General features: G+C 44.5%; 4 protein-coding genes across 8 annotated transcripts in view; all 4 read left to right on the plus strand.

Moving 5' to 3' along the window:
- Positions 1 to 1,839: 1,839 nt before the first annotated feature.
- On the plus strand, positions 1,840 to 127,620 carry LOC121271278 (hemicentin-2-like). The gene is made up of 11 exons (XM_041177126.1): positions 1,840 to 2,194; positions 18,336 to 18,587; positions 20,318 to 20,632; positions 22,355 to 22,633; positions 34,328 to 34,579; positions 105,036 to 105,350; positions 108,663 to 108,956; positions 110,413 to 110,700; positions 121,908 to 122,153; positions 122,504 to 122,785; positions 126,710 to 127,620. Exons 1-11 carry the CDS (start codon positions 2,128 to 2,130, stop codon positions 126,871 to 126,873), a joined length of 2,754 nt encoding a protein of 917 aa, XP_041033060.1. The 5' UTR covers positions 1,840 to 2,127; the 3' UTR covers positions 126,874 to 127,620.
- A 12,396-nt stretch (positions 127,621 to 140,016) lies between these two features.
- LOC121271372 (intercellular adhesion molecule 1-like) lies at positions 140,017 to 174,333 on the plus strand. 3 transcript variants are annotated; one of them, XM_041177342.1, is made up of 8 exons: positions 140,017 to 140,036; positions 151,181 to 151,450; positions 152,406 to 152,720; positions 154,459 to 154,752; positions 156,450 to 156,737; positions 169,484 to 169,729; positions 170,087 to 170,368; positions 173,699 to 174,333. In XM_041177342.1, exons 2-8 carry the CDS (start codon positions 151,294 to 151,296, stop codon positions 173,932 to 173,934), a joined length of 1,818 nt encoding a protein of 605 aa, XP_041033276.1. In that variant the 5' UTR covers positions 140,017 to 140,036; positions 151,181 to 151,293; the 3' UTR covers positions 173,935 to 174,333. The 3 variants fall into 3 exon arrangements, with proteins under 3 accessions (XP_041033276.1, XP_041033275.1, XP_041033274.1); XM_041177340.1 differs by lacking the exon at positions 140,017 to 140,036 and adding an exon at positions 140,289 to 140,722; XM_041177341.1 differs by lacking the exons at positions 140,017 to 140,036; positions 152,406 to 152,720 and adding an exon at positions 140,194 to 140,722.
- A 23,086-nt stretch (positions 174,334 to 197,419) lies between these two features.
- LOC121271151 (vascular cell adhesion protein 1-like) lies at positions 197,420 to 248,558 on the plus strand. 2 transcript variants are annotated; one of them, XM_041176911.1, is made up of 6 exons: positions 197,420 to 197,565; positions 200,692 to 200,961; positions 209,943 to 210,257; positions 228,780 to 229,061; positions 230,092 to 230,373; positions 248,181 to 248,558. In XM_041176911.1, the coding sequence occupies exons 1-6, from the start codon at positions 197,499 to 197,501 to the stop codon at positions 248,369 to 248,371; spliced, it is 1,407 nt and encodes a 468-aa protein (XP_041032845.1). In that variant the 5' UTR covers positions 197,420 to 197,498; the 3' UTR covers positions 248,372 to 248,558. The 2 variants fall into 2 exon arrangements, with proteins under 2 accessions (XP_041032845.1, XP_041032846.1); XM_041176912.1 differs by lacking the exon at positions 200,692 to 200,961 and having other exon boundaries at positions 197,441 to 197,565.
- A 14,045-nt stretch (positions 248,559 to 262,603) lies between these two features.
- Positions 262,604 to 288,358, plus strand: part of LOC121271406 (hemicentin-2-like) — a 27,161-nt gene continuing 1,406 nt past the window's right edge. Inside the window, exons 1-4 of one of the 2 annotated variants that reach the window (XM_041177395.1) lie at positions 262,604 to 262,756; positions 275,863 to 276,138; positions 276,789 to 277,103; positions 282,215 to 282,496. In XM_041177395.1, the coding sequence (XP_041033329.1) occupies positions 262,690 to 262,756; positions 275,863 to 276,138; positions 276,789 to 277,103; positions 282,215 to 282,496 (940 nt within the window). In that variant the 5' untranslated portion in view covers positions 262,604 to 262,689. The remainder of the gene's footprint in view (positions 262,757 to 275,862; positions 276,139 to 276,788; positions 277,104 to 282,214; positions 282,497 to 288,358) is intronic. The other variant, XM_041177396.1, reaches the window with a different exon arrangement.

Here is a 288,358-nt window from a genome sequence, read left to right on the forward strand (position 1 = left end):
GGCATACCTAAAAATGAGGTTTCAAATTGGTGAAGTGACAACACAGGAATAGTTACATGGAAAACAGCATAAGCAGAAAATGAAAGACAGAGCTAAGCAATTCCACAACCAATGGATCAGATCTAAGCTCTGCAGTCCTGCCACATCCAGTCATGAATGGTGATGGACAATTAAACAATTAACTGGAGGAGGAAGCTCCACAAATATCCCCATCCTCAATGATAGAAGGGCCTAACACATCAGTGTAAAAGATAAGGCTGAAGCATTCACAACAATCTTCAGCCAGAAGTGCCATGTGGATGATCCATCTTGGCCTCCTCCAGAGGTCCCCAGCATCACAGATGCCAGTCTTCAGCAATTCAATTCACTTCACATGATATCAAGAAACAGCTGAAGGCACTGGATATTGCAAAGGCTATGAACCCTGACAATATCCCAGCAATAGTACTGGAGACTTGTGCTCCAGAACTTGCCACATCCCTAGCCAAGCTGTTACTGTACAGCTACAAACCTGGTATCTACTCGGCTATGTGGAAAATTGCCCAAATATATTCTATACACAAAAAGCAGGACAAATCCAACCCGGGCAATTACTGCCCCATCAGTCCACTCTTGGTCATCAGCAAAGTCATTGACAAGGCTATCAAGTGACATTCACTCAGAAATAACCTGCCTACTGACAATTTGGGTTCTGCCAAGGCTACTCAGCTCCTGACCTCATTATAGCTTTGGTCCAAACATGGACAAAAGAGCTGAACTCAAGAGGTGAAGTGAGAATGACTGCCCTTGACATCAAAGCAGACCTCAGTTCCTGGACAGCATTGCAGGAGGTCCTCAGGGTAGTGTCCTCGGCCCAACCATCTTCAGCTGCTTCATCAATGACCTTTCTTCCATTATAAGGTCAGAGTGGGGATGTTCGCTGATGATTTCACAATGTTCAGCACCATTCACAACTATTCAGATACTGAAGCAGTCCGTGTCCAAATGCAGCTAAACCTGGACAATATCCAGGCTTGGGCTGACAAGTGGCAAGTAACATTCATGTCACACAAGTGTCAGGCAATGACCATCTCCAACAAGAGAGAATCTAACCATCTCCCCTTGATATTCAATGTCATTACCATTGCTAAATCCCCCACTATCAACATCCTGGGGGTTACCATTAACCAGAAACTGAACTGGACTAGCCATATAAATTCTGTGGCTACATAAGGTCAGTGGCTAGGAATTGTACAACGAGTAACTCTCCTCCTGACTCCCCAGAGCCTGTCCACCATCTACAAGGCACAAGTCAGGAGTGTGATGGAATACTCCCCACTTGCCTAGTTAGTGCAGCTCCCACAACACTGAAGAAGTTTGACACCAATCAGGACAAAGCAACCCACTTGATTGGCACCACATCCACAAACATTCACTCCCTCCACCACTGACACACAGTAGCAGCAGTGTGTGTACATCTACAAGATGCACTACAGCAACTAACCAAGGCTCCTTCGACAGCACCTTCCAAACCCATGACCTCAACAACCTAGAAGGACAAGGGTAGCAGACACATGGGAACACCATCACCTGGAAGTTCCCCTCCAAGCCACACACCATCCTGACTTGGAAATATATCGCCGTTCCCTCACTGTCAATGGGCCAAAATCCTGGAACTCCCTCCCTAACAGCACTGTGGGTGTACCTACACCACATGGACCGCAGCGGTTCAAGAAAACAGCTCACCACCACCTTCTCAAGGGCAGTGAGGGATGGGCAATAAATGTTGGCCCAGCCAGCGAAGCCCACATCCCATGAACGAATACAAAATAGTTGGAAATATTTTTAAACGGACCTGCTGCAAAAGAAACGGAATTTGTAAATGTTTCATTCAGGCATATTTAGTTTGTTAATTTTTGATAGAAACCGGAAGCAATAATTATTACTGGCAGAGAGTATGTCATCGCCAGATATGACAATCCGGCTTTTCCAGGATACGGCGAGTCGCACATTTCCTTCAAGCCGAGTTAAATACCTTGTGGTGCCATAAGTCTCGCCACTTACCGGTCACCGTCCCTGAGAACCCTTTCGGATTAGTTTGCTGGACAGAAATTTCTCTCAAGATTTTGCGCTTGTAACGACTTGATCATGGATTTCAGGCTCACTTCGCGGTTTGGATATATGTGTCTTTTTAGCTTGTTTCTAACTGTAACAGGTAATTGCATGTTTATTCAGTGTCCAGTCTGTCGGGTCTGTACGGGGTGTGTCTGCGCCTATACAATTTATCTAAGAGTTGAGCAGTTCCAGCGCTCATTTGACAGAGATAACCAGGCGGTCCTCACAGTGTCCGAGCGTCACTTTAAATGCAGCTGCTTCTGCTGAAGCTCGCTTGCATTTGGGAGGAAAAAAAAAGTTTTCTGAAACTTTGATTGCGCCTCACACCCGCCACTCCCCACCACTGAAGAGTTCTCCTCTTAACCATTAAATACAGATCAGCCTAAAACTTCCCCAGGCTAATTCCAAAACTTCAACCCCCGCGCGGCTCTGGACTTTGGGTCCATTGTTGGTGAACAGGGGTGTTGTTGAAGTTGTGGAGACCGATGGCGCTGTGTACCGGCTCCGGGAGTCTATCCCGCCCGGGTTAGCACAGCCGGTTTTAGCTGGGTCAGGCCAGGAAAGCTGGTCCCTTAACTGCTTACCTGAGCACATTTCCAGAATCAAGTAGATTACCTTAATTTTCAAATGTAACCAATTTTAAATGAACCATTGAATAAACCAAACCGCCGAAAGATGGGGAGAAACTTTGTTCTCACATGGGGAGTTGGGATCTGATTGGCACGGCCTGAAAGAGTGAGGGGAAGACTTTCCAAAGGAGCTTACACAGGGAATATGTAAATACTTGAAGAGGAAGAAGTTGAAACGGGGAAAGAGCTGGAATTAAATGGATCTTCCAGAGAGCTAGCACAGACATGATTAGGTGGAATGGCCTCCTTACCGTGCTGTAAGATTGTGATCTTTTACATATGGGAATAATAAATAAGCGCAGCATGTTTTGACAGTGTTCATCTCTTGAGACCATTAAACACAATGGTTTGCCTTCCTGCTCTGTTCTTTGAACTGGGTTAATCCCCTGGTTTAATGGCATCGTTCACTTGTTGAACTCTGTTAGAAAAAGATCAGAATTTGGATTGATGGGAACCGCCAATTCTTCACAAAGGCTGAGAGAAAAGTTTGTTAGAAACAAAATACTGCAGATGCTGGAGACCTGAAGCAAAGACAAGAAAATGCTGGGAAAAAAAAACTCAGCGGTTCCGGCAGCCTCTGTGCGAGAGAGAAACTGAGTTAATGTTTCAAGTCGGTGTGACCCTTCTTCAGAGATGGAGAGAAGTGGAAATGTGATGGAATTTATATTGTTAGTGGGGGTGGGGGATCAGGTGAAGCTGGATAGAAGGCCAGTGATAGGTGGGGACAAAGGAGAAATTGACAAAGATGTCATGTACTGAAGGACAAAAGGGGAGTGTTGATGGTCATAGTTAGTGCTAAAAAAGTTGCTAATGGTGGCATAAAGGTAAGAAAGCAGAATGTGATTATAGCAGAACAAGGGTAGCATTGTGTGAAAGAACAACATGGAATAAGTGATAGATGGCCCTGTGGGGGGTGGGGTGGGAGGAGGGGGCAGTGGTGGGGAAAAAAGGGTAGAAAATGGGATAAAAGAAGGGATAAAACCACGGATAAATGAATTAAAATAAAATAAGTGGATAAAAAAATGAATATAGAAAAACAATGATTAAAAAAGGGGTGAAGATGGAGGAGAAATTTCATGGTTTGAAATTGTTGAATTCAATGTTAAGTCCGGAAGGCTGTAAAGTGCCTAATCGGAAGATGAGGTGCTGTTCCTCCAGTTTGCGTTGGGCTTCACTGGAACAATGCAGCAGGCCAAGGAGAGCAGGGTGCTGTATTGAAATGGCAAGTGACAGGGAGGTCTGGGTAATGCCTGCGGACAGACCGAAGGTGTTCCGCAAAGCGGTCACCCAGTCTGTATTTGGTCTCTCCAATGTAGAGGAGATCACATTAGGAGCAGCGAATGCAGTAGAACAAATTGAAGGAGTCGCAAGTGAAATGCTGCTTCACCTGAAAGGAGTGTTTGGGCCCTTGGACGGTGAGATGAGGGGAAGTAAAGGGGCAGGTGTTGCACCTTCTCCAATTGCATGGGAAGGTGCCGTGGTACCCGGAAAAGGTGCTGGGGGTGATGGAGGAGTGGACCAGTGTGTTGGAGGGAATGGCCCCTGCGGAATGCCGCCAGGGCGGGTGTGGGGAAGATGTGTTTGGTGGTGACATCATGGTGGAGTTGGCGGAAATGACGGATGATGATCCTCTGAATGTGGAGGTGGTGGGGTGAAAAGTGAGGGCAAGGGGGACCCTATCATGTTTCTGGGAGGGAGGGGAAGGTGTGAGGGTGGATGCGTGGGAGATGGGTCGGACATGGTTGAGGGCCCTGTCAACCACAGTTGGGGGGAAACCTCAGTTAAGGAAGAAGGAGGACATGTCAGAGGAACTGTTTTGAAAAGTGGCGTCATCAGAACAGATGCGACGGAGGTGAAGGAACTGAGAGAATGGGTTGGAGTCCTTACAGGAAGCGGGGTGTGAGGAGCTGTAGTTGAGGTAGCTGTGGGAGTCGGTAGGCTTGTAATGGATATTGGTGGACAGTCTATCACCAGGAAAGGAGACAGAGAAATCAAGGAAAGGAAGGGAAGTGTCGGAGATGGACCATGTGGAGGTGATAGACGGGTGGAAATTGGAAGCAAAATTGATATATTTTTCCAATTCCAGACGAGAGCATGAAGCAGCACTGAAACAGTCATCGATGTATCAGAGAAAGAGTTGTGGGAGGAGGCCTGATTAGGACTGGAACAAGGAATGTTCCACATACCTCATAGAGAGACAGGCGTAACTGGGACCTATGTGGGTAACCACAGCCACACCTTTTATTTGGAGGAAGTGAGGCAAGTTTATGGAGAAATTGTTCAGTGTGAGAACAAATTCAGTCAGACGGAGGAGAGTAGTGGTGGATGGGGATTGTTCGGGCCTTTGTTCAAGGAAGAAGCGGAGAGACATCAGACCATCCCAGTGGGGGATGGAGGTGTAGAGGGATTGGCTGTCCATGGTGAAGAGGAGGTGGTTGGGGCCAGGGAACTGGAAATTGTTGATATGATGTAAGGCATCAGAGGAATCGTGGATGTAGGTGGGAAGAGACTGGTCAAGGGGAGAGACAATGGAGTCAAGATAGGAAGAAATGAGTTCCGTGGGGCAGGAACAGGCTGACACAATCGGTCTACTGGGAGAGTCCTGTTTGTGGATTTTGGGTAGCAGGTAAAAGCGGGCCGTCCGAGGTTGGGAGACTATCAGGTTGGAAGCTGTGGAGGGAAGATCTCCAGAGGAGATGAGGTCAGTGACAGTTCTGGAAACAATGGCTTGATGTTCGCTGGTGGGGTCATGGTCCAGGGGGAGGTAGGAGGAAGTGTCTGCGAGTTGACGCTCAGCCTCTGTGAGGTAGAGGTCAGTGCGCCAGACAACAACAGCACCGCCTTTGTCAGTGGGTTTGATAACAAAGTCAGGGTTGGACCTGAGAGAACGGGAGTGTGGCAAGCTCAGAGAGAGACAGGTTAGAGTTGGTGAGAGGGGAAGAGAAATTCAGATGGCCGATGTCACGTCGACAGTTCTCAATGAAAAGATTGCAAGCAGGTAAGAGGCCAGAAGGAGGGGTCCAGGTAGAGGGACAATGCTGGAGGTGGGTGAAAGGATCCATGGAACAGGGTGAGGACGCCTGCCCAAAGAAGTGAACATGGAGACGAAGGTGGCAGAAGAGTTCAGCATCACACTGAGCCCGAAATTCATTGAGATAAGTGCATAAGGATATGAAACTCAGTCCTTTGCTGAGTGTAGAACATTCAGCATCAGAAAGGGGAAGGTCAGAGGGTATGATGAATACATGGCAAGGGCTAGGATTAGGAGATGGGATGGGGTCAGAAGGACAGGAAAGGGTGGAGGGTTCTGGATGGGCATTGGTACCAATGAGTTGTTGGAGCTGGCGTTCCTTCGCATCTGAAAAGAAGAGATGAAGTTTCTTGTTAAAGCATCAGATGAGAATAAAATGAAATTGGGGACAAGGACAGCTTTGAGATATTTGGTGCTGCTGTAGGGAGAAGTCAAGTTTGTTAATATGGTGGTGCATGGCACTCCGTGTGGATCTCAGGATGCGGTGAGAACAGCAGGCTGAGGAACATTGTATGTCCCAGAGATACTGTAATCCTGGGTGGATTTGAAACATGAGGGATGGAACTTCAGTTGGAATCCATGTGGGGTAAATCAGAGATGGAGACAGTCACTGAGGAAGGAGATATGGCTGTGAAAGCGGGTTTTTGTAAACACCTTGTCAAACACCAGGGGGGAAATGGAAAGCAATGAAGGTGAATGGGGCAAAAGAGACAAATGGCCCCTGTTCAGGCCTCCAAATAAAAGGTGTGGCTATGGGTATTTGCATGGGTCCTGGTTATGCCTGTCTCTTTATGGGCTATAAGGAACATTCCTTGTTCCAGTCCTACACAGGCCCCCTCCCACAACTCTGTTTCGGTGCTGCTTCATCTCTCCGCTGGACCTGGAAAAATTTATTAATTTTGCTTCCAATTTCCACCCCTCCATCATTTTCACATGGTCCATCCCCAACACTTCCCTTCCCTTCCTTGACCTCTCTTTCTTCTTTTCTGGTGATAGATTGTCTGCCAATATTCATTACAAGCCTACCGACTACCACAGCTACCTCAACTACAGCTCCTCACACCCCGCTTCCTGTAAGGACTCCATCCCATTCTCTCAGTTCCTTCACCTCCGTCGCATCTGTTCTGATGATGCCACTTTCCAAAACAGTTCCTCTGACATGTCTTCCTTCTTCCTTAACCGAGGTATCCCCCCCCCCACCCACCCACTGTGGTTAACAGGGCCTTCAGCCAACCCAACTCCCTTACCTCCACCCCCACATTTTCCCCTCCCTCTCAGAACCATAATAGGGTCCCCCTTGTCCTCACTTTTCACCACACTAGCTTCTGCATTCAAAGGATCATCCTCTGCCATTTCTGCCAACTCCAGCATGATGCCACCACCAGACCACATCTTCCCCTTACCCCCCTTCCCCCCGTCAGCATTCCATAGGGACCATTCCCTCCAGGACACCCTGGTCTAGTCCTCCATAACCCCCAACACCTCATCCCTTTCCCACGGCAGCTTCCCATGCAATTGCAGAGGGTGTAACACCTGCCCCTTTACCTCCTCCCTCCTCATTGTCCAAAGGCCCAAACACTCTTTTCTGATGAAGCAGCGGCTTCACTTGTATCTCCTTCAATTTGGTCTACTGCATTCGCTGCTCCCAATGTGATCTCCTCTACAGCGGGGAGACTAAACGCAGACTGGGTGACCGCTTTGCGGAACATCTTGGGTCTGTCTGCAAGCATGACCCAGACCTCCCTGTAGCTTGCCATTTTAACACTCCACCCTGCTCTCATGACCACATGTCCGTCCTTGGCCTGCTGCATTGTTCCAGTGAAGCTCAACGCAAACCGGAGGAACAGCACCTCATCTTCCAACTAGGCACTTTACCGCCTTCCGGACTTAACATTGAGTTCAACAACTTCAGACCATGAACTCTCTCTTCCATCTCTACCCGTTTTTTTAATCATCTTTTTCTACACTCATTTTTATTTTTTATCCACACATTTTTATTTTTATTCATTTATGTGTGGTTTTATCCCCTCGAACCCATTTTCTACCCTTTTGATCCCCATCCCACCCCCCACAGGGCCATCTGTTACTTGTTCCATGTTGTTCTTTCACACAATGCTACCCTTGTTCTGCTACAATCACATTCTGCTTTCTTACCTTTATGCCGCTATTAGCACCTTTTTTAGCACTAACCACAACATCAACACTCCCTTTGTCCTTCAGTACATGACATCTTTGTCAATTTCTCCTTTGTCCCCACCTATCACTGGCCTTCTATCCAGCTTCACCTGATCCACCCCCTTTAAACAATGTAAACTTCATAATATCTCCACTCCTGTTTAGCTCTGAAGAAGGGTCATGCAGACTCGAAACGATAACTCTGTTTCTCTCTCCACAGATGCTGTTAGACCTGCTGAGTTTTTTCAGCATTTTCAGTTTTAGTATCAATTTGTTGTTGTAGTTTTAAGTATCTCAACAATATTCAGTGCCATATTGAAGCGGGGCTGCCTTATCCGGGCGGTTGATGTTAAACTGAGACCCTGTCTGTGAGCTCAGGGAAGCATGACCAAGAAACTAGTTTTAGTAGTCGGGAATTCGGGAGGATGCGATCAAATGAGACATGTACAGGACCAGATCACAAACCTTTCCTGCAGATTGTTTAGAGTTAATCTGTAAAAATGAGTCCAAGTGTCAGACTGAAATGTGAGGTAAGAGTTAAGAAATTTGATCTTTTCATCCTTGAAAGGCAGTGACTTTATCCACAAAGCAGGTCTCGAGCACTCCCATTAAGCTGATGGTAAGAGACAGTCGAAGGTAAATTTAGGACAGGTGTTAGAAAGTTCCTCACACCAAAAGTGATCAACTCATAAACTGAATTTCAGGATAGGGCCAGTGAGGCAAAATCCCTCGAATGATTTCAGAAATTGTTGGCAGAAATTGATGGGATGGAAGGGGCAGCAGGAGTTTTCTAGATGAATGTGTTAAGATGGGCAGAATGGCCTCCCTCAATCCCATCTATATTGCAACTGCTCAGTACTCAGACTGTGTTCAGATATCCTTGTGTCAGTCCTTCCTGTTCTTTCTGTGTATCCAGCAACTCTTGCATTGTTTAGACTTATTAGACAGTCCTGATATTTATATGACAATATAAATTCCATAACGAGGTGTTGTTTCCTGTAATCGTTTTATTAGACAATTTCAAATCATAGGAAATAATAAACAAGGTTCTTGTTTCTTGTAAAGGAATGGAAAGAAAACAAGGAATTAATTCAATTCCAAGGCAATGAGAACAGCTCCATAACTCTTTCATCGTTGCAGTGTGAAGCTGGTCTAAAGAAGCTGTCTTGACTCTTGCCTGAAGCCAACATTGTTGACAAAGTAGAAACTGAATAAATGAAGACCAGTTATTCTGGGTTTAGCTGCTACCATACTGACGGTCTCCAATTTCTGCTTTTGCATCATCATTAACCAACACACCTTCCTTCACTACAGTTTCACTTGAGCCACTAGCTGTGTCCTTGCTGATGTGGGTGAGGTGCCTAATAAAGAGTGACTAACTCATTGATAAAATAGGACTGGATAGAAACTAGATTGGCGTTTACAGGGATTCCATCCCACTTAGTGCAGGGTTGATGCCTTTCTGACTGAATTGTGGGTCTATTGTGGGACTAGCGAATAGCAGGCTGATACTGAAACAGTGCCGCTGGCTGACAGATGAAAGAAGTCGAGCAGATTGCACTGGGTGGACCATGGAAAGGACCAAAGTAATTGTGAGAACAGGAGAGAAATGTTGTAAAGGCAGACTAGAATGCAAATTGCTCATTTCTCAGTTGCTTGCTAAAATTCATTTCTACACCACTCCAATACTATAAACATGGTGAGAGTGGTGAGGAAATTCATTACCTAGCTGGATGAGATAGTAATGATGATGCTGTTCATATTAAGTATTGTATTTAAGTGGTTTCAATGCTGATTAGTTTGAAAAAATCAACCTGAAAGAGTGCTCCAAGATGGAAGAAAAGGTGATCACTAAAGGCACTCAGTCTAGAGATTGGGTAAATTCCATCACGGTGAGAGAGAAGCCAAATGGTTGGCTAAGGATTTGTCTGTATCTCAAAGATGTTAATCAAGCAATAAAGAGGAATCACTATCCCCATTCCAACACTGGAAGAGATCAGACTAACACTGGCTGGGCCAAAACTTGATGCCAGAAATTGCTTTTGGAACATGAAGCTTTACAATGAACCTGCGCTGTTGACAACATAGAGCACACCCAATGGCCGATACAAATTTCTGCATCTATCTTTTTCGTGGCCTGAAAATGAGCCAAGATATGTTCCGACAGAAGTAGCTGAGATTTGCAGGGGATATAAAGGAGCAGCCAGCATTGCTGATGATATTCAAACCCAAGGTGTCGATGAAAACAATCATGTCCACAATCTACATGAAGCCACAGAGAGAACCAGGAAAGCTGTGTTCAAGCTAAATTCACCCAAATGCATTGTGAAAGTGACAGAGTGGCTGTTCTTCAGAATGGTGCACACAGCTGATGGTGTCATGCTGAGTCCTGAAAAAGTCACAACCAACTCTGAGATGGAAGCTACAAGACACAAGAAGAGTGGGGAAGTTTCCTTGGCTTGATCCAGTATATGATTCCTCTCATACCTCTAGTGTCAGAACACACAGCACCCTACGAGAGCTGATGAAGATGTTGAGGACCCAGTGGTGAGTGTCACATGAGTGAAGTTTCAACAAACTCACAGAAGTACAGTCAAGGAGACAAGTTTGCCCTACTGCAACAAGAAACCTATCACTCTGCAAGTAAATGTTTCTACAAGGGGACTGGGAACAAGCCTGGAACAAAAGGGAAAAGCCAATAGTATTCACGTCCAAAGCTTTAAAATCACCTGAGACCAGATTTGCCAACATAGGGAGAGAGCTTTTGGCACTTGTGTGTAGATGTGAGAAATTCCATACACGTCTCTATGGGAGAAAGCGCATAGTGGAACAGGTCTACAAGGAATATCTGTGTAGATCACCAGCAAGACTGCAGAGGTTACACTTGATGCTGCAGAGTCACAATTTCACTCTGAAACACAAGCCAGGAAGAGAAATTATGCTGGCAGATGCCCTATCTCTGTTATCGCCACAGGAGACAACATCAACAGCATCACCAACAAGTTGGCAAAATCAAGCATGACTCCAGCACCAGGAACAACATACACAACATCAGCTCTGCAGCATACCAACTGGTCACAGAACAATGAATCCATCTTGTAGAGTTGACAGGCAAATTTTCTTTTATTCTTTCACAGGATGTGCCAGCACTTGTTGCCCATCCCTAATTTCCCTTGAGAAGGTGGTGGTGACCTGCCTTCTTGAACTGCTGCAGTCCATGTGTTGTAGGAGGACCCAGAGTGCTGTTAGGGAGGCAGTTCCAGGATTTTGACCCAGCGACAATGAAGGAATGAAATATTTCCAAGTCAGGATGGTGAGTGGCTTGGAGGGGAACTTCCAGGTGGTGGTGTTCCCATGTATCTGCTGCCCTTGTCCTTCTAGATGGTAGTGGTCGTGGGTTTAGAAGGTGCTGTCTAAGGAGCCTTGGTGAGTTTCTGCAGTGCATCTTGTAGATGGTACACACACTGCTGCTACTGTGCGTCGGTGGTGGAGGGATTGAATGTTTAAGGTGGTGGAGGGAGTGAATGTTTAAGGTGGTGGAGGGAGTGAATGTTTAAGGTGGTGGAGGGAGTGAATGTTTAAGGTGGCAGAGGGAGTGAACGTTTAAGGTGGTGGAGGGAGTGAATGTTTAAGGTGTTGGAGGGAGTGAATGTTTAAGGTGATGAATAGGATGCCAGTCAAGCAGCTGCTTTGTCCTGGATGATATCCTGATATATATTAATGACCAACACTGTGATGTTCATGGCATGATTTCAAAATTTGCAGACATTACAACTGTGAATAGGATAGTCTTGAACTACAAAAGGACATAGACATATGTTGGTGGACAGGTCAGACAGGTGGCAGATGAAGTTCAATGCAGAGAACTGTGAAGTGATTCATTTTGGCAGGAAGAATATGGTGAGACAGTATAAAATAAAGGGATAGCCTCTAAAGGAGGTACAGGATCTCTTTGTATATGTACATAGGTCATTGAAAATGGCAGGGTATATTGAGAGAGCAGTTAATAAAGCATATAGTATCTTAGGCTTTATTAATAGGGGCATTGAGTACAAGAATAAGGAAGCCATTTTGAAATTTTATAAGACACTAGTTAGGCTTCATCTGAAGTACTACGTCCAGTTCTGGGTGCCATACTTGAGGAAGAATATGAAGGCATTGGAGAGAATATGGAGGAAATTCGCAATAATGATTCCAGGGATAAAGAACTGTAGCTATGAGGGTAGATTGGAGAGATTGGGACTGATTTCCTTGGAGAAAAGAAGGCTGAGCAGAGACCTGATAAGGGTATTTAAGATCTTAAGGGGTATTGACAGGGTAAATAGCAAGAAACTGTTCCCTCTCAAAAGAGAATAAAGAATTAGAGGGCACAGGTTCAAAGTAATTAGCGAAAGGAGTAAATCTGATGTGAGGAAAAATTTTTTAACCAAGGGCTTGTAGGAACGAACTTCCTGAGAGGGTGGTGGAGGCAGGTTTGATCAAAAGGAAATTGGATTGCGATCTGAAAAGAGAGAATGTGCACGGTTATAGGGATAAGGCAGCAGAGTGGGACAAGGTGGAATGCTCTTTCAGAGAGCCAGTGCAGACTCGATGGGGTGAGTGGCCTCCTTCTACACTGTATGGTTTCTGTGATTCTGTGTCAAGCTTCTTTGTGGTGTTGGAGCCACATTCATCCAGGCAAGTAGAGAGTATTCCACTATACTATTGACCTGTGCCTTGTAGATGGTGGACAGGAGTGGGGAGTCAGGAGGTGAGTTACTCACTGCAGAATTTCCAGCCTCTGACCTCCTTGTAGCCACAGTATTTATATGGATGGTCAGTTCAGTTTCTGGTCAATGGTAACCCCCAGGATGTTGATAGTGGAGGATTCAGCGATGGTAATGCCATTGAATGTAAAGGGGAGATGTTTAGATTCTCTCTTGTTGGAAATGTTCATTGCCTGGCAGTTGTGTGGCACGAATATTACTTGCCACTTATCAGCCCAAGCCTGCATATTATCTAGACCTTGCTGCGTTTGGACATGGACTGCTTCAGTATCTGAGGAGTCACAAATGGTGCTGAACATTGTGCAATCATCAGTGAACATCCCCACATCTGACCTTATGATGGAAGGAAGGTCATTGATGAAGCAGCTGAAGATGGTTGGGCTGAGGACACTACCCTGAGGACAAAGAACAATGAAAAGTACAGCACAGGAACAGGCCCTTCGGCCCTCCAAGCCTGCGCCAATCAAACTGCCCGTCAACTAAAACATTTTGCACTTCCGGGGTCTGTATCCCTCTATTCCCATCCTATTCATGTATTTGTCAAGCTGCCTCTTAAACACCACTATCATACCTGCTTCCACCACCTCCTCTGGCAGTGAATTCCAGACACTCACTACCCTCTGTGTAAAAAACTTGCCCCACACATCTCCTCTATAGTTTTCTCCTCTCACCTTCAATCTATGTCCCCTAGTAATTGATTCTTCCACCCTGGGAAAAAGCTTCTGACTATCCACTCTGTCCATGCCACTCATAATTTTGTAAACTTCTATCAAGTCGCCCCTCAATCTCTGTCGCTCTAGTGAGAACAATCCAAGTTTCTCCAACCTCTCCTCATAGATAATAACCTCCAGACCAGGCAGCATCCTGGTAAACCTCCTCTGCACCCTCTCCAACGCCTCCATATCCTTCTGGTAATGTGGTGACCAGAATTGCACGCAATATTCCAAGTGTGGTCTAACCAAGGTTCTATACAGCTGCAGCATGACTTCCCAGCTTTTATACTCAATACCCCTGCCGATGAAGGCAAGCATGCCATATACCTTCCTGACTACCTTATCCACCTGCGTTGCCACTTTCAGTGACCTGTGGACCTGTACACCCAGATCCCTCTGCCCCTCGATGCACTTAAGGATTCTGCCATTTACTGTATAATTCCTGCCTGTATTAGACCTTCCAAAATGCATTACCTCGCATTTGTCCGGATTAAACTCCATCTGCCATTTCTCTGCCCAAGTCTCCAACCGATCTATATCCCGTTGTATCCTTTGACAATCCTCTTCACTATCTGCAACTCCTCCAACCTTAGTGTCGTCTGCAAACTTACTAATTAGCCCAGTTACATTTTCCTCCAAATCATTTACGTATACTACAAACAGCAAAGGTCCCAGCACTGATCCCTGCGGAACACCACTAGTCACAGCTCTCCATTCAGAAAAGCACCCTTCCACTGCTACCTTCTGTCTTCTTTGACCAAGCCAATTCTGTCTCCATCTTGCCAGCTCACCTCCGATCCCGTGCGACTTTACCTTCTGTACCAGTCTGCCATGAGGGATCTTGTCAAAGGCCTTACTGAAATCCATGTAGATAACATCCACTGCCCTTCCATCGTCGATCCTCTTTGTCACTGCCTCAAAAAACTCGTTCAAGTTAGTGAGACATGACCTCCCTTTCACAAAACCATGCTACCTCTCACTAATACACCTAATTGCTTCCAAATGGTAGTAAATCCTGCAGCGATGTCCTGGAGCTGAGATGACTGACCTCCAACAACCACAACCATCTTCCTTTGTGCTAGGTATGACTCCACCAGCGGAGAGTTTTCCCCCTGATTCCCATTGACTCCAGTTTTGCTAGGGCTCCTTGATGCCACACTCGGTCAAATGCTGCCTTGATGTCAAAGGCAGTCACTCTCATGTCACGAGTTTAGCTCTTTTGTCCATGTTTGAACTAAGGCTGTAATGAGGTCAGGAGCTGAGTGGCCCTGGCGGAACCCAAACTGGACATCAGTTTTTTTGCGTGATTTCATGTCTGATGAGGTCAGCATGCGCGCCCACATGCCAACCTAAAAATTCTGCCCCATGTGTGCCAAGCTCCATCCAACAAATAAACTCACCAAGTGTGCTGCTTAAACTGACCAATCCAAAGGTTGTGGACAGCCTAAATCTGATTATTATTATGCATTGTGTGTATTTGTGAAGGGCATGAACAGAAGATGACTTGTAGATTCTCAGTAAATCAAAAACAAACATTTGCCAAGGTCAAATTAATGGAACATAAAAGCACAGGATTATGGATATGTCAGTAGTTCACTAAACTTGGGAGACAGGAAATCTACGGTGAAAACATAGGACAATCCACTCACTAAGAATTGAATGTGCAGGGTGCAGTAACAGCTCAATTAATGAGTTTTATTAATAACATACTTTATTAATAATCCAGAATCTGATTAAGCCAAACAATACAGGTCCCTTTGTACCTTATCTCTTATGTGTTTAACACCAATAGTAAGCTATGGAAACCCTGCAGCATCTGGCATCTCAGGTAATTATTCCAGAATTACAATGAGGAAACTCATAACCAAGGTCTTTCAGAATTCATGGTATTAGTCTGATTATTTGTGATTTTGACAATCTTGAAAATAGAGGCAGATAAACAGTCTAAAAGGTGTTCTGGAGGTGTTCTACTTATGGCAAACAAGTCTTCCGTACTATTGCTGGAATATTGTCAGGGCCCGTGGACCTTGCACTATCCAGTGCCTCCAGCCGTTTCTTGATATCACGTGGAGTGAATCGAATTGGCTGCAGACTGGCATCTGTGATGCTGGGGACCTCCAGAGGATGCTGAGATGGATCATCCACTCGGCACTTCTGGCTGTGGATGGTTGGAAAGTCTTCTTCAGCCTTATCTTTTGCACTGATGTGCTGGGCTTCCCCATCATTGAGGATGGGGATATTTGTGGAGCATCATTCTCTGGCTGGTTGTTTAATTGTCCACCACCATTCACGGCTGGATTTGGCAGGACTGCAGAGCTCAGGCCTGATGCATTGGTTGTGGGATTGCTTAGCTCTGCATTTCGCAGGTTGATTCCTTTTTATGACACACAAATAGTCCTGCGTCATAGCTTCGCCAGGCTGACACCTCATTTTTAGATATGCCTGGTGCTGCTTCCGGCCCACTCTTCTGCACTCACCATTGAACCTGCCATCTAAGCGATACCCTGAATAATGATTTCAAAAAAAGAAAACAAGGTGCTGAATCTTTTGGCTGACATGTGGGTGGCAGAGCCCACATACCAGTGCTTAAACTGTTGCGTGCTGATGTCATGCGAGTGTCCTGTCGTCAGCACATGGCATCGCAATGTTTCGGTCAGCGGGTGCACTAGGCAGCACAACGCGCGTCCGCCATTACTTAAAGGCCTTATTAAGTCCATTAAGTCACCAATGGACCAGGATTTTGAGGGGCCCGTGTGAACTCTGGCTCGCCGCTCGGGCCCAATGGGCAGGCGGGTAGGTGATTTTTTTACAAACCTCATCCAGTGGCGGGATGGGCTTTGTTTATCGGACTTTGATATCGGAGCAGCACTTTGCCTCAGGGAGGTGTGCCCGCTTTCATGCGCATGCACCAAAGAGCGAACTCTCGCAGTTGGGGAATCACCCCTCCCCCCCGCCCGCACAGGGAGCGCATAGCGCTTCCAATCAGGCGGCATGCTGGGCAGGCCTTAATTGGCCCACCCACCTAAAATGGCGGTGGGGCCCGTTTCAGCAGCAGCCATCAGCAGCTCACCCGCCGCTGAGTCTGTCAGGCCCACCCAAGGTGTTTAGTTTAATTATGAAAGTAGATTGTAAACATCTTTAGTTTAGGTTGAAAAAGGTTAATGATTTGAACAGTTATATTGATATAGAGGTATTATTTTAATGAAAGATGTTACATTTTTAAATTATTTGTATCAAAGAATTAGGAACAAATTGTTATGTGAAGGTATATCCAGGGTGCCACAATCATTGTCACATTGCAATTATGTGTGTGTGTGGAGGAACAACGTTATCAGGCCAGCAGCCACTTGGAGAGCTGTAAGAAAAACATTCGATGAAACTTGACCATTTTGAGTCTAAACGTGTGATTATTTCGAGTGTTTGAGAACCAGAAAACATAACAACGCGATATAAATGCAAGTCATTCTGTTTGTGAATAAAAGCTTGTCAGTGCATAAAGACTAGACTCCAATTCTATTTTTCACTAATGTCACGCAGCAGCTTCCTCTGTAATTTGATCTAAGCAGGAGTCAGCAATTTGGGAGATTTGAAGAATCTGAAAACTTTGCTTATTGATTTCCCTAATTTAGAAGGATTTCTCAAGCTCTTTTTTCCCCTCTGGTTTCCATCTGTGACCTGCTCTAAATTTCACTGCCTCCTCCTTGCTCAGACCACCTGAATATTTACAAACCATGACCCCCTCCCCGCCCACATCTCCACAGGTCAAGGCTGGTCTTTTCCAACATTCCACTCTATGTCATTACCATGGAGGAGGAGGTTACAGGAGTGGAGAATCAGGTGTCACGACAGCAGATAGAGCCCACCAGATATTAACCCCACCAGGGAATTTATCGGCAGCACCAAGTCCTGTGAGGTAGCCACTGAGGGGCTCTGTGTCATAAGAGTTTACTTTTCAAAAAGCTACAATTGGCCATCTCTGTGAGCCTTTACATGGAGGTCTCAAGATGCTTCCATTTGTCAGCATGATGGTCACTGTGGCAAAGAAATCCACCTCAATCCTCAAATTAATTCCTTAGGCTCTTTTCAGGCAGCTACAGGGGAATCTCTATTCCAGGCCAGTGAGCAATATGAGTATGTATTTACCAGGTCACTGCCCGGTATAGAAAAGCACACTTCTTTAGCTTTGGTACATTATCATACCACAGAGAGAAAGGGCCTAATGGTTCTTTGGGGATCCTGGCTTCCTCAAGGTAAAGCAATGGCACCCACACTGCATTGAAGGTGTTTATAGAACATCCTCTCATCCACAAGAACAAATACAATTGTTCAGCTAGTGTGTGATGCCTCTCAGATGATGACCTGACTTTGACTATCCCCAAACATAAACCGAAGAGTGATACCTTGAGGCCCATGCAGGGACCAGGCTGAAAGGATCCCTGAGGTGCTGAAGGCCTGCTTTTGATGCTTGGGTAACTTCATGCTGCCCACTCCCAGGAGTCTGCTCATTCTGTCTTCAATGCCCTGAGCAAGGCTAGAGGTTTCAACAAATGATGTTGAGCATTCTTTCCCATTGTGCCATGCCATCCTGCACTCTGGGGACAGATGACACTTGATTATTCATAAATCTGTCCAAATGTAATAAAGATCTTGGTCAGAAATGCATTGAAGTAATGTGAGGCTGAAATGAAAGAGCCAAGTAATAAACTCATCCAATTCTGATGAAAGGTCATTGGCCAGAAATGTTAACACTGTTTCTCTCCACAGATGCTACCAGACCTGCTGAATTTGTTTTTTAGTATTTTCTGTTATAGGTTTTCCAGCATCTGCAGTATTTTTCCCTTATAAAAAGCTTGGGGATTTGTTCACAAATATTCATGTTCTCAAAGATTTCCCAATCCTTATAATTTCTGTTCTTTTTTCTCGGCAGACATCAGGGCTGGAAATGAGATGAGGATCAATGCAAACCCCCCTGCTGTGGCATTTGGAGACTCTTTGCTGGTGAACTGCAGTACAACATGTGCAACAGATAACATAATAATCGAAGGAATAAAAGATCAAAATCATGGCGCTCAATGGCGCACTGCTTATTCCTCAAGTATCCAACAATGGTCTCTCAAAGTGACATGTTTCACAAAATGCTCAGAGAGTCTGTTGCAGATGAAAATTATCACTGTATACAGTGAGTAAAACATCTTGTGTTAACCTGCAAAAGAAAATAGTGGTGTTTGATTTATGTTTATTCATGTTGCTGTGTTGATAATTGGCAATATAGTACAAAATTAGATTACACAAAGTGAGGCACTAATCTCAATTGGGATTATGAAGCATTTTCAAATAAAGGAGAGTGGGGAAAACAGAAGATAGGTGAACCATTAATTCATAATGGGATTACTCACCTCATTCATGGTATACTGCAGAAACTGGTATGGAGGTGCACATTGTCACCTTAAAATTCTTCAAATTAACAAAGGATCCCTGTCCCAGTCCATTTCAACAATTTGGCTTTCTATTTGTATATCTCAAGGTAAGACACTTAAAAAGTTGCAAAAAATCACTCTTTAATGTTGCATTATAGCACCTTTAGGGCAAACGTACATCGACCGCAGGATGTAACAAGGAATTCCTCTTGAATATCTCACAGAATTAGGCTCTCAGAAGCATGAGAAAATGATAGGGGGCAGGGGAGAGATTAACCATCAATCTCCTAGCATCCATTTTAAACCTTTGCAAGATCCAAGAAAAGATCAGATAACTATGTACCTATCACAACGTGGCATATGGTTCACAGTGAGACCGATACTAATGAGGGAAGAAAATATTTAGAATTGGTTTAATATTACAAGGTATCAAGTTGCTGAGAAAGGTTATAGAAATCAGAGGGATGAAGCAATGGAGGAGTAATTTTCAAACAAAGTTTTCCCTCCATTTCACACTCTGCTTTACAATAACTTTTTGGGATAGTGATAATGGAATTTTGAAATGTTTGAACCATATTCTTCAAAATCGAGGTTCAATGTGAAGCTGGGACCAATCCAGGTCAAATTAAAACAAATCCACTATGGGTTGGCTGAAGTTGACTCAACACAGAACAGCAACTATTTAGGAACCAGATTCTCTGTAAAATGAAGATGTGTATTGTACGCAGCTTCAGTGATGTTCAGGTGGGAAGTATCTTACCTTGAGATATACTTTCATTAATGTTATTGATGACAGTAGTGATTTCAGTTTCACAATCGGGGGGCCAGGTTTTAGGACCGCACTGACTGAAAAACTCCCAAATTGATCATGGATGTGGATGTGCCCATCCCTATTTGCCCTTGAGAACGTGGCAGTGAGCTGCCTTTTTGAACCGCTGCAGTCCATGCGGTGTAGATACACCCACAGTGCTGTCCGGTGCCTAGGTCAATGTCGGGCAGTCCGTCCAATTTCATTCCTCTTAGGCTTTTTAGCAGTTTGATACAATGGAGTGGCTTTCTAGGCTATTTCAGAGGGCAGTTAAGATTCAACCACATTGCTGTGGATCTGAAGTCACATGTAGGCCAGGCCAGTAATGACAGCAGATTTCCTTCTCTCAAGGACATTAGTGAAGCAGATGGGGTTTTATGACAGTTGACAATGACTTCAAGGTCATCATTAGACTTTTAATTGCAGATTTTTCATGGAACTCAAATTCCACCATCTGGCATGATGGAATTCCAACCCAGGTCCCCAAAGCATTACCCTGGGTCTCTGGATTACTAGTCCAGTGACAACACCACTATGGCACCGTCTCTCCCAAGGGGTAATGAGGGATAATGAATCACAAGCTATAAATATGGTTGGAACAAACTTTGTGTGACAGTGGATATTCCATAGTGCTCAGGTACTTGATTTCAGTGATTTCTACTCATTGTGATTCTCATTTAACAGATCGAGAGATAAGCATTACTCCACTTCCTGAAGTGCTGGAAGTTAACAGAACATATAGTCTGGAGTGCACTGGTCCGAGGGTCTATCCAAACAATAAACTCATACTCACATGGCTGAGAGGGGGAGAGATTGTTCAGAGTAATTCCACAGGAGAAGAAGGTTCACCAGATGAAGATAAAAGATTGAGGAATGTCTTCAGTTTCACTGCAAGTATGTCAGATGATGGACAGGAGTACACCTGCTTGGCAGAAGTGGACTTGGGCTCCAACAGCACAGAACCAATCGCAAACTCCTCTGTGACTCTGCAAATTCACTGTAAGTTCCAACTGAGTAATTTTTGTTGACTCGTATTCCACATTATGCTTGGAGTGATGAGGCTTTTATTAATATATTTTGGATTACATTTTAATATTGTGTTCCTAAAGAAAGAAGAATATAAAACTGAAAATGTTGGAAATACTCAGTTCATCAGAACAGTCACAGACTTGAAACATTAATTCTGTTTTTCCCTCTGCAGGTGCTACCTTAGCTGCTGAGTACTTCCAGCATTTTCAGTTTTTGTTTCAGATTTCCAGCATCCACAGTGTTTGTTTTTGTATTAAGCTAAGAATTAACCCCTTAGGATTTGGCAGGAAGAGAATCTTCACAAGTATGCCCTGGAAACAGTGTTGGTATTGGTTAATTTTGAACTTGACGTCTCACACAGCAAGAGCAGTGTCTGTAACTCTGCCTCCTTGCACAGTGTGATGTGTTTCAGACAGGCAATGCTCTGCGATGGCTGGGCTTTTTTCGAGAAGCAAGAGTAAATTATGAGTAAATTAGGTGAAGGTTAGCTGTTAAGGGCATGGACGAGCTGAGGAAAAAGATGTGGTGGCATCACTCTGTTAAAGCGGTGGAAGGGATCATGCATCTAAATAATTGTTCTTGGTTGAGCTGTGCAGCCATAGTGTAAGGAAGAAGTAGGGAACTTGCAATTGTATATTACCTTTCACATCCAAAACACATCTCAAAACTCTTCAAAAGTTATTAAACAGCTGTTAAGTATGGTCAATGTATAACGTAGCGAAATGTGGCAGCATCTAATTTATACACAGCAAGTTTTCACAAACAGAAATGAGATGAAAGAATGTTCTGAACATAACAATGAGTACGTGGAAAGCACCAACAAAGGTTGTTAATTACAATGCTCAAAATATAACAGTTAAACACAGGAAAAAACTACAAACAGTCAGCAGCAGAAACACAGCAAATAAAATCCATCTAAATACTTTTTGAAAAAACGTTTTTTGCCACCATCATCTTTTCTCACTAAGTTGAACATTGGGGACAAAAAAATCATAAAAACTTTCAAGATGTTTGGCTGCAGTCATTGTGCATCTCCTGTGAAAATTCCCTCATGGAAGATTACAAAAGGCAACCTTACCGGTAAGATAGTAAAATTCGCAATATACACCTGCCTTTTGGGTGTTTGAAATATCATCTCCAACAAAGTTCCTAATTACATCCTTTATACACTGTTCAAATCTTTCACCACACCCACACCCCCCATTCCAGCAGACCCTGTTGCAACAGTGTCACCTCAATCTTACCATAGATATCTAATTACACCACAGTCAGTGTATTTCAAAGTAATTCGTTACATCTAAGAGCATTGAGATATTTATTAAAGATATTCTGTGTGATATAAATTCAAGGCTTTTTGGGGGGAATATATAGATATAGAAGTAGAATAAGAAGCTGTTGGTATTTTGCATAGTGGAGTCCTGCAGTTTGGCAGGATGCCCCAATATAATCCCTAATTCCAGGTGGAATTATGCTGCAGCAATTTCTCTTTAGAAAGAAGCAAGATTTGATGGGGAATCTGCCCTGTCTGTTTTTATACAATGGCAAAGGTCTGGGCACAAAATCAATTCTGTGAAGCTTTACACATTGCACAAAGCATTTTAGTTAAAAGGAGATATTGCTCTTTAACAAGATCAAATGGAAGTCAGCCTTCGTTAAATTTTAAATAATTTTAAAACTTTTTTTCTTTTACAGATGAACCTATTGGAACATTTGTAACAGCAAACAATAAAACTATCTCAGAGTCCCCAGTAAATTTCAGTTATGGTGACAATATTATATTAATCTGTGGTTCTCAAGGAAATCCACGGCCAACACTGAAATGGGAATATCCCAAACAAAGCAATATTGTGATTAATCCTTCAGGAAGCCTCCATATTTCTGATGCCACAACAAAAAATAATGGAATATATAAATGTACAGCCACTAATAAACTTGGAGCTGATGAGAAGACCGTGGACATCAGAGTTGAAGGTCAGTCGGAAATCGCAATGATATATGCTGAAAACATTTAACTTTAGTGTAAACCTGTAGTGTAAATCACTACTTCAAAGAAAAGACTTCAGCACTAGTTTTTATTCTGCTTATTTCTTGTTTCTGCTTTAAAGGATTCTACTTGAGAGATCAGAAATAAACCTGCTCCCATGTATTTAATTCTGACCACCAACACAATCCAAAGTGGTTCATCGCCTTCCCTCTCATGCAAGGGAGCATTTTGCCTCCACTCTACATGTTCACCTGGATGACCATGCCAAGATTGTAGTCTTTCAGTTCCAAAGAAGACCCATTTGACTCAAAACATTAACTTTGTTTCTATCTCCACAGATGCTGCCAGATCTGCTTAAGTTTTTCCAGCACTTTCTGTTTTTATTCAAGGTTGTAGTGCTCTATGTTAGCAGCCAAGATATTGCCGGAACTCACTTTGCTATCCTAAGTCTCCTGAAGTTGAAAGAATATTCCATTTAATTTAATTTCACATTTTCTTGTCAGCTAATTGCAAATGTTAGTTACTGATTAAACTAATCAAAGCATTTTAGGACCCAGGTTATCTCTACAATTAGCATAATCTTAAAGACCAGCTCAATAGGTGAAAGGACATTGGATAGAGAATGAGTCTGCACCAATATTATTTGCATCCTAGTAGCTGTATTAAGAATGGCATTGGTGCAGCAACACAAGGGTTTTGAATTTTGGAACACTGATGGAGAAAGAGGATGAAGGATCCATCCTCCCAAAATGACTTCATTTATACACTGGTTACAAAACAAAACTTAAGTATTTAGAGGAAGAAACGAACAGATGGAAGCATTAGTGGAAAAGTTAGATCAAGTGACCACAGTCTTGATCAAAGAGATGGATTTATAGTCAGACCAATAGGGATTTTGCATAGAAACATAGAAACTAGGAGCAGGAGGAGGCCATTCGGCCCTTCGAGCCTGCTCCACCATTCATTATGATCATGGCTGATCATCCAACTCAATAACCTGCTCCCGCTTTCTCCCCATATCCTTTCATCCCTTTCACCCCAAGAGCTATATCTAACTCATTCTTGAAAACGTACCATGGTTTGGCCTCAACCACTTTCTGTGGTAGCGAATTCCACAGGCTCACCACTCTCTGGGTGAAGAAATTTCTCCTCATCTCCGTCCTAAATGGTCTACCCATATCCTCAGACTGTGACCCCTGGTTCTGGACTCCCCCACCATCGGGAACATCCTTCCTGCATCTACCTTGTCCAGTCCTATTAGAATTTTATAGGTTTCTATGAGATCCCCCCTCATTCTTCCGAACTCCAGCGAATATAATCCTAACCGACTGAATCTCTCTTCATATATCAGTCCCGCCATCCCAGGAATCAGTCTGGTAAACCTTTGCTGCACTCCCTCTATAGCAAGAACATCCTTCCACAGGTAAGGAGACCAAACCTGCACACAATATTCCAGGTGTGGTCTCACCAATCCCGGTATAATTGCAGCAAGACACCCCTGCTCCTGTACTCGAATCCTCTCCCTATGAAGGCCAACATACCATTTGCCTTCTTTACCACCTGCTGCATCTGCATGCTTACCTTCAGCGACTGGTGTACGAGGACACCCAGGTCTCGTTGCACATTCCCCTCTCTAATTTATAGCCATTCAGATAATAATCTGCCTTCCTGTTTTTGCTACCAAAATGGATAACTTCAAATTTATCCACATTATACTGCATCTGCCATGCATTTGCCCATTCACTCAGCTTTTCCAAATCACACTGAAGCAGCTCTGCATTCTCCTCACAGCTCACCCTCCCACCCAGCTTTGTGTCACCTGCAAATTTGGAGATATTACACTCAGTTCCCTCATCTAAATCATTAATTCATATTGTGACCAGCTGGGGTCCCAGCACCGATCCCTGCGGTACCCCACTAGTCACTGCCTGCCATTCAGAAAAAGACCTGTTTATTCCAACTCTTTGTTTCCTGTCTGCCAACCAGTTTTCTATCCATCTCAATATACTACCCCCAATCCCATGCGCTTTAATTTTATACGCTAATCTCTTATGTGGGACTTTGTCCAAAGCCTTCTGAAAGTCCAAATAAACCACATCCACTGGCTCCCCTTCATCAACTCTACTAGCTATATCCTCGAAAAATTCCAATAGATTTGTCAAGCATGATTTCCCTTTCATAAATCCATGCTGACTCTGTCCCATTCTGCCACTGTTTTCCAAGTGCTCAGCTATTAAATCTTTTATAATGGACTCTAGAATTTTCCCCACTCCTGACATCAGGCTGACTGCTCTATAATTCCCTGTTTTCTCTCTACCTCCCTTTTTAAATAGTGGGGTTACATTAGCTACCCTCCAATCTGTAGGAACTGTTCCAGACTCTATAGAATCTCGGAAGATGACCACCAATGCATCCACCATTTCTAGGGCCACTTCCTTAAGTATTCTGGGATGTAGAATAACAGGCCCTGGGGATTTATTGGCCTTCAATCCCATCTATTTCCCCAACAATATTTCCCTATTAATACTGATTTCTTTCAGTTCCTCCATCTCACTAAACCCTGTGTTCCCCAACATTTCGGGTATGTTATGTGTGTCCTCCTTTGTGAAGACAGAACCAAAGTATATATTTAGTTGGTCAGCCATTTCTTTGTTCCCCATCATAAATTCCTCTGTTTCTGACTGTAAGGGACCTACATTTGTCTTCACCAATCTTTTTCTCTTCATACCTATAGAAACTTTTAGTCAGTTTTTGTGTTCCCCACAAGCTTACTCTCGTACTCTATTTTCCTCTTCTTAATGAATCCGTTGGTCCTCCTTTGCTGAATTTTAAACTGCTCCCATTCCTTAGGTCTGTTGTTTTTTCTGGCCAATTTGTATGTCGCTTCCTTGGATATAATACTATTTCTAATTTCCCTTGTAAGCCATGGTTTGGCCACCTTTCCTGTTTTACTTTTGCGCCAAACAGGAATAAACAATTGTTGCTCTTGTTTCTATTTCTGTTAGTTTTAAAATTAAACACCCATTTAGTTGCAGAATGTTGGACTACTGATCTGTTTTGTGTGTGATGTGGAGCGCAGTGGAGTTGCACACAGTTGTTAATGGTAATGTCATGAGCAGAGACACCAACATCCAGCCCTTGACTGTTCCATTCTGTGCTAGAGGTTTCAGTGGCCGTTATTAAACATCAGTTGCTTTGGTTATGAGAATACTGTCTGCTAAATGACCATACAATTGCCAGTGACTCTAAAATGTATAGTTCTCCTTGGATACAAATGGAACAAAAGGTCATTAGGAGATTAAAAATGAGGATCAAATAATGTTATTTTTAGAATAAATATATAAATACAGTTTTACAAGTCATTTCTTCAACTTTCATTTCTCCCCACAGATAGAACAGCTATCATAGCTGCAGCAAGTGTAGCAGTGGTGTCCATACTTGCCCTTGCAACAGGAGCCATCATTTATTACTTGAAACGGAGGGTCTAGAAAACAGGAAAATACAAAGTACAAAATGCAAAGCCCAACAACAATCCACAAGTCTCCAATGGAAATCCATATCAGGAATTGAAACTATAACCTGTGAAAGACATGTATATGGAGCAAGATTCATCAATTTAAAAACTGTATTTCCAACTACTCTGGAAAAAATAATGGGGTGGAGTTTGTGTGCTGGTTCTCCTGCCCATATCCTCCGGGGAAAAATCCCCCCCCCTTTGGGAAAGAAGTGCAGGAGCAGGCGGGCACGCCTCCAATCGGCACCCCCGATTGGGGGCATGCCGCCATTTTATGTGGGCAGGCCAATTAAGGCCCGCCCAGCGTGACGTCCACACAGAAGTGCCATGCACTCCCTGTAAGGCGGGATTCCCTCAGCCAGGAGTGTGCTCTTTCTTGCATGCGTACAAAAGAGCGCACTGATCACCCTGAGGCTAAGTGCTGCCTCAGGAAGATCAGCTCGAAATTAAAATTTATAATACAAATGGTAAAAAAATTTCCCAGACATGTCCCCTCATGTGACACTGTCACATGAGTTGGGACATGCCCATAACTTTTAATGAAACCACTAATAAAAATTTAAACACTCCCATGAATCCTCATCCCACCCACGGATCAGGTTTCATGCTTTTTCCGAAGCTCGCCAGAGCTCCCAGCCTGCCTGTTAACCTTAAGGTTGGACGGGCAGGTCCATTAATGACTTTAATTAGCTTTTCAATGGCCTCAATAGGCTGTTGACAGGTCGGCAGGCACACAGCTAACTCGACTGTGCCCCCGCCAACCTGAAAATGGAAATGACTTGGTGTGTTGTTGGGAGATCCTGCCCTTGGAGTTTCAGCAAACAGGAGAATTATGCATAAATTCACCCCCAAATCCCTCTGAATGGCTTCTCCCCTCTCTATATCTTTAACTTCCACCGGCTATAACTCTCTGAGATCTTTACATTTGTCTAAGTCTGGCTTCTTGCACACCCCCAGTTTTAATGCATTAGGGTTTATTCCTTCAATCCAAGCCCCTAATGAATAGAGGAACAGGAGTAGACCATTTAGCCCCTTGGGCCTGTTGCACTATTCACTAGTTGTGATACCTGCTCGGAAAGGTTCTATACCTGGGTAGCAGGTTGATATTCAGTACCAGACTGAAAGAGGGCTAAATTTCAGGATAGGGCCAGTGAGGCAAAACCCCTCAAATGATTTCAGAAATTGTTGGCTGCTGTGATGGGATGGAAGGGACTGCAGGAGCTTTCTATATGAATGTGTTAAGATGGGCAGAATGGCCTCCCTCAACTCCATCTATATTGCAACTGCTCAGTACTCAGGGTGTGTGTTTAGTTATCCTTGAGTTAGCCCTTCCTTCTCTTTTTATGGTGATTAAAGCTCCAGTATCCAGGACTCTCTGCGTTGTTTAGCCTTATTAGACTGTCCTGACAGCTAAAATTTAATTCTGTGACATTCCAAAAGCACAAATGTGGTGAAAATAGGATTGAATTCCACTACCTCGATGTATAAGATGTTAAAGATAATGGTGTTTATATTTAGTATTTTGGAAGAAAATTGGTACGGTTTATATTTGGTCTACCTCTCTTTCATGTGAAATCGCATGCATATAATGAATATCATTAAATTCCATCTTGTCACATGATGTAAATCCAGGCAACACATCATACTTTGGGTCAATTAGATCCAGAGGTACAGTATATCAATTGTGTGTTTAATTGTGTTCACATGATGGACATTAACAGGGGATTAGAATGTGATCTTAAACATAGGATCAGACTGAATCTGTGGTGGTGGGTTTGAAATCTATGATGCATGATGTCTTTGTACATTCCCACATTACAACAGTGACTACAATTTTAAAAAGTTATTTCATTGGCTATGAAGTGCTTTGGGAAATAATCAGTGGTGCTTAATGCAAGTCTTTCTTTATTGTGAATAAAAGCTTGTCGGTTTATAAAGACTAGACTCTGGTTCTATCCTTCACTACCTGGCTATCTGAGTTGTTACACACAGCAGCTCCATCTATCACCTGATCAAAGCAGGACTGAGGAATTTGTGAGCTTTGAAGAGTGCAAACTTTGCTTATTGATTTCTGTAATTTGGAAACATTTTTTCAAGCCTTTCTATGCTTGGTTTCCCACTGAGACCTGACCCAAATTTTTAACTCTCTCCTCCTTGGTCAAATCCACTCCCCCCACCCCCACCCCCCCAAACATCCCCACAAAACAAATAACGTTTCTCTCCTCAGCACTCCACTCTATGCCATTCCTATGGAGATGGAGCAGACTTGTAGGTGGCCGATAATGTGTGCAAGACAGCTGTGATTGACATGGAACTTGATAGGCTGAACATTGACATACCTTCCCTACAAGAGACAAGATCCGCTGAGAGTGGATCACTGAAAGAAAAACATTTCTTGTTCATCTGGCAGGGGAAGAGTTTGGAGGAAACACGTGAGGAGGGTGTAGGCTTGCGGCTCCAGATGATAGAACCCTCCACAAATCATTCAGACTGTGTTTACTCTACCTGCCTCTCAACTCTGAAAGTGCCAGTTAACCTCATGAGTGAAAACGGTGCAACACTGTTCTCCACTACAGAGAGGCAAAAGACCAGTTCTATGAAGAACCTGACTCACTATCAGTAGAATCCTTAAGTCAGAACACCTTTACCTACTGGGGAATTTCAATGCAAATGTGGGCACCGACCATGAGACATGGCCCTCCTGCCTTGGACATCATAGCCTGGGAAATATAAATGAGAACAAACAGAGACTGCTTGAGCTTTGCTGCTACCATGAGCTTGTGCGGCCAACACTTCCATTCAGAACAAACCATGTCACTAGGTATCCTGGAGACATCCAAGATCAGAGCATTGGCACCAGCTGGATCTGATCATCATTAGACGCGACTCTTTGAACTGCATTCTCAACACATGAAGCTTCATGACACTGACTGTGATATAGATCACTCACTGGTGTCCACTAGGGTGAGAATGCAACACTTGAAGCTTTTACATTCAAAGCAGAAATGCCATCCTTGTATCAATGTCGGCCATGCTACCTATCCAGATAAAAACCAACAGTTCCACAACTCGATTGAACAGACTCTCACCAGCATTCCCACACAGAGTGCAGAAGTGAAATGGATCATACTTTGAAACATCATTTACAATACCGCACTCTCAACATGTGGGAAGCAAGAACAGAAAAACATTGATTCAAGGCTGACATCACTCTGATAGAATCTGCCATTGAAGCCAAGTGATCCTCTCTCATTAATTGCAAGAGAGCTCCCAGTGAGAAGATTCTGAATGCAATAAGAGTCGCTCAAAGTAAAGTCCAACAGGCTGCTAGGCGGTGTGTCACTGACCACTGGTTACTACTCTGCTAGAATATCCAAATGGCTTCGTCAAGGAATTCTAGGGGCATGTATGATTGGGTGCAAAGGTTAACAAGACCATCAACAAAGCAAATGGCTCCATTGAAAATAAAGGTATGGGGGGGGGGGTGTCATCACAGCTGCAATAAACAGTTGGGGAGATGGGTGGAACACTACCTTCCAGGGAGAACACTGTCACTGAGGAAGCTTAGACACCATAGAAAGTCTGCCTATCATGGAAGAGTCAGATATCAAACCCACACTGGAGGAGCTTAGCAAAGCTATTGACTCACTTACCATGGGCAAAGCTCCAGGTGCTGATGCTATACCAACTCAAGCTTGGGAAACCAGAATTCTTTCAGGATCTTGACCAACTTCTGTCTCTGTTGGAGGGAGGAGGCAGTGCCCCAGACATGTGTGATGCAAAGATTGTGACTCAGTCCAAGAACAATAGTAACCTCAGCAATTGAAACAACTATCAAGGCAACTCCCTGCTGAGAATCATGGGAAAGGTATTTGTTTATGTTGCCCTTGTCAGACTGCAGATCCTAGCTGTATGCATCTACCCCGAAGCCCAGTGTGGTTTCAGATCTGGATGATCTATAATTGATGTGATCTTCTCAGTCTGGCAGCTGCAAGAGAAATGCTGTGAACAAAGGAGACCGCTACATGTTGCCTTCATCAATCTCACCAAAGCATCTGACTATGTGAGCAGAGGAGGTCTATTTAAGCTGTTGGAGAAAATTGGCTACCCGCCAAAGCTGCTCAATGTGATCTCCTTCTTCCATGACAACATGATGGGTAAGGTCAGCTATGAAAGGGCATCATCAGAATCCCTTACGATCTGCAATGGGGTCAAACAATGTTGCTTTCTGGACTGACACTCTTTGGCATCTTCTCTTTATTGCTGTCATATGTCTTCAGTTCATCTACTGAGGGTGTCTACTTACATACCAGAAGTGATGGAAAGTTGTTCAGCCTTGCCTCCCTGAGACCCAAGACAAAGGTGCATCAAGTCCTCATCAGAGAGTTGCTCTAGCATTCCAAACTGAGGGACACATTCAGCAGCAAATGGACACACTCATCCCAATAAAGAATTGTTTGACCATCAGCATCAGGGAGACAAAATGTCATTTAAAAAAAAATTCATTCAGTGGATGTGGGCATTGCGGCGAGACTAGCATTTATTGCCCATTCCTAATTGCCCTTGAGAGTGGTGGTGAGCTGCCTTCACAAACCGCAGCAGCCCATGTGTTGCAGAAACACCCACAGTGCTGTTAGGGAGGGAGTTCCAGGATTTTGACCCAGCGACAGTGAAGGAATGGCGATATAGTTCAAAGTCAGGATGGTGTGTGACTGGGAGAGAACTTGCAGGTGGTAGTGTTTCCATGCACCTGCTGCCTTTGTCTTTCCAGGTGGTGGAGGTCACGGATTTGGAAGGAGCCTTGGTGAGTTCCTGCAGTGTATCTTGTAGATGGTACACACTGCTGCTACTGTGTGTCGGTGGTGGAGGGAGTGAATGTTTGTGGATGGGGTGCCGATCAAGTCGTTGCTTTGTCCTGGATGGTGTTGAGCTTCTTGAGGGTTGTTGGAGCTGCACTCATCCAGGCAAGTGGCGAGTATTCCATTATACTATTGACTTGTACCTTGGAGATGGTGTACAGGTTTAGGGAGTCAGGAGATGAGTTACTCACTGCAGGATTCCCAGCTTCTGACCAGCTCTTGTAGTCACAGTATTTATATGGATGGTCCAGTTCAATTTCTGGTCAATGGTAACCACCAGGGTGTGGATAGTGAAGGATTCAGTGGTGGTAATGCCATTGAATGTCAAGGGAATTCTCTTGCTGCAGATGGTCATTGCCTGGCACTTGTGTGGCATGAATGTTACTTACCACTTGTCAGCCGAAGCTCGAACTTTGTCCAGGTCTTGCTACATATTGGCATGGACTGCTTCAGTGTCTGAGGAGTTGCATGTGCTACTGACCATTGTGCAATCATCAGCGAACATTCCCACTCATGGCCTTATGATGGAAGGAAGGTCATTGAAGAAACAGCTGAAGATGGTCGGGGCTGAGGACACTATCCTGAGGAACTCCTGCAGTGATGTCCTGGAGCTGAGATGACTGACCTCCAACAACCACAACCATCTTCCTTTGTGCTAGGTACAACTCCAACTGGTGGAGAGTTTCGCCTTGATTCCCATGGACTCCAGTTTTGCTAGGGCTCCTTGATGCTGCACTTGGTCAAATGCTGCCTTGATGTCAAAGGCAGTCACTCTCACCTCACCTCGGGAATTCAGCTCTTTTGTCCATGTTTGGACCAAGACTGTAATGAGGTCAGGAGCTGAGTGGCCCTGGTGGAACCCAAACTGAGTGTCAGTGAGTAGGTTATTGCTTAGTAAATGCTGCTTGATAGCACTGCTGAAGATGTCTTCCATCACTTTGCTGATGATCAAGAGTAAGCTGATGGAGCAGTAATTAGCCAGGTTGGATTTGTCCTGCTTTTTGTGTCCAGGACATACCTGGGCAATTTCCACACAGCCGGGTAGATGCCAGTGTTGTAGCCGTATTGGAACAGCTTGGCTAGGGGCACAGCAAGTTCTGGAGCACAGTACTATTACTGGAATATTGTCAGGGCCCATAGCCTTTGCAGTATCCAGTGCCTTCAACTGTTTCTTGATATCACATGGAGTGAATCAAATTGGCTAAAGACTGGAGACCAGAAGGAGAACAAGATGGATTATCCACCTGGCACATCTGGCAGAAGATGGTTGCAAATGCTTCAGCTTTGCCCTTTGCACTGATGTGCTCAGCTCCCCCATCATTGAGGATGGGGATATTTGTGGAGCCTCCTCCTCCAATTAGTTGCTTAATTGTCCACCACCATTCACAACAGGATGTGGCAGGACTGCAGAGCTCAGGTCTGATGCATTGATTGTGGGATCGCTTAGCTCTGCATTTCGCAGGTTGATTCCTTTTTATGACACACAAATAGTCCTGCGTTGTAGCTTCACCAGACTGACACCTCATTTTTAGGTATGCCTGGTGCTGCTTCCGGCCCACTCTTCTGCACTCATCATTGAACTTGCCATCTAAGCGATACCCTGAATAATGATTTCAAAAAAAGAAAACAAGGTGTTTAGTTTAATTATGAAAGTAGATTGTAAACATCTTTAGTTTAGGTTGAAAAAGGTTAATGATTTGAACAGTTATATTGATATAGAGGTATTATTTTAATGAAAGATGTTACATTTTTAAATTATTTGTATCAAAGAATTAGGAACAAATTGTTATGTGAAGGTATATCCAGGGTGCCACAATCATTGTCACGTTGCAATTATGTGTGTATGTGGAGGAACAACGTTATCAGGCCAGCAGCCACTTGGAGAGCTGTAAGAAAAACATTCGATGAAACTTGAGCATTTTGACTCTAAACGTGTGATTATTTCGAGTGTTTGAGAACCAGAAAACATAACAACGCGATATAAATGCAAGTCATTCTGTTTGTGAATAAAAGCTTGTCAGTGCATAAAGACTAGACTCCAATTCTATTTTTCACTAATGTCACGCAGCAGCTTCCTCTGTAATTTGATCTAAGCAGGAGTCAGCAATTTGGGAGATTTGAAGAATCTGAAAACTTTGCTTATTGATTTCCCTAATTTAGAAAGATTTCTCAAGCACTTTTTTCCCCTCTGGTTTCCATCTGTGACCTGCTCTAAATTTCACTGCCTCCTCCTTGCTCAGACCACCTGAATATTTACAAACCATGACCCCCTCCCCGCCCACATCTCCACAGGTCAAGGCTGGTCTTTTCCAACATTCCACTCTATGTCATTACCATGGAGGAGGAGGTTACAGGAGTGGAGAATCAGGTGTCATGACAGCAGATAGAGCCCACCAGACATTAACCCCACCAGGGAATTTATCGGCAGCACCAAGTCCTGTGAGGTAGCCACTGAGGGGCTCTGTGTCATAAGAGTTCATTTTTCAAAAAGCTACAATTGGCCATCTCTGTGAGCCTTTACATGGAGGTCTCAAGATGCTTCCATTTGTCAGCATGATGGTCACTGTGGCAAAGAAATCCACCTCAATCCTCAAATTAATTCCTTAGGCTCTTTTCAGGCAGCTACAGGGGAATCTCAATGCCCTTAGCAAGGCTAGAGGTTTCAACAAATGATGTTGAGCATTCTTTCCCATTGTGCCATGCCATCCTGCACTCTGGGCACAGATGACACTTGATTATTCATAAATCTGTCCAAATGTAATAAAGATCTTGGTCAGAAATGCACTGAAGTAATTTGAGGCTGAAGTGAAAGAGCCAAGTAATAAACTCATCCAATTCTGACAAAAGGTCATTGGCCAGAAATGTTAACACTGTTTCTCTCCACAGATGCTGCCAGACCTGCTGAAATTGTTAAAAGCAAAAAACTGCGGATGCTGGAAATCCAAAACAAAAACAGAAACAGAAATACCTGGAAAAACTCAGCAGGTCTGGCAGCATCGGCGGAGAAGAGCACAGTTGACGTTTCGAGTCCTCATGACCCTTCAACAGAACTGAAAGAATTGTTCTGTTGAAGTGTCATGAGGACTTGAAACGTCAGCTCTTTTCTTCTTCGCCGATGCTGCCAGACCTGAGGAGTTTTTCCAGGTATTTCTGTTTCTGCTGAGATTGTTTTTTTAGTATTTTCTGTTTTAAGCTTTCCAGCATCTGCAGTATTTTTCCCTTATAAAAAGCTTGGGGATTTGTTCACAAATATTCATGTTCTCAAAGAATTCCCAATCCTTATAATTTCTGTTCTTTTTTCTCGGCAGACATCAGGGCTGGAAATGAGATGAGGATCAATGCAAACCCCCCTGCTGTGGCATTTGGAGACTCTTTGCTGGTGAACTGCAGTACAACATGTGCAACAGATAACATAATAATCGAAGGAATAAAAGATCAAAATCATAGTGCTCAATGGCGCACTGCTTATTCCTCAAGTATCCAACAATGGTCTCTCAAAGTGACATGTTTGGCAAAATGCCCAGAGAGTCTGTTGCAGATGAAAATTATCACTGTATACAGTGAGTAAAACATCTTGTGTTAACCTGCAAAAGAAAATAGTGGTGTTTGATTTATGTTTATTCATGTTGCTGTGTTGATAATTGGCAATATAGCACAAAATTAGATTACACAAAGTGAGGCACTAATCTCAATTGGGATTATGAAGCATTATCAAATAAAGGAGAGTGGGGAAAACAGAAGGTTACTCACCTCCTTCATGGTATAGAGCAGAAACTGGTATGGAGGTGCACATTGTCATCTTAAAATCCTTCAGGTTAACAAAGGATCCCTGTCTCAGTCCATTTCAACAATTTGGCTTTCTATTTATGAACATTAAAAAGTTGCAAAAAATCTTTAATGTTGCATTATAGCACCTTTAGGGCAAACATACATCGACCGCAGGATGTAACAAAGGATTCCTCCTGAATATCTCACAGAATTAGGCTCTCAGAAAATGATAGGGGGCAGGGGAGAGATTAACCATCAGTCTCCTAGCATCCATTTTAAACCTTTGCAAGATCCAAGAAAAGATCAGATAACTATGTACCTATCACATCTTCACACTGAGACCGATACTAATGAGGGAAGAAAATATTTAGAATTGGTTTAATATTACAAGGTATCAAGTTGCTGAGAAAGGTTATAGAAATCAGAGGGATGAAGCAATGGAGGAGTAATTTTCAAACAAAGTTTTCCCTCCATTTCACATTCTGCTTTACAATGGATTTTTGGGATAGTGATAATGGAATTTTGAAATGTTTGAACCACATTCTTCAAAATCAATTTAAAGTTAGAACAAATCCACTATGGGTTGGCTGAAGGTGACTCAACACAGAGCAGGGGCTATTTAGGAACCAGATTCTCTGTAAAATGAAGATGTGTATTGTACGCAGCTTCAGTGATGTTCAGGTGGGAAGTATCTTACCTTGAGATATACTTTCATTAATGTTATTGATGACAGTAGTGATTTCAGTTTCACAATCGGGGTGCCAGGTTTTAGGACCGCACTGACTGAAAAACTCCCAAATTGATCATGGATGTGGATGTGCCCATCCCTATTTGCCCTTGAGAACGTGGCAGTGAGCTGCCTTTTTGAACCGCTGCAGTCCATGCGGTGTAAATACACCCACAGTGCTGTCCGGTGCCTAGGTAAATGTCGGGCAGTCCGTCCAATTTCATTCCTCTTAGGCTTTTTAGCAGTTTGATACAATGGAGTGGCTTTCTAGGCTATTTCAGAGGGCAGTTAAGATTCAACCACATTGCTGTGGATCTGAAGTCACATGTAGGCCAGGCCAGTAATGACAGCAGATTTCCTTCTCTCAAGGACATTAGTGAAGCAGATGGGGTTTTCTGACAGTTGACAATGACTTCAAGGTCATCATTAGACTTTTAATTGCAGATTTTTCATGGAATTCAAATTCCACCATCTGGCATGATGGAATTCCAACCCAGGTCCCCAAAGCATTACCCTGGGTCTCTGGATTACTAGTCCAGTGACAACACCACTATGGCACCGTCTCTCCCAAGGGGTAATGAGGGATAATGAATCACAAGCTATAAATACGGTTGGAACAAACTTCGTGTGACAGTGGATATTCCATAGTGCTCAGGTACTTGATTTCAGTGATTTCTACTATTGTGATTCTCATTTAACAGATCGAGAGATAAGCATTACTCCACTTCCTGAAGTGCTGGAAGTTAACAGAACATATAGCCTGGAGTGCACTGGTCCGAGGGTCTATCCAAACAATAAACTCATACTCACATGGCTGAGAGGGGGAGAGATTGTTCAGAGTAATTCCACAGGAGAAGAAGGTTCACCAGATGAAGATAAAAGATTGAGGAATGTCTTCAGTTTCACTGCAAGTATGTCAGATGATGGACAGGAGTACACCTGCTTGGCAGAAGTGGACTTGGGCTCCAACAGCACAGAACCAATCGCAAACTCCTCTGTGACTCTGCAAACTCACTGTAAGTTCCAACTGAGTAATTTTTGTTGACTCGTATTCCACATTATGCTTGGAGTGATGAGGCTTTTATTAATATATTTTGGATTACATTTTAATATTGTGTTCCTAAAGAAAGAAGAATATAAAACTGAAAATGTTGGAAATACTCAGTTCATCAGAACAGTCACAGACTTGAAACATTAATTCTGTTTTTCCCTCTGCAGGTGCTACCTTAGCTGCTGAGTACTTCCAGCATTTTCAGTTTTTGTTTCAGATTTCCAGCATCCACAGTGTTTGTTTTTGTATTAAGCTAAGAATTAACCCCTTAGGATTTGGCAGGAAGAGAATCTTCACAAGTATGCCCTGGAAACAGTGTTGGTATTGGTTAATTTTGAACTTGACGTCTCACACAGCAAGAGCAGTGTCTGTAACTCTGCCTCCTTGCACAGTGTGATGTGTTTCAGACAGGCAATGCTCTGCGATGGCTGGGCTTTTTTCGAGAAGCAAGAGTAAATTATGAGTAAATTAGGTGAAGCTTAGCTGTTAAGGGCATGGACGAGCTGAGGAAAAAGATGTGGTGGCATCACTCTGTTAAAGTGGTGGAAGGGATCATGCATCTAAATAATTGTTCTTGGTTGAGCTGTGCAGCCATAGTGTAAGGAAGAAGTAGGGAACTTGCAATTGTATATTACCTTTCACATCCAAAACACATCTCAAAACTCTTCAAAAGTTAGTAAACAGCTGTTAAGTATGGTCAATGTATAACGTAGCGAAATGTGGCAGCATCTAATTTATACACAGCAAGTTTTCACAAACAGAAATGAGATGAAAGAATGTTCTGAACATAACAATGAGTACGTGGAAAGCACCAACAAAGGTTGTTAGTTACAGCTAAACACAGGAAAAAAGTACAAACAGTCAGCAGCCGTGTGTGCAGGGGCTGCCCCTGACTGGAGCAGCTCGAGCTCGGGGTTTGGGAGCTTGAGCGGCTGCTGGGGGAACCGCGGGGCGTTCACGAGGCGGAGAGGCTCGCCCCGCACTTTAAGGAATGTGCAAGTAGGGAGGGAATGGGTGACCGCCAGACAGAGCAAGGGAACTAAGCAGGTAGTGAGGGAATTCCCTGAGTGCATCTTTCTCACAAACCATCTATCGGCCTTGGAAAATGACGAGAGCGAAGGTTCCTCTGGGGAGGCCAAGCAGAGCCAAGGCCATGGCATTGTGGGTGGTCCAGCTGCTCGGAGAGGGTGGGAAGAAGTGTGAAAGGACAATAGTGGTAGGGGATTCATTAGTGAGGGGAGTAGACAGGCGCTTCTGCGGCCATAGACGTGACTCCAGGATGGTATGTTGCCTCCCGGGTGCCAGGGTCAAGGATATCATGGAATGGCTGCGGGACATTCTGAAGGGGGAAAGGTGAACAGCCAGAGGTCATGGTCCATGTTGGGGCCAATGACATAGGAAGAAAGAGAAATGAGGTTCATTAGCAGACTTTAGGGAGTTAGGTAGGAAATTGAAAAGCAGGACTTCAAAGTTAGTGATCTCTCAACTACTCCTGGTGCCACGCAGTAGTTAGTATAGGAACAGAAGGATAGAGCAGACGAATGTGTGGCTGGAGAGATGTTGCAGGAGGGAGGGCTTTAGATTCTTGAGGCATTGGGACTGTTTCTGGGGGAACTGGGACCTGTACTAGTTGGACAGGTTACATCTGAATAGCAGTGGGACCAACATCCTCGCGGGGAGGTTTGCTAATGCTGTTGGGGCGGATTTAAACTAAATTGGCAGTGGGGGCGGGATCCTGAAAAGTAGTTCAGAGGGGAGAGAAGCTGAGATGGAATTAGAAGTTAAAACGTGAATTAAGTGAGTCTGGAAGGCAGAGGAAACATAGGTTGGATAAGAAAGAAGTGAGTTTAGCAAGGCTAAATGGAATATATTTTAATGCAAGGAGCCTGAGGAATAAGACAGATGAGCTGAGGGCACAGATAGGCACGTGGGGGTGTGATATCACAGCTATGACCGAGACTTGGCTAAAAGAAGGGCAGGATTGGCAGCTCAACATTCCTGGTTATAGGGTATTCAGACAAGATAGATGGTGGGATATAAGAGGAGGGGGGGTCACAATATTGATCAAGGAATCAATTATCCTTGAGGAGGGATGATATCTTAGAAGGCTCATCAAATGAGGCCATATGGGTAGAAGTAAAAAAAGGGGCAAACACGCTGCTGGGTGTGTACTATAGGCCCCCCAAATAGTCAGGGAGAGATAGAGGGTCAAATATGTAATCAAATTTCAGAAAGGGTAAGAATAATAAGGTAGTTCTAGTTAACTATCCAAATATTAACTGGGATAGTTTTAGTGCGCAAGGTAGGGAGGGAGGAAAATTCTTAAATTGCATCCAGGAGAACTTTTATAGCCAGTACGTCAAAATCCAACAAGGGAGGGGAAGTTCTAGACCTAATATTCGGAAATGAGCCTGGCAGGTGGAAGATGGTATCAGTAGGGGAGCATTTTGGAGATAGCGACCATAACTCAGTTAGATTTAGGATAGTTATGAAAAAGTATAAAGTTGGGCCAGGAATAAAATTTCTAAACTGGGGAAAGGATAATTTTACTAAGATGAGATATGATTTGGCCCAAGTGGACTGGGAGCAGCTACTTGCAGATAAAACTGTGTCAGAGCAGTAGGGGACATTCAAGGGGAAAATAGGGAGTGTACAGGGCAAATATGTTCCCATAAAGACAAAGCAGGGGACCAAGTCGAGAGAACCCTGGATGCCAAAAGACATAAAGATTATGATTAAGAAAAAAAGAGAAGCTTATCGCAGACACCAAGGGCTCAATACGGCTCAATACTCCCTACTAGAGGAGTATAAGAAGTGCAGGGGGGAACTTAAAAGGAAATTAGGAAAGCTAAGACAGTGCATGAGAAAGCATTAGTGGTTAGAATAAAGGAAAACCCAAAGAGGCTTTTTAAATGTATAAAGAGCAAGAGAATAACGAGGGAAAGAGTAGGGCCAATTAGGGACCATAGAACTAATCCATGTGTGGGCCCAGAAGACGTGGGTACAGCCCTCAATGAATATTTTGCTTCGATCTTCACAATGGAAAAGGACAACGCAGGTATAGACATCAGGGTGGTGGACTGTGAAATATTAGAGGAAATTAACGGAGAGAGAGAGGAGGTACAAGAAGGTTTAGCGAATTTAAAAGTGGATAAATCTGCAGGCCTGGATGAGATGTATCCCAGGCTGCTGAGGGAGGCAATGGAAGAGATATCAGAGGCTCTGGCAGTAATTTTCAAATCCTTTCTGGCCACAGGTGAGGTGCCAGAGGACTGCTAACGTTGCCCTATTATTTAAGAAAGGGAGGAAGGGATAGACCAGGAAATTACAGGCCAATCAATCTAACCTTGGTGGTGGGGAAGATACTGGAAGGAATTCTGAGGGACAGAATATACCTGCACTTGGAGAGACACGGATTAATCAGGGATAGTCAGCAGGGGCTTGTTAAGGGAAGGTGGTGTTTGACAAATTTGATGGAATTTTTTGAGGGGGTAACCAGGAGTGTTGATGAGGGTAATGCATTTGATGTGGTCTACATGGATTTTAGCAAGGTTTTTACTGAAGTCCCTCATGGCAGATTGGTCAAGAAATTAAGAGCCCATGGGGTCCAAGGCAAAGTGTCACGTTGGATCCAAAATTGGCTGAGAGGCAGGAAGCAGAGGGTGATGCTAGAGGGATGTTTCTATGACTGCAAGAGTGTTTCCAGTGGGGTTCCACAGGGCTCGGTCCTGGGGCCCTTGCTGTTTATGGTGTACATAAATGATTTGGGCTTAAATGTGGGGGGTATGATCAAGAAGTTGATCATACGATGACACGAAAATTGGTAGGGTTGTAAATAGTGAGGAGAATAGCCGTAAACTGCAGGAGGATATCAATGGACTGGTCAGGTGGGCAGAGCAGTGACAAATGGAATTCAACCTGGAATAATGTGAGGTAATGCACTTGGGGAGGGCTAACAAGGCAAGGGATTACACTATGAATGGTAGGACCCTGGAAAGTACTGAAGATCAGAGGGACATTGGTGTGCATATCCACAGACCCCTGAAGGTAGCAGGGCAAATAGATAAGATAGATAAAAAGGCATATGGGATACTTGCCTTTATTGGCTGAGGCATAGAATACAAGAGCAGCAAGATTATGCTGGAACTGTATAAAATGCTGGTTAGGCCACAACTGGAGTACTGCATGCAGTCCTGGTCACCATATTATAGGAAGCACTGGAGAGGGTGCAGAGCAGATTTACCAGCATGCTGCCTGGGCTGGAGGGTCTGAGCTATGAGGAAAGATTAGATAGGCTGGGGTTGTTTTCCTTGGAGCAGCGAAGGTTGAGAGGGGACCTGATAGATGTGTAAAAGATTATGAGGGGCATAGATAGGGTGGATAGGAAGGCACTTTTTTCCATTAGTAGAGGGGTCAATAACTAGAGGGCATAGACTAAGGGAAGAGCTAGAAGACTAAGAGGGGAGGCGAGGAGAATATTTTTCACCCAGAGGGTGGTGGGAATCTGGAACTCACTGCCTGAAAGGGTGGTTGAGTCAGAAACTCTCGTAACATTTAAGAAGTATTTAGATATTCACTTGTGTTGTCATAGCCTTCAGGGATATGGGCCAAGTGCTGGAAAATGGGATTAGTGTAGTCAGATTTTTGTCAACTGATGTAGACACGATGGGCCGAATGGCCTCCTTCTGTGCTGTAAACGTCTATGATCTTGAGTCTATATGATGAAAACATTTAACTTCAGTGTAAACCTATAGCATAAATCACTACTTCAAAGAAAAGTCTTCAGCACTAGTTTTTATTCTGCTTATTTCTTGTTTCTACTTTAAAGGATTCTGCTTGAGAGATCAGAAATAAACCTGCTCCCATGTATCTTTCTATTTAATTCTGACCACCAACACAATCCAAAGTGGTTCATCGCCTTCCCTTTCATGTAAGGGAGCATTTTGCCTCCACTCTACATGTTCACCTGGATGACCATGCCAAGATTGTAGTCTTTCAGTTCCAAAGAAGTTCCATATGACTCAAAACATTAACTCTGGGTGGAATTTTCTGAGCCCGCTGGTAACAGGTGTGATAGTGTGGAAAATATGGTGGCACCCACTTCACGACGGCGTGAAGTCAGTTTGCGATCTTCTACTCAGCCCACCAACGGCAGGCTGCCTTTCTGGCCATCAGTTGGCGAGAAGCTAATTGTAATACAACTGCATATAACTGAAAGGCCATCCTGCCAGGCTCTTGGAACCCCGCTGTATAGTCCGTCCACGTCGGCGGGAAAGCACGCCGACATGTTTCGATGTGCACTGGGCGGTCTTCACTTTCGGGGGACTGAGGTGAGTGAGCAGCAGCGTTCACCACAGCTCGCCCTTTGTTTACAGGGGCACCAGGGGGTTGGGAGAAGCTGATGCTTGGCCCCGCAGGTGACTGCTGAGGAGTGGGGGTGTCTGGAGGCAAGTGCTGGCCAGCCTCAGAGGGGTTAAATGCTGCCCTGGCATTGCATCCTGTGCACAGGCATTCGAGGTGGGAGGCAGGGTAAGCGAGGGAAATGGCTACGCATTAGCGACACCTGTATAAACTGAGCGAGCCTCTGCAACAAAGACAGATCAGGCGCAGCCACAGTGATATGATTGGGGTCAGGCTCCTAGGCTGGCCGCCCATGCAAGCTTCATGGATGCACCGAAGGGCCACCAAATGTTCTATACCCCCCTGCACCCACCCTTCTGGCCGCAGATATCGAGTCTGCCACCACTTTATTGGACCGCGGAGCAGTTGGACTGCACACTTTGTGCAATCCCCTCATCAATGCTGGTCATGTAGCAGTCACTGCTGGAGGTGCTCACAGCCCCTTTGCAATCCCAGCATCCTGGTTTGGGCCAGGGTCCCCCATGTCGCAGGTTGACAGGGCAGCCATGCAGCACACTCATCACCGGCCATCCAAGGGGTGACCAGCTCTCTCCGGGAAGCAACAAGGGGTGGTCACACAGGGCCAGGAGAGGTGCTAAGTACAGCCACGATAACCACGTCTCTCTCTCTTTCGTGCTGCAGGAGGACCACATCAGGATCATGGATCCTGGTGATCTAGTTGTATGCCTGTTGGCCCACAGAGACTGTAGCAGGCAGACGAGAGAGTGACTGAGGCACCTGGCCACACAAAGGCAGGAGCAGCAACCTCATGAAGAAGAGGCAGTAGGGCTCCCACACACTGTCCAGGACCAACAGTGAGCCAGTGCTGGTCAGCAACTAGCAACACCCAGGGTCTATAGATGCCACCTGCCATTCCTGCAGATGACTGAGAACCAGAGTCGCCAATGACTGCGTATGTCTAGGGATCTGGTGGTTCACATCTGCCATTTACTGCAGGACTTGGTGCCAAGGGGACATGGAAGGCATCACAGAGGCTGCAGGGTTGGTTCCTCGGGGACAAGGGCTACCTGCAGAAGCTGTGGCTGATGACACCCGTGTGGCAGCCTCAGACTGTAGCAGAGTTACATATAAGAGGCTCATGCAGCAGCTCGCACCTTGGTGGAGCAAACCATCGGGATGCTGAAGATGCGGTTCTGGTGCCCGGACCGGTCTGGTGGAGCCCTGCAACAGAGTCCGCAGAGGGTGTCATGCATCATCGTCGTCTGCTGCGCCTTTTACAACCTGGCGCTGCAACGGGGTGAGAGCTGACTGAGGAGGAGATGGAGGGGCTGCATGTCTCCTCCGATGAGGAGGACGCTGACGGGGATGAGGGTGAGGGGGTCCTCAGTGGTGATGACGATGGGGATGAGGCTCTCGCACCGGCTGGAGGAGGCAGGCGCACTCGGGAGGCCCTCATAGCTGCCAGATTTGTGGAGGATGATGACGACATGCAGTGAGGTGTCCCTGTAGATCCTCAAATCGCAGTTGTGAACGTTTGACTCTAGTCTGGCTTATCTCAGCATCAACACTCTCTTGAGAGAATGCTCCTGTCACGGAGATGCAGTGGAAGCCCTAATAGTCACTCGATCACAGGAGGATGATGACTTGGATCTTCACGTAGCCTCCGAGAATGTCTGACTCCTATGTGGCCAAGGGCAGCTCGCTTGCACTCCATGATCAGGGCCATTTCAGAGATACAGCTATGAAACTTTAGATGCATCTGTTGCTGTGTCCACCTTCAGCACCTCAGCCCTTCAGGAGCTGGAGCACAGCGTCACTGGTCACAGATGCTGGTGTGATGGGGGCCAGCCCCACCTTAAAGGTGCTGAGAGCACACAGAGAGAATGAGATAACTCTGTGGTACCTGCCCACTACATTCTGGCAGCAATGACCAGCACCACCAAGGTTCAGGCATCAGTAATGTGTTCAGTGAGTGTGAGGCTGGACCATCACTGTGGTCTGAAGGCTGCACAAAGCACAGGGAAGTGGCCCTGGACTGAGATACCTGCCTTTATCTTGTGCAGAAAGGTTTCACATCTGAGTGACAAGAACACTGCTCATCAGAACAAGAAGCCATAGACAGGGAGACATTCTTAGGAGTTTATTGACAATAGTGAACATCATGTACAAGTGATTAACACCCGTGCCCAGGCTGTGCAACTAATTCTCCTTAACTGTCCTAACCCTGACGTTATGTCTTGGTGCTCCCTGGACATCCACAGCAGAGGTGGAGGCAGCCTGCCGACTGTGATGCTCTGTCTGTGAAGACTTTGGCGGGCGTCCTCTGGAGGGCTGAGACTTGGAGGACCCCTGCCTGCTTTTGGGGTCCTGCTGTGTGGCTGTGGCACCCTCCTTGGCCTGTGAAGCTGGATCCACAGAGGTCACAGGAAGAGGGGAGTCAGATGGGCCGGTCACTCCCAGAGTCACCTGGGTGGATGCCCCGGAGTGTGCACCTGCTGATCCTCCTCCCTATGGGTGCCCAAGGGCCCAGGCTGACTCCATGAGCAGAAGGGGTAGCTGGAGTGAGCTGCCCAGCATCCCTCTCGTGTACACGCTGTTGGAGGCCAACTATGGCATCAGTGTTGGAGTTAAACCTGTGCAGCAGTGCAGGAGTGATGTCCTGGACCAAGGTCTCCATGACAGCCAGTGTTGACCTTGGCGTGTTGCAATACCGGCGCTATCACCTCAGCCTGAAGACAGACGGACTCCTCCATCGTGCCTTGCAATCTGAGGAGTGCAGCAGACACCCCTTCCTGATGTTCCCAAGCTCGCCTTTGCAGCTCCAGCAACTGTGACATGACTGAGTCCTGAAGCTCGTCATCTGACTCGGACTCAGCAACCTTCTGGCCTCCAGCAGTCCTCTGAGTGCCAGGGACCTGGGAAGACCCTGCCTCCGCCTGCTGTGGATCAGGGAGTGTGATGTGCTCACCAGATTGAGGTCCCAAGGCTACTCTAAAGCTAGGTCCTACCGAGGTGCGTGTCTCTACGCTAGTGGAGGGTGTGGGTAAGCGCTGTGACAGGACTTCAGGGAGGGTGCCTGCAGATTCCTCTTCAGAGGTTTCTTCAGAGCTTGCTTGGAGGCTCTAGGTCATGGACTCAGTCTGTTGCTTCCCAAATGTGCCTGTGAAAGCAAAGAGAGATAATTAGTGCATGGCAGTGGCCTGTGAAAGAGGACACATCACTCATGGCACGGTTATCTGATGGTTGTTGCACTGCTGGATCCTCATTTGGTAGAGCAGCACTGACCTCACTGTCAGTACAGGACCGGTCCCAGTCATCACCAGACAGCTGGATGGCTCTGTTTTCAAATTCTGTCAGAACTTTGAATTCCGGCATCCCTCCACCTGTCTGCGACCTTTCCCTCCTGTTGTGAGCCTGTTTGTCCTGCGTGGAAAGAGATGGGGAGAATGTATCAGGATGTCTGCCGGGCCAGATGGTAAGTATACCTGACCTGTGTGGTGGGTGAGTGGTCCCATGGACAGGATGGTGTGTGTGAGAGAGTGAAAGGTGATGTTCCTTGCACTGACAGTGAGTGAAGGTCCAGTGGATGTGTGATGGGTTTGTGAGTGTGAGTGTGAGTTCGGAGTGATGAGAAGAGTGACTTACCCTGGTGGAATGGAGGAGATCATTCACCTTTTTGCAGCACTGGGTGGCTGTCCTCTTCTGAAAGGCGTTGGCACTGACCACCGCTGCCACTGCCTCCCAAGCCGGGCTGGTGACTTTGCTACCCATCCTGCAGCCAGAGCAGGGGTACGGCACATCGATGCGGGCCTCCACAACATCCAGAAGTAGCTCAAGGGACCCGTCATTGAAATGGGGGAGGGGGAAGGGGCTGCAGTCTTTTTGCCTTTGCTGGCCATGTCTCCCAGGCAGCGGTAATGAGCTGGAGGCGATGAGCACTTTGTTGGCGGCTGCCTTTTAAAGATGGCGGCTGACGTGATGCAACAGCGGGGTGATGACAAGCCGGCGAATGATAGCCCACCCACCATGGAAATGGGGTGAATATATAATGAGGTGGGCTTGGGAAAATATGGTGTGAAAACCCATCATTTTCATCGGTGGGTAGGACTCTATTTTACCCGCCCGCTACTGCACTTAGTGCAATTCTGGGAAAATTCAGCCCTCTGTTTCTCTCTCCACAGATGCTGCCAGATCTGCTTAAGTTTTTCCAGCACTTTCTGTTTTTATTCAAGGTTGTAGTGCTCTATGTTAGAAGCCAGACATTGCCGGAACTCACTTTGCTATCCTAAGTCTCCTGAAGTTGAAGGAATATTCCATTTAATTTCACATTTTCACGTCAGCTAATTGTAAATGTTGGTTACTGATGAAGTTAATCAAAGCATTTTAGGACCCAGGTTATCTCTACAATTAGCATAATCTTAAAGACCAGCTCAATAGGTGAAAGAAACATGGAAATGTAGAAACTAGAAGCAGGAGTAGGCCATTCGGCCCTTTGAGCCTGCTCCGCCATTCATTATGATCATGGCTGATCATCCAACTCAACAGCCTGCTCCCGCTTTCTCCCCATATCCTTTCATCCCTTTCGCCCCAAGAGCTATATCTAACTCCTTCTTGAAAACATACAATGTTTTGGCCTCAACTACTTTCTATGGTAGCGAATTCCACAGGCTCACCACTCTCTGGGTGAAGAAATTTCTCCTCATCTCCGTCCTAAATGGTCTACCCCGTATCCTCAGACTGTGACCCCTAGTTCTGGACTCCCCCACCATCGGGAACATCCTTCCTGTATCTACCCTGTCTAGTCCTGTTAGAATTTTATAGGTTTCTATGAGTTCCCCCCTCATGTCTGAGCTCTCAGCAAAGCCTCCTAATGTGGCATGAATGGGACATGGAAGTGTGTGGGGATGAGGGGGTGTGAGGGGTGAGGGCTGGAGGACCTTTGTGTTTTTATCTTAATTGTGACAAATTCCCACATCACCAAGGACATTGGATAGAGAATGAGTCTGCACCAATATTATTTGCATCCTGGTAGCTGTATGAAGAATGGCATTGGTGCAGCAACACAATAGTTTTGAACCTTGGAACACTGATGGAGAAAGTGGATGAAGGATGAGGATGATGGGCTCCGCAGGTGACATGCGTGAGATCTCACACTCGGCTTCACACTCACTGGGCACATTGGTGATGCCTGCACCTTGATGGTGCGTGTCATTGCTGCCAGAATGCCATGGGCAGACATCACTGAGCTCTGACATTATCTCTGTGTGCTCTCAGTACCTTTGCCCGCCCCCATCCCCCCTCTTCAGCATCTGTGAACGATGCTGCTATTCTCCTGAAGGTCTCAGGTGCTGAAGGCGGATAAAGGATCAGATGCGTTTAAAGTTTCATGGCTGCGTCTCCATGATATGACCCTAATCACAGAGCGCAAGCGAGCTGCCCTCAGACAAACAGGAGTCAGACATTTATAGAGGCTATGTGAAGATCTATGGAACGTCCTTACTGCATGTTGTCATCATCCTCCTGGAATCTAGCGACTATTAGGGCCTCCGCTGTGTATCCATGACATAGGCCTGAGCACTGAGGGTATGTGCTCTGCCCTCAGCCACACAGGAGTCAAACATTCACAGATTCAAGGTGAGGATGTCAGGACTGTCTGTATTCACTGCATCTTGTCATCATCCTCCATGAATCTTGCAGCAATGAGGGCCTCCAGAACACGCCTGCCTCATCTGGTCAATGTGACGGCCTCATTGCCTGTATCCTTGCCTTCTCATTACCATCATCCCTTTCAACATCCTCCTCATCAGAGGAGACATGCAGCTCCTCCACCTCCTCCTCAGCCAGGTCCTCTCCCCGTTGCAGCGCCAGGCTGTAAAGGGTGTAGCAAGCCACGATGATGCGCGACACCCTATGGGGACTGTATTGCAATGCTTCACCGGACCTGTCAAGGCACCGGTACCTCATCTTCAAGATGCCTATGGTTTGCTCCACCAAAGTCCGGGTTGTGGCATGAGCCTCGTTGTACCATCACTCTGCTGCAGTCTGAGGCTGCCACATGGGTGTCATCAATCCCGTTGTCTATGGTCAGGCCTTGTCCCCAAGAAGCCAACCCTGCAGCCTCTCTGAATCCTGGAAGATGTCAAGGATCTGAGACCTGTTATGGATGTAGGAGTCATGGATGATCCCTGGGAATCGTGCACAGACCTGTAGGTTGTGCCTGTGGTGGTCACACATTCAACTAGTGGAAGCTCTTGGGGTTGACTTGGTTGACTGCTTGTTGCCATGGAGATCTAAGCACCACATGAATGCAGTCGATGGCACCCTGCACCTGTGGAAATCCTGCAGCAGGTGGCATATGTGACTGACCTGTTCCCTGGACATGAGCAGTCTTTGGTCACATTGGTTCTCGGTCATCTGTAGGAATGACAGGCATCATCTATAGGTCCTGGGTCTAGCGAGGTGAGTATGAGCGATGTCTCTCTGTGGATCTTCAGTAGTGCGCAGCAAGTAGTACAATCCCCTTGGGAAAGGTGTACTCCCACCCCTTCATCTTGAGGGAGGTGCTCCTCCCTTTGCTGAGCCAGTCGTCTCCGCTGCTCTCTGCTTCTTCTTCTTCTCTGCTCCCTATAAGCCGTGAGGCAGATCGCTAAATCACCACGTTCTCCTCCCACAGGATCCAAGAGAGAGACATGTGGGCTGCCATGTGTGTCGTAAGAACCTCTCTTGGTCAAGTCTGAGGATCCCTTCACGCACACCAGAGAGTGCGGACCACTACTTGGATGGCCAGTGTGCAGTGCGCTTCATGACTATCAAAACCCCACTCATTTCCACCCCACTCCACTTGACCAATTGGCAACAGCTTCGGCCACTGGACTGCAGGCTGTGCTCTCAACTCAGGCACAGACATTCTCCTAACCCACACTGCAAGGCTGCACTGTTAGCTTGAACCACAAGGGATACTGGTCCAAACCTGAGTAAAGACATTGCAAGGAGCTGTGAGCACCTCCATCATTGACTGCGCCATGTACACCTTTCCCAAGGGGATTGTACTACTTGCCCAGTTGGCCAATTGTTCAGCTGCCCCCTAAAACACACATTCATCCGCAGTTGGCGCCAAAGGGGTGAAAAGTTCTGGAGCATTTCTTAGCACTTTCACACTTTTCCTTTGCTTGGGTGAACAGAAAAGCTTCAGAGACTCGACGCCAAGCATGTCAACAGAGCTGCTGCTGAACAGTGTCAGCTGTGGAAGAATGCTCAGGTTTGATAAGCTTGTCCAAGTGAGTGGCCGCTTCCCTCACCCTCCACTAACCCCTCCACATCCAGCCCTGGCCTCACCTGCACTGGAGCCTGGTCCCGACACTGCACTGAAAGCCAGCCAGGAAAAAAAATGACATGCCTGTGCCTCCACTGAATGCACGGCACCATTTCCTTGATGTGCTATGGACAATGCTCGTGGACGCTGCACAAGGTTGTGTGCACTCACCTCCAAGTTTCCCTCGAAGTTCAGCTCACCAGCTGCACGACTTTTAAAGGCAGCCATGAAGTACGCTGCTCTGAAGTGGGGTGTGTGATTCCGATGTGAGGGCATAATAAGATATAAATACACTAAAATTAAGTTCCCAACATTGGACGGTGGGAAATGCAGCCCACCATGGATGGGCAGAGTGTGCGATCGCAAACTGGGGCAAGGTTTTCCCCTCGTCAGGGGCAAAGTTGAAGTGTGGGCGCACGGAGGCATGTTCCAATCGGCGCCCCCGATCGGAGGCACGGCGCCATTTTACCTGGGTGGGCCAATTAAGGCCCACCCAGCATGACGTCCGCACTGAAGCACTCCCTGTGCAGGTGGGGGAATCCCTAAACCCAAGAGTGCGCTCTTTCACACACGTGCACATCAGAGCACCCTCATCTTCCTGAGGCTAAGTGCAGCCTCAAGGAGATTGGCTCAACTGTAAAAAATATTAAAAATAGAGAAAAAAAAATCTCTGACATGTCCCCTCATGTGACACTGTCACATGTGTTGGGACATGTCCATAATTTTTTTAAAAAGCTTTCATTAAATTTTTTAAAACCTACACGAAACCTCATCCCGCCGGTGGATGAGGTTTCGTGCTTTTTCTAATTCCCGCTGGGGCTCCTGGCCTTAAGGTTGGACGGGCAGGTCCATTAATTAGTTTAATGACTCTGTCAATGGCCTCAATTGGCCATTGACAGGTTGGCGGGCACACAGCTGATGTTGCTGCGCCCCCGCCTACCTGAAAATGTAAATGGGGAGCGGTGACATTGGGAGTTCCGCCTGATGTCATCATATGTCATTTTACACGTCAGCGAGCGGGGGCTGGGGGGGTGCAGGGCCTGCTCACCAACGGGAAAATCCTGCCCCTGGTTTCACAACCGATTTTTGGCTTTCTGGCCATATTGTCCGCTCACGCCCACCATGAACAGGATCGGATGGTTCCTCCAAAAGTTCTGCTTGGAAACACATAAACAAAATGGGCATTAGGAGATTAAAAATGCAGGTCAAATTATGTTATTTTTAGAATAAATATATAAATACAGTTTTACAAGTCATTTTCTTCAACTTTCATTTCTTCCCACAGATAGAACAACTATCTTAGCTGCAGCAAGTGTAACAGTGGTGTCCACACTTGCCCTTGCAACAGGAGCCATCATTTATTACCTGAGCAAGAATGCTAAGAAAACAGGAAGATACAAAGTACAAAATGCAAAGCCCTACAACAATCCACAAGTCTCCAATGAAAATCCATATCAGGAATTAAAACCATAATCTGCAAAGGACACGAATATGAAACAATATTCATCAGTTTAGAAACTGTATTTCCAACTACTCTGGAAATCGTAATGGGGTTGAGTTTGTGTGCTGGTTCTCCTGCCCATACCCTCTGGGGTTTCAGCAAACAGGAGAATTATGCACAAATTCACCCCCAAATCCCTCTGAATAGCTTCTCCCCTCTCTATATCTTTAACTTCCACCGGCTATGACTCTCTGAGATCTTTACATTTGTCTAAGTCTGGCTTCTTGCACAAACCCAGTTTTAATCCATTATGGTTCATTCTTTCAATCCAAGCCCCTAATGAATAGAGGAACAGGAGTAGACCATTTAGCCCCTTGAGCCTGTTGCACTATTCACTAGTTGTGATACCTGCTCGGAAAGGTTCTATACCCGGGTAGCAGGTTGATATTCAGTACCAGACTGAAAGAGGGCTGCATCATCCAGGAAGTTGTCATTAGGATAAGAGGTTAAACTGAGACCCTGTCTGTGAGCTCAGGGAAGCATGACCAAGAAAATAGTTTTAGTAGTCGGGAATTCGGGAGGATGCGATCAAATGAGACATGTACAGGACCAGATCACAAACCTTTCCTGCAGATAGTTTAGAGTTAATCTGTAAAAATGAGCCCAAGTGTCAGACTGAAATGTGAGGTAAGAGTTAAGAAATTTGATCTTTTCATCCTTGAAAGGCAGTGACTTTATCCACAAAGCAGGTCTCGAGCGCTCCCATTAAGCTGATGGTAAGAGACAATCAAAGGTAAATTTAGGACAGGTGTTAGAAAGTTCCTCATACCAAAATTGATCAACTCAAACTGAATTTCAGGATAGGGCCAGTGAGGCAAAACCCCTCGAATGATTTCAGAAATTGTTGGCTGCTGCGATGGGATGGAAGGGGCAGCAGGAGCTTTCAATATGAATGTGTTAAGATGGGCAGAATGGCCTCCCTCAATTCCATCTATATTGCAACTGCTCAGTACTCAGACAGTGTTCAGATATCCTTGTGTCAGCCCTTCCTGTTCTTTCTGTGTATCCGGCAATTCTTGCATTGTTTAGATTTATTAGACAGTCCTGACATTTATATGACAATATAAATTCCATAACGAGGTGTTGTTTCCTGTAATCATTTTATTAGACAATTTCAAATCATAGGAAATAATAAACAAGGTTCTTGTTTCTTGTAAAGGAATGGAAAGAAAACAAGGAATTAATTCAATTCCAAGGCAATGAGAACAGCTCCATAACTCTTTCATCGTTGCAGTGTGAAGCTGGTCTAAAGAAGCTGTCTTGACCCTTGCCTGAAGCCAACATTGTTGACAAAGTAGAAACTGAATAAATGAAGACCAGTTATTCTGGGTTTAGCTGCTACCATACTGACGGTCTCCAATTTCTGCTTTTGCATCATCATTAACCAACACACCTTCCTTCACTACAGTTTCACTTGAGCCCTACCAGTGTCCTTGCTGATGTGGGTGAGGTGCCTAATAAAGAGTGACTAACTCTTTCATAAAATAGGACTGGATAGAAACTGGATTGGCGTTTACAGGGATTCCATCCCACTTAGCGCAGGGTTGATGCCTTTCTGACTGAATTGTGGGTCTATTGTATGACTAGCGAATAGCAGGCTGATACTGAAACAGTGCCGCTGGCTGACAGATGAAAGAAGTCGAGCGGATTGCACAGGGTGGACCATGAAAAGGACCAAAGTAATTGTGAGAACAGGAGAGAAATGTTGTAAAGGCAGACTAGAATGCAAATTGCTCATTTCTCAGTTGCTTGCTAAAATTCATTTCTACACCACTCCAATACTATAAACATGGTGAAAGTGGTGAGGAAATTCATTACCTAGCTGGATGAGATAGTAATGATGATGCTGTTCATATTAAGTGTTTTGGGAGAAACTGCTGTGGTTTATATCTGTCTCACACCTGAAACCACATGCATATAATTGATATCATGAAGTTAAGGTCCATGTAGTCATGAGATTTCTGGATTTACACCAGCTGTTTGGGTCACTTAGATGCAGCTTCATGAGGTGCAATATTAATTGTGTGTGGAGTTGTATTCACATGTTGGGCATTAACTGGGATGTGATCCAAATGTGATCATAAACATAGGATCAGTCTGAATCTGTGCTGGTTGGTTTGGGGGTCCATGATGTGTAATAACATTTTAACAGTGACTATGGTGGGACCGGAATTTCCCGCTGAAAGTCAACAGATGTTTTGCTGGGTTGCCGGATTTTCCACCATGCAATGGGTCCCGCCAAATCCCAGCCTACATTTAAAAAAAATACTTCATTGGCTGTAAAGTTCTTTGAAATAATCAGCTATGTTAATACAAATTTTTCTTTATTTTTGAATAAAATTTTGTCAGTGTATAAAGACTAGACTCCAGTTCTATCCTTCACAACATGGCTACCTGCAGCTGCTTCTGTCACCCAATCAATGCAAGAGTGTGGAATTTGTCAGCTTTCAGGAGTCTGTAAACTTTGCTTATTGATCTCTGTAATTTGGAAATATTTTTCAAGCCTTTTTTTTTTGCTTTGCTCCCTACTGAGGCCTGCACTAATTTTATTCACTGCCTCCTCCTTGTTCAGTCTACCTGATGATTTACAACCCCCCCTTCCCACCCACATTTTTCAACATTCCACTCTATGTCATTACCATGCAGGAGGAGGTTGCAGGGGTGGAGAAGCAGGTGTCACGACAGCAGATAGAGCCCACCAGATATTAACCCCACCAGGGAATTTATCGGCAGCACCAAGTCCTGTGAGGTAGCCACTGAGGGGCTCTGTATCATAAGAGTTTACTTTTCAAAAATCTACAATTGGCCATCTCTGTGAGCCACTACATGGAGGTCTCAAGATGCTTCCATTTGTCAGCATGATGGTCACTGTGGCAAAGAAATCCACCTCAATCCTCAAATTAATTCCTTAGGCTCTTTTCAGGCAGCTACAGGGGAATCTCTATTCCAGGCCAGTGAGCAATACGAGTATGTATTTACCAGGTCACTGCCCGGTATAGAAAAGCACACTTCTTTAGCTTTGGTACATTATCATACCGCAGAGAGAAAGGGCCTAATGGTTCTTTGGGGATCCTGGCTTCCTCAAGGTAAATCAATGGCACCCACACTGCATTGAAGGTGTTTATAGAACATCCTCTCATCCACAAGAGCAATAAGGAATTCCAGTATAAAAATATTCAGGTAGTGTTTGGTGCCTCTCAATCATTGACTACCCCAAACATAAGCAGAAGAGCAGCACAATGAGGCCTATGCAGGTACCAGACTGCTGACTAAAAGGATCACTGAGGTGCTGAAGACCTACTTTTGATGCTTGGATCATGCCACTCACTCCCAGGAGTCTGCTCATTCTGTCTTCAATGCCCTCAACAAGACTTAGAGTTGAAGTGGGAGTCAGAGTGACTGGCCTTTACATCAAGGCTGCTTTTGACTGAGTGTGGCATCAAGGTGCCCTTGCAAAACTGGAGTCAATGCGAATCAGGGGGAAAACTATACTGATTGGAGTCATACCTAGCAAAAAGGAAGATGTTTGTGGTCGTTGGAGGTCAATCATCTTAGTTCCTGGGCATCTCTATAGGAGTTCCTCAGGTTAGTGTCCTAGGCCCAACCTTCAGCTGCTTCATCACTGACCAGAAGTGGGGATGTTCGCTGATGATTGCACAATGTTCAGCACAATTCGTGACTTCTCAGACACTGAAGCAGTCCATGTCCAAATGCAGCAAGACCTGGTCAATATTCAGGCTTGGGCTGACAAGTAGCAAGTGACAAGCCACACATGTGCCAGACAATGACCATCTCCAACAAGAGGTAATCTAACCATCGCCCCTTGACATTCAGTGGCATTACCATAACTGCATTCCCCCACTATAAACATCCTGGGGATTATCATTGACCAGAAACTGAGCTGGACTAGCCATATAAATACTGTGGCTACAAGAGCAGGTCCGATGCTTGGAATCCTATGGCAAGCGACTCACCTCCTGGCTCCCCAAAGCCTGACCACAAGGTGCAGGTCAGGAATGTGATGGAATACTCCCCACTTGCCTGGATGAGTACAGCTCCAACAACACTCAAGAAGCTTGACACCATCCAAGACAAAGCAGCCCATCCACAAATATTCACTCCCTCCACCACCGACGCACAGTGGCAACAGTGTGTACCATCTACTAGGAACTCGCCAAGGCTCCTTAAGCAGCACCTTTCAAACACACAACTGCTACCATCTAGAAGGACAAGGGCATCAGACACATGGGAACATCACCACCTACAAGTTCCCCTGTAAGACACTCACCATCCTGACTTGAAAATATACCGCTGTTACGTCACTGTCACTGGGTCAAATTCCTGGAACTCCCTAACAGCACTGTGGGTGTACCTACACCACAGGGACAGCAGCAATTGAAGAAGGCAGCTTACCACCACCTTCTCAAGGGCAATTAGGGATGGGCAATAAATGCTGGCCCAGCCAGCGAAGCCCACATCCCATGAATGAATAAAACAAAGCTCTGAATGAATGATGTTGTACATTCTTCCCCATGGTGTCATGTTCACATTTGATTATTCATAAATCTGTCCAAATGTAATAACGATCTTGGTCAGAAATGCATTGAAGTAATTTGAGGCAGAAATGAAAGAGCCAAGCAATAAATTTGTCCAACTCTAATGAAAGGTCACTGGCTTGAAAAGTTAACTCTGATCCTCTCCACCGAAGCTGCCTGAACTGATGAATTTTTCCAGCATTTACTGTTTTTATTTCAATTTTCCAACCTCCACAGTATTTCCCCATTTAAAAGGCTTTGGGATTTCGTTCAGAACTAATCATGTTCTCAATGAATTCCAAATCTCTATAATTAACGTGTTTTGTTTTCTCATGGTTAGATTTGAGATACGGATCAATGCAAACCTCCCTGCTGCAGTAATTGCAGACTATCTGGTGGTGGACTGCAGTACACCATGTGCAGCAGATAACATATTAATTGAAAGAATAAACATCAAACACATGGTGCTCTATGGCACACAATTTCTTTCTCAAGTATCCAATCATGGTCTTTCCCAATGACATGATACATAAAATGCCCATCAGAGAGTGGGTTTCAGAGCAAATGTATCACTGCATAAGGTAAGTACCTTGTAGATGGTGGACAGGCTTTGGTGAGTCAGGAGGTGAGTTACTCGCCACAGGATTCCTAGCCACCGACCTGCTTTTGTCGCCACAGTATTTATATGGCCAGTCCAGTTCAGTTTCTGGTCGATGGTAACCCCCAGGATGTTGATAGTGGGGAATTCAGCGATAGTAATGCCATTGAATGTCATGGGGAGATGGTTAAATTCTCTCTTGTGAGACATGGTCATTTTCTGGTACTTGTGTGGCATGAATGTTATTTGCCACTTATCAGCCCAAGCCTGAATGTTGTCCAATTCTTGCTGCATTTGGACACGGACTGCTTCAGTATCTGAGGAGTTATGAATGGTGCTGAACATTGTGCAATCATCAGTGAACAATGTTATGATCTTGGCAGGGACCAGTAACTTTTTTTAAAAAAGAATTCTAAAATCCAAGTCATTGCCAAAAAGAATGAAGCCTCAAGATTCCACGGTTTAAAACAGCAGATTTTTATTTAACAAGAATCAAACAAAGCAAACACTAAACACTACCTTAGATAACCTCCTATACTCTACACCCAGAATCAAGAAAAGTTAAACAGGAGTTAACAGGCAAATTGTGTTCAATTATAAACCATAAATTACACATTAAGTGGCGGATACAACTAAAACAGACCTTATGAATTGGCTTGGCAGTCCACACAAGATGTAATCCAAGTGGATGATTCACCTCAGCCTCCTCCGGAGGTCCCCAGCATCACAGATGCCAGTCTTTAGCCAATTCAATCCACTCCACATGATATCAAGAAACGGCTGAAGGCACTGGATACTGCAAAGGCTATGGCCCTGACAATAGTCCAGTAATAGTACAGAAGATTTGTGCTCCAAAACTTGCTGCGCCCCTAGCCAAGCTATTCCAATACAGCTACAACATTAGCATCTACCTGGCAATGTGGAAAATTGCCCAAGTATGTCCAGTACACAAAAAGCAGGACAAATCCCACCTGGTCAATTACCGCCCCATCAGTCTACTCTCGATCATCAGTAAAATGATGGAAGGGGTCATTGACAGTGCTATCAAGTGGTACTTGCTTAGCAATAACCTGCTGACTGAGGCCCAGTTTAGGTTCTGCCAGGATCACTCAGCTCCTAGCCTCATTACAGCCTTGGTTCAAACATGGACAAAAGGGCTGAACTCAAGAGGTGAGGTGAAAGTGACTGCCCTTAACATCAAGGCCGTATTTGACAGAGTGTGGTGTCAAGGAGGCCGAGTAAAAACTGGAGTCAATGGGAATCGGGGGAAAACTCTCCATTGGTTGGAGTCATACCTAGCACAAAGGGAAATGGCTGTGGTTGTTGGAGGTCAGTCATCTCAGCCCCAGGATATTACCGCAGAGTTCCTCAGGGCAGTGTCCTCGGCCCAACCATTGTCAGCTGCTTCCTTCAATCATAAGGTCAGAAATGGGAATGTTCGCTGATGTTTGCACAATGTTCAGCACCATTTGTGCCTCCTCAAACACTGAAGCAGTCCGTGTCCAAAATGCAGGAAGACCTGGATAATATCCAGGCTTGGACTGACAAGTGGTAAGTGACATTTGAGCCACACAAGCGTCAAGCAATGACCATCTCCAACAAGAGAGAATCTAACCATCGGCCCTTGACATTCAATGACATTACCATCACTGAATCCCCCACTATCAACATCCTGGGGGATACTAGTGAACAGAAACTGAACTGGACTAGCCATATAAATACTGTAACTACAAGAGCAGGTCAGAGGCTAGGAATCCTACGGCAAATAATTCACCTCCTGACTCCCCAAAACTTGACCACCATATACAAGGCACAAGTGAGGAATGTGATGGAATACTCCCCACTTGCTTGGATGAGTGCAGCTCCCACAACACTCAAGAAGCTTGACACTATCCAGGACAAAGCAGCCCATCCACAAATATTCACTCCCTCCACCACCGACACACTGTGGCAACAGTGTGTACCATCTACTAGGAACTCACTAAGGCTCCTTAAGTAGCACCTTCCAAACACACAATTGCTACCATCTAGAAGGACAAGGGAACATCACCACCTACAAGTTCTCCTCTAAGACACTCACCATCCTGACTTGGAAATATATCGCTGTTCCTTCACTGCCACTGGGTCAAAATCCTGGAACTCCCTAACAGCACTGTGGGTGTACCTATACCGTAGCGACAGCAGCGATTGAAGAAGGCAGCTTACCACCAGCTTCTCAAGGGCATTTAGGGATGGGCAATAAATGCTGGCCCAGCCAGCGAAGCCCACATCCCATGAAGGAATTTTAAAAAGTAGGTAATCAAACTCAGTTACACAGTCCTTTAGAACTCTTTCCCACAAAGAATTTCAGCTCTTCTCCTTCTAGGAGTTAGTCTGATCCCCAGCCGTGGGCAGTGCTAAACTATCCTGAGTTTCATGAGCATGATCTTCACCAAAAACGGCACACATCTGCAGACCATCCTCAACTCTGTCTGGATAGCGTAGACCCACCAATGCTATCTTCAAGTAACCGAGACAGCTACAGCTACTTATTCTCAGCTTCTGGACCTTGCCTCTGTCTTCTACAGCTTGTCTGCACTGCCTCATTGGGCTCATTAACTACAATGAGCTTGGATGGCTCTGTCCTTTTATATAGTTTCAGCCGGTTCCCATCTGCCCAGCAGTTCTGGTTTCCTGAGAACTAGAAGGGTCAGTTTCCTTTCTTGTTTTTCATTTTCATTAAGGAGTTGTCTGAAAAACCACAAGCTTTGAAACCACAGATTCCATCACAACATCTCCATTTCTGACTATATGATGGAGGGAAGGTCATTGATGAAGCAGCTGATCCTTTTAATCATTCATGGGATGGGGGCTTCACTGGCAAGACCAGCATTTGTTACCCATCCCTAATTGCCCTTGAACTGAGTAGTTTGAAAGGCCATTTCAGAGTGCAGTTAAGAGTCAACAACATTACTGAGAGTCTGGAAATATATGTAGGCCAGACTGGGTAAGGCAGATTTCCATATATAAAGATCATTCATGAACCAGATGGGTTTTTCCAAAAATCAGTGATAGTTTCATGGTCACCTTTACTGAGACTAACTTTATATTCCAGATTTATTTATTGAAATTAAATTCCACCAGCTGCTATAGTGGGATTTGAACCCATGTCCCAAGAGTATTAGCCTAGGCATCTGGATTACTAATCAGAGACATTACCACTACACCACCCTCCCCCCAATAAAGAATTGTGCTTCACCCCATCAAGGAAATGAACCCTGGTCTCCCACGTGACAGGCTGAGATACCAACCACAATACTAAGGCAGACTGAGCACAAATGATGTTTGGGCCTATCTGAGGAAATCCTGCAGTGATGCCCTGGGGCTGAGATGATTAACCTCCAACAACCACGACCATCTTCCTTTTGCTAGGTATGACTCCAACCAGTGGAGAGTTTTCCACCTGATTCCCATTGACTCCAGTTTTGCTAGGGGTCCTTGATGCAACACTTGGTCAAATTCTGCCACTCTCACCTCACCTCGGGAATTCAGCTCTTTTGTCCATGTTTGGACCAAGGTTGTAATGAGGTCAGGAGCTGAGTGGCCCTGGCGGAACCCAAACTGGGTGTCAGTGAGCAGGTCATTGCTGTGTAAAAGTGCCTCTTAATAGCAATGTCAATGATACCTTCCATCACTTTACTGATGATTGGAGGAGGTTGCTTGGGCAGTAATTGACCGATATAAAAGCAAAATACTGCGGATGCTGGAAATCTGAAACAAAAACAAAAATACCTGGAAAAACTCAGCAGGTCTGGCAGCATCTGCAGAGAGGAATACAGTTAACGTTTCAAGTCTGTATGACTCTTCATCAGAACTAAGGAAATAGAGAAATGAGGTGAAATATAAGCTGGTAGAGGTGGGTGGAACAGGTAGAGCTTGATAGGGGGCCAGTGATAGGTGGAGGCCAAGAAGAGATTGCCAAAGATGTCATAGACAAAAGGACAAAGGGGTGTTGATGGTGGTGGTATTATCTAAGGAATGTGCTAATGGGGACATTAAGGGTAGCAAGCAGGACAAGCTAGTGGCAGATGGCCCTTATGGGGGTGGGGTGGAGGGAAGGGATCACCTTTGGTCTGTCTGCAAGCATGACTCTGGCCTCCCTGTCGCTTGCCATTTCAACAAACCATCCTACTCTCATGCCCATATGTCCGTCCTTGGCCTGCTGCATTGTTCCAGTGAAGCTCAACACCATCTGGAGGAACAGCACGTCATCTTCCAACTAGGCACTTTACAGCCTTCCGGAATGAATATTGAGTTCAACAATTTCAGATCATGAGCTCTCTCCTCCATCCCCACCCCCTTTCTGATCCCCTTTTTTCCAATAATTTATAATTTTTAACCAAATATAATTTTCTTTTCCCACCTATTTTTAAATTTATTTTTATCTATTGTTTTATCTCCACCTTTTACCCCATCTTGATCCCTTCCCCCCACCCCACCCCTACTAGGGCCATCTGTCACTAGCTTGTCCTGCTTGCTACATTTAATGTCCCCATTGGGTCTGTTCTGCCTGTGGACAGGCCATGCCCAGGGATGGTGATGGTAGTGTCTGGGACATTGTAAGTCATAATTCTATGAGTATGACTATGTCTGGCTGTTGCTTACCAGCTCCCCAATTTTGGCACCAGCTCTCAGATATTAGTAAGGAGAACTGTGCAGGGTTGACAGGGCTGGATCTGCCATTGTCATTTTTGTTGCCTAAGTCGATGACAGGTGGTCCATTCAAAATACATTTTCAACTTTTCTGTAGCGACTTATTACAACTGAGTGTCTTGCTAGGCCATTTCAGAGGACAGTTAAGTGTCACCAACATTCCTGTGGGTCTCGAGGCTAAGAACAGCAGATTCCTGCCCTAAAAGACATTAGTGAATAAGATGGGCTTTTAATTACAATTGATGATTGTTTCATGGCACCATGGCTAGCTTTCAATTCAAGATTTATTAATCAATTCAGTTAAATTCACCAGTTGCTATGGTTGTGTTTGAACCCATGTCCCTTGGGTTTCTGAATTATAAGTACAGTGAAATCACCACCCCATGCCACCATTTCTCATGCTGTGTTAATAATCTACTACAATGTAGTGGGAAATTGGATTACACAAAGTGAAGAGCTAATTTCAGTTGGGATTATGGAGCACTATCAAATAAAGGAGAATGGGGTAAATTTAGAATCACAAATCTATATTAATTCATAAAGGAGTCACTTGTCTCCTTCACAGAGAAGTAGTTATACTGTACAACTTGTATCTAGGCTGGCCTTAAAATACTATAAGTTAACAAATGTTCCCTATCTCAGTCCATTTGTAATGAAGCTATGAATGTATATAATATTTTGGAAAACATTTTTCTTTTAAAACAGAGGTTTAGTCTGCTGGTATGTCTTAATTGGATTAAAGCCAGCTAGTCTGGGTGCTTTGATATGTACTGGTTTTGATATGTAAGAGAGATATTGTGCATTTGCATTTTTTGAATACAGCATTCAAGAAGTGGGGTGTATTATGAAAGGGATTTCGTTGTTGAAAGGTGAAGTTCAAGGAGGTTGTTGGTACAATGAGAATTAACATTCAATGGGGCTGGTAGGTATAACTTCAGTAGTTTTCGGTTGTGCAGAGCAGGGGCAATGTAAGAGCAAAAGGCAGCTGCAAGCCTCCAACTGGCTCAACAGTGAAAAGAACCTTATTTTGAATTCGTAAGGTGAATATGCTGTGCCTGGTGTTTGGTTAAATCTATGGGTTGCTGTTGCCTTAATGGAGATTTGTTTGGGAATTTGTTAAAAGTTATTATAGTAGTATTTTGTAGCCATGTGTATATATGTTTTAACCTGTGTAAATTAATAAAATGTTTAATTTAGTTTAATGTAAAACCTCAATAACTGGTGGTCTGATTCCTGAGTTTAGAGTTGCATCTCAAACATAACACTTAAAATTATTGGCTATGACAGTTGTTTAAAGTTTCCCTCTGGGGTTTTTAAAAATAACTCTTTACCAACTGCATCGGTCACAACAATTGGGGGCTGTGCCAGGATAAATTATATTTCTAAGCCTTAATTGGTTAGGAATTGGTGAATCTTAAGCTTATGAGTACAAGAGGCTCTTAGAATTCAGGAGTTGGTGAGGTATTTTTGAAGTGATGAGACTGCAAGATGGCTTTGGCAATTGCTAAGACTTGTCTGGGTGTAGAAGAGATAACTCTGAGAGGGTTGGAGAAAATAAACAAAAGTAAGTTAACGGAGTTGGCAGATAAATTAAAATTGGGGTCACCTGTGAGGGCTAGGAAATCAGATATAGTTAAAAGTATAGCATCTACAGTTGGAAGTGAAACCTGACACTAGTGAGTCACAGTGGAGGTAGTGAGACTTCAGTTGCAAATGAAAAAGCTTGAATTAGAAGCAAAGGACAGAGAAATGGCTTTTAAAAGGGAATTAGAAATTGTGAACATGGAGAAGGAGGAAAGAAAAAGAGAGAGAGAAAGAGAATTCCAACTGAAAATGTCGGCAGTTAGAAAAGAGACATCAGTAGGTGAGGAAGGATTTATCTCCAGTGTAGAACCCAGTGGGATGTTTAAATTTGTACAAGCTCTTCCAAAGTTTGAGGAAACAGATATTGAAGCATTCTTTATTTCATTTGAGAAGCTAGCTAAACAGATGAAATGGCCACAGGAAAACTGGACATTATTATTATAATCTAAGTTATTAGGTAGGAGCTTGAGGTATATGCTTCGATCTCAGAAGAAATGTCGGTAATTATGATGTGGTGAAAAAAGCTATTTTGAGTGCATATGAGTTGGTTCCTGAAGCATACAGGCAGATATTTAGGAATGTGAGAAAACAGCCTGGGCAAACTTATATTGAGTTTGAAGGAGTAAAACAAAGTAATTTTGACCAGTGGATATGGGCGTTAAGAAGAGAGACAATCTATGCAGCTCTTAGGGAAGTCATTCTTTTGGAAGAATTTAAAGATTCAATCCCTTTGGTCATGAAAACTCATGTGGAGGAACAGAGGGTTGATTCTTTAAGACAAGCAGCAGAGATAGCTGATGATTATGAGTTAGTTCATAGAGCTAAACCTTTTTTCCCTCACCCTTTCAAATTGGAAAAGAATAAAAAGGGGAAGGTGAAAGGAAGGCAGGTAGTCAGGGAAGAGGAGTAGCTGGAAGTTCCCAGGAAGATTTTTCTCAGAACAAAAAGGAAGGTATTGAAGGTAGAAGTGACATTCGAAATTTGAGGTGTTTTCATTGTAATAAAGTGAGGCACACTGAGTCAGTGTGTTGGAGGTTGCAGGAAAAATCTGTAGGAATTATTGGAGTACAGAAAAGCCCTGGAAGTAAAAGTACTGTGGGTTCTGAGTTTCAGGCACAGAAGAAACCAATGGTTTGTGTACAGGTGAAACAGAGAGAATCAGTGAAAGGTAAAGAAGAGGGAATGTATTCATAGTTTACTCAAGAGAATTCTGAAGAGCAGGTCGCAGAAATGTTTAAAGACTTTGAATGTGAAGGTGGAGTAGGTAAAGGTGTTAAAATTTTAAGAGGCACAGATGCTAGTCAATCCTTAATGTTGTGGATAGTGGTATTTGTTGTTCAGAGGGAGTGCTGCAGGAGAAGGTAATAATAAGTGGGGTTCATGGAGATGCTAAATCTATTCCGCCGTGGAAGGTAAATTTAAAGAGCAGATGGAAGACAGGTGAGGTTATAGTTGGAGTAGTAGAAAAATTGCCCTTTGCAGGGGTTCAATTTATTCTGGGTAATGATATAACTGGATCGCAAATGTGGGTGATGCCTATGGTAGTTGAGCAGCCTGCAGTCATGTTTTCCACAGAAGTGCTACAGAAAGAACATCCTGGATTGTTCGTAGGGAAGAACAAAATAAACAAGATAAGCAGGCAGTTCAGAGGCAAGAAGAAGGTGTCAAAATCCAATTAACTGGCACTGTATTTGATAACATTGTTCAGGGGGAAAGAATGCAGGACAGTTCAGTTGAAGTATTTAACTCAAAGAGGTTAGTGGAGTTACAGAAAAATGATTTGCAATTAAAACAGTTATATCAGAAAGCTAATTCAGAAACCGAAGCAAAATGTATTCCAGGACGTTACTATCTTTGAGGGAATATATTTATGAGAAAATGGGGGGTGGATCATGTCTCAGCAAATGAAAGCTGGAGGGAGGTAGATCAGATAGTTATCCCATTAGGGTATAGAAATGAGATTCTGAGCATTGCTCATGAAATTCCAATGGGGGGACATTTAGGAATTAGAAAAATACAGGAAGAGATAAAGGGTTCCTTTGGCCAGGATTGCATAGGGATATAGTCAAATTCTGTAGAACCTGTCAAATATGTCAAGTAACAGGAAAATCACAAACAGTGATTAAGCCGGCGCCTTTAATCCCAATACCAGCATCTGAAGAACCTTTTACCAAGGTCATGGTTGATTGTGTAGGACCCCTCCCTAAGACTAAAAGTGGACATCTGTATTTATTAACAATAATGGATGTATCTACTAGGTTTCCTGAAGTGATACATTTTAAGAAATATTACAGCTAAGAAGATTGTGGAGGAGTTAATTAGACTTTTTTTTTACAAGATATGGTTTATCTAAAGAAATACGAATCAGATCATGGATCAAATTTCATATCACAGCAAGTGAAAGCAGATAAGAAGGCTAAAATTCACAGTTTTGTTTCTGGAGAGAAAGTATTAGTTTTATTACCAGTACTAGGGGATTCATTAAATGCAAGATTTAGTGGACCTTACAGGATTGAAAGGAAATTGAGTGAAGTAAATTATTTAATAAATACTCCAGAAGCAGAAGATGTATCATGTAAATATGCTTAAAAAGTACTTTGACAGGGAAGAGGGACAAAAAGAGATATTAGTGATGGTAGATGATGAGAAAGAGGTAGAAGTGTAGGACTCTGAAATTGATTTTCCTCCAATCAAATTGCATAATGAGGGGGCGCTTGAAAATTTAAATGAAATATTAAGTTACCTTCCAAGAAAGCGTCAAAGTGATTTGGGAAAAGCTATTGCAGTCACACAAACCTATTTGTGGAAATAAGTTGGGGAAGACACATTTAGCTTTACATGATGTATGTATAGAAATATCATCTTCAGTGAGGCAACAATCTTATAGATTAAATCTGGCAAAGTTATCACAAGCACAAAAAGAAATTGATTTTTTGCTTCAAAATGATATCATTGAGTCTAGTTCCAGTAACTGGACTTCGCCTGTTATACTGGTGCCAAAATTGGATGGAACACAAAGACTGCGTGTGGACTATCAAAAGGTGAATGCGGTGACAAAAGTGGATTCATATGCCACACCACGGTTGGAGGGTTGCATTGAGGAAGTGGGGCAATCGAAATTTATCACAAGGATTGACTTGGTAAAAGGATATTGGCAGGTACCATTGTCGGAGAGAGCAAAGGAGATATCAGCTTTTGTAATGCTAAGTGGATTATCAGTTTAAAGTCATGCCATTTGGTATGAGGAATGCACCTGCGACATTTCAAAGACTGACAAAGTAATTGTGGGTCTAAGCAATTGTGTGGTTTATATTGATGATCTAATTGTTTTCAGTCAGATGTGGGAGGAGCATTTACAGCATCTGGAAGAATTATTTACTCAACTACAAGAAACAAAAGGTGTGTAAGAAAGGCAAGGTTACAGTGATCATGGGGGATTTCAATATGCAGGGAGACTGGGAAAATCAGGTTGGTAGTGGATCCCAAGAAAAGGAATTTGTGGAATGTCTACGAGATGGCTTTTTGGAGTAGCTTGTGGTGGAGCCCACTAGGGAACAGGCAATTCTAGATTTAGTGATGTGTAATGAGGCAGATTTGATAAGGGAGCTTAAGGTGAAGGAACCCTTAGGAGGAAGTGACCATAATATGATAGAATTTACCCTGCAATTTGAGAGGAAAAAGCTGGAATCAGATGTAACGGTATTACAGTTGAATAAAGGCAACTACAGAGGCATGAGGGAGGAGCTGGCCAGAATTGACTGGGAGACGAGCCTAGCAGGAAAGACAGTGGAACAGCAATGGCAGGAGTTTCTGGGAGTAATTTGGGAGACACAGCAAAAATTCATCCCTAGGAAGAAGCATACTAAAGGGAGGACAGGGCAACCATGGCTGACAAGGAAAGTCAGGGACAGCAGGAAAGCTAAAGAGAAAGCATACAATGCGGCGAAGAGCAGTGGGAAACCAGGGGATTGGGAAGCCAACAAAGACCAACAGAGGACAACTAAAAAAGAAATAAGGAGGGAGAAGATTAAATATGAGGGTAAACTAGCCAGTAATATAAAAGAAGATTGCAAGATTTTTTTTAGATATATAAAGGGTGAGAGAGAGGAAAAAGTGGACATTGGGCCGCTGGAAAATGACGCTGGAGAAGTAGTAGTGGGGAACAAAGAAATGGCGGAGGAACTGAATAGGTACTTTGCGTCAGTCTTCATGGTGGAAGACACGAGTGACATCCCCAAAGTTCAAGAGAGTCGGGGGGCAGAGGTGAGTATGGTGGCCATTACCAAGGAGAAGGTGCTAGGAAAACTGAAAGGTCTGAAGGTGGATAAATCACCTGGACAATTCAACAGAAACAATCGTTTATATAGACCATAGTCCTTTGAAGATTTTGGACAAATTTCGAGACAAATGTGCAAGGCTTTTCAGATGGAGTCTATTGTTACAACCATTTAATATATGTATTATACATTGCTGGAAGAGAAAATCTGTTCGCAGATGCATTATCAAGAGTTTGAAGCTTAAAGGAAAATGGGATATTTAAAGAAAACCTGGACACTGAACTGGAGTGATTTCTGTTGGTTCATTTTCTGATAAGGATGGGGAAGTCATGAAGCTATGAATGTATATAATATTTTGGAAAATATTTTTCTTTTAAAACAGAGGTTTAGTCTGCGGGTGTGTCTTAATTGGGTTAAAGCCAGCTAGTCTGGGTGCTTTGATATGTACTAGTTTTGATATGTAAGAAAGTTAGTGCGCATTTGCAATTTTTGAATAGAGCATTCAAGAAGTGGGGTGAAAATTGACACCTTTCTAGCAGATATCAAGCAATATATTTATATTACTAATAAAATTGGTACAATGAATGGGGTTTCATTGTTAAAAGGTGGAGTTCAAGGAGGTTGTTGGTACAATGAGAATTTGAATTCAATCGGTGGTGGTAGGTATAACTTCAGTAGTTTCCGGGTGTGCAGAGCAGGGGCAATATAAGATCAAAAGGCAGCTGTAAGCCTCCAACTGGCTCCACAGCAAAAAGAACCTCATTTTGAATTTGTAAGGTGAAAATGCTTTGCCTGGTGTTTGGTTAAATCTATGGGTTGCTGCTGCCTTAATGGAGATTAGTTTGGGAATTTGTTAAAAGTTATTATAGTAGTAATTTGCAGCCATGTGTATATATATTTTAACCTGTGTAAATTAATAAAATGTTTAATTTAGTTTAATGTAAAACCTCAATAACTAGTGGTCTGATTCCTGAGTTTAGAGTTGCATCTCAAACATAACACTTAAAATTACTGGCTATGACAGTTGTTTAAAGTTTCCATCTGGGGTTTTTACAAATAACTCCGCTTTACCAACTGCATCAGTCATAACACCATTTCAATGATTTTGGACAGAATTTTCCAACCCTGTTGCCGTCAGGTGTCAGGACAGGCAGTGGGGTGGGGGAGGGTGGAGGGGGTGGTTGGGATACTATGGGGAAAAGGCCAAAAGTCGGTTTCACGCCATCGTGAAAGCAATTTGCAATCATCTGCTTCACCCATCAATGGTGGGCTCCATTTCATACTGCTGCATGTCGGGAACCTAATTTCAATACTTTAGCATCTCAACGTAAGTTCGCCGGCATCATCTCCACACACTGGATCATCTGGGCACGTGCATGCTGACGTATTTCACAACTGAACCTAAGAGACATTCACCTGGCGAGCTGCACTTCCCTCGGGACCTCGAGGTTTGTTTGCCTACCAGGCTTCGGACAGCACTCGCAGTCATCAGCGCCAGGCTTCACAGACAGCACCACATCACTTTTAAGGAGGCTCATGGGCAGGTCTCCACCTACCACACCAACCATAAGGCTTTTCAATGGCTGCAGGGCTAGGGCTTGCTTCGGGAAGGGGGAGAAGTCGCCTCAGGCAAAAGAGGAAACTGCAGGGTGAGGGCTGTATTGGGGAAAGGGGGTATCTCAGGGTGTGTGTGTGGGGGGGCACATGTTGATCTGTGCAAGTGACCTCAAGATGGTGAGGGCTGAGGAGGCAGTCTCCAGAGGAGGTGAGGCCGGATGGAGATGCGAGGGTGTGTGTGAGAGAATGGGTGGTGATGTCCCTTGAGCTGGCAGTGAGTGAGATGCCTGTGAATGTGTGATGGGCTTGTGAGTGTGTGAGTTTAGAGTGATAAAATGGATCCTTACCCAGTACTGGATGGCTGACCTCTTGTGTGCAGGATTGCTCCCATCTCCCAAGTCGAAATGGTGAGACTGATGAGACTTCTGCGGCCAGAGCAGGAGTAGAGGACATTCTGACAGGCCTCCACAGCATCCAGGAGGCATTCCAGGGATGTATCACTGAATCGGCGGGGGGGGGGGCGGGGGCTGCACTCTTCTTGGCTTTTGGGGCCATGTCTTCACTGGAGCAGTCCTGGGCTGTAAGCATTGAGAAATTGTGAGCACGGCTGCAGTTTAAGTATGGCGCCCCGAGTGAGAAAGCGGTGAGGTAATGGCATGGCGGGCAAATCGGAGTGAGTCAGCATGTTTCCTGTGGTTGCATAATAAAAGGGACTATGAACCCTGCCATTGTGACCGCCCAATACCACACTTTGCGCAAATCTGGGATGATTCTGCCTTTGGTTTCTATTTATGTACAGTAAAAGGTTGCAAGGAATCATTTTTTCAAAAGTTGCATTACCACACATACAGGGCAAATACACATCGACCACAGAAATTCTTCCTGAGGCTCCCACATACTTAGTTTCTCTGGAAAATGAGAAAATTGATGGGGTGGTGCAAGAGTAAACTTCATAAATCTCCTAGCAACTATCGTATGCTTTTTCAAGGTCCAAGAATAGATCAGATAACCTACATACCTATCACAATTGGCATATAGTTCAGAGTGAGAGAGATACTCAAGAGTGAAGAAAATATTAAAAAGGATTTAATATTATGAGGTGTCAAGTTGCTTAAAGAGGCTACAGAGATTGGAGGAATAAAACAGTGAGGGATTTGAAAACAAGTTGAGACATTGTTGGACCAGGAACAAAATAGAGAGCGCGGGAGTAATTGTCAAACAAAGTTTCATCACCAGCTCTGCTGTACTATAGCTTCCTGGGAGTTTACTGCATTCTTCCAATGGTAATAGAGTTTTAAAATGAGTAAACAATTTTCTTCAAAATCAAGTTTCAATGTGAAGCTGGGACTAATCCAGGTCAAATTAAAATGAATCCACTATGGGTTGGCTGAAATTGACTCAACACAGAACAGCGACTATTTAGGAACCAGATTCTCTGTAAAATGAAGATGTGTATTGTACGTGGCTTCAGTGGTCTTCAGGTGGGAAGTGTCTTACCTTGAGATATACTTTCATTAATGTTATTGATGACAGTGGTGATTTCAGGGGTGGTGTCAGGTTTTAGGACTGTGCTGACTGAAAAGTCCCCAAATTAAATCGGTGTGCTGATGCATAATGTGGGATAATAAACCACAAGGTATAAATGTGGTTGGAACAAACTTCATGTGACAGTGGATAATCCATAGCGCTCGGGTACTTTATTATAGTGATTTCTGTTCACTGTGATTCTCATTTAACAGATCGAGAGATAAACATTACTCCACTTCCTGAAGTGCTGGAAGTTAACAGAACATATAGTCTGGAGTGCACTGGTCCGAGGGTCTATCCAAACAATAAACTCTTACTCACATGGCTGAGAGGGAGAGAAATAATTCAGAGTAATTCCACAGGAGAAGAAGGTTCCCCAGATGAAGATAAAAGATTGAGGAATGTCTTCAATTTCACTGCAAGTATGTCAGACGATGGACAGGAGTACACCTGCTTGGCAGAAGTGGACTTGGGCTCCAACACCACAAAACCAATCGCAAACTCCTCTGTGACTCTGCATATTTAGTGTAAGTTGCGCTTGGACAGCTGGGGGATAAGGGGCTACTTTCATTGATGCATTGAATTGCACTGTAATGTTCTGTTCCAAAAGGAACAAGCTAGGAATGAACCCTTTGGGAATTAGGGGACAGGGATGGAAAAGTGTTGGTGTTCGGTAACTTTGAACTGCACATATCACACAGCAAGAGCACAGTGCTTATATCTCCATTTTCTTGTATAGTGTAATGTGTTTCAGATCAATAATACTCTCTGCGATAGCTTGTCAATTTTTCTAGCCAAAAAACTGAGTATCTTAGGAGAAGGTTAGCAGTTAAGGAATGATATAGATGAGCTGAGGAAAAAGGTGTGGTGGCATCACTCTGTTAGAGTGGTGGAAGGGGTTCTGCATGTAAATAATTGTTTTTGGTTGAGCTGTGCAGCCATAGTGCAAGAAAGAAATACAGAACTTGCGTTTGTATAGCACCTTTCATATCCCCAGAACAGGGGATATGGGTGTAATGTTTGCAATTCTCCAGTCATCTGGCATTACCCTGAGTCTGGGAAGACTGAAAGATTATGGCCAGTGCCCTGCAAGTTCTACTCGCACTTCCTTCAATATCCTTGGATGCATCTCGTCCGGTCCCAGTACCTTGTCAACTTTAAGTACGGTCTATTCAACACTTCCTCCTTATCAATTTTGAACCCTTCTAATGACAAGAGTTTCCTTGTCTGTCGCCATGGCCTGGGTATCATCTAGCTCCTTTCAAAAGTGGATGCAAGGTATTCATTTAATATCTCAGCCATGGCCCCTTCGTCCATGTGTAAATTCCCTTTTAGGTCCCTAATCAGCCCTACTCCTTTTACTACCCTTTTACTATTTATATGCCTATAGAAAACTTTGGGATTCCTCCTTATGTTGGCTGTCAGTCTTTTCTCATAATCTCTCTTCATTTCTCTAACATGCTTTTTCATCTCCCCTCTGAACCTTCTGTATTCCTCTTGGTTTTCAATTGTATTTTCTACCTGACACCTGTCATAAGTGCAATTTTTCTTCTTTATCTTAAATTTCTATCTCCTTTTTCTTCTAGGGAGCTCTGGATTTGTTTGCCCTACCTTTTCCTCTAGGTGGAATATACCTTGACTGTGGCCAAACCAATGCCCCTTAGTGTTTCTCAGCTCTACTCATACAGATTCCACATCATCAGAGCTAATATCTTTCCTCACTATTGCGTTAATTTCCTCTTTAACCAGCAATGCAACTCTACCGCTTTTTCCTTTTTGTCTGTCCTTCCTAATTACTGAATACCCCTAAATGTTCAGTTCCCATCCCTGGTCACCCTGCAGCCATGTCTCTGTAATCCCGACTATATCATACCTGTTTACATCTATTTGCGTGGTTAATTCATCCACTTTGTTGCAACTGCTCCTCGCATTGAGGCACAGATCCTTAAGGCTTTTCTTTTTAACATTACTTGTCCCATTCCCACTATTTTTCACTGAGGCCCTGATTGTTTCTTGCCCTTGATTTCTCTGCCTATCACTTTTCTTATTCCCCTTTCTGTCTTTTGTTCTTGTCCTTGATTCCCCCTCCTCTGACTCCTTGCATAGGTTCCCATCCCCCTGCCATTTTAGTTTAAACCTTCCCCAACCACTCTAGCAAATGCTCCCCCCAGGACATCAGTCCCGGTCCTGCCCAGGTATAACCTGTCCAGTTAGTACTGGTCCCACCTCCCCCAGAACCAGTCCCAATGTCCCAGGAATCTGAAACCCTCCCCCTCACGCCATCTCTTCAGCCACATATTCAGATATAGATCACTACCTTTGAGGTCCTACTTTTCAACTTACTTCCTAACTCCCTATACTCTGCTTTTAGGGCCTCATCCCTTTTTTTACCTATGTCGTTTGTACCAATGTGTACCACGACCACTGGCTGTTCACCCTCCCCCTTCAGAATTTCCTATAGCTACTTTAAGACATCCTTGACCCTAGCACTAGGGAGGCAACATACCATCCTGGAGTCTCGTTTGCGGCCACAGAAACACCTATCTATTCTCCTTACAATTGAATCCCCTATAACTATTGCATTCCCACACTTTTTGCACCTCCCCTGTGCAACAGAGCCAACCGTGGTGCAACAAATTTGGCTGTTGCTGCTTTCCCCTGAGAGGCCATTCCCCTCAGCAGTATCCAAAGCGGTATATCTGTTTTGCAGGGGAATAGCCAGAGGAGATTCCTGCACTGCCTGCCTAGTCCTCTTGCTCTGCCTGGTGGTCACCCATTCCCTTCCTGCCTGTGGACTCTTAGCCTGTGGTGTGACCACCTCTCCAGGCTATCCACGATACTCTTTGCCTCGAGGATATTCCACCATGTCCCCAGTTGCTGCTCCAGCTCCCAAACCTGGGCTTCCAGGAGCTGCAGCTGGAAACACTTCCCGTACACATGCTGGCCCCAGGCACTGGAAATGTTCCTGGCTTCCCACATGGAGCAGGAGGAACACAACACGGCTTTGAGCTCTCCTGCCATGACTTATCCCTTTAAATTAAATTAAACCTTTTGGAAGATACTTAATATCAAATAATATCAATTGCTCTAGGGCCCTCCTTCCCTTCTCCTTGTTGTTACAGAATTTAGCCCTTACAAATGATGAACCACAAAATAAGACCTTAAAAACAATAAGCGATAAAAGTAGTAAATACTTACCTGGTTGTACTCACAGTACTCAAAGGATCACCTTGTTCCCTCCTTACCAAACTCCCTCAATCACCAACTTCAACTTAAGCAGTCTATTGCAGCCCAAAGCAGCACTCCAGTGCAGAAAAAGTCAGCACTGTAAGATGGTCTGTTTTTATATTCTCTGTATCTAGCTTCTGAAAACCTGTTTAAGCCAGTTATCTCATTAACTAGTTGTAGCTGCAAGCAGAGCCTGTATAAACCCTGTTTTAAAGCTGGCCTAAAACTCACCTTCTTCCACCCCAAACAGCAACTTTTAGTTAATTACTCAATTAAAGAAAGACTAGACTTTAGATAGAAATTAACCCTTATATTCCCTCAGTCACCAAACTGCAACTTAAACATTCTACTGCAGCCCAAAGCAGCACTCCAAAAGTTTACTGAATTCAAATTCCACCATTTGCCTTGGTGGGATTTGAACCCAGGTCCTTTTAACATTACCCTGTGTCTCTAGATTTCTAGTTCAATGACAATACCACTAAATCATCACCTCCTATCTTTTCTGAACACCTTGTATCCAGGAATATTTACATCCAGTTCTGTCCTTCCTTGAGCCAGGTCTCTGTTATCGCCACAACATCATATTTCCACATGGCAATCTGCACCTGGAACTGCCCAATTTTATTTACTATACTCTGTGCATTCACATACATGCATTGTACCCTTGATTTAGATTTTGTTACATTCTCCCTTACTCCAATTTTACCTATTAACTTACTATTTGCTATACTAGTGCTATCTGTCCCTCTCAGTATTTTGTGCATCCTGATATTCCTCTCTAATATTTATTCTTGGTTCTCACACCCCTGCTGAGTTAGTTTAAATCCCTCCCAACAGCACTAGCAAAATGCTCCACAAGGAACTCAGTCCCAGCTCTGTTCAAGTGCAATCCGTCCTGTTGTACAGGTGCCATCTCCCCCAGAGCCAGTCCCAGTGTCCCAGGAATCTAAAGCCCTCCCTCCTGCACCATCTTTCCAGCCACACATTCATCTGCCTTATCCCACTATTTCTGTACTCACTGGCACGTGGCACTGGGAGCAATCCACAGATTATTACATTTGAGGTCCTGCTTGCTAACTTTCTACCTAGCTCCCTAAATTCTGATTGCAAGACCACATCCCCCTTCCTACCTAAATCATTGGTACCAATGTGGACCATGACCTCTGGCTGTTCACCCCCGCCCCTCCAGGAGATTGTCCTGCAGCCGCTCTGTGACCTCCTTGAGCCTGGCACCAGGGAAGCAACATATCATCTTGGAGTCATGTCTACAGACACAGAAATGCCTGTCTGCTCCCCTACCCAATGAGTCCCCTATCTTGTTTTCTCTTTCTTTCTTCTTCCTCCCCTCCTGTACAGCCGTTCGTGGTGCCACAAACTTGGCTCTGACTGCACTCCTCTGAGGAACCCGTGTCCTCACCAGCTTCCAATACAGAAAACCAATTTATAAGCGGGACCCCAGGGGACTCCTGCACTACCTACTAATTCTCTTGGACTGCCTGGTGGTCACCCATTCCCTCTCTGTCTCCAGGCCCTTAAGCTGCAGTGTGACCACCTCTCTGAACGTGCTATCCACATGGCTCTCAGCCTCACGGATGCGCCATAGTGACTCCAGACGTCGTTCCAGCTCTGAAACCCGGAGCTCAAGTTTCTGCAGGTGACAGCACTTCCTGCACATGTGGTTGTCTAGGACCCCGGTGGCGTCCATGACTTTGCACACATTCCACTTGACTGAGCTACCCGGCCATGCCTTAACTCTACTTCCCTTACTTAACTTAATTCTACTTTGGATTATTTATATTACTTTATTATATTGGCCATAAATTTCCCTTAATCCTGGTGCTTTTCAGTTAAATCCAAGTCGTAGTAATTATGGTTTTATTCAGTGTGTTATGTACCTTTAAGAATAATACTTGTTAAGAAAGAGCAAGTGATCTGTGGTAACCAATAGGATGGTAGTGTGAGCTCCCTCAGTAAACAGTGTAGAGATGGAGTTGAAAGCACACGCTGCTGAGTATATTGTAAATAAACTTAATACTTCCATTTAACAAGTGTCTGCAGTTCAACTCTTTTACTATTAGTACAGCCCAGCCACCCTACAACACAAGTATAGCTACTTGTTTAAGAATATTACACTTTTCTAATTTGCTCACCAGGTCCTACTTACCAAATCGGTCACTCTTCTTTCTGAAGAAAGATAGAAAAGGTAAGGAGCACCTCCTCACCGAACTCCCTCAGTCACCTCTGCTCTCCCAGCTCCTTTTCAACTCCCGGCTCCTCTCGCGGTCCTTATGTTGATGTTGAACAAGGCACTGGAAGAACTCCCCTTCTCTACTTTGAATAACAATTATCGTATAGTATCTCTTCTTTCAACCTCAGAGGGAAAATGAGGTCTTATTTTAAAGTTTAATCCAAACTTTAAACAGCACCTCCAACAGAGCAGCAGTGTCATTTCATGAGGAAGTTTCCCCCTGAGCCAGAGTGCATGGTGAATTGGATCTTGTACTGGAAGTTGTTACTTTTAAAGGATGAAAAGTATGCTAGTGCCCATGGAAGAAAAGGAGAGTGACCTGTGCATTCCCTGGCATGCCCTGCTGAGGTAATTGAATTTCTTGTACTAGTGGTTCACAGTCCTCCGATTGAGGGAGTTGGCATTCAGTGCTAGTGTCTACTCATGGCATGATGGGTTACTTGGGTAAAAGCTTCCTACCATGGACACCACCAATCTGTCTGTCCTATGTTCTATTTCACTGAGGAATTCCCAGAAGGAAAAAAACAGTTTGGACCAGTACTCTTATTTCCCAAGTTTTACTGGTGTTCCATTTTAAGGTATACAAGACAAGTTCAGACCAGCATTCTTATTTCCCAGTTTTTACAGTTTTTTCATTCTGGGTTTGCATGTTGTGAAATTGGGTCATCTTTTCTAACTGTGTTATGTCCTTGTCCATTCTTTCACTGTCTATTCTAGATTGTCCTCTGCTACAATCCTTGTATAGTGGCACGAAATCATTCATAGTCAAGCTAGTTGATGTAGTATAAGGGTCCTGTATATATAAGGTTAATGTGAGACCAGCACAGTACCACCCACACAATGATGTAAGAAGGCACATGACCCAGACCTGGGGTCTGTGGTTTTGAACAGAGACCTGTGGAGATAGAGATAGTTCCATGCCGCTATTCTTCACTGTATATATGTAAAAAGATACAAGTAATTAATGAAGACTTGCTGTTAACATACAGAAGACTACGAAGACTTCCTTAATAGACACGTTCTGTAACCAACACCGTTACAACAGTTAATTATCAACTCTGCTCCCCCGTACTACGGTAGCAAACTTAGCCAGCCTGGATTTGTAAAGACTGTACTCTAAATGTACACTAGATTTGTCCCGTTTTACATCAATTTTATACTAATTCTTACATCAGTGGATGTACAAATAATCTGTCCTTGGAAATTTGGATTTAAATATCTCTCCACACCATCGGAAGGCACATCTCATTAAAATTTGTACAACTCACTGGGCAGAATTTTTCACTGAGCAGGTGGGTGTGCGCCTGGCCCACTCGAACATAAAATACCATGTGATGACATCGGCTGAGTGTCCCGAAGTTGTCACACACTTGTGCGATAGTTTGGTCAGTGGGCGCAAGCATGAGTCGGAGCTGCTCCCACCATCAATTACAAGGCCAGTTAAGGCCATTAAAAAGGCAGTTAAGCTGGATTTTATGTTGTGCGTGCGACGCCGCACAGGCAAAATGGGCAAGGCAGGCAGCCGGCAATTTGCTAAACCTCACCCAAAGGCAGGATAAGAAGGGTCAGCAGCATTGCCAGTAGTGGGGAGTTTTGGAAATAGTTTGCTGCTGGTTGCTTATTGGTACTTGGCAGCTTCATCTCTGGTCGGGGCTTCATTGTTAGCATTTTCATGCTTCATTTCAGGGCATATTGTGTCTCCAAGGCCCCCGGAGGTTTCGGACTATGTGGATCCTTCTGGGAATCAGACAGCCTTCTGTTACCCTGGTAATGGGGATTGTGGTCTCCGCTGGTGGCACCTCCTCTGAGGAGGAAGAGAGGGGCAGAAGGTGTCCCAATGCAGCCTCCAGGGGAGAGACCAGTGGGAGGAGAGGCACAGGCATGAGGGGTTTAGGACCATCAGAAGTCCCAAGATGATGCAGAATAGTGGCAGAAGACATCACTATCCTGCTGCCAGGGTTTACAGGCAGCGATGCAGCTACCTCAATATGTCTGAGGTGCAATGCAGAAGGAGGCTGCACATCTCAAGGGAGACCTTGACCTCCATTTGTCAGATGATCGGTCCTGAGGTCAGCTCTGACTGTTTGGGTGGACACCCCATGCCAGTGGCTTGAAGGTCACAGTGGCCCTCAACTTCTAGTTCTCCGGCTCTTTGCAGGGCTCATTGGGGTATCTGTGTGGAGTCTCCCAATCAGCTGTCCACAGTTGTGTCAAGCTGGTGACAGAAGCTCTGTTCAGGCGGGAACTGACCTTGATCCTTTACCGTAAGAATGGAACCAGCCAGGCTGAGCAAGCCAGAGGCTTTGCAGCAATTGTTGGGCTCCAGGGTGCCATCGACTGCACACATGTGGCCATCAAGGCACCAGCGGGTCAGCCGGATGCCTTTGTCAACAGGAAGGGATTCCACTCCATGAATGTGCAAATAGTGTGTGACCACAGGATGCAGATTCTGCAAGTCTATGTGAGTTACCCTGGCAGCGCCCATGATGCTTACATCTTGAGACACTCCCAGGTGCTGAGGCTTTTTAGTGCTCCAGCCCAACTGGATGGATGGCTGCTGGGTGACAAGGGCTATCCATTGAAGAGGTGGCTCATGATGCCTCTCCACCACCCAGGAACAGAGGCAGAGCAGTGTTAGAACAGGAGTCATGCCTCCACAAGAGCAGTGGACGAAAGGACCATAGGTCATCTCAAGATGTGTTTCTGATGCCTGGACTATTCAGGGGGTGCACTACAATGCCCCCCAGGGTGGGTGTCACTGATAGTGGTTGCATGCTGCGCTCTCCACAATCTGGTGCTGGCAAGTGGGACCCACTGGAGGAAGAGGATCTTGATGCAGCTGCACAGGCCACAGAGGGTGAATCCAGTAATGAGTCAGAAGAGGAACATGATGAGGAAAATGTTGAGGGCATGGAGGCAGAACTCTGTATCCTCCAGGGAGGCAGGGGCACTAGCCTCACCTTGATCCCATGCTCCTTCAACTAGGCTACCAAAGATTTGCTTCCACCTCATCCCGGATGTCTGAAATGACCCTTTCATTTGCACCCAGAGTCCACTCAGTTCCTGTGCAATAAAGTATCCAGCCACCCACGTCCCTGCACCAGAAAGAAAAATGGTGAAGCATACTCAGGCCGTCAGAACCAAAGCAAATTTAATGTTTTTGTCACAGTGAAAACATAATGACATGACCATTACTGGTGTTGATGTCCACATCAGCAGACATATAAACCAAACATAAATAAACAGAAAAATCACCAGTGAACTGTCCCTCATGTACTCATGGTGCCTTTAACTTACATTCTTGAGTGCTACGTCTTGGTGCAACCACCTCGCGGGCACCAGTGCTGGAGACAGCCGGCTGACTCTGCTGCCTTGTTGGGATTGATGATCTTGGCAGCCGTCCTCTGGCCAGTGAAGCCTCTGCTGGCCCTGCCTGGGAGGAGTAGCCAGTGCCCCAGTCACCACAACCTCATCAGATGCCACGGTCTCTGGCAGAGGGGTGGAGGAGCTGCTGCCATCATCCAGAGTGCTCGGAGCCCACAGAGACAACAAGCAGCTCGTGCGCCAACGTGAGGTCGCACTGGACCTCCCTGCTCACCATTGATGGAGGGGCACCTAGCTGGGATACTGGGTGCCTCATCCATCTCCCACACTGGCACTGACTATCTGTGGTCGTTGCCAGTGGGAGGGCTTGCAGCCTCAAGTGCAACCTCAGAAACCCCTCATTCTGTCCCTGGAGCTGCCTCTCCATGAGACTCCTCATTCTCTCAATGGAGGAGGCAGTGCACTCGGCCATGAGGGTCAATGCAGTGCTCATGCTCCGCGTGGACTCCTCCATCATGGAGGCCATGGCACGCAGATCCTCATGGATCTCTGCCAGATCATCCCTCCCTCACATCTCGCTGGACATCCAGCATCTGCCACCTAATGGACAACGCCAGAGGCTCATCATCTGCCTTTGACTGACCATCGTCCCAGTCCACAGCAGTCCTTCGACTGCCGGCGCCCTGGGCACTCTCTGTCTCCACCTGCACCTCAAACAAGTGTGAGGTGCCCTCACCAATGTGCACCGAGTTAGTAGCTGCCAATCTAATGCCCACCGAGGTGCTGGTATCTGCGCTGGTGCCTGCTTCAGAGAGCGGATGCAACGTGGGTACAAATGAAGCCCAGTGGTCCTCCAGTGTCAGGGGTGGTCCTTCAGGGTCCAGAGAGCAAGCACGTGCTGGCGAATCTAAAAGGGAAAACAAGGACATGTCATTAGTTAAAGTCATCACGCTGTCACTGTGCATGCCAGGCACCCTGGTGAGACAATGGAGATCTGCATCATGGTGCCATCGTCTTTCAATGGTCAATGGGGACTCCAGGTTTGAGGCTCCCATCAATGAAGAGACTGCACTAGAATGGTCACACAATCCGAAACTCTCACCTCAGTGCACCGCACTCTTATTTTCGTCTGGCACCCCCAACTCTCCATGCCCGGTTGCATGTGGAGCCTGCCGACCCTCCAGCTCAAGGGCATCCTGCTTGTACCTGGTGAGCAGTGGCAGGTTGGGGGGGCCTCCGCCTGTACGTGACCTCTCTGCCTGGTTATGGCTCATCTTCTTCTGAAAAGACAGAGGAGCATTGATCAGTCCACTCTCTACCTGCAGCACCATTGTAGCCTGGCCAACCCCAGCTGAGGAACACCTCGCTGGGTACATCCGAGTCGTGGCCCTCGAGCCACAAGGCACTCATTTTAAGCAGCCAGGGCACACCCCCTTGGCCAGCTCCAGCATCACTGACAGTTGGCACTCAGACTCTAACACCGCTGAGGTCCACTGGGGGATGGCCAGACCTTAACACTTCACCACACCGATCCATTCCAACACGGTACTCACCCTTCCTGAGCACAGCAGGTCATTGAACCTCTTACGGCACTGCACCCATGTGCGCCGCACCACTTCATGGCTGCTAATCAGTGCTGCCACCTCCTCCCATGCTGTTTGTGAGATATGGTGGCCTCCTCCTTCCATCCCTGGGGACAAGGGTGTCCCTCCTGGCAACCACCTCCTCCAGGAGGATCGCAAGGCACTCATCCAAAAAGCAGGGGGCGGGGGGCGGGGGGGGGGGTGCTGAATGCCCACCCGACCTGCCCTCCCGCCTGCTGTCTCCAGCCATACTCGACTCCATCACTTTGCTAACGCAGGGCAGACGTTCTTCCATGGCAGCCTTAGCCTTCCAGAGGCTGCCTGGGCCATTTTTAAACCAGCCACCGGGTCGTTATTGGCCTGCTTGGCCTTTCACCCCGGTCAGGCCTTAATTGGCCCACCAACAGGAAATCGCGATCGAGGGCTGATACGGGCGGTGACCTGTTTCCCGGCCACTCCTGGGCCCATCGACCTTGCCCACCCGCCAAACTCAAAATTCTGCCCACTGTGTGGCCATTGTTGAATCTGCATTTTATCATCACACTTGTATCCATGTTAACTGCCACTTGGTTGTCTTAAATCTCTGGTTTATAAAACAGCAAATGACAACTAAGAATGTTCTGAACCTGACAATGAGTATATGGCAAGCAGCAACAAGGATTACTAATTATAACGCTCAAAATCTAACAATTAAACACAGGAACCAACTACAAACAGTCAGCAGCAGAAACACAACCAATCAAATCACTCCAAATATTTACTGAGAAACCTTTTTTGCCACCGTCATCTTTGCTCACTAAATTGAATTCTAGGAAAGCAACATAACAAAAACATTCAAAATAGTAAAATTCACAATATACAACTGCCTTTTGTGTGTTTGAAATATCTCTAACCAAGTTCCTAAATACATCCTTTGTACACTGTTCCAATCTTTCACCACATCCCCTATCCCACAGACCCTCTTATAACAATGTCACCTCAATCTCACCATAAATAATCCCAAGGCAGCCATATCTACTTACATCATAGTCGGTGTATTTCAGAATAATTTGTTACATGTAAAAGCATTGAGATATTTATTTAAGATATTCTGTGTAATATAATTTCAAGACTTTTTTGGGTGGATTATATATCGAAGCAGAATAAGAATCTGTTGGTGTTTTGCATTGGTTATATCATAGTGGAGTCCTGCAGTTTGGCAGGATGTCCTGAAACAATCCCTAATTCCAGGTGACCCATTACGCTGCAGCAATTTCTCATTGGAAAGAAGCAAGACTTGATGGGGAGTCTGCTCTGCCTGTGAGATCCTGGAAAATGTGGGCCTTTTTCATTATTGATTCTTTCATGGGATCTGGGTATCACTGACAGCACATTTTGCCAATTTCTAATTACCCCTTGAACTGAACAGCTTGCCGGGCCATTTCAGAGTAAGCCACCTTGCAGTGGGTTTGGAGTCAGATGTAGGCCAGACCAGGTAAGGACAGCAGATTTTCTTTCCTAAAGGGCATTAGTGAACCACATGGGCTGTTACAACAATCAATGGTATGGTCATGGTCACCATTACTGACATTAGCTTTATATTTCAGATTAATTAATTGAATTTAAATTCCATCAGTTAGCCATGGTGGGATCTGAACCTGTGCAGTGACATTATCACGAAGCCACCGCCTCATCTCAAGTCATCACTTGACAAAAACAGACATAGATGACAAAATTCATCATCGCCTTCAATATGCCAGATCAGCCTTGGGCCACCTAAGGGAAAGGGTACCAGGATCTTAAACTCGAGACTATGATCGTGGTTTACCAACCAGCAATGATCCCCCTGCTTCTAAATGATTCAGAGACTTGGTAAACCTACAGCAGGCGCTTCAAAGGACTGAGAAGAACCATCAGTGCTGCTTTCATAAGGTCCTCCAAATATGGTGGCAAAAAAGGTGATCAGAGAAAGCGCTCAAATGTCCAAACGTCTCATCGATCCAAACCTTCAAGTACCACATGCCCTGCATGTAGCAGAGTCTGCAGATCACGCATTGGACTTATCAGCCATCTCAGAACACATTGAACTGGGCTGGAAGCAAGTCAGCCTCAATTCCAATGGGCTGCCTAAGAGGAATAGAGAATCCCAACTTTAATAATTGTTCAGCATTATGTTAGTACAAACCGTAGAGTAAAGGTTTAACATCAAAAGCACCTGATGTTGATGTAACTATGATGTAAAACACACGACTAAGTAACAGAGATCTGGAGGGAGGTAGAGTTCCAACCAATTGTAGAGTTCCTACGATGTACATAGAGCTGTAAATAAATAATAATGGTTTTAACAAACTACAGTCTTGAGTAGCTCACTTGGGAAAATAGACAAACCCTGAAGAACAACATCTTGACCCTGAACACACGATGAAACAAGCTGGCAGCAGGCAGCAAGTAAAAGGCCCAGAAAACCTTCAAGAAACAGTGACAGGCCTGATAATCTAACAGATCCTTGAAAGAAGGACTAAAGGAATGGTAGAAGACTCACAAAGTCAGCGCATTGCGACTGCAACAGGTGCAAGCTGAGACACAGCCCCAGAGTCCAGAGAGCAGTGAGTACAAACCATAATCAACAAGCAACACATGTGAAGCAGCAACAAGTCCAAGGCTTTGTACAAGCATGGTATCTACATTGCCAATCCCAACACTATTCCGAAGCACTGAAGACTCACGATAAGCTCAGCACTGGACCAACTGAAGAAAGAAGATTTCCAGATATAGAACTGCTTCTGGTTTGCACAAAAAGGATCAAAAGAATCAGGTTAGTACTTTACTCTATGCAGATGGAGCTATTGCCAATGATGTAATAGCAGGACAGAGACTCAATGAGACTTCACATTCTTACAATGACGTCCTTCAGGTATTTGATTCGTATTTCACAAAAATTTAATTTATAGTATGAACAAAATTAACTTAAGAAGTGAAAACAGAAACCAGGTAAAAGCATGGATTTGTTCATCGATGATCTATACAGGTTGGCAGAAAATTGCGATTAAAGAATACTGGAAGATGAACTGACTTGTTATTGCTCAGTAGTTGGAGTCCTGAATGAAGCTCTGTCAGATCTCTTACAAACGAAAGAAGATCTAACTCCAATTAAGACAGTACAAGTTGTGAAGCAACTTGCCAAACTTGCTAAAAGTATCCTTTTCAGCATATGCAAACAGTAGATTTTAGCAATTGCCGTTGGACAAAGAATCCAGAGTGCTTACCATTTTTATAACACCATTCAGCCATTATGGCTTTAATAGATTACCATTTGGAATTGTGTCTGCTCCAGAAATATTCCAGAGATCAATACTTCAGACCCTAGAAGGAATAGAAGGAGTAATATGCCATGTGAATGACATTCTCTTACAAGACTCCATGAGGAAAGAGCATGATCATAGAGTAAGAGCAGTTCTGAAAGTTCTACAGGATGCAGGTTTGAAATTTAATGAGAAATGTGATTTTGCAAAGCCAATGATTAAATTTCTAGGGCACATTGTGTAAGCCTCAGGGATAACCCCATCCTCAAATGAAGATTTCCACAACCTACGAAATTTACAGAGCCACAAAGATTCCTTGGGATAGTTAACCAAGTAGGCAAGTTCCTACCAAATTTGGCAGAAACCAATGAGCTGTCGAGAGAGCTGTTGAGACAAGGTCAACAGTGGTGCTGGAATATAGACCAGCAAAATGCTTTTGACAAGATCAAGAATCTTCTAATTTCCCCTTAAATTTTAGCGCAATACGATCCGAACTACTGACTATAGTAGCAGCAGGTACATTGTCTAAAGATCTGGGCACATTTTATTCCAAGTACAAAGAGATGGTAAATGTAGACCTCAAAATCACTCACATACACAGAAAAAAGCTATGCCACAATTTAGAAAGAAGCACTGGCTGCAATGTTGGTGTGCAAAAAGTTCTCAGACCTTGTGAGGGGATTGCAATTTAAAATAGAAACACACCATAAGTCATTAGTTACTCTCCTGAATATGAAAGAGATTGCAAAGGTGTCACCTAGAATTCAATGCTTCAGACTGAAATGAATGAGGCATGATTCAGTGACTGAGTATGTTCAAGGGAAGTACCAGAGGACGGTGGGTGCACTACCAAGAATACCAGTTGAAGAAACAAAAATAGAAGATTTGAACTTAATTGAGGAGGTAGAAACGTATACATCATTCATTACCAAACACCTACCTGCTACCGCAAAGAAGATGCAGGAGATAAAATAAGCACAATGGCAAAATGATGAATGTGCCCAGAGAAAGGAATTCTGTCTGGCAAGAATGGCCAGACTATACTCCTAACAACCCAGTACTACAGCAGTACTTCAGAGAATGAACCTCACAATCATTGTGTGATCTCCTAGTTTTTAAGGACAAATAGTCATTCCGAGACTACTTTGAGTTGATACTCTCCAAAAAATTAATCAAGGTCATTTAGGGATAGCAAAATGTCAAGCAAGAGCTCAGCAATATCAGTCTCGTGGCCAGGCATTTTTCATTCTGTTGAGAAATTAATTTTGAATTGCCTTACATGGGCAGTGAAAAGCCAAGAGCAAATAGAATCACTGCCTTCCTCTATTTTTCCATCAAGGCCGTGGGAGTGCCTGGAAATGGATTTAATTTCTTATTGTCATTGATTACTGCTCAAGGTGGACTGAAGTGAACAGATTGCACAGCATCACAGCAGAAGGAGTCATCTGGAGAGGATTTATGCAACACATGGCATTCTGGACATTATGGTGTCAATGGGCTGCAATTTGCTAATGATTTATTCCACAATATTGCAAAAGACTGTCATTTCATTCACATAACCTGCTCACCTCAGTAACCTCAAGCAAATGGAGAAGCTGAAAGAGCTGTTCGAGTCATCAAAAACTTAATGAAGAATGAAGATTTCAACTTAGCCCTTTTTAGTTATCAAACCTCACTGCTACAAAACTAGTTTTCACCATCATTATTAATGGGAAGACGACTGAGAACACAATTTCCAGCTCTGCAACAGAAACTAGAACCAAATGTCACCTTGAATGACCATGTGACAATTAAAAAGCGTGAGGAGGAACAGAGGCAAAAGCAAGCTCACAACTTCCACTTCAGGCACAGAGCATGAGACTTATTGGTGCTGCAGCCTGGGAAGAGAGTATGGATACGAGGCCAACAAAAAGAAAACATAATAATAGAAATAGCTCCACAACCGAGATCATACAGGATTGAGATGGAGCAGGGAACTATAAGGAGAAACAGCAGTGCCTGAAGTCCCAAAATTTAGTCTGTAAAGGCTGTGGTCAGGCCATTTCTCTCTTTAGGAAGAAGTACATATGTAAGGAGTGCAAGAAGAATTTCTGTTCATTTTTGGAAAGAAAACCAAACTTGAGCTTCCTAATCAGATCCTGAAGGAGTTAAAGAATGAGAAACAAGGTAGCCCTTCAGCCACCCATCGAACAGAGAGTTCTGAACGTCCTCAACCTCAGAAAGAACAGAACAAGATTTGGGAGACTGTTCAAGGTGCCTCAAAGACTAACCCTGTGAAGTCTGAGATTTTGAGGAGCGATGTAAGGGAATGTACATAATTGGGATAAAGACTTTGAGGTGGAGATGTACAGTAAAGGGTTAACATCAGAAGCATCTGATGCTGATGTAACTATGATGTAATAACACATGACTAAGTAACAGCAACCTGGAGTGAGGAGGAGTTCCAACCTCGTGTAGAGTGCCTAATGTAATGGATTAATGAATGATGTAGATCATGATGTAACAGTGACATCAGCAGTCATGTGCTAGATATTCTCTTCAGCAGATTGAAGAGTCTCAACTCAAGAGAGATGTGCCTATCTTGTAGCTAATTGTGTATATAGTGCACGTGGTGTAAACAAACCAGTTTGAAGTAACTGCTTGAGTCAGACTACAGTCTCTCTGAATAAGACAGGCCATGCAACAAGCACACTAAACACATAGGGTGAAATTCTCCCAGAACATCTCTGGACTAGCACGGTGTGCCAAAGTCAGGGCCTACCTTAAGGGCCTTGGTCAGCTTGTGGACATCCACTGAGAAGAAAATGGAGGGCTCCAGCTACTACACCCTGGCGCAGCACATGCAGCACAGGGTGTGTGGAACCTCATCAACATGGATTCCCCATGAAGCAACTTTCAGAAAGTGGGAGTTCTCCATGCAGCCGCTTCGACTTTGGGCTTCAAGGGACTTTGCATGGGGTCAGACCTCTCCCAGGGACTTTGTTAAGGTTTTGGGCCATCTTCCAGGGACTTTACCATGGGGTCAGATCCTCAAACTGCAGGATGAATGGCAATAGGAGGTAATGAAGGGTAGTGAAGGAAGGGTTGGGGGTGGTGTGGGGGGGTGGGGGTGTTAGGGAATATCCAGGTCTGAAGTGGGTATAGGTGAAGGTATAGGTGAAAGTGCTCACTGGGAGGGGTCGGTGGAGTCAATACTCAACTCCTGGGGAGCGCACTCAGGGTGGGAGTGATGTGAGGGTATCGTCAAGGTTACAGCGGGCAGAGGGAGCCGGTAGGGGGGGAGAGTGAGGATTCAAAGGTGTCAGATGAAGGGGCGGTGAAGGTTGTTAGAGGAGATGTGGAGATAGACATGGGCACGGAGTGGGGGAGGGGTGGGCTGGAGGAGGTCGGAAGGTCAATGTGAATAGGGGTGGGAAGCTCAGGAAGGAAGGGAACATGCACATACATCTGGTCATTCTCAAGAGCAAAGAGTTTGGGCTGGAAGGTGACAGTGGGGAGGTTGAAGGTGATGCCAGGAGAATCAATAGTGATGGGGGAAAGAACATGGGTGTCTGGGGGAGGGGAAATGGTGGGGGAGCTCATGAAAAACATTACTATCATCATGATGGTCAAATCGAAAGTAAACAGAGCCTCATCTTGGAAGGGCACAGATGCTACATGGGAGTTGGGTAAGTGGGTGGGTGGAGATGCAGGTCAGCTCAGATGGACAACTGAAAGAGAACCCCAGTAGGCAGCATTGACAATTCCAAGGACCAGTGAGGTGAATGTGATGAATGAAAGCTCCACATGCAGGGGAGAGTGCTTGCACTAGGCTCCGAAAGGCCCTCCCACAGACCCTTGTCCCTACAGGTTCACTCAGGGGGCATTGGCTGTGTGTAGGAGAACTGCTTGGTGGGGGGTGGTGGGGCCACTTGCAAAGCCTTTAGAAGGACACTGAAAGAAAATAGTAGACATACTACAGTGAAGTGAATATATTTACAGACGTTTGAATTATGACAATTATGTTTCACCCATTCAACCACTTGTGATCAAAACTTCTTGATTTCTCTTGGCCTGCCACTTCTACGTGCTACCCTGACATCTACAGCAGGGGTGGAGATGGCTTGCTGACTCATTTGCCATGTTGACTCTGATGACTTCACCAGCCATTCTCTGGAGAGCCCTGTATTCTTTTGGCTGTCCTCCTGTGGGCCAGCTGATCGCTCTGTGGTGACAGAGGATGAGGTTGAAGGAGTCACAGGGAAAGTGGGTTTGGAGGGTGTGGACAGCCTCTGGGGGTCCTGAGTGGATGACCCAGGGGTGTCCAGCTGCTGCACCTCCTCCCTTTGGGTGCGCAAGGACCGCAGCGCAACTCCTTGAGGGGAAGGGGGGCCTGAAGGGAGGTTGAGGTGTCCCATCACCCTCTCACCCTGCCACTGCAGGAACTCATCCATGGCGGCCAGGATGGAGTGCAGGTCTGCGTGCATCTCCATCAGAAACCGGGCGTTCTGCTGCACAAGGTTCTCCATGGCTTCCTTCATACTCCTCATGGTGACCTCAGTGCACGCATATTTGGGCAGCACTTCATCAGAGAGCAGCCGAACAGTCTTGTCCAACTCACGTGCCACTCTGTTGAGGATTTCCAACACCTGTGCCTGATATTGCTAAGGCTCTTGCTGACTCTCCACCATGAGTTCGAAGGCCGATTCCAGAGGCTCATCATCTGACTTGGATCCCACAAAAGCCTCTTCCCCAGCTGTCCTCCGAGTGCCGGGGAGCTTGGCTGGCGGCCAGATTGTGAGACCTGGTGGAAGGCGCAGGTGTCTGCTGTGACGCCTCTACAGGTGTGTAGCTCTCATCTTCTCTTCTGGCTCCTCTCTGGGTTTGGGGTGGTCCTGAGGCTTGACAGGGAGTCCTCCCGGTCAGTGCTTGGCCTCATCCTGGTGGCACATGTAAGTGAGAGTGGAGAGTGCAAGTGACAGCATCAGCTGCCTCCAACATGGAGGCATATTTGACCCTCAGGTTTCTATGCATTGGGTGGATCCTTTCTGGATTATTGCCAGCTTCCTCCAGAGGGCTGAGCACATCCACATGCAAAGAGAAGGCTTAGACATCTGATATGCGGGGGTTGCTGGTTCCCTCTGTGCCTAAGCCATTTCCCCTTTTCCTCCCCCATTCCATGCAGTGTTCCATGTCTGTTGAAGGGCAAGATGGGCACAGTGGTCACTCCATCGCAGAGTGGGTGCACTGCAGTGAAGCTGTGAGGCACGATGCCATTGCCACTGAGGCCCATGTGCCCTGACATATTAGTCTCTTTGCGGTTTATGCGACCATCTGATGAGACTTATCCTGGCGGAGTGAATGAGTTCGTTCATACTCTTCTGTCACTTATGGCATTGATCACCTGTGCCCATCAGGGCTGATCTCCCTGCTTGGCGTTCTCCTCCTCCTCCCATCAGTCAGAAAAAGTATATTCCTCCAGAACGCCACATGATACAGGAGGGCGCTTAGGGAGGTGTCACTAAACTTAGGCGCTGGCCCTTCAGCTCCCCTTCCAGACATCATAGTGTTAGTATTGAGTAGATGTCCAGGTGACTTTTAAATATGGTACCCGATTATGATGGTGGGGCGAATGACATCCAGCCTGCCCCATCATGGAATATGTCATGAAAGCCCCAGCTGCATAATTAATGAGGCCGGGGACGGAAGATGCCATTGGATAACCCGTTGGTCTCTGCAGCAGGAAACACTCCCTGTCCCTGTCCCCGCCACAGGCCTTAGGCCTGGATGGGAGAACTCTGCCCATATAGCTGTAGGTAAATAGCAATGTTTGTAACAAACTACAGTCTTCAGTAGCTTACTTAGGGAAAATAAGCATACCGCTTAACACACAGCAAAACAGAAACTGAAGCTGTATAGATTTTTGAAAGACGGAAAGAGCAGGCAATGTGTGGAAATCCCCTACAAGGCGGTTAGAGATGATCAATAGATGCTGGTCTACCTAGCAACACCCACTTCCTGTGTAAAAAGAAACTGTCAGTTGGCTGTTAGCTACTGGAAGGGTTGGTAGATCCCGCATAAAGTAACACGATTCAAATCAAGCTCGCAGTTACTCCATAAATAAAGCGATGTAGCGCCGTTATTTAGTTAAAGATTTATGTAGATTTAGTTAAAGACTGTAAAGGCTCTGAAGCTTTTAGGATTGTTGTGATTCCAGGGCACATTTTGCTTTGAACTTCAATCATTATGGATTTTCGACAAATTTCACCGGTTGAATGTATTTGGCTTTTCACGTTACTTTCCTTTGGAACAGGTAGGTAAAGAGCTATTAATTATAAGTAAATTTGAATTATTTTCATAGACTCAAATAATATTAAATGGCATTCACAGCGTTGCAGTTCCAATCATACCTGATAGTTTTATTCTGCAATCAATCATTACTGGTTTCCCATCATACTGGATGGTTTCAGTTTCTCAGTAGGAAATAGAAATTTGGCTATTTACAGCTTGATCTCATGCCCACATTTGTCCCTGGCCTGCTGTAATGTTCCAACACAAACTGGAGGAACAGCACCTCATCTTCCGATTACGCACTTTACAGCCTTCTGACTTAACACTGAGTTCAACAACTTCTGACCGTGAACTCTCTCCTCTATCTTCACCCTATTTTTAATCCTTTTTTAAAATTTTTTTTGTCATAGAGTCATAGAGGTCTACAGCACAGAAAAAGGCCCTTCAGCCCATTGAGTCTGCACCGGTCAAACAAGTATCTAACTATTCTAATCCCATTTTCCAGCACTAGGCCCATAGCCTTGTATGCCATGGCATCGCAAGTGCACATCCAAATACTTCTTAAATGTTATGAGGGCTTCTGCCTCTACCACCCTTTCAGGCAGTGACTTCCAGATTCCCACCACCCTCTGGGTGAAAAAATTCTTCCTCACATCCCCTCTAACCCTCCCTTACTTTAAATCTATGCCCCCTAGTTGTTGATCCCTCCACCAAGAGGAAAAGTTTCTTCTTGTCTACCCTATCTATGCCCTTCATAATTTTATACACCTCAATCATGGCCCCCCTCAATCTCCTCTGCTCCATGGAAAATAACCCCAGTGTATCCAATCTCTCCTCATAACTAAAACTCTCCAGCTCAGGCAACATCCTGGTAAATCTCCTCTGCACTCTCTCTAGTGCAATCACATCCTTCCTATAATGCAGATTCCAGAACTGCACTCAATACTGTGGTTGTGGCCTAACTAGTGTTTTATACAGTTCCAGCATAACCTCTCTGCTCTTATATTCTATGCCTCGGCTAATAAAGGCAAGTATCCCATATGCCTTCTTAACCACCTTATCTACCTGTTCTGCTACCTTAAGAGACCTTTGGACATGCACACCAAGGTCCCTCTGATCCTTAGTATTTTCTAGGGTCCTACCATTTATCGTGAATTCCTGTGCCTTGTTTGTCCTGCCCAAGTGCATCACCTCACACTTATCTGGATTAAATTCCATTTGCCACTGATCAGCTCATTTGACCAGCCCATCTATATCCTCCTGTAATCTAAGGCTATCCTCCTCACTATTTACCACCCCGCCAATTTTCGTGTCATCTGTGAACTTACTGAACAACCCTCCTACATTCAAGTCTAAATCGTTTATATATGTAACAAACAGCAAGGGACCCAACACCAATCCTTGTGGAACCCCACTGGACATAGGCATCCAGTCACAAAAACACTCCTCGACCATCACCCTCTTCCTGCCATTCAGCCAATTCTGGATCCAATTTGCCAAATTCTGTTGGATCCCATGTGCTCTTACCTTCATTATCAGTCTCCCACGTGGGACCTTATCAAAAGCCTTGCTGAAGTCCAAGTAGACTACGTCAAATGCATTGCCCTCATCTACACACCTGGTCACCTCTTCGAAAAATTCAGCCAAATTGGTCAGACATGACCTCCCCTTAACAAAACCATGCTGACTGTCCTTGATTAATCCCTGCCTCTCCAAGTGTAGATTAATTCTGTCCCTCAGAATTGCTTCCAATAGTTTCCCCACCACTGAGGTTAGACTGACTGGCCTGTAGTTCCCTGGTTTATCCCTTCCTCCCTTCTTGAATAACGGTACCAAATTGGCTGTCCTCCAGTCCTCTGGCACCTCTCCTGTGGCCAGAGAGGTATTGAAAATTATTGCAGCGCCCCTGCTATCTCCTCCCTTGCCTCACTCAACAGCCTGGGACACATTTCATTTTACTTTTAAGCCTGCCAGACCACTTAGAACCTCCTCCCTTTCTATGCAAATTTCTTTAATTATATCACAGTCCTTCTGCCTGATCTCCATACCCATGTCGTCCCTCTCATTTGTGAACACTGACACAAAGTGTTCATTTAGAACCCTACCTATGTCTTCTGGCTCCACACACAAATTATCATTATGGTCCTTAATGGGCCCTACTCTTTCCCTAGTTAACCTCTTACTCTTAATGTACTTGTAAAATAACTTTGGATTTTTCTTTATTTTACCTGCCAATGGTTTTTCATGCCACCTTTTTGCTCTCCTAATTTCCTTTTTAAGTTCCCCCCTACACATTCTATACTCCTCTAGGGCCTCCGCTGTTTTGAGCCCTCAGTATCTGTCATAAGCCTCCCTTTTTCTCTTTACCCAATCCTGTATATCCCTCAACATCCAGGGTTTCCCTGGATTTGTTGGTTCCACCCTTTGTCTTTACTGGGATATGTTGGCCCTGTACTCTCCCTATTTCCTTCTTGAATGAGTCCTGCTGCTCTGACACAGATTTACCTAAAAGTAGCTGCTCCCAGTCTACTCTGGCCAAATCATATCTGATCATATTAAAATCGGCCTTCCCCCAATTTAGAACTCTGATTTCTGGCCCATCCTTGTCCTTTTCCATAACATCTTTGAATCTAACGGAGTTATGATCATTACCTGAAAAATGCTCCCTCACTGATACCTTTACCACTTGCCCGGCTTCATTCCCTAAATTTAAGTCCAGAACCTCCCCCTCTCTTGTAAGACCTTCTATGTACTGGCTTTAAAAGCTCCCCTGGATGCATTTTAAGAATTCCGCTCCCTCTAAAACTATCACACTATGAAAACAAAGTTAATGTTGGGGAAGTTGAAATTCCCCCACTATTACTAACCTATTATTTTTACATTTCTCTGAAATTTGCCTACATATCTGCTCTTCTATTTCTTTGACTGTTTGGGGGCCTATAGTACACTCCCAGCAAAGTGACTGCTCCTTTTTTGTTTTTCAGTTCTACTCATATGGCTTCATTTGAGGAGCCTTCTAAGATGTCATCCTTCCTTACTGCTGTAATTGATTCCTTGATCAATATTGTGATACCCCCACCTCCTTTCCTCTCTCACCTGAAGACCCTATATCCTGGAATATTGAGCTGCCAATCCAGCCCCTCTCTCAACCATGTCTCTATGAGACCAATGACATCATACTTCTTTGTGTTAATTTGTGCCCTCAACTCACCTGCCTTATTCATCAGACTCCTTGTATTAAAATAAATACCATCCAACTTTGCCAAACTCCCTTGTGTCTTAACTGGCCTATAATTTCTCTGCCTTCCAGACTCACTTGCTCTCTCTTCTAATTTTGGCTGTGCATCTCCCCCTGCTGAACCTCCTCTCAGGATACCATCCCCCTGCCAAATTAGTTTAAACCCTCCTCGACAGCAGTAGCAAGCCTCCCCACATGGATGTTGGTCCCATTGTGAGATTTTATTTTATTTTTATTTACTTATTTTTTAGTTTTACTCATTTTTTTAATCACCTTTTTTATCCTTTTTCTCCAACCATTGCCCCTCCCCCCTCAGGATAATCTGTCACTTGTTCTATGTTGTTCTTTCACAGAGTGCTGACCCTTGTTCTGCTATTAACATCTTTTGCTTTCTCAACTTTATGCCACTATCAGCACCTTCTTTTGTTTTCACCACCACTATTAACACTCCCTTTGTCTTGCGTCCATGACATCTTTGTCAATCTCTCCTTAGCCCCCACATATTGCTGACCTTCTATCCTTCTTTACCTGCTCCACCCCCCACCTTAACCAGTATAAATTCTATCACATTTCTACTTCTCTTTAGCTCCGAAGAAGAGTCATACAGACTTGAAACGTCAACTCAGTTTCTCTCTCTACAGATACCATCAGACCTGCAATTTCTGTTTTTGTTATTGAAATTTGGCTGTTTTATATTTATATCTAACTAATGGTGTGGAAGGTAGAAAAGAGAAAAAAGGCAGGTAGTCGAAATTTGTGCATTCATGAATGTACTTGAAACCAATCCTACGTTAGTTGGTGAATATCTAACATTAATTTGCCTTCTGACCCTTGTACTTCAGTCTGTATCGCTATCATCTTCTACCATGTTCATTGTTTTATGTACTAGGGAAACGAAAGGAAGTTGTACACTGTATCCTACATTAGGGTATGTTTTTAACTTGCTGCCTGGATGTAAAACAGTTATCTGTAGATAGGCCATCATTTATAAAGAAGAACACCCTTTTTCCATTTCACAATCGTCAACTTTCCTGTGACATTAATAGACATTAACCTCTATAAAGAAGAAACTACAACATAAGCACACATTCTGTTCTGCTGCAATAAAATATCAAAGGCACACAAGACACCCTACTTTTTCCTATGACTATGTTTCCTAGGTGGCTATACCTGCATTTTTTTTCACGTGTTCTAGTGGTTCTAAGGTACAAACTCCTAAAGTCCAGAGAGGTGGGGGGGCTGCTTATATGCCGTAGATTGCACCTTATTTCAAGTCCAGGTACACTGAGGTGGGAGTGGGGGTTGGTTTGCTCTTCCCTACATCTGGGAGGCTCACATTCTCCAGACCAACGAATGTGGAAAAGGTGCAGATTTTTTTCCCCATCAAGTCTGCTCCCATTGTACTGAGATTTCCTGAGTTTCTTCACTGGGCTCAACTGGGCCTATGGCTATAGCAAGGCTTGGATCCCAGTCTTCCTCTTTCAATAATGCAAAAGAAAATATGCCCAGCCTCTAGATTCTTTCTCTTATTTCTACATGTGTTGAGTTCCCCAGTTTTGGGGTGTTTGATCAAAGTTGGCGTAATGGCCATGGACAGGATGAACTGGATGGACAGGAGTTCTGCAGGGGTCTCAAGGACGGGTGAAAGTTAATCCAAGCAGCTTTGTATTTCAATTTTTCCACCACAGGATATAGAAACATAGAAAATAGGAGCTGAGTAGGTCATTCGGTCCTTCAAGCCTGCTCCACCATTCAATATGATCATGGCAGATCCCCCATCTCAAGGCCATGCTCCCGCGCTCTCCTCATACCCCTTGATGCCTTTAAAGTCCAGAAATCTATTTTCTTCTTAAATATATTCAGTGACTTGCCTCCACAGCCTTCTGTGGTAGAGAATTCCACAGGTTCACCACCCTCTGAGTGAAGAGGTTTCTCCTCATCTCAATCCTGAATGATCTATCCCATATCCTGAGACTGTAGCCCCTTGTTCTAGACCCCCCCCCCCCAGCCAAAGGAAATATCATCCCTGCATCCTGACTGAATTTTATATATTTCAATGAGATCTCCTTTCATTCTTCTAAACTCCAGTGAATACAGGCCTAGTCGGCCCAATCTCCTCATACAACAATCCTGCCAACCCAGGAATCAGTCTGATGAACCTTTGCTGCACTCCCTCTATGGCCAGTATATCCCTTCTTAGGTAAGAGGGCCAAAACTGCACTCAATACTCCAGGTGTGGTCTCATCAAGGCCCTGCACAGCTGCAGTTGGACAATTGAAAGGACCCAAAGCTTTCTGGCTGCAGCTTTCCAAGGCTGAGGCCTACAGATGCTTTGGGATTTCCTGCCCAATACTGAATTAGAGGGCAGTTCTCGGCCTGAAATTACTATGAGTTATTTCAAATGGTTAAAGACGAAATAAAAGCAACATCCCTTCCTACATGCAGCACATCTAAGGTGCAGTGTTTTTATTGGATAGTGGGTGCCCATTGAGAAAATTTCCCCTATTCTATGTCAATGGTTTCTTTCATTACTTCTGGCTGTTATCTCCTCCAAAAAATAATCAGCACATATGGTCAAGTAAGACCCACCCCTTTGAGAGCATTATTGTCATTATTAAGCTGATTTTGATTGAAAATAATTGATGTGTGAACAAGTGAGGCCAATAATTGTGGTGAGAAATGTTTACATCTTAATGGGTGCTGTATGGAAATGCTGATATATCTCATTGCTGAAGTAATAGCAAAAGATGGGGTTAGGGCAACCAAATGGCCAGTTAACCTAATCTCAATTACGAAGGCAAAATCTTGCAGATGCTGGAAATCTGAAATAAAAACAGAAAATGCTGGAAAAACTCAGCAGGTCTGGCAGCATCTGTGGAGAGAGAAACAGGGTTAACGTTTCAAGTCTGTATGACTCTTCTTAGCCCTGAAGAAGTCAGGGCTGCTGAGTTTTTCCAGCATTTTCTGTTTTTATTTCAGATTTCCAGCATCTGCAGGATTTTACACTTATTATATAGAAGAACAGAGAGACCTTGGCATGCATGTCCATGGGGCCTTGAAGGTAGCAGTACAAGTAGATAAGGTGATTAAGAAGACATAAAGAATACTTTCCTTTATTAGCCAAAGCATTAAGAGCAGGGAGATTGTGCTACAACTGTATAAAACGCTGTCTAGGATACAGCTAGAATACTGCTTACAGTTCTGACCACTACATTTCAAAATGCATGTGATCACTCTAGAGAGGATATGAGAAGATTTACAAGGAAGTTGTCAGGATGGGAGAATTTTAACTTTATTTTAATTTTACGAGGAAAGGTTGGGTAGGCTGGGATTGTTTTCTTTGGAGCCGAAGATTTAAGATATTTAATTGATTAAGAGATTTAATTGAGGTGTATAAAATTATGAGGGGCCTGGATAGAGTGTTTAGGAAGGAGCTACTTCTCGTAGCAGAGAGGTCAATAACCAGCGGCATAGATTTAAAGTGATGTGTAGAAGGATTAAAGGAGTGTTATGGAGGAGTTTTTTCACCTGGTGGGGATCTGGAACTCATCGCCTGAAAGGGTGGTAGAGGCAGAAACCCTCATCACATTTCAAAACTACTTGGATATGCATTTGAATTGATAATGCCGACAGGTCTACCCAGCAAGAGCTGGAAAGTGGGATTAAGCTGGATAGCTCTTTTTTTAACCAGCACAGGCATGATGAGCTGAATGGCCTCCTGTGCTGTAAATTTCTATGGTTCTATAAATCCTGCAGAAATTTTGTTTTCAAAAGTGGCCTGCTTATTGGTGTTGTTAGAAAATGTGCTATTACCTCAGAGAGTTACCCTCAATAAGTGCTACTTCGAATAGATTCAATATTCCTGGATTTACTGTGATTTGTTTCCTTGGCAGCAGTTGTAACTGGATTTGAGGTTTCGATCAACATAAACCCCCCAGCTGTTGAATTTGGAGGCTCTTTACAGGTGAACTGCAGTACGACATGTACAAAACCAGTGCTCAGTGTGGAATATAAACCAGGGGTAAATCCTAACAGAACAAAAAGCAGAAATTGGTCCACAGACTATTTTCCGAGTGTCCAGGAATGGGATTTTGCAGCACCATGCACTGTGATCTGTACATCAGAGAGTAATCAGCTGAAGGAGGAGAAAAAAGTGGTCACGGTATACAGTAAGTGAAAGCTCCTCTTCTGTTTGCGAATGGAAAATATGAAGTAGGGTGAAAGGAAGTGTGAAACATTTTAGACTGTGGAAAGTATCTCTGACTAACAATAAAACTCTCCCCAGCCCATAACTGTTGATGTGCCCATGCCCTCCTGAGACTGACCCCTTCTGTTCTTGAGGCCAGCTGGGAGAGCAGGAATGTCCACATAGCAAGCAATAGGGTCCAGGGTAACAGGAGGGAGGTTGTAAGATTACAGGAGAAGAGAAATGATAAGTGTTAATTGTGTAGGATGATGGGGACACTTGGTGAGTAACAAAGGGAGGATAGAAGGTGCTTGATGCAATGGCAAATCTCAGATGCATCAAGCTGAAGCTGTCAAGACTGTTGCACAGTTCATTAAACCTCACCAGCATTCAATATGGGGGAGGCCTCTTTTCGGATGGGAGGAGTTAATGCTTGATTTTCTTGGGCCAAGTAAAGGGGCACCCTATTCATTATTAGTTCACTCCTTGGAGAACCAGGCTCAGCTGAGTTCTCCTCTTGAGGATCCAACGCCCAATAAACGAGCATTGCTCTGTGATTATTGGATTGCATTCCAATGGGAACCCATCAAGTTTTGAAGCTGCTGTATTGCCGTTTGCCGATTGGTACCTGCTGCTGTCAGAGGCAGGGATGAAGAGAGGAAGGGAGGGAGCGAGGGGGGTGGATGGTAGCAAAGTCCCAAATCTAAACCACCATTCTCCCAGTTAACTGGTCACGCATGACAAGGATGCGTGAGGTAAGTCTTTCTATGATGCCTAGGCAATGGTCTTTCTACAGAATCTCGAGGCTAATGGAGGCAAGTGGAATAGTGTTTGAGAGAGGATTCTCACACATGGCTGACATTACCCCAGCCAATTTTCATGCACATTGAGGCATGAACGGGAGGAAAACTCATCTGTAGTCCTCAGGATGACCCTCACCATGATGGGGTTGGGTGGGGAGCCCATGTCTAGAAGGATGTCAGACACAGAGCTTAGCATTGGCTTAAAGGCTCAGAGATGAAGCCAATCCACAAAGAATATGCTGACAAGGTGGATCACTGCAATTTGTTCACAGATCCGCTCAGGCATAGATGATGCAGGCTCCAGGCAATCCTGTCTTTCTGCTGGCTCTGGTCCAGATGAAGGGGAACATACGAGAATACGAATTAGGAGCAGGAGTAGGCCACTCAGCCCCTCGAGCCTGCTCCGCCATTAAATAAGACCATGGCTGATCTGATTGTAACCTCAACCCCACATTCCTGCCTACCCCCGATAACCTTTCACCCCATTGTTAATCAAGAATCTATCTAGCTCTACCTTAAAAATACTCAAAGACCCTGTTTCCACTGCCTTTTGAGGAAGAGCGTTCCAAAGACTCACAACCCTCTCAGAGACAATATTTCTCCTCATCTCTGTTTCAAATGAGCAACTGTTATCTTTAAACAGCGATCCCTAGTTCTAGATTCTCCCACAAGAGGAAACATCCTCTCCACATCCACCCTGTCAAGACCCTCAGGATCTTACATGTTTCAATCAAGTTGCCTCAACTCTTCTAAACTCCGGCGCAGGTTAACTCAGGGCCAGGAGCAGCAACCACCATAGCAGCAAGTTGTGGCGGAGCCACAAGCAGGTCAGAATGATGGTGACCAGGGGCCAGAGCGACGGTAAGCATTGGCCCGAATATGGTATATCGCAGGCAGTGCAACTGCCTGTGGATGAGTGAAAGACAATGCCGGATGTGCCTTAAGATGTCTGGAGTGTGGCTGTTCACATATCCCAGCTACCCCATGAAGATCTGTGCCTGCAAAGACTTGGAGGCAATCCCATGCCAGTGGCATTAATGGTCACTGAAGTTCTTTGCCAGTGACTCCTTCCAAGGATCCACTGGGGACTATGCAGCATGTCCCAGACAGTGACACACAAGTGTATCTGGGAGGTGACAAATGCTCTCTTCAGAAGAGTGTACCAATTTGTCAAATTTTGCTTGAATCCCAAGATCCAGACAGCCAGAGCATTGGGTTTGCAGTAATTGAGGATTCCTGCAAGTGCCAGGGGCTATTGACTGCACACGTGTGCACACTGGCATCAGCCAGTCACATTCCTCAACAGGAAAGTTTTCCATTCTTTGAATGTGAAGCTGACATGTGATCACAGAAAACAAATCCTGTGTATTTGTGCTCAATTCCCAGGGAGCTCTCATCATGCCTACATTCTGAACCACTCCCAGGTACCTCAAGTTTTTGAAGGACCTCAGCAATTGCAGGGCTGGCTCCTTGGGAACAAGGGATACCCCCCAGCAGACCTGGCTGATGACACCAGTTTGTGGTCCACATGCCTTCACAAGGGCCACCATTGAGCAGATGATAGGCCTAAAGCTGAAGTTCAGATGTTTGGACCGCTCAGGCGGAACTCCCCAATACTAGCCACAGAGATCATCGTTGTCTGCTGCACCCTGCATAACCTCGCACTACACAGAGGCAATGTCTTTGCAGGGGAGAAATGGAGGACCAAGATGCCTCCTCTGACAATGAGGACAGGGAAGACACGGTGATGATGAGAGCCAGGATGTCACAGTGGCACATGCAGTGGCCACTGCAAGGGCATGACATGGCAGACAGGCCTGTGACAATCTAATAGCTAACAGATTCCAGGCAGAGTAAGCTGCATATACTTAATCTTTACTATTTTGTTTTCTATCCTCTCTGGCTGGCAGACCGCAGCTCCTTATTTGTAACATACATTATAGTTTCCTCTCATGTACCTTGATTTATGAAAATGGAATTAAATTGCACTACTTAACATCAGCCCTGCTAGTGGTTTGATCCTTTGCATGTGAGAAACGATGGTGATATATAGAGCCCTTGCGCCAAATGCATGCATCAGACCCTGCACAGCACTCCGTTCCCCCGTGACCTCGTGCATTCCCTGACAATGTCTGTATGCATGGCACACTGAGAGCAACATGATTTCTTGTCTCTGCAGCAATGCACCCCTGTCACCCTCATACCTGCTGCCAACAGGGAGTAGACCTTGCAAAGAACTCTTTGGGGCAGAACCAGAAACAGGGAAAAACAACGAGTGGACCATTTGCCCCTTGAAATTGTTCCTCCATGCACCTTGACCAGGGGAGTTCTTGTAACTGGTCCCCATTAAGCAAATGGTCTCAGTAACCCCATATCCCTTGACATCTTTATCATCCCAAAAAGTATCGATCCACTCAAAGACAGTGCCTCCACTGCACCATGGAGTGTTGAGGTCCAACCACTCACCACCCTCCAGTTGCAGAATCTGACAGATTTCAGTCCTGGATGGCCTTAGTGTTACTGCAAGACTGTGTTCTGTCATTCAAGACATCCCAGCCAAGTTAAAATCTTTTCTGCATGGACCCTAAAGAGGCCTATAAGAACTCTTGATGCTTACATACATAGCCTCTCAGTCTTCCACATGGTCCAGCATACAGCCCCATTCTACTCACTCTCATCTCATCTTCCTCCAGCTACCATGCCCTAAAAGGGTGTTGGTGACCACAGACATCCATTGGATTGGTTCATGATTATGCTTGGCAAAGTACTGCTGCAGTTTGCTGTTGCCTTCTGCAGTGTGGCTGACCGGGAAGCTCTCCCACTCTCACCACCTGCCATCAGGCTTATTAGAAGGATTTACAGGCTGATAATCAACCTGTTTGGCCCCCTTATGAACACAGCTTCTGTAGCCATCATGTCACCTATAGCACATTCCTTAGATAATATCACCACCTTCAACATCTCTTTGTCCATGACATCTTTTGGCTATCTCCACCTATCACTGACCCTCTATCCAGCTCTACTTGTCCCACCCCGCTTGAGCCAGCTTATGTTTCATCTCTCTTCTATTTTTCCTTAATTTTGTTGAAGAGTCATACGGACTTGAAACATTAACTGTGTTCCTCTCTGCAGATGCTGTCAGACCTGCTGAGGTTTTACCAGGTATTTTTATTTAAGTCCTGAAGCAGTACTTGAACCCAAAGCTTCTGGCCCAGAGATAGGGACACTATTACTGTGCCGTAAGACATGCTCTCATCTCATGGGGAAATAATACCCCAGTCCCTTAATGGTGTCTGGTGCCCTTTGGTTACAATCTCTTTATTCGAGGTTTATTCCTACCCTTGATAAGGAAACAAGCAGGCCAAACAATTCTCCATGTGAAATCCCACAAGGGCTACAGTCAACTGCACACACATTTCTTTATCCTACACTCAATTCCTCTTGCAGTCAAGACCAACTTGCTCGTTGCCTCCTTACTTGCAGCCTTCACCTGTCTGTTAGCTCAATATTACATTTGAACAAGAACAGCCAGGAATGATTGAATGTGCACACCCCATCATTCTCCTAACATCAGCTTTCTGTTCTTCAGACCACAGTTGTGAGTTTCCCTCTTACAGCCCTCACCCTGCACCTACAGTATTCCTTGCTACTCACATAGTTTAGCTTCCCTTGAGGACTCTTTACATCCGCCCACTACTCACATCAGGGCAACAGCAGCAGGAGATGCAATGATTTTGCTGCATACTCTGCACAGACATTTTCAGAGCTCAGAATCTTGTAAGCTGGAAGTAATGGATTGCATGATTCGTGTCCAGACTGCACACTCATAAATGATGGCCAGTGTTTGAGCATTCTCACGTTGGAATATTCAGTGATCAAATGCTGATAATGTGAGAGAAGTGACTCTATAGGTGGACATTATCAGACTCTGATAAGCGATTAAGTTCCACATCCTTAAAAGCTCATGACCATTTAAGCAACTAGTAGGAAGATGGGAATCCAGGAAACTTACAAACAGTGCAGCGAACAGATATTTACAAGAACCAAAAGTTTGGTCAATGGGTGGACACCCTTGCAATCTATGTGCCTTCAAAATATCTTATTTTGTCTCATTGCAGCCCCGACAACCACACTGAGGTGGAGGCAGCCAGCTGACTACTATGCCCTGTTGACTGTAATGATTTTCGCAGGTGAATGTCCACTGGTGGCCTGCTAACCACCTTTGGAGTGACCTGAGATGAAGCCCCCCCCAGGGTGCCTTGCTGGCCCTCTGCCACCATGTCAGTGCATGATGACTGCTCCCTGACTCCTTGAGGATATGGAGCACCTGGGGAAAGATCAAAATGCCTTGTCCTCTCTCTCACCTAGTCACTACTGCACTGCACCCATGGCTAGAGTGACAGAGTCCAGGACTGAGTGCATTTCCTGCAGCCACTGTGTGTTCTGACAGCTCTTTCCAGGGAGGCAGCCAAGCACTCGCATGCCAGAGCCAGTACAGCAGACAGAATGTGGACGGGCACCTCCAGCCTTGGTCCAGTCTGCACAAAGCTTCTGGCATCTCTGCCTGATATTCCCCTGCATGTCTCTGCAACTCCAATCTGTCCCTTATGGCCGAGTCCACAGGCTTATCATTGCATGGAGCTCAACAGGGGCCTGTGAAAGTCCTGTGAGTGACAGAGACCTTGGCTGTCACTTACTCCATCAGTTATGGAACCGTGTCTGTGATGTTCTTACCAGATTGTAACCACACACTTACTCTAGGAAGTGCATTGCCGAGGTGAATGTCTTTGTGCTGGTGGAGAGTGTAGGTGAACGCCATGATGGTGGATCCTCTGATGACTCTGAGTCATCATCCTCAGAGGTGGGGTTGGAGATGGAGTTGAGGGTGGGCTGCCTTCTTTTGCTCCCCTTTCTTTTCTTCCTGGCAGCTGGAATGGAGAAGAAAAAGATTTAGTGGATACAGGGGTGGATTTACAATGAAACACCTTTGCCGTGGCAAATGACAGGGGGCCCCAGAATGCTGAGTGACTGCTGAGCTGTTGGAAGTGCCATCTTTCATCTGAAACGTTAAGCTGTCGGCTCAGTTATTTAGAAAAAAATCTCCTGGCACTGTTTGCAGGAAGAGCAGGGGATTTTCCCTTCAGTCCAGCGATCCATCTACCAGTGTTCAAAAGCTTGTTATCTGCTAAAGGTCATGTGTTGCTTGTGGGAACTTCCTGTGTGCAACAGTGACTAACTCAACAGTACTTTATTGGCTGTTTTGTCATTGTCCCACAACCACCGGATGTCTCAAAGCATTATTACTTTTCACTCTTTCTTTTAAAAACTCCAGCGGAAAGATAGGGAGAGAGATTGAAGAGATTTGCAGGTTAAATTAACCTGGAGACCGCTAGTCAGGAAACAACATGATGACACCACCTTCTGCTCACACCACCTAATGTCCTTTGAGAAATTTTTTGCCCACTTCATGGGCAGAATTTTGCCCTTGATGGGCGGGCGGGCCCCACTGGCTCGGCGGTGGGCGGGGAGCCGATCGCCGCCGCTGAAATGGGCCACGCTGCCATTTTAAGTGGGCGGGTCAATTAAGGCCCCCCCAGCGGGCCGGCCAATGGGAAGCGTATGCGCTCCATGTGCGGGATGGGGGGGGGGGGGGAGGGATTCCCCATCTGTCAGAGTGCGTTCTCTCACACATGCGCGCAAAAGAGCGCACACCTCCCTGAGGCAAAGTGCTGTCTCAGGGAGATCGCTGGAAGGCTGGCAAATATAAAAAAATAGAACAATAAAAAATTCATTATCATGTTCCCCTCATGTGAAAGTGTCACACGGGATGAGGTTTGTAAAAAAAATCACCTACCCGCCTGCCCGTCGGGCCCGAGCGACGAGCCAGAGTTCACACGGGCCCCTCAAAATCGGCGACGATTGGCAAGTTAAGGCCCTTAACAAGGCCTACAATTAACAGTGGGCGCGCGTCCCACTGCTTAGCGTGCCCGCTGAGCACAGGACCCCAGAAACTGTAAATCTGTCACTGAACGGACGCTCCTTTATTAAAATAATGTCTCACTCTGTCAGCACGACTGCAGACTCGAGGCATTCCCATTGGCTTGCTGGAGGACTCCTGTTTTGTCGTTGGTGCAGGACCGGCCCTGTCCTCCCCGGCTAGTTTGGTGGCCTCCTCTTCAAAGGTGCTGAGCACTCTGATGTCCGGAATGCCATCGCTGGCCTCAGTCCGCTCCCTCTTATTGTGGGGGTTTTTGGCCTGCAGACAAACGGAAGAATTGAGTGTCATCCCAATGGGTGCATGAGCAGGTTAGGAGCACCTGAGCCCTTCCTAGTAAGTGATTATCAAGCATGATGTCCTGCAACTGAGAGAACATTGAGAGAATGAAGTGGCTGGCACATATTCCGTGCACATGCCCCATCTTCTGCTGAGTCCTGCAACCCCAACTCCTGTCTGACATCTCTGTGCACTCACACTTACACTGCCTGATGCCCTTCTGAGTGTCACTTTGCAGAGAGTAGACGGTTCCACTTACCCTGGCGGAGCAGCGTATACCATTCACCCTTTGCCTGCACTGCTGCGCCGGTTCTTTTGGGGCCCACAGGGGCACTAACATTCTCTACGACTTCCAGCCAAGCCACCACATGAATGGGAGAGCTCCAAGTGCCTTCTCCTGGAGACAGGACCTCCCGCCTTATCTGGAAGGAGATCCCACAGGGAGGCATCGCTAAACGGTGGGGCCACACATTGTCTGGTCTGCGACATTCTATATTCTGCAGTAGGTCTCTGCCTCTGGAACAACAGCCAGACTGATGCTCCTGGCCTGCAGTGAGCAAATGGCTGTCCGAGTGCCCTTTCAATATGCCACCAGTACCTTCAACCCCATGAGGCAAGAGCAGGGACTACGACTTTCTGCCCACACAGCCCAAGATTCACTGAGCTTCTCGTGCCTCTTGAGGTGACCAGCGCAGGGATCTCTAAGGACCTGCTGTCCCACCCCCGAATGGAAATCATTCTAATTTCCACTCCCACCCCCCAACTTATACTCCAGAATGGGAAATTCCATCCTATGATTCTATTCTGTGATAGTTTCATTTTTTGTCAAATATGCTAATTTTAGTGCTTTTTAAAATCAAGGCCCAGGTCATTGCTCATGGCTTAGTGCAAACTGAAGAGAATTACTGAAGCAAAACTTTAATAGGGCTTGTTGGAACACAAGCACATTTTTGATTGTGATAACCTTTATTGTACGCATAGGCTATTTACAACTCTTTATGAAAAATACATGTGTTGAGGGAAAAGAGGAGTGGAACAAGAGGTTTCCAATGTATATTGTTTTGATGATTCCTGTTAATGTCTTTTAACAGATCGAGAGATAAACATTACTCCACCTCCTGAAGTGCTGGAAGTTAACAGAACATATAGTCTGGAGTGCACTGGTCCGAGGGTCTATCCAAACAATAAACTCATACTCACATGGCTGAGAGGGGGAGAGATTGTTCAGAGTAATTTCACAGGAGAAACAGGTTTCCCAGATGAAGATAAAAGATTGAGGAACGTCTTCAGTTTCACTGCAAGTATCTCAGATGATGGACAGGAGTACACCTGCTTGGCAGAAGTGGACTTGGGCTCCAACAGCACAGAACCAATCGCAAACTCCTCTGTGACTCTGCATATTTACTGTAAGTTCCAACTGAGCAGGAAACACTACTCTTTTTAAAAATGGGTTAAATAACTATAATTTGTAGAGAATAAATAGGAAGCAGTATAGTAATAAACTTCTCATTAGCTCCTGTTTTGTACAGAGCACAAAAATTTATTGGATAAAAATTTCTCACCTTGGATTCACCAGCAAATTGCAGTTTTCTTATTGTCCAATGTGTAACTGTCAATTATCTATACATCTTTTAGTCAGCCAAGGAGTTTGCAAAATTAGTTTGAAAGTGTCAATAAAGAGTTTGCAAAACATAAGAACACAAAGAATGGGAGCAGGAGTAAGCCAAACAACCCTCGAGCCTGTTTTTAAAAATTTATTCTTGCATGGGGTGTGGGTGTTGCTGGCAAGGCCAGCATTTGTTGCCCATCCCTAATTGCCCTTGAACTGAGTGACTTGCTCAGCCATTTCAGAGGGAAGTTAAGAGTCAACCACATTGCTGTAGGTCTGGCATCACATTTAGGCCAGATCAGGTAAGGACAACAGATTTCCTTCCCTAGAGGACACTAGCGGACCAGGTGGGTTTTTATAACATTCATGGGCACCATTACTGAGACTAGCTTTTAATTACATATGTTATTAATTGAATTTAAATTCCACCAGCTGCTGTGGTAGGGTTTGAACTCATGTCACCAGGAAGACCATTCAACAAGATCATGTCTGATCTTTGACCTTAACTCCACCTTCCTGCCCAACCCCCATATCCCTTGATTTTCCTAGAGTCCAAAAGCCAGATTTTTATATTGAGGTGGCTAGCTCGAGACTGGAAATTTCCCGACTTACTGGACCCACCTCTGTTTAAAGTGGCCCAATGAGTGCAGTCAGAGGTGGGATAGATTCAGGGCCGCCAACCACAGAAGCAAAGCGAGGCGGCCAAGGGGTGGGTAAGTGCTGAGGCAGGCTGAGTTCTCTGGGACTTTGTCTAGGACTATTGTTTTAGAAGATCTACCCCTCACACCTCATGCCCATCACCCCCCACCCACCCTGCCATGTCACCTCCATGCCAACCTATGCCCCACCCAATGCATGGCCCCTCATACCCTTCAGGCCACCTCAATGCCAGCTCATGACAACCTCATCCACCCTCCCATTGCCTCTCATACCCTCCATAGCCACTCATGCTCCCAACAAACCCCCTATGCAACCCCCATACCCTCTATGTTACCTCCATAGCCACTCAATTTGTATCCACGATGGGCAAACCTCTAGAACCAATGTGGAGATGGATAAATTGAGCTTCTAACTATTACAGCTTTCGCTTATATGCACTTGATAATGAAAAGAACCCCCATTGATGAAATCCATTCAAAGCTTTAATATTTCCTCAAGTGTAAATCTCCTATAAAAACAAACAAGCTTCTATTCAGACCCCATTTCAAACACAGCCAATTCTTTACTAGCCCTTTTAAAGTGTCAATCAAACTGCAAACTCAGAAGCCTTGCTGAGACAATTGTAGAATTTGAAATTCAGCCAAGCATTTATAATACAAACATATGAATATACAAATTAGGAGCAGTAGGCTATTCAACCCCTCAAGCCTGGTCCACCATTCAATAAAATCAAGGCTGATCTGATTGTGGCCTCAATGCCAATTTCCTGCCTATCCCCTATACCCTACCCTTTAATAGCCCCTTTGGTAATGTCAAACAAATATGAAACTGCGTAACCAAATGCTAATTTTTTTAACGTAAATCAGATGGCCTGTTAATCAAAGCAATCCAGCAAAGGCTTTTTTTACCTCTCTGTGACAACTTCAGCCTGTGCATTTTTTATGTTTAAAGGGTGGGGCATTTAAAAAACTTTTGACCTTGACACTTAAACAGACGTTATCCAACATTCAATAGTCGTTACTTCTACTCCATCAATTCATGACTCCCACAGTTGGGTTAAGTTATTTGCAACAGCCAAAATGGGGTCTGTTTGAATTCTGTGCTCAGTTCAAATGGCCCTGCTGAGTTTGCATTTCCCTCCTGATTGAATCACGCCCCATCCCCCTTTGCTTGCCAGAAAAAGTTAGATCTGTCAGAAATAGTGGTGGGATTTCCACATCCAGGTCCCGCCTGCCATTTTCAAAGATCTGCATAGCCCTCCCAACTCTGCGAAAATCCAGCCTCAAAAGTCTCTATCGTAGCATTGAATATACTCAAAGTCTGAGCACCCACAGCCATCTGGGATGGGAAATTCCAAAGATTTACAACCCTCTAACTGAAGAAATTCCTTCTTATATCAGTCTTAAATGATTGACCCCTTAACCTAAGCCTATAGCCACTAGTTGCAGACTCCCTAGCCAGCAGAAAAAAGCTCCCAGCATCTACCATGTCAAACCTTCTCAGAATCTTATGCTTCAAATGCGATCACCTTTCATTCTTCTAAACATCAGTAACTACAGGTCAAACGTGAGATCTTATTAACTTGACTCCAAATTGTCATCTTTCTGGTGTCAAGAGACAAGCTCTTCAGTGTAGACAGAGAGAGGAAGGTTAAAAGCCAGCCTTGTGAGGGTATATAAATTATTAACTGGTATATACAAGCTAAACACAGAAAATTATTTTAGAGTAAGAATATTACTAAATACTGCATCTTTATTCAGAACAATCTTTCAGGCAATGCAAAGATACTAGACACTGAGAGATAAGCCATGAGTGGAATGAGCTTTAGATTCAAAAGACTTTTCCCTCTGTTTGATTGTAACAAAAAAATTGGTGCAAAGTATGTTTATCTCCAGAATAATCCACTTGCTGATATTATTATCACTCTCCTGTTTTTCTCAGAAGGCAGCCACAGGTTTCCTAATAATGACAGGGATTTCTAAAGGAAATTAACCTGGCTGCCTTGCACATCCTTGTGGCCAGTAGAGGTGATAGTCATGGAACAGGTGAGCCCATCTCGTGACGCAGGGAGTGCAAAACAAGCTTGAAAGATTCATATCCAGAATCACGCACACTGAAGTCCAAGTCTCAACTGGGATAGTGTAGACAGATGCAATTAAAGAGCACAGTGAAGCCAAATCAGAGAGTATATCAGCCTGTACCACTCATAGTAACTGGTGCAAAAGTAGCAAGTTAGATACTTGGGCTGCCTGAAGAGTAGCAAGGGTTAATTTCAAAAATAAAGCATGTGACCTCCTGATGATGGCTCTAGTTTTCTCACAGTGAGCAAGTGTGATAGATTCCTGGGATGTGTATATTGGGATGTACTGGTCAGTTTTCCACTCGGTTCATTAGGAACTAAAACAACACAGCAAATCGAAATGAAGTGAATTTCTTGTCTGTATTGCAGCTTTTATGGATCCGCCTAGAATCCTTGACAAAAATCCCTTAGAAGTGAAGCAAGAAGTCACGTTAACGTGTGAGGTTACAAATGTCTATCCCGCTGAGAAGATGAGAGTAAGATGGTCTCAGGATGGTGAAGAATTGAATTCAGTTCCAACAAGGCCAAATTCCAATACTATCCGGGTAACAACAGCATGGACACCACAGGTGTCTGGTCTGATGGAAGTCACCTGTACAGCGGATTTTGAGGAGTATCCATCTATTCCACCAAAGAATGATAGCATTTTCATTGAGGTGTATGGTAAGGATTCTGGTTATTGGAGGCATTACAATCAGATAGCATCCTGATAGTTTGTTATAGTCAAAACCGCAGCTTATCAGATTTACATCCCTTCAAGCAATAAAATTCCTCCCATTGGGTGACAAATTAGGAAGTTTATTGACATGTTTACATATTCAGATACTTAGCTTGAGTGGATTGTAGAAAATGGCTAGTTGGGTGGAATGTTGCTGTGCCAATGTAATCCTATGTAATCAAAGAGAGGTAGCGTTATAAAGTATTAGTGACACTCGTATTGCCTGATTATAAGGGAATGTCGGTGACACTCGGTATTCCAGAATCATTAGAGAATATTGGAACAACTGACAGTGTAGTTTGGATTGTAAACACAATGATCTGTTTCATCTTAACAAAAATATAATCATGTAACAAGAGAAAAGAGTTGTGTTCAGAGATGAGGAGTGTCTATTTGGTAAGGATAGAATAATATCTCAGCTATTTTAGTATATTCCAGTAACAAATCACCTATCAGATAGTCATTGAATGAAAGTGATTAAAGTTCCCTATCGACAAATGTTCTCCCTAAGCTGCGCAGGTGCAATGATACGCAGCACTCAGGTGTGTATTAGATAGGAAGAACAGGCCTCCACAAGCAACATTCCCTTTAAGATGTGAGGTTTTGCAACAATTTGAAAGGTACTGGCCAGTGAAAGCAGAAGGTTGCGGAGAGCAAACAGACATTGCAGGAACCATTGCTACCTACCCTCAGACAGTGAGTAGCTGAATGCATTTGTATGGCATAGGCATGTAACGTCAATCAAAGATGAAACAACTAATGACACAACAGATCATGTGTCCAGAATGACTTTTTCAGAGCACTAACCAATAAATAAATTAGTCAGGACATGTTCTGCAATAATAAACAAATGCAATATCAAAATTTGAAAACACAAAATATCAGCAGACATAATGAAAGGAGGAATTTGCATTTATGCAATACGTTTCACACTATGAGGAGATGCCAAACTACTTCACAGTCAAATAATTATTTCTGCCATCCAGTTAACCATTAATAAACATTTAATAGGCAAATGTCCTCTGAAGTGAACCACTGTTGTAAAACCAACCTGGCCAATTAGAATTAGGGCATTAAATGTGGCTCTGCCAGTGTTGCCTAAATACTGAGAAAATTTTAAATAAATGCAGATTGAAAAGTTCCCCAACAGAAATGAACTGAACAAACATTTCAATTGTTTTGGCATGTTTGTGGTCAGGGCTGACTAGGATATCAGGAATACTGAGGAAACTTGGAAAGATGCTATGGGGCTTTGTACATCCACTTCATAATCATTGAGGTGGATGGTGAGCAATAAGCATTCGGCGTACCTGCTTTTGCCTCATTTTTGTAGTCGCACTGAGGGGCTGCAAGACAAGCTTTGGGAATGTTTCTAATAATATCTTTCTGATATTTTTACAGCTTTCTCTGCCCCTGAAATCCAAATACCAAACAGCCCTGAAGGAAACCCAGTTAACATTACCTGCAGGGTGTTTAATGTCTCGGGCAAACTTCAACTCAGACTGAAGAACAGAAATGACACTTTAGTGAATGGATCAGGCAGTAGTGGCCTCACTATCTATCATACTGTAGATGCACAAGCACAGCTGGATGGACAGCAGTACGTCTGCGAGGCTGAAATGAAACTTCAATTACAGCCAATGACAAGTCCCATTGTTAAAAAACGGGTTGAGACTCTCCATGTCCTGTGTAAGTAGCACCATTTTGATCATAAAAGGTTTGTGAGGTTTTTTCCTAAATGAAGATCAATAAAAGACTCATAACAACCACGCCCTTAGTCCTAAACAAACTGAATTGGTCTCGTGGAAGCTGTTCAGAGAAGGATTACCAGACTAATGCCTGGAGTGGGTGGATTGTCTTATGAGAAAAGATTGGATAGGCTAGGCATGTATCCACTAGACTTTAGGAGAGTAAGAGGGGACTTGGTTGAAACATATAAGATCCTGAGGTGTCTTGACAGGTTCGATGTGGTGAGGATGTTTCTTCATTTGGGAGAATCTAGAACTGGGGTCACTGTTTAAAAATAAGGTGTCACCTATTGAGGACAGAGATAAGGAGAATTTTTTTTTCTCTCAGAGGCTAGTGAGTCTTTGGAACTCTCTTCCACAAAAGGCAGAGGAAGCAGAGTCTTTGAATATTTTTAATGCAGAGGTGGAAAGATTCTTGATAAACAAGGAGGTGAAACGTGGAAATGTGGAATTGAGGTTACAATCAGATCAGCCGTGATCTTACTGAATGGTGGAGCAGGCTCGACAGGATGAGTGGCCTATTCCAGCTCCTTGTTCATATGTTCGTATGATCTTCACACATAGTCTGCCTTCCAATGGCTCTTTTTGGTTGAAGAGAACAAGCTACAGGACGGGCTGTGTGGAGACACTGTCCATTACAACTGCAGTGCATTGAGCCACAGAGTGCGATTGTCTGAGTGTGTGTCCTCAGTCCCCCACGGAGCAAGGTGCGCATCCTGACCAGACCAGTGAGAAAGATATTAAGTGAAGACCAGGCACTTCCACATGGAAAGTTGAGGAGGAAGTGGAAGCTGGGCCACAATGGGCTGCTGTAAAGTGAGGGATAACGATAGGACCTATTTAATGAGAGACGGAGAATGCTAGAATAGCATTTTCAATGGAGGTGATGGTACACGGCTGTGAAGAATGAAGGCTCACATCCAGCACATGAGTGCTGCAGTCAGATTGGTGTAATTGTCCAAAACTTGTGGAGAAGCACTCTGGGAAGCCATGATTCTATTTTGTCTGAAATGATATTGTGATGGCAAAATAGATAAAACATAGAAGCAAAGAAACCAGGAAAACAACATACACCTAGCCCCTCTCCAGTAACTGATGATGCTCTTCCCTTTATGATGCTTAGAATGATACAGTATAGAAAGAGGCTATTCGGCCCATCCTGTTGTGCCAAAGGTTATGGGCTAGGTGGAATGTGGAGCTAAGACCGCAAACAGATCAGGAATGATGTTATTGAATGGTAGAGTGGGCTCGAGGGGCCGAATGGACTATTCCTGCTCCTAATTTATATGTTCATATGTGGCTCTTTGGTAGAGCTGTCCAACTGGTCCCATACCCCTGCTCCTTACCAGTGGCCCTGTCATGTTTTCCCCATCAAGTACTTATCTAACTCCCTTTTGAAAGTCACGACTGAATCTGCTTCCACTGCCGTTACAGACAGTGCATTCCAGATCACAGCTAATTGCTTTGTTTACAAAGAAAGGTTCCACATCTCACCTCTGCTTCTTTTTCTCATCACTTTAAATCTGTGACCTCTGGTTATCAACCCTTAGACCACTGAAAACTGCTTCTCCTTATTTCTCTATCAGATCTCCTCTTGACTTTCACAATCCCAGCTTCTCCAGTCTCTCCACATAACTGAAGCCCCTCATCCCTTGTACCATTCTATTAACCCTCTTCTGCATCCTCTCCTTGGCCTTTATATGATTAGCACATCTTCCCTTCTTTTGTACCCTATTCCTCTATTGATAAAGTTGAGGATTCTACATCCTCTTCTAAGAGCCTTCAGAACTTATTCAACTACCTTCAAAGATTTATGTACCTATACTCACAGGTCACTCCGTTCCTGCATCTCCTTTTTATTTGCACCATTTAATTCATATTACGTTTTGCTTGGAAGAATGTGGAAAGGTGTCACTTTACACTTCTCAGCATTAACTTTTATCTGCCATGGATCTGCCCATTTCACTCATCTATGTCCTGCAAAGGTCTGTTAATGTCCTTCTCATTAGTTACTACATTTCCAAGTTTTATGTCATCTGCAAAAATTGTGCCCAGGTTCAGGTTATTAATATACAGTATATAGAAAAAAAAGCAGTGGTCCTAATACTGAGCCCTGGCAAACACCACTGTTCACCATTATTCTCTGCTTTCTATCCTGACGACTTGATTATTCCAACACACTCCTGGCTGGTCTCCAACATACTACCCTCTGTAAACTTTAGGTCATCCACAATTCTACTGTCTGTGTCTTAACATGCAGCAACTCCTGTTCGTCTAGCACCTTTACGCTCGCTGACCTACAATAGCTCCAAGTGAACAAAGTCTTAATTTTAAAATTCTCAGCCTTGTTTGTAAATACCCACTGTCAAGATAACGTATTATGATCACTGTTCCCTATATGCTCCCCTAGTAAAACATTTGCCACTTACCCCTGTTCCTCAGAACGAGATCCAGTACTGTTTCCTTCCTTGTTAGCCTAGAGAAGCACTTATCAAAAAACTTCTCTTGTATACGTTTCAGGATTTCCTTCATCTTTGCACTGTTTACTCTGCTACAATCACAGTCCACATTAGGATGATTGAAGTCCCCCATTATCACCACTCTGCAGTTCTTGTAAGGGTAATGTGGGTTGAGGGTTTTATCGATGGGAGTGCAGCACAGAAGTGGAGAATCACTGGCAGTTTGAGCTCATGCTGCAATGTGGAATTCACAGTCAGGAGGCACAGAGTGGTGAGGTGTTTGTGCCAATGGGTATCCCTGAGTTCATAGCGGAGTATAGTGTGTTGTTTGGGGGAATATGCAATGTATGGAATCTTTGCCTTGTGAACTCTCGGTACCCATTTTCATTGAGCGGATATTACGGATATGAAGTCTGATGCAATGCCTGAGGGGTTCCACCATTTTGTTCAGGTGGGATCCGGAGGCAACTTTGGGGGAATGGCCACAGTGGATGGAGGGTTAAAAAGGCTGCTTTCTGAATGGAGTGAGAGGCTGTCAGATATTTACTAACACTGCCACCCAGTGGATCTGTAATGGAGCTGCATGCTGACAAGGCTGCCTTCAAAGTCTGAGGGCTGAATAATAATAGTCACGCACCGATGGTGGGTTCAGCGGTATTCCAACTTCTGGGCCCACCGTCAGTGCACACCCAATAATACAATGATTACTGTGAATTCACGGCAATGGCGGTTTATAGACTGTCATCCTGCCAAGTGAGTGCTGGAGGGTGGGGTGTCTGGTCTCTGAGGCTGCTGGCTGTGACTTGGAACAAGGTCATGACCAGCACGTTAAAGGGCTCCTGGCACAGGGCAGTGTCAGCTGACCCAGCAGATGATCAGTTGAGTGCATCTACTATACAGAGTAAAGATTTGTACATTTTCCAGTCTGGCCAGGCGCGTCAATTTCAATTTTGGTTAATCTCTGCCAACCATGTCAATCTTAACAGGTGGCAGCAGTTTTTCAAAATCAGCAGGACTCCCACCTTTTGGATTGAGGGCTTGTACAGTAATTCCATATTCCCATGGAGAGACGCCCGCGCCACCAGAGCGAGGGGGAGAAGCGTTCTTGCAGGGGTGAAACTGCCCCTGATTTAGTCAGGCCGCCCTTGTACCCATCTTTGTGCAGCATATGTTCAACATGACCAGTTCATTCAGAGCGCTGGGAAAAGGAGGGCCAAGAGTTCACCAAACCCCTCTGCAATAGTGGCAAGACGTATTATAGGAAACTTTGCCATATTGGGGCATCCCTGGTGACATGGCCATCCACTTGATCACAGTCAGGGCCATCAGCAGGAGCAACACTGTGGCCACTCAACTCAGCATCGTCCATGTCCTCAGAGGATTAGCTGCCATCTGGCATGTCATCATTCTCCAGGGCATCTCCCTTTGAAATGGTGATGTTATGGAGTGCCCAGCAAATCATGACCATCAGCCACACACCTGAGGGGGAGCACTGCAATGCACTTCCAGATCAGTACAGGCATCGGAATCGCATCTTTAGGAGACCGATGGTCTGTTCCGCTATGGCCCTGGTGCTGGTGTGGCTCTCATTGTACCTTCCCTCTGGGTCAGGTCTGGGCACCTTCACAGGCATCATTAGCCATCTTTTCAGTGGATAACCCTTATCCCCTCGTATCCACAACTCCAAGGAATGTGGGCCAGCGAAAAGGTTTGTAGTCTGCCACACAAATGGCAGGTATGAACCATCTCCAACAAGATAGAATCCAACCATCTCCCCATGACATTCAATGGCATTACCATCACTGAATCACCCACCATCAACATTCTGGAGTTTACCATTGATCAGAAACTGAGCTGGACTAGCCATTTAAATACTGAGGCTACAGGAGTAGATCAAAGGCTAGTAACTCACATCCTGACTCCACAAAGACTGTTCACCAACTACAAGGCACAAGTCAGGAGTGTGATGGAATACTCTCCAATGAATGAGTGCAGATCCAACCACACTCAAGAAGCTTGACACAGCTCAGGACAAAGCAGCCCGCTTGCTTGGCACCCCATCCATAAACATTCACTCCCTGCACCACCAACGTACAGAGGCAGCAGTGTGTACCAGCTACAAGATGCACTACAGAAACTCACCAGGCCTCCTTAGAAACCCTTCCAAGCCCACGACCATTGCCATCTAGAAGGCCAAGGGCAGCAGACAGATACTAACACCACCACCTAGAAGTTTCCCTCCAAGCCACTCACCATCCTGATTTGGAAATATATCACCATTCCTTCACTGTCGCTGGAAACCCTGGAACTCCCTTCCTAACAGCACTGTGGGTTTACCTACACCACAGGGACTGCAGCGGTTCAAGAAGGCAGCTCACCAACACCATCTCAAAGGCAATTAGGGATGGGCAATAAATGCTGGCCTAGCCAGTGACGCCCACATCCCATGAATGAATAAAAAGGAAGTCGCTATTGGAAGTCTTTGAGTCTTCTTCTGCACCACCGAGTCTCACTCAGTTGCTGGTGGCTGAATCACTGCCTGTATCCCCTTGGGGTGGTAGGTTCAGCTGCACCTCAGATGAGGGTTTCTGGGCTCCTTCTGACCTTTGGGGTTTGGCACTGCTCTGTCCCCTTCCTGAGGAACAACAGCATCATGAGTCTTCTAGTGTTCCCTTCTTCCTCTCACCCTTCTCCTCCTCCTTATCCTTCTCTCCTCCTCATTGCAGGTTGTGTCTCCAGCTGAGACAATGATCCCCATTTGTCTCACATACTTTTCACCCCTCATTAATGCACCGAAAAATAATCCATCAAAAGAGCCCTCTGAATCAGAGGAGAGTTCTCCTCATGAAAAATATCCAACAGGTTCCTCTGCCCACTCAAATGAGCAGTTCCCACAGTCAATAGAGTTTGAACTGCAAAGCTCAGACTCTGGTCTCAGCTGCAGTTTTAAAACCACCTAAAGATGGTTGCCCTTAAAAAACAGATTCCCCACCTGTCGTAAATCTTGCCCTGAGGGTGTATTATTGCCTTTTGACTATTATTGCACTGAGATGGGTAGCTAATTAGCTGAATTATCTTTTAAATTGAAATTTAAATAACACAGGCGGGTTCCCAACTTTTTGACCCTCCCACCTGCCATATTATCGAAAACCAACATGATGATGTCATAAACAACACCCGACATCAACACATCCCATAATACACTCTGCAAAGTGGGAAACACTCCAGATCTTGCAGCATAAAATTCAGCCCAGAAATAAAGTTCAACAGTGTAGTAATTATGGTTTTATTTAGTGTGCAACGTACCTTTAAGAATAATACTTGTTAGGCACGATCACATGATCTGTAGTAACCATAGGAGAGTAGCATGGGCTGCTTCAGCAGTCAGTGTAAAGATGGAGTTGGAGTTGAAAGCACACTTGAAGTTGCGGCTAAATATATTGTAAATTAACTTAAAGTTTGCGCCCAAGAAGTGTCTGCTGATCAACTCAATCATTAATAGTACAACTCGGCCACCCTACAACAAACTGGCGATGAAGATAAAACAGGATTGAACCGAAGAAGTCAAGTTGGAAAGAAATCGGCACTGTACCTTGCCCAGCAATTGTAAGTCACAAGCTCTGTTAGACTTGAAGAAGTTATCCTCTCTCAAAATGCCACAATTTGGGAGAATTAATACTTTTGAACCAGCCAAAGACGATTGGTTTCATAGACATAGAATGCCTCATGTTCTTTTTTTCAAGTGAACAAGATTACGGGGGAAAAGACAAGGTGAGTGATCCTCTTGAATACTTGTGGGAGCAATATCTACAGCTTGATTCAAAGTTTGATGGCACCCAGTGCCCCAGATTTGAAGAATTTCGATGAATTGGTAGACCTTGTGAAGGGTCATGTTCAACCAAAACCCTCAGTCACAATGCAGAGGTTCAGGTTTAATTCATGAAATACAGCCCCGGGTTAGACAATTGCATGCTACATGGCAAATTTGAAGCAGCTAACGGAACATTGTGAGTTCATTACGACTCTGAACAACATGCTCAGAGATTGTTTAGTGTGTGGTGTGGAAGAGGACACTATTCAGAAAATATTATTGACCAAGGTCAATCTGGATTTCAAGAAGTTGCTAGAGATAGAGATGGCCATGGGGGATCTCTCAGCCAAAAGAGGCGCGAAAAAGCGAGACTCTGCTGAGAAGCAGGAAACAGCCCCCGCTAGATGAAGAATAAAGAAAAATAACTTAGCAGTGAAATCGAAGAATGACTTTGATAGAGGTGGAGACAATCAGTCTTTTAATGATTGGCAGTTTAAAAAAATCGAATGCTACTATTGTCATAGAAATGGGTATATGATGATGCAGTGTAAGGAAAGATCCAAGCAGGCTTGTGAACAAAAGAAGAAGCCCAATGAAATCCAAGATGTAGAAGAGCCTGAAACAACAAATTCAGACATTTACTCGCTGTTTTATATGAAAGTTGGAAAGACAGAGCCAATATTTGTCACAGTGAAAGTAAATGGCAAACCTGTTAGAATGGAAGTGGACGCGGGAGCTTCCGCTACAGTAATTGGGGAACATACCTTCGGATATTTGAATAATGGCGAACATTAATTAAGTTTAGAAGAAACAGACACCAAGCTATAAATATATACGGGTGAAGACATTCAAATAAAAGGCATAAGCAGAGTAACTGTCCATTATGGAAGCCAATTGGCAAAGCTACCCTTGATGGTGGTAGCAGGTGAAGGGCCAAGTCTCCTGGGGCGAAATTGGTTAATGGAAATTCAGTTAGAATGGGCTGAAATTTTCCAGTCGAGAGCAAGTGGGCTACCAGAGCGATTTAGAAAGTACGCCACCATCTTTAAGGGTGAACTGGGGAAAATCCAGGGCCTGCAGAGCAGCAACCCCTCGCTTCATGAAGGCAAGCCCAATGCCATATGCTCTGGGAGAAAAAGTTGACATTGAACTGAACAGACTAGAGAAACTGGGCGTTATACAACCTATTCAGTTCTCAGAATGGGCATCTCAGAATGGTCAGCACCCATAGTCCCCCTCCTTGAACCTAACCAAAGTGTCCAAATTTGTGGAGAATACAAACTGACGGTTAATAATGTAGCTCAGCTAAACAGGCACCCCATTCCAAAAATCAAAGACCTGTATGCCAAGCTGGCAGGAGGGACAGCGTACACTAAGCTTGACATGAGTCATGTTATCAACAATTAGAGTTGGATAATGCCTCCCAGGAATTTGTCATAATTAATACCCACAAAGAGTTGCATAAATACACAGGAATGCCTTTCCGCTTGTGCCGTCTTTCAGAGAACAGTGGAAAGCTTACTGCAGGGACTGCCCCAGGTTGTAGTCTATTTAGGGACAGGGCTACTTTAGTGACAGGATTCACTGACAAAGAGCATCTGGCAAACTTAGAAGAAGCCTTAAAATATTTCTTGCAAGCTGGAAAACATTTAAAAAAAGAACAGTGCACATTCCAAGGGAGGGAAGTAATCTATTTGGGTCACTGGTAGATTCACAGGGCCTCCACCCAGTTGAGGAGAAAGTGAGAGCCATAAGAGAGGCACCTGCGCCAAAAACCGCCTCAGAATTCAAATCATTTCTAGGAATGATCACCTATTATGGGCTACTCTTACCCAGTTTGTGTACAGTGCTGGTCCCCGTGCATTCTCCACTCCAAAAGAACCAACGTTGGACTTGGGAGGCGCCCCAGAAAGAAGCTTTCATAAAGGGTGAAACAATTGTTGCGCTCTTCCAATCTATCAGTGCATTATGACCAGACAAAAGAATTGGTGCTGACAGGTGATGCATGTCCCAACGGAATGGGAGCTGTGCTCTCCCATTGGATGGACAACGGCACAGAACAGCCTCTAGGTTACATATCAATAACGCTCACCACAGCGGAAAAGAGATACTCACGATAGAAAAAGGCCAGTCCATCATCTTTGGTGTCAAGAAATTTCACTAGTGCGTATATGGCTGTCATTTTACAATTGTTTCAGACCACAAACCATTGCTAGGATTATTTAGTGAGGACAAGCCTATAGCACCCATCGCCTCAGCAAGGATACAACAATGGGCTTTAATTCTGGCAGCATACGAATGCACTTTCGTACATAGGACTGGTAATCAAATCGCAAACAATGATGACCTTAGTTGTTTGCCTTCACAAGAAAATGAAGAGCATGTCCCTGTTACTCAGGAACTTGTTTTACTGTTAAATTTCTTAGATTCCTCACCGGTACGTACTTGACAGATCAGAGACTGGGCAAGTCGGGACGCAGTCCTATCTCAATTACAAGAACAAGTGCTACGTTGTTGGTCACAGGAGCCCATAACTGACAAAATGAAACCATAATTCAACAGAAGACATGAAATAACCATCCAGGATGGCATCTTATTGTGAGGAGCACGAGTGATAGTTCCTCCAAAGGGAAGGGAACCACTTTTAATTGAACTGTACAGTGCCCATCCAGGGATTTCCCAAATGAAGACCATAGCATGCAGCTATCTATGGTGCCCTGGGATGGATGGTAAAATGGAGAGTTTAGTAAAGCACTGTGTGTAGTGTCAACAACTGCAAAAATTGCCAACGATAGCTCCATTACATCCACGGATACGGCCAGGTAGACCCTGGGTGTGGTTACACATTGACTACATTGGACCTTTCCTGGGAACAATGTTCCTGGTCATTGTTGATGCCCTTTAAAAATGATTGGATGTATATGAGATGAAGTCACCAACGTCGGCCATTACAATTGAGAAACTACGTCAGAGTTTTGCCATTCACGGCCTACCAGAAGTAGTCATTTTAGATAACAGCACAGCATTTATGAATCAGAAACAGAAATACCTGGAAAAACTCAGCAGGTCTGGCAGCATCGATGGAGAAGAAAAGTGTTGACGTTTCGAGTCCTCATGACCCTTCAGCAGAAATTAAGTTCTGTTGTAGGGTCTTGAGGACTCGAAACGTCAACTCTTTTCTTCTCCGCCAATGCTGCCAGACCTGCTGAGTTTTTCCAGGTATTCCTGTTTTTGTTTTGGATTTCCAGCATTCTCAGTTTTTTGTTTTTATCTCAGCATTTATGAGTGCTGAGTTTCAACGGTTTATCAGCCTCACTCATGTGAAAACTGCACCGTACCACCCTTCCTCAAATAGACTGGCCAAAAGGGTGGTTCAAACATCCAAAGCAGGGATGAAAAAGCTAACTGGTGATTCCTTGGCAACCAAGCTAGGATGCTTTCTTTCTCATCACAGGACTACCCCTCACACAACAGATGTCACACCTGTGGAGTTACTGTTGAAACACTGTCTCAGGGCGAGATTGAGCTTAATAATGCCGAATTTAGAGGGGAAGGTAAGCCAGGGAAGCCAGAAAACTAGACACGCGGCTGGCACAGTCGTGAGAGGAAATTTACTGTGGGAGAGCCATGGGGTATAGGTGAAGAACTTCAGGGAAGGACCAAAATGGTTATCAGGTAAAATAAGCACAGTGACTGGACCTCTATTTTACCACATGTAGGTGGAAGGCCGGATCATTTGTAAACATGTGAACCATTTAAGGAAGAGAGGGATAAATCTCCAAGATTTGGTTCCACAAGTGATCATGACCAGGCCTGTGTTTCCTCTTGAGGATACTCAGCCGAGGACTGGGATGTCTGATGTTCCTGTAAGAGTTGAGGATACGGAACTGCAGGTTCCCACTGAAGCTCCTGATATTCAGGCAACTCCGGAAAAGGAGGTTCCTGACAAAGAATCGGAAGTTCTGGAGCTGCGACGTTCCAGGAAACCACCTGAAAGACTGAAATTGTAAATTCCTTACCCAGTGTAAATATTATGTTATCTTGAAAAATATGTACTTGTAAATATATGTATAACCCAGTTAAAGGGAGAGGAATGTAGTAACAATGGTTTTGTTTAGTGTGCAATGCATTTTTTAGAATAATACTTGTTAGGCAAGATCACATGATCTGTAGTAACAAATAGCAAAGTAGCACAGGCTACATCAGCAGTCAGTGTAGAGATAGAGTTGGAGTTGAAAGCACACGTGTAGTTGCTGCTGAGTATATTGTAAATAAATTTAAAGTTTCCACCCTAGAAGTGTCTGCAGATCAACTCTATCATTAATAGTACAACTCAGCCACCCTGCAACAAACTGCTTAGCTGGCACCAACATTGCATGACAGATCTTTCACTCACTCACTCACTTTCCAAAACTGCTTCATCCAATTCAGGTTCACAGGGAGTTGGAACCTATCCTGACAGGCAATGGATGCTAGGCGGTGTACACCCAGGGTGGGATGCAGTCCATCACAGGGCACACTCGCGTGCACACTACTTCAACTGTTATATCTAACTAGCGAGCTAGAAACCTCCTCTTAGAGGATTAGAAATGAAACCTGTCACCAGTTTTCTTCATTCTCAGAGTGTCGCTGAATCAATTATTCAGAACTTTGCTGTTTTCTGCAAAGTACAGGGAAACTTACTCTGCCTTTACCCTGTGTTTTACTTGACCTGGGGCTTTTTGATGCTGACGCTGGGTTTTAAAATAGAAGCCAGTTTTATTCTGAGCACTGACATCCAGAGAGCACCAAACAAATAACCAGAAAGATCTGAAGGACACTTGAACTTTCTGTTGTTTAATTTCATGATTTAATTTTTTGTTGTAATGAATTTTACAGATGCTCCATTAGAAGCACAGATCTTTAAAGGTCAAGAAGATTGGATTAAAGGGAAATCGCAGAATTTAACATGTCAAGGTGAAGGGAACCCAACTCCCCAGGTGTCCTGGACCAAAGATGAAAAGATATTCAGCGGAGAGATAGTCCACATCCCATCAGTCCAAATGCAGCATGGTGGTCTGTACATATGCACAGTCACCAATGAATATGGATCCAAACGCTCATATGTAAATGCAGTCATTTTGTGTGAGTAACAGATTACAGGAAATTTAATGTTTGAACCGTCCTTTATTCTGGGTGCAGTGAACACTCTGTGATATCGTTGAGCAATCAAATACAGTGGCTGTTATGTTGACCTTATATTTACACAATGGCACTGCATTTCACTGTACAAAATAACAGGTGCCTGGGAGTAAAGTCCAGGCAGTGGCAGTACTGAAAGGATTCAGCTGCTCTGAAATGGCTCTTGGAAGATGGAAGAGAGCACAATATGTGGCTAAGTTTGGGCATCCAGCTAATCCAAGCATTGATGTGGTGCTGTGTAGTGATTCTGTGGGTGTAACTGGTTATTTTCATCTTTATTTTCTCTTTTCCAGATAAACCAGGAGGCATAACTATATCAGTAAATAACAAAACAGTTTCAGAGTTTCCCGTATATGTCAGTAAAGGGGATGAGGTTACAATAACCTGCAATTCCAATGGAAAACCCACACCTACAATAAAGTGGGAAGACCCCAGTAATGGCAGCAACATTGAGATTGATCCTCCTGGAGTTCTCCGTATTTCCCAAGCAACATCAGAACATCAAGGAATTTATAAATGTCGAGCTACCAATCAACATGGAATTGAGGAGAAGGAAGTGGACATCAGGGTCAAAGGTCAGTTTGTAACATTGGTGCAAGGTGTTGGCAGCTCAGTGAGCTGCTGTAGCACTTGGCTGGGCTTCAATTCTAATAGTGAGGAGGGGGAGGCAGGGGCAATCACAGTGAAAAATAAAACCCGGAATTACTGCAAACCCAGCAGGTCAATCAGAATCTGTGGAGAAAATGTTGCTGAAAGTTATTTTATATTCATTCATAGGATGTGGGTGTCAGTGACTAGCTCAGCATTTATTGCCCATCCCTAGTTGTCCTTGAGAAGGTGGTGGTGAGTTCCCTTCTTGAACGGCTGCTGTCCATGTGGTGTAGTCCATGTGGTGTAGGCCAACCTTTGGCCTTTCCATGCCCAATGACCCAATATATTCTAATTCTTTTAGAATTAGATGGTGCTGTCAGCCAAGCAGGCTTAATGAGGCCATCTACTTAAAGAGTTCTTAAACCTGCCCTCATTAGGCCTGCTGGGTGAGATCCCAGTCTCATAAAAGGATTTTCTCAGCAGGCTTCTGTTTGGATGGGTGAAGAGAACTGTTGAATTTACTTGATTGACATCTTTAAGTGATTATAATAAATTGTTCTTTCTGTGGTCCTTTTGTGTCAATGCCTCAATATTTATTTGCATGAGATTAAGAAGACTCTGTTATTTATACTTTAATTGTTATTTTGATTGACACTTTTATAGGTTTGTAGGAACAGCAGTTTTTCCTAAAGAAGTTTTGTGAATGGATGTTTCCGTTCTGAGCCGTTCCATATATGCCAACTAAAGAGTCCTTTAACCCATTTTACACTGGTTCTGTGCAGTGTAAAATGGGTTAATGGGTATGGAAGGGCCATAGGTTGGCATGATGTGTATGAGGAGCCATTGGAGTGAGTGACAGGCATGAATTGGCATTGAGTTAGGCTGGGAGCTTTAAGGGGCCTCGAGGGTGGGTGAAGGGCAAGAATCGGCATGGGGGCTATAAGGGGGCATGAGGTGGATAGGTGTCATGGGTTGGCATGAGTTGACATGGAGGGTATATGGGTCCATGGGGAGTGATGGGGCGGGTGAGGGTGGGTGGTAAGGAGTCAGGGTGCTAGAGGACCTAATAACCTTTAACACAAAAAGTTCCAGAGAATCGATGTAGGCCTTTTAACCAGCCAGCCTCAGCACTCAGCCACCCCTGTGGCCACTTCTGATTTGCTTCCAGGGGCAGCGGCCCAACTCTATCCCATACCCACTCCCTGGAACAAATATTGCACCATCTGGGGGCCTTTCTACTGAAGCCGATCCAGCAGGTTGGGATACTTCTGGACTCAAGCTACCCACCTCAGCAGCAAGAATCAGGCCCTGGTGTCATAGCTGATGTGATTTCAACCACATATCCACGTCATCACTAAGATCAATAATTTCATCTTTGTGAAGTTTCTTGGCTCCGCACCTGCCTCGGCTCATCTGCTGCTGAAAGCCCCATCTTCAGCTCTAGATTTTAGTATTCCAATGCACTTATGGCTGGTCTACCATCTACTCCCCTACATAAATCTGATGTCATCTAAAACCGTGCTGCCATGTTCTTACACACACCGAGTCCTGTACACACATCATCCCCATGTCTGCTGACCTACATTGCCTCCTGGTTAAGCAATGCCTTGATCTTAAAATTATCATTCTTGTTTTCAAATCCTTCCATGGCCTCACCCATCCCTATCTCTGTAATCTCCTCCAGTCCCACAACCCTCTGAGATATTTGCACTCCTCTAATTCTGGCCTTTTGAGCATCTCCAATTTTAATGCTCTGCCATTTGTGACCATGCTTTCAACTACCTAGGCCCTAAGTTCTGGAGTTCCCTCCTTAAACCTCTCCACTTCTCATTCCTACTTTAAGACGCTTCCTTAAACCTACCTCTTTGACCATGCTTTTAACCATAGCATCACCTTATGTGGTTGTGTTAGATTTTGCTTTATGTTCCCGCTAAGTACCTTGCAATGTTTTATCATGTCAAAGGTGTCAGAAGCAGGGCTTTTAAGACTGAATTTTTCTCTTATGAAACGAAAGAATATGACCTGAGCTGGACAGGTGGACACTGGCCTGGGATTTGTTTCACTTTTGAAATGGAGACAGCAAGTCTAAGGCTCTATTGTATACCTGGGTTTTTCTAAGGAGTTTTATGGCTAGAAGAGTTGTTTGTGTTAATTAATGGAAAGCTTTTACAACCAGGCAGTCACATGGGGAGAGGGGAAAAAACCTGGACTGTTGCCTGTTTACCAGAGGACACCAGGAGAGAACAGCAGTTTGTTTGGAAGCAGCAGAGATAGTGGATCAACCTAAATCTGAAGGCTCCCTCTCTCTCCTCCTTCGCCTAAAGTGTGCGTAGCTATCAACTGTAGCCAGAACTCTCATGAGTGCCACTAGTCTGCAATTGGACACAGCTGAGCCAAGCTGGTAAGAACTCCTAGGCACCTACCAGGACCAGCAGCCCATCATCACATGAGAGAACTCCAAGTCGACAGTGTCGAGCACCTATGTACTTTATCCTTTATTTTTATAACCTTCTTTCAAACCAACTCTGCAGAGAGACATTATCTGTTTGCCTTTGTTTGTCTGTATATGTGCCTGTGTGCGTGTTTGGGGGAAATCTTTAGGGAAGATCAATAGCTATACTTCCTGTTTGCAATTGTTTGTTAACTAGAACTTGCAACTTGTTAAAAGAAGTTTTGTTTTAAGAATAAATTAATCATTCTGCATTTTTGAAAGAAGTCTGGACATATTCTTTAGTAATAGATTACCAATTGGTCACTTTGGGATAAAATTGAAAGTACAGCCTGCAGATTCATTCACTCCTCCCATTCCGGTCATAACAGAAGTGCTGTATAAATACAAATTGTTTTTACTGTTTTTAAGAGAGGTAGACCTAAGCAGCTGAAGACATGGCTGCCAATGGTGCAATGATTAAAATAGGGGAAGTGCAAGGGACGGAATTGGAGTACACACATCTCACAGGTTGTAGGGCTGGAGGTGGTTACAAAAATAGGAAGGATCAAGGCCATTAAGAGAATTGAAAACACAACTGGGAATTTTAAAATCGAGGTGTTGCCAAATTGGAAGCGAAGTAGGTCAGTGAGTATAGGAATGATGGGTGAATGGGAATTGCTGCCAGTTAGGATACGGACAGCAGAGTTTGGATGAACTAATGTTTACAGAGGGTGCAATTTGGGAAGTCGGCAAGGGCAGCATTAGAATAGTTGAGTTTAGAGGTAACAAAGGCATACATGTGGGTTGTAGAAACAGATAAATTGAGGCAGGAGACAGAGTCAGGTGATGCTATGGTAGTGGAAGTAGGTGGGAGTCAGAAACTCAACCCAGGGTCACACAGGATGCCAAGGGTGACAATACTTTTGTTCAACAGTGGACTGCAGAGTCAGTGGCTAGTAAGTGAGGTTTGTTGTGGGGACTGAAGACAATGGCTTTGTGTTTCTATGAAAACCAAACTGTAGGGAATTTCTTCTTATCCGATATTAAATATCAGACAATTAGTGTGACAAATCAGAGGTACTGGAGGAGAATGGAAAAAATGAATAAATGAATTAAAGGAGTACATGAGTAGGTAATCAGAAATGGTCCATGATGTGGGGAGAATAAAGGAAGGTAAAGAATACAACTTGAAATAAAGCCAATGGTTGAGAATAGTGGACTAAAGATTCCATGAAATTTATTTATTTATTCTTTCATGGGACGTGAGCGTCTCTGACTAGGCCAGCATTTGTTGCCCATCCCTTGAGAATTACCTTTGAGAAAGTGATGGTGAGCTGCCTTCCTGAACCACTGCAGTCTATCTGGTAAATATGGTAATACTGCAAATAAGCTATGGATTTTGGAAATTATCAGGTGTTTTGTAATATATTGCTTTGAATTAAATCAATGATTTGTATTTTTATTAATGTTTTCACAGATGAAACACAGAAGGGATTGGCATTGTATGTAATAATCATAATCGTTGTAATCATCTCAGGCATCATAGCAATCATATTGAGAACATACTGTCAATATGCCCAAAGGAAAGGAAGCTATGATGTCTGTCCAATTGAACTCAACAACAGGAAACCATCTCCTTGAATAACATCGGTGAATAATCCCATGGGATAACAACAAATACCAACAAACTTAGCCAAAAAGAGATTTGGTGATTGTTCAAGAAGAAATCACTGAACTAAAACAGTATTGTCCTTATTGAGGGTACTAACAGTTTATGGTGTAGAGTGCTACTTGCAGCACTCGTTATTCCAACTGTAAGATCTTCACATTTATTTTGAAAAATGCTCTGTATTTTTGATAGCATTTGATGAATTATTTGTTTTTAAAAGCTAACTTATTTTCACATGCTGGAAAATCACCTGAACTCTAACATCTTAGGATCACTAATAGCAACAGAGTTACAGTGACACAGTAGGCCATTCAACCTCTTGCACCTGTTCTGCGTTCATTTAGATTATGATCTCCACCCTAACTCCACTTACCTGACGTTACTCCATATCAGTGACCTATTTCTGTCTTGAATTTTTTTAACTGAGCCCCAGCATCCTCAGCTTTCCGCGGCAGAGTGTTCCAGATTTCCACTGCCCTTTCTGTGAAAAAGTTACAGGGATTTTCTTTCCAACTCACTGAAGCAAAAATGAGAGGATTAATTCTGAGGTGTCAGCAGGGAGCCAATCACATCGTGAGCACAAATCAGTAACAAAGCTATAGTACTGTAGCCCAGATCTTTGACCACATGTTTCCTATGAGCAGTTTCCGCACTGGTATCGCAGAATTATCCGTTAGGAGTGAAATTCTAAAATAAATTGGTTTTTTGTGACTGATGAATAAGATAACTTAATGGTACACCTACTGTTTTATAATGCATTAGTTGATCTCTTATGGTGTTCAGGAGATGTGGGGTTATACAGCATTGGATACTTGGACCAGGGTGCACAGATGTAATTCACACCCTATTTTTTTTTATTCATTCATTCACGGGATTTGGTCTTCGCTGCCTAGGCCAGCATTTATTGACCAACCCTAGTTGCTCTTGAGAAGGTGGTGGTGAGTTGCCTTCCGGAACTGCTGAAGTCCATGTGGTATAAATACATCCACAGAACTGTAAGGAAGGGAGTTCCAGGATTTTGACCCAGTGACAGTGAAGGAACAGTGATATATTTCCAACTCAGGATGGTGAGTGACTTGAAGGGGAACTTGCAGGTGGTGGTGGTGTTCCTGTCTGTCTGCTGCCCTTACCCTTCTAGATGGTAGTAGTCGTAGGTTTGGAAGGTGCTGCCTAAAGGGCCTTGGTGATGGTACACACTGCTGCTACTGTGTGTTGGTGTTGGAGGGAGTGAATATTTGTGGATGTGGTACCAATCAAGCGAGCTGCTGTGTCCTGGACAATATCAAGCTTCTTGATTGCTGTGGGAGCTGCACTCATCCAGGCAAGTGAGGAGTATTCCATCGCACTCTTGACTTGTGCCTTGTAGATGGTGGACAGGCTTTGGGGAGTCAGGAGGTGAGTTACTCGTCGGACGATTCCTAGCCACTGACCTGTCCTTGTAGCCACAGTATTTATATGGCAAGTCCAGTTCAGTTTCTGGTCAATGGTAACCCCCAGGCTGTTGATAGTGGGGGATTTAGTGATGGTAATGCCATTGAACATCAAGGGGCAATGGTTGAATTCTCTCTTCTTGGTGATGGGCATTGCCTGACACTTGTGGGACACAAATGTTACTTGCCACTTATCAGCCCAAGCATGAATATTGTCCAGGTCTTGCTGCATTTGGACATGGACTGCTTCAGTATCTGAGGAGTCACCTACAATGCTGAACGTTGTGCATTCATCAGCGAACTCCCCCACTTTTGACCTTATAATGGTAGGAAGTCATTGATGAAGCAGCTGAAGATGGTTGGGTCGAGGACACTGCCCTGAGGAACTCCTACAGTAATGTCCTGGAGCTGAGATGACTGACCTCCAACAACCACAACCATCTTCCCTTGTGCTAGGTATGACTCCAACCAGTGGAGAGCTTTCCCCCTGATTCCCATTGACTCCAATTTTGCTAGGGCTCCTTGATGCCACACTCGATCAAATGCGGCCTTGATGTCAAGGGCAGTCACTCTCACTTCACCTCGGGTGTTCAGCTCTTTTGTACATGTTTGAACCAAGGCTGTAATGAGATCAGGAGCTGAGTGGCCCTGGCGGAACCCAAACTGGGCATCAGTGAGCAGGTTATTGCTAAGCAAGTGCCGTTTGATAGCATTGTTGATGACCACTTCCATTACTGTACTGATGATCGAGAGTAGACTGATGGGGCGGTAATTGGCCGGGTCGGATTTGTCCTGCTTTTTGTGTACAGGATATAGCTGGTGTCATGAAGCTATTAATGTATATAATATTATTGGAAAATATTTTTCCTTTAAATAGAGGTTTAGTCTGTGGGTGTGTCTTAATTGGGTTAAAGCCAGATAGTCTGGGTGCTTTGATGTGTACCAGTTTTGATATGTAAGAGAGATAGCGTGTATTTTTTGAATAGAGCATTCAAGAAGTGGAGTGAAAACTACCACCTAGCTATCAGAGACCAAGCAATATGTTTATATTACTAATAAAATTGGTACCATGAAAGCGGTTTTATTGTTAATAGGTGGAGTTCAAAAAGGCTGGTGATACAATGAGAATTTACATTCAATGAGCAGTACTAGGTATAACTTCAGCAGTTTTGTGTACACATGGGAGAGGCAATGTAACATCAAAGCAGCTGTGAGCCTACCACTGTCTGTACAGGAACTAAAGCAAAAATAACCTCATTTTGAATTCATAAGGTGAAAATGCTTCGCCTGGTGTTTGGTTAAGTTTATAGATTGCTGTTGCCTTAATGAAGATTAGTTTGGGAATTTGTTAAAGGCTATGAAAGTAGTAGTTTGTAGCCATGTAGATGTGTTTAATGTGTTGTAACTTAATAAAATGTTTCATTTAGTTTCAATCAAAACCTCTCGAGAACTGGTGGTCTGATTCCTGAATTTAGAGTCGCATCTCAAACACAACACTTAAAATTATAGGTTATGACAGTTGTTTAAAGTTTCCCTCTGTAATTTTTAAATAACTAAGCTTTACCAACGGTTCGGTCATAACACCTGAGCAATTTTCCACATACAGCCAGTGCTGTAGCCAGTGTTGTAGCTGTACTGGAACAGCTTGGAACTGGAGGACTTTGCAGGGTCACCAGGGCTGAGTTTGCCTTGTCATTCCTGGTGCCTAGGTCGATGCTAGGTGGTCCTTATGAGCTTGTTGCTGCATTTCTATTGCAAAAATAGAAATATTGTAAATTCCTGGAGTAAATATTGGTATGTGTGCATCCAATTATAGTATACTAATTTAGTGAGTACGCAAGTGCCACTTAATGTGACAAAATTGTTCTAGGTTTGTATAGATAAAACAGCACTGTAAATAGTGACAAAAAGCGTTGTTATAATCCCTTGGGTTTTTATTTAAACGGTTGTGCTAAAATTCTGTATTTTAATAATAAAGAAACATCAGTTGGAAATATTAGATGAAGTAGCTTTTCAAAATTTTACTTTCAAAAGTAAGGTTAATATTACTTCAGATACAAATGTAAATTTTTATGACTGTGTGGGAAAAGTGAGTTCCGGTTCCTGGGACATTGGCACCAGTATTGGGATAAAGTGGGATTTGTACCGTTTGGACAGTCTACACCTGAACCATGCTGGGGCTGGTGTCCTCGTGTAGTTACAATTAGGAGGCCTGTACACCACTCCCACAAGTGACTTCTTGCCTTTATCATTTCTCATCTTAACTCAAAGCACTTCTACATCCTGGTTTCTTGAGCTTAGGTCATCCCTCTCTAATGTGCTGATACCATCATTAATTAACAGTGCCAGTCCTCCAACTTTTCCTAACTTCCTGTCCTTTCTAAATGTCATGTACCCTTCAATATTCTGGTCTCAATGTATGTCATCCTGAAAAAAATAAGATGGGCAAAAGTAGCATAGATGAGGAGTTCATAGAATGTTTTCAGAATTGTTTCTTAAAACACCATGTTCTGGAACCAGCCAGACAGCAGGCTATACCAGACCTGGTATTGAGCAACAAGACAGGACTAATTGATAACATCATAGTGAAGGCACCCCTAGGTAGCAGCAATCATAATATGATTGAATTTTACATTCATTTTGAGGGAGAAACGAGTGTGACCAAGACTAGTATTTTAAACTAAATAAGGGCAATTATGAGGGCATGAAAGCAGAGCTAGCTAAAGTGAACTGGCAAATGAAGTTAAGGGATAGATCAATAGAGGTTCAGTGGCAGTCATTTAAAAGGTTATTTCAGAATACACAAAGTAAATACATTCCAATGAGAAAGAAAAATTCCAAGGGGAGGGCCCACCATCCATGGTTACCTAAAAAAAGTTAAAAACAGTATCAAACTTAAAGAGAAAGCATATCATTATGGAAAGGTGGGTGGCAGGTCAGAAGATTGGAGAAAATATAAAGAACAGCTAAGAATGACAAAAAGATTAATAAGGAGGGAAAAATTAGAGTATGAGAGAAAGCTAGTAATACAAAGGTGAACAGTAAGGGTTTCTATAGGTATTTAAATAAGAAAAGAATTAACAAAGTGAGTGTCGATCCTACAGAAAGTGCATCTGGGGAACTGATAATTGAAAGCAAGGATGTGGTGGATGAATTATTTTGCTCCAGTCTTCACTATAGCTCAGCATTCATGCCCTCATAATTGCCCTTATTTAAGTTTAGTGCATGAATCACAAAAGGTTAGTATGCAGGTACAGCAGGTAGTTAGGAAAGCTAATAGAATGTTATCATTTATTGTGAGGGGAATTGAATACAAAAGTAGGAAGTTATGCTTCAGTTATACAGGGCACTAGTGAGACCACATCTGGAGTCTTGTGTGCAGTACTGGTTTCCTTATTTAAGGAAAGATGTAAATAAATTGGAAGCAGTTCAAAGAAGGTTTGCTAGACTAATGGGTGAATTGTTTTATGAGGAAAGGTTGGACATGTTAGGCTTGTATACGCTGGAATTTAGAAGAGTAAGAAGTGACTTGATTGAAAACTTTAAGATCCTGAGGGGTCCTGATAGGATGGATGTGGAGGGAATTTTTCCTTTTGTGGTAGAGTCTAGAACTAGGGATTACTGTTTAAAAATAAGGGGTCACCCATTTAAGACAGAGATGAGCAGAAATTTTTCTTTCAGAGGGTCGTGAGTCTTTGGAACTCTCTTCCTCAAGAGGTGGTGGAAGCAGTCTGAATATTTTTAAGGCAGGGCTAGATAGATTCTTGATTAACAAGGGGGTGAAATGTTATCGGGGTAGGCGGGAATGTGAAGTTGAAGTTACAATCAGGACAGCCATGATCTTATCGAATGGCAGAGCAGGCTATTCCTTCAGTTATGCAGGGCACTAGTGAGACCACATCTGGAGTATTGCGTACAGTATTGGTCATCTTATTTAAGGAAAGATGTAAATGAATTGGAAGCAGTTCAGAGAAGGTTTACTAGGCTAATATGTGGGTGGCCGACTCCTGCTCCTAGTTTGTATGTTCGTATGTAAACTAATTATTCTGTTTTTCACTGGAAACCACTATTCACTGATAGTCATATGATTAGCTTAGGGGCAGCCAACCTGAAAATGAATTTTCACTTAAAAAGTGAGAATTGTGCTTTACTTGGTTTCAATGTATGGAGAACAGTAAAAAAAAGTTGTTCCCTCAGTGTAAAATTTAAATTCTCTGCGTTTCCCTGTACCATAAATCAGTTTGTTTTACATTTCTACCTTGACCCACTGACATGTTTTTCATCCCGTCTTCCGTAAAGACAGATTAGTTGATAATGTGATATTACAGAAGCTGGTATATGCAATAAGGGTTCTATTTTCACCCCAACTTATGTGATTTCTTAGCTAGATAATGAGCAGTTACGACGATCATAGCCCAGTGCTGTCATGCTGCAGTAAGGTGTGAACAAAGAGTATCATGCTGCACAATCTTTCTTTTCTACTAATAACATATTTGACACTGTCAAGAAGATATTATCATTTTTTAAAATTCATTCACGGGACGTGGCTGTCGCTGGCTAGGCCAGCATTTATTGCCCATCCCTAATTGCCCTTGTTTAGAGAGCATTTAAGAGTCAACCACATTGCTGTGAGTCTGGGGTCACATACAGGCCAGGGTTCTCACAATGTTATTGGAATTTATTGTAAAATAGACTAATAGTGGGATGTATCTACGGGCAGGATTTTACCGTCAGCGAGCAGGGCTGGGGCCCGCTTGCCGAAGGGTAAAATGATGCTCAGCGATGTCAGGCAAAATTCCCGATGTCACCGTGCCCCATTTAAACTTTCAGTAAGGCGGGGACGCAGCCAAATCAGCTGCGGCCCCGCCGACCTGTCAATGACCAATTGAGGTCATTGACAGATCAACTAAAGTAATTAGTGGACCTGCTCGTCCAACCTTAAGGTTGGCAGGCAGATCAGGAGCCTTGGCGGGAAGTAGAAAAAACATGACACCTCACCCACAGGCGGGATGAGGTTTCATGTAGGCTTTAAAAATGTTTAATAAAGATTGTGTAAAAATTATGGACACATCCCAACTCGTGCGACATTGGGAAATTTTTATTTTTCTACTTTTATCTTTTTTACATATACAGTCAATCTTCCTGAGGCTGCCCTTAGCCTCAGGGAGATGAGTGCGCTCTTTCTTGCGCATGCGTGAAACAGCGTACTCTCGATTTTAGGCATTCCCCCCGCCCACACAGGGAGTGCATAGCATATCACTGCAGACATCATGTACCCGCCTATCAGCTTCCCCCCAGACAGGGGGAAAATTCCACCCATAGAGACACATAGGGCAGAATTTTCTCCCCGTCTGGGGTGAAGTCGATTGGCGGGCGCACTTCCGATCGGCACCCCTGATCGGAGGCACGGTGACATTTTATGTGGTGGGCCAACTAAAGCCCGCCCAGCATGACGTCTGCAGGGAAGCGCTATGCCTAAAATCGAGAGTGCGCTCTTTCACCCATACGCACAAAACAGCACATTCATCTCCCTGAGGCTGAGTGCAGCCTCAATGAGATCGGCCCTATGTGTAAAAAAGATAAAAGGAGGAAAATAAAATTTCCCTTACATGTTCCCTCATGTGACAATGTCACATGAGTTGGGATGTGTCCATAATTTTTACACAATCTCTGTTAAACATTTTTAAAGCCTACATGAAACCTCATCCCGCCTGTGGGTGAGGTGTCATGTTTTTTCTAGTTGCCCCCGGGGCTCCTGGTCTGCCTGCCAACCTTAAGGTTGGACGGGCAGGTCCACTAATTATTTTAATTGATCTGTCAATGGCCTCAAACAGGTCGGCGGGCGCGCAGCTGATTTTGCTGCAGCCCGGCCTTCCAGAAAATTTAAATGGGGCCCGGTGACATCGGGAATTCTGCCCGACATTACACGTGTCATTTTACACATCTGTCCCCACTCGCTGACGGTAAAATCGTGCCCTATGTGTCTGTGTGTGTGTGTGTGTGTGTGTGAGAGTTAATTGAATTAGAGGCAGCTAGTTTGGGTGCTTTGATGTAAGAAGAGAAGTTAGGTTTGAAATGTTAATTAGGTAAACATGGGAAAATTTAGAAACATAGGGCAGAATTTTGCCCTCATCAGGTGGGTGTGGTGGGTGGGCCCAAGAGTGGCCACAAAAGTGACTGCCATCTGTGATTGGGACCCGACCACAATATGCCTGTGGGGGCGGGGAGGTGGGTGAGTGCAGAGGTTCACGCATGGGCACAGGCCGCAAAGGAAAAGCTCCCTGAGGCACAGAGCTGCCTTAGGGAGATGAAGATTTTTGAAAGTAAAAAAGAAAGATTTAAAAAATTTTTTAAAACATGTCACGTGTGACTCTGTCACATGAGCAATGACACGTTATGAGTAAAATTTAAACATTTTTATTTAATTTTTATTTGCTTTTGGAAACGTCATCCCGCCGTAAGGTGGGATGGGCAGTGAAAAATTGAACTTAATTATTACTTTAATGGCCTTAATAGGCCTGTTAATTATCAGTGGCATGCTGCAAACTCCCGTGTGTGCCCGCCAACTGAAATATCGTGCAAGTGTGCAATGATGTTGGGATGCTCACCCAACATCAACGCGTGTCATTTTACGTTTGTTCAAGTTGGGTGCATGCCCGCCCGACGAGCACAATATTCTGCCCACAGGTGTCAATGAAACATTTGCACTTTGAAATAAACCCGTCTAGATTGTTTTTAAGAGGGGAAATGAAATGTGTCACCTAGTCAGGTGAAGGTTAGAAACACTGTTTATTTGTCCCAAAGATTACTGGTAAAACTTAGCGCTATGAGAGGTTTTTATTAGGAAGATAAAGTCCAAAGACATTGTGAAATAATGGGAATTTGCATTCATGGCACGTATCTTGAAATTTATACAAATTGCAAAACAAGTTGTGGCAGTTGTTTCAAGTTTCCCTTTGGGATTTGAACATCTCAGTATTTACCATCGCAATAGGCACCAGTGATTTCTAATCACCCTGCAGCATCATTAGCAAGAATGTTGTGATACAACTGTTTTATCACAAGAGCACAAAAAATAGGAGCAGGAGTAGACCACATGGCCCATCGAGCCTGCTCTGCCATTCAATTCGATCATGGCTGATCAAGGGCTTCAACTCCATTTTCCTGTACACTCCCCATAACCCTTAATTTCAGGTGCATAAAAGACGCATTTTAAATAAATTTATGTAAAAGCAAATTTTAAAAATATGTAAAATGTAATGGAGATGTAATATAAAGGTTTAATGTTCCAGGCATACTGGATCTCCGATTATTAAATTGCATTATATTTGTGCACTTCTTTCAACAAATCTTAGTTAAAGTCCAAATACTTTCTTATTCCCATTGGTGTCTTTTTTATGGAGCGTCCTGATAATAGTCTCCTTGGCAATAAACCACAGAGTCAGTTTTTGTTGGATCAGAGAAGCTTAAGGATCATTTGATAGAGGTTAAGAAGCGATGGGACTGCATAGATAGAAACAGCCTTTTCCCACTGCTTTTAACCAAGAACCAAGAGACATGTATATAAGATTCAATGTAAGAGATTTAGGACATAGATCAGGAAAACATTATTACACGGGGGGCCCTGAGGTTGTGGAACGCAGTAACAGAGTTAGTGATTGAAGCAAGAAAGTGAAGTGTGTTAAAGTGTCAGGGGAACAGGGTGGGCACAGGTTATCAGAATTGCTGCTCATGGGGAGGATAAATGCCAACACAAACTGAATGGGCCAAACAACTTTCTTCTGTTATGATTTGTGTGTAATTTTCTTTTTTGTCAGCACACGGATAGAAAATACAATAAGGCTGTAGTTCAGTTTACAAAACCAAACAGTAAACATGGATAAAGAAAACTGGCACATTTCAATCCTTCTTTCTGGGTAAAAATGAAGTACCCTTTTCCATCACTACAACTTGCGTGTATTTTGTCCCTACTATCTTTACCATTGCTGAATCTCCTACCATCATCATCATCATCATCATCCTAGGAGTTACCATTGACCAGAAACTGAACTGGACCAACCACACAAATGCTGTGGCTCCAAGAGAAGGTCAGAGGCTGGGTATTCTGTGACAAGTAACCCATCTTCTGAATCCCCAAAACCTGTCCACCATCTACAAGGCACAAGCCAGGCGTGTGATGGAATACTTACCTGGATGAATGCAGCTCCAACAACACTCAAGAAACTGAACACCATCCAAAACAAAGCTGTCTGATTGATCAGCATCCCATCCACCAACATAAACATTCACTTCCCCCAGCATTAGCACACAATGGCTGCAGTGTGTACCATTTACAAAATCACTGCTGCAGCTTGCCAAGGTTCCTCTGAGAGCACCTTCCAACCCACCTCTACCACCTAGAAAAAACAAGGGCAGCAGATACTTGGGAATACCACCACCTGCAAGTTTCCCTCCAAGTCATACACCATATGAACTTGGAAATATATCACCATTCCTTCATCATTGTAGGTCAGAACCATGGGTTCTTAGCTACTTAACAGCACTTTGGGTGTAACTACACCAGATGGACTATAGCGGTTCAAGAAAACAGTCTTCATCATCTTCTCAAGGGAAGTTAGGGATGGGCAATAAATGCTGGTCTTGCCATGACACCCATAGCCCAAAATCAAATGAGAAAAATCCTGTCTGCACGACTAATCCAATATTTGATCATACCAGATATCTATCCTATTTACCTTTGTTCTATTGTTTTGACGCATGTTGAAATGGTGCTTTGTGATTATCTTGATAAGATAGAGAAGTCCATTTCTTCAGTAATTCCTTATGACTTTCAGCTTTGCTTTCATTTCAGAGTTAGAGGCCAGAATTTTCCCGTCAGCGATTTGGGGGTGGGGCCCACTCGCCAACAGGAGAATGACGCGGGATGACATCGGGAGGAACCCCAACATCATCCCGGTCCCTTTAAATTTTCAGGAAGGCGGGCGGACAGCAAAATCAGCTGTCCACCCGCTGACCTGTCAATGGCCAATTGAGACTATTGACAGGGTACTTAAAGTAATTAAAGGACCTGCCCTTCCAAGCTTAAGGCTGGTGGGCAGGCCAGGAGCCCCAGCGGGCTCCAGATTATTCATGAAACTTCATACTGGCGGGATGAGGTTTTATGTTGCTTTTTAAAAACTTTAATAAATGTAATGTTATATTTATTAACATGTCCCATCTCGTGTGACATTGTCACATGAGACATGCTAATGATATTTTTATTTTTCTATTTTTTAAGTTTTTTAGACTGTCACTAATCTCCCTGAGACACCACTTTGTCTCAGGGAGCAGTGCGCTCTTTCACACGCACTTTGACAGCTGGGGATTCCCCCCACACACAGGAAGCACATAGCACTTCCTGTCGGGCAGGCTGCTGGTCGGGCCTTAATTGGCCCACCCACTCAAAATGGCGGCGGGCCCTGTTTTGGCAGCGGGGGTCAGCTGTCCGCCACCGCTGAACCAGTGGGGCCCACCCGCCCACCAAGGGCAAAATTCTGCCCAGAAGGTTTTGGGCTCAAGTGTCAATCCAGAATTTGAGCATATAATCCAGGACACTCCAATGTAGGATTAAAGAAATGGTGCATTACTGATGTGCTATTCTCATGGTTGAGATCTCCACTTGTTTAGTTACTTGTAAATGTCCTAATGAATCTATTCAAAAGTGAGAAGGGACCTCTCGAAGCCACATTACTCCATTAACTACTTTCAGTAATATCAATAGCTCTTTATTGCAGCTTCCTGCTGCATTTCCTCACATAGAAATATTTGTTAGGTAAGCATCACAGAACCAATTCCATGCACTCTCATTTTTGATAACAATCGCTTATGTGGAACCTTATTGAATGCTTTCTGGAAGTGCACAAAAATAACATGCTTAAACAGGCCTTTATCTACCACATTAGTTATCACCTCAAGAAATCGAACTAGATTCGTTAGACATGACTTAATCTTTCCAAGCCAATGCTGGCTGTCTCCGATCAACTCCTATTTGCCCAAATGCTCAGCTGCTTTGTCCCTAATAACAGATTTTAGTAAAGCCCCACAACCACAACCTATACTAGTTTATCTTCCCTGTCATTCTTACATAGAGTGTTATCAGCAATTTTCCAATCCAGGGATAGACCTTGACTGAGAGTTTTGGAGGGTCATAACTAGAGCAGTTACAATTTCCTCACTTACTTCTTTTAATACCATAGGGTGGAAACCATTAGTTGGAGATTTACCTATCTTTATTCTCATGATTTTCCCCATTACAGTTTTTTTAACTTATATTAATCCCAGTGAGTTCCTCATCCTGATATACTGTTTTTTTTATTGCATCACTGCTGCTTTATATTCATCCTCTACAGTGAAGGCTGACACATATTGTTTTGCAAGTCTTCCTGATTTTCAGAGCTGCCTATGCTGCTTTCAAATCAACTGCTCCCTCCAAGGTTATTGACAATGTAACTACAGTCCTCTCCCTCTTCTTAGGCAGTCTCTTAGGATTGAGGGTGATTTGCTTGCACTCCAGTTCAATGGGTTCTGAAATGGCTGCTAAGCCCAATGTGCGATCTGCAGACTCTGTCATATGTGGGCCAGGAGGTGCTTCAAGGATTGGGTAGATAGGTTATTTCAAGATGTGCACACTCCCTCCAATGCCTTGACTTTGTCTCTGCATGTTCCTGATGAAGTCTCTCCATGTGTTCAATGCCTTCCCAAATAAGCTTCCTCTATTTTGGTTGGCCACATGTGTTGATGAATATGCTTAACCTCTTCAGGGGTGTTTTGAGGACATCCCTGAAACATTTCTGTAATTCTCCTGGGAGTCTCCTGCTGTGTCTGATTTCCGAGTTGCTTCAGGAGTCTGGTGTCCAGCTGAGCAGAACTGGCTTTGAATGATTAATACCTTAATGCTGGGAAAGTTGGCTTGGAAGAGGATGCTGCTGTTGGACTCTTTTTGTTACCAGACTTGGAGGATCTTGTGAAGGCACTGCTGGTACTTCTCCAGTGCTTTGAAGTGCCTGTTATTGGTTTTCAAGGTCTAATAGACAATACTTCCCAGTAAACCATGACCTTAGTTTCAGTCTTGGATCACATTTACTGTTACTGTTGAACTTGGGTTTTAATAACCGCAATGGCTAGATTAACTTTTTTGAATGGATGTCTGCCTTACCACAGCTAACATTGAAACAGGAACTGAGATACAAGCAACAAGTAATGGGAAATAACAAAGTAACTGCAATGAATAATTAAGTGAGAGGAAGTAACTGCAATGAGAAATCAGATGTGATGGAGGTAACCAGAGCGAGTAACTAGGAGTGAGGAGGTAACTGCAACGAGTAACCAGGTGTGGGGAGTTAACAACAAAGAGTAACTGGGAGTGAGGGGGTCACCGCAATGAGTAACCAGGAATGAGGATAGTGGGGGATTCTTTGACGGTAATGCCATTGAACGTCAAGGGGCGATGGTTAGATTCTCTCATTGGAGATGATCATTGCCTGACACTTGTGTGGTGCAAATGTCATTTGCCACTTGTCAGCCCAAGCCTGGATATTGTCCAGGTCTTGCTGCATTTGGACATGGACTGCTTCAGTATGAGGAGTTGTGAATGTTGCCGAATGGTCACCACAATGAGTAACTGGGAATGAGGAGGTAGCAGTAATGAATAACTGGGGGTGATGGAGGTAACTGCAATGAATAACCATGAGGAGGTAACTGCAAAGAGTAACTGGGGGTGAGGAGGTATCTGCAAAAAGTAAACAGAGTGAGGAGCTTATCATGATGAGTTACTCGGAGCAAGCGGATTAACCGCGGCCATTTCTTCCTGGGAGTTGAGTCCGCTATGTGTATGAGTACAACCCGAACCTTTATTTTCTAACATAAAAGGATCTTTCGGACTCGAAACGTTAACTGTGTTTCTCTCCGCAGATGCTGCCAGACCTGCTGAGTTTTTCCAGGTATTTTTGTTTTTGTTTTGTCCTTTATTTTCTACTCCATCTAACACATATGCAGAGGGACATCAAGGTTTTATTTCTGAATATATTTGTTTTCATTATTTTACCATCTGTGCGGTGCTGTCTGCATGTGAATCGTTCACTGAAAACATTGCAATCTCCGACGTTTGCCTTGGCAATGTATCACATGTTAAAGCAAGAAGTTGGAATTTTCAGTCCTGGAATTTTCTGCACTCGGTTACTCAATGATTTCCGGGAATGGACACAGGTCACGCTCATTAACATCGAGCCCAGTTGTTCACATCGAAGACAGATTCCAAACCTTAACCTCAACATTGTGCCGAATCCCAAACCCAGAGTCATGGGTTTCAGGATCACTTCGCTTGATGGTTATATTTACTTCTTCACCTTGGCAAGTAAGTTTAAAAAAAACTATTTTAAGATACACGAACTTACTCAGTAAATAATATCTCCTCTGTCCGGAAGGTTAGATTGTCAGTTTGTTTCGTGCTTTGGCTTTGTAATTACTTGACTTTCCTACCATTTAATTAGTTATTCATTAACAACGGGAACAGAAATATTGGGTGTGTTTCTGCTATGTTCTGAAAGAAGTGAAGAGAATGATTTATTGAAGTTCAGGCTTGAGTTTTATCTCGAAATGTTGTTCCTATGCTGTCTTGTGATAAACGTGTCTCGCATTAACTAACCGTTCCCTCGAATGTTTATTGTGTTTTGTAATGATGAATATAAGATAGGTTATATGTTATTTCCCAAAGGCGGACAGTCTCTTGTCACTTAACCCGAGCAAAGGAAGCAGCGGCTCCGGGGAGTGAGAACTTTAGTTGGTCACAATGACCTCCCCATTCTGTTCACATTATTTCAACGAGAGCTATTAACACTGAAGCAGAGACGCCTTTTGGAAGTGGCATTTGCACCATTGACGATTAGTGTTATAGTGCTAGTAAACGAGCAGTATAGAGATATCACATTTAACTCTGCACCCCCATGTACACGATTACCCCAGGCTTTTTGCAGCGAAGATCCATCCCTAATTTCACCAAAAGCCTATCTAGTCTTGTCTCATGACATAGTTGGGGGGCATAAAACCCAACGTGCAACATGGCTGCAGTAAAAGGGGAAGCTGTGATAGGGAACTGATTTTACAGCCCTTTGTACGGGCTTGGGACTGGCACCTCTGCTGCAAGAGGTCCACCCAACAGAGGGTATCCGATTTGGGGGCTTAAAGTCGCTCTCCAATAAAAGCAAGCTGGAGGTTGCCAGGTACCTGGTTTGTAAGTGTGGGAGTTATTGTGGGTATATGAGCAAGGATGCCTCGTTTTTATACACACAACTGTTCCTTCAGTATTTAGCACTCCAGTGGAAACCATTTTGGGCGATTCCTTGAATCCTAGCAGCAATGAGAGGGTTCTATGTCTTTGCCTGGATTTTGCGGTTAGCGGCAAACTGACAACATTCGCCACTGAGTTCGAAGCAAGCTGTCTACAAAAATAAAACCAGCTCCGTGACTGTGAATTTCCCCTTCCTCAATATCAGCTTGAATCTGCTACCAAGCCAGGGGAATTTCCAAGGATCCAGCAACAGTGATGTCATGAAGCCGGGTATGCAACTAATCTCGTTGAAATATTCTCACTGCAAACCCGAAAGTTAAACAAAACAATTTTCACTTTTATTTTGCTCTCTAAATTTTTAATTTAATGATTGGGACAAACGCATGGGATTAAGGTAAAAGCTGAAATGATAACTTCAAAAAAAAATTTTAAAAATTGATTTATTTTTTATCATGGAGAAATATGACATTTCACCTGTAAAGTGCCAGGCAGTGACTATCTCCGACAAGAATCTAACCATCATCCCTTGACATTCAATGGCATTACCATCGCTGAATCCCCCACTATCAACATCCTGGGAGTTAACATGACCAGAAACTGAACTGGACAAGCCATATAAATACTGTGGCTACAAAGAACAGGTCAGAGGCTAGGAATCCTGTGATGAGTAACTCACCTCCTGACTCCGCAAAGCCTGTCCACCATCTACAAGGCACAAGTCAGGAGTGTGATAGAATACTCTCCACTTGCCTGGATGAGTGCAGCTCCAACAACACTCAAGAAGATCAATATCATCCAGGACAAAGCAGCCTGCTTGATTGGCAACCCTTCCACAACTCGTTCCACCACTGACGCACAGTAGCAGCAGTGTGTACCATCTACAAGATTTGCTACAGAAACTCACCAAGGATCCTTAGACAGCACCTCCCAAACCCATGACTGCTACCACCTAGAAGGACAAGGGCAGCAGATAGATGGGAACACCACCAACTAGAAGTTCCTCCCCAAGTCACTCACCATCTTGACCTGGAAATATATCGCCATTCCTTCACTGTCATTGGGTTAAATTCCTGGAACTCCCTCCCTAACAGCACTGTGGGTGTACCTACACCACATGGACTGCAACGGTTCAAGAAGACAGCTCACCACCACCTTCTCAAGGGCGACTAGGGATGGGCAATAAGTGCTGGCCCAGCCAGCGATGCCCACATCCTGTAAAATGATTTTTTAAAAATGGGCAGACAATTGGCAGATGAAATTTAATGCAGAGAAATGTGAAGTTTTGCTAGAAAGAATGCAGAGACAATATAAAATAAAGGGTACAAATCTAAAGTGGGTGTAGAAGCAAAGGGATCTGGGAATATATGTGCATAAATCATTGAAGTTAGCAAGACAGATTGAGAGGTTGGTTAATAAAGCATATAGTATCCCAGGCTTTAATAGGGGCATAGAGTACAAGAGAAAGGAGGTTATGTTAAACTTATATAAAATACTGGTTTGGCCTCAACTGGAGTGCTGCATGCAGTTCTGGTGCCATGCTTTTAGAAGGAGTGTGCAGAACAGATTCATGAGAATGTTTCCAAGGATGAAGAACTTCAGTTTAGGCTGGAGAAGATGGGACTGTTTTTCTTGGAGGAGAAGGTTGAGAGGCGACTTGATAGAGGTATTCAAAATCATGAGGGGTTTGGACAGAGTAGATAGGGAGAAACTGCTCCCATTGGTGGAAGGATCAAGAACCAAAGGGCACAGATTTAAGGTAATTGGCAAAAGAAGCAGTGGGGACATGAGGAAAATCTTTTTCACACAGTGGGTGGTTAAGATCTGGAATACACTGCCAGAGAGTGGGGTGGAGGCAGATTCAATTGAGGCATTTGAGTCAATTGGATTATTATCTGAAAAGGAAGAATTTGCAGGGTTAAGGGAAGAAGGTGGGGAAATGGCACTTGCTCCTTCAGAGAGCCAACACAGGCATGATGGGCTGAATGGACTCTTTCTGTGTGGTAATTATTCTGTGATTTTGTGTAACTCTTAAGGGTTTTTTCAGCAAAATTAATGGCGTAAAAGTCCAACTTTTCATCGGTTCACTGATTTCTAATTGATTACCAAATGCAGGGATTTCACCAGTACTCCATGTGGGGAAGCATAGAATCACTGACGGTTTTATATTTCTGTGCTTAACTGTGCATCCAAAGACTCCACAAGTTGCCGTCAGTTTCAGAGGAAGACTGATACAAATCACTGATAGTTTTGCCATCATCACTGCTGCAACATCCAGGACAATGCTGTTACAATAAAGTCCAATGTCATTAGGAGATGGTGGTGTAGTGGTAAAGTCACTGGATTCATAATCCAGAAGCCCAGGCTGATGCTTTGGCAACATTGGTTCAAATAGCACCATAGCAGCTGGCTTAATTGTCGATTGCCATAAAATCACTAATGAACTTGAGAGGAGGAAGTCTGCTGTGCTGTCCTTACTTGGTCTGGCCTACTCCAGACCCACAGAAATGTGGTTGACTCTTAAATGCCCTCTGAAATGGCCTAGCAAGCCCCTCAGTTATATCAAATGCTACAAAGCCTAAAAGGAATGAAGCCAGATGGACCACCAGCACGGCCTAGGCACCAGAAACGACAACGGCAATCTCAGTCCTGTCGACCCTGCAAAGTCCTCTTTACTAACATTGGGGGCTTGTGCCAAAATTGGGAGAGCTGTCTCACAGACTAGTCAAGCAACAGCCTGACATAGTCACATTCATGGAATGATACCATACAGACTATGTCCCGGACACCACCACCATCACACTCCCCTGGGTGTGTCCTGTCCTACTGAGAAGACCAACCCACTGGAGGTGGCAGCACAGTGGTATCCGGTCAGGAGGGAGTTGCCCTAGGTGTCCTCAACTTCAATCTGGACCCCATGAAGTCTCCTGGCATCAGGTCAAACATGGGCAAGGAAAATCCTGCTGATTACCACTTTCTGCCCTCTCTCAGCTGATGAATCAGTGCTTCTCTATGTTGAGCACCAATTGGAGGAAGCACTGAGGGTGGTAAGGGCGCAGAATGTACTCTGGTTGGGGGACTTCAATGTTCATCACCAAGAGTGGCTCGGTAGCGCCACTACTGACCAAGTCCTAAAGGACATAGCTGCTAGACTGGGTCTGCGGCAGGTGGTGAGGGAACCAACAAGAGGGGAGGGAAAAACATACTTGACCTCATCCTCACCAACCTGCCTGCCACAGATGCATCTGTCCACAACAGTATCAGGAGGAGTATGACCACACAGTCAATGTGGTGATGAAGTCCCATCTTCGCATTGAGGATACCCTCCCATGTGTGGCACTACCACCGTGCTAAATGGGATAGATTTCAAACAGATCTAGCAACTCAAGACTGGACAACTATGAGGTGTTATGGGCCATCAGCAGCAGCAGAATTGTACTCGAACACAATCTGTAACCTCATGGCCCGGCATATCCATTACCGTCATCCAGCAGATCAATCCTCATTCAACGAAGAGTGCAGGAGAGCATGCCAGGAGCAGTAGCAGGCATTGCAAAAAATGGGGTGTCAATCTGGTGAAGCTACACACTGGACTACTTGCATGCCAAACAGAGCAAGAAGCATGCAATAACAGAGCTTAGCAATTCCAGAATAAACAGATCAGATCCAAGCTCTGCAGTCCTGCTACATCCTGTCATGAATGGTGGTGAAAAATTAAACAACTCTCACTGGAATAGGAGGCTTCATAAGTATCTCCATCCTCAATGATGGAGGAGCCCAGCACATCAATACAAAAGATAAGGCTGAAGCATTTGCAACAATCTTCAACCAGAAGTGCCGAGTGGATGATCCATCTCGGCCTCCTCTGGAGGTCCCCAGCATCACAGGTGCCTTTCTTCAGCCAATTCAATTCATCCACGTGATATCAAGAAACGGCTGAAGGTACTAGATACTGTAAAGGCTATTGACCCTGACAACATTCTGGCAATAGTACTTGTGCTCCAGAACTAGATGTGCCCCTAGCCAAGCTGATCATACAGCTACAACACTGGCATCTACCCTGTAATGTGGAAAATTGCCCAGGTATGTCCTGGCCACAAAAAGCAGGACAAATCCAACCCGGCCAATTACAGCCCCTTCAGTCTACTCTCGATCATAGCAAAGTGATAGAAAGTGTCATTGACATTTCTATGATGGTGCACTTGCTCAGCAATAACCTGCTCGCTGACGCTCAGTTTGGGTTCCGCCAGGGCCAGTCAGCTCTTGACCTCGTTACAGTCTTAGTCCAAAAATGAATAAAAGAGCTGAACTTAAGAATGAAGTGAGAGTGACTGCCCTTGACATCAAGGCAACGTTTGACCGAGAGTGGCATCAGGAGCCTGAGAAAAACTACAGACAATGGAAATCAGGGGGAAAGCTCTCCACTGGTTGGAGTCATACCTAGCACAAAGGAAGATTACTGGTTGTCGATGGTCAATCATCTCAGACCCAGGACAATACTGCAACGGTTCCTCAGGATAGTGTCTTAGGCTCCTTAGACATCGTTTTCCAAACCCACAACCTCTGCTACCTGGAAAACAAGGGCAGCAGACACATGGGAACGCCACTACCTGGAACCATCCTGACTTGGAAAAATATCACTGTTCCTTCACTGATGCTGGGTCAAGTCCTGGAACACCCTCCCTAACAACACTGGGTGTACCTACACGACAGGGATTGCAACGGTTCAAGAAGGCAGGTCACTACAACTTTCTCAAGGGCAATTAGGGATGGGCAATAAATGCTGGCCATAGCTTGCGATGCCCACATCCCATAAAAAATGAACTTAAAAAAAAATTGTCAGCCAAACCAGGCAAGAGTGGCAGATTTCCTTTGCTAAAGGACATAATTAAACTAGATGGGTTTTAACAACATTCAATGATGAATCCATTACTGAGAGTAGCTTTAAGTTCAGATTTTATTAATTGAATTTAAATTCCCCCAGCTGCTGTGGTGGGATTTGAACCCCATCACCAGACCATTAGCCTGAGCCTTGGGATTACTATTCCAGTGATAATACCACTACAAAACCCTCTCCCGCAGTGTGACTGTAATTCCACTTTTGTTTTATTGTAAATTAATGAATTTAAAATTATTGAAGAATCCAAAAAGTTACAAGCCTTTTGATTAAATATATTTGATATTTGTGTGAAATAATGTGCCGTCACTCACAATATTGCAATATCACCATCAGGATAGGGATGTGGAAGGAAATAACTTGCACACAATGGTCCAGATTTTGTTCTTAGTGGTGAATCGAGAGTACTAGTCATGTACAACACTTACACTTTCTAGCAGCGCTTGCTCTGGAGGTTGTGGTTTTTGGAAAACAAAAATAGCACTATGTCCTCTACAGGGGATCAAAGACCGATGTTTTTAAGGCAAGCAAATGTGTGTCTCTTTAACCGGTCATATTGAAAAATCCGCACTGAGGTATAGGGCTAAATTTTCCCAGTCCTATGGCAACAGGCAGGGAGGCGAGAGGGCTGGCAATATGGTACAGTAAGGAGGGGAGCCCAAAATCTTCCTGCTGCCACGGCATATTGTTCATGGCAGGCAGAAGTGACCAACTGAGCCACTTAATGGCCAAATTAAGGGCCACTTCCCTCCCTCACGGGTCTTACAGGTGACGGGGAGGGGTGAAACTCCTTAAAAGTTGCTCCATTGCCCATGGAGGGTACTCCCTGAGGCAATGACTCCCCTGCCATGATGGCCTTCTTCCCCAACCTTCCCAATTTTCAGGGCCTGCCTGCCTGATCGCAGCTTCTCCAGAGAATCTTACATGCCTTTGAGGCAACGGCATTGAGGGTGGCAACTGCCTGGGGTGGCATTTTGCTGTCAGCTCTTGGGGGTGGGCCGCAATTCGATGGTAGCTCCGGTGGTTAATTGTCAAATGACCGCCACCAACAAAATGCAACTCCAGGGGCCCACTGCCCTGGAGGGGAGGGGGGGCTGCGGGGGGTGGGGTGGAGGTTGGGTGTTTGGCCCCTGCGATGGGACTTCAGTCTCCACCAAATATGCCAGCCAATAAGTCTGAGGGCGGTATCGTCCCAGATTTGCTCTAAATGTGCTAGCAGGTGGGAGAAAGGATGTTTTACCCACCAGCCGCAATGGCAGCTTTTCACGCTGTATCGCCCGTTTCCTGCCTCATTAATTATGCATTCCTGGGAAATATGCTGGGTCGCTGGCAGGCCTTCAGTAAACCAGGAGCCATATTTAAAGGCCACCCCTAGCACCCCTCAAGGGACACGAAGCTGCTAGGAACTGATGGCTGCCAAAGAGAGGAAACATGCAGCCCCAGATTTAGCAGTGCCTCCCTTGTGCACCTACTGGAAACATTGGAGGCCCGTCATGGAGTTCTCTACCCCTGCTTTGGGTGAAGACCACCAAGCAAGGTGACAAATCCAGCATTGGAGGCGGCAGTGGTGGGCGCCAGTGCCCTGCTAAAGAGGACAGAAACCCAGTGCCATAAGAGGATGAATGATCTCCATTCTGCCAGAGTAAGTCACTCTTCTCATCACTCTCAACTCACACTCTTTCAGACCCATCCCACATCCACAGGGATCTCATTCACTGCCAGTTCAAGGGACATCACCATTCACACTTTCACAGACACATCTTCATTTGCTCTGTGGATCATGTCCTCATCCCTTCCATGGCACCACCCACACATGCCAGGCATCCTTATCATCTGGCCTGGTAGGTGTCCTGCTTACATTCTTTCCATCTGTATTCATGCAGGACAAGCTGACGCACAACAACAGGGAGAGGTCACAGAATGGTGGAGGGCTGCCTGAAAGTAAGGGCCCCATGGACTTTGAAAATAGAGTAATCCAGCTGGACGATGATGATCTGGACCATTCCTGTGCTGACGGTGATGTCTGTGGTGCTCAAGCAAATGAGGATCCAGCAGTACAACATCCATCAGACAACCATGCTGTTAGTCACTTCCCCTGTTCCGCAGTCTCCTGCCATGCACTAATTATCTCTCCTTGCTTTCACAGGCACATCTGGGAATCAGCTGAGGGGGTCCACAACCCAGTCAAGCCCCGAAGACATCTCAGAAGAAGCAACTGATGACACCCTAAATGAAGACCCATCACAGCGCTCACCCACACCCTCCACCAGTGCAGAGAAGGGAGTGGGACCTAGCTCTGAAGTAGCCTTGGGGTTCACAATCTGGTGAGCACATTGCACTGCCTGATCCACAGCAGGAGGCAACAGGGATTTCCCAGTCTCTGGCATTCAGAGGTCTGCTGGAGGCCAGGAATCTGTTGAGCTCGAGTCAGATGAGAAGGCTCTGAACTTGGTCCAGAGCTCGGGAACGTCAGGACAGGATGACCGCTGCCTCATCAGATTGCAAGGCACAATAGAGGAGTTCGTTCAGGCTGAGGTGATAGCGCCGGCGTGCCAACACACTGAGGTCAACACTGGCATGAAGGCAGCACCATGAAGACCTTGGTCCGCTGTCCATGACATCGGTCCTGCACTGTTGCTTGGGCTGAACTCCATCACTGGCGCCATAGTTGGCCTCCAACAGTGTCAGCGCGAGAGGGGTGCAGGGCAGCCCAATCTCACTCCAGCTAACCCTTCTCCTCAAGGAGTCAGCCAGAGGCTGTTGGGCACCCATAAGGAGGAGGATCAGCAGGTGCACACTCTGAGGCCATCCACCCAAGTGACCCTAGGAGTCTGGCACATCCAAATCCTCTCTTCATGTGACCCCAGCAGCTCCATCTCCACAGACTGAGGAGGATACCACTGCCACACAACAGGACCCCAAAAGCAGGCCAGGTCTTGGCCCTCCAGAGGAGACCCATCAAGGTCATCACATCTCCACTGTGGATGTCGGGGGAGCACCAAGATGTAGCGGCAGGAAGATATAGTTGCACAGCCTGGACACCGGTGTTAATCAATTATACATAATGTTCACATTGTAAATAAATAAACTCCCAAGAATGCCTCCTTGCCTGTGGCTCCTTGTTCCGACAAGCAGTTTTTGTGTCACTCAGATGTGAAACCTTGGTTCTTGCACAAGATAAAGACAGGTGTCTCAGTCCACCGTCTCTTCCCTGTGCTTTGTGCAACCTTCGCAGCACACTGATGCGCCTTCACAGTCACTGGACACATCAGTCATGCCTGCACCTCGATGGGGCTAATCATTGGTGCCAGAATATCCTGAGCCAGCAGCACGGGGTTCCATCATCTTCTCTGTGTGTTCCCAGCACCTTTTGAGATGCGGCTGGCCCTCCATCTCATCAGCACCTGTGTCGGTGACAGTGTGGTCCTGAAGGGTTCAGCTCACAAAGGATGCCATAGGATCAGGAGAAGTTTCCCTGCTGCATTTCCTTGATATGACCCTGTTCACAGAGCGCAAGCGAGGTGGCATCAGCCAGACAGGATTCAGATGTTTACTTAACCTATGTGAGGATCTATGGAGTCTCCCCACTGCATGTTGTCATCATCCTCCTGGAATGTAGAGACTATGGGCATTTGCTGCATCTCCATGACAGGAGCCATATCACAGAAGGTGATGTGTGCTGCCATCAGCCAGACAGGAGTCAAAAGTTCACAGATACAATGTGAGGATCTATGGAGTCTCCTCACTGCATGTTGTCATCATCCTTCATGAATCTAGCAGATGTGAGGGCCTCCTGACCACGCCTGCCTCATCTGGCCAATGTAATGGCCTCATCACCGTTATCCTCATCTTCAAGGATTGTGGAGGGCACAGCAGATGACGACAACCCCTGTAGGCTGAATGGCAGGGCTCCACCAGAACGGTCCAGGCACCAGAATCTCATCTTCAGCATCCCGATGGTTTGCTGCATCTTCTCTCTGCTGCAGTCTGAGGCTGCTGCACAGGCATCTTCAGCCACATCCTCTGCGGGTAGGCCTTGTCCCCGAGGAGCCAACCTGCAGCCTCTGTGGACCCTGAACAACGTCAGGGATCTGAGACATACTGAGAATGTAGGAACCATGGACACCTACTGGGAATCGTGCGCAGACCTGTAGGATGTGTTTGTGGTGGTTGCACACCAGCTGAACATTCAGAGAATGGAAGTCCTTGCGATTGACGTATAAGGGAGTTGTTGCCAAGAGTTTATTTATGTGTTTTTACCAAGGGAGTTATTGGGTGGGATGTTTTGTAAGATTGTTTCGAATGTGTAATTTTAATCTTTTGTGCTTAATTTTTTTCCTCCTTGTTAATAAATCTTTTAATTTTAAAATCCTAAAGGTGTTACTGGGATTCTATGCTTCTGGGGTCAGTAGTTCTTTCCCTTGTTTTCAAAATGCAAACAAAAAGTTATGATCAGCAAGGCTTTCCCTCTGGGATTTGGCTTGCTCAGCGAATAATATCAGCTGCAACAATATGTTCCTACTTTAAAGAGAGGCTTGTTTTTTGTATTACCTCTGGGAGTTACTCTGAATATGTCCTACATTGAATGGGTTCCATGCCCCTGTATTTACTTTGGTTTGTTTTCTTGGCAGCAAGCCTGGCTGGATTTGAAATTTGGATCGACACAAACCCCCCAGCTCTGGAATTTGGAGACTCTCTGAGGGCAAACTGCAGTACAACATGTGAAGATTCTGAGCCATTAATTATGGTGGAGTATAAATCAGGGATAAATCCTAACAGAACCAATGGTGATAAATGGGTAGCTGACTTTTTCCCAAGTGTCGAGGCATGGGATATCTCTGTGCCATGTTTTGTGAGGTGTGGAGAAGAGAAGACTGCGAAAAAAGTGGTCACTGTTTACAGTAAGTGAAAACGCTTCCAATGAGATAATGTTTAGCGATAGAGATTACTGGTTCAGTAGATTTCTATTGTTGGTGATTGAAATGCTGGAATGTTGAAATAAAAGAAGGTAATTAACACGCTTCATCTCATAGTTCTAATTAAGACCAGCCAAGTTGGTCAGCATACTGATCCACCAAAACCAGTTCCTGCCCCTGATTCTCCTTCCTAAAACTAATTTATTTGCCACTGGTTTTCACCTTCCTCCTACCTTGAATCCATTTTAAGCCTCTCCATTCTGTGATTAGTTCTTTTCTGTTTGGGAACATTAGTACCACAGTTCATTATCTCACCAATACACTGCTGGCTGCTTTGAAACAAACATTCAAAAGTGTCCATGATGCCGCCACTCCCTATCTCTGTAACCTCCACCAGCCCAACAACCCTGCCTGCCCTCTACACTGCTCCAATTTTGTTCTCTGGTGCATCCCTGATTTTAACTCCAGAGTTGACAACTATGCCTTAAGTTGCCAAGGTTCTAGGATGTGGAATCACTCCCTAACCTCTCTGTCTCTCTCTCTCTCTCTCCTCCTCCTTTAAAACTCTCCTTAAAATCTACCCTTATCTCTAAGCTTTTAGTCATCTGCTTTAATATCTCCTTGTGTAACTTGCTGCCAGATTTTTTTGAAAACGCTCTTATGTCGGGTTTGGGGATGTTTTACTATATTGAAGGCTCTATATAAGTGCAAATTGTTATTGTTTACAATTAATAATTTAATTACTTTTGATGTTGGGAATTCAGAATGAAAAGAGATCAATGTACTAATTTTCAATGAAAGAGATTGAATCTCCGGTATTTGTTGTTGGGGTAAATCCTTATTGTACTACTCATACATCTGACTGTGTAAGGAGAAGGAACAGGGAGTACTAAGTACTTGATTTCAGTGCATTCTGTTCACTGTGATTCTCCTTTAACAGATCGAGAGATAAACATTACTCCACCTCCTGAAGTGCTGGAAGTTAACAGAACATATAGTCTGGAGTGCACTGGTCCGAGGGTCTATCCAAACAATAAACTCATACTCACATGGCTGAGAGGGGGAGAGGTTGTTCAGAGTAATTTCACAGGAGAACCAGGTTTCCCAGATGAAGATGAAAGATTGACGAATGTCTTCAGTTTCACTGCAAGTTTGTCAGACGATGGACAGGAGTACACCTGCTTGGCAGAAGTGGACTTGGGCTCCAACACCACAAAACCAATTACAAACTCCTCAGTGACTCTGCATATTTACTGTAAGTTCCAAATGAGCAAGAAATGCTCTCTTTTTGGGAATAGGTTAAATATCTATAGGAAACAGTATAGTAATAAACTTCTCATTAGTTCCTGTTTTAGCCATACCACAGAAATGTGATGGATAAAAATTGCTCACCTTGGATCATGCTGCAAGTATGCAGCCTTCTAATCTGTTCAAGGCGTAAATGTAAATTATCTGCACATCTTTTAGCCAGCCAGGCAGTGTGCAAAACTTAGTTTGAAAGCTAGAATCAACAATCATTTTGCAAGATCTGCTATACCAACCTGAGTGTTGTAATAACGTGAATCCAAAGACATCCAAGACCCAGCCTGATTCAAAGGCTTGATTTTCAATCCAGGCTTGGGAACCCAACGCCTGGATCAGTTCCGGATCCCAACCTCAGGCTGCATATGCTTTGCAATACAATCTCCAAATACAGGTTCCTTAATTGGGCCTGAGGCTAAGCCCTTCCAGAAAGTGGGAACTGACTCCTGACTACAATCCTCAAAGGCAGATGGCAGCCATGGGCTTTCTGCTGCTTTGCAGAACAGAGAAGGCAGGAGATCAGAGGGCCAGCAGCATCATGGTGCAGACAAGTGACAAACTGCCACAAAAATGTACTGTACCCACACTGATACAAAAACCCTTTTTGCAAAAAATTTGTTCACCATTAACATGACCATGCTCCCCGCATTGCACCCAACAGCTGCTGCACACTAACTTGCACTAAATTGTTCTGGCCGTCACCAGCACCTCAAGGAGCTTAATGGGCAATTAATTGGAGGCAGGTGGGTTCCTAGCTTCTCCACCATGTACCCCACATTGAACTTAGTAGTGTGCCCTGGAGGTGTACATGCTATCCGGGAGCACTAATTTCAAAGCACACCTGCACAGATCTTAACAAACACCAGCCCCTCTACCTCTTCAACCAACCCCTTTCGGTGAATGAAAATCAAGCCAAAGTGTAGGGAGAGAGGAATGCTAAAGGTCAGCCTCACGAAGAATATCATTTTAGAGTAAGAAGCTAAGTAAGTACCCTTTATTCAGAACAATCTTTCAGGCAATGCAAAGATACTAGACACTGAGAGATAAGCCATGACTGGAATGAGCTTTAGGTTCAAAAGACTTTTCCCTCTGTTTGATTGTAACAAAAAAACTGGTGCAAAGTATGTTTATCTCCAGAATAATCCACTTGCTGATATTATTATCACTCTCCTGTTTTTCTCAGAAGGCAGCCACAGGTTTCCTAATAATGACAGGGATTTCTAAAGGAAATTAACCTGGCTGCCTTGCACATCCTTGTGGCCAGTAGAGGTGATAGTCATGAAGCAGGTGAGCCCATCTCATGATGCAGGGAATGCAAAACAAGCTTGAAAGATTCATATCCAGAATCACGCACACTGAAGTCCAAGTCTCAACTGGGATAGTGTAGACAGATGCAATTAAAGAGCACAGTGAAGCTAAGTCAGAGAGTTTATCAGCCTGTACCACTCATAGTAACTGGTGCAAAAGTAGCAAGTTAGATACTTGGGCTGCCTGAAGAGTAGCAAGGGTTAATTTCAAAAATAAAGCATGTGACCTCCTGATGATGGCTCTAGTTTTCTCACAGTGAGCAAGTGTGATAGATTCCTGGGATGTGTATATTGGGATGTACTGGTCAGTTTTCCACTCAGTCTATTAGGAACTAAAACAACACAGCAAATCGAAATGAAGTGAATTTCTTGTCTGTATTGCAGCTTTTATGGATCCGCCTAGAATCCTTGACAAAAATCCCTTAGAAGTGAAGCAAGAAGTCACGTTAACATGTGAGGTTACAAATGTCTATCCCGCTGAGAAGATGAGAGTGAGATGGTCTCAGGATGGTGAAGAATTGAATTCAGTTCCAACAAGGCCAAATTCCAATACTATCCGGGTAACAACAGCATGGATACCACAGGTGTCTGGTCTGATGGAAGTCACCTGTACAGCGGATTTTGAGGAGTATCCATCTATTCCACCAAAGAATGATAGCATTTTCATTGAGGTGTACGGTAAGGATTCTGGTTATTGGGGGTCATTACAATCAGATAGCATCCTGATAGTCTGTTATAGTCAAAACTGCAGCTTGTCAGATTTACATCACTTTAAACAGGTATTAGAAGAAATATTGCTACCTACTCTTAGACAGTGGAGTAGCTGAATGTATTTGTGTTGCGTAGGCAAGTAACATGGATCAATGATTAAGCGGCTAATGACACAACAGATCACGTGTCCAGAATGTTTTATTCTGAGCAGTTACCAGTAAATAAATTTGTCAGTAATTTTTCTGCAATAATAAACAAATGCAGTAACAAAAGCTGAAAATACAAAATATCAGCAGACATAATGAAAGAAGGAACTTGCATTAATACAGTGCCTTTCACGGCATCAGGAGATGCCAAAGTGCATCGGAAGATCAAGATGTGGAATCAGTTTAGGTGGAGCTATGAAACAGCAAGGGTGACAAACATTGGTAGGAGCTGTTTATAGGCCACCAAACAGTAGTGGTAATGTAGGCACAGTATACAACAGAAAATAGAGGTGCATGTCACAAGGGTAACACAATAATCATGGGGGACTTCAATCTGCTTCAATATAGACTGGATAAAACTAATTTTATCCAGTGGACAATGTTGTGGAGGATGAATTCCTGGAATGTCTATATGATGGTTTTCTAGAATGGTATGTTGAGAAACCAACTGGAGAATAGACTATTTTAGATCTAGTGTTGTGCAATGGCTAATTAATAATCTCCATAATAAGTGACCATAATATGTAGGAATTTTACATTAAGTTCAAAAGTGATGTAGTTCAATCTGAAACTAGAGTCTTGAATATAAACAAAGGAAACTAGGAATGTATGAGGGAAAAATTAGCTGTGGTAGGTTGTAAACCATGTATTAATTCTTTAAATGCTAGCCATTGCCTATACATATCATACCTTTTAATGTAGTTTCGCAACTAATTTACATTCCTTTGAGGCACAAAATCCCAGCAAGAAAGGTGATCCAACCGTGATTAACAAGAGAAGTTAATGATTGTATTAGATCAAAGGAAGAGGACAAAGTAAACTGATAAAGGAAACTAGTGGGATATATAAAAATGACTGTAAAAACTTCTATAGGTATGTAAAAAGGAAAAGATTAGCGAAGACAAATGCGGGCCCATCACTGACAGAGACAAGAGAATTTATAATGGAGAATAAGGAAATGATAGAGAAACTAAACAAATACTTTGTGCCTGTTTTCACAGAGGAAGATACAAAAAACTTCCTGGGAATACTAGAGAAGCAAGAGACTAGCGAGAATGAAGAACTGAAAGAAATGAGTGTGAATTTTAAAAAAGTAGTACTGGAGAAATTAATGGGACTGAAATTTGATATATCCCATAGACCTCTTCATCCTAGTACATTGAAAGAGGTGACTGTAGGGATAGTGGATGCATTGATGATCATTCCAAAATCTGCAGACTCTGAAATGGTGCCTGCAGATTGGAAGGTAGCAAGTGTAACCCGACTGTTTAAGAAAGCGGGGAGAGAGAAAACAGGGAACTACAGACATGTTAGCCTGGGGCCTTGTACATCCACTTCATAATCATTGAGGTGGATGGTGAGCATACCTGCTTTTGCCTCATTTTTATAGTCACACTGAGGGGATGCAAGATAAACTTTGGGAATGTTTCTAATAATATCTTTCTGATATTTTTACAGCTTTCTCTGCCCCTGAAATCCAAATACCAACCAGCCCTGAAGGAAACCCAGTTAATATTACCTGCAGTGTGTTTAATGTCTCGGGCAAACTTCAACTCAGACTGAAGAACGGAAATGACACTTTAGTGAATGGATCAAGCAGTAGTGGCCTCACTATCTATCATACTGTAGATGCACAAGCACAGCTGGATGGACAGCAGTACGTCTGCGAGGCTGAAATGAAACTTCAATTACAGCCAATGACAAGTCCCATCGTTAAAAAACAGGTTGAGACTCTCCATGTCCTGTGTAAGTAGCACCATTTTGATCATAAAAGGTTTGTGAGGTTTTTTCCTAAATGGAGATCAATAAAAGACTCATAACAACCACGCCCTTAGTCCTAAACAAACTGAATTGGTCTCGTGGAAGCTGTTCAGAGAAGGATTACCAGACTAATGCCTGGAGTGGGTGGATTGTCTTATGAGAAAAGATTGGATAGGCTAGGCATGTATCCACTAGACTTTAGGAGAGTAAGAGGGGACTTGGTTGAAACATATAAGATCCTGAGGTGTCTTGACAGGTTCGATGTGGTGAGGATGTTTCTTCATTTGGGAGAATCTAGAACTGGGGTCACTGTTTAAAAATAAGGTGTCACCTATTGAGGACAGAGATAAGGAGAATTTTTTTTTCTCTCAGAGGCTAGTGAGTCTTTGGAACTCTCTTCCACAAAAGGCAGAGGAAGCAGAGTCTTTGAATATTTTTAATGCAGAGGTGGAAAGATTCTTGATAAACAAGGAGGTGAAACGTGGAAATGTGGAATTGAGGTTACAATCAGATCAGCCGTGATCTTACTGAATGGTGGAGCAGGCTCGACAGGATGAGTGGCCTATTCCAGCTCCTTGTTCATATGTTCGTATGATCTTCACACATAGTCTGCCTTCCAATGGCTCTTTTTGGTTGAAGAGAACAAGCTACAGGACGGGCTGTGTGGAGACACTGTCCATTACAACTGCAGTGCATTGAGCCACAGAGTGCGATTGTCTGAGTGTGTGTCCTCAGTCCCCCACGGAGCAAGGTGCGCATCCTGACCAGACCAGTGAGAAAGATATTAAGTGAAGACCAGGCACTTCCACATGGAAAGTTGAGGAGGAAGTGGAAGCTGGGCCACAATGGGCTGCTGTAAAGTGAGGGATAACGATAGGACCTATTTAATGAGAGACGGAGAATGCTAGAATAGCATTTTCAATGGAGGTGATGGTACACGGCTGTGAAGAATGAAGGCTCACATCCAGCACATGAGTGCTGCAGACAGATTGGTGTAATTGTCCAAAACTTGTGGAGAAGCACTCTGGGAAGCCATGATTCTATTTTGTCTGAAATGATATTGTGATGGCAAAATAGATAAAACATAGAAGCAAAGAAACCAGGAAAACAACATACACCTAGCCCCTCTCCAGTAACTGATGATGCTCTTCCCTTTATGATGCTTAGAATGATACAGTATAGAAAGAGGCTATTCGGCCCATCCCGTTGTGCCAAAGGTTATGGGCTAGGTGGAATGTGGAGTTAAGACCGCAAACAGATCAGGAATGATGTTATTGAATGGTAGAGTGGGCTCGAGGGGCCGAATGGCCTACTCCTGCTCCTAATTTATATGTTCATATGTGGCTCTTTGGTAGAGCTGTCCAACTGGTCCCATACCCCTGCTCCTTACCAGTGGCCCTGTCATGTTTTCCCCATCAAGTACTTATCTAACTCCCTTTTGAAAGTCACGACTGAATCTGCTTCCACTGCCGTTACAGACAGTGCATTCCAGATCACAGCTAATTGCTTTGTTTACAAAGAAAGGTTCCACATCTCACCTCTGCTTCTTTTTCTCATCACTTTAAATCTGTGACCTCTGGTTATCAACCCTTCAACCACTGAAAACTGCTTCTCCTTATTTCTCTATCAGATCTCCTCTTGACTTTCACAATCCCAGCTTCTCCAGTCTCTCCACATAACTGAAGCCCCTCATCCCTTGTACCATTCTATTAACCCTCTTCTGCATCCTCTCCTTGGCCTTTATATGATTAGCACATCTTCCCTTCTTTTGTACCCTATTCCTCTATTGATAAAGTCGAGGATTCTACATCCTTTTCTAAGAGCCTTCAGAACTTATTCAACTACCTTCAAAGATTTATGTACCTATACTCACAGGTCACTCCGTTCCTGCATCTCCTTTTTATTTGCACCATTTAATTCATATTACATTTTGCTTGGAAGAATGTGGAAAGGTATCACTTTACACTTCTCTGCGTTAACTTTTATCTGCCATGGATCTGCCCATTTCACTCGTCCATGTCCTGCAAAGATCTGTTAATGTCCACCTCATTATTTACTAAATTTCCAAGTTTTATGTCATCTGCAAAAATTGTGCCCAGGTTCAGGTTATTAATATACAGTATATAGAAAAAAGCAGTGGAGTGGTCCTAATACTGAGCCCTGGCAAACACCACTGTTCACCATTATTCTCTGCTTTCTATCCTGACTTGACTTGATTATTCCAACACACTCCTGACTGAACTCCCACATACTACCCTCTGTAGACTTTAGGTCATCCAAAACTCTACTGTCTGTGTCTTAACATGCAGCAACTCCTGTTCGTCTAGCACCTTTATGCTCGCTGACCTACAATAGCTCCAGGTGAACAAAGTCTTAATTTTAAAATTCTTGGCCTTGTTTGTAAATACCCACTGTCAAGATTAGGTATTATGATCACTGTCCCCTATATGCTCTCCCAGTAAAACATTTGCCACTTACCCCTGTTCCACAGAACTAGATCCAGTACTGTTTCCTTCCTTGTTAGGCTAGAGAAGCACTGATCAAGAAACTTCTCTTGTATACGTTCCAGGATTTTCTTTGCGCTGTTTACTCTGCTACAATCACAGTCCACATTAGGATGATTGAAGTCCCCCATTATCACCACTCTGCAGTTCTTGCATCTTTCGGTAATTTACCTGAAGACTTGCCCCTCTGTCCTTCCCTCTATTTGGTAGCCTATAGTATATAATCACTAGCAGGGTGGGTGTGGGGGTTGGTAATTGGGGGGGGCCAGGCGGGGTGGTAATCGAGATGAGGCTCCCTTTCCACTGGGTTTCCTTGTTGGGCACAGGGTAACAGCAACAAGAGGAACACCCCCCCACACCCCCTCCCCAACTCTGGCAGCCTCGCCACATCACGTGGTCTCCCCACCATCTCTTGTGACTGGAAGAGATCCTTAAGTGGACATTAGTCCGAGGGTGGGTGGGAATGCCACTTAACACCTACCCTGCCGATGCTAAAATACCAGTGGAGGCAGGAATGTGATGGACACCCCAGATTCCCACCTAAAGTGCACCCCAGAATCCCACCTGATTATTTTACACACCACCCCCCACTTGCCATCCAACTCCTGGGAAGTGTAAAATTCCAGCCATCATCACTCCCCTTTCTTTATCAATACTGCTACACCGGTCATCTTTTCTTCTCCTATTTTTGCTGAATGTCTTGTAGCCAGGAATAATAAATTTCCAATCCTCCCCTTCTTTAAGCCAGGTTTCTCTTCCTGTCACTATATCATAGATTCATGTGGTGACTTGTGCATGCAGCTCACCAACCTTATTTATCGTGCTTTGCCAAATTGCGCATATGTACTCCAAACCTATCTTAGATTATCGCACATTTCCCATCTGATCCCGCTTATTTCCGGAATGTTCTTTACTCCTGTGTGATTTTGTCTCTTCCGGTCCTCTATGCTGCTTGTTTCTCTTTTCTCATGTTGCATCTAATTTGAGTTTTTAATAAATCGAAGATAACGCTGGCATGAGATGAATTGTCAATTAGGGTAATGTGGGTTGAGGGTTTTATCGATGGGAGTGCAGCACAGAAGTGGAGAATCACTGGCAGTTTGAGCTCATGCTGCAATGTGGAATTCACAGTCAGGAGGCACAGAGTGGTGAGGTGTTTGTGCCAATGGGTATCCCTGAGTTCATAGCGCAGTGTAGTGTGTTGTTTGGGGGAATATGCAATGAATGGAACTCTCGGTTCCCATTTTCATTGAGCTTCTATTATGGATATGAAATCTGATGCAATGCCTGAGGGGTTCCACCATTTTGTTCAGGTGGGATCCGGAGGCAACTTTGGGGGAATGGCCACAGTGGATGGAGGGTTAAAAAGGCTGCTTTCTGAATGGAGTGAGAGGCTGTCAGATATTTACTAACACTGCCACCCAGTGGATCTGTAATGGAGCTGCATGCTGACAATAACAACAAAAAAACTGTGGATGCTGGAAATCCAAAACAAAAACAGAATTACCTGGAAAAACTCAGCAGGTCTGGCAGCATCGGCGGAGAAGAAAAGAGTTGACGTTTCGAGTCCTCATGACCCTTCGACTATCACTGCTTGTTTGTCCCTACAACCACACCCCCCCCCCTCCACCTCCCTCTCTCTCTCTCTCTCCGCCCCCCACACACACACCTTAAACCAGCTTATATTTCAACTCTTTCTTGGACTCGAACTCAAGTTCTGTCGAAGGGTCATGAGGACTCGAAACGTCAACTCTTTTCTTCTCCGCCGATGCTGCCAGACCTGCTGAGTTTTTCCAGGTAATTCTGTTTTTGTTCTGCATGCTGACAAGGCTGACTTCAAAGTCTGAGGGCTGAATAATAATAGTCACGCACCGATGGTGGGTTCAGCGGTATTCCAACTTCTGGGCCCACCGTCAGTGCGCACCCAATAATACAATGATTACCGTGAATTCACGGCAATGGCGGTTTATAGACCGTCATCCTGCCAAGTGAGTGCTGGAGGGTGGGGTGTCTGGTCTCTGAGGCTGCTGGCTGTGACCTGGAACAAGGTCATGACCAGCACGTTAAAGGGCTCCTGGCACAGGGCAGTGTCAGCTGACCCAGCAGATGATCAGTCGAGTGCATCTACAAACAGAGTAAAGATTTGTACATTTTCCAGTTTGGCCAGGCGCGTCAATTTCAATTTTGGTTAATCTCTGCCAACCATGTTAATCTTAACAGGTGGCAGCAGTTTTTCAAAATCAGCAGGACTCCCACCTTTTGGATTGAGGGCTTGTACAGTAATTCCATATTCCCATGGAGAGACGCCCGCGCCACCAGAGCGAGGGGGAGAAGCGTTCTTGCAGGGGTGAAACTGCCCCTGATTTAGTCAGGCCGCCCTTGTACCCCTCTTTGTGCAGCATATGTTCAACATGACCAGTTCATTCAGAGCGCTGGGAAAAGGAGGGCCAAGAGTTCACCAAACCCCTCTGTAATAGTGGCAAGACGTATTATAGGAAACTTTGCCATATTGGGGCATCCCTGGTGACATGGCCATCCACTTGATCACAGTCAGGGCCATCAGCAGGAGCAACACTGTGGCCACTCAACTCAGCATCGTCCATGTCCTCAGAGGATTGGCTGCCATCTGGCATGTCATCATTCTCTAGGGCATCTCCCTTTGAAATGGTGATGTTATGGAGTGCCCAGCAAATCATGACCATCAGCCACACACCTGAGGGGGAGCACTGCAATGCACTTCCAGATCAGTACAGGCATCGGAATTGCATCTTTAGGAGACCGATGGTCTGTTCCGCTATGGCCCTGGTGCTGGTGTGGCTCTCATTGTACCTTCCCTCTGGGTCAGGTCTGGGCACCTTCACAGGCATCATTAGCCAACTTTTCAGTGGATAACCCTTATCCCCTCGTATCCACAACTCCAAGGAATGTGGGCCAACGAAAAGGTTTGGTGTCTTTGAGTTCCTAAGGATGTATGGGTTGTGACTGCTGCCTGAGTACCTGGCACAGACCTGCATGACCTGCCAATTATGGTCGCACACCAGCTGCAGGTTGATCAAGTGCAAGCCCTTTCTGCTGCATGGCTGTCCACGTAATTTCCAGCCCTTCAGAACAGCACATCTGCAAACAGCTTGATGCAATGGTGTGCAGTCGGTGTCATTATCCCACTGAGGTCTCCACAGGCTGACTGGAATGACGCCTATTGCAAAGAAGTGAAGAACCACTGTCACCTTCAATGCAACAGGCATTGGTGGCTCCCAAGGCAACTGGATGAGATCTCCCCTCCGACCATTTCACATGCTGACGTCACTTATGCTGCAGAACCTGCTGTGCCCCTAGCCAGGCTGTTCCAGTATGGCTACAACACTGGCATCTACCCAGCAATGCGCAAAATTGCCTAGTTATATCCTGTACGCAAAAAGCAGGACAAATCCAACCTGGCCAATTACTGCCCCATCGATCTACTCTCAGTCATCAGTAAAGTGATGGAATGGGTCATCAACAGTGGCATCATGTGGCACTTGTTGAGCAATAACCTGCTCACTGACACTCAGATTGGGTTCTGCCAGGGTCACTCAGCTACTTACCTCATTACAGCCTTGGTTCAAACATAGACAAAAGAGCGGAATCCCCAAGGCGAGAGAAGAGTGACTGCACTTGATGTCAAGGCAGCATTTGTCCGAGTGTGGCATCAAGGAGCCCAAACAAAACTGGAGTCAATGGGAATCAGGGGGAAAACTCTCTGCTGATTGGAGTCATACCCAGCACAAAGGAAGATGGTTGTAGTTGTTGGAGGTCAATCATCTCAGCTCCAGGACATCACTGCAGGAGTTCCTCAGGGTAGTGTCCTCAGCCCAACCATCTTCAGCTGCTTCATCAATGACCTTCCTTCCATCATAAGGTCAGAAATGGGGATGATTTCTCTATGGTCAGCAGCATTCGCAACTCCTCAAATACTGAAGCAGTCTGTGCCCATATGCAGCAAGACTTGGACAACATTCAGGATCAGGCTGATAAGTAGCAAGTAATATTCATGCCACACAAATGGCAGGTATTGACCATCACCAACAAGATAGAATCCGACCATCTCCCTGTGACATTCAATGGCATTATCATCACTGAATCCACCGCCATCAACATCCTGGGAGTTACCATTGACCAGAAACTGAACTGGACCAGCCATATAAATACTGTAGCTACAAGAGTAGATCAGAGGTTAGGAATCCTGCAATAAGTAACTCATCTCCTGACTCCCCAAAGACTGTCCATCACCTACAAGGCACAAGTCAGGAGTGTGATGGAATACTCTCCAATGAATGAGTGCAGCTCCAACCACACTCAAGAAGCTTGACACCGTCCAGAACAAAGCAGCCTGCTTGCTTGGCACCCCATCCACAAACATTCGTTCCCGCCACCACTGATGTACAGAGGCAGCAGTGTGTACCAGCTACAAGATGCACTACAGAAACTCACCAGGCCTCTTTAGAAACCCTTCCAAGCTAATGACCACTGCCATCTAGAAGGCCAAGGGCAGCAGACAGATACTAACACCACCACCTAGAAGTTTCCCTCCAAGCCACTCAGCGTCCTGATTTGGAAATATATCACCGTTCCTTCACTGTCGCTGGAAACCCTGGAACTCCCTTCCTAACAGCACTGTGGGTATACCTACACCACATGGACTGCAGCGGTTCAAGAAGGCAGCTCACTAACACCATCTCAAAGGCAATTAGGGATGGGCAATAAATGCTGGCCTAGCCAGTGACGCCCACATCCCATGAATAAAAAGGAAGTCACTATTGGAAGTCTTTGAGTCTTCTTCTGCACCACCGAGTCTCACTCAGTTGCTGGTGGCTGAATCACTGCCTGTATCCCCTTGGGGTGGTAGGTTCAGCTGCACCTCAGATGAGGGTTTCTGGGCTCCTTCTGACCTTTGGGGTTTGGCACTGCTCTGTCCCCTTCCTGAGGAACAACAGCATCATGAGTCTTCTAGTGTTCCCTTCTTCCTCTCACCCTTCTCCTCCTCCTTATCCTTCTCTCCTCCTCATTGCAGGTTGTGTCTCCAGCTGAGACAATGATCCCCATTTGTCTCACATACTTTTCACCCCTCATTAATGCACCGAAAAATAATCCATCAAAAGAGCCCTCTGAATCAGAGGAGAGTTCTCCTCATGAAAAATATCCAACAGGTTCCTCTGCCCACTCAAATGAGCAGTTCCCACAGTCAATAGAGTTTGAACTGCAAAGCTCAGACTCTGGTCTCAGCTGCAGTTTTAAAACCACCTAAAGATGGTTGCCCTTAAAAAACAGATTCCCCACCTGTCGTAAATCTTGCCCTGAGGGTGTATTATTGCCTTTTGACTATTATTGCACTGAGATGGGTAGCTAATTAACTGAATTATCTTTTAAATTGAAATTTAAATAACACAGGCGGGTTCCCAACTTTTTGACCCTCCCACCTGCCATATTATCGAAAACCAACATGATGACGTCATAAACAACACCCGACATCAACACATCCCATAATACACTCTGCAAAGTGGGAAACACTCCAGATCTTGCAGCATAAAATTCAGCCCAGAAATAAAGTTCAACAGTGTAGTAATTATGGTTTTATTTAGTGTGCAACGTACCTTTAAGAATAATACTTGTTAGGCACGATCACATGATCTGTAGTAACCAATAGGAGAGTAGCACGGGCTGCCTCAGCAGTCAGTGTAAAGATGGAGTTGGAGTTGAAAGCACACTTGAAGTTGCGGCTAAATATATTGTAAATTAACTTAAAGTTTGCGCCCAAGAAGTGTCTGCTGATCAACTCAATCATTAATAGTACAACTCGGCCACCCTACAACAAACTGGTGATAAGGATAAAACAGGATAGAACCGAAGAAGTCAAGTTGGAAAGAAATCGGCACTGTACCTTGCCCAGCAATTGTAAGTCGCAAGCTCCATTAGACTTGAAGAATTTGAGAGAATTAATACTTTTGAACCAGCCAAAGACGATTGGCCTCAACATATAGAATGCCTCATGTTCTTTTTTTCAAGTGAACGAGATTACGGGGGAAGAGAAGAAGCGAGTGAGCCTCTTGAGTACTTGTGGGAGCAATACCTACAGCTTGATTCAAAGTTTCATAGCACCCAATGCCCCAAATTTGAAGAATTTCGATGAATTGGTGGACCTCGTGAAGGGTCATGATCAACCAAAGCCCTCAGTCACAATGCAGAGGTTCAGGTTTAATTCATGAAATACAGCCCCGGGTTAGACAATTGCATGCTACATGGCAAATTTGAAGCAGCTAACGGAACATTGTGAGTTCAGTACGACTCTGAACAACATGCTCAGAGATTGTTTAGTGTGTGGTGTGGAAGAGGACACTATTCAGAAAATATTATTGACCAAGGTCAATCTGGATTTCAAGAAGGTGCTAGAGGTAGAGGTGGAAACAATCAGTCTTTTAATGATTGGCAGTTTAAAAAAATCGAATGCTACTATTGTCATAGAAATGGGTATATGATGATGCAGTGTAAGGAAAGATCCAAGCAGGCTTGTGTACAAAAGAAGAAGCCCAATGAAATCTATGATGTAGAAGAGCCTGAAACAACAAATTCAGACATTTACTCGCTGTTTTATATGAAAGTTGGAAAGACAGAGCCAATATTTGTCACAGTGAAAGTAAATGGCAAACCTGTTAGAATGGAAGTGGACGCAGGAGCTTCCGCTACAGTAATTGGGGAACATACCTTCGGATATTTGAATAATGGCGAACATTAATTAAGTTTAGAAGAAACAGACACCAAGCTATAAATATATACGGGTGAAGACATTCAAATAAAAGGCATAAGCAGAGTAACTGTCCATTATGGAAGCCAATTGGCAAAGCAACCCTTGATGGTGGTAGCAGGTGAAGGGCCAAGTCTCCTGGGGCGAAATTGGTTAATGGAAATTCAGTTAGAATGGGCTGAAATTTTCCAGTCGAGAGCAAGTGGGCTACCAGAGCGATTTAGAAAGTACGCCACCATCTTTAAGGGTGAACTGGGGAAAATCCAGGGCCTGCAGAGCAGCAACCCCTCGCTTCATGAAGGCAAGCCCAATGCCATATGCTCTGGGAGAAAAAGTTGACATTGAACTGAACAGACTAGAGAAACTGGGCGTTATACAACCTATTCAGTTCTCAGAATGGGCAGCACCCATAGTCCCCCTCCTTGAACCTAACCAAAGTGTCCAAATTTGTGGAGAATACAAACTGACGGTTAATAATGTAGCTCAGCTAAACAGGCACCCCATTCCAAAAATCAAAGAACTGTATGCCAAGCTGGCAGGAGGGACAGCGTACACTAAGCTTGACATGAGTCATGTTATCAACAATTAGAGTTGGATAATGCCTCCCAGGAATTTGTCACAACTAATACCCACAAAGAGTTGTACGAATATACACGATTGCCCTTCGGTATCTCCTCCGCTTGTGCCGTCTTTCAGAGAGCAGTGGAAAGCTTACTGCAGGGACTGCCCCAGGTTGTAGTCTATTTAGTGACAGGGCTACTTTAGTGACAGGATTCTCTGAAAAAGAGCACTTGGCAAACTTAGATGAAGCCTTAAAATGTTTCTTGCAAGCTGGAATGCTTTTAAAAAATGAAAAGTGCATATTCCAAGAAAAGGATGTAATCTATTTGGATCACTGGTAGATTCACAGGGCCTCTACCCAACTGAGGAGAAAGTGAGAGCCATAAGAGATGCTCCTGCACCAAAGAACGCCTTTAAGGCAGAAACTTTAAACTCTTTCAAAAAGTACCTGGATCTACACCTAAAGTGCTGTAAGCTGCAGGACTATGGGCCGGGTGCAGGAAGGTGGGATTAGAAAGGGCACCTGGGTGTCCTTGGGCTGGCATGGACAAGATGGGCTGAATGGCCTCCTTCTGTGCTGTAACTTTTCTATGGTTCTATGGTTCTATGGAATGGGAGCAATGCTCTCTCATCGGATGCACAACGGCACGGAACAGCCGCTAGGTTACATATCAAGAACACTCACCACAGCAGAAAAGAGATACTCACGATAGAAAAAGGCCAGTCCATCATCTTTGGTGTCAAGAAATTTCACTAGTACATACACGGCCGTCATTTTACAATTGTTTCAGACCACAAACCATTGCTAGGATTATTTAGTGAGGCCAAAACTATAGTACCCATCGCCTCAGCAAGGATACAACAATGGGCTTTAATTCTGGCAGCATACGAATACACTTTCGTACATAGGACTGGTAATCAAATCGCAAGCACCGATGACCTTAGTCGTTTGCCTTCACAAGAAAATGAAGAGCACATCCCAGTTCCACAGGAACTTTTTTACTGTTAAATTTCATAGGTTTCTCACCGGTAGTCAAAGACTGGACAAGTCAGGACCCAGTCCTATCTCAAGCACGAGAACAAGTGCTACATTGTTGGTCACAGGAGCCCATAAATGAAACCGTACTTCAACAGAAGACATGAAATAACCAGCCAGGGTGGCATCTTATTGTGAGGAGCACGTGTGATAGTTCCTCCAAAGGGAGGGAACCACTTTTAATTGAACTGTACAGTGCCCATCAAGGGATTTCCCAAATGGAGACCATAGCACGCAGCTATCTATGGTGCCCTGGGATGGATGGTGAAATAGAGAGTTTAGTAAAGCACTGTGTGCAATGTCAGCAATTGCAAAAATTGCCAGTGATAGCTCCATTACACCCATGGGAGTGGCCAGGTAGACTCTGGGCGTGGTTACACATTGACTACATTGGACCTTTCCTTGGAACAATGTTTCTGCTCATTGTTGATGCCCATTCAAAATGATTGGATGAATATGAGGTGAAGTCACCAACGTCGGCCATTACAATTGAGAAACGACGTCAGAGTTGTGCTATTCACGGTCTACCAGAAGTAGACATTTTAGATAACAGCACAGCATTTATGAATGCTGAGTTTCAACAGTTTATCAACCTCAACCATATCGCTTATGTGAAAACTGCACCGTACCACCCTTCTTCAAATAGACTGGCCGAAAGGGTGGTTCAAACATCCAAAGCAGGGATGAAAAAGCTAACTGGTGATTCCTTGGCAACCAAGCTAGGATGCTTTCTTTCTCATTACAGGACTACCCCTCACACAACAGGTGTCACACCTGTGGAGTTACTGTTGAAACACTGTCTCAGGGCGAGATTGAGCTTAATAATGCCGAATTTAGAGGAGAAGGTGGAAATGAGTCAGGGAAGCCAGAAAACTTGACACAACTGGCATAGTCACGAGAGGAAACCACCTGAAAGATTGAACTTATAAATTCCTTACCCAGTGTAAATATTATGTTATCTTGAAAAATATGTACTTGTAAATATAATATAGCCCAGTTAAAGGGAGAGGAATGTAGTAACAATGGTTTTGTTTAGTGTGCAATGTATCTTTAAGAATACTTGTTAGGCAAGATCACATGATCTGTAGTAACCAATAGCAGTGTAGCGCAGGCTACGTCAGCAGTCAGTGTAGAGATGGAGATAGAGTTGGCGTTGAAAGCACACGTGTAGTTGCTGCTGAGTATATTGTAAATAAACTTAAAGTTTCCACCCAAGAAGTGTTTGCTGATCAACTCTATCATTAATAGTACAACTCAGCCACCCTGCAACAAACTGCTTAGCTGGCACCAACATTGCATGACAGATCTTTCATTCACTCACTCACTTTCCAAAACTGCTTCATCCAATTCAGGTTCACAGGGAGTTGGAACCTATCCTGACAGGCAATGGATGCTAGGCGGTGTACACCCAGGGTGGGATGCAGTCCATCACAGGGCACACTCGCGTGCACACTACTTCAACTGTTCTATCTAACTAGTGAGCTGGAAACCTCCTCTTAGAGGATTAGAAATGAAACCTGTCACCAGTTTTCTTCATTCTCAGAGTGTTGCTGAATCAATTATTCAAGATTCCAACAGAAACCTGAAATCACTTGGAGATTTCTCAAAAGCAGCACTCAGAACTTTGCTGTTTTCTGCAAAGTACAGGGAAACTTACTCTGCCTTTACCCTGTGTTTTACTTGACCTGGGGCTTTTTGATGCTGACGCTGGGTTTTAAAATAGAAGCCAGTTTTATTCTGGGCACTGACATCCAGAGAGCACCAAACAAATAACCAGAAAGATCTGAAGGACACTTGAACTTTCTGTTGTTTAATTTCATGATTTAATTTTTTGTTGTAATGAATTTTACAGATGCTCCATTAGAAGCACAGATCTTTAAAGGTCAAGAAGATTGGATTAAAGGGAAATCGCAGAATTTAACATGTCAAGGTGAAGGGAACCCAACTCCCCAGGTGTTCTGGACCAAAGATGAAAAGATATTCAGCGGAGAGATATTCCACATCCCATCAGTCCAAATGCAGCATGGTGGTCTGTACAAATGCACAGTCACCAATGAGTATGGATCCAAACGCTCATATGTAAATGCAGTCATTTTGTGTGAGTAACAGATTACAGGAAATTTAATGTTTGAACCGTCCTTTATTCTGGGTGCAGTGAACACTCTGTGATATCGTTGAGCAATCAAATACAGTGGCTGTTATGTTGACTTTATATTTACACAATGGCACTGCATTTCATTGTACAAAATAACAGGTGCCTGGGAGTAAAGTCCAGGCAGTGGCAGTACTGAAAGGATTCAGATGCTCTGAAATGGCTCTTGGAAGATGGAAGAGAGCACAATATGTGGCTAAGTTTGGGCATCCAGCTAATCCAAGCATTGATGTGGAGTTGTGTATGTGTTAGTGATTCTGTGGGTGTAACTGGCTATTTTCATCTTTATTTTCTCTTTTCCAGATAAACCAGGAGACACAACTATATCAGTAAATAACAAAACAGTGTCAGGGTTTCCTGTAAACATCAGTAAAGGGGATGAGGTTACAATAACCTGCAATTCCAGTGGAAAACCCACACCTACAGTAAAGTGGGAAGACCCCAGTAATGGCAGCAACATTGAGATTGGTCCTCCTGGAGTTCTCCGTATTTCCCAAGCAACATCAGAACATCAAGGAATTTATAAATGTCGAGCTACCAATCAATATGGAATTGATGAGAAGGAAGTGGACATCAGGGTCAAAGGTCAGTTTCTAATACTGGTCTGAGTTCAAAAAATAAATAATTATTCTCTTGTGGATTGAAACAACATTTCTGTTACTCCAATTAAATCCTGACTGTCACGTTGGTTTACTTAATTCTGTTATTTATTTATTTTCACCAAGACTCCTGTTCCACTCCACCCTTGCTGATGATGGGACAAATGGATAAACTACTGTCTGCCTGTAACAATGCTGCTCTGTAACTAGCCTCTGGGACATTATTACAAGTGGCCCAGCGTGACATTCCCTTCCACTTGTTCCTCTTTGTGTGTAGAAGCACCTTCCTTCTGCTCCGTGTTTGCCCAGGCTGCACAGACAGTAAAACGGCTGGAGTGGAGTTGCAGCAGCGAATCCACATGCTGACTGTCCATGGTGCAAGGTGTTAGCAGCTCAGTGAGCTGCTGCAGCACATGGTTAGGCTTCAATTCCAGTAGTGAGGGAGGGAGGTGGGGACAATCACAGTGAAAAATAAAACCAGGAGATACTGCCTTTGACATGAAGACAGCATTAGGCCAAATGTGGCATCAATGTGGAGCCCTAGCAAAACTGAAGTCAATGGGAATTGGGAGCAAAGTCTCCACTGATCTGAGTCATACCTAAGACAAAGGAAGATGGTTGTGATTGTTGGAGATCAATCATCTCAATCCTAGGATATTTCTGCAGGAGTTCCTTAGGGTAATTTCCTAGGCTCAAGCAGCTACAGCTGCCTCACCAATGACCTTTCCTCCATCATAAGGTCAGTAGTGGAGGTGTTTGTGGATGATTGCACAATGGTTTACCAAACTAATACCTGGAATGGAAGGGTTGTCTTATGAGGAAAGGTTGCACAGGCTAGGCTTGTATCCACTGGAGTTTAGAAGAATAAGAGGCAACTTGATTGAAACTTTTAAGATCCTGAAGGGTCTTGACAGGGTGGGTGTAGAGAGGATGTTTCTTCTTGTGGGAGAATCTAGAACTAGGGGTCACTGTTTGAAAATAAGAGGTCTCTCATTTAAAACAGAGATGAGAATTTTTTTTTTTAGAGGGTCATGAGACTTTGGAACACTTCCTCAAAAGGTGGTGGAAGCAGAGTCTTTGAATATTTTTAAGGCAGAGTTAGATGGATTCTTGATAAGCAAGGGGGTGAAAGGTTATTGGGGTGGGCGGGAATGTGGAGTTGAAGTTACAATCAGATCAACCATGATCATAATGAATGGTGGAGCTGGTGCCAGGGGCGGGTAGCCTGCTCCTGCTCCTAATTCGTATGTTTCACGAATCCTCAGGTGCTGAAGCAATCCATGTCCATACACAGCAAGATGGGGACAATATTGATGTTTAGCCTCATAAGTAGCAAATAACATTCACGCCACACAAGTGCCAGGCAATGACCTTCTCCAACAAGAGAGAATCTAACCATCTCCTCTTGACATTTAATGGCATTACAATTGCTGAATCCCCCACTATCAACATCCCGGGGGTTACCATTGCCCAGAAACTGAACTGGACCAGCCATATAAATATTGTAGCTACAAGAGCAGGTCATAGGCTGGGAATTCTGTGGAGAGTAACTCACCTCCTGACTGCCCAAAGCCTGTCCACCATCTACAAGGCATCAGTGGGAGTGGAATGGAATACTCTCCACTTGCCTGGATGAGTGCAGCTCCAACAACACTCAAGAACATTGATACTAACCAGGACAAAGCAGCCTGCTTGATTGGCAACCCATCTACCACCTTCAACATTTACTCCCTCCACTACCAACACACAGTAGCAGCAGTGTGTACCATCTGCAAGATGCACTGCAGTGACTCACCTAGGCTCCTTTGACAGCACCTTTCAAACCCACAACCTCTATCACTTAGAAGGACCGGGAAGTAGATACATGGAAACACTATCACCAACAAGTTCCCCTCCAAGCCACACACCATACTGTCTTGGAACTACATCACTGTTGCTTCACTGTCACTAGTCAAAACCTGGAACTCCCTTCCGAACAGCACTCGGGGTGGCAGTTCACCACTGCCGAGCCATTGATGCCCGCCTCCTATGAACGAATAAAAAATATTCAAAAATCACAAAACTTTAGGGAATAAAGGCTCAACCAATCCCTCCATCCCAGGAATTAATTTAATGAACCTTCATTGCACTCCTTCTATGGCAAGAATATCTTTCCTTAGGTAAGGAGACCAAAACTGCACACACTACTCCAGGTGCAGTCTCACCAAGGCTCTATATAATTGCAGTAAGACATATTTACCCCTGTGCTCAACTTCTCTTGTAATAAAGGCCAACATACCATTTGCCTTCTTAATTGTTTGCTGTACCTGTATGTTATCTTTTCATGACTCATGAACAAGGACACCCAGGTCCCTTTGAAGTTCAACACTTCCCAGCCTCACACCATTTTAGAAACACTCTGTATTTCTGTTTTTGCTGCCAAAGTGAAAACCTCACATTTCTCCACATTGTATTCCATCTGCCAAATTTTTGCCCACTCGCTTAGCCTCTCCAAATCTCCTTGAAGCATCCTTTCATCCTCCTCACGACTCAGTTCCACGTAGTTTTGTATCATCTGCAAATATGGAAATATTACATTTAATCCCCACAACCAAATCATTGATATAGATTGCAAATAACTGGGGCCCAAGCATTGATCCATGCAGTACCCTACTCTTTCCCAAAGGCTCCTTTACAACAGAATTATTAATTAGCCCTTTTTCATTGCACAATACTATATCTAAAACAGCTCGTTCCTTAGTTGGTTCCTCAACATACTGCTCTAGAAAACCATCTTGGGGGAACTAAAGTATGTGAGTAGGTAAAATGAGAAATGGGAGAAATTAAACATTTGTGACACCTGCGAATCAGGTTTGAGATTGAAACAGAAAAGTCTAGAAAAACACACGTGCCAATTCCAAAAAGAGAAAAAGGAGGCCGGTAGTATGTATATCAAACCCCCTCTTCCCCTTTCCCCATTACTCTGTGTTCTAAATATAAACTCCTCACCGCCATGCCAGGGAAGAAAATGGAGACAATTGTGGAGTCACTAAAGTTTAAGTTTCATGGAGAGAAATTGATCTGCATCACCCTTGAATAATTCCTGTAGGTGTGTAAATGGGAAAAGACAGGAACCTGAGAACAGGTTGACCTCCACAAAAAGCAGAAGTGGGCTGTGGTATGGGAAGAACGAAAGAAGGTGAAGAACGCAACTTGAAAGACAGAGAAGAGCAGAATATAGCACAATAGATATACTATAAAAAATTCCTATTGCTTGTAACAAAGATTTTTTTTTGTTTTGTCATAAATCTTACTGTGTTTTCGAATGTTTTCATAGGTGAAACATGTCTACCATATTTGGTAATGGCAGGAATATTACCATTGATCATATTCGCAGTCATTGGCTTGTACTGGAAATACAGGGCCCATAAAAGAGGACTATATGAAGTACACAAAGCAAAACCTAACAACAACCCACAGATCCCCAATGGAAATGAATATCAGGAAAATTTTCCTTTAAAGAAACGTGATCCATATCCTGGTGAATCAATTACAAATGGATTTTACAAATAAAATGATATTACATGCCCTTTTTTGGAGAAATTCCAAAGATGATCTTGTTAATATTGTTACTGAGGGACTCCGCTCATTGCAGCGTTAAAGACTACTTGCAGTAATTGAAATACTAACTGTAAAGACAACTCATTACTGACAATCCTCAGTATTATTGGGCTGTTTTTGTATTACTGTGGTTAAAATTTTATTTCAATTTCTATGAACACTGGATAGTCACCTGGACTGTGGTATCTAGATAGGTTTAGCACTGGTATCAAGAGAGCTGTGTGAAAACAATGGCTTCCCCACTAACTGACATGAAGGCTGATCTATTCCTGTTATGGCTGATTTAATTGCATAATGTATGCCATGTATAATGCGACGTTCCATGAAAAAATAAAACAATTTATACAAACAGATGAAATGAAGACTAGATATGAGGCAACATCTCAATTTTTAAACTTTCATCCTTATGTTTAAATGTCTCCATGCCCTTGACTTTCTCTATCTTTAACCTTGTGATACAATCTAGAACTAGAGGGCATAATGTCAGAATAAGGTATTGCTCATTTAAGATGGCGATGAGAATGAATTACTTCTCTGAGGGTCATGAATCTTTGGAATTCTCTATGCCAGGCTGCAATGGTTGCTGAGTCATTGTATAGAGATATCTGAGATAGACACATTATAGGGAAGTCAAGGGTTATGGAGAACAGGCAGGAAAGTGAAGTTGTGAGCCAACTGTACCTTCCCTCAGTCCTATAACTCTCTGAGAACTCTGCAGCCTTCTAACTCTGGTCTCTTGTACTCCCCAATTTTCATTGCACCATCCTTAGCGGCTGTGCCTTCAGCTGCCAAGGCAATAAGTCCTATTCTATGATGACATACAAGCCGTGATCCTCACCAATGGAACCACCACAGATCCTACCTCAGTGAAAACTGGGGTCAAACAAGGCTGTGTCATTGCACCAACTTTCTTTTCCATTTTCCTAGCTGCAATCCTGCCCCTCACCTCCAGCAATTTACCCACCGGCGTGGAGCTAATCTACAGAACAGATGGGAAACTGTTCAATCTATGTCACCTTCAATCCAAAACCAAAATCACTCCAACCTCAGTCATTGAGCTAAATACGCAGATGACACTTTGCGTGTGCACTCACTTAGAATCTGAGATCCAGGTCATTGCAGACTTCTTCTCCGATGCATTTGAGAAAATGGTTCTTTCGTTAAGCACCTGGAAAACTAAGCTCCTTTTCCAACCAGCTCCCTCAGCAAAACTCCTTGCCACATCGATTAAGATCAACAACGAGAACCTGGAAAATATGGACCAATTTCCATATCTTTAGGAACCTTCTCTCAACAAAAGCAGACAAAGATGACTCATCAGCCCCTCCAATGTGTCAGCTCTGCCTTTTGTTGATGGAGGAAAAGGATACTTGAGGACTAGGATCTCAAACCTGAAACTAAGGTTATGGTTTACCAGGCAGCGGTGATCCCCAGACTCCTATCTGCTTCATAGACTTAGACAGCCTATGGCAGACACCTCAAAGCACTGCAGAAGTACCACTAGCAAGATCCTCCAAATCTGGTGGCAAGAAAGGTGGTCCGACAGCAGTGTCCTCTCCCAAGCCAACATGCCAAGTTTCAAGGTGCTAACCATTCAAAACCAGCTCTCTGGGCATGACACATTGTTCATGTGCCTGATAACAGACTCTTGAAGGCACTGCTGTACTCAGAACTTGTTTGCAGAAGGAGACTCCTAGAAGTACAGTAGAAATTCTTGAGGGCTGTCCTCAAAGCATCCATGAAAGGCCAGCACTGCCAACTCATGGGAGTCCCTGGTTTGTGACCAACCAAAACAAGAGAAGGTTAAATTGGGAAGGCACTGAACACATCGAGAGACTTTGTCAGGAACTTGCAGAGGCAAAGTTGAGGCATGGGAGAGTTCAAAACCTCCAAATAAATAATCTCCCTGGCGCCTCAAGCACCACCTGCCCCACATGTAGCAGAGTCTGCGCATCATGCATTATCAGTCATTTCAGAACCCATCGGACCAAAGTGAAAGCAAGTTATCCTCAATCCCGAGGGATTGCCTAAGAAGAAACCCTAGAATTCCCTCCCTAAACCTCTCTGTTTCTATCTCCTCCTCTGAAACTCTCCTTAAACCTACATCCTTGACTAAGCTTTTGGCCACTTGTCAGCTGTAATTCACAAAATCACAGGATCACATGTGCAGAAGAGGCCCTTCAGCCCATCGAGTCTGCACCGACATGTGAGAAACACCTGACCTACCTACCTAATCCCATTTACCAGCGCTTGGCCCATAGCCTTGAATGTTATGATGTGCCAAGTGCTCAGTTGCCTTTGAATGAAAAGGTTGTGGGTTCAAGTCCCAATCCAGGAGTTGAGCAGAAAAATCAAAGCTGACATTTCAGTGCATTACTGAGGGAGTGGTGCCATCTTTCAGATGAGACTTTAAACCAACTGCCTTCTCAAATGGATGTAAGTAAATCCCATGGGACTATTCTAACAATAACAGGGAGTTTTCCCTTGTTTCCTAGCCATTATTTATCCCTCAATCAACATCACAAAAATACATTATGTGTTGATTATTTCATTGTTGTTTGTGGGAGCTTGTTGTACACAAACTAGCTGCCACACTTGCTACAGTATAACAGCAAATAAGCTTCAAAAAACACTGTACTACCTGAAAAGTGCTTTGGGATGGCCTGTGCTCGTTAAAGGCGCTATTTAAATGCAACTCCTGCTTTTTATTTCCTAATATCTCCTTATGTCGCTCGGTGTTAAAGTTTGTTCGTTAACTCTCCCGTGAAGAAGCTTGGGAAGTTTTACAGCATTAGAGATGCTAGTAAATGCCAATTACTTGTACTTTGCTTGTACACTGCTTCTGTTATAAATGTTTTTATAAGTGTATATTTTCAAACAGTTGTATTTTTGAACTATTGTTTTCTGAGCACATGCAATGTATCCTCTGATAGTTTCATTAATGTAACATCCATTGTATGAAACTGTTTTTCTGCAATCTCTCAAGATATCACTAAATAAACTAAGATTGTAGGTAATGATATAACAACTGTTTAGGATAAAAAGTAATGTTCATAGCCTACCAATGTGGTATATTTGAACAAGTAAACAGATTTTTTTGAAGGAACATTGTATTAAAATAATTTTCTTTAATAGTGAATTGAGATCAAATGTAAATGCTGGAAAAATCAATTTTTCAAATTAATGTTTCCTTTGAAAGTAATTGCTCCTCACCTTTGTCTTCAATGTGCTTGTTCTAACCAAATCATCCACTGTCTCCCATTCCTGCTGTTGGCGGATACAGTTCCCTGAAGTCTAAGAGATCATAAAACAGACTGTACCCAGAAATGCCTGCTCATGCATCACCAGATCAGCTCAACCATATTAAATTCATGGTTGAGTCACTCTCCTCACTTGAAACCTATTCCTGAGAAAAAGAGGCATGTCGAAACTTTTTGTCTTATCTCTTTTTTTCAGCAGTTCTCAAGTTCTGTACTAACAAATGACCATTAAAACCTATTCCTCCAGAATTGCCCTAAATATCAAGGATACCCCATGACTCCTTCAGCTCTCTAAATTCACCTCTTGTCCTTGCTGATCTATACTGGCTCCATGTTTTCAAACACATTAAAGATTAAGTTGAGACATAACAGAAAAAAACCTCTCAAGAGCCTTGTCCCAGTTGACCTTTGCAGCTTTTTTCTGACTTGTATCCTGAACCCTTCAAATTTGCCTGCTGTATGTTCTGTCCCTTCCCTTTGCTCCACCACTGGTTGGCAGGACTTAAAAAATGCCTCAATCCCGCTCTCCAAAACTCTCCCTTCATCCTTGCATCTTTACAAGTCTTTCTAAAACCCATTAACTCAAGCAAGCTTTCAGTCATCCCCCTTAACTCTCCCATCACTCTGCGTTCATTCATTTCTGATTTTCCCTCCGTGAGGGGCTTTGGGATGTTTTTCTACTTTGAATGCAAGTTGTTGTTAACATTCACATCAAATGTATATGTAAAGATTTTAAACTAAAAGTTCCCTTTTTCTCCAAAGCCGCTAACCACAGCTGGTTGATTACAGTATATCTGGTATAAACAGATGCAGTTGGAATTACTTTGAATAAACTGAGGTTAAAATTAGCCTGACCCTCCTAGAACACAGTTGCGATGCTGCGCGCTGTGTTTTTTCAGAGAATTGGCGATTGAGCTTCGTGTATACCTTGGAGCTTTCAGCTTAAATAGTTGGCAGCCAGGATAGCCTGACACTACAGAGAAAACTCTAATTACTTTCAAAAAATGAGCCCCTCTATACCATCACCATGATGATAGGGCTTTTGAACAACCAAGAGTGGGAGAAATAAGAAGTATTGGGAAGGTGCAGTAAAAAAATAAGGCCATCAGACTGGACAGTCCAAGAGGTTATTGCATTGGACTTTTAGCAGGAACTTTGCAGATTTGGGCATGTATTTTCAAAATCTCCTCTTTTACTGCAAATAGAACCTTGGATTTACATCTCCAGCATGAGGGTCCAAACAGGTTAAACTACAGAGCCCATGAAAATCAGAGAATGTGATAAACAAATGTAGTTATAGCTTATATATTGCTTGTAAATAGGGTGTAATAGTAATGGATTGGAGGTATAATAGTGCAGCATTCTACCTGAATCAGGTGTGACCATGAAGCTTCCTCATTTTTTCAGTCCCTGTAGAAGGCTGATCATCTAATAATGGAAGATCAGCTGTTTCCTGTAACAGATTTTCTAATATATTTGCAGTTTCATTACGACTGGCTAGAAACGAGTGCAAAATCACACAAGGCCCCTTTTCTGATTGCAATTCATTTCTCATGGTCAGCTGATTATTATAACTCAGCGCACTTTCAGAGATAGCTTTGGATATGTGCAGGGTGGAAGTCAAGTTTTGGGACAGGGAAATGGCAGAATTAAAGGTCAAAATTCTTAAAAGATTTTGGAAAGATTCAAAAGATACCTGTTTTCAGTTTTCCCAAAAACGGAAGATGAAGACTAGAAAGAAATGACAGACGAAAATGAAAGGCAGCGTATAGTTTATTGGGCAACAGACAGAAGAAGGCACAGAGCAAGACAGTATTTGGCAAGTGCTCAGTGTCACATCTGATCACTACTATCTCCTACTGACCATGTTCTTTATAATACAAGATGCAACTTGTGTGGGATTTTTAATGCCCCAAAATGTTCCAAAGCACTTCACAAAAGGATGGGAGAAATAAATACTAAACCTTCTTTCAACTTTCTTGTTCCTGCAATCAAACCCATAGGTACAGAGATAGTTATTGAGGAAACTTTGAAGGTGAGAAACAGCAGATCCACGCAGAGGGTTTTGGGATGAAAATTCCACAGTGCAAAGGTCAACAAGAATCTACCTCCAGCACAAGGGGTGAGTAGAGTCAGGGCGGGTCAGTCAAAGTAAAAGGAGTGACAGATGTGAGGAGCTGACAGCAGTAGGATGAAACCATGAAAGGATTTGTATATGATGAGGATTTTGAAATCAGTGTGAAAAGAGGTGGGGGTTGGTGAAGACAGGTGAGATTGTTGAGGAAGACTCAACATGGGATAGAATACAGGCTATACACCAGCATGAATGGGCATTCATATGGGTAGCAGGAGGCAAGGAGGCAAGTGACTAGGACATGAAACAGTCAAGAAGATTGTTACATCCTGATAATTCAGATTTCCCTGCCTCTGCATGACAATGACAAGTGAATGATGGTTTTCCCTTTTATAAATTTGCTCTCAATGATAAGAGATCGCAGAGCAGGGAGGCACTGTCAAAAGTATTTTGGTGAATTGCTTCAATGCATCATATAAATTGTATATACTGTAACCACACTGTAATGGAAGAGTGGATATTGAATCGGCTCTGCTTTGAATGGGGTTGAGTTTCTTGAGTGTTGTGCCAGTATCACCCATCCAGGTGAATAGTTAATACACAATTACACTCCTGACAATGAGCCTTTAGGATGGCGGAGAGGTTTTCAGGATTCAGGAAGTGACTGCCCTACCATCACAGAATCACAGAATTGTTACAGCACAGAAGGAGGCCATTTGGTCCATCATATCTGCACTGCTTTCCGAATGAGCAATCCCCTTAGTGCCATTCTCCTGCCTTCTCCCCTTATCCCCGGACATTCTTCCTTTTCAGATAACAGCCTAATTCCATTTTGAATACTTCAATTGAACCTGTCTCCACCACACTCGGGCAGTGCATTCCAAACCCTAACCACTCGCTGTGTGGAAATGTTTTTCCTCGTGTTGCTTTTGATTCTTTTGACAGTTACTTTAAATGTATGCCCTCGGGTTCTCGATCCTTTCATGAGTGGGAGCAGTTTCTCCTTATCTACTCTGTCCAGACCCCTCATGATTTTGAATACCTCTATCAAATCTCCTCTCAGCCTTCTTTACTCCAAGGAAAACAGTCCCAACTTTTCCAATCTGTCTTCATAACTGAAGTTCCTTATCCCTGTAACCATTCTCATGAATCTTTTCTGCACTCCCTCCAATGCCTTTGTAGCCTTCCTAAAGTTCGGTGTCCAGAACTGGATGCAATACGCCAGCTGAGGCCAAACTAGTGTCTTATACAAATTCAACATCCTTGCTCTTATACTCTGTCCCTATTAATAAAGCTAGAATATTGTATGCTTTATTGACTGCTCCCTCAACCTGTTCTGCCACCTTCAAAAGCTTATGCACATACACACCCATGTCCCTGTGCTCCTGAACCCTTTCTGATTTGTACCCTTTATTTTGTATTGTCTCTCCATGTTCTTCCTGCCAAAAAAATTTCACATTTCTCTGCATTGAACTTCATCTGCCACCTTTCCACCCATTCCAACAACTTGTCTATCTCTTTTTGAAGTTCTGCACTATCCTCTTCACAGTTCACAATGATTCCAAGTTTCGTGTCATCTGAAAATTTTGAAATTGTGCCCTGTAACCAAGGTATAGGTCATTAATACATATCAGGAAAAGCAAGAGTCCCAACTCTGACCCCAGGGAACTCCACTACAAACTTTCCTCCACCCAAAAAACATCCATTCACCGCTACTCTCTGTTTCCTGTTACTCAGCCAACTTTATGCCCCTGTTGCTACTGCCCCTTTTATTCCATGAGCTCACAAGTCTGTTGTGCGACACTGTATCAAATGCCTTTTGGAAGTCCATGTACACTACATCAACAGCATTGCCCTCATCAACCCTCTTTGTTACCTCTTCAAAAAACTCCAGCAAGTTAGTTAAACAAGATTTTCCCTTAAGAAAGTCATGTTGGCTTTCCTTATTTAATCCGCATTTGTCCATGTGGCTATTAATTTTGCCCTGAATTATTGTTTCTAGAAGTTAAACTGACTGGTCTGTAGTTACTGAGCTTACCTTTACACCCTATTTTGAACAAGGGTGTAATGTTTGTAATTCTCCAGTCCTCTGGCATCACCCCTGAGTCTAATGAAAACTAAAAAATTACAGCCAGTGCCTTCGCAATTTCCACTCTCACTTCCCTCAGTATCCTTGAATTCATCGCATCTGATCCTGGTGCCTTATTAACTTTAAGTACAAACAGCTTATCCAATCCTCCTTATCAAGTTTTAACCCTTCTGGTGTCTGAATTACCACCTCCCTCACCATGGCCTGGATAGCATCTTTATCCTTGGTAAAGACTTGGCAAAGTTTTCATTTAATTCCTCAGCTATGAGCATATGTACATATGAATTAGGAGCAGGAATAGGCCATTTGGCCCCTTGAGCCTGTTTGGACATTCAATAAGGTTATGGCTAATCTGATTGTGGCCTTAACTCCACATTCCGCCTACTCCTGATAACCTTTGATTCCTTTGCTAGTCAAGGATCTATCTACCTCTGCCTTAAAAATATTCATTGACCCTGCTTCCGCCACTCTCTGGGGAAGAGAGCTCAAAGATTCACAATCCTTGGAAAGAAAACAATTTTTCTTCTCTCTGTCTTAAATGGGAGGCTCCTTATTTTTAAACCCAGTCCCTAGTTCTAGTATCTCCCACAACGGGAAACATCCATTCAGCATCCATCCTGTCAAGTCCCCTCAGGATTTAATATGTTCAAAAAGGTCACCTCTCATTCTTCTAAACTCCAACGGACACAGGCCCAGCCCGTCCAACCTTTTTTTCATAAGATAACCTTCTCCCTTCCCAGGTATCAGTCGAGTGAGCCTTTTCTGATCTACTTCCAATGCATTTATATCCTTTTTTAAATAAGGAGACCAAAACTATGCATAGCGCTCGAGATATGGTCTCACCAATGCCCTGTTCAACTGTAGCAGCATAGACAGGGAAGTAGACACAGTTCTCTGCTGGAGTCCAGAGGGCTGTGTTGCCTGCCTGGTGTCAGGGTTTGGGACATCTGCTCTGGGCTGTAGAGGAACTTGCAGTGGGAGGGGAGGAACCAGTGGTTGTGTTCCATGTAGGTGCCAATAACATAGGTAGAACTAGGAGAGAGGTTCTGCTGAGCGAGTATGAGCAACAGAGGCTAAATTAAAAAGCAGAATCTCTGAATTACTTCCTGAGCCACAAGAAAATTGGTGTAAGGTAAATCAGATCAGAAAGACAAATGTGTGGCTTAAAGATTGGTATGGGAGAAATGGGTTTCGATTCATGGACCACAGGCACCTGTACTGGGGAAAGTGGGAGCTGTACTGTTGGAGTGGTCTTCACCTGAACCGTGCTGGGATGAGTGTTCTGGCGAGTCATAAATCCCTATTTTTATATTCCATTCCCCTTGCGATAAATGATAATATTCCACTTGCCTTATTAATCACATGCTGTACCTGCATACTAACATTTCCTGATTCAAGTACCAGGACACCTAGATCCCCCTGTACCTCAGAATTCTGCAATCTCTCTCCATTTAAATAATATGCTGCTTTTCAATTCTTCCTGTCAAAGTGGACAAGTTCACATTTTCCCACATTATACTCCATCTGCCAAATTTTTGCCCATTCACTTAACTTATGTCCCTTTGCAGACTTCTCATGTCCTCTTCACAACGTACTTTCCTATCTATCTTTGTGTCATCAGCAAACTTAGCAACCATATATTCAGTCCCTTCATTCAAGTCATTAATATAGGTTGTAAATAGTTGAAGCCCCAGACCTGACCCTTTTGGGACTCCACTCGTCACATCCTGCAACTCGAAAATGACCTATTTATGCATATTCTCTGCTTCCTGTTAGCTAATCAATAATCTATCCATGATAATATGTTGCCCCCTACACCATGAGCTCTTATTTTGTATCGTATGTGTCGTATTTGATGTGGCATCTTGTCAAATGCCTTCTGGAAATCTAAGTACAGCACATCTACCTGCGGATGCATATTACTTCTTCAAAGAACTGCAATAAATTAGTCAAACACGATTTCCCTTTCACAAAACCATGTTAACCCTGCCTGATTTCATTGAGATTTTTTAAGTGCCCCACTACAGCCTCCTTAATGATAGATTGCAGCAATTTTCCTATGAAAGATGTTAAGCTAACTGATCTGTAGTTTCCTGCTTTCTGTCTTCTTTCTTTCTTGAATGGAGGAATCACATTTGCTATTTCCAGTCTGATGGGACCTTTCTAGAATCTAGGGAATTTTGGAAGGTTAAAACCAACGCATCTACTTACTCAGCAGCGAAGTCCATCAGGACCTGGGGATTTGTCAGCTTTTAGTTCTAATAATTTTCTCAGTACCCTTTTCCTGGTGTTTGTAATTGTTTTAAGTTACTCCCTCCCTTTCACCTCCTGATTCACAATTATTTCTGGGATGCTATTTATATCCTCTACAGTGAAGACAGAAGCAAAATATCTGCTCAATTCATCTGCCATTTCCTTATCTTCCATTACTAATTCCTCATTGTCAATCTCCAGAGGACAAATTCTCACTTTACTTACTCTTATCCTTTTAAAATATCTATGGAAACTCTTACTATCTGTTATTATATTTCTAGCTAGCTTTCTCTCATACTCCAATTTCTTCCTCCTTATTAATCCTTTAGTCATTCTTTGCTGTACTTTATACTCTGTCCAATCCTCTGACCTGCCATTCAGCTTTGCGGAATTGTACCCTTTTTCTTTCAATTTGATACTGTGCGGAATTTTCAGTGCCCGCTGGCGACGGGCATGTTTGGTGGCATGAGCAGACAATATGGCCAGAAGGCCAAAATTGGTTTCATGATGTCGTGAAACCGCTTTGTGATGGTCCGTTCAGCCCATCAATGGCGGGCTGGGTCTCCCGCCATCGGATGTCGGGAACCTCATTGTAATACATCTGCATATCATTATAAGGCCAGCCCATCGGAATCATCCCTCCACGCTGCATCATCTGCCTGTGTTGGCAGGAAAACATGCCAGTGCAGAACATATCTTGACAAGTGTTAGGAAATAGAGATAGCTTAAGCTAGTCATATTGGTATCTGTGGGTGTTAGGAATGAGTTTCAGCTTTAATGTTTAAGTTTGATTTGTATTTCTGTATCTGTGTGTTAAGAAAAAGTCAAGTTGAGTTTTAGTTTCACTTTAAAACATGCCTGCATTTCTAATGAGAGTTTACAACTGTTAGGAAAGTTAAGCAAACACAAGACTAGAAAAACTGGGCTGTTGCCTAGCACCAGGGGTCCAGAAAGACAGGTCCTTCCCACAGGCACAGAGAACAAATTAGAAACAGCAGTTTTTGAGTTCAGTTTTGAAGACAGCCACCAGGCAGAAGCAGCCTAGAAGGGGCAGATAGCCAATGCCAAGCTAAAGTTGGTTGAAAGTAGCTGCCAGAGAGAGACTGGAGCAAAGGGGACAAATAGCAAGTCCCAAGTTAAAGAAGAAAGTCCCCAACAATCCGGGGGAGTGGAACAGGGAAAAGTCCCAAGCAGACCTTCTAGTCAAAGGAAGGGCAGGAGCCTGGAAAAGGTCCTGTTAATTGAAGTTGAGAGTGATGGGCAGAGAAAGGCTCCAAGCTTCAAGCCGCAGGAAGTAGAGTCAAAGCGATACAAAGGCTTGTGAGAAGTCAGAAGGTCCAAAGAGGTAACTGAAAGTCTGTAACCCTTTGCTATGGCCATGTGAAGCAGTTGTGTATTGTTGACAGCTGAGTCAGTGAGAGACGGTGCATGGAGGAAAGCTTGAATTTATGTGGTGACCCAGGGGAGAGGAACATCAGAATGGGAGTCCAAAACCCTGGAGGTGAACTCTTGTGGAGGCCTTTTAGAGAAAGCATTGGTTTGGGAGAAGATTCCAAGGCGATTTCTTGGAGAGTGGAGATTGGGAACCCTCATGCAAAAGACAGAGTTCAGTGAGACTGGTTGGCTCATGGTGTGACAAGAGTCTGGGGAGGTAGTTGGTGAGACATCCATAGCATCTGGTTGAGGTGGCATCTGTCACTTGGTTTCAGAGTGCAGTGTGTCTGACCACAAGGTGCTTATTAGTTTACATGGACTGTGTACTCTATGAACATTAGAGTATAAAATAGCTTTCGTAACTTGTGTTATCCTTACAAATCAGTACGTATCTGCAAAGGTATAGTTGTGGGTAAGGGAATAGTGTAATCTGGTTCACCTTTTCTTGCTTAATAAATGTTTTATGCTTTTGTTAAAAGTTCATTAGCTGACTCTGGTGACTGTTCAGTAGCCACTCTCCATGTGCCAAAACAAACAAATAAAAGTTAAGATCTATCAAGCTGGGTTTCACCCTGGGATCAGGCTTGTCCAGTGGTAATCTCAGCTGGGGATCATAACATAACTGCGATATGCAGAAGTGGGAACTTACTGCCAGGGCCTTGCTCACATTGTGGACATCAAGGAGCAGAAGATGCTGGAGCCTGACAGCAATGGGAACCTAGGGGAACGTCCATGGAATGCTGGGTGGATTCTCATAGAAATGGTTCCATCATGAAGCAGCTCACAGAAGGTGGAAAGTCACCATTGAGGGTCTGCTCACAATGGGTGATGGTCGAGGAGGTGGAGAGGAAGATCCAGCTGTGTTTGGGAGAGGAAGATGTACCGGGGGGTGGGAGAGGGGAGTTGAAGATATAAGGTCAACTGGGAGAGGAAGAGGTGTCACTTCGGGGGGTGGTAGTGAGGTTGGGAGGGGGGAACAAAGGTGTCAAGGAGGTACGGTTGGGAGGAGGGAACGAAGGAGTTGGGGAGGATCGAAGGTGTCAGGGGAAGCTGTGGGGGAGGGACTACAAGAGAGGTTGGGGGTAACAGGGGAGAAGGCAGCAACTGGGGAGGTGGAAGGTGTAAGGGAAGGACTCCAGGGCGTGGGATGTCCAGGTGAACATGCAAGGGAGGGCTCTGATGACTGCCTCCTGGGGAGTGAACTGAGGGTGGGTGTGGTGTGGTGTAGTGTGAGGGAATGGTGAAAATGACTGAGTGCGGAGTGAAATGTTAAGGTGGGAGGGTGAGGACATAAGAACAAAAGAAATAGAAAAAGGCGTAGACCATTCGGCCCTCGAGCCTGCTCCACCATTCAGTAAGATCATGGCTGATCTCCTTGTGTTTCAATTTCCACATTCCCATCTAACTCTGATAACCTTTGATTCCCTTGCTTAACAAGAATCTATCTACCTCTGCCTTAAAAATATTCAATGAACCCGCCTCCTCCACCTTCTCAGGCACAGAGTTCCAAAGTCACACAACCCTCTGAGAGAAAATAAATTCTCCTCATCTCTGTCCTAAAAGGGCAACCCTTAATTTTAAAACAGTGCCCCCTAGTTCTGAACTCACTCACAAGAGGAAACATCCTTTTGACGTATATCTTGTCAAGGTCGTTCAGGATCTAGTATCCTTCAATCAAATCACCCCTCACTCTTCTAAACTCCAGTGGAATCAAGACTAATCTATCAAACCTTTCCTCATAAGACAACCCATTCATTCCAGGTATCAATCTAGTAAACCTCCTTTGAACTGCATACTAACTTTTTGTGGCTCATGTACTAGAACACCTAGATCCCTCTGCACCTGAGAATTATGCAGCCGTTCTCCATTTAACTGATACTCTGTTTTTTTTGTTCTTCCTGCCAAAGTGAACAACTTCACATTTTCCCACATTAAATTCCATTTGCCAGATCTTTGCCCACTCACAACCTATCAATATCCATCTGCAACCTCCTCAAGTCTTCTTCACAACATACTTTCCTACCTATCCTAGTGTCATCTGCAAATTTAGCTACCATGTCCTCACTCTCCTCATCTAAGTCATTGATATGAATCATAAAAAGTTGAAGCCCAAGTACAGACCCCTGTGGGGCTCCACTCGTCACATCCTGCCAATCAGAAAAAGATCTATTTATGCATACTCCCTGCTTTCTGCCAGCCTGTCAATCTTCTATCCATGTTAATATGTTACCCACTACACTGTGCACTTTTATTTTCTGTAATGATCTTTGATGTGGCACCTTATCAAATGCCTTCTCGAAATCCAAGTACAGTTCGTCTACAGGCTCACCTTTACCCACTGCGCATGTTACTCCTTTAAAAAACTCCAATAAGTTGGTTAAACATGACTTTCCTTTCACAAAACCATGCTGACTCTCCCTGAATGCATTGAGCTCTTCTAAGTGCCCAGCTATAGCCTCCTTAATGATCGATTCTAATAACTTCTCCACAACCTAACTGGGCTATAATTTTCTGTTTCCTGCCTCCCTGCCTTCTTGAATAGAGGGGTTATATTTGCTACTTTCCAATCTGATGGAACCATTCTAGAATCTAATGAATTTTCGAAAATTGACACCAACGCACCAATTACTTCATTAGCCATCTCTTTATGACCCTAGGATGTAGTCCATTAGGACCCAGAGGTGTGCCAACCCTCAGCTCCATCAATTTGCTCAGTACCATTTCCCAAAATGATTTCAATTTCACCAAGTTCCTTTCTTCCGTTCACCTCCTGATTTACAGCTATTACTGGGATTTTTTTTATCCTCTATAGTGAACTCAGAAGCAAAATATTTGTTCATTTCTTCCACTATTTCCTTATTATCTACTATTAACTCCCCACTGTCATTCCGTAGAGGATCAACAGTCACTTTACTTACTCTTTTCCTTTTTAAGTATCTGTAGAAACTCTTGCTATCAGTTTTTAGATTTCTAGCTAGCTTCTTCTCTTACTCTAATTTCTTTCTCCTGATTAATCTTATAGCCATTCTCTGCCATTCTTTATATTCTGTGCAATCATCTGTCTTGCCACTCATCTTTGGGGAGTTTTATGCTTTTTCCTTATGTTTGATGCTTTCCTTAACTTCTTTAGTTGACCACAGGTGATGGGTCCTCCCCTTAGAACTTTTCTTTATTGTGGAATGTACTTATTCTGAATACTCTGAGAAATGCCCTTAAGTGTCTGCCACTGCTTCTTTATTGATCTATCCTCTAGCCTAGTTCCCCAGTTCACCTCAGCTAGCTCAGCTTTCATCTCCACACAGTTGCCCTTATTTAAATTTAAGATACGTGCCTTAGACCTACTCTTCTCCCTTTCAAACTGGATGTAAAATTCAATCATATTGTGATCGCTGCTACCTAGCGGTACCTTTACTCTGAGGTCATTAATTAATCCTGCATTGTGACACAATACCAAGTCTTATATAACCTGCTCTCTGGTTGGTTCCAGAACATGCTGCTCTAAGAAACTATCTCGAAAGCACTCTAAGAACTCTTCATCAGGTTACTACAGCCAATCTGATTTTTCCAGTTTATGTGTAAAATCATCCATGATTATTGCCGTCCCTTTATCACAAACACACAATATTTTCTCTTGAACACTTTGTCCTACATTGTGGTTACTGTTAGGGGGCCTGCAGACTACTCCCTCTAATGACTTTTTTCCCCTACTATTCCTCATCTCCACCCAAACTGATTCTACATCCTGATCTCCTGAATCAAGGTCATCTCTAATTATTGCACCAATGCCCTCTTTGATTAACAGTGTTACCCCTCCACCTTTACCAAGCTTCCTATTCTTCTTGAATGTCATGTACCCCTCAATATTAAGGACCCAGTCTTTGTTGTCCTGCAGCCACGTCTCCGTAATTGCTATGAGGTCATATCTATTTACTTCAATTCATTTACTTTGTTATGAGTGATACATGCATTCAGATAGAAAGCCTTCAGTTTTGTCTTTTTGCTACCTTAGTAACATCTAGTCTTGACTGTTGATGTACTCATAGGTTTTTTCTCTCTGTCCCTTCCTACCATTCTCTGACCCTCATATTGCTATCTTGCTCTCCTGTCTTGACTCTACGCCTTAAATTGCTACCTCTACCCAAGCTTGATCCCTCACCCCTCTTGTTTAGATTAAAGCCTTCTCTATTTCCCTAGTAATGCAATTTGCGTGGACACTCATCCCAGCATGGTTCAGGTGTAAACTGTGTTAAGATTCAGCCCCCACTTTCCCCACTGATGCCAGTGTCCCATACTGGCTTTGCAGAACCTCTTTCTTAGCTCTGCCTATGTCATTGGTACCTATATGGACCATGACAACTGAATCCTCCCTCTCCCACTGCAAGTTCCTCTCCAGCCCTGAGCAGATGTCCCGAATCCTAGCACCGGGCAGGCAACATAGCCTTCTGGACTCTCGCTCTTTGCTGCAGAGAAAAGTGTTAATCCGCCTCACATTGAGGGTTCGATGGTATCAGTAGAGGAACAGAGAGGGTAGTTGGTGGGCACTCAGAGGCAGATGCGGACCCTGGGGGTGGGAAGGAGGCGGTCAGGGAGGTTAATGTGGGTGGTGTTGGGGTTTTTGGGAAGGAAGGGAACGTGCACATTCACCTGGGCATCCCAAATGAAAAGGGTTGTGGCTGGTAGGTCACAGAGGGGAGGTGGAAGGTGATGCCAGGGGGGGTCAACAGTGATTGAGGGAGAGGAAACAGGTGATTGGGGGAGGGTAAGGGACAGGGGAGCGAAAGAAAATCTGTATTGCTACCACGTTGGCTAAATTGAAAGTGAAATGAGAGTCGTGCTGGGCGAGATCAGGTGCTGCGTGGGAATGTGATCAGTTGATGGGCAGAGATGCAGGTCAGCTCAGGTGGTCAACTGAAAGTGGATGCCAGCTAACAGCATTGAAAATGCTCAGGACATTGAGATGAATGTGATGGAGGAAGGCTCCATGTGTGGGAGAATGCTTGCACAAGGCTCCAAAAGGCCCTGCCACACATACACACTTCTCCCTCCAGAATCACTCATGGTCCGGCTGCGTGAAGCTGAACTGCTAGTGGTAGGTGGGGATGTAATGAGAGGACTCTCAAAGCCTGTCAATCAAGCTGAAAGACACCATTACACGTTATTCAATGAAAGTGAATATACTTCCACACTGTAAAGTGACAAAATGTGTTCACCCATGCAACCAACCCTGATCAGAATTTCTTCACCTTTGAATGCCTTAAACTTCTACTTTCTGCCCTGACGTCCGCAGTAAGGGTGGAGACAGCCTGTGCAATGGTTGGCCCTGATGCCTCTGATGCCTTCGGCTTGGGTCCTCTGGAGAGCAGCGACTGTGGTTTGGCTGTCCTCCTGTGGGCCCGCTGTTCCCTTTGACAGAGGATGAGGTTGAGGGGCTTACAGGCTAAGGGGACTAGGAGAGAGAGGATAGCCTCTGAGATTCCTGAGTGGATGACCCAGGGGTCATCCTACTGCTCCTCCTCCCTTCAGGTAGCCGGGGGCCCCAACCTGACTCCTTGAGAGGAAGGAGCATCTGGCAGAATGTCAAGATACCCCGTTTCCCTCTCAAGTTGTCACTACAGGAACTCACTCATGGTTCCCATGATGGAGTGCAGGTCTGCACACATCTCCATGCTCTGCAGGACCGGGGTCTCCATGGTGTCTGCCATCCTCCCCATGGAGACCTCCATATGCTCACATGTGGGCACCACTTCATCAGAAAGCAGGTGGACGCACTCCTCTGACTTGCATGCCGCTCTGTTGAGGCCTTCCAATAGCTCTGCATGATGTTTTCCTGCCTTCTTAGTTGGATGAGTTGAGGAAGGCCAAATCAAGAAGCTTGTCACCATACTTGGACCTTACAGGTGTCTCTTCCCCAGCAGTGCTGGGGAGCTCAGCTGAACCTGCCTCAGACACGTATCCATGCGGTGACCACCAGATTGTGAACCCGAGCCTGCTCTACATCTAAGTCCCACCAAGGTGTGTGTCTCTGCACTGGTGGAGGGTGTGGGTAAGCACTTTGATAGGTCTTCCAGGCTGTTTATTTCCAGCTCTTCAATGGTAGTGAGGACCTGGATGGAGTTGAGGGGCCAGCTGGCTGAGGGTGTTGGTCACTTGGTAGAGCTCCATGTTAACCAGGGTAGAGATAATTAGTGCATGGCAGCACAGTCCAAAGCAGGAAAAAGAGCACACACATTTACATTGAGGGAGGGATGATGTGGTGTGGGCTCCTCACAAGGGTGTTTGCTGCTGTCCTCATTGTCACCACAGGCATGTCCTCACCAGTCAGTGCAATGACACACTCCTCAAAGTGAGTAAGGTGCGTAATGTAGGCTATTATTCATCCATGGGATGCGGGCGTCACTGGCTAGGCCATCATTTATTGCCCATCCCTAACTGCCCCTGTTCAGAGGGCATTTTAAGAGTCAATCCCCGGTCACATATAGGCCAGACCAGGTAGACAACAGATTTCCCAAAGGGTTTTTACAACAATCAGCAATGGTTTCATGGTCATCATCAGGCTTTCAATCCCAGGTTTTTATTGGTGGGATTCGAACCCAGGTCCCCAGAGCATTACCCTGGATCTCTGAAATACTAGTCAGTGGCAATACCACTATGCCACTGTCTCCCCTGGTCTGGGCCTCTCCCTGCTGATGTAAGCAGGCTTCTCCTGCATGAAAACAGATGGAGAGTGTGAGCTGGACACATGGTAATTTGTGGAATGTTTGTGTGGTGAGCAAAAACATGGGTGGGATGAGTATACAAGCTCCAGAGGGTATAAGCCTGAGGAAGATATGAGGGTGTGCGTGAGAGTTAATGGTGTTGTCCCTTGAGATGTGAGATCTCTGTGGATGTGAGATGGGTGTGTGAGTTGAGAGTGATGAGAAGAATGACTTACCCTGGCAGAACAGATGAGACCCTTGATCCTATGGCGGCACTGGGTGGCTGTCCTCTTTTGCAGGCCATTGGTGCTGAGCACTGCCTCCCATGCTGGGTTGGTGATGCTGCTGCCAGTCCTGTAGCCAGAGTGGGGGTAAAGGGCATCATGGCGAGCCTCCACTGCGCCCAAAAGGCACTTGAGGGACACATCATTAAGCCAGCAGCTGCAGTCTTTTTTGCCTTTTTGCAGCAGCCGTGAGCTGGAAGCACTGAGTGTGCATGTGACTGGACTTTAAATGTGGCACCCGGCGTGATGAGGCAGCGAGGTGATGGTGTGGCGGGCGAATGAGAGTCCGTCCGCCATCAAAGCAGCGTGTTTCCCGGGAATGCATAATTAATGTGGTGGGATTGGAATGATAAGGTGTGAGAAGCCGCCATTGTGGCCAGCGATAAAACATTGTTTTTCCCACCCACTGCTGCACTTAGTGCAATCTGGGCAATTCCGTCCACTATCTTTTGTTCCTTTAGTTAGCCACAGGTGGTGTGTCCTTCCCTTAGAGTCTTTCTTTCTCACTGGAATGTATCTTTTCTAAGTGTTCTGTCTGCCACTGCATTTTTACTGACCTATCCTTACCCTAATTTCCCAGTTCACTTTCACCAGCTCTGCCTTCATTATTGCCTTTATTTAAGACACTTAACTAAGATCCACTCCTCTTTCACTAAAACTGAATGTGAAATTCACTCATATTATGATCACTGCTACCTAGGTGCACCTTCACTATGAGGTTATTAATTAATCCTGTCTCATTGTACAATACCAGATCGTTCCCTGATTGATGCTAAAACATGTTGCTCTAACTAAATGTCCTACAAACACTCTATGAACCTCATTATCCAAGCTACCTTTACCAATCTGATTTGTCCAATCTATATATAGATTATAATTACCCATGATAAGCGCCATACTTTTCTCACAAGCACCATAATTTCTTCCTGTTTATCCCGTCCTACAGTGTGGTTACTGTTAGGGGGCCTGTAGGTCACTCCCACAAGTGGCTTTTTACTATTTCTCGTCTTTACCCAAACTAATTCTACAACTTGATCTCCAGAACTATGGTCATCTCTCTCTATTGTATCAATAACATCCTTAATTAACAGAGCTACTCTTCCACCTTTTCCTAGCTTCCTGTCCTTCCTAAATGTCATGGCCCATGAATATTCAGGTCCCATTCTTTGTCATCCTGCAGCCATGTCTCTCATGGCTATCAGGCCATACATGTTTATTTTTATTTCCATTGTCAATTCATCTGGTTTGTTATGAATGCTACATGCATTCCTTGTTCTGTCTTTTTCCTATTTTTGCAACCTCCAGTCTTATCTGCAGGGGCACTCTTAGCTTTCTACACTCTGTCCCTTCCTGCCATGCTCTGATCATCATTTCTCTTATTCTTACCTTGCCCTCTTGCCTTGACTTCCCAAATTTGATTCTTTGCCCTTTCTATTTAGTTTAAAGCCCTCTCTACAGGCTCTAGATATACGACTCACCAGAGCACTCATCCCAGCATGTTTCAGGTGGAGACTGTCCCAACGGTACAGCTCCCACTTTCCCAAGTACTGGTGCCAATGGCCCATGAATCAAAACCCATTTCTCCCACACAAATCTTTAAGCCACACATTTAACATTCTGATCCAATTTACCCAATGCCAATTTTCTTGTGGCTCAGGTAGTAATCCAGAGAGTATTGCCTTTGAGGTTCTGCTTTTGAATTCAACCCCAAACTGCTCATACTCCCTCAGCAGAACCTCTTTCCTAGTTCTCCCTATGTTATTGGCACCTACGTGGACCACGACCACTGGAAACTCCCCCTCCCACTGTAAGTTCCTCTCCAGCCCAGATCAGGTGTCCCAAAACCTGACACCAGGCAGCCCTCTGGACTCCCGTTCTTGGTTGCAGAGAAGTGTGCCCATCCCTCTGACTATACGGTCCCCAACTGCAATTACATTCCTATTAACTCCCCCCACTGAATGGCTTTTTATACCATGGTGCCACGGTCAGTTTGCTCATCCATCTTGCAGCTCTCGCTCTTATTTATACAGGCTGCAAGAACTTTGAACCTGTTGGACAATTGCAAAGGCTGAGACTCCTCTACTTCTACCTTCTGGGTCCCCATACCTGCCTCACTTTCACTGCCCTCTGCCTCCAAGCGTAAATCCCATTTTTGGTCCCTAATCAGCCCTACTCCTTCTTTTACCACCCTTTTACTATTTATATACCTATAGAAGGCTTTGGGACCAAAAAATATTCTGCATTCAGCTTGGTTCTCAATTGTATTTCTACCTGACATCTCTCATTGGCACATCTTTTCTTCTTTGTCTTAATCTCTATCTCTTCTTTTATCCAGGCAGCTCTGGATTTGTTTGCCCTACCTTTCCCTTTTGAGGGAATATACCTTGACTATGCCTGAATCATCTCTTCTTTGAAGGTAGCCCACTATTCAGCTACTGTGTTTCCTGCCAGCCTTTGATTCCAATTTATTCGGCCCAGGTCTGTTCTTACCACATTGAAGCTGGTTTTCCTCCAGTTAATTATTCTTACTCTAGGTTGTTCTTTGTCCTTTTCCACATTCAGCCTAAGCCTTATGCTACAATGATCACTGCCATCTAAATGTTCTCTCACTGACACGATCTACTTGGCCCACCTCATTCCCAAGAACCAGGTCTAGCAGTGTCTCCTTTCTCATTGAACTGGAAACATGCTGCTTTAGAAAATTCTCCAAAACACACTCCAGGGAACTCTTGACCCTCTCTGCCTTTTACTCTACCACTATCCTAGTCTATATTCAGTTAATTAAAGTCCCCCATTATAACTACCCTATAATTTTTGGACCTCTCTGTAATTTCCTTGCAGATTTGTTCCTCGTCATCTTTCATCTAGTGGCCTAAAGACTACGCTGAGCAATGTAATTGCACTTTTTTGTTCCTTAGCTCTAGTCAACTAGATTCTGTCCTTGGCTCCCTCTGAGTCATCTTCTTTCTCCAGTGCTGCAATGGTCTCCTATCAACATTGCTACCCCTCCCCCCAACCCCCACTCCGCTCCTTTTCTTCCTTTCCTATCTTTCCTGAACACCTTGTATCCAGGAATATTTAACGTCCAGTCCTGCCCTTCCTAGCCTGGTCTCTGTTATTGCCACAATATCATATTTCCACATGGCAACCTGCACCTGTAACTCACAAATCTTATTTACCACATTCTGTGCATTTACATACATGCACTGTTACCCTGATTTAGACTCTTATTACTATCTCTCTTACTCTGACCTCACCTATTAACTTACTATTCGCTATTCTATCTATCTCTTCCAATATTCTGTGCACTTTGGTATTCCCTTCTGATACTATCCCCAGGTTCCCAACGCTGCCAAGTTTGTTTAAATCCTTTCCAATAGCAATAGCAAAATGTCCTGCAAAGAACTCAGTCCGGCTCTACTTAGATGCAACCCTTATGGCCCATACATGCCCCCAGAGCCAGTCCCAATATCCCAGGAATCTAAAGCCCTCTGTCCTACAGCATCTTTCCAGCCACACATTCATCTGCTTTGTTCTTCTATTCTTATATTAATTTGTGTGTGGCACTGACAGTAATCAGGAGATTACTATTTTTGAGGTCCTGCTTGCTACTTTCCTACATAACTCCCTAAATTCTGAGGCCACATCCCTCTTTCAGCCTATGTTATTTGTAGCAATGTGGACCCTTCCCTCTCAGGGTGCTTTGCAGCCACCCATTGACCTGTTTAACCCTGGCATCAGGGAGGCAACACACATGCTGGATTCACATCTGTGGCTGCAGAAACTCTTATCTATTCCCCAAACCATTTAGCTTCAAACCAGATATCACAGAGTTGACCAAGACGGGCTCAAGTACCAAAGGAGAGGTGAGTAGCTTCCTCCAATATCAAGGCAGAATTTCAGCAAGTAGGACAACATGGCATTGATAAGGCTGGTTCTGTTCAGGTTCCAACCAATGTTGATCCTCAGGACGTCGATGGTGGGGGAACTTGATGATGCTGGTGTTATTGAACGTCAAGAGTTCAAGACAATCATTACCTGGCATAAATATAGCAGGAATATTATTTGCCACTTCTCAGTTCAAGCATTGGTGACATTGCCTGACCTGCAGCAGGATCTGGATGGGCTGTTCATTGTCAACAGGATTGTGAATGGAAGTACGTGTTGTAGAATCCTCAGTGATCAGGTCCAGTCCTGATCTAATGACTGAGGGAAGGGCACTGATGAAGTAGTTGACAACAATTATCCTGATGAAGTATCCATGACAAACACTTGCAGTGATGACCTGGGCCAGTGATGGTTGGCATCCAACAACAACAACCATGTTCCTTTGTGCAAGTTAGGTCTCATGTCACTGTGATATCTGGTTTGAAGCTGAATGGTTCAAGAAGAACCTGAACTGAAAGTTAAAGGTGTCACTTGATGGCACTGTTGATGTCTCTTTTATTGATGATTGGGAACTGGCTGATAGGAATGAAATTAATCAGATTATATTTATTCTGTTTCTTCCTTACCATTTAATTCTTCATGAGTAACTGACTATAACAGGAGATATATTTTCCTTTTAACTAAAAGAAAATCCAAAGTGAATACAACCCAACTTACTTGTTCCTGACACTGTGCTTCTACTAGTGACTAAATGTGCCTTTATTTTGCATCTTCTAGTGCTTCTCCTACTTGCAGCTTGAGGATCAGTATCACAAGAGTTGGTTGACAGCTCTTTTATACTAAAGTTTCATGGGATTAAGGGGTCCTCCGACCTACATCGCCCTCCCATGAAGGTATCTCTGCAGCTTGTTCATGGACAGTCTAATGTTTTGCCCTGCATCCCACTGGCAGGGTGCAGAGGGAGAAATCCAGAAGCTTCACATAAATTACTGTCTTGAGAATGGCAGTGTCAGGCAGGACTCCTCCAGATATGAACTTCCACTGCCCCCCACCCCCAACCACCACCACATAGGTGCCCTAACTCATTAGCAAGATCAATGTCTAACCTATCAGGTCCTGAAGGCCCTAAGAGGCAGCAGCCTGGATCCCAACTGTCAGGTCATAAAATTGGTACACAGGAACATTCCATTCTGGTCCTTACAGCTTCAATGTAAGTTTTAAATTCTTTATGGCAATTTTTTTTAACAGAAGCTTTAGACTTATTGCTGTTAATACTTAAAGCATTATCCAGGGAACCCTCTTTAGGGAAACCAAAACAAACTTTCAAAAAGCCTGATTAATGCGTAATATGTTTAAACAAGAGGAAAGTGCTCTTGGAATGTCCCCACCTTAAATCTCAAGAGGATGTCCCGGAAGGGGGCTGCAGTCCTTGATAATGATCTATAACGGAATCTCTTTAAAAGGCAGGAAAAATAGTTTCAGTTTAAAACTGCAGCCTGGGGGAACCGTGAGGAACCATTCCTTCCAAACTCTGGAGTTATGGATTTTAAACTGAATTCACCGGTTGGATGTATTTACTTCTCCGTGTTAATTTTCAGAATAACAGGTGGGTTAAAATAAAGTAAATTCCTGTTTATATTATATTCAGAGTGGGTACAGTTAGATTTTGAGTGATGGTTAATCTGGTGGCGATTTTACAGTTTCCTGTTCTATTTTAATTCAGTATTGGGAAATATTACTTTGGGGATGTCTGGGTTCTTTCTAAAAACCTTGATAGATATAAACAACTACAGAATCCTGCTCAGGCGAGACCAAGGGTGGGGGCTCAACTTCGTCTAAAAGCCTTCCTTGTGGATTTGATACTTTCTGCTTTGTGACCATTATTATTTTGCTTTGTAATAAATGAAGCAAGCGCTTCAGTGTAAAACACTGAGAGCAGTGGCCATTTTTCGGTACTTTATAGTTAAGGACGAGCGATGGATTTTAAGCAGCTCCACTGCAGCGGGGAGACCGGGCAGGTCCCCTGAATGGAACCTCCACGCCATCTCCAACTCTGGTCAGTTAATTGACAACTGGACGGACATTTGGCTCTTTTTAGCCAACAGGAAGTGAATAGTCCACAGAATATTTTGTCGAAAACACTGTTTCCAAGTGGACTTTGGCCTGCTGGCTGTCACTACTTGTTGATGTTGCCATCATATTGAAAGCAGCAGTTCTGCAGATTTGCACGAGGCTACAATGAGGAACATAGAAGTGGCTGAACAATAGAGTTCAGTGCTCATGCTGGCACACAAATAACAGTTTGCAGGCAGCTCAAACCAGACCAGTGAACCTTTCTGTGAAGGTATCTCTGGAGCTTGTTCATGGACAATCTGTTTCCCCTACATTCCTACATTCCTTCCTGTGTAATGGAATTATTACTGTCAGTTTCCCATTTTGTTTAATAACTTCATTCTTTCCGGGACATCCTCTTGGGATTTAAGGTGGGGACATTCCAAGAGCACTTTCCTCTTGTTTAAACATATTACACATTAATCAGGCTTTTTGAAAGTTTGTTTTGGTTTCCTTAAAGAGGGTTCCCTGGATAATGCTTTAAGTATTAACAGCAATAAATTTAAGGCTTCTGTTTAAAAAATTGCCATAAAGAATTTAAAACTTACATTGAAGCTGTAAGGACTAGAATGGAATGTTCCTATGTACCAATTTTATGACCCTGACAGTTGGGATCCAGGCTGCTGCCTCTTAGGGCCTTCAGGACCTGATAGGTTAGACATTGATCCTGATAATGAAATAGTCCACAGAATATTTTGTCGAAAACACTGTTTCCAAGTGGACTTTGGCCTGCTGGCTGTCACTACTTGTTGGTGTTGCCATCATATTGAAAGCAGCAGTTCTGCAGATTTGCACGAGGCTACAATGAGGAACATAGAAGTGGCTGAACAATAGAGTTCAGTGCTCATGCTGGCACACAAATAACAGTTTGCAGGCAGCTCAAACCAGACCAGTGAACCTTTCTGTGAAGGTATCTCTGGAGCTTGTTCATGGACAATCTGTTTCCCCTACATTCCTACATTCCTTCCTGTGTAATGGAATTATTATTGTCAGTTTCCCATTTTGTTTAATAACTTCATTCTTTCCGGGACATCCTCTTGGGATTTAAGGTGGGGACATTCCAAGAGCACTTTCCTCTTGTTTAAACATATTATACATTAATCAGGCTTTTTGAAAGTTTGTTTTGGTTTCCTTAAAGAGGGTTCCCTGGATAATGCTTTAAGTATTAACAGCAATAAATTTAAGGCTTCTGTTTAAAAAATTGCCATAAAGAATTTAAAACTTACATTGAAGCTGTAAGGACTAGAATGGAATGTTCCTATGTACCAATTTTATGACCCTGACAGTTGGGATCCAGGCTGCTGCCTCTTAGGGCCTTCAGGACCTGATAGGTTAGACATTGATCCTGATAATGAAATAGTCCACAGAATATTTTGTCAAAAACACTGTTTCCAAGTGGACTTTGGCCTGCTGGCTGTCACTACTTGTTGGTGTTGCCATCATATTGAAAGCAGCAGTTCTGCAGATTTGCACGAGGCTACAATGAGGAACATAGAAGTGGCTGAACAATAGAGTTCAGTGCTCATGCTGGCACACAAATAATAGTTTGCAGGCAGCTCAAACCAGACCAGTGAATCTTTCTGTGAAGGTATCTCTGGAGCTTGTTCATGGACAATCTGTTTCCCCTACATTCCTTCATTCCTTCCTGTCCCTCCTCCAGTGTAATGGAATTATTATTGTCAGTTTCCCATTTTGTTTAATAACGCTCCATGGAAGCACTTTGTGACATTTTATCACATTACAGGCGTTAAATAAATGCAAGTATTAGGTGTTTGCAAACTGAGATATTTCAACCCGTGAACCGTAGGAATGCAACATGATTTACAAAAAGTGTTTCCTATGCAAGCGTCAGACCTCCCTCAGCCGGGGGGGGGGAATCCTGATTTGCTGCCTCCCATTTTCCGACCTTTTCATGGCTGAAATTTTGAGGATGTTGAACTCGTCCATTCTCCAGTTGACCTCCTCTCAAGTGACGCCCCACATCAGAAGAATTGTCTTGTATGTTACCGCATTTGGCCATCACTCAGTATTGTACTAATTTGTGAAATAACTAAATGTGCAGATGAGGAAGGTAGAAAGAGAGCTGCCTTCATCTGAACCTATCATGTGACACTGTGAATATTCACACCCTGCTGCTTTCCCTTCCACGTTGCAGTCATGGTTGGCTCGTCATTTGGTCTTTCTGATGCCTGCTTATCGAATCCAAGGCTGAACTGACACTTCTACCATTGCAGCCCTTTACACTTTTGCAGGAAGTTTAAAATCTATTAAAAGGAATCCCACATATCTACTGGCCTCTGCTCTAAAGAAGGGTCACACGGACTCGAAACGTTAGCTCTGTTTCTCTCTCCACGGATGCTGACAGACCTGCTGAGTTTTTCCAGCATTTGCTGCTTTTATTGTCTAATGGCTTCATCTTTTTCAAAGCACTTAGTGGATTTGAAGTTTTAGGCGTTTCCTGTCATTTTTTTTGAACATCCAGTTTTAATTTCCATGAGTTTCCCACTGTAAACGTGTATGGTTTAAAATGCAATGGCATTTACTGTGGGGTGTTAGCTGATGAGTCATAATTAAATATATTTCCTTTTCCTGCATCTATTGTGATTTATTTTCTTGGCAGCAAATGTAACCGGATTTGAGATTTCATTCAACGTAAGCCGCCTAGCTGTTGAATTTGGAGACTCCTTACAGATGAACTGCAGTACAACATGTACAAAACCAACATTCAATGTGGAATATAAGCCAGGCATAAATCCTAACAGAACAAACAGCAATAATTCGCTCAGCCACTATTTCCCGAGTGTCCAGGAATGGGATCTTACAGTACCTTGCAGTGTGATCTGTGAATCAGGTGGGCTGAAGGAGGAGAAAAAAGTGATCACGGTATACAGTAAGTGAAAACTCTTCTTCTAACAAATGTGATCTCCTGAGGGAAAAGGAAGGTGATGTCAGGAGAAAGTGTTTTATGATCATTGGAATGTGTCTGATTTAGAGTAGCCTGGTGCTGATCAGATACTGAGCTGTGCTGCAGTGTGTTCTAAAATAGATGAACACTCAGACACAATTTGGACACCGAGATCCTGATCTCGGCTGGGTTAATGGACAGTCGTTGATTGAAGGAGAAGCAGGTGAAGCAGGTCTAAGTTTATAGAAGGAAGTTATTGTGCTACCTTTCCATTGTTAGAATCTTTTAAGTGAATGTATAGTGAAACCCTTTGGAAACTCAAGTACCTGAACAGTGTTTGAAGAAGCAACATTTTTACTTTGCCCACCATTTGTTCATCTTCCATGTACAAATACAAAGTGCCTTTATCTCACCTTGAGATGTTGATGCTTTCACAGAATAGCAGTTGATTTGTCCCCTCAGCTTGGTAGATTTCTACTCCATAGGGAGCAACAATCCTAAAGTCCTACCCATTGTGAATATTGGTCAACAATTAAATACCCAACAGGAGGAGGAGTTTCAACAAGTGTCCCCATCCTTGATGTTGACAGAGACCAGCACTTGTATGCATAAGCCAAGGCTGAAGCATTAGTAATATCTTTAGCCAAAAGTGCTGGGTGAATAATCCATCTCGGCCTCCTCCTGAGTTCCTCACCATAATAGATAGGAGTCTTCAGCCAATTCGAATTGCTGCATGTGACATCAAGATTCAGCTGAGCACACAGGATACAGCAAATGAAAATATCCCAGCTGTAATGCTAAATACTTGTTCTTCAACACTAGCATCTACCTGGCAAAGTGGAAAACTGCCCAGGTATGTGCAGATTCAAACTCTAGAGGATCAATTCTCACTTTACTTACTCTTTTTATATTTCTAGTTAGCTTTCATCACACCCTAATTTATCCCTTATTATTCTTTTAGTCATTCTTTGCTGTTTAATCTTCTGACCTGCCACTACTCTGCGGAACTGTAGTTTTTTTTTCAATTTGATACTATCTTTAACTCCCTTAGTTAGCCACATATAGTGTGTCCTTTCCCTAGAGTCCTTCTTTCTCACTGGAATGTATCTTCACTGAGTGTTATGAAATAACCCTGTAAATGTATGTCACTGCATCTCTACTGACCTATCCCTTAACCTAATTTCCCAGTTCAATTTAGCCAGCTCTGTCTTCATACCCTCATAATTGCCCTTATTTAAATTTAAATCACTAATCTTAGACCACTCTTCTCTCCTTCAAACTGAATGCAAAATTCAATTATGTTATGATCACTGCTCCCCAGAGGATCTACTCTATGAATCCTGTCTCATTTAACTTTACCAGATCTAGAATAACCTGCTCTATGGTTAGCTCTAGAGTGTACTGCTCTAAGAAACTGTCCCAAAAATACTCTATGAATTTATCTTCCAGGCTACCTTTGCCAATCTAATTCATCCAATCTATATATAAGTTAAAGGTTAAAATCATCCATGACTATCGCCATACCTTTCTCACAAGCCTCCTATATTTATTCCTGTATATCCCATCCTACAGTGTGCTTACTGTTAGTTGGCCTGTAAACTACACCCACAAATGACTTCCTACTTTTACTATTTTTTATCTCTACCCAAACATCTGGATCATTAGAACTGTGGTTCTCACTCTCTATTGTTCTAATGTCATCCTTAATTAACAGAGCTACCCCTCCTTTTCCTAGTTACCTGCCCTACCAAAATGTCATGCATCCTTGAATATTCAGGTACCAACTTTTGTCATCTTGCAGCCATGTCTCTGTAATGGCTATCAGATCATACATATTTATTTCTATTTGAGCTGACAATTCATTCACTTTTTACTGTCTTTGTTATACAACTTGCCAGAATACAGGTACCAGCACAATTCAGGTGAAGACCATCCCAATGGTATAGCTCCCACTTTCCCCAGTAGTGGTGCCAGTGCATCATGAATCAAAACCCATTTCCCCCACACCAATCTTTGAGCCATACATTTAACTCTCTAATCTTATTTACCCTACTCCAATTTGTTCATGGCTCTGCTAATAATCCAGAGATATTACCTTTGAAGTTCTGCTTTTCAATTTAGTCCCTAGCTCCCCAATTACAAACTCTTTCCTAGTCTTACTTATGTCATTGGTACCAACGAGGACACAACCACTGGATCCTCCCTCATGCAACAAGGCCTGGACAACATTCAGACTTGGGCTGATAAGTGGAAAGCAACATTCATGCCATAAAGTGCTAGGCAATGACCATCTCCAACAGGAGAGAATCTAGGCCTCTTCCCTTTGCTTTCAACAGCAATATCTTCGCTGAATCCCACACTATCTGTTAATTGCATATTAATTATATTTCATTGCATGCAGCTAGTGGTGTTAACTAGTGATTCATTTAAATCCCTATAATTAGACACAGTCTGGAACTGTGGTTTTGGATTAGGATGCTTGTAATGAGCAACTCTGTAAATAAATATAACAGTATAACAGTGTGCAAAGATTGGCACCAGTTCTATCCTTCACCGACTGTCTTTGTGTATCATAACACCATCAACATCCCGGAGGTCATATTATCTATAAAATTAACTGGTACAGCCACATATAAATAATGAGCAGGTCAGAGTAGCTCACCTCCTGACTCCCAAAATCTGGTCCAGCATCCACAAGGCACAAGTTATGAGTGTGATGGAATGTCTTCCAATTGAATGTCTTCAATTGTCTCAATGAGTGCTGTTCCAACAACACTAAAAAAGAATATAAGAACATCATAAGTAGGAGCATGAGTAGGCCATTCGGCCCCTCAAGCCTGCCCCGCCATTCAATAAGATCATGTTGATCTGCCCCAGGCCTCAACTCCTCTTTTGTGCCAGCTCCTCATAGCCCTCAACTCCAATATTTTTAAAATCTATCTACCTCCTCTTTAAATGCTTTCAGTGATCTCGCCTCCACAACTCTCTGAGGTAGAGAATTCCAGGCATTCACTACCCTCTGAGAGAAGAAATTCCTTTGCATCTCTGTTTTAAATGAGCATCCCCTTATTCTGTAACTATGTCCCCTAGTTCGAGATTCCCCCAACTTCACAACATCAACCTGTCAAGCCCTCTCAGAATCTTGTACGTTTCAATAAGATCACCCTTCATTCTTCTAAACTCTAATGAACAAAGGCCTAACCTGTTTAGCCATTCTTGATAAGTCAATCCGTTCATCCCAGGAAACAGCCTTGTGAATCTCTTTTGAACTACCTCCAATGCCAGGTATATCCTTTCTTAAATACAGGGACCAAAACTGTACACAGTACTCCATGTGCAGCCTCACCAACACCCTGTACAGTTGTAACAAGACTTCCCTATTTTTAAACTCCAACCCCCTAGCAATAAAGACCAAAATTCCATTTGCCTTCTTAATGCTGCACCTGCATGTTAATATTTTGTGCTTCATGCACAAGAACACCCAGATCCCTCTGTGCTGCACTTTTTTGGAGTTTCTCTCCATTTAAATAATGGTCTGCCTTTTGATTTTTCCTACCAAAGTGCACGAGCTCACACTTTCCTCCATTAAACTCCATCTGCCAAGTTTTTGCCCACTCACTCAACCTGTCTATACCCCCCTTGCAGATTCCTTATGTCCTCATCACAACATGCCCTCCCACCTATTTTTGTATTGTCAGTAAATTTGGACAAATTACACTCTGCCCCCTCCTCCAAGTCATTAATATAGATAGTAAATAATTGAGGCCCTAGGACTGATCCTTGTGGCACTCCCACTAGTTACGCCTTTCCAACCTGAAAAAGACCCATTAATCCCAATTCTCTGTCTACTGTCACCAATCCTCAATCCATACTAATATATTACCCCTTTTACCATGAGCTCTTAGCTTGTGCAATAATCTTTTATGTGGCACCTTATTGAATGCCTTCTGGAAATCCAAATACACTACATCTACCAGTTCCCCTTTATCAACTCTGCTTGCTATATCCTCAAAGAACTATAGTAAATTTGTCAAACATGATTTCCCTTTCACAAAACCATGTTGACTCTGCTTGATTGCGTTAAGCTTTTCTAAATGTCCTGTTATTTCTTCCTTAATAATGGACTCCAGCACTTTCCCAACTACAGATGTTAGGCTGACTGGCCTTTGGTTTCCTGCTTTTTGTCTCCCTCCCTTCTTGAACAGGGACATCACATTAGCAGTTTTCCAATCTGCTGGGACCTTCCTGGAATCCAGTGAGTTCTGGAATATTGCGACCAATGCCTCCATTATCTTTGAAGCCACTTCCTTTAAAACCCTTGGATACAGGCCATCAGGTCCTGGCGACTTGTCTACCTTTAGTCCCATTAGTTTCTCACTTTGTCCCTCGTGAGAGAGGCTGTTAAAAGGTCTTTCCTCCCATTATCTCCTTGCTTATCTGATATCTTTGGAATGTTTATAGTGTCCTTCGCTGTAAAGACCGATGCAAAATATTGATTTAAATTATCTGCCATTTCCCTGTTCCCCATTATTAATTCTCCAGTTGCATCCTCCAAGGGTCCCACGCTCATTTTAGCTGCTCTCTTTTTATATACCCATAGAAGCGCTTACTGTTTGCTTTTATATTTCTTGCCAATTTACTTTCATAATCAATTTTCTCCCTTTTTATTAACTTTTTAGTCATCTGCAGCTGGTTTCTAAAAATTCCCAATCCTCTGGCCGCTTTGTATGCCTTACTTTTTGATTACATACTCTCCTTGACCACCTATGTTAACCATAGGTGGTTCATCCTTCTCATCGAGTCCTTCTTTTTGACCAGGGTAGATGTTTGCTGAGTTATGAAATATCTGCTTAAATGTCTGCCATTGCTCATCCACTGATCTTCCCCTTAGTCTAATTTCCCAGTCCGCTTTAGACAACTCTTTCTTCAGGCCCCTATAATTGCACTTATTTAAGTTGAGGACACTGGTTTGAGATCCCAGTTGCTCGCCCTCAAGCTGAATTTAAAATTCTACCATGTTGTGATCGCTACTCCCTAGAGGATCCTTAACTATGAGATCTATTATTAATCCTACCTCATTAAACATTACTAGATCTAAAATAGCCTGTTCCTGGGTAGGTTCTGCAATGTATTGCTCTAAGGAACAATCCCTGATGCTCTCTACAAATTCGTCTTCCATGTTACCCCTGACAATCTGATTTGTCCAGTCAGTATGCAGATTAAAATCACCCATGACAATTGCAAACCTCTTCTTACATGCCTCCATTATTTCCCAATTTATACTTTGTCCTACGCTGAGGCAATTCTTCCGGTGCCTATGGGCATCTCCCAACCATGACTTCTTCCCCTTGCTATTCCTTATTTCCACCCAAACTGATTCCACATCACAATCTATTGCACCTATACCACTACTCACCACCACACTGATACCTTCCTTCATTAACAAAGCTACCTCACCTCCTTTTCCTTTTTGCCTATTTTTCAGGAATGTCGAATACCCTGGAATATTGAGTTCCCAGTCTTGGTCACCCTGCAACCACATCTCTGTAATAGTTATCAAGTCATATCCATTCATTTCTACTTGTGCCCTCAACTCATCTATCTTGTTACAAATGCTATGACCTTTTTACCATTATTACTCATTCTGTTTCTAATTTCTGCTGCACTCTTCTGCTTATATTTTCTGCCCCTTCCATTATCGTTCACCTCTTCACTACCCTGTATCTCTGCTCTCTCAATTGTTTTTAGTTTTCTAAACTTCTCTTGAATTGAACCCACCCCCCCCCCCCACCAACTAATTAGTTTAAAGCCCCATCTACAACCCTAGTTATACGATTCACCAGGACACTGGTCTCAGCATGGTTCAAATGAAGCCCATCCCAATGGAACAGCCGGCTCCTTCCCCAGTACTGGTGCCAGGGCCCCATGAATCAGAACCCATTTCTCCCACACTACTCTGCAAGCCAAGCATTTACCTCTCTAATTTTATTTACCCTATGCCAATTTGCACTTGGTTCAGGTGGTAATTTGGAGATTATTACCTTTGTGGTTCTGCTTTTTAATTTAGCCCCAAGCTGCTCATAGTCCCTCAGCAGAACCTCTTTCCTAGTCCTACCTATGTTGTTGGTACCTACATGGACCACAAACAACTGGATCCTTCTGCTCCCACTCCAAGTTCCTCTCCAGCCCAGAAAAGATGTCCTTAACCTTGGCACCAGGTAGGCAACACAGCCTTCGAGACTCTCTGTCTTTGCTACAGAGAATAGTATCTATTCCCCTAACTACTCTATCCTCTATTACTACATTTCTCTTTTCTCCCCCCACTTGAAAGGCGCTCTGTACCATGGTGCTGTGGTCAGCTTGCTCGCCCTCCCTGCAGTCTGTGCCCTCATCCACATCGGGAACAAGAACCTCGAACCTATGGACAAGGGCACTGGTTGAAGCGCCTCCAAAGCTAAATTCTGGATCTCTATGCCTGCCTTGCTCTCAGTCACACCCTCCTGTCCCTGACCACGGGCCAAAGTTGATGTAATTAATCTAAGAGGTGTGACTGCCTCCTGAAACAGTGTCCAGGTAACTCTCCCCTTCCCTGATGTGTCGCAATGTCCGCAGCTCAGACTCCAGTTCATTAACTCTGAGCCAAAGTTCCTCGAGCAGCCATCACTTGCTACAGATGTGGTCACCGTTGATCGCACCAGTGTCCACCAGTCCCCACATACTACAGCTGCAACACATCGCCTGCCCAGCCACCTCTATTCTATTTAATTAATTAATTTGGATGTTAAATATTTTTAAAGTGAATTTCTTAACTGTATTCTTCAGCTGTAATAATGTCTCCTGATTTAAACCACTTGGCCAATCAAGAGACAGGAAAGAGATACCCACCAATCACCTACCTGTTTTCCTGTGATGTCATCATGATGTCATAATAAAGCTTGACATGATCCAGGACAAAGCAGCCCACTTGATCAATGTCCCATCCACCCCTTAATCATTTACTCCCTTCACCACTGGTGCACTGTGGCTGCAGTGTGTACCATTTATAAATGCACTGTAGTGTCCCCAGAGCATTAGCCTGGGCCTCTGGATTGCTACACCAGTGACATTATCACTAAGACACTGCCTTCCCCCTTAACTCATCAAGGCTCCTTCAACAGCCCCTTCCAAAGGAGGTACCTTAAACATAAAGGACAGCAGGTACATGGCACACCATCACCTGTAAGTTCCCTGCCAAGTCACACACCATTTGACTTGAAAATATAATTTTCTTCAGTCATTGGGTCAAACTCCTGTAACTCCTACCCTCACAGCAATTTGAGCATTCCTCCACCACATGGGCTGCATCAGATCAAAAAGGCATCTCCCCATCGCTTTCTCAGGAGCAATTATGGATGAGCCTAGCCTTGCTTACAATCACATTCCATGAACGAATAAATAAACCTTGTATAATGTGGGAAAATCTATCAGTAAATTGTTTCTGGATTTGAATTGTATGTTGAACTCTAGGGGGAGAGTGGAATGAATATTTTGGTTTGGGGGCAGGAAATAGGAGTTGGGACATTTTTTTCTTTCATGAGGAATGGGTGTGCTGGCTAGGCCAGACTCCCAAGTCCTGTTTCCTGCCCCCCATCCAAAATATTCATTCCCCGTACCTCTAGTGGAATGGTCCCAGGAGGCAACCAGTCACTCATTGGGGTTTTGATGGAGGCGTCCTCTTAATTGGATGGAGACAGATTCACATGTCGAATTAAGTGTGACAAGCAGGCCCTTGAAACTGGAGGGACAATCACAGGTCCTCCAGCTTGAGAGGAGCAGCAGGCCACATTAGGGTATGTAATCGGGAGGGTGCTTCAACATGGAGACAACCTCTCACCTATTTTTTGGGGAATAAAAAGTAAATATGAGAAAAGGCAGCCAGGCCATGAGTGTGGGATACCCTGGGGAACCTTCTACGTGGCAGACAGGGAGGGTCTACAGGCCTGCCTGTAGCACGGGCACCCTAGTCTGCCTCTGGAAGCATGCCTCCAGACAGTTATTCGGCCCTTGTTACAATGGGAAACTGGAGGACGACTGGAAAATCCCAGGTTGCCTTCTCTAATTTCCCATAACAAGGCTTTTATTAAGTCTGCCTACCTCCTGTGTGTGGGGAACATTCCCTGCCCAGTGCCAGGAACAATTCAGAAACTGGCATGCTGGCTGGCACTGTTACTTCTGGGCCCAGACCGCTTCCATTCCTCACCTCAGAGGGCCCAAAATCAGACACGTTGGTCAGGATTAAGTTCCTGCTACAGGGTGGTGGAAATTCTGCTTCCTCAGAGCTGCTGGCCAATCAGAGGCTGGCAGCTGTCCACTCCCAGTTGTGCCATCGAGAGCGGGGGATCCTGCTGGTAATGCTCCAAGGCCTAGCATGAGGATCACCACTGGATCCCTGGACAGAGGTGAGCGAGGAGGGGTTGTGGAATGGGAGCTTGGGAGAGGGGAGTCACCAGAGAGAGTGGGGGGCGGGGGGATTCAGAGGCAAGGGCAGAGGCCAAGCTTTCAGCAGCACCTCCTTCCCAATGCCAGGTCCCTCAATCAGGGACTGAGTGCTTGTCAAAGAAAGAACCCACCCCTCCAAGAGGCCACAGGCAACATGACAGCATGTGGTGGGTGGCCTTTGGGGTGACATGTAAGAGCCATACAAGTCCTGCTGAATTCCTGCACCCACCAGTTGGCTCAGAGATAATTTCTGTCAAGTGGTTCATTAATGAGCCTAATTGACATTCCATCACCAGCGGGCATGATATCCATGTTGGACCCTTCCCGCCTCCAACTTAATTGGGGACAGTTTTGCTGATGCCAGGAATACAATGCAGATACTCCCAACTGATTCCCACGTAGTCCCTCCTATCACCAAGACCGCTCTGGCAGGCTAATTTAATTCATTATTTCAGTGAATTCTATTAACTGTGATTCTCCTTTAACAGATCGAGAGATAAACATTACTCCACCTCCTGAAGTGCTGGAAGTTAACAGAACATATAGTCTGGAGTGCACTGGTCCGAGGGTCTATCCAAACAATAAACTCATACTCACATGGCTGAGAGGGGGAGAGGTTGTTCAGAGTAATTCCACAGAAGAAAAAGGTTCCCCAGATGAAGATGAAAGATTGAGGAATGTCTTCAGTTTCACTGCAAGTATCTCAGATGATGGACAGGAGTACACCTGCTTGGCAGAAGTGGACTTGGGCTCCAACACCACAGAACCAATCGCAAACTCCTCTGTGACTCTGCAAACTCACTGTAAGTTCCACTTCAGTCATAATTGCTTGGTTTCTTGATGGAGTCACAGAGTCATTACAGAAGGAGGCCCACCCCACCCAACCTCCCTATTCCTGTAGGTCTGAAAGCTTATTTCCCTCAAGTGCTGAACCAATTTTCTTTTGAAATCATTGATTGTCATCACTTCCACCACTCTTTTAGGCAATGAGTTCCAGGTCATAAACTTTCACTATGTAAAAAATAGTTCCTCACAAATCCCCCCTGCATCTCACATTCAAAACCTTGAATCTGTAATTTCTAGTCTTCGTACCATCAGCTAATGGGAACAACCTTCTTTGTCTATCTTATCTAAACCTGCCACAATCTTGTTCACCTCTATCAAATCTCCCATCAACCTCCTTTGCTCTGAGAAGAAGGAAAACTCAAGCTTCTCCAATCTAACTTTGTAGCTAAAATCCCTTATGCCTGGTACAAATCTGGTAAATCTCTTCTGCACCTTCTCAAGCATCCTCACATCCTTACTAAAGCATGATGGCCAGAGTTGGCTGCAGTCCTCTCGTTGTGGCCTAAATAGAGTTTTATGAAGGTTCAGCATAACTTGCCTGCTTTTGTGCTCAACATCTTGATTTATGAAGCCCAAGACCCCATACACTTTGCTAATTACTCTCTCAATGCTTTCTGCTGCCTTCAATGAATTCCAGAATTTATAAATGTGCAAACATTTTGCCAAAGGGAAGAGATGAGGGGCAAGACAGGGAGACGCAGGTACGGGGAATAGGAAGACGGGGGCAGAGGGAAAAGTGTTTGTGGGAACTTGCTGTGTGCAAATCATCCACTTAACAGTGGTCACACTTCAAAGAAACTACACCATTGGGAGAATAAGGTGAATTCTCTGATTTGTAGAAAAAGAAAAGTGAAGGGCTTGCCATTCTTTTCTGCAAAGAGAGCTAGGTAAGTTGGGCAACTGAGCTACTAATTAAAAGATGTGAATTGAATGCAGAAGAATGCAAATTCACAAATCTGAGTCAGGGAAACAAAGACTGGGTGTACAAAATAAATAGGAGCAGTCTACTGGAAGCAACACAGAAGAGGAATCAGGGTGGATGGCGGGGGTGGGTGGTGGGGGGGGGGGTGCTTGATATTAGCAAACTCCATAAAACATCAGAACAAAGTGCAGTCATGCAATCACAGTGCGGGTAGCCAGAGGGACAGAACATCAGTCTCAGAAAGAGCTAGGCAACTTGCACAAAACACCAACCTACTCCACCTTGAGTAGAATGGACACTGACCACAGGGGGAGATCCTGGCCTGGAGGGAGCACACGGATGGAAAACTCAAGTAATGCATGGGGTTGGATACCCGAACAAAGGCAGTGGAGATATTTATATTGAAGATTTGTAACTTTCAAGGGAACAGATAAATTGAATACCAGAGATGTTTTTAGAATTAACACAAGTTCTTATAAATGCACTCAAACTTGGATGAGAAAATGTTATTGCTGAATGTTCTGTCTCAAATGAGCTGCGATAGTTCCAGATAAACGTGTTGCAATTGCAATGGCAATCTGGGAGCATTATATTGAACACTCTTCCATGTTCGTATTGGTCAATAGCCATTGAGATCGACAACAAGGCCGGCCAGTAATTACCCCATACCTGTTCCCACTCTGGTGATCATGACTTGGCCGAAGTGTGGGATAAACTGGATTTCTGCTTCATTCCGGTCAAGTTACAGTGGCAGAATGGGAGAAGCATCGAGGAAATTATTGGCCATTAACAACTGTCATTTAGATATTAGGAGAGGCAAGGTTGCAAGATTCCCTCTCTTTTTTTTGCGTGTGTGCACGATTTATTTAAGTTGTGCACTAGTTTAAAGGGGCTAAATTGTATGCGGCCTGTGGAGGAATTTCGGGCTGAGTGCATTTGAGCAGCTTACAGGGACTACTACCTCTAAGTACTGGCTAAGTCCTTTAAATAGCATTGCTGAAAGGTCTTTTCCTGCCTGTTAGCACCAGGAGTTGTTGAGTGATTTTATCACTCTGACACTGGGTTAATCCGATATCACAAAAGGGATATATGTTATGATATGGCAGGTGGTATTTGCCAGGCTGACCAAATCTACAAGGGAAACTTTGCCAAGCTATCACAACAATTTTGCAATTTGTATTTATTACGAGAAGGCTTGTGCACTTAAGTCAGGAGTAATGAGTCCACTACCACCTTCGGGTCTTTTAAATATTAAATTAAAACATGTATTAACAAAAAAAAACCTTAGACATACACAAGATTACTGTTACAGTGTTAAAACAGTTCCCAAAATTTCTGCTTCACCAGAGTCCCAACCAAGCACCCCCTTTAAGTAACAGTCCAAATAGATTCCAAGGCCTGAATTTCCCGTCGGCGATTTGGGGGCGGACTCCGCTCGCCAACAGGAAAGTGACGCGGGATGATGTCAGGAGGAACCCCCAACATCATCCCGCTCCATTTAAATCTCTAGGAAGGCGGGCGGACAGCGAAATCAGCCATTTGAGGCCATTGACAAGGTAATTAAGATAATTAAAGACCAGCCCGTCCAAGTTTAAGGCTGGCAGGCAGGCCAGGAGCCCCATTGGGCTTCTGATAATACATGAAACCTCATCCGCTGGCAGGATGAGGTTACATGTCTGTTTTTAAAAACTTTAATAAATTTTATGTGATATTTATTAACATGTCCCATCTCGTGTGACATTGTCACATGAAGGGGACATGTTAATAATTTTTAAATTTTTCTATTTTTTAACTTTGTAACACTTTCACTGATCTCCCTGAGACAGCACTTAGTCTCAGGGAGCAGTGTGCTCTTTCGTGTGCATGCGTGAAACAGCGCACTTTGACAGCTGGGGATTCCCTCCACCCCCCACACAGGGAGCACATAGCGCTTTCCGTCAGGCAGGCCACTGGGCAGGCCTTAATTGGCCCGCCCACTTAAAATGGCAGCAGGGCCCACTTCGACGGCGGAGTTCGAGCCGGTGAGGCCCGCCCGCCAACCAAGGGCAAAATTCTGCCCCAAGTCATCTAGCAATTTTACCACATGCACCCACTGGACAATGGACCTCCAAATGTTTTTAACACAGCTTTGGTTACAAGAACAGCAAACTTCTGCAGGGTGGATAGATGCTTTTCCCAAGTCTGTTTCAAATACATTCACCTTTCAAGATCTCACACAGCCTGTTATGGCACGGCAGATGGTAAATGCCGAGCTGCTCAAATCCCAGAGAGAAACTTGAAAAATCTGCCACAATTTGCAATTTGTATTTCATTTCGGGATGCGTGCCTTGAATTCAATAGTAATAAGTCCACCGAAACTTACAGGTTTTTAACAAAACTAAATTAAACATTTATTAATTAAAGAAAAGATTTTATGCACATACGTAGGTTTACAAATTACTACTATAATAACTGCTAAATCCCCTAATTAATCTGACTCACAGTTGCACCTCTACTAAGGCAACAGTAAAACAAAAATAGGTTTCAACAGAGCCAGACAAAGCACACAATACCCTGGACAGGGATATTCAAAATGATTTTTCTTAACATTGGTTCCTGTAGACAGCAACTTGATGCATAAAGGCTGGAGGCTTTTCACACTTGTGTTAGATCTTAGAATGCCTTCCTCTTAAACATAACCTCATCTCCTTTATACATGTTTCCTCCTTTTTAATGTAAATTCCATTGTTCCTTTGCGTCTTTGCAACATTACTTCTCTCATAACATAAATCTTTCATAGTAATCATATTATCAGTAACCTTTGGGAAAAATAAACACACTTTGTGGCTTAGCTTCTTATGGCTAGGTGTAACATCTTACCACCTCTTTGAAATTCAAACTAACTTAATTTATCTAAAAATGCAAATGTTCTTCATACCTCACACTCTAAAACTTCAGCCATGTTTACATATTTAGCATTTCAAACCCAGCTTCCCTTTTGATAATGCAAAAGCTTCAGACCTGCTGCCTCCAATTCAATTAAATCCCCCATACACACATCCACACAGAGAAACTAATCCAAACCCAACTATTAACCTAACTTTACAGTAAATCACAATAATATTATGAAAGTTATTACATTTTCATAACACAGCCACACCTCACACATCCTCACTTTCATCCTTCTTTAAATATACTTCTCCCTTTTTTTGTTTGTAAATCCCATTGTTTCAACTTGTCTTTAGAAGTTACTTTTCCCAGAATATAAAAATCTTTCATGTTCTCATTATGGCCGGCACTTTTGGGAAAAATCAACATAATAACCTTGCCTTATTTACCTGGCTAGCAGTAAACATTTTCCGTGTCTCTTTGATAATCGCACACTTCTCCACTTATCTAAATATGCAAATTTTATTCATACTGTTTCTGCTGAGACTTTACCCTAGCTCACTCATCTCTATTTCAAATGCCTGTTTTACACCTCTTTTCTTTGTTAATTTAAACCCTGCAGTCTAATCGTCCCTAATTTAATTAAATTAGCCACACACAGAGAACCACACACACACACACACACACACACAAGCCTATTTTAAAATATCCTGCAATAATATTAAGAAAAATATGATAGTTCCTTGACATATACAACAAGCATAAGATCCTAATTTCAATATTTTATTTACTGTTTTAAATAGTTCCAGAGTGTTTTCCTGGATGCCTAAGGAGCAGCTCAATCCAATATGATGGGCTGTGCAATTCCAACACCATATTGGTTGCTTAGGTGCCTGTTTTGTGCCATTGTGCTTCAAGCCTTGGTTTCTGTACAAACTGAGGAATGTATCTCACACTGACATGACTGGAAAGTGTTGTAAAATGTGTGTACTTCTTGGGTAGTTCAACAGTAAGCATTTATTAACTACTAGTAACTATATACACACGTATAGTATAAAGTCTAAGCTAGGAGCTGTCTCCATGCTTGCTTCTACACACGGTTCTGTCTAGTACAAGACTGACCTCTAGGACAGGTCATGTTTTCCTTTACATCATAGTGTGGGGAGTACTTTACTCGGTCCTATGTTAACCCTTTATGTGCCAGACCCTTAAATTACAGAAAGTGGAACTCACTGGCAACAACACTGAACTTGTGTCCTACCACTGAGGTGCTGCTGCTCCAAACACCTTCCTACAGAATCATAGAATTGTTACAGCGCTGAAGGAGGCCATTTGGCCCATCATGTCTGCACCAGCTCTCTGAATGAGCAATTCACCTAGTGCCATTCCCCTGCCTTCTCCCCGTAACCTTGCACATTCTTTCTTTTCAGATAACAGTTTAATTCCCACAGGGCCGATGCAAGAATATTAGGTGCCTTAGGCGAACCTTCAGCCTTGCAAACCCCATCTCCCCAAATTTAGCTTTCAAAAATGAATATTGTGAATTAGTATGAATAAAAATTCTGCAATTATAATTACAGATTTATTTTATAAATAAAAGGAGAATATTATGGTTTGTACTGATTGTACATTTCCATTGTTCTGCACAGGGAGTGTATGTGTAATATGGCACACATGATGTAATGCTATGTGTTCCTGCAGCACAGTGTAGGAGGGCATGACAAGAGCAGCACCAGGTATACCTAAAAATGAGGTGTCAACCTGGTGAAGCTACAATTCAGGACTACTTGCATGCCAAACAGCAGAGGCAGCATGCGATAGACAGAGCTAAGCAATCCCACAACCAACGGCTCAGATCTAAGCTCTGCAGTCCTGCCATACCCAGTCATGAATGGTGGACAATTAAACGACTAACTGGAAAAGGAGGCTCCACAAATATCCCCATCCTCAATGATGGAAGAGCCCAGCGCATCAGTGCAAAAGACAAAGCTGAATCATTTGCAACCATCTTCAGCCAGAAGTGTCGAGCGGATGGTCCATCTCAGCCTCCTCCTAAGGTCCCCAGCATCACAGATGCCAGTCTTCAGCCAATTTGATTCACTCCACGTGATATCAAGAAATGGCTGAAGGTATTGGGTACTGCAAAAGCTATGGACCCTGATAACATTCCAGCATTAGTACTGAAAACTTGTACTCCAGAACTTACCAGGTCCCTAGCCAAGCTGTTCCACTAGAGCTACAACACAACAATTTGGAAAATTGCCCAGATATGTCCTGTCCACAAAAAGCAGGACAAATCCAACCCAGCCAATCAGTCTACTCTTGATTATCAGTAGAGTGATGGAAAGAGTTGTTGACAGTGCTATCAAGCGGCATTTATACAGCAATAACCTGCTCACTGACTCTCAGTTTGGGGTTCCACTAGGGCCACTCAGCTCCTGACCTCAGTACAACCTTGGTTCAAACATGGAAAAAGAGCTGAACTCCAGTGGTGACATGAGAGTTACTGCCCTTGACATCAAGGCAGCATTTAACTGAGTATGGCATCAAAACTGGAGTCAGTGGGAATCAGGGGGCAACACTCCGCTGGTTGGATTCATACTGAGCACAAAGGAGGATAGCTGTGGTTGTTGGAGGTCAAATATCTCAATACCAGGACATCACTGCAGGAGTTCCTCAAGGTAGTGTCCTAGGCCCAACCATCTTCAACTTCCTTCCACCATAAGGTCAGAAGTGGGGATATTCACACATGATTGCACAATGTTCAGTACCATTTGAGATTGAAGCAGTCCATGTCCAAATGCAGCAAGACCTGGACAATATCCACACAAGTGCCAGGCAATGACCATCTCCAACAAGAGATCATTTAACCCCTTGACGTTCAATGGCATTACTATTGCTGAACCCCTGCTAATAACATCCAGGGGGTTACCATTGACCAGAAACTGAACCAGACCAGCTATATAAATACTGTGACTGCAAGAGCAGGTCAAAGTCTGGGAATTCTGCAGAAGATACCTCACCTCCTGACTCTCCAAAGTTTCTCCATCATCTACAAGGCAAGAGTGTGATGGAATACTCCCTACTTGCCTGGAGTGCAGCTCCAACAACACTTAAGAAGCTCAACGCCAACCAGGACAAAGCAGCCCGCTTGATTAGCACCACATCCACAAACATTCACTCTCTCTACCACCAATGCACAGTAGCAGCAGTGTGTACCATCTACAACTTGCACTGCACCAACTCATCAAGGCTCCTACAACAGCACCTTCCAAACCTACGACCATTATAATCCAGAAGGACAAGGGCAGTAGATGCATGGGAATACCACCACCTGGAAGTTCCCCTCCAAGCCACTCACCATCCTGACATAGAACTATATCATTGTTCCTTCACTGTCACTGGGTCAAAATCCCAAAACTCTCTTCCTAACAGCACTGTGGGTGTTCCTGCAATACATAAAGTGCAGCGAATCATAAAGGCAGCTCAAGGGTGGAGAGGAGAGTGTGAGAGGAGGATCTTGGGATAGGCAGTCAGCAGCACCTAGAGGAGAGTGTGAGAGGAGGGCCCTGGGACAGTCAGCAGCACCTAGAGGAGAGTGTGAGAGGAGGACCCTAGGACAGTCAGCAGCACCTAGAGGAGAGTGTGAGAGGAGGACCCTGGGACAGTCAGCAGCACCTAGAGGAGAGTGTGAGAGGAGGACCCTGGGACAGGCAGTCAGCAGCACCTAGAGGAGAGAGTGAGAGGAGGACCCTGGGACAGTCAGCAGCACCTAGAGAAGAGTGTGAGAGGAGGACCCTGGGACAGTCAGCAGCACCTAGAGGAGAGTGTGAGAGGAGGACCCTGGGACAGTCAGCATCACCTAGAGGAGAGTGTGAGAGGAGGACCCTGGGACAGACAGTCAGCAGCACCTAGAGGAGAGTGTGAGAGGAGGACCCTGGGACAGACAGTCAGCAGCACCTAGAGGAGAGTCTGAGAGGAGGACCCTGGGACAGTCAGCAGCACCTAGAGGAGAGTCTGAGAGGAGGACCCTGGGACAGTCAGCAGCACCTAGAGGAGAGTGTGAGAGGAGGACCCTGGGACAGTCAGCAGCACCTAGAGGAGAGTGTGAGAGGAGGACCCTGGGACAGTCAGCAGCACCTAGAGGAGAGTGTGAGAGGAGGACCCTGGGACAGTCAGTCAGCAGCACCTAGAGGAGAGAGTGAGAGGAGGACCCTGGGACAGACAGCAGCACCTAGAGGAGAGTGTGAGAGGAGGACCCTGGGACAGACAGTCAGCAGCACCTAGAGGAGAGTGTGAGAGGAGGACCCTGGGACAGTCAGCAGCACCTAGAGGAGAGTGTGAGAGGAGGACCCTGGGACAGTCAGCAGCACCTAGAGGAGAGTGTGAGAGGAGGATCCTGGGACAGTCAGCAGCACCTAGAGGAGAGTGTGAGAGGAGGACCCTGGGACAGTCAGCAGCACCTAGAGGAGAGTGTGAGAGGAGGACGCTGGGACAGTCAGCAGCACCTAGAGGAGAGTGTGAGAGGAGGACCCTGGGACAGTCAGCAGCACCTAGAGGAGAGTGTGAGAGGAGGACCCTGGGACAGGCAGTCAGCAGCACCTAGAGGAGAGTGTGAGAGGAGGACCCTGGGACAGGCAGTCAGCAGCACCTAGAGGAGAGTGTGAGAGGAGGATCCTGGGACAGTCAGCAGCACCTAGAGGAGAGTGTGAGAGGAGGACCCTGGGACAGTCAGCAGCACCTAGAGGAGAGTGTGAGAGGAGGACCCTGGGACAGGCAGTCAGCAGCACCTAGAGGAGAGTGTGAGAGGAGGACCCTGGGACAGGCAGTCAGCAGCACCTAGAGGAGAGTGTGAGAGGAGGATCCTGGGACAGTCAGCAGCACCTAGAGGAGAGTGTGAGAGGAGGACGCTGGGACAGTCAGCAGCACCTAGAGGAGAGTGTGAGAGGAGGACCCTGGGACAGTCAGCAGCACCTAGAGGAGAGTGTGAGAGGAGGACGCTGGGACAGTCAGCAGCACCTAGAGGAGAGTATGAGAGGAGGACCCTGGGACAGTCAGCAGCACCTAGAGGAGAGTGTGAGAGGAGGACCGTGGGACAGACAGTCAGCAGCACCTAGAGGAGAGTGTGAGAGGAGGACCCTGGGACAGACAGTCAGCAGCACCTAGAGGAGAGTGTGAGAGGAGGACCCTGGGACAGACAGTCAGCAGCACCTAGAGGAGAGTGTGAGAGGAGGACCCTGGGACAGTCAGCAGCACCTAGAGGAGAGAGTGAGAGGAGGACCCTGGGACAGACAGTCAGCAGCACCTAGAGGAGAGTGTGAGAGGAGGACCCTGGGACAGACAGTCAGCAGCACCTAGAGGAGAGTGTGAGAGGAGGACCCTGGGACAGTCAGCAGCACCTAGAGGAGAGTGTGAGAGGAGGACGCTGGGACAGACAGTCAGCACCTAGAGGAGAGTGTGAGAGGAGGACCCTGGGACAGGCAGTCAGCAGCACCTAGAGGAGAGTGTGAGAGGAGGACCCTGGGACAGTCAGCAGCACCTAGAGGAGAGAGTGAGAGGAGGACCCTGGGACAGACTGTCAGCAGCACCGAGAGGAGAGTGTGAGAGGAGGACCCTGGGACAGACAGTCAGCAGCACCTAGAGGAGAGTGTGAGAGGGGGACCGTGGGACAGTCAGTCAGCAGCACCTAGAGGAGAGTGAGAGAGGAGGACCCTGGAACAGGCAGTCAGCAGCACCTAGAGGAGAGTGTGAGAGGAGGACCCTGGGACAGTCAGCAGCACCTAGAGGAGAGTGTGAGAGGAGGACCCTGGGACAGTCAGCAGCACCTAGAGGAGAGTGTGAGAGGAGGATCCTGGGACAGTCAGCAGCACCTAGAGGAGAGTGTGAGAGGAGGACCCTGGGACAGTCAGTCAGCAGCACCTAGAGGAGAGTGTGAGAGGAGGACCCTGGGACAGTCAGCAGCACCTAGAGGAGAGTGTGAGAGGAGGACCCTGGGACAGACAGTCAGCAGCACCTAGAGGAGAGTGCAAGAGGAGAGCTCCAAGCCAGGCAGTCAGCAGCACCTAGAGGAAAGTGTGAGAGGAGGACTCTGAGCCTGTCTGTCAGCAGCACTTAGAAGAAAGTGCAAGAGGAGGACCCTGGGACAGTCAGCAGCACCTAGAGGAGAGAGTGAGAGGAGGACCCTGGGGCAGGCAGTCAGCACCTAGATGAGAGTGTGAGAGGAGGACCCTGGGACAGTCAGCAGCACCTAGAGGAGAGTGTGAGAGGAGGACCCTGGAACAGGCAGTCAGCAGCACCTAGAGGAGAGTGTGAGAGGAGGACCTTGGGACAGACAGTCAGCAGCACCTAGAGGAGAGAGTGAGAGGAGGACCCTGGGACAGTCAGCAGCACCTAGAGGAGAGTGTGAGAGGAGGACCCTGGGACAGTCAGCAGCACCTAGAGGAGAGTGTGAGAGGAGGACCCTGGGACAGTCAGCAGCACCTAGAGGAGAGTGTGAGAGGAGGATCCTGGGACAGACAGTCAGCAGCACCTAGAGGAGAGTGTGAGAGGAGGATCCTGGGACAGACAGTCAGCAGCACCTAGAGGAGAGTGTGAGAGGAGGACCTTGGGACAGACAGTCAGCAGCACCTAGAGGAGAGAGTGAGAGGAGGACCCTGGGACAGTCAGCAGCACCTAGAGGAGAGTGTGAGAGGAGGACCCTGGAACCGGCAGTCAGCAGCACCTAGAGGAGAGTGTGAGAGGAGGACCCTGGGACAGTCAGCAGCACCTAGAGGAGAGTGTGAGAGGAGGACCCTGGGACAGACAGTCAGCAGCACCTAGAGGAGAGTGTGAGAGGAGGACCCTGGGACAGACAGTCAGCAGCACCTAGAGGAGAGTGTGAGAGGAGGACCCTGGGACAGACAGCAGCACCTAGAGGAGAGTGTGAGAGGAGGACCCTGGGACAGTCAGCAGCACCTAGAGGAGAGAGTGAGAGGAGGACCCTGGGACAGGCAGTCAGCAGCACCTAGAGGAGAGTGTGAGAGGAGGATCTTGGGAAAGGCAGTTAGCAGCACCTAGAGGAGAATGTGTGTGAGTACGTGTGAGCACTCTCTTCTAGGTGCTGCTGACAGACTGGCGATGAGTCCTCCTCTCATGTGCTCCTCCTAACATCACAGGAGAAACATAAGTTCATTGGTTGGTGAGGAATTGCTGTAGGAATTGTCATCAAGTAGCTGAGAATTAGAAAAACACATTCTTTTTAAAAGAAGGGACTACTTACATTTAAGTAAGGAACAGAAGCAATAAGGAAATACAGTTAAGTCAAGGCCAGGTAAAATAAAGTTGCATAAATAAACTAAAGTAAAATAAGGGAAGTAAATTGAAGCAATGGCAGGACAGTGCGATCAAATTGAATGTGTGTCTTGTAATATGTGGGAAGTTGTGGACACTACTGGTGTCCTAGATGACCACATGTGCAGGAAGTGTCACCAGCTGCAGAACATTGAGCTCTGGGTTTCAGAGCTCAGGCGGTGGCTAGAGTCACTATGGCACATCTGTGAGGTTGACAGCTACGTTGTTAGCACGTTCAGAGAGGTGGTCATACTGCAGCTTAGGAACCTGGAGGCAGAAAGGGAATGGGTAACTGCCAGGCAATCCAAGAGAACTAGGCAGGTAGTGCAGGAGTTTCCTGGGGTCCCAATCGCCAATCGGTTTTCCATTTTGGATACCAGTGATGGCTTTGGTTCCCCAGAGGAGTGCAGTCAGAACCAAGTTTTTGACACCACAGGCAGCTACACTGTACAGGTGGGGAGGAAGAAGAGAGGAAGAGCAGTAGTAAAAGGAGGTTTGTTAGTTAGGGGAACAGACAGGCATTTCTGTGGCCATGACTCCAGGATGGTGTATTGCCTGCCTTGTGCCAGGGTCAAGGATGTCACAGAGTGACTGCAGAACCTTCTTCTAGGGCAGGGTAACAGCCAGAGGCTGTGGTCCATGTTGATACCAATGACTTAGGTAGGAAAGGGGATGAGGCCTTGAAAGTAGACTTTAGGAAGCTAGGAAGGAGATTGAAAAGCAGGATCTCTAAAGCAGTAATCTCAGGATTAGTCCCAGTCTCAAGTGCAAGTGAGTAAAGAAATAGGAGAATTGAACAAATAAACACATGGCTGGAAAGCTGGGGCAACATTTTCCCCCCGTGCGGAAGTGGGCACGCTTCTGATCGGCGCCCCCGATCGGGGGCACGCCGCCATTTTACATGCGCGGGCCAATTAAGGCCCACCCATCATGATGTGAGCTATGCGCTCCCTGTGCGGGTTCCCTCAGCCGGGAGTGTGCTCTTACACACATGCACGCTAAAGAGTGCATAGATCTCCCTGAGGCAAAGTGCTGCCCCAGGAAGATCGGCCCCAATTTGAAACTTTCAATATAGTTAGAAAAACATTTCCCTGCCATGTCCCCTCATGTGACATTGTTGGACGGGCAGGTCCATTAATGAGTTCAGTTGGTGTTTTAATGGCCTTAATAGGCTGTTGACAGGTCGGCGGGCTCGCATCCGACTTGGATGCACACCCGTCAAACTGACCATCTAAACGACGTGGGGTGAAGTGGGGACGCACACCCGACATCACCCCGCACCATTTTACGCATTGGCGAGCGGGCCCCACCCCCACTTGCCGACCAGAAGATGCTATCCCTGGTGTAGGAGGGAGGGCATCAGATTTCTGAGGCACTGGGATCGGTCCTGGGGAGGGTAGCATCTGTACAAGCCTGATGGTCTACACCTGAACAGGACTGGGACAAATATCCTCACAGGGAGGTTTGCTAGTGCTGTTGGGGGGAGTTTAAACTAGATTGGCAGGGGGGCGGTGGGAGCAGGGAACGCGAGATTGAGAATTGGTGAATGAATCTGAAAGACAGAAGCAGCACAAGGTAAAAAGTGTACAGCACAGGAATTTGGCAAGTGTTAAAATGTATATAAGTAAATGCATGGAGTATAGTAAATAAAGCTGATGAGCTGAGAGCACAGCTAGACCATGGCAGCATGATATCATCTCTATAACAGAAACTTGGCTTAAGGAGGAGCAAAAATGGCAGCTCAATATCACTGGATATGGGGTTTTCAGGCAGGATAGGGAGGGGGATAAAAAGGGTGGGATTGTAGCATTATTGGTTAAAAAATCAATTATAGCTCTGAGGAGGGATGATATACTAAATGTAGCATCAATGAGGCCATATGGGTTGAGCTCAGTAATAAAAAACAGGCAGCCACACTGCTAGGAGTGTACTATAGATCCCCAAGTAGTGGAAAGGGGTGAGAAGAACAAATATGTAGACAGATTTCTGAGTGCTAAAACATAGGGCAGTAATCGTTGGGGCCTTCAACTACCCTAATGTCAATTGGGATACGAACAGTGTAAAGGGCACAGTGGACGCAAAATTCTTGAACTGCATTCAAGAGAACTTTTTAGCAAACACATAACAAGCCCAACAGGAGGGGATGCAATTCTAGATTTAGTCTTAGGAAATGAAGCTGGGCAAGTGGATGATGTAGCAGAGGGGGACCATTTTAGAGATAGTGACCATAATGCAGTCAGATTTAGTATCACTATGGAAAAGGACAAAGATAGAACAGGAGTAAAAGTTCGAAATTGGGGGAAGACAAATTTTACAAAGCTGAGAGGTGAGTTGTCGAGAGTGGACTGGATACAGTTATTAGAAGAAAAAGCTGTGTCAAATCAGTGGGAGGCATTCAAAGGCAGAATTCTACGGGCACAGTGTAGACATGTCCCCACAAAGTAAAAGGGCGGTACTGCCAAATCTAGAGGCCCCTGGTTATACAGAAGCATACAGGCCAAGGTAAAGCAGAAAAAGAAAGCTTATGACAGTCACAAAATGCTTAATACTGTAGAAAGCTGAGAGGAATATAGAAAGTACAGGGATGAAGTAAAAATGGAAATTAGGAAAGCAAAGAGAGGACCCAAAAAAAATTGGCAGGTAAAATCAAAGAAAATCCTAAAATGATTTATCAGTACATTAAGAGCAAGTGAACAAAGAAAGAAAAGGTAGGACCTTTCAAAGATGATAACTTGTGGGTTGATGCAGAAGATTTGGGCAGGATTCTCAATGAGTACTTTGTCTCTGTCTTCACAATGGAGAGGGACAATGCAGACATTCTAATTAAAGTGGAGGAGTGTGAAATATTAGACAAAATAAGCATAGTGAAAGAGGAAGTACTGGAGGGTCTGGCATTAATGTACTAACCCAGGCTGTTGAAGGAAGCCAGGAAGGAAATAGCAGATGCTCTGAGGCTCATTTTCCAATCTTCACTAGAAACAGGCGAGGTCCCAAAGGATTGGAGGTCTGCGAACATTGTACCATTGTTTAAAAAAGATGCGAGGGATAGTCCGGAATATTATAGGCTGGTCATTCTGAATTCAGTGGTGGAAATATTATTGGAAACAATTCTGAGAGACAGGTTAAACTGTCACTTAGAAAGGCACAGATTGATCAGTGATAGTCAGCATAGTTTTGTTAGGGGAAGATCATGTCTTATAACTTATGCAGTCCCACCACTTTAAAATCCCTCACACTAACTCCTAAATTCAATGTGCTTCTCAAATATGTAGCCTTAAGCTTCACCAATTCCAGACCAAATCAATGAATTTCAAATATCCCGCAAAGAGCCCCTAATTTGTTATGATGTGGCAGATGATATGTGCCAGGTGGATCAAATCCACAAGGGAATTTTTAAATGGCTTTAACTTTAAACAAATTAAATTTAAACAAATGGCTTTTCCCCAACTTTAGTTTTGTTATATAACAAACTTATGCACAAATGCTTTAGGCTATTTCACACACTCCTCATACCTTACATGGCCCTCTGCCATCTAGCCTTTCATTCTCCTTTATATATGTTTCTCTCTTTTTAATATGTAAATTCTATTGTTCCATATGTCTTTGAAACAGTATCTTCCTCATAATATAAAAACTTTCATGTTGCCAATATTGTCAGTAACCTTTGGGAAAAATAAACACTCTCCTTAGCCTTGCTTATCTGGCTAGTTATAAACAGACTAAGATCCTTTTTAAATCCAACAATAGGTTCACACCTTACATGCTAAGGCAACATCCTTGTTCATTCATTAGCATGTCAAGCACATTTTTAAACCTAGCTTCTTATGATTCCAAGCTTTCAGTCTACTTGACTCCAAATGTAATTAACTCACATAGACAGGACCAATTATAATCACACCCAGAAATCCATTTCATAATAAACCATAAAAATATTATGAAAATGATTATACATTCATCACAAAAGCAAGACAGTTTCCAGTCATGTTCCACAGGGCTCAGTGTTGAGACCCTTGCTGCTTGTTGTATATATTAATGATTTAGACTTAAATGTGGGAGGCATGATTGGGAAATTTGCAGATGACACAAAAATTGATTATGTAGTCGATAGTGAAGAGGGTAGCTGTCAATTCCACAATTATATCAATGGTTTGGTTGAGTGGGCGGAGAAGTGACAAATGGAATTCAAATTGGAAAAGCGTGAGGTAATGCATTTGGGGAGGGCAAACAACACAAAATGGTCCAGGCATCGGAAGGGCATTTTGAGAAGACCAATGGCTCTCTCCACCACAGCCCTTGTGGAGGCATGGCTGCTATTATACCACTGCTCAGCTTCTGTTCTTGGATGGCGGAGAGGCATCATGAGCCACCTTCTGAGGGGATAGCCCTTGTCACCCAGCAGCCAACCATCCAGCCGGGCTGGAGCACTGAAGAGCTCCGGCACCTGGGAGTGAATGAGGATGTAGGTGTTGTGGCAGCTGTCGGGGTACCTGGCACAGACTTGAAGAATCAGCATCCTGTGATCACACACTATCTGCACGTTCATGGAGTGGAAACCCTTCCTGTTGATGAAGGCACCGGGCTCACTTGCTGGTGCCTTGATGGCCACATGTGTGCAGTCTATAGCACCCTGCATGGGGGAAGCCAGCAATCGCTGTAAAGCCTCTGGCTCGCTGTGTCTGGCTGGCCTGGTCCCAGCGGAAATGGATGAAGGTCAATGTATGCTGGAACAGAGTGTCTGTAACCTGCTTGACAGAAGTGTGGACAGATGATTGGGAGACACCACAAAGATCACTCACCGACCCCTGGAAGGAGCCAAATGCATAGAAGTTGAGGGCAGCTGTGACCTTTGGATCTACTGGCATGGGGTGTCCATCCACATAGTTAGCGGAGATCTCAGGGCCAATCATCTGACAGATATAGTTGACTGTCTCCCTGGAGAGACGGAGCCTCCTTCAGCACTAGACCTCAGACATATTGAGGTAGCTGCTTCACCGCCTGAATACCCTGGCAGCAGAATAATGGTGTCTTCTGCAGCCTCTACCACCTTGGACAACCTCTTGGCCCTGCGCCCCTTGTGCCTGCGCCTGGCCTCCCAAAGGTGGCTCCTCTGGAGGCTGAATGTGCACTCCTGGCCTCCCCCTCCTTCTAGCCCTCCCTTCCTCCTAAGAGGAGGTGCCTCCAGTGGAGAGTTCAACTCCCATCCCCAGGCTATGGGAAGGCTTCCTGAAACCTGCAGGCCCAAAAAAAAATTCTTCACTGCAAAGTGCTGACCTGAAGGTTGTGAGTCCAGTCCAAGCAGCTGGTATGCATTTTGAAATATTGCACTCACACAGGTAAGTATCAATAACTTTGAAAAAATAAATATTTGACAGAGCACACTTGCAACCCCGCTGAGCCCTCTTGTCCCGCCTGTGAATGAGGTTTATACAAACGTGTCCTACCCGCCTGCCCGTTGCGCCTGTGCAACAACCGAGGATTGCACGGGCGCTGAAAAATCACTGTCAATTGGCACCTCAAGGGCCTTAAATAGCCCATTAATTAATGGCGGGCGCGCATCGGAGATCACCATGCACCCGCCCAATGAAATATCGTAATGTCATGTGGTGACGTCGGGACACTCACCGTGCATCATTTTACGTGTCGGCCTGTGGGTCTCGCCCCCACACACCAACAGGAAAATTCTGCCCAATGTGTTTTACTTGTGTAGTTTCGTGAATAGTTCATTCAGTTTTTTGCCACTCCGAAATGTTGCTGCTCTAGGTGACTGTCTAGTTTGCCTAGTGGTTGTACCAGCCCCTAATTCCCTTTTGAAAGCCTTGATTGTGCCTGCCTGCACTCCAATCTCAGGCAGTGCATTCCAGACCTTAACCACTCGCTGCATGAAAAAGTTTTTCCTCATGCTGCCATTGCTTCTTTTGTCAATTACCTTAAATCTGTGCCCCAATGTTCTTGATCCTTTCACAAGCGGGAACAGTTTACCCTATCTACTCTGTTCAGATCCCTCATGATTTTGAATACCTCTATTAAATCTCCTTTCAGCCATGCTTCTTTAAGAAAAAGAGGTCCAATTTCTCCAATCTGTCTTGGTAAATGAAGTTCTTCAGCCCAAGAACAATTCTAGTGAATCTTTTATGCACTTTCTCTAATGCTTTCACATCTTTCCTAAGGTGCGGCACCCAGAACCGGACGCAATACTCCAGTTGGGGCTGTACCAGTTATATAGATTTAACATGACCTCCTTGCACTTGTATCCTATTAATAAAGCCTAGGACACTGTATGCTTTAGTATTCAGTCTCTCAACCTGTCCTGCCACCTTCAATGACTTATGCACATACACACCCATGTCCCTCTGCTCCTGCACCTCCTTTAGATTTGTACCCTTTATTTTATATTGTCTATCAGTGTTATTCCTACAAAAATCAATCACTTCACATTTCTTCACACTGAATTTAATGTACCACTTGTCCACCCACTCCACCAATTTCTCTATGTCCTTTTGAAGATAACACAATCCTCCCCGCAGTTCGCAATGCATCCAGGTTTCTTATCATCCACAAATTTGGAAATTGTGCAGTATACACCAAAGTCTAGGTCATTTATATACATCAAGAATAACAAGGGTCCCAACACTGACCCATCTCACAAGTCTGTTGTGCAGCATTGTATCACAAGCCTGTTGCAAGTACATATACATCACGTCTACAGCATTGTCCACATCAACCCTTCGTCATTTCTTCAAAAAACTACACCAAAATGGTTAAACATGTTTTTCCCTTAACAAATCCATGTTGGCTTTCCTTAATTATCCCACGTTTGTCAAGTGACTATTAGTTTTGTCCCGAATTATTGTTTCTAGATGTTTCCCATCACCAAGATTCCCTTCTATGTTAGCTGCTAGTCTTTCTTCATATTCTCTCTTTGCTTCTCTTATTTGCTTTTTCACTTCCCCTCTGAAACATCTATATTCTGCCTGGTTCTCCATAGTTTATCCACCTGACATCTGTCATAAGCATACTTTTCCATTTGTCATTTTAGTTTCTACTTTCTACTTCCGATTTTCATGTTGTTTAACATTTCTTTTCCAGATAAACCAGGATACACAACCATATCAGTGAATAACAGCTCAATCCAATATAATGGGCTGTGTACATCCAGCACCATATTGGATCTGAGGACCCCGTTTTGCACCATTGAGTTTCTAGGCCTTGGTTTCTGTATAAGTTGAGGAACGTGTCCCACACTGGCACAGCTGGAATTTGGAACTCACTGGCAATGGGGCTGAACTTGTGTCCCACCCACTGCTCTGCTGCTTCTCCAAACACCTTCCAATTTTCATATTACTTAACATTTCTTTTCCAGATAAACCAGGAGGCACAACCATATCAGTAAATAACAGAACAGTGTCAGAGTTTCCCATATTTGTCAGTAAAGGGGATGAGGTTACAATAACCTGCAATTCCAGTGGAAAACCCACACCTACAGTAAAGTGGGAAGACCCCAGTAATGGCAGCAACATTGAGATTGGTCCTCCTGGAGTTCTCCGTATTTCCCAAGCAACATCAGAACATCAAGGAATTTATAAATGTCGAGCTACCAATCAATATGGAATTGATGAGAAGGAAGTGGACATCAGGGTCAAAGGTCAGTTTCTAATTTGGTCAGAATTCAAAGAATAAATAATTATTTTCTTGAGGATTGAATCCAATCCTCAATACTCCAATTAAATCCTGAGTGTCACGTTGGTTTACTTAATTCTGTTATTTATTTATTTTCACCAAGACTCCTGTTCCACTCCACCCTTGCTGATGATGGGACAAATGGATAAACTACTGTCTGCCTGTAACAATGCTGCTCTGTAACTAGCCTCTGGGACATTCCCTTCCACTTGTTCCTCCTGCTCCGTGTTTGCCCAGGCTGCACAGACAATAACACAGCTGGAGTGGAGTTGCAGCAGCGAATCCACATGCTGACTGTCTATGGTGCAAGGTGTTGGCAGCTCAGTGAGCTGCTGCAGCACATGGTTAGGCTTCAATTCCAATAGTGAGGGGGGGAGGTGGGGACAATCACACTGAGTTATGGTTGCAACTGTTTAAAACTAAAGATGTTGCAACATCACCAGCAAAATCTCCTTCTCAGCAATCTTAATATAGTTTCCACAGCAGAAACAAGCTGGAGAATGCTCAGATGTTTATCATCAGCTTCAGTAACCAACTAGCGTCTAACCTGAAAGTACTGGATAAACCCTAATAATAGTGCTGCTGAAGGTCCTATCCTGCTTGTAAGCACCAGGACTTGCTGAGTGAGTTTATCACTCTGACACTCAGACAGTTCAATACCATGAAAGGGATTCACAACAAGCATAAGATCTTAATTTGAATATTTTATTCATTGCTTTAAATAGTCCCAGCGTGTGTCCTAGATGCCTAAGAGACAGCTCAATCCAATATAATGGGCTGGATACATCCAGCACCATATTGGATCTGAGGACCCCGTTTTGCACCATTGAGTTTCTAGGCCTTGGTTTCTGTATAAGTTGAGGAATGTGTCCCACACTGGCACAGCTGGAATTTGGAACTCACTGGCAATGGGGCTGAACTTGTGTCCCACTCACTGCTCTGCTGCTTCTCCAAACGCCTTCCAATTTTCATATTACTTAACATTTCTTTTCCAGACGAACCAGGAGGCACAACTATATCAGTAAATAACAAAACAGTGTCAGAGTTTCCCGTATATGTCAGTAAAGGAGATGAGGTTACAATAACCTGCAATTCCAGTGGAATCCCCACACCTACAGTAAAGTGGGAAGACCCCAGTAATGGCAGCAACATTGACATTGGTCCTCCTGGAGTTCTCCGTATTTCCCAAGCAACATCAGAACATCAAGGAATTTATAAATGTCGAGCTACCAATCAATATGGAATTGATGAGAAGGAAGTGGACATCAGGGTCAAAGGTCAGTTTCTAATTTGGTCAGAATTCAAAGAATAAATAATTATTTTCTTGAGGATTGAATCCAATCCTCAATACTCCAATTAAATCCTGAGTGTCACGTTGGTTTACTTAATTCTGTTATTTATTTATTTTCATCAAGACTCCTTTCCACTCCACCCTTGCTGATGATGGGACAAATGGATAAACTACTGTCTGCCTGTAACAATGCTGCTCTGTAACTAGCCTCTGGGACATTATTACAAGTGGCCCAGCATGACATTCCCTTCCACTTGTTCCTCTTTGTGTGTAGAAGCACCTTCCTCCTGCTCCGTGTTTGCCCAGGCTGCACAGACAGTAAAACGGCTGGAGTGGAGTTGCAGCAGCGAATCCACATGCTGACTGTCCATGGTGCAAGGTGTTAGCAGCTCAGTGAGCTGCTGCAGCACATGGTTAGGCTTCAATTCCAGTAGTGAGGGAGGGAGGTGGGGGCAATCACACTGAGATATGGTTGCAACTGTTTCGAAGAAAACCAAAGATAGTACAGCATCACCAGCAAAATCTCCTCAGCAGTAACTGTTTCACACTGCCACTATGCAGTAGCAACACGAGTGGTATTCGCCACTAACTGGATGCTGCCGTCAAACTAAAAAGACGTCCTGCCTATCACACAAATGAGTAATGTGGTATATGAATTTCAGTGCCAGTGTAGGCCATATGTCTCAAAAACTGGCAGATCATATCAAGCAGCCTGTCTTATCTGCTCTTTGCAATGGGCGAGGTATGGATCGTACACAACCAACCCGTTCTTGCAAAACTCAAAGTCTAATGTCCAACATTAGATGTGATTCCATGGTTTGGACAACATTTGCTAAATAATCCTCAGTGTGCTAAAAATTACGCTGACAACCACTTTAAGATTGTCAGTCGGGAATTCTCCATGGCAATGTCTCTACCAATCTGAGTCAACTTGCCAATGAATCAGCATGAAGGTGTTGCTTCCCCTGACACTGGTATTCTTGCAATTGTCCTGATGAGTGCAAGATAAAAAGTTTTGACAAAATGTCTTTTTTTCAGCAATAATCAGAATATAGCTTCCATAGTCAGAAAACAAGCTGGAGAAAACTCAAATGTTAATCATTGGCTTCAATGACGAACTACCTGTAAGTAATGGATGAGGCCTTTAAATAGCGCTGCTGAAAGGTCCTTTCCTACCTGGTAGTGTAGTAGAAAGATCTGGTACCTAAAGGGTTAACATGAGACTGAGTACAGTACCCCCGACATGGTGATATAAGATGGCACATGACCTAGAGCGGCAGCCAGTGTAGAGATGAATAGCAATGTGTAAGGGCTTAGTATGGAGTCCTCTCCATATCTACTGTAAATTTGTTCATAGTTCAGTATTGTTAATAAATCCTTCCCTATAACTTATACAAGATTGCTTCATGGTGTCCAAGCAGTATCCTTCAAGTGTAGCAACAACAGAATATATCATGGTACCAGTGGTAGCATCCATCATGGTGGCAGCAAGCGATAAAAAATCCACATCCTCACTACGATGCTGAAGAACTAAAGAAAAGGACACCTTCAACGCTTTCTGTACTGAAGCAACCTCATTCCAGAAGCTAAGACACTGAGAAAACTCACCAGAGAAGCTCCAGAGACATGAAAGCCTGGAAGCAGGAAAAAGGTAGAAGTTTAAACTCAGGCGGAAGACTCCACTGACTCCCCTATGGAAGTTCAGCCTTAACCAGTGCCAGCAGCCTGCAGGGTGAGAGAAAATTCTTTTAAATTTCCAGGCTAGTGAGTCCTGTGAATCCTCTCTTCAATCACATCAGACAGAAACTCTGTTGTTAATGTCAGTTGCTAGCCCAAACCTCAACATCCTCCCCACTGGGAGGCACACATGATGGAGAAAATGTTTTTTTCATCAAGCCGAGTATCTCTTGATTCTTCCTGCTCAGTGAAATTGCTATCCTTCCGACCCATTCCCGACAGCTGCACGCTGTCGTGGAGCGAGAAGTCATCTCAGCAACCTCCTGTAAGACTCCTAACCGGGGTCTCACTACCCTTTCAGGTGATCACCCCGTACTTGGTATCAACGACACAAAACAAATTATGGACACAATTTCCACTTTATGTGGAAAGCCTTTATTAACCCACTAAGCAATAGTTTATACTTACAACACCAGTAAGACCCGCAGGCAGGAGCTCGTTCCCAGGTGATCAGTCCGCTGAAGTGAATTCCTCCACATGACTTCCCATGATTGACCAAATCACACGTCCTTGTTGAAGCCCTCTTGTCCTTGGGAGCTGTGGCATTATACTCCTTTCTGTCCCTGGTCTTTCGGCATATAAGGTAATGTCTTAAATCAAGTCATCTGATAGATTATCAAGCCCACCCTGCCATGCAAAGACAAGCTGCACGTGATCATTTCCTGCTCTCTAGAGCAAGGGTTGTCTCTAGGTACCTGCCAGTAATGTATATTGGTAAGGTAGGAAGAAAGCCATTCACACAGACCCAAGAGACCATTGTATAGGTCAGTTTCTGTAATCAGGGAGTCTGGTGGTTAACCAGTGACACGTCCTGGCATATCTGTGTCCAGTCTTTCTTTTTTTAAAAAATCCATATAAGCCTCAGAGTTGATGTATTTGGTCAAAAACCTTCTCCCTTCATCCGATATCCTCCACACTCCATGTTCCTACCACCCAGTTCTGAGCTCAGGACACACATCACAACTGGTTACATTTGGCACAAGTATAAAGATAATACATATTAAAAATAATCTAAGAGAGGCCTTACAGATCACAGAAATACAATAAATATCAAAAAGGCTTTACACTCTGATCCCGCAGCTATTTTGGGTTCTCTATCTTCATCGGAGCACCACTGCCATTTTGAAATGCATGCCAAAACCAGGGAAGCATGCAAATATCCCTTCTTCATCAATAACTGGTGACCCCATCTTGAAACCCTCTTCTCTCTTAAAGCTACACCTACACTCAAAGAATTTTAAAGTTGGATCACAATTCTTCTCTCCCACCTCCAGTGGGCTTCATCGATGGCCCTGATCACTCCCAGAAATGGAGAAAAAGATTTTTGAGAAATAGCATTGCGGTAGGATTAAATTTTTAAAAATCGGAGTCAGAACAAGTTTGCACACTACTTTATTCCATTGGGCCCATCATAGATGACATAATTGCAAGGCAAGCCATAAATCAGTCATCTACTAAATTTGTCTTAAAATCTTTCAACTTTTTCTTCAACCTGAGATCCAATAAAATCCTGGAATGTGCCAAATTTAGGAGGGTCCAGCACCCTGAGGAATCTGTCAATTCCTTCATCAACAATTTCTACTACATGACAGAAGGGTGTGAATATGACGACTTAAAACCCAAACTCATTTGAGACAGAATCGTGGTGGGTTTAGTGGATGATTCACTGTCTGACCTCCTCCAAGCCAAAGACGATCTTACTTTCTACAAGGCTGTCCAGCTGGTTAGACGTTCTGAGTTGCGTGACCAACACCAGACCATTTTCAGAGGAGAACACTTCATAACAACATAAGAAATAGGAACAGGAATATACCATTCGGTCCCTTGAGCCTGCTCTGCCATTCAATAAGATCATGGCTGATCTTCTTGTGTTTTGATTTCCATATTCCCATCTAACTCTGATAACCTTTGATTCCCTTGCCTAACAAGAATCTGTCTAACTCTGCCTTAAAAATATTCAATGACCCCGCCTCTACCACCTTCTGAGGCAGAGATTTCCAAAGTCGCACAACCCTCTGAGAGAAAAAAATTTTCCTCATCTCTGTCCTAAAAGGGCAACCCCTAATTTTAAAACAGTGCTCCCTAGTTCTGGACTCACCCAGAAGAGGAAACATCCTTTCGATGTCCATCTTGTCAAGGCCGTTCAGGATCTTGTATACTTCAATCAAATCACTCCTCACTCTTCTAAACAAGCCCAGTCTGTCCAACTTTTCCTCATAAGACAACCCACTCATTCCGGGTATCAATCTAGTAAACCTCCTTTGAACCGCCTCCAATGCACTTACATTCTTCCTCAAATAAGGAGAACAAAACTGCACACAATATTCGAGGTGCAGTCTCATCAATGCCCTGTATAACTGAAGCATAACATCTTTACTTTTATGTTCAATCCTCTCGTAATAAAGGATAGCATTCCATTAGCCTTCTTAATTACTTGCTGTACCTGCATACTAATTTTTTGTGACTCATGTACTAGAACACCTAGATCCCTCTGCACCTCAGAAGTATGCAGCTGTTCTCCATTTAAGTAATACTCTGCTTTTTTGTTCTTCCTGCTAAAGTGGGGCAGAAGCTACAGTTCATGTAGCTTCATGGGGCAGAAGCTCCAGTTCAGTCCACCATATCAAGCCTCAGAAGTGCAGGGACTACCCAAGTCAGGTTATGCCACCCCTGAACCACCCTGCTGAAAGACCTTGCCAGCGCTGAGGTGTGAAGCATCCTCACAGGAAAGACCAATGTCCTGCGAGAACTGCCCAGTCTTCCAGTGCCACAGACAGGGACATTTCAAGAAGCTGTGCAAGTTGAGACCCCAGCACCCCACAGACAACCCGAAAGCCATCCATGAGGTCGAGGCCTGCAACCCAGAAGACACATAGCTTCTCTTCTTGGGCGACATCAGGTGAAGTGACTCTTTGTTCTGGAACATAGACATCATGGTGAACAGCCATCTAACCAACTGAAGTTAGATTCAGGTGACGGAGTGAATGATGGACACTCCACATTACAGCATAGGGGGAGTCCAACTCCCAGACATTGGCATGATACTGTTAGGAAATAGAGATAGTTTAAATAAGTCATATTTGTATTTGTCGGTGTTAGAAATTAGTTTTAGCTGTAAGGTTTCGTTTGATTTATATTTCAGTATTTATGTGTTAAGAAAAGGTCAAGTTGAGTTTTAGTTTCCCTTTAAAAGGTGCCTGCATTTCTAATGAGTTTTACAAATCTAAGAGAAATTAAAGTAAAAAAAAAGTAGAAAACTAGTGCTGTTGCCTAGCAACAGGGCTCCAGAGAGGTAGGCCCCACACACACACACGCACGCACACACACCACACAGAAAAAAACAGCAGTTTGAGTTCAGTTTGAAGACAGCTGCCAAGAGAGACTGCATAGTGGGAGAGGGAACTGCAGAGAGAGTAGGTTTACCAAAAGAGCCAAAAGGTCCTAAGGCAAAAGGGATGAGACAGAAACAGGAGAAAATCCGATGCAGACCTTCTAGTCAACGGAAGGACAGGAACCTGGAAAAGGTCCTATTAAGTGAAATTAAAGATAAGGAGTGGAGGGGAGGAACCCAGGCTTCAAGTTAGAGATGGAAGCTGCAGGAGGCATATAGGCATGTGAGAAGCCAGAAGATCCAAAGAGATGGCTGAAGGTCTACAACTCTTTGCTATTGGCATGTGAAGTAGTGGTGTACTGTTGACGCCTAAGTTGGTAAGAGAGAGTGCATGGAAGAAAGCTTGAATGTATGTGACGACCTAGAGGAGGGGAACATCAGGAGAGTTCAAAACCTGGAGATGAACCGCTGTGGAAGGCATCGGAGCAAAAGCATCAACTTGGGAGAAGATTCCAAAGTGAGTTCTTGGAGATTGGAAATGGTGAAAGACAGAGTTCAATGAGACCAGTTGGCATGGTGTGACAAGCATCTGGGGCGCGCTGGGGTAGCGAAGGTGTCGATGAAAGATCCATAGCATCTGGTTGAGGTGGCATCTGTCACTTGCTTTCAGAGTGTGGTGTGTCTGACCACAGGGTGCCTATTGGTAAATGGACTGTGTACTTACTGTGAGCATTAGAGTATAAAATAGCTTTTGTAACTTGTGTTATCCTTACAAATCTAGATATATCTGTAAAGATATAGTTGTGGGTAAAGGATTAGTGTAATATAGTTCATCTTTTCTTGCTTAATAAATGTTTTATTCTTCCGTTAAAAGTTCATCAGCTGATTTCCGTGACTTTATCCAGTAGTTACTCTCCGTGTCTCTAAACATAAAACATAAAAGTTAGGATCTAACAAGCCAGGTTCCATCCTGAGTTCAGGCTTGTCCAGTAGAAACATCAGTTGGGATCATAACAATACAGGAACCATTGAGGTACAGCAATAAATAGATCATGGAGGTAATGTACGTCATGCAAAATCAGCCCTACTCTCTCCTCAGTAGGGATGCTTGCATAGCTCTCGATCTTCTCCAGCCAGCAGAAGAGGTGAAAGTCACCGTGGCCCCCATCCTCCTAAAGATTCAACCATAAAACAGCATTCAAATGTTGACTTCATTTGTAACCTCTCTTCCTTTTTCGCGGAGTAGGTCTGTTCTTCTTCATTCCAGGTCCCTGAACCTGTCCAAGGGCCGGACCAACCTACTGCAAAGGGAGCTACCATAGCACCCCTGATGGAAGTGATGCCGGAGCTGAAACAACCTTCAGAAAAGCCTCTACCTCCAACAGCGACGGTAGACAAGCCAACCACTGCACAAACCTGACAACCTCCAAACAACGGGCCAACCAGGTAGCAGCCTCACACAACCTATGCAATGAAACAAAGATGAGCTACCCGCCCAATCTTCTTCTTTCCACAGGAAGGCTCTCCCTCAACCACAAAGAGCTTCCCGAGGCCCGAAAAAGTGAAAGAAGAAACTACACCAACAATCTGACAAATATCAGTTTCGTCCACCTAGAAAAAGACAATCATGAATAACCACAACCAATCACCGCCAAACCATCCAGACTGACCAGGCATGGGGCACCATCCATCAATAGAAGAAGTGAATGATGCCATATTATATTGCAGTATGACCTCCAACCCACAACCAAGAACAAGAACCTCTAGAGCCTACCACTCTCCCAACCAGAAAACAAATGAGAGGTGGCAGGGGTACAAGACCTCCCGACTGTCTGAATATCTGATGTCAAGGATTGAGTTGGGGAGATAGGGTAGTAAGAACATTGCTAATGCATGCCATTAAAGTTAATGTTATAGGGGAGAATTATGCCCATGTTGGGCGGGCTGTGGGGGAGCGGGCTCAGGCGGGCGCAGACCCGATCACCGCCCGCGATCGGTTCCAATTAAGGCCCGCCCAGCGTAGTTCACCACTCCTGTGCATAGTGGGAGTGGGCGGGCGGCAGCGGGTACACTCAGACCTCCAGGTCCAATGGTGACCCAGCTGGCAACCTTGGAAAGGCAGCTCACACTGGCTGGGAGAAGAGTACATCAGAGGGGCAACGTGCATGACACAAGTCCGGAGGGCAAGCTAATGGGACAGGCCAGGCCAGAGGGTAAGCCAGCGGGGCAGTGTGCCCCTCGTTTTTCTGATGAGTGCCTAGCTGCCCTCCTGGAGGAGGTGGCAGTGCAGTGGGAGGTCCTTCTTCTGAGGGACGGGAGGCAGAGGCCTCCCCACCTGATCAAGTGTGCGTGGGAGGAGGTGGCTAAGAGTGTTAGCTCCCATGACATGGCTCCAGTGCCGCAAAAGATTCAACGATCGCCTGCGCTCGGGAAGGGTGAGTACCATGTTGCCTCAATTCACTTAATGCAACCATCACCCTTTCCTGCCAATATCCGCCCCCCCAACCCCACCCCACCACGGAGCTCTGACTACAGTAACGTCATTGAATCCCTCACGACATGGATCCCTCGCTGGGCATGACAGCAGAGATTGCCCATGCCCAGTTCACCCTGAGAGGGTTGAGCTAGGATGTGTTCTGCATTCACAGCATGGGTGACACTGACACCCAGAGTATAGAATGAGGTTGAAAGTCAAGGGTCTGCACCTAGGCAGAGAGCTGGAACTGTGAAGCATGTCGAAGTCAGGATGCTAACATGCTGGGAGGGGAGCTTCTAGTTGGCAGGGCACCAATCCATTTCTGGTGTTTGCATTCCACGTGCTTGTGCCTCCTTGCTTAGCAAAGTGACACCTTGTGGTGCCACATGTGAAGGAGCAGCATTTGGGCAATGGTGGGGGGTCAGCCCTGGCTTGTTTGGGTGAGTGTGTGACAGCTGCAGGGTGATGAAGAACTGGAGTCCTGTAATGTCCCACTCTGGCTGGGTTGGCAGGGATACGATGGGAATTCAGGTGCAGGCTGGACTAATCAATACTCCTCTCTCCTTTTCAGGAAAAGACTGTGCACTGTGCCTCTGAATGAATGTGGACTGGCGAAGGCCAGGTCCAGTTGGCCATCCTAACGGCTTTCAAGCAGCAGGTCAAGGATCTGGAGGCGCCATGCCCCCAGGTCCACCGGTGGCGGTGAGGCTGGGATGCCACAAGGAGGTATGTTTGGTGAGCAGTCAGGTCACCTTGTGTGTCAAAGAAGCCATGGCACTGCTGAATGCTCAGGGATTTAAGTTAGCAACATGGGTTTACCATTGATTATGGAAGGATGAGCACATAATGATCGGGGTGGAGTGGCATGCAAGTTGACATTGTCTGCACTGTAAATAATCAAATGTCCTTTTTCTTCCTTTCAGCATCACCGGAGCAAGGCTGGGAAGAGGAGGCAGAGGGCCCACCTCTCACCCCTGAAGCCCCAGAGCAAATCCACTCACCAGTGTCACACCATCTCAGCCAGGAAGGCACCAGCACAGATACTAGCAACTCGGTGGGAATTAGATATTGTGTTCGGGGCACAGTGGTGAGGGCACTTCACACTCGCATGAGGTGTGGGCAGAGGCAGAGAGTGCCCAGGGTGCTGGCAGTCGGAGGACTGCTGGGGACCAGGCACATGCTCGGTCAGTGACTGATGATGTGCCATTGGAGTTGTCCGTGAGGCAGCAGACGCTGGAAGTGCAGCAGGGTATGCGGGAGGATCTGGCGGAGATATATGAGGCAATGCATGGCATGGTGCCCGTGCTGGAGGAGTCCACGTGGAGCATCACCAATGCAATGAGCCTCATGGCCGAGCGCCAAGCTTCCTCCATGAAGAGAGTGGCGTATCTCGTGGAGAGGCTCTTCCAGGAGACCAGTCAGGGCATCCTGGGGGATGCATTCGGACCCGGCATTGGCCTTAGCTGGTCGGAGATGCGTGGGAGATGGTTTGGACACCAATTATCCCAGTTCGGTGCCCATCCATCTATAGTGAGCAGGGAGGTCCGAGGCGAACTCACGTCGGCGCAGCAGCTGCTGGTCGTCTCTGCAAGCTCTTCTCAGGGCGCTCTGGATGAGGGCAACAGCTCCTCCGTCCCTTTGCCAGTGACTGTGGCATACGATGAGGTTGTGGCAACTGGAGAGAAGCCAGCTGTGGAACTGGCAGTTCCCTCCCAGGCGGGGCCATCAAATACTCTGCGGGCCAGAGAACGTCTGCCAAAGTCATCGAGGCCAACAGGCCAGTATAGTGAGCGGGCCGTCTGAGATGCCAGTGCCAGCGAGGGGACAGCACCTAGACGTAGCACTGGTCAACATAAATTTAGGGCACCTTAGGCACACCATGAGGTTCTCACTGCTGCTTTTATGTTGGTCCATAGTACTTTGTGGAAGACTTGGTGAAATGTCCAACACCGTTTTTGTTTTGCTTTATGAAGTTACATTTCTTCACTCAATAAATGTTGACATGCTGCCATGCCTCAGGGTGATTCCTTACTTTTGCAAGTGGACGGGAAGCCGCGATGTTATGAGTGAGCTGTTTGATATTGAGCTTTATTGACAAGGGCCTTAGTAAATGTTAGTATCCAGGCTGATTTAACACTCAGGTATCGAGTATGGAGCCTGCAGCCCTGGCGTGTGTTGAAGGTCCATCTGTGGTGGGCTAGCTGAAGGTCCTTTAGATTAAAGCCTCCCAGATGTCCCTGCCTCCCGGGAGGATGCCCGGGTCAGCATCTACCCCCTCAGCGTTCTCCTGTGCGTGCTCATCCTCGGACTCACTGCTGGACTCATCGTGTGCATCCGGAGCAACTGCTTCTACGTTTTTCTCGTCCACAACATTGCCCCTTTCCAGCACCAGATTGTGGAGAGTGCAGCATGCAACCACTATCAGTGACACACGATCTAGGGGGTATTGGAGTGCACTTCCCTGAGCTGTCCAGCCATTGGAAGCGCACCTTGAGAAGACCGATGATTCTATCCACCACAGCCCTTGTAGTGCCCTGGCTCCTATTGTAGCGCTGCTCAGTCTCTGTTCTTGGATGGTGGAGAGGTGTCATGAGCCACCTTCTGAGGGAATAGCCCTTGTCACCCAGCAGCCATCCATCCAGCCGGGCTGGAGCACTGAAGAGCCCCAGCACCTGGGAGTGAATGAGGATGTAAGTGTTGTAGGAGCTGCCTGGGTACCTTGCACAGACTTGTAGAATCTGCATCCTGTGGTCACACACTATCTGCACGTTCATGGAGTGGGAGCCCTTCCTGTTGACGAAGGCACCGGGCTCACCCGCTAGCACCTTGATGGCCACATGTGTACAGACTATAGCATCCTGGACACGGGGGAAGCCAGCAATCGCTGTAAAGCCTCTGGCTCACTCTGTTTGGCTATCATCATTCCAGCGGAAGTGGATGAAGGTCAATGCCCGTCTGAACAGAGCGTCGGTCACCTGCTTGACACAAGTGTGTACAGCTGTTTGGGACACTCCGCAGAGATCAAGCACCGACTCCTGGAAAGAGCCAGAGGCATAGAAATTAAGGGCAGCTGTGACCTTCAGAGCCACTGGCATGGGGGGCCCACCCACACAGTTTGCAGAGATCTCAGGGTCAATCATCTGACAGATGGAGGTGACTGTCTCCCTTGAGAGACGCAACCTCCTTTGGCATCGGACCTCAGACATATTGAGGTAGCTGCTTTGCTGCCTGAATACCCTGGCAGCAGAACATTGGCATCTTCTGCGGCCCCTTCCACCTTGCACTTCCTGTTGGCCCTGTGCCCCTAGTGCCTGTGCCTCTCCTCCCAAAGATGGCTTCCCCAGAGGCTGAGTGTGGAATCCTGGCCTCCTCCCTGCTCTAGCCCTCCCTTCCTCCTCAGAGGAGGTGCTTCCAGTGAAGAGCACAACTCCCATTCCCAGGCTAAGGGAAGGCTTCCTGATAGCTGCAGGCCCCAGAAATGATCTTTACTGTAGAGTCCTGACCAAGGCTTTTACTCCTGTCCTCGCAGCTGATATGAGTTTTGAAGTGTTCCTGCTCACACAGGCAAGTATGAGTAACTTTCACACTTAAATACCTGAAATATCACATTCGCGAACCCACTCACCCCTCTTATCCCGCTCGTGGATGACATTTACACAAATGTCTCCTACCCGCCTGCCCATTGCGCCTGTGTGACATCCTGAAGATCGCACGGGCCCTGAAAAATCAGCGCCAACTACTGCCTCAAGGGCCTTAACTGGCCCGTTATTTGATGGCGGGCGCACATCCGAACTTATATCATGCCCCTCTTCCCAAATATGGTGATGGCAGGGATGACGTCAGAACACTCGCCCGACATCACCATGTGTCATTTTACACATGGCATGCAGGACACGCCAACAGGAAAATAATGAAATAGCATAGAGTTAGAATAGTTTATAGTCGTAACATTAAAGTTGGTACACGAGTCTTATAGTAGTGTAAACTTGAAGCAAACTGGAAGTAAGCTAATGTCAGTCTCTATCCAGAGGATAAAGACTTGGGAAGAGGTATAGTAGAAGGATCTGGTACTTAAATGGTTAACATGAGACTGAGTACATTACCGCACATATGGGACAGGGCCCGCTTGCCGATGCCTAAAATAACGCGGGATGAGGTTAGACAGAACCCCCAACGTCATCCCGCCCCATTTAAATTTTCAGGAAGGCGGGGGCGCAGCAAAATCAGCTGTGGGCCCACCGACCTGTCAATGGCCAATTGAGACCATTGACAGGATCGTTGAAACAATTAAAGGACCTGCCCGTCCAACCTTAAGGTTGGTGGACAGGCCAGGAGCCCCAGCGGGGAATAGAGAAAACATGAAACCTCATTCACAGCCGGGATGAGGTTTCATGCAGGGTTTTAAAAATTTTAATAAAGTTATTATGTAAATTATGAACATGTCCCACCTAACAAGCAGAAAATTATGCCCATGGTGATGTAAGAAGGCTCATGACCTAGAGCTAGGGCCAGTCTAGAGATGTGTAGCAACGTGTAAGGACTGAGTATGGAGTCCTCTCCATACCTACTGTAAATATGTACATAGTTCAGGTATAGTTAATGAAGGCTTCCTTGTACCTTATACAACTCTGCTTCACGGCGTTCAAGCAGTAACCATCAAGCATAGTGACAACAGAATATACCATGGTACGCAGCTGTAGGATACATCAGTTAGCACCAGAAGTTGCTGAGTGAGTTTATCACTCTGACACTGGGGCAGTTCAGTATCACAAAAGGGATAAAGAACACGCATAAGATACTAATATTAATATTTTGTTCATTGTTTTAAATAGTCCAGCATGTGTCCTAGATGCCTAAGCAGCAGCTCAAACCAATATAATGGGCTGTGTACATCCAGCACCATATTGGATCTGAGGACCCCGTTTTGCACCATTGAGTTTCTAGGCCTTGGTTTCTGTATAAATTGAGGAATGTGTCTCACACTGGCACAGCTGGAATTTGGAACTCACTGGCAATGGGGCTGAACTTGTGTCCCACCCACTGCTCTGCTGCTTCTCCAAACACCTTTCCTTATTATTTAACATTTCTTTTCCAAACAATCCAGGAGACACAACCATATCAGTAAATAACAAAACAGTGTCAGAGTTTCCCGTATATGTCAGTAAAGGGAATGAGGTTACAATAACCTGCAATTCTAGTGGAAACCCCACACCTACAGTAAAGTGGGAAGACCCCAGTAATGGCAGCAACATTGAGATTGGTCCTCCTGGAGTTCTCCGTATTTCCCAAGCAACATCAGAACATCAAGGAATTTATAAATGTCGAGCTACCAATCAATATGGAATTGATGAGAAGGAAGTGGACATCAGGGTCAAATGTCAGTTTATAACATTGGTCAGAATTCAAAGAATAAATAATTATTCTCTTGAGGATTGAAACAGCATTTTTGTTACTCCAATTAAAACCTGAGTGTTATGTTGGTTTACTTAATTCTGATCTCTTTGATCTCTTCCCTTTTCTTCAAGGCTCCTGTTCCACTCCACCCTTGCTGATGATGGGACAAATGGATTAACTATTGCCTGCCTGTAACAATGCTGCTCTGTAACTAGCCTCTGGGATATTCGTACGAGTGGCTCAGAGTGACACTCCCTTCCACTTGTTCCTCTTTGTGTGTAGAAGCACCTTACTCCTGCTCTGTGCTTGTCCAGAATGCCTGGGCAATAATGTGGCAGGAGTAGAGTTGCAGATGTGAATCCCTACGCTGCCAGTCCATGGTGCAAGGTGTTGGCAGCTCAGTGATCTGCAGCACATGGTTAGGCTTCAATTCTAATAGTAAGCAGGGGGGAGGTGGGACAATCACAGTAAAAAATAAAGGACACACAGCAGGTCGATCAGAATCTGTGGATAACATGTTGGTAAGCTTTGTGCTGTAAGCTGAAAGATGAACATGATCTTTAATGGAAGCAGAAGCAAAAAGGAGGGACAAACAGAGTGGAAGAAAAAGTGAAATTCTGGAATCAGCTTAAAAGAAAAATAGGGAATTATTAGATGATGGATGATCTTTTTATAAGAGAATGAAAAGCTGCATTAAATTAGTTAAAGGTAATACAGGGAAATGGAGTGCATGAGTGAGTAAAGTGAAAAAATGAGAGAGATTAAAAAGATAGAACACCTGGAGATCAAGTCTGAGATTAAAAAAGGAAAGCCTAGCAAAACACATGTGCTAATTCTAAGTAGAGAAAAAGGAAGCCAATAGCATGGCTAGAGACACTCCTCTTCTTTCCCTATCAGTATGTGTTCTAACAAATGGCCTGTACCTCAAATTTATACTCTTCTGCCCATGCCAGGGAAGAAAATGGAGGCAATCATGTCAGTCTGAGTCACTAAAGTTTAAATTTCACAGAGAGAAACTTCACCTTCATATGATTCCTATAGGTGTGTAAATGGGAAAAGACAGGAAGAACAGGTTGTTTGTCCTCCATAAAAATCAGAAGTGGGCTATTATATGGGAAGAGTGAAAGAAGGTGTAGATTAAAGACAGATATACTGCTTTGGATACTGTTGGGGGGGGGAATGGCCTCTCAGGGGAAAGCAGCAACAGCCAAGTTCACGGCACCGTGGGTAGCTCTGCTGCTCAGAGGGGTGAGAGAAAAACAAGTGGCAGAGCTATAGTGATAGGGGATTCAATAGCTGGGGCACAGACAGATGCTTCTGTGGCCGCAAACGTGAATCAAGGATGGTATGTTGCCTCCCTGGTGCCAGGTTCCAGGCTGTCACAGAGCGGCTGCAGGACATTCTGGGGAGGGAAGGTAAATAGCCAGTGGTCGTGGTACACATTGGTACCAACGACATAGGTAAACTAAGGGATGAGGACCTGCAAGCTCAGTACAAGGAGTTAGGAGATAAATTAAAATGCAGGATCTCAAATGTAGTAATCTCAGGATTACTCCCAGTTCCATGTGCTAGCGAGAGCAGGAATAAGAGGATAGACCAAATGAACACGCGGCTGGAGAGATGGTGTAGCCGGGAGGGATTCAGATTCTTGAGGCACTGGGACCGGTTCTGGGGCAGGTGGAACCTGTACAAACCGGACAGGCTGCACCCAGGCGGAGCTGGGACCAGTGTCCTTGTGGGGGCTTTTGCTAGTTCTGTTGGGGAGTATTTAAACTAGTGTGGCAGGGGGATGGGATCCCAGGAGTAGGATCAGATAAGTCAGATTCAGATCAGAAAGATGGATGCAGAATATTAGCTAGGGACCTTGTGATAGACATGGAGTTAGAGGAGAAGCAAAGTTTAAAAAGTGTCCAGCAAGGGAAATTGACAGGGTTAAACTGTTTATACTTCAATGCAAGGAGTATTACAAACACGGTAGATGAGTTAAGGGCACAGGTAGACACATAGCAGCAGGATGTCACTGCTATAACGGAAACCTGGCTAAAGGAGGGGCAAAACTGGCAGCTTAATATCCTTGTTTATAGAGTCTTCAGACACGATAGAGTAGAAGATAAAAAAGAAAGGGGTTTAACTAATTGTTAAAGAATCAATTCCAGTTGTGAGAAGGGATGATATACTAAATGGTTCAACAAACGAGGCTTTATGATTGAACTTAGAAAAAAAAAGAGATAGTCACACTACTGGGAGTATACTACAGACCCCCAAATAGTGAAAAGGGGATAGCAGAACAAATATGTAGGCAAATTTGTGCTTGTAAGAACAACAGTAGGAGACTTCAACTATCCTAATATCAACTGGGATTCAAATAATATAAGGGGCACTGAGGGAGAAAAATTCATGCAGAAAAAGAAAGCGTACGATAGGCACAAAGAACTAAAGCACTGCAGACAGCCAAGATGAATACAGAAAGTGCAGGGATGAAATAAAAAAATAAATCAAAGAGAGGGCATGAAAAAAGATTAGCAAGTAAAGTTAAAGATAACCCAAAGGTCTTTTACCAATTCATTAATGCTAGAAGGTTATTTAAGGAAGAAGTGGGACCTATCAGAGATGAAGATGGAAACTTGTGTGTAGATGCAGAGGCTGTGGGAAGGGTTTTGAATGAATATTTTGTCTCCATGTTTAGAAAGGAAAGGGAGGATGTAGATATAGTAGTCCAGGAGGAACACTGCGAGATATTGAATGGGATAGTCATAAAGAGAGAGAAAGTAAGTACTCAAACGGTTGAAATCCTTGAAAGTTGATAAGTCACCAGGGCCAGGTGGATTGTTTCTAAGGCTGCTAAAAAAAGTCAGGGAGGAGATAGCAGATGCTCTGAGGATGTTTTTCCAATCTTCACTAGATACAGGGGAGATACCAGAGGACTGGAGAAATGCAAACGTAGTTCCATTGTTTAAAATGGGATCAAAGGAAATGCCAAACAATTATAGGCCAGTTAGTCTCACATCGGTGGTGAGCAAATTAGTAGAATCAATCCTGAGAGATAGGATTAACTGTCATGTGGAAAGGCATGGACTAGTCAGGGATGGTCAGCATGGATTTGTTAAAGGAAGGTCTTGCCTCACAAATTTGATTGAATTCTTTGAGGAAGTGACAAGAAGGGTTGATGAAGGTAGTGCAGTGGATGTTGTGTACATGGATTTTAGCAAGGCATTTGACAAGGTCCCACATGGCAGATTGGTCAGGAAAGTAAAAGCCCATGGGATTCAGGGCAATGTGGCAAACTGGATAAAAGGTTGGCTTTGTGACAGGAAACAAAGGGTAATGGTCGATGGATGCCCTTGAGAATGGAAAGTTGTCTCATGGTGTTCCACAGGGCTCGGTATTGGGACCCATGCTGTTTGTGTTATGTATTAATGATTTGAACATGAATGTGGGGGGAACGATTGGGAAATTTGCAGATGACACAAAGATTGGCCGAGTAGTGGATAGTGTTGAGGATAGTCATAATCTCCAAAACGATATAGATGGTTTGGTGGAGTGGGCGGTAAAATGGCAGATGGATTTTAACATAGAAAAGTGTAAGGTCATACCTTTAGGGAGGTCAAACAGTTACAGGGATTACAATATAAATGGGAAAATACTAAGAGAGGTAGATGAAGTGAGAGATCTTGGCGTACAAGTACACAGGTTCCTGAAGGCAGAGAGTTCAAGTAGACAAGGTTGTAAAGAAGGCATATGGAATGCTCTCCTTCATTGGCAGAGGTATAGAATATAAAAGTAAGGATATAATGTTGGAATTGTATAAAACACTGGTGAGGCCACAACTTGAGTATTGTGTGCTGTTCTGGTCACCACATTACAGGAAGGACGTAATAGCTCTGGAGAGAGTGCAGAGGAGGTTTACAAGAATGTTACCAGAGTTAGAAAAGTGTAGCTATGAAGAGAGATTGGATAGGCTGGAGTTATTTTCCTTAGAACAAAGAAGGCTGAGAGGTGCCTTGATTGATGTGTACAAAATTATGAGGGGAATAGATAGAGTGGTCAGGATAAAATTGTTTCCCTTGGTGGAGAATTCTAGAACCAGGGGGCATAGATTCAAGATAAGTGGCAGAAGGTATAGGGGGGACATGAGGAAGAACCTTTTTACGCAGAGGCTAGTGGGTGTCTGGAATTCGCTGCCCAAGTTGATGGTAGAGGCAGAAACTCTAAACTCTTTTAAAAAGTACCTGGATCTGCACCTTGGGTGCTGTAAGCTGCAGGGCTATGGGCTGGGTGCAGGAAGGAGGGATTAGAAATGGCACCTGGGTATCCTCAACTGGCATGGACAAGATGGGCTGAATGGCCTCCTTCTGTGCTATAACTTTTCAATGGTTCTGTGGAAGAGCTGAATAAAGCGCATTAGACATTCCATGAGAAATTCCTAATGTCCATAATGCACAGATTTTTTTTTTGATTTTTTTTTTTCACGGGACATGGGCATCATAGGCTGGGCCGGCATTTATTGCCCATCCCTAATTGCATTTGAGAAGGTGGTGGTGATCTGTCTTCTTGAACCGCTGCAGTCCATGCAGTGTAGGAACACCTACAGTGCTGTCAGGGAGGGAGTTCTGGAATTTTGACCCAGCGAGAGTGAAGGAATGGGGATGTAATTCCACGTCAGGGTGGTGTGTGGCTTGGAGCGAAACTTGTAAGTGGCGGTGTTCCCATGTAATGACTGCCCTTGTCTTCTTTGTCGAGGTCATGGGTTTGGAAGTTGCTGAAGAAGGATTTGGAGATGATCAGTTGTTTTGTAATAAATATATTTCCCTGGTACTGCCAGTGATTTATGTAATTGTTTTTTATGTTTTCATAGGTCACATATGGGCATTACTGGTGACAGCAGGAGTAGTTGGATTGACCTTGATCTTACTTACAGGCCTTGTCTTGTACTGGAACTGCATTCATGCTCCCCGTAAAAGAGGACATTATCAATTACACAAAACAAAACCCAACAATAGTCCACAGATCCCCAGTGAAAATGACATCAGGGGAACGTTCCCTTAAAAAAACTATTACCTAGTGAGATAACAACAATTATAAACAAGTTAATAAAATGATAATACATGTCTTGAGGAGAAATTTCAATGATCCTGTTGTTGATATTGTTACTGAGAGATGCTGTTCATTGCAATATTAAAGTCAACTTACAGTAATTAATGTACTAACTGTAAGGATAACTGGTTGCTGACAATGCTTGGTTCTTTGGATTGTTTTTGAATTACTGGGCAGCATCTTCTGGTAGCGAGTGGGGACAGGGTCCGCTCGCCGACACGTAAAATGATGCGGGATGACGTCAGGTGGAACTCCCAACATCACCCCAGGTCATTTCCATTTTCAGGTCAGCAGGGGCACAGCCAAGTCAGCTGCGCGCCCGCTGACTTGTCAACGGCCTATTGAGACCATTGAGAAACTAATTAAACTCATTAATGGACCTGCCCATCCAACCTTAAGGTTGGCAGGCAGGCCGGGAGCCCTGGCGGGCTTCAGAAAAAGCATGAAACCTGATCCACGGGCGAGATGAAGTTTCATGAGGTTATTTAAATTTTAATCACATCTTTCAATAAAAGTTATAGACATGTCCCAACTCATGTGACAGTGTCACATGAGGGGACATGGCAGGGAAATATTTTAAACCTCTTTATTTAAAGTTTTACATTGGAGACAATCTCCCGGAGGCAGCACTTAGCCTCCTCCTGACTGAGGGAATCTCCCCCCACAACACACGCCCGCACAGGGAGAGCATAGTGCTTCCGAGCAGACATCACGCTGGGCGGGCCTTAACTGGCGGCACATCCCCAATCAGGGATGCCTATCGAAGGCGCGCCTGCTCCCACACTTCCCACCTCCAACGGGGGGGAAATTTTTCCCACTGTGTTTATAATTTTATTTTATTTTCCACAAACGCTGGATAGTCAGCTGAATTCTTGTGCCTAGGTTCAGCACTGCTAACATCAGAGCTCTATGAAAACAACTTTCTTTCCCGCTAATTGACATAAAAGCTACATGTAAGACTTGCTTATACTGTAAAATAATCTATTTCTGTTATGACTGTTTGCTTTAATAGGATAATTATTGATTCTGTAATGCAAAGTTTCCCAAATACATAAAGTGAAGACTAGATATTAGATAACACTCAATTTTAAAATTCTTGTCCTCATGTTTAAATGCCCCCATGGCCTTGCCTATCTCTGCATCCTCCCCTGGCCCAATGACGCTCCAAGAACTTTGTGCTCCTCCAATTCTGGTTGGTTGTACATCCTAATTTTCATGACCACATTACTACTAGTGGCTGTGCCTTCAGCTGCCTAAGTTCTGAACTCTGGAATTCTCTCCTTAAACGGACGTGCCCGTCTCTCTCCTTTTAGACTCGCCATAAGACCTATAAATTTTGATCAAGCTTTTGGTCACTTGTGCCAGCTGGGTCTCACTTTGTACCATGCCTGCCTCTGAGTCGGAAGACTGTGGATTCAAGTCGCATTCCAGGTGTTAAGCACAAAAATCAAAACTGACACTCCAGTACAATACTAAGGAAGTGCTGCACTGTTATGTTGCCACTTTTCAGATGAGACATTAAACCAAGGCTCTTTCTCCTCTCTCAGATGAAAGATCCTGTGGCTCTATTTTGAAGAAGAGCAGATGAGTTCTTCCCAGTGTTCAGGCCAATATTTACCTTCAATCAACATCTCAAAAACAGATTAACTGGTCGTTATCACATTTCTGTTTGTGGGAGCTTGCTGTGCATAAATTGGCTGCCGCATTTCCTACGTTATACTTCAGAAGTACTTAATGGGCTGTAAAGCGCTTTGAGACATCCTGTAGTCATGAAAGGCACGATATAAATGCAAATTTTTCTTTCCTAATTTCTCATGTGGCTCAGTTTATTCAATGTCATTTCCTCATTCCCCATGATAATTTCTCCTGTCTCTGCTTCTCGGGACCCAGCGTATTTTAGCTATTTCTTCCTTTTTATATCCTTGGAAAGGCTCTTACAATCTGTTTTTATATTCATGGCTAGTTTACCTCATATTCTATTTTTTCCTCAATTTATCAACTTTTTAGTGGCCCTTTGCTGGTTTCTAAAACATTCCCAATCCTCAGACTTACTACTATTCTTTGCAACATTCTTTTAATCTAAGACTATCTGTAACTTCCTGAACAAGCGAAATATGGATCTTAGAAAAACTCAGCAGGTCTGTTGAGGGGTCATGAGGACTCGAAACGTCTACTCTTGTCTTCTCCGCCGATGCTGGCAGACCTGCTGAGTTTTTCCAGGTAGTTCTGTTTTTGTTTTGGATTTCCAGCATCCGCAGTCTTTTTGTTTTTATCAAATATGGATCTTTCTTGCTGAGCTTTTGTTTTTCGGTAGAATATATCTTTGTTGAACATATTGAATTATTTCTTTAAATGATTCCCACTGTCTATTTATCACTATTCCATTTACCCAATTAACCTTAGCCAGCTATCCCCTTATACCTATACATTTGGGTATGTTTAAGTTTAAGATTCTTGTTTGTGATTTGAGTACGTTGCTTTCAAACTTAATATAGAATCAATTGTATTATGATCACTATTCCAACATTTTGGAACTCTTGCCATTTCTAACCTCCACGCATGCTGATTCTACTTCCTGATCATCTGAGCCAAGATCCTTTCTCACTAATGTTCTTATGTCATCCTTTACTATCGGGGCTACCCATCCTCCTTTTCCATTATGCCTGTCTTTTTGCAATGTTGTGTACCATTGAATATTTACTTCCTAAACTTGGTAACCATGAACAGAATTACAACAGTCCCCCGCCAGCGGGTTTGCAATCGAGGATGGCCCTATGAAAATAACGGGTGGCCTTCTCACTTCCCTCCTGCCCACTCCTGATCTGTCCTCCATTTTATGGTGGGCAATTGTCCATAGTTAATGGCCACTTAAGGGCTGCTGCCTGCCCAGCCAGTGAGAGGAGGTCAAAGACAGGGGAAAAGAAACCTGGCAGGTCATCCTGCTCAGGCCTTGAGTGGGAAAGGTGAGGGGCCACACCCCTCTCAAAGGCTCCCTTTCCACATCGAGCACCCTCCCCAAAGATCTGCTCCCACCTCCCTAATGCAGGGTTTTCCCCACCAGCCTCTCCATCAAGATCCCCCAAACTGTCTTACCACCACCACATTGCCCCCCACCACCCCCCACCTTCACGAGCCTACCCTCCCATTGCACTGCAAGACTCCCACACTTACCTCTATCTTGGGTCCAAGACTTAGACTCTGAGAGCTATTTGTAGTCCCAGCAGTGGTCACTTCCCCTGAGACGCTGCTGGGACTATAAATCTGCCAGCCAATCAGATTGGCAGATTGCTCTATGTGGTGGGACATTTTCCAATGTAAAGGGTGGAAGTCCACCTCCATCCAATTAATGCTTCTCAGAGCGTTAAATGGCTGAGGGGCAGCCAATATCAGTGGGGATGCATTCCCCACCAACTCTGCTAAACCATTTATTTGTGCCATTAATTCCTTTTTCTTATTGCAGGTGCTTTGCACATTCAGATAAAAAGCCTTTAATTTTATTTTTTTATTACTATTCCCTGCACGAGCTTTACTTACTGATGTGCTATTATCGTTAGACTCTCTGTTCCTTCCTGTCTCACTCTGATTGTCTTTACCCACATCACAACACTGTTCTATTGCCTCAACTTTTCTCATTGGTTTTCTCATTCTCCTTTCACCCAAATCCTCCCCCTACTTTTGCTAGTTTAAAAACCCATTCATAGCCCTAGTTATACGATTCGACAGAACACTGGTCCCAACCTGATTTAAATGGAGCCCATCCCAATAGAATAATTCCCTCTTTCCTGAGTACTGGTGCCAGTGCCCCATGAATTTAAATCCCTTCTTCCCACATCACTCTTTGAGCCATGCATCTAACTCTCTAATCTGCTTGACCCTATGCCAACTGGCACATGGTTCAGGTTACAGTCCAGAGGCTATTACCTTAGATGTCCTGTGTTTTAATTTGGACCCCTCTTCAAACTCTCATAGCACAACATAATTCCTGGTTCCACCTATGTTGTGGACCACAACATCTGGATCCTCTCCGCTCCCTCCAAGTTCCTCTCCAGCCGTGAGATGTCCTTAACCCTGGCACTGGGCAGACAACATAACATTCGGAGGCACTGGTCATGGCTGCAGAGAACCATATCTACTCCCCTGTCTATATTGTCCCCTATCACTAACACATTCATTTTAGCTCTTGAATGTTTTTTTACACCATGACTGGTTTTCTACACCATGCATGGTCAGTTTGCTCATCCATCCTGCAGACCTTGTCATCCACCAGGTAGCATCCATCTCAAACCTGTTCATCAAAGTCAAGGGCTGAGGCTCCTCCATCGCTACATGCTGGATCCCCATACCTACCTGACTCACAGTCGCAGCCTCCTGTACCTGATCTAAAGTTCTACCCAACCTAAGTGGTGTGATTGTCTCCTGGAACAAAGTGTTCAGGTAACTCTCCCCCTCCCTGATGCCCACAATGTCAGCATATCCTCTTCACAATTCAGAATGCTTCCAAGTTTTGTGCAATCTGCAAATTTTGAAATTGTGCCCTGTACAGCAAAGCCTAAGTCATATATACATGCTGCCTGTCTCTTTACTTCCATTATTTGGCAATTTATCAAGTGCCTTTTGGAAGTCCATACCCACATTATCCTCATCAACCCTTTCTGTTACCTCATCAAAAATTCAGTCAACTTAGTTAAACACGATTTGCCTTTATCAAAACCATGCTGGCTTTCCTTAATTAATCCGGACTTAATTAAGTGACTGGTAATTTTGTCCCATATTCCCAATTCTAAATTTTTTCCTACCACTAAGGTTAAACTGACTGGTATATAGTTGCTGAGTTTATCCTTACACTCTTTTTTTGAGCAAAAGTATAACATTTGCAATTCTCCAGTGATCTGGCATTACTCCTATATCTAAAGAGGACTGGAAGATTATGGCCAGTACTTCCACAATTTCCACCTTTACTTCCCTCAACATCCTCGGAAGCATTCCATCCTGTCCGAGTGACCTGTCAACTTTAAGCACAGACAGCCTTTTTAATACCAGTTCTCATGATAGGTCACAGGCTTGAGTGCATCTTGCTCACAAACCGCTTTTCAGCCTTAGAAAATGGCGAGAGTGACGGTTCTTCTGTGGAAGCCAACCAGAGCCAAGGCCAAGGCACTGTGGGTAGTCCAGCTGCTCAGGTGGGGAGGAAGAAGTGTGGAAGGGCAATAGTGATAGGAGATTAGTTAGTGAGAGGAGTAAACAGGTGCTTCTGCGGCCGTAGACATGACTCCAGGATGGTATGTTGCCTCCTGGGTACCAGGATCAAGGATGTCAGCTCAACATTCCTGATTATAGGGTATTCAGACGAGATAGAGGGGGATAGAAGAGGAGGGGGGATCACAATATTGATCGAGGAATCAACTATAGCAGTGAGGAGGGATGATATCTTGGAGGGATCGTCAAATGAGGCCAAATGGGTAGAAGTAAAAACACAAAAGGAGCAAACATGCTGTTGGGTGTGTACTACAGGCCCCCAAAGAGTCAGAGAGAGATAAAGGATCAAATATGTAATCAAATTTCAGAGAAGTGTAAGAATAATAAGGCAGTAATATAAGGGGATTTTAACAACCAAATATTAACTGAGGTAGTTTTAGTGTGCAAGGTAGGGAGGGAGTAAAGTTCTTAAGTTGCATCCAGGAGAACTTTTACCACCAGTACATCAAAAGCCCAACAAGGGAGGGGGCAGTTCTGGACCTAATATTCAAAAATGAGCCCAAGCAGGGGGAAGGCATGTCAGTAGGGGAGCACTATGGAGATAGTGACCATAACTCAATTAGACTTAGGATAGTTATGGAAAAAGGTAAGGTTGGCCCAGGAATAAAAGTTATAAACTGGGGAAAGGATCATTTTTCTAAGATGAGATACGATTTGGCCCAAGGGAGCAGCTACTTGCAGATAAAATTGTGTCAGAGCAGTGGGAGCATTCAAGGAGGAAATAGTGAGAGTACAGGGCAAAGGGAGGACCAAGTCCAGAGAACCCTGGATGTCAAGGGACATAAAGGTTAAGATTAAGAAAAAAAGAGAAGCTCATGGCAGATACTGCAGTCTCAATACTGTAGAGTCCCTGGAGGAGTGTAAAAAGTGCAGAGGGGAACTTAAAAAGGAAATTAGGAAATCGAAGAGAGTGCATGAGAAAGCATTTGTGGATAGAATAAAGGAAAACCCAAAGGGGTTTTTTAAATATATAAAAAGCAAGAGAATAACTAAGGAAAGAGTAGGGCCAAATCAACACCATAGAGATAATCTGTGTATGGACCCGGAAGAAGTGGGTACAGTCCATAATGAATACTTTCAATCATTCTTCACAATGGAAAAGGACGATGCAGGTATAGACATCAGAGTTGAGGACTGTGAAATAGTAGAGGAAATTAACTTAGAGGGAGAGGAGGTACTAGCGGGTTTAGCAGCATTAAAGGTGGATAAATCTGCAGACCTGGATGAGATGTATCCGAGGCTGTTGAGGGAGGCAAGAGAAGAGATATCAGGGGCCCTGGCAATAATTTTCAAATCTTCTCTGGCCACAGGTGAGGTGCCAGAGGACTGGAGGACTGTTAACATTGTCCCATTATTAAAAAAGGGAGGAAGGAATAGACCAGGAAATTACAGGCCAGTCAGTCTAACCTCAACAGTGGGGAGGTTACTGGAAAGAATTCTGAGGGACAGAATATATCTGCACTTGGAGAGACTGGATTAATCAGGGACAGTCAGCATAGATTTGTTAAGCGAAGGTCAGTTTTGACAAATTTGATTGAATTTTTTGAGGAGGTAACCAGGATGTTAATGAGGGTAATGCATTTGATATGGTCTACATGGATTTTAGCAAGGCTTTTACTAAAGTCCCTCTAGCAGACTAGTCAAGAAATTAAGAGCCCGTGGGATCCAAGGCAAAGTGTCACGTTGGATCCAAAATTGGCTGAGAGGCAGGAAGTAGAGGGTGATGGTTGAGAGATGTTTCTGTGACTGGAAGTCTGTTTCCAGTGGGGTTCCGCAGCGCTCAGTGCTGGGATCCTTGCTGTTTGTGGTGTACAAAAATGATTTGGACTTAAATGTAAGGTAGTAAATCGTGAGGAGGATAGATGTAAACTGCAGGAGGATATCAATGATCAGGCAGGCAGAACAGTGGCAAATGGAATTCAATCCGGAAAAGTGTGAGGTAATACACTTGGGGAGGGCTAACAAGGCAAGGGATTACACATGAATGGTAGGACCCTGGAAAGTACTGAAGATCAGAGGGATCTTGGTGTACATATTCACAAATCCTTGAAGGTAGCAGGACAGGTTGATAAGGTGGTTAAGAATGCATATGGGATACTTGCCTTTATTAGCCGAGGCATAGAATACAAGACCAGGGAGGTTATGCTGGAACTGTATAAAACGCTGGTTAGGCCACAACTGGAGTACTGTGTGCAGTTCTGGTCACCACATTATAGGAAGGGTGTGATTGCACTGGAGAGGGTGCAGAGGAGATTGACAAGGATGCTACCTGGGCTGGAAGTTCTGAGCTATGTAGAAAGATTGGATAGGCTGGGGTTGTTTTCCTTGGAGCAGCGGAGGTTAAGAGGGGACCTGATAGAAATGTATAAGATTATGAGGGGCATAGATAGGGTGGACAGGAAGGCACTTTTTCCATTAGTAGAGGGGTCAATAACAAGAGGGCCATAGATTTAAGGTAAGAGCTGGAAGGCTAAGAGGGGAGTTGAGGAGAATTCTTTTCATTCAGAGGGTGGTGGGAGTCTGGAGCTCACTGCCTGAAAGAGTAGTTGAGCCAGAAACTTTTATGACATTTAAGAAGTATTTAGATATTCACTTGTGTTGCTATAGTCTCCAGGGATATGGGCCAAGCGCTGGAAAATGGAATTAATGTAGTCAGATCTTTGTTGACTGGTGTGGACACGATGAGCCGAATGGCCCTTTTCTGTGTTGTAAATGTCTATGAGTCTATGAGTAATACTCTGATCGACAGAAAATACTTTTCTTAGTTCTGTTGAAGGGTCATGAGGACTCGAAACGTCAACAGTGCTCTTCTCCGTCAATGCTGCCTGACCTGCTGAGTTTTTCCAGGTAATTCTGTTTTTGTTACAGAAAATACATTGTGAGAGAATCAAGACCTTGGGGTCACTGTTTAGATTCTTGATAAGCAAGGGGGGGTGAAAGGTTATTGGGGGTGGGAAGGAATGTGAAGTTGAGGTTAAAATTAGATCAGTCATGATCTTACTGAATGGCAGAGCAACCATGAGGGGCCAGCTGGCTACGCTTGCTTCTAATTAGTTTGTATGTTCATATCCCAAATTTGTTTCTTAACACGACCAATAACCTCATGCCATTTTTATACATTACAGCACATTCTCTGAAGAATCACAGTCCTTACAGGAGCGTCCATTGTTACTCCCAGCTTCCAATGGGCTCTCTCCTCCCTGTTTCCTTGAGGCGTAATGCCCAGTAACCATCAAAGGTCCTTTCCCCGCAGTCTTCCAAGAAATCTCGAGCTGACCTCCACTCTGGTGATTCCTTACCCTAGCCATGCAGGTTGAATTTTCCAGCATCCTTAAATCTTTGCAGGCTCCATCTCCTCAACCACAGATAAGTTCCCACCAGTATTCTGCCTGCTATTTAAAAGAGAACAACCTTTTCCCCTACTGCTCGCAGTAGCTGTTGGTTCCCAGTGTCTCTCTCCAGGATTCTCACTCTGTCTGTCTCTGTGTTTAGGATTTTTAATCAGACAGCCTGAGAGTCTGAGTCTGCAATAGCAAGAATAGCTGCCTCTCCCTTTGTGTTCAGGTGTTAAGCCTGGCATGGTGACTTCAATAGTAGATAATCAAAAGATGTCACAGACAAAAGAACACAGAGGTGTTGAAGTTGGTGATATTATCTAAACGAATGTGCTAATTAAGAATAATTTTAATATTCTTAATTAGCACATTCGTTTAGATAATATCACCAACTTCAACACCTCTGTGTTCTTTTGTCTGTGACATCTTTTGATTATCTGCTCCTATCACTGCTTGCTTGTCCCTATAACCACCGTCCCCTCCACTTCTCTCCCCCCACCCAAACCCCACCCCCCCTCACCTTAAACCAGCTTATATTTCACCCCTCTCCTTGGATTCACCTAGTTCTGTTGAAGGGTCATGAGGACTCGAAACGTCAACTCTTTTGTTCTCCGCCGATGCTGCCAGACCTGCTGAGTTTTTCCAGGTAATTCTGTTTTTCTATATTCAGCTTGGTTCTCACTCATATTATCAACCTGACTTCTGTCATATAAATCCTTTTTATGCTTCATCATACTTTCTATCCCTTTCAGTTTTGTTTGTCCTACCTTTCCCCCTTGTGGAACCATACCTCTAATGTACCTGAGCCACCTCCTCTTTAAAGATAGCCCATAGTTCTTCCAAACTGATTGAAATGAGCCTTCCTCCATTTAAGTATTTTTAATCTAGATTTCGCCTTCTCCTTTTTCATAGCTAAACTAAACCTTATGATACTATGATTCATCTATCCATGATTAGCCATAATTGACGAGGAGCCCTAGGCATCTCTCTCTGCTCACTACAATTATACATGCTGCTGTTACTCCTCACTCCGTCCGATTTCTGATGTTGTCTACTCATCCAGTCCTTCTCTGTCCTCGCCTGTTCTTTCCTGATGTTTCACCTGTTATTGACACCAACTCGACTCTCACCCTGCCTTGTCCAGTGGTCATACTTTCTCAATTTCCACTAAATTTCCAGCTAAAAGCCCAAGAGATGCTGAGTACAAAGTAATTGGTTACTTGCTCTGTCCAGCTGATTCCAAGGACCCTTCACCAGAGCCACATTTCAAAAGCTGTAATCTTGTCAGCCTTATTGAGGGTGCAGCTCTGTCATCCATACATCACAATGCTCCATACCAGGCATTTTGCTAGTTGCTTTTTCAAGTGCAGGTCCATGTTGGATGCCCTCCCTACTTCATTTAGCTAACATGTTGTAGAGCGGGAATCTTTTTTTTATTCACTCATGTGGCTCTCTAGGCCATCGTTTATTGCCCATCCCTAATTCCCCTTGTTCAGAGGGCATTTTAAGAGTCAACCACATTGCTGTAGGTCTGGGGTCACATGTGGGACATTATTGAACCAGATGGGGGTTTTACATCAATCGGCAATGATTTCACAGTCATCATCAGGCTTTTCAATTGCAGTTTTTTATTGAATTCAAATTTCACCATCTGCCATGCCAGGATTCGAACTCGAGCATTACCCCCGGTCTCTGGAATACCAGCCTAGTGACAACACCACCATGCCACCATCTCCCCCAAATTGCTAATCTTGTCTTGATTTCACTACTACTATTCACATTTGTGGTCACTTTCAATCCCAGAAACATAAAATTCTCCAAAACACACTTCAGAAACCCTTCACCTTATCTACCCGTTACACTACTATCGCAGCCAATATTAGGATTACTGAGCCCCCCCAGTATCACTACTCTATAGTTCTTACACATCTCTGTAATTTTCCTCCTATTTAGCTCATCCACATCTTTCTCACGAGTTGACAGGAAACCATCACTGAATTCAGTTTTGCTCAAGCTCCTTGGTGTTGTACTTGGTAAAATGCTGCCTTGATTTTGGGGGCAGCTACTCACCTCTCCTTTGGCATCAAGCACTTGTGGCCCCTGTTTAGATCCAGTCTGTGATATCTGGTTTGAAGCTGAATGGTTCGAGAGGAACCTGAACTGAAAGTTAAAGGTGTCATTTGATGGCACTGTTGATGTCTCTTTTATTGATGATTGGGAGCTAGCTGATAGGAATGAAATTAATCAGATTATATTTATCCTGTTTCTTCCTTACTATTTTATTCTCCATGAATAACTGACTACAACAGGAGATATATTTTCCTTTTAACTAAAAGAAAATCCAAAGTGAACACAACCCAACTTACTTGTTCCTGACACTGTGCTTCTACTAGTGACTAAATGTGCCTTTATTTTGCATCTTCTAGTGCTTCTCCTACTTGAAGCTTGAGGATCAGTATCACAAGAGTTGGTTGACAGCTCTTTTCTCCTAAAGTTTCATGGAATTAAGGGATCCTCCAACCTACATCGCCCTCCTGTGAAGGTATCTCTGGAGCTTGTTCATGGACTGTCTAATGTTTCCCCTGCATCCCACTGGCAGGGTGCAGAGGGAGAAACCCAGAAGCTTCACATATGTTACTGTCCTAAGAATGGTAGTGTCAGTTTTTTAAAAATTATTTATTTCAATTTCATTTTTATTCATTCATGGTATGTGGTGAATCGCTGGCTGGGCCAGCATTTATTACCCACCCCTTGTTGCCCATGAGAAGGTGGTGGTGAGCTGCTTTCTTGAACCGCTGCAGTCCATGTGGTGTTGGTACACCCACAGTGCTGTTAGGAAGGGAGTTCCAGGATTTTGACCCAGCGACAGTGAAGGAATGGCGATATATTTCGAAGTCAGGATGGTGAGTGACTTGAAGGGGAACTTCCAGGTGGTGGTGTTCCCATCTATCTGCTGCCCTTGTCCTTCTAAATGATAGTGGTCGTGAGTTTGGAAGGTGCTGTCGAAGGAGCCTTGGTGAATTCCTGCAGTGCATCTTGTATATGGTACACACTGCTGCTACTGTACGTTGGTGCTGGAGGGAGTGAATGTTTGTGGATGTGGTGCCAATCATTCGGGCTTCTTTGCCCTGGACAGCATCAAGTTTCTTGAGCGCTGTGGGAGCTGCATTCATCCAGGCAAGTGGGGAGTAATCCATCACGCTCCTGATTTGAGCCTTGTAGACGGTGGACAGACTTTGGGGAGCCAGGAGGTGAGTTACTCGTCACAGGCTTCCTAGCCTCAGACCTGCTTTTGTAGCCACAGTATTTATATGGCTAGTCTAGTCTAGTTCTGGTCAATGGTAACCTCTAGGATGTTGATAGTGGGGGATTCAATGATGGTAATGCCATTGTACGTCAAGAGGCAATGGTTAGATTCTTGATGCATATGGTCATTGCCTGGCACTTGTGTGGCATGAAAGTTACTTGCCACTTGTCAGACTCACAGAATCTCACAGTGCAGAAGAGGCCCTTTGGCCAATTGAGTCTGCACCAACACATGAGAAACACCTGACCTACCTACCTAATCCCATTTACCAGCACTTGGCCCATAGCCTTGAATGTTATGATGTGCCATGTGCTGATCCAGGTACTTATTAAAGGATGTGAGGCAACCCACCTCCACCACCCTCCCAGGCAGCGCATTCTAGACCGTCACCACCCTCTGGGTAAAAAAGTTTTCCCTCACATCCCCCCTAAACCTCTTGCCCCTCACCTTGAAATTATCTCCCTTTGTGACTGACCCTTCAACTAAGGGGAACAGCTGCTCCCTATCCAACCTGTCCATGCCCCTCATAATCTTGTACACCTCGATCAAGTCGCCCCTCAGTCTTCTCTTCTCCAACGAAAACAACCCAAGTCTATCCAACCTCTCTTCATAACTTAAATGTTTCATCCCAGGCAACATCCTGGTGAATCTCCTCTGCACCCCCTCCAGTGCAATCACTGGGAGACAGTTCTCCCAAATTGGACGCTAACCCCCAGATGCTAGTAAGGAGGACTTTGTAGGGTGGTGGTCCATCAACCTAGGCCTCAGGCAGTCATTGTGCAGACGGGGTTGTCTGTCTGGTTTCATTCCTTTTTTGAGGCTTTGTAGCAGTTTGATACAACTGAGTGGCTTGCTAGACATTTCAGAGGGCTTTTAAGAGTCAACCATATTGCTGTGGGTCTGGAGTCACATGTAGGCCAGTAGGGCAGATTTCCTTCTCTCAAGGACATTAGTGAACCAATGGGTTTTTACAACAATTGATATCATTAGTCTGTCAATTCCATATTTTTATTGGATTCAATTTCCACCATCTGCGGGATTCAAACCCAGGTCCCCACAGCGTTAACCTGGGTATCTGGATTATTAGTCCAATTACAATACCACTGTGGCACCACCTCCCCTCCAGGCAGGACTCCTCCAGATACGAACTTCCACTGGCGCTAGCCCCATGTTATGTGTCCCAACTCATTAGCAGGATCAATGTCTAACCTATCAGATCCTGAAGACCCTAAGACGCAGCAGCAGATCCCAGCTGTCAGGGTCATAAAGTTGGGAAAAGCAAAATACTGCAGAAAAACACAGCAGGTATGGCAGCATCTGTGGAGAGAGAAACAGTTAACCTTTCAAGTCTGTATGACCCTTCTTCAGAGCTAAACAGACTGCAGGCACGTGATGTTTACCAGGAAGTGCACTTAGATCACGTGGAGCAGCCAAGTCTTTAAAAAGCAGCTTTTTAAAAAAATTCTCAATCTATATAAGTTTCTGGTCTATGTATTTTTCAGTTGCAAACAACTCGCCAGGAGTCTCACCCCCTCTGCATGTTGCCCTCAAGGTGGCTGTGGTGGGGACGAGACTGTTGTTCACCTCCTTGTGGATTGTGCCTTTGCAAAGAAGGTCTGGAGAGAGATGCAGTGATTTCTGTCAAGGTTCATCCTAAGCAATTCTTTGACACAGGACTCTGTGCTCTATGCGCTGTTCCCAGGGACACACACCTAGACAAACATCAACTGCAGCTGGAGGATTATTAACTCGGTGAAAGACGCTCTTTGGTCTGCCCGAAACTTCTTGGTCTTCCAGCGCAGAGTTGTCCCCGACCGAGTGTTGCAGACTGGCACATTCCAAGGTCCAAGACTGCGTGCTGAGGGACGCACTAAAGCTTGGGGCAGCCGCCGCAAAGGCGCAATGGGGAAGGGTCGCTATCTAAGTGCACCGAGGGGCTGGGAACTGTTGAGAGTCTCTCGGGCTATACAGCTCAAAATGAATGTATGCAGTGAATACTAATTGTATTATAATTGTATTGAAGCACCTCAGAGCGCAACATGATGTATGTTGATAACTCCAATACTGTTGTCTGTAATGACCATATTGAAATGATTGTAATATTCATTGATTGTATTGATGCACCTCGTGATCAATGTGTAAAAGTTGAATCTGATTGTACTTTTGTGATGGTGATTTTGAAATGTTTTGGAACATTCTTCCAGATATTTTATAAATAAAGTATATTTTTCAAAAAAAAAGTGTCCCAGAAGGACCATGGTCATGAGAATGATCTGAAACGGAGTCTCTTTAAAAAGCGGGAAGAGCAGTTTCAATTTCAAACTGCAGTCTGGGGGAACCGCGAGGACGCATTCCTTCCAAACTCCGGAGTTATGGATTTTAAACTGAATTCACCGGTTGGATGTATTTACTTCTCCGTGTTAATTTTCAGAATAACAGGTGGGTTAAAATAAAGTAAATTCCTGTTTATATTATATTCAGAGTGGGTACAGTTAGATTTTGAGTGATGGTTAATCTGGTGGAGATTTTACAGTTTCCTGTTCTATTTTAATTCAGGGTATTGGGAAATATTACTTTGGGGATGTCTGGGTTCTTTCTAAAAACCTTGATAGATATAAACAACTACAGAATCCCGCTCAGGCGAGACCAAGGGCTCAACTTCGTCTAAAAGCCTCCTTTGTGGATCTGATACTTCCTGTTTCGTTACCATTATTTTGCTTTGTAATAAATGAAGAGCGGTGGCCATTTTTCTGTACTTTATAGTTAAGGACGAGCGATGGATTTTAAGCAGCTCCACTGCAGCGGGGAGACCGGGCAGGTTCCCTGAATGTAGCCTCCACGCCATCTCCAACTCTGGTCAGTTAATTGACAACTGGACGGACATTTGGCTCTTTTTAGCCAACAGGAAGTGAATAGTCCACAGAATATTTTGTCGAAAGCACTGTTTCCAAGTGGACTTTGCCATACTTGTTGGTGTTGCCATCATATTGAAAGCAGCAGTTCTGCAGATTTGCACGAGGCTACAATGAGGAACATAGAAGTGGCTGAACAATAGAGTTCAGTGCTCATGCTGGCACACAAATAACAGTTTGCAGGCAGCTCAAACCAGACCAGTGCCTCTACCATTCTTACATTCCTTCCGGTTCCTCCTCCTGCTTAATGGGATTATTATTGTCAGTTTCCCATTTTGTTTAATAACACTCCAGTGAAGCACTTTGTGACGTTTTAGCACATTACAGGCAAGTGAGTAATGTAAATGCAAGTATTGGTTGTTTTAAACCTGAGATACTTCATTCTTCGGACTGTATGGATAGCAGCATTTGTTTAAAAATAAAGTGTTCCCATACAAGCCTCAGTCCTCAAGCAACAGGAGGGTAGATGCTGATTTGCTGCCCTCCCAATTTTCTTCCTCTGAATTGTGAAATTTTGAGGATGTTGAATCCGTCTATTTTCCAGTTAACTTCCTCTCAAGCAAGATCCCACACTAAAATAAGGATCTTGTATATGTCATAAACACTGAACCGTACAAGACAATTATGTTTTAAAATGTTCCTTTTAACTTAAAGTAAAATAGGTAGTTCCGAAAAGTGGTTGGTGAATGCCTGGTAAACACCTCAGTTGGGAGAAATACCCACGTGATCTTCGGTTGCTAAGAATCACAAAATCACAGAATTATTACAGCCTCTGTCTGCACCGGCTCTCTGAATGAGCAACTCACCTAGTACCATTCCCCTGTCTTCTCCTCGTAACCTGCACATTCTTCCTTTTCAGATAACATATTAATTCCATCTTGAATGCCTCAATTAAACCTGCCTCACCCCCACACTCTCAATGTGCATTCCAGACCCTTAACCAATTGCTGCTGAAAAATCTTTTTCCTCATGTTGCTTTTGCTTCTTTTACCAATTACTTTAAATCTATGCCCTCTGGTTCTCGATCCTTTCCAGACCCCTCATGATTTGGAATACCTCTATCAAATCTCCTCTGTCATCTTTTCTCCAAGGAAAGCAGTCCCAACTTCTCCAATCTATCTTCTTAACTGAAGTTCCTTATCCCTGGAATCATTCTTATGAATCTTTTCTGCACTCTCTCCAATAACTTCACATCCTTCCTAAAGTGTAGCACCCAGAACTGGACACAATACTCCTGCTGAGGTTGAATTGGTGTCTTATACATGTTCAAGGTAACCTCCTTGCTCTTATATTCTGGTGCCCCTATTAATAAAGCCTGGGATATTATATGCTTTACTAACTGCACTGTCAACCTGCCCTGCCACCTTCAATGACTTATGCACAAACACACCCAGGGCCCTCTGCTCCTGCACCCCCTTTATAGTTGTATCCTTTATTTTTATTGTCTCTCTATGTTCTTCCTACCAAAATGAATCTCTTCATATTTTTCCACGTTGAACTTCATCTGCCATTTGTCCACCCATTCCACCAACTTGTCTGTCCTTATGAAGTTCTACATTATCCTCCTCATAGTTCACAATGCTTCCAAGTATCATATCATCTGCAAATTCTGAAATTGTGCCATGTAGGTCATTAATCTATATCAGGAAGGGCACGGGTCCCTGAGGAACTCCACTACAAACCTTCCCCAGTCCAAAAAACATCCATTAACAACTACTCTCTGTTTCCTGTCACTCAGCCAATTTTATATCCATGTTGCTACTGTCCCTTTTATTTTAAGGGGAGAGAAGCTCAAATAGAAACCCAGTGAGGTGACAGTGGCAGTTTTAGCATTTTTCAAAGTGTCTCACAGAATAAAGAACAGCTGCTACTGAGATACAGCCAAGAGAAGAATTGGAACTCTCCCAAGAACATGTTTTTGCTGTTCTGTAATTAATGATGGGAAGCATGGGGACTGTAACAAACTGGTTCCTGTGGGATAGATCCAAGTGGCTGTAAAATAGGTACATTGGAAGTTTCCAGAATTTAAATAAACAAGGTTTCACATTTTCTTTTGTTTTATTTAGTGGGAAGCCAACATGGCTACTTCTGTTCAAGCATTTTTAGAAAGAGACCTGTCTGTTAATGCATTAGAACGGTTAACGAAGGCTAATTTGAAGGTGTGGCAAAGGAATTAGGTGTTAGCTTGAAAGTAGGAGCTAAAAAGACAGAGATTGTTGCAGAATTGGCCGAGCACAATAGTTATCCCAGGGTCCTGATTGTATACAATCCAATATAGATTTTGAAAAGCAACTTGAAGAAGACAGTTAAGAACAAGGAAAAGGTGTAAAGATGATGTAAAATGAAAAAGATCTTATGTGGCGATTGAAAGAAAGTGAATTAACCAGTATTAAAATAAACCCTTTTTTGCAGGAAAGTTGGGAATCTAAGGGTGGTCCATCAAATTTTCTGTCCCGCCGGCAACGATTGCTGTAGTCAGTGGGACCGGAAAACTTAGGCCCAAGTGCTTATATAGGCTGGACTTTAAATCTTAATTTTCACATACGGTTAGTTGTTACGTGTTAAGCCTTATAGTGTTGTCAATATGATGGCCATGATTTTTTGTGCCCGCCAACGCCGGGCGTGTTCAGTGGTGTGAGTGGGCAATATGGCGAGGAGGTCAAAAATTGGATTCATAATGTCGTGAAACCTGTTTGTGATTGTCCGCTTAGCTCGTTGATGGTGGGCTGTGTTCCCTGCCATCGAATGTTAGGAACCTCATTGTAATATATCAGCATTACAATTAAAAGGCCACCCGCCAGGATCATTCCCCCCCCTCCCCCCCACCCCCAACCCTTGCTGGATTGTCTGCCCACATCGGCGAGAAAACATGCCGGTGTAGAACATGTCTTGACAACTGTGACGTGCAGAAGTCGGGATTTACTGTCAGGGCCTTGCTCACATCGTGGACATCCAACAGCAGAAGATGCTGGATTCCGACAGCAACCGGATCCTGGAGGAACACCCATGGCTTGCTGGACGGATTTTCACGGACATGGCTCTGCTGCGAAGCAGGTCACGGAAGTTCGAAAGTCACCGTTGATGCTCACAACAGATGATGGTCGAGGCGGTGGGAGAGGAAGGCCTAGGATTGACTGGGAGAGGAGGAGGAGGGGTGAGGTTGGGAGTGGATGGTATGGAGGTGTTGAGAGGCGTGAAGTTGGGAGGGGGTAATGAAGGTGTCGGGGGGTGAGGATGGAAGGAGGGAGCACAGGGGGAGGAGGATGTAATGGGGGAGAAGACGGCAAGTGGGTGGAAGGTGTAAAGGAAGGAGTTTGGAGGGGAGAAGGAGTCCAGGGGGAGGAGGGAGTATGGAGAAGGGAGGAAGTCCAGGGGGGCTGGAAGGAGTGCAGAGAGAGGAGGGAGTAAGGGTGGAGGAAGGAGTCATGAAGGGGGAAAGAGTAAAGCTGGAGGATGAAATGAGGGTGTCTAAGAGAGTCAGGAAGGGGAAAGGAGTAAAGCTGCGGGAAGGAGTAAGGCTGGAGTTCCATGGGGAAAAGGGGTCTCGGGGGTGAAGGGGGCTCCAGGGGAGGAAGGGGCTCTGGTGGGAGGGTGGGGGAAGGGGTTCAGAGGGGTGAAGGGGTCTGGAGGGGGAAATGGTTCGGAAGGGGGAAATGGGGTTCTAGGGGTGCGGGGCAGGAAGGGGTCTGGAGAGGGGATGTGCAAGGGAGGGGTCTGATGGGTCCATGACCACTTCCTGGGGAGCGAACTGAGGATAGGCGTGATTTGACCGGGTGGTGAGAATGACCGAGGGCAGAGTGAGGCAGTAGGGTGGGAGGGTAAGGGTTCAATAGTAGCAATAGAAGGGATGACGTGGGTGGTTGGTGGTGACTCGGAGGCAACGGACCCTGGGGGTGGGAAGGAGGAGGTCGGGGATGTGAATGTGGATGGGGGTGGGATTTTCAGGATGGACGGCAGCGTGCATGTTCACCTGGACATCCCCGAAGGAAAAGGGTTGTGGCTGGTATGTCACGGAGGGGAGGTAGAAGGTGATGCTGTGGGGGTCAACTGTTATGGGGGAGAGGAAATGGATGACTGGGGAAGGGGAAAAGACAGGGAAGCACATGCAAAACTGAATCCAGACTATGCTGTCCAAATCAAAAGTGAAACAACAGTCATGGTGGGCGAGATCAGATGATCAGGTGCTACATGGGAGTGTGCTCAGTGGGTGGGCGGAGATGCAGGTCAACTCAGATGGACAACTGAAAGCGAACCCCAGCAGGCAGCATTCATGCTCAGGACATTGAGGTGAGTGTGATATGTGAAGGACCTGCCTGCATGGGGGAGTGCTTGCACGAGGCTCCGAAAGGCCCTGCCACACCCACACCTCTCCTACCAGAATCACTCATGGCCAGCTGCTCCCTCTGTGGTGACAGAGGATGAGGTGAGGAGCTCAAAGGCGAAGGGGACTCGGAGGGAGAGGACAGTCTGTGAGATTACTGAGTGGATGACCCAAGGAGTCACTCCTCCTCCCTTCTGGTGTCCGGGGTCCCCAGTCTGACTTCTTGAGGGACATTGAGGTGCCCTGTTTCCTCTTGCGTTGCCACTGCAGGAACTCACCCATTGCTCCTGCGAAGGGGTGCAGGTCTGCACACATCTCCGGGTTCTGCTGAACAAGAGTCTCCATGGCGTCCGCCTTCCTCTCCAATGGAGACCTCCATACATGCACATGTGGGCACCACTTTATCAGAGAGCAGGCGGACGCACTTCTCTGATTCACATGCCACTCTGCTGAGGGTTTCAAACAATTCTGCTGACTCTCCAGGATGAGTTGGAAGGCCAAATCTAGAGGCCAGTCATCTGACTCAGACCTCAAAGATGCCTGATTCCCAGCAGTGCTCCGAGTGCCAGGGAGCTTGCAATAACCTGCCTTGTCCTGCTGCAGACATATGTCTATGCGGTGACCACCAGCTTGTGAACCAGAGCCTGCTCTAGATCTAGGTTCCACCAAGGTGTGTGTCTCTGCACTGGTGTGGGTAAGTGCTGTGACAGGTCTTCCAGGCTGCTCATTTCCAGCTCTTCAATGGAGGAGGTGTTTTTTTTTTAATCATTCAGGGGATGTGGGCTTTGCTGGCTTGGCCAGCATTTATTGCCCATCCCTAATTGTCCTTGAGAAGGTGGTGGTGAGCTGCCTTCTTGAACCGCTGCAGTCCATGTGGTGTAGCTACACCCACAGTGCTGTTAGGGAGGGAGTTCCAGGATTTTGACCCAGTGACAGTGAAGGAACAGCGATATATTTCCAAGTCAGGATGGTGAGTGATTTGGAGAGGAACTTCCAGGTGGTGGTGTTCCCATCTATCTGCTGCCCTTATCCTTCTAGATGGTAATGGTTCTAGGTTTGGAAGGTGCTGTCTATGGATACTTGGCGAACTCCTGCAGTGCATCTTGTAGATGGTGTGCACTGCTGTTACTGTGCGTCAGTGGTGGAGAGAGTGAATGTTTGTGGATATGGCTCCAGTCCTCTTGGCTGGAGGTAAGGATGTGGATGGAGCTGAGCAAATGGCTGTCTAAGGGTATTGGTCACTTGGCAGAGCTCCCTATGAACCGAAGTAGAGATAACTAGTGCATGGCAGCAGAGTTAAAAGCAGGAGAGACAGCACTCACATTTGCATTGAGAGAGGGATGATGTGGTGCAAGATCCTTACATGAGTGTTCACTGCCGACCTCACTGTCACTGTAGCCATGGTCCATGTACTCACCAGTCAGTGCGATGGCACATCCCTCAAAGTGACCGAGGGGTCTAATGTGGGCTACTTCACCCCCCGGTCTGGGACCTCTCCCAGATTTCTCCTGCATGAAAACAAATGGAGAGAGTGTGAGCAGGACACATGGCACTGCATGCAATTTTGTGTGGTGAGCGGAGCCTCAGCCAGAATGAGGACGCCAGCTCAAGAGGGTATGAGCCTGATAGAGATGTGAAGGTGTGTGTTAGAGTTAGTGGGGTTGTCCCTTAAGGTGTGAGATCCCTATGAACGTGTGATGTGTTTGTGAGTGTGTGAGTTGAGAGTGATGAGAAGAGTGAATTATCTTGGCGGAATGGATGAGACCTCTGCGGCACTGGGTGGCTGTCCTCTTTTGCAGGGCATTGGCGCTGACCACCGCTGCCGCTGCCTCCCAAGCAGGATTAGTGAGGTTGCTGCCCATCCTGCTGCCAGAGCAGGGGTACAGGACATCATGGCGAGCCTCCACTGCATCCAAAAGGCGCTCGAGGGGCATGTCATTGAACCTGGGAGTGCAGTCATTTTTCCTTTTTAGGGCCATGTCCTCGTTGCAGCAGTCATGGGCTGGAAGCACGGAGAGCTGTGCACGCGGCTGGTCTTTAAATACAGCGCCTGGCATGATGAAGCGGTGAGGTGATGGCGTGGCAGGCAAATGAGAGCCAGCCCGCTATGGAATCGGCATGTTTCCTGGGAATGCATAATTAATACATAAAAACGGACTGTAAAAGCTCCTATAGGTATGTAAAAAAGAAGCATTTGGCTAAGACAAATGTGGGTCCATTACAGGCAGAGTCAGGAGAATTTATAATGGGGAATAGAGAAATGGCAGAGAAGCTAAATGATTACTTTGTGTCTGTTTTGTCTGAGGAAGATACAGGAAATCTCCTAGATTTAGAGATCCAAGGAACTAGGGAGAGTGAGGAGTTGAAGGAAATTAGTATAAGTAAGAAGATTGTACTGGAGAAATTAATGGGACTGAAAGTTGATAAGTCCCCAGGACCTCATATTCTGCATCTCAGAGTGTTGAAAGAGGTTGCTGTACTGGATGCATTGGTGTTCATTTTCCAAAATTCAATAGATTCTAGAATGATTCCTGAAGATTGGAAGGTAGCAAATGTCACTCTACTACTTAAGAAGGGAGGGAGAGAGAAAACAGGGAATTACAGACCTGTCAGCCTTACATCGTAGTGGGGAAAATTCCAGAATCTATTACAAAAGGATGTGATAAAGGAATACTTGGATAATCATGATCTGATTGGGCATAGTCAGCATGGATTTGCGAATAGGAAATCATGTTTGACGAACTTGTTGGATTTTTTGACGATGTTACTAACAAAATTGATAAAGGAGTCATTGGACGTAGTATATTGGATTTTCAGAAGGCTTTTGATAAAGTCCCCCACAGGAGGTTGATTAGCAAGGTAAAAGCACATGGGAAAGGAGGCAATAAACTGGCATGGATTAAGGATCGGCTAACAGGCAGAAAACAGAGAGTAGGAATAAACAGGTCATTCTCATTTTGGCAGTCTGTGGTTAGTGGGGTACCACAAGGATCAGTACTTGGGCCCCAGCTGTTCACAATATATATCAACGATTTGGATGTGGGGACCAAATGTAATATTTCCAAGTTCACAGATGATACAAATCTAGGCGGGAATGTGTTGTGAGGAAGATGTAAAGCGGCTACAGGAAAATTTGGACAGACTTAGTGAGTGGGCAAGAACGTGGCAGATGGAATATAATGTGGAAAAATATGAGGTGGAAGGAACAAATGTGCAGAGTATTTCCTAAATGGGAAAAGATTAGAAAGTGAAGATATACAAAGGGACCTGGGTGTCCTTGTCCATAAGTCACTGAAAGCTAACATGCAGGTGTAGCAGGCAATTAGGAAGGCTAATGGAATGTTAGCCTTTATCGCAAGAGGATTTGAGTACAGGAGTAGTGAATTCTTGCTTCAATTGTATAGAAGCTTGATTAGCCCGCACCTGGGGTACTGTGTGCAGTTTGGGTCCCCTTACCTCAGAAAGGATATTATTACCATGGAAGGAGTGCAACAAAAGTTCACCAGACTTGTTCCGGGGATGGCAGAACGGTCTTTTGAAGAGAGATTGGGGAAACTGGGCCTGTATTCTCTAGAGTTTCGAAGAATGAGAGGTGATCTCATTGAAACCTACAAAATACATAAAGAAATAGACAGGGTAAATGCAGGTAAAATGTTTCCCCTGGTTGGGGAGTCTAGAACCAGGGACACAGTTTCAAAATAAGCAGGGAAGCCACTTAGGACTGAGATGAGGAAAAATTTCTTTACTCAGAGGGTGGTGAATCTTTGGAATTCTCTATCCCAGAGGGCTGTGGAAGCTCAGTCATTGAGTATGTTTAAGGTAGAGATTGATAGATTTCTGATTAACAATAATGTAAATGGTTATGAAGAAAGAGAGTGGCTAAAGTGAGCGTGGGACCCTTGGAGGATGTGACTGGAGAATTGATAATGGGGAACAGGGAAATGGCAGATAATTTAAACCAATATTTTGCATTGGTCTTCAAGGTGGAAGACACTATAAACATCCCAAATATATCAAATGGGCAAGGAGCTAATGGGAGGAAAGATTTTGTAACAGTCTCTATCACGAGGGACAAAGAGTTTGACAAACTAATGGGACTAAAGGCAGACAAGCTGCCAGGGCCTTCATCCAAGGGTTTTAAAGGAAGCAGCTGCAGAGATAGCAGAGGCATTAGTCAAAATATTCCAGAACTCACTGGATTCCGGGAGGATCACAGCGGATTGGAAAACCGCTGATGTGACTTCCCTGTTCAAGAAGGGAGGGAGACAAAAGGCAGGAAACTATAGGCCAGTCAGCCTAACATCTGTCATTGGGAAAATGCTGGAGTCCATTATTAAAGAAGAAACAGGACGTTTAGAAAAAAGTAACACAATCAAACAGAGTCAACATGGTTTTGTGAAGGGAAAATCATGTTTGACAAATTTACTAGAGTTCTTTGAGGATATAACAAGCAGAGTTGATAAAGGGTAACCGATAGATGTAGTATATTTGGATTTCCAGAAGGCAACCGATAAGGTGCCACATAAAAGGTTATTGCACAAGGTAGGAGCTCACGCTATTGGGGGTAGTGTACTAGCATGGACTGAGGATTGGTTAATACACAGAAGACAGAGAATTGGGATTAATGGGTCTTTTTCAGGTTGGAAAGACATAACTAGTGGAGTGCCACAAGGACCAGTCCTAGGGCCTCAATTATTTACATCTATATTAATGACTTGGAGGAGGGGGCAAGTGTAATGTATCCAAATTTGCTGATTTGGTACAAAAATAGGTGGGAGGGCATGATGTGATGAGGACATAAGGAATCTGCAAAGGGATATAGATACTTGTCAGATAGAGTTTACTGTAGAAAAGTGTGAGCTCATGCACTTTGGTAGGAAGAATCAAAAGGCAGACTTATTTAAATGAAGACCGACTCCAAAAAAGTACAGCACAGAGGGATCTGGGTGTTCTTGTGCATGAAACACAAAAAGTTAGTATGCAGGTGCAGCAAGTAATTAAGAAGCCAAATGGAATTTTGGCCTCTGTTGCTAGGGGGTTGGAGTTTAAAAATAGGGAAGTCTTGTTACAAATGTACAGGGCGTTGGTGAAGCCACACCTGGAGTACTGTTAACAGTTTCAATCCCTGTATTTAAGAAAGGATACCATTGTCATTGGAGGCAGTTCAGAAGAGATTCACTAGGCTGATTCCTGGGATGAACGGATTGACTTATTAAGAACAGCCAAACATTACTCATTAGAGTTTGGAAGAATGAGGGCTGATCATATTGAAACGTACAAGACTGAGGGGGCTTGACAGGGTGGATGCTGAGAAGGTGTTTCCACTAGAGGGGGAATCTCAAACTAGGGGACACTGTTATAGAGTAAGGGAGCACTCATTTAAAACTGAGATGCAAAGGAATTTCTTCTCTCAGAGGGTAGTGAATGTCTGGAAGTCTCTATCCCAGAGAGTTGTGGAGGCTAGATCACTGAAAGTATTTAAAGAGGAGGTAGATAGATTTTTGAAATATCGGGGAGCCGAGGCTATGAGGAGCTGGCACGAAAGAGGAGTTGAGGCCTGGGGCAGATCAGCCAAGATCTTATTGAATGGTGGGGCAGGCTTGAGGGACCAAATGGCCTACTCCTGCTCCTATTTCATATGTTCTTATGGGCACAGTGTAGGTAAAAAGCATTGAAGTGTTCAATCAGCCATGATCGTATTGAATGGCAGTGCTGCCTTGACAGCCTGAACAGCTTTCACCTGTTCCTACGTTCCTAATGCTTTGGTTAGGGACGATACGGTGTGAAAAGCACCAGTGTGGACATTTTTCCCATTGCTACCGCATCTGGGACGATTCTGCCTGATATGTTTATGGTGAAATGTGACAAAAAGGGAATAATGTTACCTGTACTATCTGTAATAAATTAGTTATTAAAATGTTTACAAATTGAAATCTGTTGTTTTTTGTTAGTGATGTGGAAAAAAACATGTCTACGGTAATTTTTTTTTTCATTTTTAGGGAGGAGGTGTCATGAATGCTAACTTCACAAGATAATTACATTTTAAAAGGTCTCTTTAACTTAAGTAAAGCTGATAGTCCTGAAAAGGGGGAATGGGGAAATTCCTCGCAAAACCTCAGTTTAGAGAAATCCCCCTGTGATCTCTTGTTGCCGAAGGAGGAAGAAACAGAAATAAAAACCCGTTAAAGTGTTGAGAGTCAGTTTTAGCACCTTTTACCTTTAAAAAGTTATTGTTCCCTATGGGGTTTGTAACACGTATCACTGCATTTAGCCGGGCCTAGAATCAGGAGTGCGATGGAATACTCTCCGCTTGCCTGGATGAGTGCAGTTCCAACAATATTCAAGAAGCTTGACACCATCCAGGACAAAGCCGCCCCGTTTGATTAGCAACCCATCCACAAACATTCACTCCCTCCACCACTGACGCACAGTAGCAGCAATGTGTACCATCTACAAGATGCACTGCAGAAACTCATCAAGGCTCCTTAGACAGCACCTTCCAATCCCACAACCTCTACCATCTAGAAGGACGAGGGCAGCAGATACATGAGAACACCACCACATGGAAGTTCCGCTCAAAGCCACCCACCATTCTGACTTGGAAATGTATCGCCGCTCCTTCATTGTCGTGGGTCAAAATCCTGGAACTCCTTCCCTAACAGCACCCTGGGTGTACAATGAGGGCAGGTTTAAGAACTCTTTAAGTAGATGTATATGGCCTCATTAAGCCTGCTTGGCTGAGAGCCCAGATTCATAAAAGAATTAGAATATATTGGGTCATGGGCATGGAAAGGCCAACGGTTGGCATGAAGAGTATGAGAGGCCATTGGGTGTGGGTGGGGTGTATAACTTGGCAATGAGTTGGAATGGGCTGTAAGGGGCCATGTTTGGAAGGGGGCATGTTGACGTGGAGGGGACATGGAGGAAATGGGTGCATGGGTAAGAACTTTTGAATATATCTTTCAAAAGTTCTTGATTTTACACTATGGTTCACATCTCCTCTGAGTACTGTGAATCATGAGTCATGGAGAAGTTGGCCTGCCTCCATGAAAATTTTTGGTGGGCAGGGGGCTGGGAGATACCTAGATCTGCAATGGAGCCAGTCAGGTCGGGGGTACAGGGTTGCGTCGTGCTATGGCACCTTATTCCACCCAGCAAAAATAGGGGCACCAGGAACGGGGGTGGGAATCCGGGAATTAGCTCCTGTCTGCTATTTTTAAATGGCTCCAGAGTCACTCCGACTCCGTCAAAACTGGGACCCAGGGCTCTGAAAAGTCCAGTTTTCACTTGAGCTAGTTTGCACTGAAATGAATGGCAGTGGCTAGGGAATGGACTAAATGACTTGCACTTCCCAATAGTTACATCCCCTTTAACAGTTCCCTTAAAACCTACTTCTCTGACCACATTTTGGTCACTAGTCCAAATAGATTTTTATGAGGCTCAGTATCAAATTATTTTTTCATAATTGCTTCTATGAAACACCTTGGGATATTTATTACATTAAAGGTGCAATAGAAATTAAGTTCTTTTTGTTTTTGACGTAAGGATTCTCCATCATCAAATGGTTTCCTATTTTCCTTTCAAACATTTTCCAGAATTTCTTTGGTATTTCTTCTCTCTTTGTTTGTCCCTCCACCTTGTTTCTAATCCCATTAAAGATCACATTCACTTTTCAGTTTTCAGCCCAAAACTTTCAGAAACTGAACTGAACGACCCATATAAATACTGTGGCTACAAGAGCAGATCAGAGGTTAGGAATCGTGCAGCGGTTCAAGACGGCAGCTCACCACCAGCTTCTCAAGGGCAGTTAGAGATGAAGCGATAAATGCTGGCCTAGCCAGCGAAGCCCACATCCCTTGAACAAATAGAAAAAGCATTGTGAAGTGGCTAAAAAGCAGAGATAGGTAAAAAGATAAAAAATGACCAGGGCTCTTTTCATCTAAACATATCATATGAACTTGCAAGTATTCGCACTGCTGCTTTCCCTTCCAAGTGGCAGTCATGGTTGGCTCACGATTTGGTCTTTCTAATGCCTGCTTATCGAACCCAAGGCTGAACTGACACTTTTACCACTGCAGCCCTTTACACTTTTACAGGAAACCAATATATCTATTGGCTTCATCTGTTTCAAAGCAATAGTGAATTTGAATTTTTAGCCACCTTCTTTTGTTCTTTTGAGCATCCAGTTTTAATTTCCATTGTAAAAATACTTGGATTTAAAATGATAGCGTGTATTTACTGTGGGGAGTTAATTGATTAGTTTTATAATTAAAAGCATTTCCTGCACATATTGTGATTTGTTTCCTTGGCAGCAGTTGTAACTGGATTTGAGGTTTCGATCAACATAAACCCCCCAGCTGTTGAATTTGGAGACTCTTTACAGGTGAACTGCAGTACGACATGTACAAAACCAGTGCTCAGTGTGGAATATAAACCAGGGGTAAATCCTAACAGAACAAAAAGCAGAAATTGGTCCACAGACTATTTTCCGAGTGTCCAGGAATGGGATTTTGCAGCACCATGCACTGTGATCTGTACATCAGAGAGTAATCAGCTGAAGGAGAAGAAAGTGGTGGTCATGGTATACAGTAAGTGAAAACTCTTCTTCTAACATAACAAGAAGATAGGGACAGGAGAAGGTCCTTAAGGAGAACCAGAACATGTCTGATTTAAGGTAGCCTGGTGCTGGTAAAATACAGAACGGTGCTGCAGAGTAGTGTAAAACAGATGAACATGAAGACACAATTTGATCCTGAACTCACATGGGTTAATGGACACTCAGCGATTGAAAGTGAGGCAAGTAAACCAGGTCTAAGAGTTTGTAGCAAGATCATATCCTATCATTTCATTGTGTATCACTGAGCTGGCCTTCGAATCTTTCAAATGAAGGTAGTGAAACCTTTGGAAATAAGCCAAGGTGAAGAAACAACAGTTTTACTATGTCCATCATCTGTTTATCTTCCATGTACAAAAAAAACCTGCCTTTGCCTTTCAGGGAGAAGTCATCTCAGAATGTTGATGCTTTCACAGAATAGCACTTGAACTGTCCCTAGATGTGTCTCAGTTTGGTGGAAATTTAATGATTTTTGCTCCATAGGGAGCCACAGTCCTGTTCACTTGTCTAATGAGGGAAGTTCTGTCAGTAGTTTGTTTCTGAATTCAAATCTAATGTTGGAATGTGGGCAGAGACTAATATGAATATCCAGACATTCTGTTCACTGTGATTCTCCTTTAACAGATCGAGAGATAAACATTACTCCACCTCCTGAAGTGCTGGAAGTTAACAGAACATATAGTCTGGAGTGCACTGGTCCGAGGGTCTATCCAAACAATAAACTCATACTCACATGGCTGAGAGGGAGAGAGATAATTCAGAGTAATTTCACAGAAGAAACAGGTTTCCCAGATGAAGATAAAAGATTGAGGAATGTCTTCAGTTTCACTGCAAGTATGTCAGATGATGGACAGGAGTACACCTGCTTGGCAGAAGTTGACTTGGGCTCAGGCACCACAAAACCAATTACAGACTCCTCTGTGACTCTGCAAACTCACTGTAAGTTTCACTTGAGTAATAATATATTAGTCTTCCTGTTCGAGAACAAGCTAAAAACTCAGATTTCTAGAAAAATAAATTAAAAACAAAATAGAGTTCTTCTATTTCGCAATGAGAACTAGATAAGCTGGTGGCAGGAGACAGAGAGCAAGGACAATGTGTGGGTCTCCCAGTTGCAGCAAGTGATATCCTGCAAGGAGCGTGTTGGGGCCTTAACTATTCACCACATTTATTGATGACTTAGACAATGGAATCGAAAAGTCAGATATTCAAATTTGCTGATGACAGAAATGTAGGTAGCATTGTAGATGGAAGCATAAAATTTCAAAGAGCTACTGACGGATTATGTGAAAATGCAAAACTGTGGCAAGTGAATTTTCTGCCCCCCTTGGCGTCAGGTGTCATGGCGGGCATGAGCAGATAATAAGGCAAAAAGGCCAAAAATCCATTGTACACCATTGTGAAGCCAATTTGCAATCGTCCGCTCCACCGTCAATGGCATGTTTCACGGTGCTAGATGTCAGGAGAGTCATTTTAATATATTTGCATCTAATTGTAAGCCCTGCTTGCCAGAATCATCCCCCAGTGCTGGATATCCAGGCATGTCGGTGTGCCATGTTGCACAACAGTATTTAAAAAGTGTGCACCTTGCAAGGCTGAATTTCAAGGGGAACTTGAAGGTGTGGTGCACACTAATGTTGCACAGCACTCGCAAGGGTCGTCCATTTGACTTTGAGGAAGAGGCATCGCACATTCAGGCAAGGACACAGGCAAGTCACATTATCTCAGCTGGCCATTACTACGATGCCAGGGCAAGGGCTGCATTGTGGTTGGGGTGAGTTGGGGGGGGTGCCAAGGCAGCACAGTCTGATGAGTGTATAAGCACATGTGGTTGAGAGGGGGGTGGGGGCTGTGAGAGAGGGAAGTGGCCACGCATTAGAGAAACTTTGCAGCATTCTTCCATGGCTGGGACAGTTTAGGCACACCTACACTGACATGCTTGGGAGTCAAACCTCTAGCTTTTCTGCCCACGCAACCAACACCATGGCTTGAAAGTGCCACCAAATGCTCCTGAACTTTGTACCCTTGGGCAGAGGCTGCAAATTCATGAGGGTTTTAGTGGGCTGTGGAACAATTGAACAACTGGGCAAGTTGTACAATCTCCTTGCAAAAGCTGGCCATGGAGCAGTCACTGGCGGAGGTGCCTGCAGCCCCTTACAATGTCTTCATTAAGTTTTGGACCAGTCTACCCCATGGTTCAAGCTAACAGCACAGCTTTGCAATGTGGTTTAGGAGAATGCCTGAGCTGAGAGCACAGCATGCAGTCCAGTGGGCAAAGCTGCCGCCAGTTGATCCGATGGAGAGGGTTGGAGGTGGATGGGGTCTTGGGCAGCCTTGCAGCGCACATCCAACTGATGGCCAGCACTCTCCGGCATGCATTATGCGGCCCTGAGACGGAGCGGGAGCCACACACATAACCATGAGAGGTCCCTGGAAGACCAATGCTAACCTACGCATCTCTCTCTTTCATTCTACAGGAGGAGTACATCAGGAATATGGAGCTTGGTGACCAAGCTCCTGGCTTACAGGGAATGGAGAATGAGGAGAAAAAAGCGACCGAGGTGCCTAGCTGGGCAGAGGGAGGAGGAGCTCCCTCAAGAAGGGGCGGGTCGGGCTTCTGCGCACGCTGCTGAAGAGCCACAACAAACTACTACGGCTGACGCCCAGCTAGACCCAGGGTGTATAGGCAGTGCCTGCCATTCCTGGAGGTGACTGAGAACCAGTGTCTCAGAAGACTGCGCATGACCAGGGAATTGGTCGGTCACATCTGCCAGCTGCTGCAGGATTTGGCACCACGGGGACATGGAGGGCATCCACTGCCAATGGCTGTGAAAGTGACCTTGATGCTCAAATTTTTACACTGGTTACTCCTTCCAGGGATCCACAGGTGACCTGTGTGGGATCATGCATCCAGGAAGTCACGGATGCCATATTTTGAAGGCACAGAACTTTCTGCATTTAGCCCAAGATCAGGAAAGCCATGAAGCAAGAGCATTGGGATTTGCCCCGATCTCAGGTTTCCCACAGGTGCAGGGTGCCATCATCTGCTCTCATGTGGTACTCAGATCTCTGTGGTAACTGTCAACCATGTCAAGCACAAGGACTTCCACTCGCTGAATGTTCAGCTGGTGTGCGACCACCACAAACGCATGTTACAGGTCCCCAGGATTCCCAGGAAGGGGACACATTCTCACTAGGTCTCAAATCCCTGACAGCTTTCAGGGTCCACAGAGGCTTCAGGGTTGGTTCCTCGGAGACAAGAACTACTCACAGAGGACGTGGCTGATGATGCCTGTGTGGTGGCCTCAGACTGCAGCAACTCGTACTTTGATGGAACAAACTATTGGGATGTTGAAAGTGAGGTTCTAGGACCTGGACCAGTCTGGTGGAGCCCTGCAATACAGTGCACAGAGAGTGTTACATATCGTCCTCTTCTGCTGTGCCCTTCACAGCCTGGTGCTGCAACGGTGGGTGGCGGGGGGGGGGGGGGGGGGGGGGGGGGGGGGGGGTGGTGGGATCTACCTCAGGATTATATGGAGGAGCTGCAGGTCTTCTCCGATGAGGAGGATGTCAATGGGGATGAGGAGGATGTCGATGGGGATGAGGAGGATGTCGATGGGGATGAGGGCGATGAGCTCCTCAAAGGGGAGAATGACGGCAATGAGGCCATCACGTTGTCCAGGTGAGACCGGTACACTTGAGAGGCTCTCACTGGACACTAGATTCATAGAGGATGATGACGACATGCAGTGAGGAGACTCTATAGATCCTCACATTGCATCTGTGAACATTTGACTCTTGTCTGGCTGATGGCAGTGCATATACCTTCGGTGATAAGGCTCCTGTCATGGAGATGCAGCATAGTCCTTACATTCCAGGAGGATGATGATAACATGCAGTGGGGACACTTCATAAATCTTCACATAGCTTATGTGAATGTCTGAATCCTGTCTGGCTGATGGCAGACTGCTTATACTCTGTGAACAAGGCCATATTGTAGAGATGCAGCAGGGAAACTTTAGCCTCTCCTGATCCTATGACATGCTTGGAAAGCTGAACCCTTTAGGACCACACTGTCACCGGACACAGGTGCTGATGAGATGCAGCAGGGCACACCCGCGTCTCAAAGGTGCTGGGAACACACAGAGAAGTTGATGGAACTCTGTACTGCTGGCTCAGGATATTCTGGCACCAATGATTAGCCCCATCGAGGTGCAGGCATGACTGATGTGTCCAGTGACTGTGAAGGCGCATCAGTGTGCTGGGAAGATTGCACAAAGCACAGGGAGGAGGCCCTGGACTGAGATACTTGCCTTTATCTTGTGCAGGATCCAAGGTTTCACTTCAGACTGACACGAACACTGCTCATCATACCAAGGAGCCATAGGCAAGGAGACATTCTTGGGAGTTTATTTACAATAGTGAACATTACGTGCAAGTTATGAACACCCATGTCCAGGTTGTGCAACGACATCTTCTTAACCTTCTTAACCATGCCGCTACATCTTGATGCTCCCCCGACATCCACAGCAGAGTTGGAGACAGCCTGCTGACTGCCACCCCCTGTCTGTGGGGACCTTGGCAAGTGTCTGCAGGGCCAAGACCTGGAGGGCCCCGGCCTCATTTTGGGATCCTGCTGTGTGGCAGTAGCACCCTCCTCAGCCTGTGGAGCTGGAGCTGCTGGGGTCACACAAAGAGGGGGTTCAGAGAGGCCGGACACTCCCACAGTTAGATAATAATGATGCCTAACATGTGTGGATGATGAGCGGTGCCATGGACAGGATGAGGACACTATCCGCAGGACAAATTAAAGTGTGTGCGAGAGAGTGAATGGTGATGTACTTTGAACTGGGATGTATGATGGGCTCGTGAGTGTGTGAGTTGAGTGATGAGAAGAGTGACTTACCCTGGCGGAACAAATGAGATCATTTATCCTGTTTCGGCACTAGGTGGCTGTCCTCCTTTTCAGGGCATTGGCGCTGACCACTGCAGCCACTGCCTCCTCACTTTGCTTCCTGGTCTTCATCCAGACTGGGGATAGAGGACATTGTGGCAGGCCTCCACTGTGCCTAGTAGGTAACATCTGGAGTACTGTGTACACCATTAATCTCTTAAGAAAAGATGTAAATGTGTTAGAAGAAGTTCAGAGAAAAGTTTACTAGATGAATACCAGGAATGGGCAGGTTGTCTTATGAGGAAAGGTTAGACACGATAGGCTTGTATCCGCTGGAGTTTAGAAGAGTAAGAGATGACCTGACTGAAATCTTTAAGATCCTGAGGGGTTTTGACAGGGTGGGTGCGGAGAGGATGTTTCCTCTTGTGGGAGAATCTGGAACTAGGCGTCACAGTTTAAAAATATGGGATTGCTCATTTAAGACAGAGCTGAGGAGAAATTTTTTCTCTGAGAGTTGATGAGTGTTTGGAACTCTGTTCCTCAAAAGCTGGTGGAAGCAGAGTCTTTGAATATTTTTAAGGCAGAGCTAGACAGATTTGTGATTAACAAGGGAGTGAAAGGTTCTGGGATAGGTAGGAATGTGGAGTTGAGGTTACAATCAGATCAGCCATGATCTTATTGAGTGGAGGAGCAGGCTCGAGGGGCCAAGTTGCCTACTCCTGCTCATAATTCGAATGTCCGTATGTCTTTAAATAGCACTGCTGTTAGTATCAAGGGTTGCTCAGTGAGTTAATCATTCTGACAATGGGAGATTCCAAAATCACAAAAGGGATTTCCAATAAGCATAATATCTTATTTTGAATGTTTTATTCATTGTTTTAAATAGTCCCAGCGTGTGTCCTAGATGCCTAAGGGACATCTCAATCCAATATAATGGGCTGTGTAAATCCAGCACCATATTGGATCTGAGGACCCCGTTTTGTACCTTTGAGTTTCTAGGCCTTGGTTTCTGTATAAATTAAGGAATGTGTCCCACACTGGCACAGCTGGAATTTGGAACTCACTGGCAATGGGGCTGAACTTGTGTCCCACCCACTGCTCTGCTGCTTCTCCAAACACCTTCCAATTTTCATATTATTTAACATTTCTTTTCCAGATAAACCAGGAGGCACAACCATATCAGTAAATAACAAAACAGTGTCAGGGTTTCCAGTAAACATCAGTAAAGGGGATGAGGTTACGATAACCTGCAATTTCAGTGGAAAACCCACACCTACAGTAAAGTGGGAAGACCCCAGTAATGGCAGCAACATTGAGATTGGTCCTCCTGGAGTTCTCCGTATTTCCCAAGCAACATCAGAACATCAAGGAATTTATAAATGTCGAGCTACCAATCAATATGGAATTGATGAGAAGGAAGTGGACATCAGGGTCAAAGGTCAGTTTCTAATATTGGTCAGAATTCAAAGAATAAATAATTATTCTCTTGAGGATTGAAACAACATTTCTGTCACTCCAATTAAATCCTGAATGTCACGTTGGTTTACTTAATTCTGTTATTTATTTATTTTCATCAAGACTCCTGTTCCACTCCACCCTTGCTGATGATGGGACAAATGGATAAACTACTGTCTGCCTGTAACAATGCTGCTCTGTAACTAGCCTCTGGGACATTATTACGAGTGGCCCAGAGTGACATTCCCTTCCAATTGTTCCTCTTTGTGTGTAGAAGCACCTTCCTTCTGCTCCGTGTTTGCCCAGGCTGCACAGACAGTAAAACGGCTGGAGTGGAGTTGCAGCAGCGAATCCACATGCTGACTGTCCATGGTGCAAGGTGTTAGCAGCTCAGTGAGCTGCTGCAGCACATGGTTAGGCTTCAATTCCAATAGTGAGGGAGGGAGGTGGGGGCAATCACACTGAGATATGGTTGCAACTGTTTCGAAGAAAACCAAAGATAGTACAGCATCACCAGCAAAATCTCCTCAGCAGTAGCTGTTTCACACTGCCACTATGCAGTAGCAACACGAGTGGTATTCGCCACTAACTGGATGCTGCCGTCAAACTAAAAAGACGTCCTGCCTATCACACAAATGAGTAATGTGGTATATGAATTTCAGTGCCAGTGTAGGCCATATGTCTCAAAAACTGGCAGATCATATCAAGCAGCCTGTCTTATCTGCTCTTTGCAATGGGCGAGGTATGGATCGTACACAACCAACCCGTTCTTGCAAAACTCAAAGTCTAATGTCCAACATTAGATGTGATTCCATGGTTTGGACAATATTTGCTAAATAATCCTCAGTGTGCTAAAAATTACGCTGACAACCATTTTAAGATTGTCAGTCGGGCATTCTCCATGGCAATGTCTCTACCAATCTGAGTCAACTTGCCAATGAATCAGCATGAAGGTGTTGCTTCCCCTGACACTGGTATTCTTGCAATTGTCCTGATGAGTGTCTTTTTTTCAGCAATAACCAGAATATAGCTTCCATAGTCAGAAAACAAGCTGGAGAAAACTCAAATGTTAATCATTGGCTTCAATGACGAACTATCTGTAAGTAATGGATGAGGCCTTTAAATAGCGCTGCTGAAAGGTCCTTTCCTGCCTGATAGTGTAGTAGAAAGATCTGGTACCTAAAGGGTTAACATGAGACTGAGTACAGTACCCCCGACATGGTGATATAAGATGGCACATGACCTAGAGCGGCAGCCAGTGTAGAGATGAATAGCAATGTGTAAGGGCTTAGTATGGAGTCCTCTCCATATCTACTGTAAATTTGTACATAGTTCAGTATGGTTAATAAATCCTTCCCCATAACTTATACAAGACTGCTTCATGGTGTCCAAGCAGTATCCTTCAAGTGTAGCAACAACAGAATATATCATGGTACCAGTGGTAGCATCCATCATGGTGACAGCAAGGGATAAAAAATCCACATCCTCACTACGATGCTGAAGAACTAAAGAAAAGGACACCTTCAACGCTTTCTGTACTGAAGCAACCTCATTCCAGAAGCTAAGACACTGAGAAAACTCACCAGAGAAGCTCCAGAGAAATGAAAGCCTGAAAGCAGGAAAAAGGTAGAAGTTTAAACTCAGGCAGAAGACTCCACTGACTCCCCTGTGGAAGTTCAGCCTTAACCAGTGCCAGCAGCCTGCAGGGTGAGAGAAAATTCTTTTAAATTTCCAGGCTAGTGAGTCCTGTGAATCCTCTCTTCAATCACATCAGACAGAAACTCTGTTGTTAATGTCAGTTGCTAGCCCAAACCTCAACATCCTCCCCACTGGGAGGCACACAAGAAGATGGAGAAAATGTTTTTTTCATCAAGCCAAGTATCTCTTGATTCTTCCTGCTCAGTGAAAATGCTGTCCTTCTGACCCATTCCCGACAGCTGCACGCTGTCGTGGAGCGAGAAGTCATCTCAGCAACCCTCCTGTAAGACTCCTAACCGGGGGTCTCACTACCCTTTCAGGTGATCACCCCGTATTTGGTAACTGTTTAAAATTAAAGATGTTGCAGCATCACCAACAAAATCTCCATCTCAGCAATCTGAATATAGTTTCCACAGAAGAAACAAGCTGGAGAATGTTCAAATGTTTATTATCAGCTTCAATAACCAACTAGCATCTAACCTGAAAGTACTGGATAAACCCTAATAATAGCGCTGCTGAAGGTCCTATCCTGCTTGTCAGCACCAGGACTTGCTGGGTGAGTTTATCACTCTGACACTCAGACAGTCCAAAATCACAAAAGGGATTTCCAACAGGCATAAGACCTTAATTTGAATATTTTATTCATTGTTTTAAATAGTCCCAGCGTGTGTCCTAGATGCCTAAGGGACATCTCAATGCAATATAATGGGCTGTGTACATCCAGCACCATATTGGATCTGAGGACCCCGTTTTGCACCATTGAGTTTCTAGGCCTTGGTTTCTGTATAAATTGAGGAATGTGTCCCACACTGGCACAGCTGGAATTTGGAACTCACTGGCAATGGGGCTGAACTTGTGTCCCACCCACTTGCTCTGCTGCTTCTCCAAACGCCTTCCAATTTTCATATTACTTAACATTTCTTTTCCAGACAAACCAGGAGGCACAACCATATCAGTAAATAACAAAACAGTTAATTAAATCCTCCGTGTCACGTTAATTTACTTAATTCTATGACTTATTCATAGCTGTAATTAATCTCTTCCCTATTTTCAAGACTCCTGTTCCACTCCACCCTTGCTGATGATGGGACAAATGGATAAACTACTGCCTGCCTGTAACAATGCTGCTCTGTAACTAGCCTCTGGGACATTAGTACGAGTGGAAACTGAAAGATGAACAAAATCCTTAATAGGCCTCTAGATAGTAAAGCCATCAAGGGATGTGGGGGTACTGCAGGAAAAAGGATTTGAGGTAGAAGATCAGCCATGATCTACCTCCTGGAGGGGGAACCTACGGTCCAAGGGTCCCATCCGGTTCAATTTCATCAGACCTGCAGCAAGATTTCTAAAAATATATGCCTATGGCAGTAACACCTTCAAAATAGCATCTATCATCATCATTATAAATTTGCTTTGGTTAAAAGTGACACTAATTTATTACTATAATAATATTTGACAATATAATATTCAAATTCAGCCATTCCATTAAAACAATGGGTGAGTTGAATGTTTCTGTATTCTCTCCAAAAAAAAACTAAATGAATCTGATTTTCATGTGTGTATGGTCTGTGACTGATTTTGTCTATGTGTGAATGGCCCGTGATAAGAACAAGGGTCCCTACCCCTGATCTAACTGAATGGCAGAGCAGGCTTGAGGGGCCAAATGGCCTACTCCTGCTCCTATTTCTTACGTTACTAATTAGATGCAAATGGAGGGACACTCAAACAGAGAAGTATCAGTGAAATTCTGAAACCAGTTTGAAAGAAAATAGGAAACCACTAAATGATAGAGGACACAAAAACAAAAATTGCTGGAAAAACTCAGCAGGTCTGACAGCATCTGTGGAGAGAAAGACAGAGTTAACGTTTCGAGTCCGTATCGTATTGTGAATAGGTAAAGTGAAAAAATGGGAGAGATTAAAAAAATTGAACTCCTGTGAATCAGGTTTGAGATTGAAACAGAAAAGTCTAGCAAAACACATGTCAATTCCAAAAAGAACAAGAGGAAGCCAATAGCATGGCTACCAATACCCCTCTCCACTTTTCCCCATTATTCTGTGTTCCAAAAAAGGGTCTCTGCCTTAAATATAAACTCTTCCCCCCTCTCCCAGATGCTGGCTGGCACACTTCATGCCAGAGAAGGAGGTAGAAGTTATAGTGCAGGTCATAGAGTCATTTATGGCACTGAAGTAGGCCATTTGACCCATTAAGTCCATGACAACTCTCCGTGGAACAATCCAGTCAATTTCATTCCCCCGCTTGATTGCCGTAGCCCTGCAGATTTATTTTCTTCAAGTGACCATCCAGTTTCCCAGACTCTCTCAATTTGTCCTGCCATCTTCAAAGATCAATGCATATGCACTCCTAGATTGCTCTGTTCCTGCACACTCTTTAGAACTGTGGCATTAAGTCTAATTGCCTCTACCTATCCCTACTGCCAAAATACATCACCTCACACTTCTCTATATTAAATTCCATCTGCTACTTATCTGCGCATTCTACCAGCCTATCTTTTTTTTTATTCTTTCATGGGATGTGGGCTTCGCTGGCTGGGCCAGCATTTATTGCCCATCCCTAGTTGCCCTTGAGAAGGTGGAGGTGAGCTGCCACCTTGAACTGCTGCATGTGGCATATGTCATATTGTAGGCAATTAGTATCATCCTCGGTGTTTACCACTCCTACAAGCTTGGTATCATTGGAAATTTTAAAAATTCTACTCTGTATTCCCAGATTCAAGTCACTTATATATAGCAAAAAAGCAGTGGTCCTAGCACTGACCTTGGGGAAACACCACTATGTACCATTCCCCAGTCTGAAAAATAACCATTTACTATGACTCAGTTTTCTGTCCTTAAGCCAAATTTATATCCAGTTGGACACAGACCCTCCTATTCCATGAACCTCAGTTTTGATAAGCCATTTATGTGGTACTTTGCCAAATACTTTCTTAAAATCCAAATAGACAACATCCGCCATATTCGCTCCATCAGCGTTCTCTACTAATTCATCAAAAGATTCAATTAGATACTTAAACATGCTGGCTTTCCTTAATTCAAATCTCTCCACGTGCCTGTTGATTTTTCCATGATCATTGTTTCTAAAACCTTACCCACTATTGATGTTAAACCAACTGTCCTTACATGCTTTCTTGAATAAGGGTGTCAAGTATACTACTCTCCAACCACCCTCCTTGCTATCTAGGTAAGATTGAAAGATTATGGCAAACCCTTCCACTATCTCTAACACCATTTCCTTTATTAACCTGGAATGCAAGCCATCCAGACCAGGTGACTTATCTATCCTAAGCATATCCAGCCTTTCCAGTATCTCTTCCCTTTCAATTTTCACCCTATCCATTCCTTCTACCATCTCTGCTTCTACCAATATTTTGTCATATTCTTCTTCCTTGGTAGTCTAAAGTCTAAGTTCCACCGAGAGAAATTGGTTTTCATCAGCTCCATATGTTTCCTGAATTAGTGTTTAAATGGGAAGAGAGAGGGACCTGGGAACTGTCTGTCCTCTATGACAATTGGGAATGGGCTGTCTGTCCTCTAAGCCTATTCCCAATTGTCAGTCTGTCCTTCATGACAATTGGGAATGAGCTGAATGTCCTCCATGACAATTAGGAATAGGCTGAATGTCCTCCATGACAATTGGGAATAGGCTGAATGTCCTCCATGACAATTGGGAATGGGCTGAATGTCCTCCATGACAATTGGGAATAGGCTGAATGTCCTCTATGACAATTGGGAATGGGCTGAATGTCCTCCATGACAACTGGAAATGGGCTGTCTGTCCTCCATGACAATTGGGAATGGGCTGTCTGTCCTCCATGACAATTGGAAATTGGCTGTCTGTCCTCCATGACAATTGGAAATGGGCTGAATGTCCTCCATGACAATTGGAAATGGGCTGTCTGTCCTCCATGACAATTGGGAATGGGCTGAATGTCCTCCATGACAACTGGAAATGGGCTGTCTGTCCTCCATGACAATTGGGAATGGGCTGAATGTCCTCCATGACAATTGGGAATGGGCTGTCTGTCCTCCATGACAATTGGAAATGGGCTGAATGTCCTCCATGACAATTGGAAATGGGCTGTCTGTCCAGTATGACTATTGGGAATGGGCTGTGGTATGAAAGAAGG

Source organism: Carcharodon carcharias, chromosome 30 (assembly GCF_017639515.1).
Source record: "Carcharodon carcharias isolate sCarCar2 chromosome 30, sCarCar2.pri, whole genome shotgun sequence".
Taxonomy (NCBI): domain Eukaryota; kingdom Metazoa; phylum Chordata; class Chondrichthyes; order Lamniformes; family Lamnidae; genus Carcharodon; species Carcharodon carcharias.

Excerpts from the sequence above, each read along its gene's own strand:
- LOC121271278 (XM_041177126.1), top strand. The coding sequence starts at position 2,128 with ATGGATTTCAGGCTCACTTCGCGGTTTGGATATATGTGTCTTTTTAGC. Across the intron at positions 2,195-18,335 it reads CTTGTTTCTAACTGTAACAG|ACATCAGGGCTGGAAATGAG; the intron begins GTAATTGCATGT and ends TTTTCTCGGCAG. Across the intron at positions 34,580-105,035 it reads GAAAATTATCACTGTATACA|ATCGAGAGATAAACATTACT; the intron begins GTGAGTAAAACA and ends GTCTTTTAACAG.
- LOC121271372 (XM_041177340.1), top strand. The coding sequence starts at position 140,359 with ATGCAGAGGGACATCAAGGTTTTATTTCTGAATATATTTGTTTTCATT. Across the intron at positions 154,753-156,449 it reads CATTTTCATTGAGGTGTACG|CTTTCTCTGCCCCTGAAATC; the intron begins GTAAGGATTCTG and ends ATATTTTTACAG. Across the intron at positions 156,738-169,483 it reads TGAGACTCTCCATGTCCTGT|ATGCTCCATTAGAAGCACAG; the intron begins GTAAGTAGCACC and ends TGAATTTTACAG.
- LOC121271151 (XM_041176911.1), top strand. The coding sequence starts at position 197,499 with ATGGATTTTAAACTGAATTCACCGGTTGGATGTATTTACTTCTCCGTG. Across the intron at positions 210,258-228,779 it reads TGTGACTCTGCAAACTCACT|ATAAACCAGGAGGCACAACC; the intron begins GTAAGTTCCACT and ends TTTCTTTTCCAG. Across the intron at positions 229,062-230,091 it reads AGTGGACATCAGGGTCAAAG|ACGAACCAGGAGGCACAACT; the intron begins GTCAGTTTCTAA and ends TTTCTTTTCCAG.